The sequence below is a fragment of the Atractosteus spatula genome, chromosome 6 (genome assembly GCF_055471065.1).
Source record: "Atractosteus spatula isolate fAtrSpa1 chromosome 6, fAtrSpa1.hap1, whole genome shotgun sequence".
NCBI lineage: Eukaryota > Metazoa > Chordata > Actinopteri > Semionotiformes > Lepisosteidae > Atractosteus > Atractosteus spatula.
The window spans coordinates 20,724,238-20,972,961 of NC_142711.1; the positions used below are offsets into that span (position 1 = coordinate 20,724,238).

At 39.3% G+C, this 248,724-nt stretch overlaps 2 protein-coding genes across 3 annotated transcripts; both read right to left on the reverse strand.

Moving 5' to 3' along the window:
• Positions 1-5,877: 5,877 nt before the first annotated feature.
• odad2 (outer dynein arm docking complex subunit 2) lies at positions 5,878-69,984 on the reverse strand. Its single transcript, XM_088919044.1, has 20 exons — positions 69,963-69,984; positions 67,936-68,188; positions 66,806-66,963; positions 65,658-65,856; positions 65,334-65,440; positions 64,103-64,239; positions 61,548-61,664; positions 54,468-54,688; positions 53,587-53,727; positions 50,155-50,311; positions 36,881-37,027; positions 36,350-36,559; positions 35,088-35,324; positions 34,766-34,876; positions 33,938-34,092; positions 29,616-29,858; positions 25,916-26,030; positions 21,772-21,960; positions 20,480-20,701; positions 5,878-6,655 (listed from the first exon to the last, which is right to left on the reverse strand). The coding sequence occupies exons 1-20, from the start codon at positions 69,982-69,984 to the stop codon at positions 6,542-6,544; spliced, it is 3,255 nt and encodes a 1,084-aa protein (XP_088775170.1). The 3' UTR covers positions 5,878-6,541.
• A 21,424-nt stretch (positions 69,985-91,408) lies between these two features.
• On the reverse strand, positions 91,409-232,892 carry mpp7a (MAGUK p55 scaffold protein 7a). 2 transcript variants are annotated; one of them, XM_088918544.1, is made up of 18 exons: positions 232,664-232,892; positions 194,246-194,311; positions 183,325-183,494; positions 170,186-170,304; positions 158,363-158,440; positions 154,889-154,969; positions 146,148-146,279; positions 133,481-133,562; positions 132,811-132,896; positions 132,247-132,321; positions 130,847-131,043; positions 130,231-130,295; positions 109,054-109,224; positions 104,833-104,913; positions 102,335-102,428; positions 97,623-97,731; positions 96,407-96,550; positions 91,409-93,283 (listed from the first exon to the last, which is right to left on the reverse strand). In XM_088918544.1, the coding sequence occupies exons 3-18, from the start codon at positions 183,359-183,361 to the stop codon at positions 93,104-93,106; spliced, it is 1,731 nt and encodes a 576-aa protein (XP_088774670.1). In that variant the 5' UTR covers positions 183,362-183,494; positions 194,246-194,311; positions 232,664-232,892; the 3' UTR covers positions 91,409-93,103. The 2 variants fall into 2 exon arrangements, with proteins under 2 accessions (XP_088774670.1, XP_088774671.1); XM_088918545.1 differs by lacking the exon at positions 194,246-194,311 and having other exon boundaries at positions 232,664-232,855.
• Positions 232,893-248,724: the final 15,832 nt, after the last annotated feature.

Here is a 248,724-nt window from a genome sequence, read left to right on the forward strand (position 1 = left end):
CGTAAAAGCAAACCTCATCCAGACTTTCAGGCTCGGTGGTGGGAGTATCATGGTTTGAGGCTGCTTTGCTGCTTCAGAACCTGGATTCTTTACTATCGTGGACAGAGCCATGAGTCTGGTGTTGGTTCAACCATACCAACCATTCAACAGTGGAAGCTGAGCCTAAAGGGTGTCATGCAGCGAGGCAATGATCTTAAACACACAAGCAGATCTACAACAGAGTGTCTGAGGCAGAAGAAATTTGGTATTTTGGATTTGCCAAGTCAAAGTGGGAACCTATAACCCACTACAATATTAAGGCAGGATCTGAAGTTGTGTTCATTGAGGAAGAATGAAAGCTGATGCAAGAGGCTTAAGAACAGTCTAGCTGAAGTCGGTGCTGCTCAAGGAGGTGCCACTAGTTACTAACTTTAAGGGGCCACAGATAATCACAACAGAATATTTAATGTGTGATCAGTCTGTTAAACAATCCAAATGCTGTATGCCTATGTCTGAGTGTTTCATCTAATTTAATCAGGTTATCTTCATTTTGTATTAAGACTATCATGAAGATGTAATTGCATTTGTGGTTATTTAAACCTGTACATGTCTCGTGTTTTAGATGATTAATACTGTGATTTTGATTTTGACACAAAGTCATGCTCCTCCTGTCTGGATCATCCGTGACCACGCCTGACCATTAACGGAATTAGTGGCAGGTGTACACTGCTGTAAAGTGCTGTGTTTGAGTAATTCGAATGGCCATCCTGCTTATCTCTGTGTGTTGGTGCAGAAGAACGGCACCTCGTTTTTTTAACAGAAAAGGACAGAGAGATGCAAGAGAGTTGCCTCAGAGCTCATACAGTGCCTTGCGAAAGTATTCGGCCCCCTTGAACTTTTCAACCTTTTGCCACATTTCAGGCTTCAAACATAAAGATATAAATTTTTTATTTTATGTGAAGAATCACCAACAAGTGGGATACAATTGTGAAGTGGAACGAAATCTATTGGATTTTTGAAACTTTTTTAACTAATAAAAAAATGAAAAGTGGGGCGTGCAAAAGTATTCGGCCCCCTTGCATTAATACTTTGTAGAGCCACCTTTTGCTGCGATTACAGCTGCAAGTCGCTTGGGGTATGTCTCTATCAGTTTTGCACATCGAGAGACTGAAATTCTTGCCCATTCTTCCTTGCAAAACAGCTCGAGCTCAGTGAGGTTGGATGGAGAGCGTTTGTGAACAGCAGTTTTCAGCTCTTTCCACAGATTCTCGATTGGATTCAGGTCTGGACTTTGACTTGGCCATTCAAACACCTGGATACGTTTATTTGTGAACCATTCCTTTGTAGATTTTGCTGTATGTTTGGGATCATTGTCTTGTTGGAAGATAAATCTCCGTCCCAGTTTCAGGTCTTTTGCAGACTCCAACAGGTTTTCATCCAGAATGGTCCTGTATTTGGCTGCATCCATCTTCCCCTCAATTTTAACCATCTTCCCTGTCCCTGCTGAAGAAAAGCAGGCCCAAACCATGATGCTGCCACCACCATGTTTGACAGTGGGGATGGTGTGTTGAGGGTGATGAGCTGTGTTGCTTTTACGCCAAACATATCGTTTTGCATTGTGGCCAAAAAGTTCGATTTTGGTTTCATCTGACCAGAGCACCTTCTTCCACATGTTTGGGGTGTCTCCCAGGTGGCTTGTGGCAAACTTTAGACGAGACTTTTTATGGATATCTTTGAGAAATGGCTTTCTTCTTGCCACTCTTCCATAAAGGCCAGATTTGTGCAGTGTAAGACTGATTGTTGTCCTATGGACAGACTCTCCCACCTCAGCTGTAGTTCTCTGCAGTTCATCCAGAGTGATCATGGGCCTCTTGGCTGCATCTCTGATCAGTCTTCTCCTTGTCTGAGCTGAAAGTTTAGAGGGACGGCCAGGTCTTGGTAGATTTGCAGTGGTCTGATACTCCTTCCATTTCAAGATGATCGCTTGCACAGTGCTCCTTGGGATGTTTGAAGCTTGGGAAATCTTTTTGTATCCAAATCCGGCTTTAAACTTCTCCACAACAGTATTACGGACCTGCCTGGTGTGTTCCTTGGTCTTCATGATGCTCTCTGCACTTTCAACAGAACCTTGAGACTATCACAGAGCAGGTGCATTTATACAGAGACTTGATTACACACAGGTGGATTCTATTTATCACCATCAGTCATTTAGGACAACATTGGATCATTCAGAGATCCTCGCTGAACTTCAGGAGTGAGTTTGCTGCACTGAAAGTAAAGGGGCCGAATAATTTTGCACGCCCCACTTTTCATTTTTTTATTAGTTAAAAAAGTTTCAAAAATCCAATAGATTTTCGTTCCACTTCACAATTGTGTCCCACTTGTTGGTGATTCTTCACATAAAATAAAAAATTTATATCTTTATGTTTGAAGCCTGAAATGTGGCAAAAGGTTGAAAAGTTCAAGGGGGCCGAATACTTTCGCAAGGCACTGTAGGAGTGATGGACAGTAGTTCCTCTTCTGATTTGCTTGCTGCTTTTCTTTTCAGTCAGAGAGCCAAGGGCTTCCTTTCCTGGAATTATGTCGTTATGTCCAGCTTTAGAAACTGCATGACCATAGGCGCAGAAAAAAGGGTAGTTCGCATGAACCATTGCATCTCCCTCCCCCTGTACAGAATTCTTGTGTGTTTTATAAGTCTCTGCTTTGAAATGTATGCGGTCAATGTATATATTTATGCACTTTGAGGCTTGCTTTTAAGGTGGCAGTGATTGACTTACATAAATCACAAATACTGATGTTTGTGAGTTCCGTTCTATTGCTGCTGTGGAAAAATTGACGCGTTTATTCATTTTATTGTGTCACCCCACGGGCCACCAAATGTTGCTATTGTTTTTAAGGCATTTAAAAATAAACAGATGATTTGTGAATTATACTTGTTATGGTTGCTCTCATCCTGCGTCGAGACGTGCTGAGAAAAAGAAAAACCTGTCAAGCAGATATGTGCAAACTGTATCCAACACATAACAGCGTGTGACTGGTACAGTTAAGGATCTCAGCAGCTGCCTAATGAATTTGACTTTTGAACAGTAATACATTCAGGATGAAAGAATTGCAGAAGGAAAAATCAAACAAGAAATCAAAACAAACTATTAAGGTTTTTTTTTTCTTGGGTATTGTGTTACAAAACTGAAAGTTTTCATGTTTCAGTAACTCAGAGCTTCTGTGTTTTTCCACGACTGCTACTCTGCTTTGGTCAGGAGCGATATTAAAACACAACCTAGCTTTTCAGGAGAGAAAAACCACTTCTGTTATTTGGAAGGAAATTTTACAGTTCATTAGCTGCTTTATGAAAATTTTTAGGCACATTGCCTAGGGAGATGTGGGTTTTTCGGACTTCAAAGCCAAGTTTAATTTAAAAAAGAACAGATCTGACGTATTGTAATATTTCAGCACACAGTACCATGTTTGTTAAATAACACCTAAAAGAATGAATTTGGGTTATTAACCTATTAGGTATTAGTAACATTATATAATGAATAATATAATAATAATAATAATAAAAACTTTATTTTATATAGCGCCTTTAAAGGTGGCTTCTCAAAGCACTTTACAGAATGACAACAACAATAAATAAGAAGAATACACAGAGGAGACTGTGGATGGTGGTACTAAGTATGGTAGGAGCAGAGGGGTAAAGAATGGAACCAGTTAAGTTAACCTTGTTCTAAAGAAGAATGTTTTGAGTCTGGATTTGAAGGAGTTTAGAGAAGGTGACTCTCTGATATCCTTGGGGAGAGAGTTCCAGAGCTTGGGGACATCACAGGAGAAGGCCCTGTCACCCATACAATGTAGATGAGCTTGGGGGACAGTTAGGAGACCAGAATTAGAAGAGCGAAGGTTGCGAGGTGGGGAGTAGGGTGATAATAGTTCAGACAGGTACTGAGGTGCCAAGCCATACAGAGCCTTATAGGTGAGCATGAGGATTTTAAAGTCCACACAGAATTTTACAGGAAGCCAGTGCAAGGACTCCAGAATAGGAGTAATGTGAACACTTGCACTAGACCTGGTCAGGATTCTGGCTGCCGAATTTTGGACATACTATAGCTTGTTCAATGTAGATTTAGATACCCCAGAGAGTCAATTTGGGAAAACACAAATGTGTTGATCAGTTGATCAATGAACTAATTCTATATCCAAATGAATAGAATGGCAGTACCTTTACTAGCTAGTATAGATCTAAATATACAGTATACCTTCGGGCAGCTTTCTTCTTCCCAACAGTAAATTAATTTTAATAAATAACTCCTAACTAAGCATTGCTAATGTGATTAGAAAACATCTGTAAAGGTTTCACATACAATAAATATCCTTTTAAAAGGGAATATCTAGATGGGGTTGGTGCAGTGGTTATCATTGCTGCCTCTCAGTGTTGGGGCCCTGGAAGTATGTATGTATGGAGTCTGTATGTTCTTTCCAGGTTTACATGGGTTTCCTCACATGGGTGCACCAGGTTCCTTCCACAGTCCAAAAACATACTGGTAGGTATTTCTTCTAGGAAAACTGTCCCTGGAGTGAATGTGTGCATGTCTTTGTGTTTGCCCTGTGAACGACTGGCGTCCCTTCCAGAGTGTACCCTGAATTGTGCCTGTTTCTTGCCAGGATAGGGTCCGACTCCCCCACAACCCTGAACTGGAAGGAGTGGGTGGACGGATATCCAGGTAAGCCTTGGTTGTTAAGAAATACGTGAAATTATTTTCTGATGCAAAATATATGCGACTGGCTCCACCCATCATCTCCAGTAGGCCTTAGCGCCTACATTTTCAGGATTCACAGCGGTAGCACCCATGTGCTGAACCAATGAGCTTGCTTCTGTAAAGGAACTGCACCCATTTCCATTTGCCTTTTTGAATGACCCAATTTGATGCTATCACTTCTGTTGTATTACTGGACATATCAGAAATCTCTCTCTCGCTCCTGGAAATGAGTGACCTCTACATCCTTACTAAAAACACTGATCTGGAAAACAAGCCTTTTTAATTCACATGCTGGTTCAAATCAAACATCTCTCCCTCAGGTTCTGGAATAAGTGGCGGCTTGCTACAACACAGTGAACTACAAATCCCAATATACATAGTTTCTGATTTTTGTGTTTGTGTAGCATCTCAACGAAACTGACAGGTACTGTAATAGAATACACTGTTTTCATATAGAAGAATGATCAAATGTTCAATGACATGCTCAATGTATACATGAAATGCTAAGTATTTGCATTGTTAATGTCAAGCCTATAGAGTTTGGAACCTGGAGATTACGAGGGCAGTGCAAATGCAAATAACGCAATGAGACACATCTGTGACATGTTTATGTCTTAGACATAAGACCCTATTTGTCTTCATAGATTTTTCAAGTATTAACTTTTCAGAACACCTCACTTTAATGGATGTTTTTGTTTTCTAGTTTTAATTAACTCAAAACTATTAAACAGAGTGTGAGCAAAATAAAAAAATAAGCTAAATTTGCGCCAAATTATTTTGGAAATAAAATTACAATAACTTAAAAAGATGAATAAAAGCTAATGCAGTTCAGTCTTACTCAAGGGGTATGTTGCACTTTTGAGACTAGAAATGGCTGACTAATACACAAATTAAAATGTACTGTACAGTGTGACTATAGTTTAATGTTAACTTAAACCACTGCTGTTTTGGTTACGTATTGATGAAGTGCTCCCCTACCTCTGAGACCACATCTATTATTTTAATTTACATGGCAGCAGTAAAATTCGCAAGGAAATTATACAGTCATTTCCATGTATTTGCCATAAGTTCATTTTCCATTGTCTGGTGGCAGTTCCATGAATCTGAAGCATACTTCATTAAAAAGAATTATTGATGCAAGCTCATATTTCAATAATAGTTTATTTTTTCTGGTGTTAGAAATGCACAGTGACATTCATATTTATAATATTTTTTCTGGAAAATGTTCCTTTGCATCAACCTTAATTACATTATGTGTAATTATTAATAAAGTTGTTTTACTCTGTGTGCACGCAATAACAAACACATACTACAGATAAACTAACATTTGGTAGTAAACAGATAAACAGTGTTCTCATATTTCAAGATTTTTCAAGGTTGTAAAAATACATTCAGCGGCTGCTGTTGTGTGCTTTTCTAACAACCAAATGTGAAAATTGTTTTGATACTATTACTGCACGTAAATTACAGAGAAAATAAGTAGGTAGTACATGCCTAGGGCTATTAACAGAAATAAATGGGTATTACATTAAAATAAAACACCAGACTTATTACATCAGACTGTGAAAAAAATCGGACAGAAAACTCATTAGCACTCCAATATCGAAATAGCTTTATACTATATACTGTATATTTTCCTGTAATTGTATGCCATTAGAGAGAAGAAGACAGTTTACTTTATTTTTAATTTTGTACGTAAGGTCTTTTAATTTATGAAAATGTTCAAATGAATCACTCATCTATGGTTCCTAGGTATTGGAGGGAATATACTATTTTAGAAGATGTCAGAAAAGAGAATATGTTGGCTTTTAACCATATTTAGCCTTCTCATTAGCCAGAGCAAGTCTGCGAATGTTAGCCACACAGCCAGCTGCTGCTTCCTGAAGAACCTCATCAGTGGAGCCCACCATGTCCAGCAGAAGCTGTTGGAGAAACAGGAAGAAAGCAGAGGTTTTCATTTGAAAGGAAAGACATTTTCCTTTATAAAACTTTCTCTTTGGATAATTTGGTCCTGTAGTGTACTGTACATAGCATAAATCAAACATGAAAACAATAAATAGTGAATATTATATTACTCAATACATTTAGCAAAATGATGCTAAATATCCCATTGAAAACACACATACAAAAATTATAAATATAAAAAATAATAATTTTTAAGGATATCATTTAAGAGAATTTGATAATTATTGGTAGTGTTTTTTAAAACAAAACTGTGGATATCACAATACTTCTGTCCACATTATCACCATTTTTTCATAATTAGATTTTTTCCCCTGAAGAAGTTATATGAACATTTCAATTGAAAACCAAAAGTACTTTGAAATAAGAGTATTGTGGACAGTTAAATGGGACACAAAAAATTCTTAATCTTAATCTTAAATTAATCTTAGATGAAGAGTTCATCTAACAGCAAGCACAATATAAACGTTTTGTCATACAGGTGTTTTCTGTATTAACAAATTGAACACAACCCAATCTCTTAATTGTGTTCCATTACTCTTAGATGGGGGTATATCACAGGCTTGTATTAAATGAATTTAAAAATGTTACTTTTTTCTCCTTAAACAAAAAGTACATACTACACAAACTAAAATCATTCCTTGAAATTTCAATTCACTGTACTGTAGATGTGCATCAAAAAAGTGAAAGTTAAATCCTAGTTTTATGGATGGATTAAAAAAAAATAATCGATTAAATCTCCTCTTGTGATCTAGGATTTTGAATTAAATTTCTAAAGCTCTAAAGTTTGTTGTGAATATTTGTTAGAATTGAGATAAAGGAGGTACAAAACAAATATTGCTGATGTGGGATCAGCTCATTCTTGTACAAGGTTAACACTTGCCCTATGGCAATCAGTTTGACTGTTTTTGATGTTTAAATTCAATAATGGTCTCTGTTCATGTATCACATACAGAGTGATGTGTTCATGTGTATTAAGATTTTCTCACAAAGCACGAGCTGCAGGAGGGCAGAGGTAAAGGAGATATACTACATTATTCCTACAAGTCAGAGGAAAGGTCTGTCAGCCACACAGAAAACAACTGTGTTTATATTATACAGAATACGAAGGTACTCCTTGATTATGTTAAACTGTAATTATATTAGTCTACTCTCTGTGTCTGAGGGGTTTTTGTAATCAGTCAATTGGAGGAGCTTTCCACAATTATAGCTTCTCTATGTTCCAGGAGCATATGGTTCTAAATGCATGCCACTGTTTTTGTTTGCTTAATAGCTTTGAGTGTGGTGGTTAAAAAAGTTAACTTAAAAAAATAAGTCATAAAAATTGTTCAAATTTGCAGCATCTTGTTTACGTTCTCCACAAGAGAGGTTTCTCAGCTCTTCCACAAGGGACGGGCCTGGCCATCACTTTTCTCTGGCTCATTACGAAATGTTGCGCTTAGAATTTCTTTCCGTTATTTTCATTTTAATTTCATGCTATTGGTGGATGCTATTGTTTTTTTCAACTTAAAAAAAACAATTTTTTAAGTTGTTTTTTAAAAAAATAAAATAAAATTATAAAAAGTTAAAATAGTTTTGCTGTGAACTTATGTGTACAGTAGTAAACAGAATGTGGTATTCACTCTTCCTACCCCGCCTCGACAATACAATGTTTTTCTTTCTGACTAAGGTGCGTAATTACATGATGTTATGGCAGTATTTTTTCGTTATTTATTCGCTTCATGAATGTTATAAGCACATTGAAATACATTTATTCTAAATAAACTGATACAATTATTTAGATGTTTGTATAGGAAAAAGCCATGCATGATGGTATCTTTGTCCCATCTAGCCCACAACCTGTTAATTCCCTTTGACTCAATAGTTTTTAGAGCGCAGCGTTCCATAAGAATGTAATTACCTTATTAAAGCAGTACTGATTGTATTTACAGTTTTTAAAATATAGCAATAGACTGCTGTGGGGCTCCTTGATGAGAGTATACAGCAGCTCATGGTCTTCTAGTATCAACTTCTTTCTAAAGGAAATGCCATACAGAGGTAGGCTTATTTTAACCTTTTTGTCTTGAACAACGAAGATGATTTAAAATCCACAAAGGCTATTTGATCACCGTTACTGAAACAGGAACCCTAAGGCTGAAGTGGAAGCTAAGAAAGTATATACTGTACATTTATAACAGTTAATATTATTCATATGTACATTCATAATGCATATGTAAATATATTCTGACTCAGAAAATCATCTAACAATTGCATTGTAAAACAGCTAGGAGCGTTGTAATGCAGAAAGTGGTTTACCGTATTATAAAGTGTGAAATTTGAAATCCAGTTAAGGGGAAACTATAAACTTAAGAGTCAACGGATGAAAATTACATTTCCCATAGCACTTCAATTATGTACATAAGTCATTGCCAATAAATCGAAGCTTTTATGGTATGCTTCCATATTGCATATAATTAAAATAATGTATGAAGAGCTACAGACATAAGTTTATATTTGCCATAAAGAATATGCTGCCAACAACAATAATACACAGTAATTACAGGTTCACCTCAAGAAACTGGAAGACAAACTAACATTATTCATACAGCTGTATTTAGGGTAAAACGTTCACCGAGTCTTATTGAATTTCTTATCCTAAAGCACTATTTCCTTCATAAATGCAACTTCACTGAGAATTGTTCACGCTATTTCATGGCATTTTAGCCACTCTCCCTAAGGATTGCTTCATTATTTTGATTTCTTTGTTTTCTGTTCAGCAGTTCTTAAAATGAAAATGCTAATAGGCTCCCTGAATGTCTAATGAAACTGTAACCGGACTATTGCACATTCACCATCCATACAGCACATCGCCTTCATTCTGTTTGTCCGGTGAAAACGAGAACGATGTGCAATAACCATAGTTCTTTCTACTCCACAACACTTCATAAAGTGTTAGGAGTTATTGAAGGAGACGCAATGTTAGGAGTTATTTTAAGGCGACATTGATGTGTCTATAAAGTATTTAAATTTGAGCTTCAGGAAAAGGAAAAGTGCACAAGTAAACATGGATAAGTAAACACATAAGAACGGGTAACCAATGATTCTGAATTTGGAGAGGATGACATAAACATTTATTTAAATAGTTAACATCAAAAGGGTGCAACACAAAACTCAACTACTGTATAAACTATACCAAACTGCAGTTCAAAACATACAGTATTAGGTTTATTATTAACTTGTCTGGCTGACACTTTTATCCAAATCAACATTAATCGATTTTTACAGCTGGACATTTCAGTGGAGTAACCTGAATAAAGTACCTTTCCATACTTGAGGGAACAACAGCACAAACCAAGCCAGGACCTGTGCCCACAACCTTCCAGTTCCAAACGCCTAACCACTGCCCCACAGTGTTGCCATGTTTGATAGTTGTATGCTCCACAGTATCTCCCAATCTCACAAATCAGTTTTTTCAGTGTAGGCTCCTAAGCCACACATTTTCCAATAGTACAAGAAAGAAACTTGAACTGGCACATTGTGACCCATAATGGTCTTAGCATAATGGCTAACTTAGCTTCCGATAATTTATTAATTAATGTATCATTTATTTATTATAATACAGATTTCTACATACCCACTCCCCAGTTAAAGGTGGCTATATAGTATTTAACAAGGAGAAGCTGCTATTAAAATTGAAGAATGCATAATATTGCTGCCTATAGATTTCTGAGATATTTGTCATTTATAGCCCAAAAGTGGTGTTTTCACATAATGTATATGTTTTAATGTGTCCATGAACACTGCAATGGGTATGATACATCAAAATGTGACAGTGCATGTTTCTCTTAACTGGAGGAAGTCTAATTTGAGGACTGATTTTTGGGTTTGGCAGTGTGAAATTATGGAGGTGGTTTGAAGCACACTATTATACAACGACAAAATGCATTCTGAATTGCAGTTTCTTAGTTTATTTTGGATTTTTGTTTTGCAGCAGATTCCCCCCATTAATATGGCTGTGAAAAAGTTTTGACTTCCTAAAATGTCTGGTTTTACACTAAAGCACATGCTTACCATCTGCAAAAAGGTAAAGAAAGTGCAAAATAAATGATGATTTTTTGTGAAATGACAGAAGAAACCACTGTTTTAAAGATCATAAGCAGTTAATGTCACTCCTTATTTGTACTGCAGCTTTTTTTTTTTGTGATGCACAACCTTAAAAAGGCTGCTGTGCACATTTATGTAGTTATCCTGGTGCCAAGGCAGATGGAAAAGACATTCCCAGAATTTTCAACTGAAAGATAAATCCAGTAAAGAACAAAGATGAATGATGAAGCTTCTATCTATTGATACAGGCAGATTCCTGTTTGGCACCCCTCAACAATGACAAAATATTGACATTCTGTTTTGTTGTACATTACAAATGTATAATATACATTGCTACAAAATAATAATACAACAATTTAATATTTGCGTCAATAGTGAATAGAGCACATGCATATTATTATTTACCATTGAAAATATTTATTGATTGATTAGTATTTTTCCTTGGGGTAACAAATTATTTAACTCAAGTCATGTGATTTCCTAAAAACACCAGGTGCACTCATTTGGTATTTGAGTAATGCTATAAAAATTAAAATTAAATCAAAATTAAATTCTTAATAGTCTGTATAAATAGCTATTCCAAGGAACATGAGAAAATCGAAAGATACAATGCCCCATTTGAGTAACGAAGATCGCCTGGTAGCTATCAGCGTGACTGAATGCAGTTTGCCTGTGGGAGAGGTTGCTGGGAAAAGGAGATGTTCTGCTTGAACAATCAGTAGACTAGTCCAGAGAAACCAGCTATGAGAGGGACAGGCTATATCCTGGAAGGCAGAGGGTAACCACACCGGCCCAGGACCGTCACATCCATTTGATCCATCTGTGTAATTGTTTTCAGACTTTGTGGCTAGAGCATGAGAAATTCCAGGAAGCAATAACCCTGATGGAAGACCTGATGGAAGACTGTGCGTGTGGAGATGTTGTGGTGAGTGTTATGCTGACTGTTGCACTCTTCAAGCCAACCGATGGGGCAGTAGAATTAGTAAGATGTGTGGAGAAAACTCCTTAAACACAAAAATGCTTTTGTTGCAGGCATCCTTACTGCTTAGCAATATGTTAATAATATTAATCTTTTTTTATATTGAACCATTCATGACATTTCATGTCAAGATACTTAAATATTGACAAAGTCCTTGAGCCAATGGTTTTCCATTCCTGCATTTTCTAGCAGGACAGTGTAAAACAATACTGTGCTAGGATTACAATAGTGCTGCTTCAGGAAAACAAAGTCAAGGTCTTGACCAGCCATTTCTCCTGATCTGAATCCAAACTGAAGATCTGCGGGACCAACTATGACTGGTCAGTCCTCATCAGTTACAGCAGTGGCAGCTGTACAGGCAGAGTGGGGGACCAGCCAGAGCATGCTGTGCAGAGGATGATCAGGTCTGAGTCAACATTGTCAGGAATGTGTTAATGCCCAGGGAGATCATTCCCAGTACTAATTAAGTATTGTTTTCTTCTCAACTGCATCACGTACCATACAAAAATGTATTCTGATTCTTTGATCTGGATTTCTGTTGACATATTTTGTGCTTTTGTTTGATACATATAAAACAATCTGATTAAAGCCATTAGACCTGAGTATTGTGTTTCTTTTATGCAGATATTTGTTTTTTTAACACTGAGCTATCAAACATATTGTTATTACGTATTTTATATATAGTCTTTCAGGGGCAACTATTCTTTCGTGAATAAATATAAAAAATAATAATGAAAACTACTGCAAATAAAATAGCTACTGAAAATATGCAGCTTACTAGGACAAGTGCCTTTTGTAAGAATAACAGATGACTGAAAGGTGCCAAAATAGTATTTTGCCAGCCTCAGAGCCTGTTATTCAGGCTTGGCCAAATAAGGTCTCCTGAAGTGTACAGTTCAGGCAAAGATAAGTATTTCTCTTTCTTCTTTCAGCTCTGATCTGACATACTATAATGCAGCACTTGTTAAATGCTCTAAAGACTCAGTAACATGATAACCTTGCTCTGATTTGACAAATGTACTCAAGTCAGTGGTCTTACCCCCAAAGATTCCAAGGCTTCTTGACCTCAAGGAAAGAGCTCTAAAACATGTTCTGTGTTTTGGCAGTGATACAAATGGCAGACAGCTTATGCATGTAAGGACCCAGCTGATGCAGAGGTGTCGTGGTGTTAAGTGTGCAGGCAGCAGACTGCTGTTTCCTGCTAAACAGCACTAAATCCCTAGTAAAAAAAAAGCTGACAGCTCTTAAACAACTGCATGGAGCAACACTCGGTTTCCTCGTTCCATGTTCCTTTCAATATGTAAACAGCATAAACAAGCCGAACATTTGCTCAGCAAAGACCTGTGCCATGAGGAAGCTGCTGCAGTCAATGTAAACAAAATTCCCAAGACATCCAGCAGTCCAGGGAGTTTTGCCTTTTTTCTCCTATTTTAACAGGCACCGAGAAATTTCCCAAAAACTGAAGGAAAAATATTTTACATTTGCTTCAAATGTTAAATTTGGATCTCAAAATAGAAACGTATGTCTATTCAACAAACTAAGTTTGAATTAGAAAAAATATGATTTAAGACTCATTAGTTATTCAAAACATTACATTAAATTAGCGTTTCCTGTAAGCTGTAATGCAATACCCACATTTTTGGATTTCCTTTGGTAAACAGGGCTCGAAGTAAGAAGATGTTATGTGAAACCAACATAGTGCAGACTTCAAAAACACAGAAAACAATGCTCTGGGGTCTCATCTTTTCACCACACCTAGGATCAACCCTGCAGCCAACTCACAGATACATCAGTATATGGAAAAACAAAAAGAAAATAAAAAACAGCACAGCCATGAAACTGCTTCTGCATTCCACCAATGCAAAACATGATTATGCTTATAATGATTTTGATTTAATTTTTTATAAAAAGAATAAACAACTGTTTTTTGAAAACGCTTTGTATCTGTTCCAAGAATTCACAATGCATGCACACAAGTACATACATAGCAACAACAACAACAGCAACAAACATTTTTCTCATTTACGGTTTAAAGCCCAAAATACATACCAGGAGCTGGCAGCAGTCATTTTTTGGACTACCTTCAGTTGAAAATCACCAATAATTACCATCCGCATTTTGTAATTTACATCAATTTACTTCACAAAGCTTTTCTTATGAAAGAGGTTCTTTAATAAAAAAAGCTGGCTGAAGCTGTCTTCAACGATTTATGGTTTCAGCAAACAATCCCCAGCCCTTTGGATGTAACCGTATAAGCAAAGACAGAGAGTGTTGATTTTGTACAAGGGACAAAATAAAGCATATCCTTATAAAACTGTGAGATACCAAGTCTAGATGTCAAATCAAACTAGGAGACAATTAATCTTAGTGCCTTTAGTTTCACACTGTTATACAATTTGGCTTGAAATTTTAGATTTGGTGCCTTATTTCCTTCAAAGATTCGTTTTTTAAAATATTTCTGCATATATTTATTTTTCCTATATTTTAGCAAAAATAACAGTAAAGTCTATCAAGACTACAGAAATACATTTTGACATAGTCATTATGAATACAACTATATATAACTTTTTCTATATTTTCATTTCAGACAGATTATTTGACAATTGTAAAAAGTTATGATATGTTATGATACTGAGGAGGAAAGTTAGTTACACTATATCAAGAGAAGAGCAAGACCTAATGAAAGCATCAGACAGCAGTTGGGTGTATCAGTGTTTTTAAAGCTTTTCAATAACTTGAAATGCTAATATAACTACTAAGAATATGGCTATTTGGATGTTTTGCCTTAACTAGTGTTCCAGATGGGCAGATCGGGACTTCAAATCAACAAACTCAGCTCAGAGAAGAGTAAGAACCAATTGGTATGATGGTGTCTCTCTTACTGAAGATGGTGTAGGCTTGGATGTACCAGCGGGTCCCCTTGCTGTTGTGCTGCAAGCTGAGGAAACACTGACCAAGTGTGACCGGTAGCCTGGCAGAGCTTGAACTGTGTGACCTGTGTGCCTCTGTCTGGGACCTCCAGGATCAGTCATCTAATGATAAATGTCTGGGTTTGAACCAGTGAGCGTGGGACTATAGGCTTTAATCTGTGCTCAGACCTGGTGGCTTTACTAGTGTAACCACCCAGAAATAATTTTAAAAATTCCATACCGTACGCTCTGATGATGCATTGCTTGACAAAATGAAATTAGAATCTTTTATTTCTGTTGCTTAAAAAATTAGTCTACCAGGTACTGATCTCTCATGGCATGTTGGAGGAGAAAGTTCTCCTGTCTCTATCACTCCCATTTGACTGCAGGAGATGCTGTTAGAAAGTCAAGTCTTACAATAGCTGGTGATTCAAAACTAGGTGGGTATGTAATAAAAAATAATCAATATTTCAAAAAAACAAAACAAGACCTCTCATAGATGAAAAGGAGATACTTTAGTGAGCACGTAATAGCAAAGTGCTGCAAAATCATTGTCTGCCTTGTGAGCAACCAATAGGAGCATACAGTAGCACTTGTGTGTGGTAACACCATGGTCCAGGCAAAAGATGGTTGGCCTTGTGCAAATATGGCCAAAAACTGCTACTGTCACATGACGAATGTGTTTCAAGAGGCCGTGCATCTATGTTTACTTCATGAGGGAGTCATTTACAGTAAGTGCACAATACAACCAGATTCCAAACATCTAACAGCAACCAGAAGAGTTTCCAGCATTACTGCGGGAGGCGTTTTATAGCCCGAACCCAGTAATTGGCAATGTAAGTAACTCCTTGGTTCCTTAAAGCAGTGTCTCAACTGTGCAGGTTGAGTTTTATGATCTGGGTTCATGGGTTCAAGCCCGAGTCATGTCACTTGCCGACTGTGACTGGGAATCCCCAACTAGCAGCACCAAATAGTTGGCTAGGACTCTCTTGTCTCTTGACAAACAGTGACCACCTAGGCACTTGCAGGCATGTGGTGCTGGCAAAGAGGGACGAGCCTCACCTCCAGTTGGTGCTGAACCTCCCAAATGAGGCTGTATTGCATGTGAAATGTTAATAGGCAAGTGGCTTGGTGGGTGGTTCTGAGGAGTCTCTCCACAATTCCTCAGTCTCAGCAGTGTGGGGTTGGAGGGTTTGAGCACAGAACCGAAAATTACACAATTGACGACTCAGAAGAAAAATCATGTCGGTATAACGGAAAAATAATCGTAGCTTCTAAATGATTAAAACAAACAAATGGAGTGGTGCACAAACTGTGAGGTGCAGCGTTCCAGGCTTCGGGGGAATACATCTGCTTTTCAGTATTGAGCTCAGCCCAGATGTTACTGAGCACTGTTACAGCCAAGATGCATAGAAAACAAGCCGGACAGCCACTCACTCAGAACTCACATTTTCACCCCCTCCCTCCCTCCCTCCCTCCATTCACACTGTGCCCAGCCAGCCCTGCAAAGCTCCCTGCTGTGTGCAGCTTGAAGGATGAAGAAGAGAGTGTTGCTTCAACTGGCTGGCTATACACACTGTGAAAAACAAAGGAAAGAGAGAGCTGTAAGGCAGTGTGTGCCTGTTGTTGCCCATGCAAGTACTTGAAGTGTAGAGATTTAAAAGCATTGATAAGTCGTTAATATACTAGCAACAGAAAAGCTTAATTGAATGATGGTTCACAATTACAGAAGAATAATAAATTATTATATTTATATTGTACAAGTTTTAGGAATACAGCCAAAGCTGTGCCTTTTGCAAAAATGGTGCAGTGTTAAGATTAGTTTGTGTACAGAAAGTAAAATATTTCCATATCCCTGTGAATTCACCAAGAAACACAAGTTAAACTACAGGTTCATTCACGACATTACTTTTGTGTATCTCAAAAAGATTAAGTGTGAATTTTCAGTTACTTTTTAGGAACAGACAGTAGTAGTGGACAGATTCCATCTGATGCCAGCATATCAACTTCCCACCTTCCCACAAACTCATATCTCGAGAAAAGCTGATTGAACTATCCAGTGACAAAAGTCTTCATATAGAATTCAAATCAAAACTGCTTACTGACTTCCAGGGTCACTTTATAAAAAAAACCTGATCTGATTAAATAATGATGGATGTACATCTGCCTTTCAAATCAATGCACCTGTGAGACTCACTATTTTCCATTCTATCAAAGGTCAGGACCAAACAACACTCGTGTGTCCAACTGGATTTGGTGCCTCAATGATTCAGTTAATTAAGAACCTTAACTTATCCCAAATTCAAGTCCATCATTCAAATTAAACTGGTGAATAAACTAAAAATCATTTGTCATAACCCAAAGCATTTGTTAAATTACACTGCAGTCTTTTAATATGGGAGGGAGTAGGCATAAATAAATGCTATAAAAAAGGAATGCCAAGGAATATTTTGGAGACATAAATTAACCTAGACAGAAGCACAAAATCGACGTGGACAAAATCTTCACAGGAGGCTCCAGTTCTGAATCAAAAACAACACACAAGAGCTGTGAAGTGGCAGAACTAGCTGCCATTCTACCTCCCCACTCTGGTCTCAGCAGTAATTAGATATAAAAAAGAAACAGACATTAAAGAAACTGACCTAATTCACCTTTTTATAGAAATCTCAATTCTTGGCTCTAAAAGTAATATGAAGTTGGTCAACAATGAACCATTGTTGGCTCAACTGTAGATCACCAACCACAATCAATATCCAACTAAACCCACTGCTGCCACTGTTGGCCCAGTGCTTGCTGGTTGTCTAGGAGGAGCCTGACATGAAATTCTACTACATTGTTTCTGATGCATTGTGAAACAGTGGAATACAGGACTAAACAGGTTGTAAGACTACAGTATGTCGATTACTGAAGTGCATGTTTTTTTGTGGGAGCAGTATTTAATATAAGTCATATAAGAATTAAGGGCAGTTGTTTTCAGCATTCATCTGTCACCTTTGACTAAACCAGGTTTAATGGCATAGTAATGTAAAGTCAACCTTGTGTTGACTACAAAATGTTCCACGATTGCTTGTCACATTATTACTTGTCAATACTGAGGCTACATCAAATTTACATTTAAATGCTTGCTTGTTGTAAAAGGGCATGTTTTTAAGACGCTTCAAACTAATTGAAAAGTATGAATAGACAAATGGAATGAATGATTTAGGTGCTGTTTAAAGTAAACTCAGGAATCCAGAGTGTAATTGTTACAGTATTAAAAAACACATGGTAAGCAATCTTACATCACATTTTTCAAAGCATGGAAAGGCACAGAAAACATTTAGCAGGTAATTGGTTTCTTCTTCAACAGAAATAAATTGAATTAATTTTCAGCTGCCAGAGAAAATTCGCAGTCCAAATAATAGCAAGAAATAATGTAGCATTATATAACTAAGCCTTATTTTTTTATGCAGGTGTCTATGGATGAAAGTAATTGGTAAACATGTTCCTTCATCCGCTGTAGATAAGCGTATTCACAGCCTCAGCAATACACCAATGCACAGCAAAGATAATAGCTTGTATCCTTGATGTCCAGCAAAAGAAGGGCACACTATGATGGGCCACTTCACTGCCCAGGAAGAAACAATAAAGCACATTCTCCTGATGTGAACTAATACTGTCATTGAACACTTGCAATTTCTTTCTCTTTCCTTTTGGTGAAATTGTGTCTTTAGCTTTTTTGTGCATGGGGTTGTGCCAGCCTCTGAAACACATGCAAATTGCTTCTTCTTCTATGGAAGTAACTTTGGCTGGACAGGTGTAACCTGCCTCTCAGATAGCTATCCATAAGTACAACATACTGTAATGACTGAATATGGTGGACTAGTATTTATACTATCCTTTTCCTTTTAAAACCTTGAAATTAAAGGTTATATAAATGCGTTGTAGGCTATTTACACTATTACAAAGTCCTCAAACACACTTCAAAGTTGCCTTTTGTAACAGTTCAAAGTTGGTAAATGAATAAATGAAACCAGGACAGGGAGGATCTCTGTCTATGCTTCAGTACAGTAACACTGCAGGCAAAAGAAAAAACAGCTGTCCATTTTTATAGCCGAAACTGAAAACATTCTGCTAAACAACATTTGCAAATTGGACATTTGCTCTATTGGAACACAAAAATTTCACTTAAGCTATCAATTATGGGCAGTGCTGAACCACATACCATCCAGCAGCAGATCTTGCTGAAGCACACCATTAAATGAACTTGGGAAAAAATATTTCTGGCTGCAAGTGGAGAACCACTTCATAATTTACAACACAGCCCATTATTTATATTTGTACATTTTAACTCTATAACATCAAAAATGTTGTTTCATATGAAAAACACATTAAAAATGTAAATCAAGCCAAAATTACTGTAGCAGTCACAGCTGTTGTATTGTTCTCTTTATATAACATATTATGGGCTATTATAGTCAAAAACAATATGTTACATAGTGAATATGTAAAGACAAGGTCAGAGTAGCATGGGATTTCCATAAACTATTAGTAGTTTTACTGTTTTTTTGTCTTTAACTAATTTTTGTTTCCAGAATGTACAAACAGTTTTGCAATACAGAATATACTTTTACTGTCAGACATCCAGGGAAAAATGTTTAAAATAAAAGCCTCACATTTTTGAAGTTTTACAGTTACAGTGAGTAACTAATTGATATACTGAATAGGCAAGAATGAGTGAATGACTGAATCTTACCAGCCAGTAACAATTATACTTCTGTTTCAGAAACCCTTCCTGTACTATCTACAATGCTGCAATCTATAAAAAAGAACTTTTTAAATAGGATGTGTTTAATGTGAAAAAAAGCTTAAATTTTATTATCATTCTTAAGAGTGACCTTTAAAACAACACTGTCTATCCTGACAATTGAAAACATTTCCTTCCAGTCAGGTGTGAAGTTTTATTTTTTAAATTTTCCTCTTTTCTCCACTGCTATAAACAAGGTGGTTGTGCTTTATCGTTCATGTACAATGTAACTCATAGCAACCGTTACCCAGGACACAGTCTTTTGAATTGATTTCCAAAGGCATTTAAAATCCACAAGAGAAGCTGAGCCGAGCATACAGTAGAACATTTAATTTCCTGAATTCTCATTACTTTAGTCATGTATTGTATAAACCTAGGACAAAACAAACTTTGTATGTGGTGCATCAAGGCATTCTTAAAATATTTTTCTCATCATATTTAGAAATTATATTTTTATGTTTGACAGGAATAAATAGTTTTTCAAAGCCTTAAAGGTCAAACTGCTACGTTTGTTAAATGCTAATTTTCTGGATTATTATTGTGCCTGCATATAATATTCTTGCAGGCTGTCAGATTAACAAATACTTGTAGTTGAAAAATTAATTTAATATAAGTTTCAATGGACAAAACATGCAGGATTATAAATGTAATAAAATATTCGGGCAGTTTCTTCACAGTGAACGTTACAGATTAAGGAGAATTTTAACATTAAACAAAAAAGACTGTGTTGGAAAATATGTTTTCAGATGTTAAGAATTATGACAACATCCGTAATGTATTACAACTTTCTGCAATTTAACTCACGGGATCAATAAAGTATCTATCTATCTAAGTTTCAAGTTATCTTGAAGTTTATAACTAACCTAAACTTTACAACTTCTGAGTGATTGATAATAATGACTAACATTAATTAAGAAAATGAGGCTAATTTTACCTAAGTAGCAAAGTCTCACTATCACATGAAATCATTAGGTATGTTTAACATCCATAATACCATAATAAGGTACAGTAGCAGCTTCTGACTTACCTTTACTACTCCATTTTCGTGCATGGTAATGCAGTTGTTTGGTTCCTTTGAAAGCTGGAATAAAGCTTGTGCTGTTGCTTGGTGAACTGAAGTATCTTTTGATTTCAGGTAACGTACCAGAGGGGCAACAGCCCCCGCCTCCCCGAAGGAAACTCTGTTGCTTCCCCACATGCAACAACGAGCAATGGCTTCAGCCAAGTGACGCCGCAGTTTATCATTAGTCTGCGAAAGAACAGAGAGACAACAACAATTATGAACTCTTTCTAACTATATACAATCAGAAATGGCCAAACCCTTATAATCCCCTATGAATTACTTTGAGAGCACAAACAGCAATTTGAACAGGATGTATTATAGTGTACATTGCAAAAGATTCTATGTATTCCATATTCATTCTACGGGTAGAATTGCTTTCCATTGAGGTTGCGATGTTATTAAGATGTTAAGATGTACATTTTACTAGTTTTAACAGGATTGGGATCAGAGGATTGTTTCTGCCAGGTAAGGTGATGCAAGTCAATGTAATATTGCTCAAGGCAATTACACTTTTCCGAGTGTATTCATTTAAATTTTTGTCTGGTTTTCAAAATGATCATGCCTCATGGAAATGAAAAACCTGGGTGTTGCAGACCAGTCTTGGAAGGGAGTGTAATATCAGCCACTATACACTGTTAAAGTCTGTATTATTTGTAAATAGACACGCTGGGGGACAAGTGATTAACTACAGTAATTAGATTATTGGTGAAATACAGAATATACTGTACACTTTCTCTCATAGGGTTAATTAGAGGCATGTTCAGGTACATTAAAGGACTTTCATGGTGTTAGTGGCAGTTGGGAGTTAGGAGTCTTTCTACTTGAAAGACCTTCATGTTTTGCCCAGTGAAGCCTCATGAACTGTCCAGTATCACCACTGTGAGATTTTCATGTTTCCGGACCTCTGGAGCTACATTATCTTGTTAACATGTGGTGTTTGTCACACTGGAATTAAAATGTACTAGATATACTGTAGTTATTTACTTATATTTTCATTACGATCTTTTGTTCAACTAAAGCCACATACAAAACGTTTTTTCCCTGCTAAATCAGTTTCTAATTCAAATCAAGAAACAAAGAAACAGGCTACTTGTAGAATTAATTTGATTTACTTTATGTTGCACAGCTTAGAAATAATTTAAAATTTACTTTTTTCAAGATGATGTAAGATGTTTAGATAAGAAGTTAAACTGCAAATGAAAACAAATTTTCAAAGGACATATGTTTCATTTTAGTAGAACAATTAAATTGCTTACCGTATTGGTCAATTTTGCTAACATTGGAACTACCCCATGGTCCGTTATAACTGCCAGATTTTCTTCATCCTTGGCAATTTTGGCTATAGCAGCACATACACTTGCAAGCACTTCTTTATTTGTTGATTTTAGCAAATTTATGATGAGTTCCAAACCACCAACAAAGGAGCGAACCATTTCTCCTGCATCCTAAAATACAAGAGCACATTATTGTCTTACACCATTAGTCAATCTAACTCATGACAAACATAGAAACAACTAGAAACTTTTTCAATTTATTTAACCAATTACATTACTGAAAAAAATGTTCACATTTATTTTAAATCATATTATATAGCAGATTTAATTAATCAGAAAATGATTCTGTCTTGCAAAATATAAGGAAATATTAGAAAATACATATTTGTATATTCCTTATGTTTGTGAGATATACTGTTTATCAGCTGACCCTGCAGAACAGGCCCTGTTTTTATTCTAATGCATTCTAATGCATTCACAATTTGACTGAGTTAAATACAGAGTATAAAATGAGAATTTTTTTATATATGATTTGTCACATGAATAAAAAAAGAAGGATAATTGACCAGATATTGACATTTATATTATATATATATATTATATATAAATAATAGACACCGTGAATATTGATATCCAAAAAAACAAAAAACATGATCTCTCTATAGGTTTTTGTATCAGAATCTTCTGTATTACGGTTGGAAAGTAGTACAATGTCTACATGTCTATGTAAATATTGGGGAAGCAAGGTTTCCACATGAAGACAACATACTGTACATTGACATGAATAAACTGAATAACTTTGCCACCAGAGGGTGTATTTTTACTGTACGTGTTCAGTGCTTCCTTCCTCATTCCCATCTAAAGCATCTATCGAGGGGACAGCTGAATGCATGCCCTGTGGAATGTAAGCCATTTTATGACTAATCAGGACATTTAGCAAGGGCAGTGTGTAGCTTACCCATAGGCATGAGCCTTTATCATTCATTTACTGGTTTATGTCCAGGTACTGTAGCAAAGAAGGTTCAGTGGATTACCAGCCAAGACTACTTGTTTTCATGAGTGCCTAAAGCTGAGAATCTATCATTGATATTTTGTATTGTAATGAAGATAGGGTAGAAAATCAAGCTTACTTAGGACAAAATTAAGATATATGTGTAAGAAACAAGTATTGGTTGCAGGGGTGTAGATAACTATACATTAGTTGTGCATTTTGCATATACATTGAAGGAATCTTATATTCAAGCAAGGAGTGTAAACCTAAAATAATTAGATAAATTAGATAACCCATTTTGAATTAACTCTATATCATTAGAAATACTGTATTTTCAGAGACAAGAATTGTCTCTGTGCTTTTGTTAAGTGCAAGGCAGATAAAACTTTTTACTGTCAGTCTACTGCTCATTTTAAGCAGTAAAGCAATTATAACTCTCATTGTTATTATGTTCTGTTAAATAACATCAAATACAACAAAATTCCTTACGTAATTCTTGAAACAGGTTTTGCATCTGAAATAAACTACTGTATAATGCTGGCAATAACTCAAGTCTTAGTAGATTCATAAGACTCAGAACATTACTGAATTCCCCATGTATGTATAATAACTTAGATTGAATGAAAATTGTCTAAATGTAATACATGTTGCAAAAGAGGAGTAGTGATATAAGGCATCCAGCTGCACTTATAGCATGACTCTGCCATAAATCCTCTCTACAGCTGATAACCAAAACCAAATGTTTTGTCTGAATAACTACCACCCAACAAATATAAGATTCCTTCACTGTATAAGCAAAATGCACTATTTAGCTCTTGTCATTGTTTTGGCCCCAGAAATCACAGAAACTGAATATATTCTGGCTCTGTCAGACAGCGAGATGAACTTTGCAAACTTTTTGATAAAATCTTCTGTCCTCTTTTAACCCTGGTTTAATAAATCATTAGGTAAAAATAACATTTGATGATAATAACACATTAGAAGAATATAATTATTTATTATTAGGATACATTTTTTACAGTGGCTTAACTAGAAGAAAGTGAATGTCGTTGAGTGGCTCAGTCAAAATTCCAGCTTGGATCCAATAGAAAATCTGTGGCAAATCTTGAAAATTGCTGTCCTTTAAAAAATCCCCACCCAAATTGACTGATTGAGCACATTTGCAAAGAATAATGGGCAAAAGGTGCACCATCACAATTTTCAAGATTAGTAGGGGCTTATCCAAATCACAGCTGTCAGATTTTTCTACCATGTACTGATTTAGGAATTAGTAGTTCAGGTGGGTAGCTGCGTCAGCATGCGTAGGCTGCAAAGGAACAAGTAATAGGTGAATAACCTGAAGAAGGCTCCACGGCCGAAACGTTGTGTTCTCTTTCTTCTTTTTTTCAGCATGGAATAAACCTATTACTTGTTCCTGATTTAGGAATGTTAACACATTTTCATTTAGGATTTTCCTTTGCAGATCTTACTGACATTTAACTTCTTTGTTTACAAAAATGTTCAATGTGAGATAAGTTTTCATTATAAGTATTTACAAAATGTGTACAGAACATTTACCTGTATAATGCAACTAAATGAGATCATTGGAAGGGGGTGAATACTTTTTCAATGCATTAAGTCTTTTTCAAGACTTCGTTCTTGCTATGCACCCAGGCCAGTTTTGTGTAGGGACTGTCAAGTACTGTATGTGTTTCATGCATAGTTAAAGTATGAAGACTGACTGCCATCCCTGAAACAGTCGCACTCCGTAAACAGCTTTTGTACGTCTGCTCAGTTTAGTATCTGGGTGGCATTATGTACATTCCAGTTCTTAATGATGGGCTTCACTTTACTCAAAAGGGATATGTACAGTAATCATCTCCTGATCTTGGTCTTCACGGTCCATTTGTCCTAAGTTGTGGCTTTAAATTCAATATTTGAAAGTATTTAATGAGACAGATGCATATACTCTGAAGTCAAATTTAAACCACTTTGATTACGCACAGATCACTTGCATACTATTCTTCTGCACAGCACTTAGGCGTGCTGTAGCAAAGGGGTTGAATACTTATGCAATTTAAAGATATAATTTATTTAAACACATTTTATTTTTTTAGCTTCATCAGTTTGGAGAATATTGTGAGGATTCTAAATATAAAGTTTGAAAGCGTAATGATTCTCAGGCTTAACAAAATGTGGAAACATTGCAAGGTGGTGAACACTTTTGCGATGTACTCTAGTTTATATAATAAAATACTTAAGTGACATAAAAAGTAGGATAGAATATAAATTGTGCAAAGGTATCTTTGCAGTGCTGTGACATAATTAAACTCCTGTATGTTTAGATACAATAGAAAGAACAAGTCAGGAAATTCAAAGCTTTTGATTACAGCTACTGGAATGAGGCTGTGTTATGTGGTTCACAGATATAGCAAACACAAAGATTTTCTTTCAAGTATCACTATCAAGGCAATTGAACATTACCATCTGTCTTTCATTGTTTCCAAGTTTACCAACAGAGTATAGTAATAATATCTTAGCATTAAAATGTGTTTAATCTTAAAAGTCTCTTTTTGTGACACTGGTTTCAGCACCACCAGAAGATTATAAAAAAAAAGAGAATTTAATGGGATTAAAATGGATACAGGGTCATTTTTCATCTGGCTTGAACAAAATATAAAACTAAAAAACATCAACTTCAACATAGATAACACTGCAAGACCACAGGCGTCTGGTAAGCCAGAAGGGTTGCTGTTTTTTAGTTCTTTCTACTTTCAACTGTTTGTCCTAAGTTCTAGGTGCACTTTTACACCACTGCTAGGTGAATACTATTCCAGTCTGGCTGATGACATTATGCAAATAATAACCAGGGATGTCTGGACTCTAGATTGTAACCTGTTTTAAATGTGTGCCAGTCCAGGTTCTGTCAGGAACTGCTGCATATTGCACATATTGATTATACAATGCACATATTACATTTTTTTAAAAATTCAATATGTATGGTTTTACCCATACAAACATTGTGTGTTTTAACAGTTTGCCCACTATGAATTTGCAATACAAATGCATTTGTCTGATATTTCTAGCATGGTTCTTTTCTATCTTCCATTTGTCACTACAGAGAAAAACATTTACTAATCTCACATACAGTATTACCTTCGCATTTTCAATACAAGGACAAATTGCCCAGGCTGCACTTGCTTGAACATCAGGATTCGGATTCTTCAACAAGGACCATAATAAGCGCACACCATCTAAACGATCAATTATCCTGTAGGAAAGAAAGAAAATCTCTATCGTTACCATAATACATTTGGTTTAGCAAAGTTTTTCAAAAAATGAAAATGTGCTGCAAATAGTACATAGATAGAACACATGAAACACATAAAGTAAAACAATTTATTTTTATCATACATAAAGCATTTCCCTTTCTCTACTGAGAAAACAATATTGTAATTGTTATCTAGCATTTTGTGAATGGTCTAAAAGCAAAAAAGAAAACAGAAAAGTAGAAGTCATTTTGTAGGTTTTCAAGCAAATCTGAGCCTACTAAGTTTTACTGTGAATTGGTCAAACATTTTTTGCCTAGGACCAGTGCGCACTGGAGTTTTTACAAGCACATGATGACTCACTCCGTGAGACTCACTCAGAATCCTGTGAGGATGCAAGTCTTGGTGTAACCTGCCAATTGGTGCAGTGGTACCCAAGAATGCTGGTGAAGTTTGAATTTTGCACATAAAATACTTAAACTACTAATCAGTCGACTTGGTTTTAAATTGTTTGAAATTGATGAAGCAAAAAGTATGGGACGTGTAAAAGCAAGAAAATAATATGGTGGTCCGGTGATAACTCTCATTTATGAAAAAGGTTACCATTTCACCTTAAGGTAATTGCATTGGCAGGTAAAATGCTTTAGAGTTAATTGTTTACATTTTCTGGTGCAGAGCTGCTAGAGCTATGTGATGGTGCATTTGCTTTAAAGCAAATTTTCTTCTTTGGAGTAAATTGGCCAAACAATCTTGAACAGGAACACACTGAGGAACTGGTGTCATTTTCCAAGCAGGTGGTGATCACTTATCACTGCAGTATGTAAGGTGTAAATAAGAAGGTGCTTTGGTTGTTGATGAAAACTGACAGCTGACAGTCAGTGCAGAGGTTCATAACAAGATTATTTTGAAAGGGTTTTTGAATATGCAGGTCAAGCTACCATTTTGGATAATGAAAGACTCCACTTTTTTGTCACATGTAACTGTTTATACTATATCAGTACTGTATATGTGCATAGCATGACACAGCATATATATATATGAAAGCTGTCTAGCCTTCAAAAATCCTTGCCATCACATTAGGCTTCCACTTCTTTCTCTTTTCAACCTATATAAGTGCATTATAGACCACCACAAAATTATTTATTGCAGCAAATCTTCTTAGACCTGAAGTAAGTTATATTTTTGTATGCTTTTATATACTCTAACAAGTTAAGACAAGCAAATACTAGTGCCAGTCATCGAAGAGAAAAAGGAATTCATTTTTTTATCAAATACAGTTGACTCGCAAGTTACTCAATGTCAGCTCCGGAAAATTAAAAAAAAATAAATAAAAAGGCTTTATTCTCTGAAAAATTAGTCAAACACGCCTATGAGAGCTAGTCTGTGAGCCTATACGGTCATCTTATTTACTTTTATTTACTAATTTTATAATTAGATTTAATATCTCAGACATCTCAAGTCTCCCGGAAATCAGCATCTCCTCCCTGACTCCCACAGGTGATCCATAATCTCAAAATCCCTAACCCCCGCGTAAGATACAAGTCAAACGTACAGTGTTACATATATAGATTACTAATAATTTCATACAAGTTTACTTTACCTAAAGACATATTTTCATGTTACATTTTAGTCTAGCTCTGGGAACTAAGAGTTACACCCTTAGTCTTGTGTAAATATAACTTGTTTTCTCTGTTTGCAGCGTCAACAACACCAAGAGCACTGTCGAACACTGTCATGATTGCCCAAACACTCCCTAATCAATGCATCTTCATGCCTGATAATAAATGAATGACTATCAGAAATATCTCTGCACCATCTGTATTACAGTATGTTTCTATGTAATTCAGTCTAGGGGATCATAACTTCAGATTAAAGTCCCCTGAGTACTCTAAATTAAGAGCTGAAAGTAACGTCATCCACAGAAAGTGCATAATTCATAAGAACAGACGTAAACATCAGGCACACATACCTGACAGAACAACTTACTTAAATTGGAAACAACAGAATATTTCCAGTCATTAAATATTATATTTATTTCTGAAATACATCAGTTTAAAGGTAATAATACTTAGTGAAGAAAATTTATTTTAAAAGTTTTTTTTTTCAGAAAGAAAAGATAAGTAGACTTCAAGGGCAACCTAGTGACCTAACTTATTATTGACCTAACCTAACAATTATTATCCATGATTCATAATGTCAGGAATACACAATCATTTCCTCTATACATCATAAATGTATATATGCTACATAAACTGCTATATATGATATATACCTTAAGATGACCAAGGTAACATCAAAAGCTGGTAGACTGTTATACAGTATATTGGCAAATGTAAACTAAATTGTTTTTGGAAATTTGAAAATCAGATTTCATGTACAGTATAATTACAGAAAATACTTCAATTGTTCAATATTCTGAAATCAACACTACAGACTGAAAATAACAGTTAATGTTAAAATATCTGTGTAAATAAGTAATTTAAAGGTTTAAAAAGGTAGACAATGCAATTTTCAAGACACAAGCAATTATCAGATGTGTTTGCTACTCCAAACATTAATTTGTAGGCATTTCAACATCTCTGTAAAGGACTAAAATTTAGACAGTATTATGTGTTATTGTCACAAATTCATATTTAGTAATTTAAAGAAAAAAACATTAAATCAGAGCATACCAAAAATGATACAATACAGTATGTTAATAATAATAATACATTATTAACATTAGGTTAACAGCATCATTTAAACATTTACCATTTTTACTAATTCTATATTATCTCACTTTAATTATAAGATAAGATCACTTTATTGGTCAAATACAATTTCTTGTATGAGAAATGTTATCTTTTTGCATGCCCCAACTTGCTCTCCATGAGACATACAGATTGGGAGAGAGAAGCTTGGGGTCAGAGCGCAGGGTCAGCCATTTATACGGCGCCCCTGGAGCAGTTGGGGTTCAGAGCCTTGCTCAGGGGCCCAACGGAGTAGGATTCCTCTGCCGGCCATGGGATACAAACCGGCAACCTTCCAGCCACAGGCACAGATCCGTAGCCACACAAGAATTCACGCAAAGCTGTTTCTGTCCAACGCAGCATGTTTTTAAATTTGAATTTGTCATCTGTTAGCTTACAAATAATATTGAAGTACTGCTTACTTGAGACAAGTGTTAATTAAGAAATGGATTTACTGTATGTCTGTAATTACCTTGTAAAACTGATGAGAATCAGATGGCATTTGTCTAAATGGTAGCTTTGAAACCTCTGAGAACATTGGTGTTTTTATTTTAATTATTTTCCCAGTAAGAAGGATTCTAAACAGCTGAAAAATGCTACATAAACTGAATGTTCACTCCATTACTGTATGCCCTAATACAGAAATTAAAATTGAAGAACTTATACACACGCACTCAACTTTACATTTATTGTGTTCAAATCCGCCAGAGCCTAATTTATCCCTGCAGGATTGTTTTTTGCATGGCAAAAATCCATAGGCCTGATTTTTTTTAATGTTGTGAGCATAATTTATGAAACTTCAGAAGACTTCCCTCAAACATTACAAAAAGGTGAAGACTGTAAAAGGTAAAGACTTACGCCATATTTTCTGGTTCAGCAGCACAGGCACCAACAGCCTTAGTAACATTCACAAGAAGAGCCTGATTGGTTCCTGTAAGCAGGTTCACCAGTGGTTGAATGCCACCGCACTTTCTTATGACTGCTCGATTGGCAGGTTCTTGGGCACACTCCCCTAAAGCTCCCACTACATTGACAAGAACTTCTTCAGGTTGGCCAGTCAGCAGTCCAACCAGGATTTCAAGGGCTTTGTATTCCTGAAGTCTGAAGAAACAAAAGGGAGAGTTACAATTTTATGTTTATATTAGCAAAGTACATAATGTGGTTTTAGAAAGCCTTAACAAATCTCTGATGTATGGTTAAGTTATATAACTCTGTTTTTATATGCTGGTATGGTTTCTGGAACAAGAATTGTAGGCTATTACAGAAAGTGTCCAAGGTCATTTGGTTTTGCTCACAATATCCTAAAACTTTTCTTGAAAAAAATATGTAATGAATGGGGAGACTGCCAAAGTTAACTATAATAATTCAGTTTGCCGAGTTTAAGAAAAATTATGTTATTCATGTGCTGCTACTGAAGTGTTATCTACAATGCATAGGATTGTGCTGCAATTGCTCACATTACTTTTGATAGATAGCATATCGTTTTGTCTATTTTTGGCCAGCCATAATATGAAAGGTTAACTATTGTCTTCAGTCTTCACTTGATAGAGGTATTTAATAGCATGAAAAGTTCTGACAAAGCTGTTCTAAAGATAACCCTGTTTAAGGATCAACAGTGAAATTAAGTGATTGACAGACCCAAACAGAAATAAAAAGGTCGTGCATTTATGAGCAATCATAGATGCTTCATATTTACATTGCTTTGCAAGGCAATCAATGTATAACAATCATTACACAAGGAATGTGGTCGATGTCAGGAACATGTTGCCCACCCATGCTATTGAACTGGATTGTACTGGATCATCCAAGAAGTGGTTGGATGAGATTTTTGTCTCAATAAGTTACTGTATTTGCAACAAAGTGAACATGATGGACCTCCTCTTGTCTGTAATCTTTCTTATTCTAACAATATTTTAGTGCAGCTTTACAAGTTTTATGAAAACCTACATTTCTACATTTGAACAAATATACTTCAGTGTAGATTGTAATTATATTTATGCAATCAATCATTTTTCATTTTGATGCATCATTAATCAAGCAAATAGTTACCATATGCTCATTGTTTTTTAAATGTCTTCTTAAATTCCAGATTATATTATACTGTACATACACAGGGTGCATGCTACACATCAGTTATACAATAAACCACTGTCTGATGTATATAACATACAATAGTTAAAAAAACTCAATGTTTAAAACAGTTTTAAAAACACTTTGTTACTGTGAAAATATTGCGAAAAAACACTTTCTTCTCACTTATTACTTGCCCATCCTGCTTTAAAATGAATATTTGCCAATGTAGAGAAACGTTATATTTTAAGCCTTCTTTTATTATTAGCAATTTTATTTCAAAGTAATAGCTTGTCCTTTTCATTCCAATACTCAAGCTGCATTTGACATTTTTATATATTTTTTAAACTATCCTGGGAGAACTTTAAACCAGATCCATGCACAGTTTTAAGTGCATAGTAAAATATTGTTTGCATCATGCTGATTTCCTTTTGTAACAAAAGCCAATATACTTTATTTCACACCCAATCCACTGAAAGAGCCAACATTAAAAGCAGGAAGGTATTTCCATAAGCATAATAGAGAAAAATCTCAAAGAAGATATATTAGGTGCATATTGTGTGAATTTGTATTTTATATTACACACATTACAGTAAGAGCAGTAATTCTGAATTTTGAAGAATGATAAGAAAGTGTTTGCAATTATTATTTAATGTGAAATGCATATTGCCATTATTTTTTATTTTCTTCTGCAAGGTGACAGTGTTATGTATAATTACAAAGGAAGTCTGTAATTATATTTATATTTAGAGTGTGCAAAGGGCCACATTACTCCTAATCATTTTTGGGGTCTACTGTATAATCTGAAAACTCAGATATGACTAACAGGAACTGCGTTCATCATACTGTTATAAAACCGAAAACAGTATTTAGTGTTATGTTATGACTTATCGTGTCTTACCCTGAGTAGTTAACTGAAATCAACACATACACTAATACCTGCTTAATACACAGAATACACTCTCAAAGTACACTCTCAGTGCACACAACAAATAATCTTAAAGTGTCTACACCAATCAGAATCTAATCTAAAAGTGTCTACAGAAATAATGCACTGCATGTAATGCATATGGTGCTATAATTCCTAAAAAGACAAGTCACCTGCAAGAGCTATACAGTAGGTCTGCCTGAGGTCACCAGAAAATAATTTTGTCTTTTTCAAACTGTGGTGGTTAAAGACAGCACCGTTATGATTAAGACATTTTATTTAAGAAGATAAATGGGTCAGATAGGGGCCTCCTTCATGCCTAATTTCTGACAAAACACATATTGGAATTGTATACAGGAAATACTGTATTAGTGATCCACTTATGCATCTTCGTCATGCTGCTGTACCTAGACATGCTGTGTGTTCGTATGTCTGCTCTATTTTGTGCATGCTGCTGTGCTACATACAGACTGAATCTAATACTTATTTAAACTAGGTTGGAAAAATGAGGAACGTAAGCAAATAACCTTGAAGGTTAAAAATCTGGAAGAATTCAGTGAATGAGAAAAGCATATGAAGCAATGATAACAGAGTACAGATACCTATAAAAATGTAGGCATTTAGCTTTCCAAAGTGAAGTCAGTTACAACAGTGGTTCTCTCTGAAGGACCCATGTCTTCTGGTTTTTGTTCCAGCCAAGTTCATAGTTTCTATTTTAGGGGTGTTTTTAATTTGCGTTCTGCTCTTAAAAAGTTGAATGGGAATTTGGAATTGGTGTTTAAATTTCAAAGTTTCATTCAGAAGGTTCCTCATTCAGTTGTGTTAGCAAAATGTACTCTAACCAAGTAGACCTTTGTAGAAAGAATAAAAAAAACTCACTGAGAGAATATCTGACACAGTATACACCATTTGTACCTATGTTCATCAGAACCACCTGTTTAGAAATAAATAAGGCTGCAAATTCTTAATAAACATTTCAGGAAAATGGAACAATACCTCAAGCAAACTATTTTTTTAAACCAATGACTGAGAACAGAAGCAGGTAAACACAGGGGTCAGACAATCCCCTGTTCAGTAGAAAATGGCACCTTCTGTGGTTTACTGGGGCTTTCAGGGCTGTGTGGTATTGACGACCAGCTGACACTAAGCATTTTGCAGATTGAAGTGTGAAAACTGGAGGTCATCCGTTTTCTGAGACATGCTTGTTAAAGGTCACATCATAAAGTAGAAACTACCATACCCACGAAGGTTTTTCTATATTCCAGTAAGGTAGAGTTTCTCCTTTCTTCATGTCTAACCAAAAACTTTCCTACATGATACAAGTTAAGCACACTTTGTTTTGTCCTCTACTGAAGTGGGATAATCTGGCAAGGTTATGCTTAAAGCTTACAATGCACTAATAAGACCTCAAAATTAGAATATAATACCCTAAAGGGCACATAATAATAAATAATTTACATAGGACCTTTAAAATAGCATCTCAAAGCACTTCAAACAACAGTTCTATGGTTACTAAAAAGGATAGCACAATGTTTTGGCTGTGGAGCCTTCTTCAGATGTGTCACCTGAAATTTGCCACCCACCTGTGGAAGGCTCCACAGCCGAAATGCTGCTTCTTTTCTTTACCTTACAGCATGGAGTGAACTTGTTGCTTTGTAGCCTACGCATGCTGATGTAGCTGCTTACGCTAACTTATAGCACGAGTGTGTTCAAGAATGTTTCCTTTTTAGCTCAATCGGGAAGTTATGGTTTGAGCTAAAGCATTGTAAAAATAGAAAAAAATGGACAAATTAGAGGAGGTTAATTGGCCCACAGCCCCCTTGGTAGTTTACTGATCCCTCATTTATATGGTAACCAACTCAAAGACGAAAAATGCTATTCATTTGGGCTAACCTTCCATCGGACTCCAGAGGGGTGGTACTGAAACCAACAGTAAAAATAAAGTAATAAAATGATAATTTAATGACTGCCACTTAACTACTGTGTGGAGACACAGCTGTCATCATATGGATGGAGGTCTAAGTTACAAACAAACAGGTTTACATACAGTACTGTATACCATTGAACTAAACAAAGATGAAACTGAAAAAGGGATTATGTATGGCTTCACTGGATGTATTAATGCATACTTGGTAGTTTCACTGATAATTGTGCTAATGCTGTCTGATAATTGAATGCATACTTTGTGACATTCTCCACGCTTATGGAACATTTCCAGATGGCTCCAGTTGCAGCTGCTAAAAGTGGCTTGTTGTCAGACATCTTCAGCAGAGAGACGAGGGGCTGAAGTCCGTCATATTGTCTAACAAGATCACGTGTTTTCTTGTCTTCTGCACACTAAAAAATGATGTAGAAATAATACAATTTATTTTAATTAACATTAAAAAAACAGTTCCAATTTTAGATTTATTACTAATGTACTTTATAAATAAAACAGAAAAAATGGCTTTAGAATGCAGTCTGAAAGCTGCAATTTATTAATTTTTTATAGTGAGCTATATGGATATTTACTCAAAATCATTTTGTCAGACTTCCAGACATATGAAATAACATCCCATTTTTTTTTTCATTTTCATGTATTAGCAAAATCTTTAGTTATTTTTAAAGTAATCTAATATATTGATTAATCTAAAGGAAGTAATTTTTTTTTTTAATTTCAAACTATGAAGTTTTAGCAGCAACAGTAAGCCATGCATAATACCATAAACTGACTATAGATGGCACAGTAAACTGATAAACTTAGAGAATCTCACTTTTTTGAGTAAACAATTAAAGTCTTAGACTCATTACATATCAATTTTATTTTTAATAATAAGTAATAATAATATGATTTCTTGAGTCACACATTAAAATTACCACTTAAAAATTAGCTTCTGTGATATTTATAAATATGGGTAAACGTTTGCTCAATTTTCCAGTTATCATTAAGTAAACAATATTTAGAAGTCCTTAAAAATATGCTTGACATACTGTAAAATATAGCACATAATATAATCAAAGTAATGTCTACCTTAAAGATAGCACTAGCACAATGCATCTGAAGTTCCTGGTTTTCACTGTTAAGATTTTTTACGAGATCTTCAATCATTTTCTCAGCTTGAATTGCAGTCCTGTAACTTTGCTGTAATTAAAAGGAATAAACACACGTTTTATAAGGTAGTAATAAGAAAATTAGAGCAATGAGCTAGCCTGACACAAAGATAACAAGCATATTTGATTTTATGGCTTTCATAATGTTGTTTTACATAGCTTTTAAAGCCTATGATTTGATCTCTCACATTCTTACCCAACAAATATTTTCTAAAACAACTAAAATTACTGAATTATTTTACCTCAGAAGCACATTCCTGAAGTGTACCAACCACTGGGATCAACATGCTTTCATGAGGTGATTTCAAGAGCCGAGCTAGTAATGGAATGCCCCCTGCTCTCCGAATTGCTTCTTTATTTCTGGTGCTTTTACTGCAGCTCCACAATGCCAGAGCACCACAGCGTGCCACTTCAATATCTTTCTCCTGCTCAGGAGTCAGAACCGCGGCTTTCTCGGGAACACAGTCCAAGAGCCCCACCTGCAACACACGGGCGGGACACAGGATTGTTTCATTTCTATCAAGATATACTGTACAATAACTGTTGTATAAAGTACCACCAAAAATACAAATATTTTAAAAATGTTTTTTTAATTATTGTCTTGGTCATATGACCCTCAACGCTGTCCCAAAATATCATGAGCAACAAAAGATTATGTATTTTTGAAAATGCCAGGCAGGTTGTCTCAATGCATGAATATCGTAAGGAAAAATATTATGATTTCAAGATATATTCTGTTCTTTTAAACGGCTCAACATTTAATAAACCATGTTTTTGGACATTTAAAGTTATACACCTAATAATGTGAAACCAGAGAACATTAGAAAGTTTAGAAAAAAGAGGAAGCTGTCTAGCCCACCTTGCTTGTTTGATTGTAAACATAAAATAGGTTCAAGGATCACTTTCAGCCCTCTCAGGAAATGAGCTGTGATACTTAGGTAGGGTAATTTGTTCTCTGCATCCACTGTGTTCTTAAATGATTCGGCTCTTAATTCTTTCATGTACTGTATACTCAACAATGGGGTTGATTCTGACAATCATTTTCATGATTTGGAATAGGTATAGTTGGCTTATATAATTTTCCAAGACTGAAAAAGCTAATTATTAAATATGACAGTATATGGCATTACTTTTAGGCCAGCAATAATTATAATCACTTTTCTTTGAACATTTCAGGGCAGAACTTTATCGTTGCAGTATAAATAGTGACGTGACACAAGTTAATGTGTTTGTGCAATACCAAACATCTATTGTAGCAATGAATAAACTCTTATGGTATAGTCACAAACTCTAAACTGTAGCCAGCCTTGATCCATAAAAAAAACAATTATAAATTGATGGTGACATTCTATCTGCTCTTTCAGGTAAACATGAAGATATCTCATTTGAGATCTAAATTGAAATAGTCTACATACAGACCTACAGTACGGTTAATTACAGAACTTTGAAAATGGAAGGAGGATATTGAACAAGGAAATATCACAAAAATGGATCTTTTACTTACAAGCCTTTTTATTCCTCCATGCTGTCTCACTGTTCTTCTTGCCCTTCTAAACCTGGCCACGTTAGCAATTGTTTCTGCAGCAAGACATCTGAGATCCTTATCGGGGGAATCTAATATTTTCACCATGGTCTGTAACCCACCAAGGTTAGCGATGGCTCTCCGGATTTGAGAATTTCGGCTGATTTCCTTCAAGATTTTCAGGGAGCCAATCTAATTGCAAATAAGACATGCTCCTTTTAATGCAGAATGTTGTCTTAACACAGCCAGAGAGTCTTTATAAAACATCACAATTGTTAAGAAAGTTATTTTTATGAAGAAAAAACAAAAAGCAAAAACAAACTTAAGATGTATATTGTACACATATATTCAGACTGTAACTACGTCCTCTAAAAAAGTAATAATTGTGAGCTGTGTCTTTAAACATAAGCATTTGTTATGATGACTAAGATTGCTCTGGTCTAAACACATACTGGCATACAATATAACACAGTTTGCCTGTAGGCATCAAGGTTTTTTGGCAGGACTACTCACATTGCATCTAATTTCTTCTGTATCCAGCAAGTTAATGAGAACTTCAAGGCCACCTACATCCCTGATGGCCAATTGGCATGTCTCCTGTGTTAAATTAAAATCCCTCATTGAGCACAGAGCAATCACAGTGGCTGTCTGGTTGCCTCCCTGCAATAATAATTCAAAGCATGAATTAATTCAATCTTTGACATACAAAGAATTTCAAAATTTAAAAAATTAAGCAGTCTCGTGTCTGTTTGCAGGTATTAAAAGTACTTTCTGACATGATTCTGCTTACACTACAGATATTGATGTCCAGTTATGCAATAGTAAGGTTAGTTAAGTTCTAAACTTGAAAGTTATGCAAAGCCCTTCTTGACTGCATGTCCAGCTACTTGAGCTCTAGCCAGAAACAACAGCAATGACCTAAGATGGCAATTTAGAGAAACATAACCCTGAAGAATTCAAGATAATGATCATTTTATGTTTCAATAGTAATGTTTTGACAGTTGCTATATCGACATTATGAATAAAAAAATCAGTTTTCCCTTTCCCTCAAATTAACTACTAAGTAAGTAACTGGTTTATGTAAAGCAGTTCAAGAGATTTGTACAAACTCCTGCAATATATGAAACAGGATATTGAACAGATTTAGCTTTTTATTACTTTTAAATGTCATATGTATATGCATAGATTCAAAACAGGTGGTCTGAAAACAGTTTACTGTGTGGATTTCAAATAAACATTGAAATCAATCTCTTTTTGGTTGCTTAAAAACATTTATAGATTGTATATATGCTGAGGCCTGAAAGAAACAGATTAATGGATTTAATCAACATTACCAAACAAAACTACAGAAAATGTTATCAAAAATACAGATCAAAGTCTCATGCCATGTTTCCAATATGAAAAGTGACACAAATGAAAACTGAATGAAACATGACAACATTACAAAGTTGGTATTAGGTATGCCCTCCCTGAGCAATAATAAAGTACTGGCAGCATTGATATACAGTACAGTACAACGCTTGATCAGCTTCTGGACAGACTGGTGTGGGATATTTTACCACCTTCCCCAGCTGGCAAAGGTTTGCTGGTCACAGTTGTCTCGATGATGGCATCGACAAGTTAGTCCCAAAGATCATTTTCAGTCAGCTGCAGTCATTCTGCAGATGTGTGGGTTATTTCTTCCTGAATTTCTCATTCTGTAGCTACTGCAATCTGGCTATTAAGGATTAGATGGGTGTGACAATCCTAGATCAGTGTACTTTCCCAGAAGTGCCCAGCCCTTGCAGAGCCAACTTCCTGGTTTCTCTGGAAGACGTTATTGAAGCAGACCGCTATATTCTTCGGGTATGCACACATAATCAGACCACCTTCATATGGCATGCCAGGGCATGGCCTTATCTTTCTTTTTTCTTGCATTAATTAAAATATTTTTGAAAAGTTGTTTATACCAATGGGCATTTTAACTCAAATACCAAACCCTAAGCACCTTGTGTTTTTTTATTAAATCAATGTAGAGCTCAGTGGTTTGTTATCCCAAGGAACAAAACTACTTAAGCTCTAAAAATGTCTTCTCACTATGTAAAATGTATATATTATATATGTGCCCTATGGGCTGCTGATGTAAAACTTAAACTGCTACAGTATGTGTTTCATTGTGCATAACTATACATGATTTATCACAGCAAAACATTGCCATTGCAATCCTTCTGTGCCTTTATACAGCTTTCTTTTTATCAATGTCAAGCATGCTTTTCCTTCCTTATGAATAGTACCTCTTTCTCATGCTCGAATGTTCTGTTTTTTTATATTAGCATGATTGAATAGGTCAGACTCTGAAACATAGATCTTACAATCAGTATTGTTTTTATCACTTTCTTTAGACTTTCTTTAGTCAGAATTTAATTTATAACCAATGTAGGCAATACTGTTGATCTTGCAAATTAGCTAGAAATAACAGACAGGTCATCTTGATTTTTGACCCGATTAAGATTTATTGTATGGAAGGGTAATAAGGAAAATATGTAAAAATTATGTAATAATTATTTAATCATTATATTTCATTCCAAACATCATTTTATTTCAATCACATGCATTTTAGAAAACATGTTAAGAGACCTCAAAAGTTATACGCTGGGAATAAGGCATTTACTGCATGTAGTGTTTATTTTTATGGTTTATGTTTTCCAAATGCATAATGAATCTCTGCAATACAACTGCAGAAATCAAATACAAAAGAAACAAAAATTAAAATGTAGGGGCATACAAATTTCAAAGCTTAATACTAGCACTGTCACAGAAGTGTGAAATGTGACACCACATACAAAAGCAAAATATCCTGGCAAGTGATCAGTCACATTTTATGGCTTGAAATTAGCCACAGATTCACCAAGAAAATTCTGCAAAGTCAAGTCTGCTCCAGTTGCTACATTAATAAAATACTTTATTTTATTAATATCTTATATTTAGTTCCTTACTGTTTTATTTTGTACACATATTAGTATAAATTAATTATATATGAAATATTGTAAATATTTTTTATTCTGATTTTTTCCCATACTTTTAAATTATGTTCACTTGAGTAAGGGGAATATAATTTGAATTTTAAGAATTAATGTAACTACTTTTAAGATTTTTCCTCATTTATATATATATAAGAAACTTTATTGTAATAATAAAGTATCTTCCTGATTTTATTAGTATTATTATCACCAATGTGTAGCCCCCACCTGGATAATGCAACAGCAGACAAAATGTACCAGTGCACTCACCAAACATCAGCCATCAGTGGGGAGGAGAACAGAGTGATGAAGCCAGTTCAGAGATGGGGATTATTAGGAGGCTATGACTGGTGAAGGCCAATGGGAAATCTGCCCAGGACACCCGGGTTACACCCTTACACTTTTCGAGAAACACCCTGGGATTTTTAATGACCACACAGAGTCATACTTCGGTTTTACATCTCATCTAAAGGACGGCACATTTTTTTAGCATAGTGTCCCCGTCACTATACTGGGGCATTAGAACCCACACAGACTGCAGGGTGAGCGCCCCCTACTGGCCCCAGGAGTCTCTCTTCAAGGTACTGACCAGGCTCACACCTGCTGAGCTCCAGTGGTCTGCCAGCTGTGAGTTGCAGGGTGACATAGCTGCTGGTGAAATCAAAACATGAAATATTCTTAGCCACTTTTTCTAATATTCCTATGAAGTGGTAAAATGAAAACATATGCTACTCATGTTGTAATGTCAATGGGTACCATTTGCCTGTTAACAGTAGGTGATTTAATTTTCCATTTTGTCTTCATGTCATTCTTCAAATTATATCTTATTAAATTAAAACTTCCATTTAAAGTTTAAAGACAAGTCATGCGTTGTTTTTCTTGTTATCATCGGTCTTTAAGTAGCCTAGCCAGTCTTTAAAATTTAGATTAATTACTAACAATACTTATTGTACTGTACTTGCTCTAAATTTCTTCCAACTTGTAAGGTAGTTTTCACAAGAAAAGGGCACCAAATCAGAGACAATTTGGACTTTATGAAATAATAGTTAGGTGGTGATAAAGTACTTTAGATTGTGACATGGACATATCTAGAACAATACTGACAGTCATAAAAATGATAGAATAGGAGGGGAAAAGGGCACTGTTGTATGAGTAAAATACTAAAATATATGTAAAGTGTTTTCAATGCATACTGTGCATAATGCTTATTCTACAAATTTAATTTAATTGAGATTGCTCTATTGGCAATGTAAAGGTTTTTATTTTTTATTGAGTAGTGTAAATGTTAAAACACAGTAACTGACCAATGCCCTTTAAGTTTGTCATTAAAGTGGAAGGGCTCTAGGTAAGTAGGGAGGTTGCTCAATACTAGAATTTACGTTTTTTCTCTTCTCTCTGTTCTCCGTTTGCTTAGAGAGGGACGGTTTTCTGTGCACATGTTTTACTGTTTTGTGCTTTTGCTCCTGGAGTAGGCTGTATAAACTGTTGTATATACAGTATAGATTAATACCAAAAAGCAGTATTGGCATGTACTTAAGGAAATAAAAGGTTCTGGAGAACTTTCCTATATTGTTGAACTGCCCCCTTTGGAATATATGTTTACACTAACAAACATGTTACTTTAACACTAACAAACGTGTTACATTATTGACTGGTTCATGGCCTAGGTCTGATGGAATTAAAAAAATAATAAAAAAGGTTTTGACAGACATTGATTGAAAACAGGCTAGAATTAAGAATGTAAGAACTGAAAACAATCTAAATACTAGGAATAGTTTCAGAAAAATATTAACCAATGTACAATATTATTCTTTGTATTCTTATCAATGCTGTTTTTTGTACTTTTGATTTTGAAATCACAGGTCTGATTATTTTTTTTATTTTCCTTTATGGTAGCGCTGCAGTATGTTTTCAATTAAGGTTATTATGAACAAAATTAATCTTACATTTGTTTTGTCAAATCAGTAAAAAAGAAAGTTTTTCATTCAGTTTGTTTTCCCATGGTGAACAGAAGGACTCTGTTGTATGTTATTTTCTTCATGGTTCTAGTACATAAACTTAAAGACCCACTGTTCAAGACATTTGTTACCAGCAGGGTTTGGCAACAAAACAGCAGTGACTGAATGTCCTCATAAATTACATCCTGAGGAAAAATATCTTTAAATATCACACATTACAAACTAAGGAAAGTATGAAGGAGATTCATAAATCTTTTTGGGTGTTGAGAAATGCAGTCAATTACCAATGTATGAGAAGGCAAAAATTCTTAAACACATTCTTAAAGAGGAAATTTAATACTATGCATTATTTAGTATTCAATTTGATTACAATGAAACAAAACTCAAATTGATGCACATACAGTAGGTCTGAAAGAAAATATCAAAAACTGTATTTCATGTAATTAATTGGCATAGCACAAATGGTCTTCAATAGTTCAAAGACCTATTTTCAGGTATTTTCACGTAATGTAGATTCTATTGATTGTCATGTCCAAATAAATAATAAAAACAGCACACTGCATGTTTATGACCCCACTATTATCAGGATATCTCTATACCAACTGAATTCTCACCATTACAAACACTGCCTTTGAGCCACCATTAGGTTTCTGGTCTTGTAACTAGAAGAAAATACATTCAGTTTCCCAGGTGAGAAAATGCTGTTGTACCCTTGTGCCAGGTACTTCGGTTTGCATAAAAGAGTCGGCCAAATAAGCTGTTCAGTAAAATATAAATACATGGTTTTGTTGCAATGAACATTTGCTGAAAGATGTATAAGTATTTAATTGTTGTAGACAGATTAACAGAATTTATGATTAATGTATTCTCAGCAATCATTAGCCCTGCATGTTTCAGTACGTTTTGGTAACCTGGTACCGTAAATCCCACACTTTCCAGTTAACAGTGACAGTCCTACAGTATTTATAGTATACTATTTACACACAATCCACAATTAACATTTTAAATTATTATGCTGCACATTTTTGCACTTTTCCTTTGGCTTGACAACTAATCCATGGTTTTGTCATTTGCTTCTAGTATTGTGCTGAGAAAAAAACCTTAGTGCAATCAAAAAAAAGAAAATCACTTGTTAGAGAAATCTTAATGAGCATTGTCCCAAGTTAGTAGTGCTGAAATCCAGTGCAATGTATGGTTCCAATATTACAGAGCAACACACATGCAGTAATACTTTGGCCAAACTTTCAGCTAATCAAGCGCTAACACTAGCACTAGTGCTTTGCTCAGTCATTATTACTTGGACTTATGGTTTTCCTTGCGTGTACCCATAAGGAATGTGGAAAACAAATTTAGTAGAACACAGATTTATCATGATCTGAATCACAAAGCCCTTTATCAAAAGACAGATCCTCCTATGAAAAAGTAAATAAATAAACTGGAATATTTGTTATTGCTATGAAGGATTAAGAAGAAATTATTGGGAGTATCATACTCCCATTGACAGTATGGGATGAGATCTGTCACTGGCTTGGTGTAAGCAGGACCGTACAGTAATCAGTTCTGCTACAGTATGTCTTCTTACTGGAATTGAAAGCTCCAATGTTTATATTTCAGATTCCCAGTGCAAAAAGAAGTAACTGGCTTGGCAAAGTACATTTCAGAGGATGTATGTGGTTTTCAGTTTTCCCATTTAAGTATGGTGGTGCAGTGATGTGATCGTCTGAATAATAACAAGTGCCAAAATTGGATGTGAAAAGGGAAAAAATGATTCAAACAAAGAAAACTGACCACATTCTTTCAAAGTCCAGAAATGTAGATTTATTTCAGCATCAAAGGAGAAAAGCTTCTGTTAGTGAAACATTTTCATTTTTCAGAATTAAAATCTGAACATTTCTGGACTCAGTGTGAGGTTTGTGAGGTTTCTAAATTCAATTGTCTCTAATTGTTTGGAGAGAAACAATTAGCTTTAAACTTTAAACTTTAAAAAAATGTTCTGAGGCTTCACAGCCACTATGGAAAGACACCTTCAAGTAAAGAAAATGTGGGTGCTACAAAAGCTAAAACTCTTAATAAGTATATTAGGGATAGTAAGTACACAGTATGTAGTATAACATTATGTAGTCATCACCAACGAATGACTGTATAATCATCAATCTTTACTATGTATTTTGTACAAGGAACACTATAACAAGGAAACCAATATTCATAAGCTTGACAAGGTATTCATTGTACATTTTCAAGTTACAGAGCTAGTGACTAGAACTAGTCAAAGAACTCACCAATTTGTCATGCTAGAGCTAAATGTTTTGGGTGCATTATCCACTCTTTGACTTCCTCACATGATCGCAATCAAATCACATACACCCTTTGTTGATCTTCTGTTCCAATGAATGCCTTTTTTACTTACTGCACTGGATATACAGTTGCGAGAAAAAGTTTGTGAACCCTTCGGAATTACCTGGATTTCTGCATTAATTACTCATTAAAATGTGATCTGATCTTCAACTAAGTCACAATAATAGACAAACACAATCTGCTTAAACTACACACAAACAATTTTACTTCTTCTTGTCAGTACTGAACACATCGTTTAAACATTCACAATCTAGGTTGGAAAAAGGATCTGAACCCTTGTATTTAGTAACTGCTAGTCAACCTCCTTTAGCAGCAATAACCTGCACCAAACGTTTCCTGTAGCTGCTGATGAGATTTGCACAACGGTTAGGAGGAATTTTAATTATAAATCACCATGGATAAGGTTGACAATGAGATCATAAGACATTTAAATCATCATAATCAGAAAGCAAAAGGTTTTAAAATATATATTGCAGACTTTGTCAGTCCTCATACTTTAAATTTGAACTTGACCATTGGACAAACGTAACTCAAAAAGGAAAATTGCAACCAGTATAAACGTACTATTTTGATTGGATGAACAAAATCTCAACAGATAGCCAGACATCTGTGACAGAATGAAAAGAATATGTATCATTGTGATTACTTATAAAAAAAGAGATAATTGCATGCAAATAATGTATTACAACAAAAATACAAAGTGGGGGGAGAGTATTGCAACAAAAAATAACTGACGATTCATTTTTTAAAATATCTTCCTACATTCTCTTTTTAGAAATTTTGAAATATTTGTTTTATATGATTAAAGTAAATGAGTAAATTATCAGAGTTAGCTATGTCACACTGAAGAGCTCTAATAAAAGTGGAGAAGATGACACCACGTCTCAGATACCAACATTGATATTGAATTTCTGATGGAGAGCCAATGTTTTGGTAATCAAGTAACTTATAACACAATAGATACATACAGTTCATGCATCCTACATACCACATGCTCCTGCTCAAAATATACAGTGCAGCTCATAAGTATTTGGACAGTGACACAATTTTGTTGTTTTGGCTCTGTACTCCAGTGCATTGGATTTGAAATGCAACAATGACTATGACTATTAAAGTGCAGAATATCAGCTTCAATTTGAGGGTATTTACATCTATAAGATAAGATCACTTTATTAGCCCAATACAATTTCTTGCACTAGGAATGTGTCTTTTCACATACCCCAGCTTGCTCTCTATAAGACACACAGACACACAGATTGGGAGAGAGAAACCTGGGGTCAGAGCACAGGGTCAGCCATTGTACAGCGCCCCTGGAGCAGTTGGGGTTAAGGGCCTTGCTCAGGAGCCCAACAGAGTAGGATTCCTCTGCCAGCTGTGGGATTTGAACCAGTAACCCTCTAGCCACAGGCGCAGATCCTTAGCCACAGAGCCACCGCTCCGATGAACCATATAGGAATAACAGCCCTTTTAATACACAGTCCCCCCACTTTAGGGGACCAAAAGTAATTGGACACATTAACATAATCTTAAATAAAATTGTCATGTTTAGTACTTGGTTGCAAATCCATGTCTGGTGATGCTCTGCCAGGCCTGTTATGCAGCCTTGCCCAAGCCATGACACCACCTCCACCATGTTTCACTAATGAGGTGATATGCTTTGGATCATCAGCAGTTCCTTTTTTTCTCCATACGTTCCTCTTTTCATCACTCTGGTACAGGTTCATCTTCATCTCATCTGTCCAGAAGACTTTGTCCCAGAACTCTACAGGCTTTTTAATGTACTTTCTAGCAAACTGTAACTTGGCCTTTCTGTTCTTGAGGCTTACCAGTGGTTTCCATCTTGTGGTGAACCCTCTGAGATTATGCTTGTGTATTCCTCTCTTTATGGTAGTCTTTGGCACATCTATGCCTACATCCTGGAGAGTGTTCTTGATCTGTTCAACAGTCAAAAAGGGTTTTTTCTTCATGATAGAAAGCTTTCTTCGGTCATCCACTACTGTGGTCTTTCATGGTCTACCAGGTTGTTTGCTATTGCTAAGCTCACGAGTGCATTCTTGCTTCTTAACAATGTACCAAACAGTTGATTTTGACACACCTAATGTTTTGGCTTTGTCTCTTATTGATTTATTCTGATTTTTCAGCTTCATGGCGGCCCGGTTTACTGGTTTTGATACTTCTTTGGTCCTCATGTTGAGAGGCAACAGCAACAGACTCCAGTTGCAAATGCCACATCTAGAATCAACTCTAAACCTTTTGTTAGTCGTTAGTTCTTGTGCATGAACTACAATGCAATGACACACAGCGGTCCAAGAAACATCTGAGCAGCCAATTGTCCAATTACTTTTAGTCCCATAAAATTGGAGGGCTATGGACATTCTGCACTTCATTAACTTCATAGTCATTGTTTCATTTCAAATCCAATGTGCTGGAGTACATAACCAAAACAACAAAAATTGTGTCACTGTCCAAATACTGTACTTACAGACTGCACTTCATATGTCCTAATTGTTTTACACATTTCATTTACAGAGAACAAAAATAATGTTTTATTTACAACCAAGTCTACTGCATACTGTATATAGTGCACTGCGAAAGTATTCAGACACTTGCAGGTTGCTGCTTGACACTATGGAGCATAAATCAGTATTTGTTATACAATATACACAATTTAATGAACACATTCAAAGCAAAAATAAAAGAATAACCGGATAATTAATATGCAATAAAATATGAAAAGGTCATGACTGAACGACTATTCAAGCCCTTTCCTAAACCCAAAATTAATTTTGGTGCACAAAATTTCATTACCCAGTCATGCAATTGAGTGGTCTCTGTGAGCAATAATACTGGTTCATATGATTCATAAGATGTAGAAAAGCATAGATCAGGAGAAAAATGTAAAACTGAAGTTAATAATTACCCAGAGACTGCCTAGATCTGGCTGACTTTCCTCAGCTGAGCAAGGAGGAAACACGTTAGGGATGCAACTGTGTCCAACAGTGACTTTGAAAAATCTGCAAATTTAATGGCTAGAATGGGGTGTGATGTCCATGAGTCAACAATATCCCAGCCACTTTACAAAGCTGGCTTGTAGATTTGAGTGGAAAATAAGTCTCAAATTCTGCATGGAGTTTGCATTTAAGTAATACTGCAAACATGTGACAAAAGGCTTTGTGGTCACACAAAACAAAATTCTGTTCTAATTGCAAAGCCTTACATCTGAAGTAAACTTCAGAGGTAGAGTGTGTGACTCAGTCATACCATCCCTACTGTCAAGAATGGCAATGGCAGCATTATGTTAAAGTTCTGCTACTCATTAGCAGGGACTGGGAAGTTTGTTAAGACTGATGAAAACATAGAAGGAGCAAAGTACTGGCAAATCTTACAGGAAAACTTGCTTCAGACCTACAACTGGGACAAAAATACTCCTTTCAGCATTAATGTCCTTGAGTAGCTCAGTTAAAGTCCAGTCTTGAATCCTACTGAAAAACTGTGGAAAACCGCTGTTCATATGCAATTCCCAAGCAACTTGAAAAAGCCTGAGCAGATCTGTTAAGAGTTTACAAAAAAGATTTGCAGCTGTAATTGCTCTCAAAGATGCTTCAACCAAAGATTAAATGTATGTGTCTGAATACTTATGCAATCATTATATTTTCATTTTTTTAGTTTTTATCTTATGTTTAGAAGTCTTCAGTTTGAGCATTCAGGTTTTAAAAGAATATTTAATATTTTGAAATACTGTGTATAATTTTGTAATTTCACAAAATGGGACATTATTGAAAGGTTGTTCAGGTTAATTCCACTCTTTGTGAGCGTCTGTGTGATATTATGATATGGATGCAACATCATTTTATAAAGATAAACTGTGATTAAGATCATAGGCTCTCAACATAAGCTTCTCAAAGCTGGTGACTTCAGTGATGTTGTTGACAGTATTCAAATGGAACTCTTGATGCCAGTTAAAGACTGCAATGTTACGTTTGACCCCATGTTGTCCTTTGAAGCACATGTCTATTTTAAGGTTTTAAATCTTGAGTGTAATCCAGCTCTTAATCCGAGATCTGATGATTTTGGCCTCTCCCAAATACCAGACCCCCCCCACAATGGCTGAAAGAGCTTTGAGGGTAGCACAACATCTGTGAAGCGTATTGTCCCAGATTATTCGAGAGGCTGCAATTGTCAACATTTAAAAAACTTGCTTAAAGATCTATCTTCTTTCGCTGAACCTTATAATATGTAGTTTATTTTTACTCTTTGGTTTCACAATATCAATTTGCTGTTCATTTTCTTTTTTGATTCTTTGTGCATGACGTGCTACTTTACAGCACTTTGATTTTCTTGAAAACCACTTATAATACAAAATGATTTGTTATTATTATCATCAACTGTATATTGCATTTGACTGAATAACATATGTTAGAAATGGAAGATTTTATATTTTGTCACTTTTTAAGATAGGATTTCAAGAACATATTTTAATGAAAAATGTAAATGAAACAAAATATAGATTACTGTATGTTGTTTTATGAAAATCTACATTTTTCTGAAATACAAATGTGTGCCTATATACACACAAAATATATTCCTTCTCCTAAAATAAAACAGATATTTAACTTGGCTCAGGATACATTTTAGTTTCTGATGGTAATGATATAAAAAGACTACTGCACAAAACCCCCATAAATAACTTCACAGTGTGGTTTCCAGACAGACAGAATGCTGGTAAGTGCAGGTTATGAATGCATCCTGTTGAAGACCAATCATCTGAAATGCATTGCTAATGCTAAAGATGTTCTCAGAATTCCAAGTAACCTGCAATGAGAGAAGACATCTGATTCTAATAACCTAGAATGTTGAAAGCACTGGGCGCTGACAGCTTTTTTTAAACTTTTGTCTCCTCCAATTGTCCAAAAGGACTATTTTTTTGTTTTCCATTTTTCCCCAAATATAAAGCATTTCTGCTTACTTGAAAGAATTTTACTTGAAAACATTTATATTTATCATGTATGGAGTTTAATCCTAAAATATCCACAACTCGTCCTGATTTATATAATTGATCTGTCATGAACAGTGTACACGACACCAAAACAGGAGGATTAGCAAACGCTTTCTATTGAGTTACTGTCACTGGCAAGCTTCAATAGAAGTTACTGACTATCTCTTGCAGTCAAGGATGACTCTCTTCCTAACGAAGATGGATAATAAGACTAATTCTGGATATCTGTTCATGACATCTTTTATTGTGGAGAAACTATTGCACACCAGCTAACACATATATCCTGACAGTAAATAACCTTGATTGAACAGCATGGGAAGGAAGACAACAGGAAGTCTCATTCTTCCTCCTTTCCTGCTATTGAAGACTTAGTTGACAGAGTCCATTTACTGAGCACACAGGGTGAAGCAAGCCTAACAGGCCTTAAGGGTAGACAAAGCCCTTCTAGCAGGACTATTAGTAGGCCATGACCACATGACTCAACAATAACTCCTGCATGCATTGTCCCTTCATAAATATTCATAATAATACACTGACATGATGAAGCTGAATTTACATTTTCTTACAATCATCATAAATTCTGGTTTACATGTAGTATGTATTCTTACATACCTTAATATATGTCTAACACTTTCAAAAAAAAAACAAAGAAAAAGGCTAACTACTTCAGCAAATAAGTACCTCATATACAGTATGTCAATTCAATTTTTTGTGAAATGATCATGAACAGCTAAGGATACAGATATTACATTTGAAATGTTTATAGCTATTTTAGCACAGTTGAAATGTCAGGTTGTCAGATATTTATTTATTAGCTCAGTATCAAAACATTCTGATAAACTTAATTTTGTTATTGTTTTTGCAGAAAAGCTAAACTAGTCCAATCAAAATTCTGCAACTTAAATAAAACTGTTTTATCTTCAAATGATGAACTGTAAGCTGAAAGCAGAAATGTAATATTGAAGTGTACATCCAAGGATGCAGAGAAAATATTTTACTTATCAACCTCAGCAAGAAGAATCCATTAAAAATTATTAAGCCTGTGCACCCTTTGCAGGTGTGCAAACAGAGATGCAGAGACGCAGGTGCAACTCAACAAGAGCTGTTGGTCCTGTTGTCAGAAAGTGTCAACAACAGTATTATAAATACTGAGCAAATGCACACCACATGGCAGTGAATTTCGAACTAAGAAACATGAAGATGGAAAGAAACACAGGAAAACAGAATTAATTTGACAGAACCCAGAAGGAAGATTCAGATTTACTCTACACTCTAAAATAGGAAGACCCATGTACTGTTAATAATATGTATACAGTATATGTACTGTATATACTGTATACAGTAAAGTAGGTTAGATATAACACAGATGCTATTAATCTTAATCATTAATGGTTATAATTGCAAGCAGAACTCTTGTGACTGATCCTTAGAATTATGTAGTGGTGCAACTGATGGCACTGAGAAAGGGAAATCACTTACCTTTAAGTATTTTACCAGCTTCTGAATTTGCCAATACTCTGAGGGTAGGTCTGTGTTTGTCTCTTGTCTGCGGTCAGGCTGCTCCTCATCTTCTTCACTTTCTGTAGAGCTCTCACTGAACTCTTCAGTACCAGGTCTTCCTCCAGGGGTCTTACTTCTTTAAAGAAATAAAATACATTCAGTAAGTATTTTCAGAACTGAAATATTTAAAGCTAGTTGACAAAGTGGTTCTTAACAATCTCTTGGACTGGTGCTGGTCCACAACTCACAAGTTTGTGAAAGTTTGAAACCAAATAAACGTTCTTTGGTTCTGTTACAACACTCTGCACCTTAAGCATAATGTGTAGTGTTAGCCCTCCAATTTCCAGATGTTTCAATAATGTAGCTGGATGTAATGTAGGGGATGTAGTAATGATACAATGAACATACTAATTTGGTATCTAAAAATTGTCATACTGTAAATGCTGTACAAGGATCTAGAGAAATAAAGTGTGGAGAATTAAAGGTACAAATGCAAGCATTCAGCACAACTATAGGTTTACTACAGGATATATAATATAGAATAATGGGTATACTTCAATGTCAGATCAACCAATAAATTACATCATATTTTTAGAATCACAAAATATTTAAAAGCAATCAGACAGACATTCTAAATGCATTTCTAAAGAAAGTTTGACTGAAATTCCTGAAAAATTATGTGGTCATTTATTACAATACTGCGGTCTGTTATTGCAATTAAAATAGTTATAACTGTTTTATTTTAGAGATGATGATGCTAAATGTGTTATATGAATCATCTGATTGTCAATAAATATTAATTTACATTATAATTTGAGAAATAGGCCTCCACTGAGACCTGTTTGCATTTTCTGTAAAACAAACATGCATGCTTCTGATTTCAGTACTATATTTCTGTGCAGTACAAAAAGATGTTTTTAAGAATAAGAATTATAGACATATAAAATGTGTATTACTGCCCTGGGCAAAATAAAGCAAATAATAAAGTTTCTTTAAAATTAAAATTGTAAAGTGCACTTGGACTGGTCAGCTACACTTCGTCTGAAAATAGAGTTGTAACTGTATTTCATTACTCTAGTTTGCTGGTTGCTGTCATTGCACCCAAACATTTGTTTTCCATTACTTCCAAATCATGTCCCCAGAAATGTCTCCATCGTAAGAGGTATGTCCCTATCCCATGACGCACAAACTACTTTACACTGAAAAGCATACGTATTAAGACAATGAAAGGTAATTTGTCACTTCTGCATTGTTCTAAAAATTATATTTCAGATAAAAGATTAATGAGGCAAAAGAACAGAATTTCATCTTTTTTTCTGGTTATTATTTCACATACATGTTTAGCCATGTTAGAACGATGTCATGTGTTGTGTTCAATCACCCCCATTTCAAGTGAGCACAAGTACTGGGATAATTGGCTGACAGGTGTTTCTAATTGCTCGGTGTTCCATGTTGTGTTTATTCTAAAAATATAAAAGAGCTGTGAATGTACAGTCTTGGATCCAGCCACTGGGTTTTATATTTTACTGTAGGTCTGCCTCTTGACTTAGAAAGTATAAACCAAGATGGAAACTACAGAGTGTCTATAATAGAAAGCAAGCAATTATGAAAGAAAATTCCAATTAGAACCACTGCAAAGAGATTGTGCATCGCAAAATCAACAATAAAACCCCCTAAATAATAGCCAAGGATTGCAAACAATCACCAAAGTGCAGGGGTGAAAGCATTTCATTTCACTCTGGAACTAAACTACAAGATACAAACCCCTCGTCTGCACTAAAAACAAAAAAGGTCAGATTTAAATACAAATATGAGCCAGTTGAGAACAGTTTTGGAACAAAGTTTTGGAATGAGGTTTTATGGATTGATGAGACAAACATTTACCAATGTGACTGAAAGGCAAAAGTGTTGAGAAAGAGAGGAACTGCAAATGATCCTAAGTAACCTCCTAAACTGTGAAGCACGATGGAGGTAGAGTCATGCCTTGGGTATGCATGGCTTCCTCTGGAGCTGACTCACTGGTCTTTACTGATGATGTCAATGAATTCTGAAGCATACACAAACATCTTGTTTGCCCATGTCCAGAAAATGTCTTCAAATTCGTTGGTTGCCAACTCACCCTGCAGCAAGTCAATAACCCAAAACATACTGCAGGAGTTCATCAGGAAGAAGTGGAAACTTTTGAATTGGCTAAGTCAGTCTTCTTCTTTGAATCCTATTGAGCATGCATTTTATTTGTTGGAGAAGAAACTAGTCAGACAACTCCATAAATAAGCAACATCTGAAATTAGAGGCCGTTAAGGTTTGGAAAAACATCTCAAAGGAAAAGATCAAGACTCTGATGATGTAGATGGGTCACAGAAATGTAGGAATCATTGCATGTAATTACATTACACTAGCTTGACTTAGAGTTATTTTGTCCCAATACTTATGCTCATGTGAAATTTGGTGGGGACTGAATAAAAAATATTTTTTGTTCTAATATGGTTTAATATGCATGCACAATACTATCAAGAAATTAAAGCTGACATTCTGTACTTTTGCCTCATATTTATTTTTGCTCTGAAATATTTTTGTATATTTTGAAATACATTTGTCATTGTTTATGAGGATCTCAATAGGTGAGTGTGCAGAAAGAATAGTCCAATTTTCTGTTCCTTATGTTCATATGTTTACGTAGGAAACAATATACAGTAGCTTAAGAGCTCATAAACACATATTACAGAACAGAGGTGTATATAAAAAAGGATATGCACAGTAATTTAGATAGTTCTCTTTGGTGACATCTGCCAGATTGAATGTATCTAAATACTGAACATCCACAGGGGAAAGCACTGGAATGAATGCAAATAACCCTTTGTTCCTATTTAAGTTTGCTTTTCCACCAATCTTCATACTGTGATCAAACAAAAACTGATAGGATCAAATCATAATTTAAATTTAGAAAATACCACAGCAGAGCAGACATTGTAATTTATAAGGAAATTTTGTTCTGGCTACTGACACAAAACAGAAACCTTAAACTATACTAGCTTTAATAAGAATGACCAACCCTTCAAACGTTTTAAGTCTGGTAAAGATAATTTAATTATAATGATTCGTGTAATGTATGGAACGTGAGGCACAGCTGATTCCTCTATGAAATATATGTAGATATAGTATGCAAATATTTTTATATAATAAAACATAAGGTTTTTATTTTTAGAGGCAAAGATATTTCCTTGTTCAGTAAATACAGGACAGTGAACATGTTCAGCTGAAGAAGGATCTTTGTCTATATAAACATCCTGAAATATAAACATCCTGATTTTTATTCATTTATATATTGTCTATAACACAATCTTCTTTGAAACATAGATACTGATATATAAAGACAACAACATGGACATGTTTGACTCACAGATTACGTACGTTTTTGGAGATGAGTGTTGTCTGGAAGAGACTGACAAGGAAAGGTTTGCCCTTTTTTTTGTCTCTGGACTGATAGGTGAGGCTTCGGGCGATATATTTTTCTCATACGTTCCACTCTTTTTTCCATTGTCAATTCTATCCCTGAAATCAAATTCTTTAATTAATAGATATACATAGATTTACTCTTATATTAACATCCATTCATTACAATATATGATAAATTAATTTCTCAGCCATAAAGTAGCTTTTAATCTGTTTGTTAAAAACTCAGAGGAAATTTCTTGGCATGGGCATACAAACAAAAAGAGGTGACAATCCTTCTAATCAATTCTCTAGTAGTTCTTTTAAAGATCAATGGAGGTCATAATGACTTTACGAAATAGCACAATGCACATGTTCCAGTTCAATGTCTCTCTTTATATTCTATTGTGAATCTGTCTTAAGATGTTGTTGAGACCATTAATAGCAGTAGATTCCTCAGTAGCATCTGTCTGAGATATTTTCTCAAGTGGAGGCAGTTCTGTTATATATTTGTACTTACTGAAATACTGAAATAATTTTAAAATTAGACTGATTACTTGACTCATTTTCCTTTTCCAGAAAAGTGCAGTTATAGTTTTGAGTTAAGGAACTGTAATATTTCACAAGAATACCATTCTTTCAATGATCAACATTCACAGTAAACAAAATATACCTCCACAATTGTTACATAATAAAATGTGTCTTTATACAGTATGCCTAAAATAATACAACAACAGAAATCCTGTAACACTCTTTTAAGGCACCGGCATTGCTAATGATGTGCTACTGATCATAAAGTAACCAAACAAGGTTAAAAAACTAATATCTGAACAACAGTTACAACTGGAATTGTTACATACTCATGCAGAGATGTTAAACCAAGATTCTTCCATTTTAAAGATGGTTCTAATTTCTTTTTGCTGCTTGGCTTGTTCTGAGCAGGCTGTTGTCTCGTCTTCTCATGCACATTCTTTTCTTGATGCTCGTAAGACCTCTGGGTTTGGCCTTGTTCCTCAGCATCAACCGATTCCACATGTTGATTCTTTTTAGTTGATGAAGGTTCTTCATAAATTGCAAAATCCTGTTAAAAACAGGAAAAAGACATTTCTCTGTTTATACCAAAACACTAGCGCTGAAATTTATAATAAATTATGCTTATAAAATTATATAGGCTTGGGTTATAAAAAAACTATTTTCTCTTTGAATGAATGTTCTTTTTACAAATTATTACAAATCCTTTATGACTCTTTTAAGTTATATGACATACTTTCCACTCAACATCAAATAGGCTCTTTATTCTTTTTTTGAGAGATATGACACATACCTGTATATCTCTGAAAGGTTTTGCAGCTTTCTATCCCAAGAAGCATAACACAAAATTAACTATATATTTTTGGTCATGGCTGCTTTATTTAATTAGCAATGCCAATGAATCTAAATGCTGAATATAAGCTAAGGGCTCTAAAGAAGGTCAAGAGCATTATGGAGTGTTTGGCTCATCCCCTCCACTGTGAATCTGCACTACTCCAATCTGGGAGATGCTTTTGTGCCCCAAAGTGTTAGAGTAACAAGATCCAGAAAATATTTTATTCGTTTTGCAATTTCACTTTTGAATAATGTAAACTAATTATATCTTTTCCTTTCTTAGTTTTTGTGGGATATGTTGCTAAAATAGAATATTGTTTGTCCTGACCCCCTTGATGTGATGGTAGTTGTTATGTTGTACTGTCGTGTTGGTAAAACTAATTTCTCCCAGGGGATAATAATGATGTTTGAATTGAAATAAATGGTAAAAGTTCAAACACCAAAATAACACTGCAGTCACTATTGAGCCACCAATGGTTCACTAATACTGTAATATTCAACATTCGTGCAACAAAGCACAACACCTTCAAAATTATTTGATGAATAATATGAGTTTTTTTAAAAGAAATTTCATGTGCCAGAATTTGGAATTTCAAACCTAGAAGGTATTATTATTGTAACAAAGTTATTTGGTGATAATACTTAAAATTTATATCCCTCTGTTTTCAGATTTATGTACCCTGCCAATTGGATCCATGCATATGGTATGCAGTTAGGAAAGTTTTTAATCACAGACACCTGTTTAGTCATAAATATTTTACAATGTCTTCACAAAACTTCAAAGCTTCATCTTTACAAAGATTCATTTTGATTTGTGCATCTAACTTGTCGTTTTTAACTTTTTTGTTCAGATTCATTCATTTACTTTTTAGTGTTTGCAGCTTTGGCAGTAAAATGACCTGTTCCTAATGAAATATTGTAAGCAAATAGCCATAAATAAAGAATGACAAATTACTTTGTGTACCCTTTTTGAGCAAAATGTATTATAAGTAATACAACTTTGAAAGAAGGCTAATTAATCACTTAAATCAATTAATTAAACAATGGAACAAGATGCTCTTATATGGAGCATTATCTGGATATAATCTAAAAAAAGCTTTTTTTCACAAAATCACACCAATGATTTCTTTTAATTAAAAATGCAAAGCATATAATTAAGATTCTATTCAAGTATTATAAAGTGTAAAGGTGAGCACTGCATTTGCATAATAGAAAACATTTATTCCATACAGTATGGTGTATATGCAGTCTGAGTTTACATGTTCTGTATTTAATTATAAGAGTCCTGAGTAGGTCTGTAATGTAATTACAGCATTTATGCAATTATTAGTTCCATTTAATTGTCAAACAAAATGTTGTAGATGTGCAGTTCATTGCTAATAAGCTGCAGTTCATAATTTACTCAATATATCAAAAATATACATTATGAAATAAAGGCTCTATGTTTGTAACAAAACTATTCATTATTGGCTTTGATAAAAACAACTTGGGAAAACTGCAAAAAAAAGCTGGAGTACAGTAATTCATTAAAGAACCAAATAAGCAGTTTATGAGATAAAGTCAAGCCCCGTAAATTTAATTATCAGGGATGTTTAGAGTTTCTCTTTGGATTTAACCGCTTAGCTATAGGGTATCGTAAAAAAGCTATCACAGAGGATGGTAGCAATGGGGTTGGTGAAGGATTGTTTAGCAGAAAATGGCAGGAATCAAGCAACGGGCTGAATCAGGAGTTGTTCTCCTCTTAAGTGTTCATTGTAAACTCTACTTGTAAAATGTATAAACCAAATGTATAAATCCAAATATATAAACAGCTTACTTGTATAAAGTCTTGGGAAATATAGGTTATATCCTTAACTGGTTTACATTGTATTATGTAAATTTATAACAGCTGTTTATTGCTGTTCACTTCACATTGCTTGTTATAATGAAATATGAAAGCAGCTCAAGGATCTAGGAAATTACATGCTGTCATCTTATGTACACCAACTCCCTTTTATACACTCACAAACTGACCTATTTCCTTGTGACTTTAAGCTCGTACTAGAGGAAATCACACATCCTCAAAGAACATAACAAAAATAACTGGGTGTTGCCCTAAATAGAGGCCATGGCTTTCATGTTTTGCCCTGTCCATCTCTGGGGCTTCTCTGTTCATTCCGGCCACAGACAGCTTTAACACAAACTTTTTCCCAAATGCATACACACTTTATCACTTTGCCAAAACCACCACTTAGAAGCTGGCTTATTGTCAGCTATATGGTAATCCATACATTTATACAGATTAATGTTGTCAATGCACACTGCTCCTATTTTAAAACAGGATTATAAGAAGGGTTACAAAGGAGACACAACCAGTTGATCAGTCTTGCCATTTTGGTGGCTAAATGCTAGCCGGTTTCAACAACTTGGCTGCACAGCTTGTGCCAGGATCCCATAACTCTCAATCCTAAATGTATTTCCTTTTAATTACCAGTTGTCAGTCCTTTCATCTGTTAAATTTAAAGCAGTCTAATCGTTTCACTTTAACAAACAGCTTTGACAATATTGAAATCAGGATCAAACATTTACCTTTTCTCAAGAATAAAGAGATTCAGCACTTTTAACTTTACTTTTTCATTTCATTTTTGACCAGTCACATTTCTTTGAGCTCTTTTTAGGGAAACAGCATCCATTTTACGATGTGCTCCACTTCATTGTTTAAACAAAGACAAACCTCCAAATCTATTTCATGTGCTATTTCTCCAAGCTCAGCAAAATCCCTGTGACATCCCTTTGATATATAAATTCCTGTATCAGTATTTTCTCTGTTAAATATTGTTGTGCGCTGGAGTGTGGTATACTAGTTGTACCAATACAGATTACAACAGAGCCATTTAACGTTCTGTACCATTACCCAGTACAATCCAGTAATCAGGTTTAAACGATAAAGGCACACAGATGTCTTAAGCAGGCTACACAGCAAATGGCTCCACTATGTCTAGAGAACTATAAAGTTTGCAGAGCCCAAGGTCCATTTGGAGGTGTGTTTAGTGTATTCTCTGTGTATCCCACCACTCACAAGTCTGTTGAATCTTGGGATGGCTTTAGAGCTCAGTGGTAAAGAAATAAGAACAGGCAATTGATGCTGACAATCTCTAGCCACATACTGTACAGTATACTGGACATCTTCCCTTGGAAGGGGAAATACAATCAGTCAGAGACTTCCAGGAAAGACACCCAAACAAGGTAATGAAATACAGTAGCGAGCTAAAACTTGAGCAGCTGTTTCATGAAAACCAGCTTAGTATATAAGAAGTAAGCCTGGCCATCAGTATGTCTACCTTCCCCTTTAGAAGAAGAAGAAAGACAATGTCAATAAGATCCACCTCTATAAGAAACAAAGCAACAGCTCACTCTTTGAGGCCTGGAATATAAAACATATTTCGGAGGACTAAAGAGATCAAAGGTAAAATTAGGGGCAAATGGAGTAATGCTATTCCAACATTGAGTCAGGGAAGCCTTGGACTGTAGAAGCACTAGACGCAGGCTTTGTAAGTAATTTTTAAATTATACATTTTGTGTCCAAAAATGAATGTTAATTTGTCTTTAACATTCATGTCTCCTCATTGCACTGCCATGTCACAGTACTAGAGAAATAAATAATTAGGAGGGGTTTTATCAGGTATATTAAATTGGTATCAGGGTAATTTTTACTTATATACATTAGTACAATAACAAGTAACAGACTCCCTGTTTATTACAATATGATTACAATAAAAAAATGAAAAGATCTCGTCAAGTTCAGATTTCTTCATTAACATTTACTGTCGTTGTGTACTGTAGGTTTGCTTGGAACCACACCAGTTGTATTTTTTGTGGTGAATTAATAATAAGCTTTTTAATAGAGAACATATTTGACATGAAAGAATACATTTGGAGGCAATTACAAAGAGCTTAGTTGGTGCTAAATAGTGAAAATTAGTTTTTATGTCTCTGCCTAGTTCATGCTGCAATGAGACATATCAAAATGTCAGCAAGGTTAAATTTTTCAATTAATTCTCCAAGGGAAAGTAAACTGCTGCAAAATAAAACAATGTGTTTTGACAAGAACAGCTTTACAAAGGAAGCCATTACCTAGAGTGGCATTTCACAATGCAGTGTGAGAACAAATTTCAGCAATGTATGTTTAAGTTAAATTTAGGTAAACAGTATATTTTCATCCTACCATTTTATAGTGTATGAATCTGGGTAGCTATCAGAAGGGCAATTAAAAATATATATTTGTTTTTAGTTATTTTTGTGCTGCATTTTCTGCAAAATGCATTCTAAACTATACACTTCTAAACCAAAAAAACAATCTAACAAAATATGCAATAATAACAAATACTTTTGGTGGTGTTTCAGTACATTTCTAGCACTTTAGATTTGGCAAAAGAGACCCTTTTTAAAAACTGGGATCTTAAAACATATCACATAAAAGTAGAGCAAGTCCACTTTACACAGTGTCCCGGAATTGCTGTCTCAGATAATAATCACTGTTGTCTATTTTACTATTTAAAAGCACTCTTATTTTATCTATTCTTATTTACATTTTTCAATTATTAACACTACAGCTTTTTCTTATTTATAATCCAAATGGGAAATTATAACACATAGGCACATATAACACTGTACTTACAGGTACTAGGCAAAAAAAATGGAAATAGGTAAGTAAGGGACACCAAGTATACTGAAAGAAAGGATTATTTAACATCAATTAAATAAATAACATAACGTCATGCTTAGATGTCATATACTGTATTTAAATACTGCGCTAGCTTGGTTGTCTATAATACATGCATTAATTTGAAATGCAAGAGAGCAAGTATGAGCAGAAACAGTCTACACAGACCTCCACAGAGCAGGACACCATGATGAGAATGCATGTGTGTGAATCCAGTAGTATAAAGATCACTATACTCTCAACAATCTGATGTGTGCATGTGTGGCACCAATCTAAAGACCTTTACAGCCCAGAGTTCTTGGTTCCAAAAGTGAGGTGTTCTTGTGGTTCTGTAATGTTGTGGGACACATTTTCCTGGTGTGGTTTGGGTTCACTCATTCCCTTGGAAGGCAAGGTCAACCCTATTCTCTACTTGATGGTACTGAGTGATTCCTTCACCAAGTGTTGGAGTATCTCGTTCTCTGCAGTATCTCTCCATCACCCTGTATAAACTAATTGACTTTCTCCTGGGAGAGTCATGCACCCCTCCTGCAGAATTCCAGATTCTGGAAGAGTCTATGCCACAGGTGGCGAATACAGGTGGCCCAGTGCCTTCTTACATGACTTTACATTGGTGCTTCCATTTTTGTGGTCGGAACACTACTTAATATGGCACAATAAGATCAAAAATTGAAACTAACATTGCTCTACACATGGAAAAATCTGTAATGCACCAAAATCCTGACATAACGGGTCCATTTTCCCATTTTTTTATTTCCCTTTTTGAAAAGGCCCATTATGCCAGCTAAGATCTTCAAATAATAGACAGGCCTTCGAAACTCTAGGGACAACAGGACTGCGGTTTTTCTAACCACTTTCTGGCCCTCTATCTGGTACATTTTAAATCTAGCACAGTAAACTACATGGAAACAACTGCAGTATAGTAACAGTAAATTTAATTAGGAAACAAAGGTTACCAAGACCTTAAATTTTATTTTTCTATATGAGCTATATTATAAGGCCAAAACTGAACTGTTCACACAAAGCACTTTTGTTCTTAAACGCTTTGGTCCAGCATCTCTATAACTGTAAGCTAGAAGAAACCTAATTTGCTTCTAGCAAATATATTACTGGGTCACAAGCCACCAAACTATTAGCTGTTACAAAATAAATGTTTCTTTTAAACAGCTTGAAACGATTAAGTAGCGACTGGTTAATCTTTCACATCACTTCACTAGGAAAAAAACACTACTGTAAGCCTCAAATACTAATCACTCTCATCACAATGTGTAAATGATTATGTATGAAGCTACACAGCATATTTTATTCAGTTTATACATTTCTGTAACAAACTTACATTTGCTGTTAAAAAGAATGCAACAACATACTGTATATACCCCACATCATCCATATTTACGTTTAGGTTTGAGAAGTGTACAGGTAAGTACTATTTTCAACCAATAGTTTAGATACTCTTAAATTATAAGGGGCAATAATTGCTTTGATAATGTGTGGGGTACCTGATAGTAGTAGTTAAAGGTTCAAATCATTTAAAAGAATAAGTCAGAAACTTCCTGTGTATCTTTTCTTTTAGATCAATATGGAAGACAGCAACTTTAAGATGATAATGAAGCCAACCTTTCTAAGGCCTGAGAAAAGTTCAGACACAAAATGCTACTAAACTGGGATGATAAAAAGCCAGAAAATATCTCTCAAAATTATGCTTTATAATTACACTTTGAACATGTATGTGTGTGTGTAGTAAATAAATATTTCCCCTCAGAAGATATGTTCAGAAATTATAAAATAATGAATTATGGTTAAAAAAGTCTAGTTTTAACAGCTTCATTGTACCTTCCCAGTAATCAATTACAACAAAATGAGCATACACTACCTGCTTGTCTATATTTTCGGCAAAATGTGGAGATTTGTCCTTCAGGAGCATAACAAGATTTTTATACATATCACTTTTTCTTTCATAGTCAGTATCCTCTCCTTCCTTTTTAATGCCCTGTAATTCAGAGAACACAATATGCCCGGATACTTATTATGCAGAAATAACACAGAACCTCTATTAAAACACCAAAAAAACTAAATGTGTCAGGTGTGATTCACATTGTGTCGCAGCAAGCCATAATGAAATAGGCCAGATAATGATCACTCATGTTGATTTCAGATTCCAAAGGTGTAGTATTTCATTTTTAGTGTTTCAAATAGTTCCAGTGAAATGGCAATTTGACTATACAGCTAGAAGGGAGGGCACTAATTTCCCTACACTCTCCAGGGGTGTCTAAGGTCTAGACGAAACTGTTACAGTATAATAACATTGGGCACTTCAAATTAGAAGGAGACAATTACAGGAAAATGCAGAATAAGAAAGGATATTCAGGATGGAAAAGGTTTGCCATGTTTATCTAAAAGTTACAGTTTTGAAATGACTAAGACATTAAGGACAATTCTTAACTATCATTAATGGTTTTAACTGCATAGCAAATGCCGGGGGAATATCTTGAAAACACCTCCAAACTTGTTTAAACAGAGAAAACAATTTGGGTCTTCTCTGTGATGCTAAGAAAATAAATACTCATAAACTCATTTTTAGAAAGTTGTTTTATGTACAATAGTAATTGCCCTAAATTGTAACTGTACACGTAAAAGGTTTTTTTGTATTTGCTTTATAATATATCATTAAGCAGAAGCTAGATATGTATCCTTTACAAGTATTACTAAACTTTTCAGTTACACATACCTAATATTTTGGAAACATTGTGCATATCATTCATTAAAAGTAATTAAACGCCTGCTGTAAAACATCAGACGAGACATTTAGATTAATTTCCTTGAAAAGCTGCCATATTTCTGCGCAAGGTACACGTCAAACATTATCCCACAGGGCTTTACAATACGACATTAAACATGCTGCTTCTGATAAAATCCAATTTGCAGTGAAAAAATATAGCCCTCACATTATAACACATTGGGACTTTTGACTGTTAAAATAATAAGCAGCTTTCCAGGACACTAATGTTAATATAACTAATTTTTTAAAACTGTTTTTAACACAAATGCTTCAGCTTTGTTAACAAAGCAGAAAACCAGGCTAATGAAAAGTGTAATCATTAATAATAACAGTCTCAGAATCAAAATTAACATTTCAAAATGACCATTATATGGTACTTATACACAGAGAAGCTGAGTTCTGTAAACATTTAATGATGAGAATTCATCAGAATTTATTGTACTAACAGAAATTTGAAAGATTTTTACAGGATTTGGTCTTCTCATGAAAGTTTTGTAAAGATGTTAGTCCAACGGAGAGGAGTGGGAAAAAAAAATAATACCCTTTTCACAAATATAACTTTGTGATTTGTAAGGATCTCTATTTTGATAGAAACAAAGAGTGAAGTTTGCCCTGAAGCTTAGTGCTTTGAATGTGGCCTTTAAAGCGATTCTATCAGCACACAAACTCCAGTTTTCAAAGGTTTCAGCAAAATGGCTTCTACAAAGTGGCTTTGTAAATTACTACACATAATGTTATTTCCTGTATAAATAGTGTAGTATTTATTGTACTTTAAAAAAGTTTTCATTCTTGTTGTGAATTTATCTTGACATAAGAATTGGGACAAACCATCTTTATTCTGGTTTCTTTTTTCAATTAGATCTTTAGTTAAGTCTCCTGCCAGCTGTTTACTGAGACTGTGCCCTCTTCAATTTGCCCTCATAAGTCATGTGCTACAGCATTGAAATGAGTCTTTCTCTAAGGCTGCTGAATCATTTTCATTAAAAAGGAACCTGAATTGTATGCAGGGTTAGAATCAAAATAATACTGAATTGTTGGCTTGCTGTATCGTCAAAGTCCAACTTCATGACAGTCACAATTATAATTTAAAACACAACACAACACATTACATGCACTCACTATGCATGCCTGACAAGTAGGGTACCACCTCAACTGCAATACTGCATCTATTCCACACTCTTTGGCTATTAATTTCAGATGCTTTTGTAGCCTCAAAACTACGAAACCTCAATTGGAATTCAAATTGCAGAAGCTGATGTATACACACAGCAAAAACAGCTGGTGGTTATACACCAACTTTAATTGCGTAAGGTATATGCTCGGGATTTTTTTCCCTTGCATCTGTAGTTGTGTAAGCATATAACATCTCATAAACCAACTAGCCAGGTGAGATTGGACCACACCTACCATGCAGAGATGCAAGAAAAGAGAAAGTTTGCAAGACCCAAAATGCACATTGATTACAGTGCAACTTGGTGAAACTGTGAAATGTGTACATTATACATCAGTGGCTGTTAAAAGTCTTCAGCCCCCTTGGACTTTCACATTATATTGTGTTACAATTTGGAATTATAATGTATTCAACTGGGAAAAAAACTACAGGTCATTCTAAATTCATTATGAATATAAAACAGAAAATGTAAACTCACCCCATTAAGGAAAACTCCAGCTGTGCTACATGTGATGTACAATGCATCAGTATCACAGGGTTTAATTATGAGGTAGCATATTTCTCCATGCACTTGCCTCTTTGGTAGAGTACGGCAACCATTTGAAAATTCATAATCTACAGTAAAAGATTTTTTTAGGACGAAAGAAAGCACAGAAAAAAAATAACTTATACAAAGTACTGTATTGAAACATTTATACATTTTAACAAATAGACCTTGGATGTATACTACTCAAGGGCATAAATCTTACAATAATCACACGTAGAATTTTTATCTTTGCTTTAAAGACACTGAATAAAAAATAATTCAATAATGCAATAATATTAACCAAATATTGCTCTTTGATTCTTCACTGTGAAAACATCAAACATACTTCAAAAAAATGGAATTAGTTTGGTAAGTACAACTAAAATCAATTGTTACTATTTCTGATTGCCAAGACCTGCTTTACTCCCAAAAGCCTCCTGGAATGTAGATGACTGCACCTTTAAGTAATGTCTTTCAGCATTTCACAAATAACTAAAAGTGTGGACGTTTGTGTAAAAGTAGAATCAAAATAGGTAAAACACTATTAGACCACTGCAGCTAGCATTACAAAAAAGCTAATTCATATTTTAACATATTAGATATTGTATCTTGCATCTGTTTATGTTATACTATACTTTAAAGTGTTCACTCATGTTAGACAAAACTTGTCAACCCACATAAAGGAGTTGCATGACTCCAATATGTAGATTTGGCCAGAGGATCTATCAGTACAGTTGTACCTCAACTAACAAAAACCATTACCAATCACTGCACAAAATAACTGAGGTGAATTTTTTTATTTCAGTTATAAATCATCGTTTGAAAACATGCCCCAAATAACACAGCTATAAATTAACTAATTATGGTATATTATGGTAAAATGTTACTATTTTCATAAACGGTTTCAATCTTTCCTAGCAATGGGGACATATTTTTCAAAGGCATGCATTTATCACACAGTGTAGTACACATTTTTATGAACAGTTAATTGTTATAGTACTGTAAATCTGCCCCTTAAGGAGAATAAGAAATTAATTAATCTTTCAGTAAACTGAAATCTGACATACATAATGACTTGCACGTTTTTGAAAGTTGAATACAGGCATTTTGTATTTTAAAATATCCTGTATTAGCCCTATTAGCAATCACTATTTTAAACCAAAAATGTGAAAATAATTCAAACCTGATGTGTATTCAACAGACTTCAACAATCTTTTCTCCCCTTCACCACAGAAGCGTTTCAACAGTTCCACCTCATTCTTTACCGCGGCAGGAGTGAGTCGAACTTCTCTGTTAAAATTGGTTCAATCATTAATTTAAGCAATTTGCAATTCAGCAGCTAATAAATCCTTTAAAATATATATTCTCTCCAATACACTGATCATACAACATTTGAGATGTGTTTGTTATTAATCATGTTTAGTTCATTAATTTTATTAACGGTGGTAAAAGGCAAAAACAGACAACAAATCTTAGCTGATGATGGAACAGAAATTGGAACACGTACTGTGAAATTTGTTTCAGTGAGGTATTCAACAACTGCATGTCAAGCTGCTGGAGGAGGATGAGCATTTTCATTTTTACTTCAGACTCACTGTCCTTTTTGTCTTCTTTCACTTTTTCCAGAAGTCGCAACACTGAAGTATCTTCTCCTTCCACAGTCGCAAAGCTTGGTCCAAGAATGTTTGCAATGGGATCTCTGTTAACTGAAAAGATTAACAGATTAAAAGATCAACATTAAAATATTTAGATAGTTTCATCATTTTTTGCAATTTCAGAGTTTTTCAATATTTTAGACAATCATATTTGTTGGCTATTAATGGAACATTTGTGACTCTAACTAGATTTCATTACCTAGGCTACTGTATAGTTTAGGTATTTAATGAACGTACAGTATATATATATATTATATATATATGAAGATACTGTATAGTATATTTCAAGATACACTTAGACTGCAGGTGAAAGTCAATTTCCTTTTATAATCCATACAGAACAGATTACTCTGAAGCAGTACAAATTAAGTTTAATCTTTTTCATTATGTAAATTATGAATATTTTTCCTGCTGCCATTCAACACAGGAACCTTCCGAAATGACTGTCATTGCTCAATGAATACAAAATGGTAGAAAGTACTGTACAATACGCAGCTACTTGACTCCTGAGGGACTATACTCTGTCAGCTAAATCCATCATGTCCAGGTCATCCTGATGATGGTGAATGGGGGATTTATTTACGTTTTTAGACTGGTAAAATAGTTTTTGCATTCTGTTCGTTTTATATGCTTATTATCCTTTTATGCTGCTAAAACTGTTCTGTTATAATAAATTTAGATCAACTGGAATGAACACTGTAAATGACATACAGTATTTTAAGCTTACTTTATTTTACAGAATTATACAGGCATACGGAAGTAAGATTTAAACTTTCTGAGTGTTTTCAATATCAGAATGCTATATTAATGTTTAAGTTTTCTCATTCGCAGTAAGCCATTGCTTACTCATTATGAACTTTTACACACAGTCACTAAAATATGCGTCTTCTTTTTAAACAATAACGATGAATTAAAACACGACTGAACCTTCACAGTGCTGCACGATGTACTTCCACTCTGCTGCAGTGTTGTCCTGCTCCTCTCGCGGTTGCCCACTCACCTTCAAGGCACGCTCTCACTTCTTTCAGCTGCTTGTCTCGTGCAAACTGCACCACTTTCGAGAGCTGACCAAAGCTGCGCGCTCTGATGGATGATGCATGAAGGTGAAGCAGAGGATTCCCGTCTTGGTCGGTTTCTTGTGACTTCACTGTCGACCCACTAAAAACCAGATTTGAACAGACTCTGTTTTAAAACAACTAATAATAATAAAAAACATTCCAAAAGAAACATACCCCACAATTCCTGAAATAAAAATCACAGAGCATGGGCTCTCCAGGACAATACGGCATGTCAGTTTGTCAACGATGCTTCTGAAACGTCACAAGTTGAGTACAGTTTATCTTACATGTTTGGAAAGTGATTACATTTTCCTATTATCTAGAAATTGCCAGAGAAAATGGTTGTATCAGCATTTACTTTTTCCAACAGTATATTAAATTGTACTTATATGTGAGTGCTTTAATCCAGTTTATAATTTCACCCAAGAAAATAATATCAATCTATATAGCACTTGTGATTACGTTGTCCTTATCAATGAAAAACTAATACACTGCATTTTTGTGGTTTATTCAACATTTACTATTTGCAACCAAACACAAATGAGAAGTGTGTTCAGGAACTCAGATTGTTAAAGTACAATACTTTTGCATTCTTTCCATCCATACAGCTGTTTTAATGTTGTTTTAATAGTAAAAAACTTTAAGCTAACAGAATTTACAGTACTCATGTTGCAAATATTCTGAATTATTATAATACTGCATATAAAATAAAACACCAAATTAATAAGAAAAAGATGAAGAACAAAAAATGTTTTATAAGGGTTTCTTTTTACAAATGCACGCCATGTACATTAAGTCAGGAAATACTAAATTGGACGGTTTAATTGTTCCTTGAAAAACGTCTTACTTGAATTGTATACATTTCTATGAGATTCAAGACAGAGAATAAAAATTATACAGGAAGCCACAATGACATTTCAACAGCCACCTCCAAGAATAACAATAATCTCATCGTCTAATTGTATTTTCCGGAAACAACAATTACAATTAATAACAGTAAAGATTATTTCAGAAAATAGCTCTTGACAGCCCAGAAAAAAAAAGTTCTGTCTAAAACTAACATTGAAATTACCTGATGTCATAATCTGTTTTAAAATCTGAAGCCTGTAAAGTCGTCACCCATTCAAGAGGTTCCTTAAACACAAGGGCAGCCTCTTCTGGGTGTCTGGCTTGAAACGGCTCCACAAATCGAATGATTTCTTTCAGCAAGGACTCATTCAAAGGTGTGATTTCCAATTTGCCAGTCCCAGAACAAGCTGTTGTCCATTGTGCTGCTCTGGTCAGTGCAATCCCCATGGTATGACTACAGATCTGCTCTTCACCTAAAAAGTAATCACAATTATAAATGCCATGCATTCATGAACTTAGTGATTTTACTATATTAACTACACTATATTACTTATATTTACAAATAACAACAAACACTAACAGTGGAAGAACATCACTATGTGTGAGAAAACAATTTAACATTAAATAAATGCACAGATAATATAGCATGCGACAAAAACCTCACCATACAGTATCTGCATAGGTAGAAATGAGGTGTTTCTTCATTAATCTAATATTAAATAATCTAAAATAATATATCATGTTTCTGCGTGTAACTGAAACAGGCAGTTGATTGTGGATAGTCTCTTATGTGATAGTTTATAGTTCTACAAACTTAATTTACACTTTCTCTTCATTACAATGGGTTCTATATACAAAGAACATAAACTTAGTATCACTGAAATGTTTTCTAAAATGAATGCAATAAAAAGGAAAGTTCTGAAGCAACAGGTAATTGTTTATTTTATAAGTGCTACATATATTTCAGACATTCTTTCTGAATTTGACCACTTATTTGGTAAATGTAGCCTTCAGAAAAAAATAATGTAATATATGTAATAATGCCGAGGGAAACACTTTGAATACAGAGCTCAATATCTGTACTGTTTTGGTTCAACTGAGTGAATGCAGAACAGGTGTAGCACATTAAAGTCCTCTTTTCATATTTGTAATCGATAACTGATTTGTTTTACATACTGTACTGCTTTTCATTTTAAGAATCCAAAAGTAGTTCACATAAAGCTAATAAAAGAATATAAAACTAACTATTTGATTGCAATAAAGAAACACAACACCGTTTGGAGGAGATCATTTGGCATAAGATCTTTGTGATTTATGCTTAGGCTGCACATCACAAAAACAAACCCCCTGTCTCTGAAAGTGTTGGCAAACAGAGTTAGCAAAGTAATGCATCACAACACATCATCACAGATGACTGCCTTGATTTTCATGTCGTTCACACAGGAGGCCCTGTATTCATTCAGAACACATAGGCTAGGGAGCTCAAAACAACACAGGTACTTAATTTTCAAGCACCTAAGTGTTTTGCCTACAAGCTCCAGGCTGTGTACTGTATATGAACTGGACATACAGAGTTTGTCCAAACTATGCAAGAGAGGACCAAAAACACTCAAATCTACTGTGCCACACACATTTTTGTCAAAAATAAAGTATTAAGCAGGAAGACTAATTGTCCGAATCTCAAGGAGATATTAAATGGGTTCAGTTCCAGACCTGGGGAGCTGTGTGGAGTTTGCATGTTCTCCCTGGCTTTGTGGGTTTTTTTTCCGGGTGCTCCGGTTTCCTCCCACAGTCCAAAACCATATTGATAGTTTTTGGGGGATTCTAGGAAAATTGGCCATGCTGTGAGTGTGTGAGTGTCTGCCTGTGACAAGTGCCCTGTGATGGACTTGTGTCCCGGCCAGGGTGTACCATTCACTGCCAGGATAGGCTCCAGCTCCCCCACAGCCCTGTGCTGCAAGAAGCGGTTAGTACAGTAAATGGACGGACATAAAACAGCCTCCTATAACCTTGCATGAAGAGGACCAGGCTGACTGCGATTTAGAGTGTCCCTCATCGGAGCAGAGAAGGCTGAGTGGAGTGGCACACTGTACCGGAAAGCTACAGTTCTCTTTGTCTCTTTTCATATTCTTCCCTTTTGAGTGCTGTTGACGACCACTTTATTTCCAAAATTATCACCATCACATAGTATCGTATATACTTCTCTATGCTTAGATGATCCTTGACTTATTTCATATCCTACCTACAGTACAACTCTGAGTAGTTTCTGCATTAGACATCCGGATCATACCTGTAAACACTTCAGATCTGCAGAACTTACATAACTCGGGCAGATTTTATTTTCAGCATGTCAAAAAATAGTTAGTAAATATTTTAATTTTAGCATCAGAAATATTTAGTGCGCAACAGAGCTAATATGCCCCGTCTGTGTACTTTCTTCATGTATTAGGCACACGAAGAATCAGTATTACCACAATCTTCAGGTGAGCAGGTACTGTACCTGTATAGCAGGCATTACACAAAAATGTACTGAAGCTACTACATATTTTGAGAGCCTTTCTAACGTGTACTTCGCCATTCCTCCGGGATTTTGCTGGAACTATTTCATTTATAAAGCATAAATTGAGGTAGACTGAAAGAAATGGAACAGTTTTACTTTCTCCTTGCCAGCAAACATTTAGAAACGGCTGGTGGACAACACTCACTTCTCTACAACGTAATCTTCACTTTTGTTTCACAAAGCAGCGTAATATCCCCAGTACTTACATCGCGCTCAGAAATATCACCATGCCATTTTAGGTATCCAGATAAAACAGGATCACTTACATGAAGCACACTAAAGCCACGTCGGAACAAGAACATGTATACATCTCCCATCTGTATGTCTAATTACGTCATTACTTTAAGATAATTACTTTTTTCACTCTTACCTTAAGTAGCGAGCGACTTGTACCAATTTCCAACACGCCGCACACAGTAACTTACCTTACTAGTCAGTTACCGCGTTACCATGGAAACCCGCACGCGCAGTAAGGGTGAGCTCCTTGTTGCTAGGATACTACCAAACAACGAGTGCCCGGAGCGAACAAAATAAGGAAGAGGACCGGGCTGGACGTTCTATCACGTCACCTCGCGTTCAGAACTTTCCGTATTTTAAAATCCAAAAAGTCAAATGTATACAGTTTGTATACAACGACAAGAGGTGAAATGAGCAATTCTACTATTTCAATTAGATATACATTTCATTGACAGAGAGATATCAGAAGATTAAAAAATACAAATATGCACCAACGTGAGAAGGGAGTGAGTACAGGAGTTAAAACTAGAGTTGGGAGATCCTCTTACCAAAAAGGCAGATGTTAAAAATACATTGACAAGGACACATACAGTATATGACAGACAGTGGAGGACACCCATAACAAGGGCACTAAAGTAAACATCCAAACCACATTTACATGAACAATAATGACACAATAATGAGAGCGTATGAACCCTTAAAAGTGAGAGGAGGCCGTGTGGCATTTATTTTGTGGCATCCAGGGTGCAGAGAGATTTAACTGCAGGTTGCTTTGTATTTAGTTAAAAGTAAGCTCATCTCTTGTGTGGCCTCTGTAGGCATATTAAGAGTTTAGTCCTTAGTAGCAGTCTGGGGTTTTTCTGGGTGACCAGAATGTTAAGCCTCTGAAACGCCTTGTCCGTAAACATTGTATATAATGTAACTTTGTGTGTTGTATGTTTCGTGTCTTGTGTAGTTTATTGAAATAAATATTTGTTTTCACCACGTGTGCCTGGATTACTACTGGATTATCAACAAAGCTGTGCCAGAGAATAAAGAATTCACGTGCCTCTAGTTATACCAGCCGCTCGGGTATATGGTTAGAAATCACGTACAAGTTGGGGGTTATGAATAATTAATTCACTTATTGACTAAACCGCTCGGTCAGTTCCTGATTTTCACCAGTTTCGTAACCCCCCATTTGTAACAGTATAGTTCATGATGGCATTTGACATCTGTCTCATCCTTTGTCGAGGACTACGGAACTTTCAACCGAGAGATTTTCTGACAAAACTGGTTTGTGGACTTATTTCCCCTGTAGCAGAAGCTAAATTTCCTTCTTGTTCACCACACTGCCTTCCATCTTCTCTTTTCTACTCTGCTGCCTCTTCTTTCTCTGTCAGTTCTTGCTGTTGGTGCCAATACCATTCAGCTCCCGCACGATATATTAAGTACTTATGCTGATATATCTGCTTGAGGAACAGCTTGAGAAATCTGTCATCCAAGGTTTTTTCTTTGCAACATTAAAATTTGTTACACTTAATTTTACAGGAAAAAATGAGATTTAGTTCTGCTTGGACTTCTGGTGGAAGACCCTGTGAGCCTCTCAGTGGGGGAAGATTGAATGAACTCATACGAAACTACCAAAAAAAAGGTTTAAATTATAACTGACATTAAATTAAAATAAATATTAAAAAACTATGACCTGTCAACGAGAAAATATGCAGCGTTCTCTTCAATTCAAACACTGTGAGTGATTTTCTCTATATTGTCAAAAAAACACACAAGCTTTCCTAATTTAAACCATCTGCTGCCTGTGATGCTCAAAAAGTTTTTTTTTCTTTTTTGCCTTATCTTGGCCTTTACTGAAGCGTTTCTGTGGTACTATCTGAAAAAGAAATTAAGGAGCATTTAATTCAAAACTAGAGAAATCAAACAGAACTCAACACCTACCTCAGAAGAACAGCAGCGATTTACATCTACAGCACAACCACTTTTTTCATGTCCCCATCAGAGGTCAAATATTGTAATGGATGATATGTTTGTCAGGAAATATGAGTGCATTCCGTTGAACTACTCTATAAACGTTCGGGCTCCTGTATGTCCACTTTAGGGAAATATGGAGGTTTAACAAGGTTTTGCAGGGCTTGGTGTGGTAAACAGAGGCAGCACTACAGCAGAGTTAGCTAAAAAGCTAATGTACATCTGTGGTCCCTGGGCAGCACACAACCAACAAAATAGGAAGAGAAGAGGAGTTTATGAGACACTGGAGGTCTTTCTAGAACAAATGGGACCTGTACAAGCAGGATGGGCTGCATCTGAAGCGGAGCGGTACCGATGTACTGGGGAAGTGGTATGTGTAGAGTACTGGCAAGTATTTCAACTAGGGACCCCAGGGTCAGCGAGGTCAGGAAATCCCAGGGCAAGAATAAGAAAAACCTAAACCAAACAATTCCTTCATTCTTAACTGCTTATACTTCAATGTTAGAAGCACAAGCAACAAAATGCAAAAACCGAAGACGATTGACAGGGAACTATGACTTTTTAGGAGTAACTGCCACACAGCCAGGGAAGTAGGTTGGGGATGTACTGTATGAAATATAAAAAGATATGAACCAAAAGGTCCAAAAGAAGAACTGTGATACATCTAACATGATTGTCAGCGCATTAAACTGGGCGTCCTTACACTCTTTTTAAGCAATAATACATTAGGACAAAACGTTCTTCATAAAGAACCCCTTACTTAGGCCAAATGTAAGTTGCCTTTGCACTAATCTTTTAGGATTAATTACTTGTCAGCTCTCAAATACATCGTTCAAGAACTGTTCAACTATATTGCGCCGTTTGTAATGCTGAAACTGGTCGTGCCAGCTACAGTAGTTAGCATGTGACATGACCGAGCTCACATTCTCGAACCCACAGCACCCGAATCATAGAGTCAGCCTGCCCTCAGGTGAGCACTGCTACTGGGCCACAGATCACCACATGCTGTTTCAATTCTTTCACCTTTCTGTACCTTCATGGTAGGTCCTCAGGCTTAGACGTCAGGTATTTTTCTATTGTAAAGTTCCTTGCATGGGGGCGTTAGCTAAGCAAATAAATGATAAAAATCAGCAACGTCAGTGGAAGTCACAAAAACCTACGAGGTAAGGCGTTCTTCCATTTTTGTATTTTTGAAACAAAGTATTCTTTTGACTATTTGGACAATAGGAACATCTACCACATGGATGGTGTCCCTGTGGAAAAGCACCGAGTAGTGTGTGAAATCTTTGATATTTTTAGTTCATCTACAGTAAGCTGTCCGTTGGACATTCATGAAAAATATTGTTCAGTGGTAATACAAGCCAATATCCCTGGATAATGTACTACAAAGTAGTTCTTAAACAGAAAGCTATTTTTTCCTGTAACAAACGTTGTCTGTGCTCATTCAGCTGCTTTTTGAAAACTTTATCCACTCTTCCTTTACCATTGTTTCGTTCCAGAAGTCTTTATTAATCTGTATAATTAATCTTACCTGATATAAAAGACAGCACAAACTAGAGAATGTTCTTGCAGGTAAATTTGCTTTCAAGGTTTTTGGATGGAAGTTGGAAGCACATATTTCTGTCTGTTTCATTTCTGCAGATCGTTCTTTTGAAATTAGCCTCTATCGATTTTTTTTTTTTGGGGGGGGGGGGAGGGGGATTCCAGATGAGGTATAGAGAACACCAATATTTCTGAGAATAAATCATTCATCTTATAATTATAAACACATATGGATTTGCAACATCAGGGGCTGTAGTGCATTCCAAAGTTGTTCTTTGATCTGTAAATAAAAAGAATCTCAAAACAGAAAGAAACGAACCCGTGCCAATTGTACTATGAATTCAGAAGGAAGTAGTTGTGGCCTTGAAAGTGATTCCAGAGTCTTGTAAATTACATCTATAGCTTCAGCCTGTGGAATATTAATGTAGAAAGATACAGTATCTAATGTATCTAATATAGGGACCACAGCACCATTTAATTTAAGAATTAAATCTAGAGAATCCTGAGAACAGTATATGACTGAAGCTGACATATGGTTTTAAGAAAATAATTTACATATCAAGATAAAGGCTCACAAAGTGAACCATAACCAGATACAAAAAGAGAGCCAGAGGGAGTAACTAAACTTTATATATTTTATATATATATATTTAGTGAAGTGTGTGTAATAGAAATTGTGTAACACAATCACTTTTTAAAAATAGAATATGTATTTGTTTCTAAGATTTCCCCTTCAAACAAATTTAAACACTTTTTGGATCTCTTGTTGTGGAATTGGCCCATAAATGTGCATACTCATTTCTTCAAATTGTCTGATAATGTAATCCATATTCTGTCATTCTGAATACAGTGTAATAAGTGCATCGCCTTGGCTGTTGGTTTATATCTTATTGATCTATTTGATGATAAACCATTTGAAGTCCTTATCTCAGCCACAGAAGGATTGGGAGCTTTGTTTTTGAAGTTTTTTTGTCTCTTAATGCAACACATGCACATGTTTGGAAAGTAAAAATCATTCCCAAAGGAACAAAAGCAGAATAGGAGTACAAGGAAGAATAGGCTTGTTGGAATTGCATTTCACCCATGAAAAACAATGGAGGTTTGATTTTTCTTATAAATTTAAACAAATCACCTCTTGATTTGTAAATAATAATTGTATTTACTGGTGGGAACTAAAGACAAGGATGTCCATTCACCCAGTATACGTGAATCCCGGGAGGTGCGGGACACGTGACACTGACACCTCCCTGGAGGGTGCAGGACACGTGACACTGACACCTCCCGAGGGGTGCGGGACACGTGACACTGACACCTCCCGGGGGGTGCGGGACAAGTGACACTGACACCTCCCTGGGGGTTGTGGGACACGTGACACTGACACCTCCCTGGGGGTGCGGGACACGTGACACTGACACCTCCCAGGGCGTGCAGGACATGTGGGGGAGATCTGAGGCTCACAGCGCAGTAGAACTGCGGGTATGTTTCAGGAATGGTGACAACACCCAGACTATTTTATATGATCTTCGAGAGGGGGGCGCTGTGTCAGCGTGTGCGGGCTGCAAAAAGAACAAGTTAAAAAATTAATTCCAGACCGGAAAACGTAAAAGAGAAACACAACAATTTGGCTGTTTGGCCTTCATCAGGTGCGTCACGTTTTCTTGAGCCTCCTCCGCACACCTGACAAAAGGCTCAACAGAAACATTGCGTTCTGCCTTTTAACTTCACTTGTTCCTCTTTTATCAAGATAACCTCCTCAAGCGCTCTGAAGGATCACAGTGAACATCACAATGTACTCTATATAACCCACCTTGTTTTGCTGTGATAGGTAGTCACAGTAGAATTGACATTGTTGTTAAGTACAATTTTATATCAAACTTCAGAATTGTTTTTTTCCTCGTACAAAGTAAACACCAGAGTTCATATTCTCAAGTATTACTAACATCCACAAAATGGGACGTCTGAGAACCTCTTGATAAACTTCCTTCCTCGTGTGTATGGTTTGGCAGAGGGATGCAGATAAACATTGGGTTGACTGAAAGGAGTCTATTTGGAGTAGATCTTGCCCGCTCAGCCTCTTATAAAAAGTTCATTCAGTTCAAGTTACATCAGGCTGAATTACTGATAGTCTTCACTCTGAAGACCCCAGTCCGAGCCTCTTGCCGAACATTTTGCGTGCAGATGAATCAATGTCTCTTGTTTCCTTGGAGAAAAAAACATCAGTCTGAGTAACAAGGTGTTGGTAAAGTCCATAAATCCGGATCTGTTGAAATTTGCCGTCCTTATTTGAATGTTCAAGCTTCAAAGCACCAATAGGACAAGGCCCCTGATTCAATGCGAAAGAAACAAGAATCCGAGAACAAAGCATTAGTGTGTTTGTTTTTTTTCTGCAATGTCTCAGGCCTCCTCATGTGCTCCGCATTCTTCTGAGGTAATGAAGTGAGTAGCATAAAAATGGGGATGTTTTAAACCAAGTATATACATCCGTTTCCTGTCGAATAAAATATGTATGACCCTGCTTTTAAGTTTCTTGCAGATAAACAATAATCAGCTCAGTAGATTGAATTGCACATTTTCTCTTAGATAAATGGCAATAGAAAAGAAACTAATTGGCGTCTTCGGTGCTTTGATTTGCGAATTTGGAAATCGATCTACTTTGCTTTGAAAAGGTACACTGCGTGTGCGTGTGATGGTTTCCACTGAGGCATGCAGCAGGCTCAGCAGCTCACGCTGATGTTAAATGAAGCAAACCCAGATCCGAAGGTAACTTCATTTAGTAGCTTTAGTTTCAGCTCTAGCAAGCGTTCGACCAGACTGTGATTTATTGCCACACCACAGACGTGTTTTCATATGATTTCAATAGCCTCTTTTATCTTGGCTGAAAGAATTGTGCAGTGCACACAAATTAAAACTGTTTCTCATTGTTCGGCAGCTGCCCCTGGTATCTAATGACCAAATGAAATGACAACAGAAAGTATTCCATGGTCAATAAAACCTCTGATTTCCTTGGTCTCAATGCACAGCCCCCCACCTGGATGATGCGACGGCAGCCATAGTGCGCCAGAACACTCACCACACACCAGCTATCAGCTGGGAGGACAACAGAGTGATGAATCCAGTTCATAAATGGGGATTATTAGGAGGCCATGATTGGTAAAGGGTAAGGGGAAATTTGAGTCAGGACCTCGGTTTTACATCTCATCCGAAGGACGGCACCTTTTTTTACAGTATAGTGTCCCCGTCACAATAATGGGGCATTAGGACCAACATAGACTACAGGCCTGTGTAACAAGAGCGCCCCCTACTGGCCCCACTAACACCTCTTCCAGCAGGAGCCTTAGCTTTCCCAGGAGTCTCCCATCCAGGTCCTGACCAGGCAGAGCTTCAGTGGGCTGCCAGTTGTCAGTTGAGTTGCAGGGTGATATAACTGCTGGCACAGGCTACAGGTGATAGATATTGCTTTGCTTTAACAACATACTGCCATGTACATCAGGAGTTTTGAATTCCCACATGGAAAGCAATAGCTCATCTTTGGAACCAAATTCCTTTTAATGTATTTGGTTTGGAAGCAGGCGGTCTCTTAATTACAAACCACAGAGAATGTCATTTTCCACACAGTAGTTTGCAAGGGCATCGAGTACTTTGCGTGACATGCTGCTCACACTCCTTGTACAGTATTCTAACAAATGATGGCTGGTTCATTCTGGTCCATACTCTCATTTTGAAAGCACAAATGCAGTGTAACATTTTGTCAAGTAGAACAGGCTAAGTTGGTCCAGCCTGCACTGAGCTTTCTCAGAGCGTTAACAAATCTGATTTGCACCTGAGAAACCTGCTTACCATCCCGTTATATTTAGCTCTTTGCTCTCAAAAAGAAAAAAAAAACAAGAATAAGCATTTGCTTAATTTACTGATCTGTTGCTTGAATTAATTTTAGAATCTTATAGTGTATTCATCTTTAGTCTCCCAAGTGGATCATCAGAGGTCTGCAGCCTGAGACAGCTCTAGCACATATACAGCAAAATTTGTTACATCATGTAACTGGAAAATTACAGAATTACAGAACCTTTTAGGCCAGGAGTGGTCCCTGGGGTCTGAAATCTGACAGGTTTTCTGTGTCTCTTCAGGTTATAACCAGCCCTCCCCGAGAGAAGTGCGCAATTGATTCAGTTCAGATCTAGTTGGAGGGATGTACAGTGCACATTCTCCACAGTTTTAAGACGCTGACGAACAGGCGCAGAAACACTGCTGGATTGTGGAGGCCGAGGATTATGGTAGAGAACTCCTGGGTTAGGAATGTGGACTGCAATTTAAATTTGGTGTTTTTAGTCAATCAAATAGTTGTCATCCTTTATAGGCTTGTTTCAAAGAAAGATCTTTGGACAGGCAAAATGGGGTCCACTATTTTCCTGTAATAGTAACATAAAACTAAATGAAAAATAAATGCGTTGTCGCAAGGCATAGAATATGTTTCTAATCGGCTGGCTCTTTGTAATGGTGACAAGGGGAGATCAGCCCCTCTCCAGACCAGGTCTGAAGATGGGAATGAGGTGCAGTTGTCACCCAGATGACACCTGCTCCAGCCTGGAGGGAAGAAGGCAAGGCCCCAGTCTTGGCCCAGCGAGGACAATGTAAATGAACAGTTCTTTCCGGACCCTATGCAGACGACACAATCCGAAGAAGTGAGGAAACACTGGGGAAAAGTCATGCAGGAATATGGGGATGAAAACGGGGGGCGTGTCCTTCGTGCACTGGTGTTCGGAGGAGGTGTGGCCGAGGCAAACAATCCGGGAGAAAATCCAAGGGGGAATCAAAACGAAAGCAAAAGTCCAAAACTGGGCTGTCCACCCAAAACAGGAGATTAAAAACAGGAACTGGGTCGGAACCGGCAGGGGGAACAGGAACAGAAACTTAAAAACATGACGGAGCCAGACGCATCGGGACCCGGGCTTGCACGATACGGAAATCAGATGCAGAGCCCGGAACTGACTGAGTGTCTGGCTTTTAAGGAGGACGGGAAGGAGGCTGGAACAAGGAGCAGGTGCACAGAATTAGGTCCAAAGTGAAAAGAGCCGGAGCTCCATTAAGGAGGAGGGACTACAATCGTGACAGACAAGAGGTGAACCTCCAAATTCAAAGTACAAATTCTCACACCCGAATTATGATGTCCTACCTACCCTCTAGTTTGCTCCTTCAACACCTCCAGGCTCGATTTTAACAATGCCCGTGACATATACTGTAGTACCCACCACCCTGGGCAGGTCAGACTGCACTACAGCGTCTTCACTGGGTTTGGAGTGGAGTTAATACAGTCCCCCCCCCACCGCAGCACTGATGCCTCTTGTGTTCCAGTGTCGTGAAGGAGAGAAGGGTGGCATTTCACAGTAACAAGGTATTTCTGGAAATATTCCAAAAAAAAAGGTCACACTGACATTTAGCGAATGGGATACACGAAGGCTAGTCTTTTTTTAACACCTTGCTACGCAACTGCTGTCGGCGCCCATTTTTCGAGGCTTTATCAGGTTTTTGGCCGACGATGCACGACATTACAACCAGTGAAAAATGGTTACACTATTTATGAATTCGAAGTCTTTTATACCAAATGTTGTCAAATATTTTAACAGCTAATGTACCCTTACTGTTAACTCATGGAAAATCTGGCTTTCCACTTTGCTTAGCGAGGGTATGGGACGTGAAGAGATTGATGCCAAAAAAAAACACTTTCAAAACCCAGCAGACAAAAACAGGCTTTGGAGCATCTCCTGTTTTCTATAAAGTCCTTTTTTATGACATGATTCAGGGCAACTGCGTTTGTTAATTGTTTAAATTAGATATGGATTTTTTTTTTTACAGAAATGTTCTCAATGTCTGAAAATCTTGGACTCTGCTCCAAATGCCTAGAGTACACTAATTTACCTGCCATTAACAGACAATGGATCTTGGAGAGTAATAAACTGTGATTCTTGGAAGCCAGGCAGGGCAGAAAATACGAAAAAGCTCAAGAAAAATGTACAGATGGATTTCCTCTTTTGGGAACTGTGACATCTGAATGTCGCTTGAACTGATTCGAGGCACTCTTTTTAATTTTGTTTTTTGCAGCCCTGATTTATTTGGTGATGTATTTCATGACGTCAGTGCCAAAACCTGTATATGGACATTAGGATCTTTAATCTTCACTCCCCTTCGGCAGTCTAGAGCTCTGTCTTAACACTTTTTCCATTCTGGTAAAGGGATAGGACAGAAAACTAGTTTTTTTCCACAAATGCAGGAGAGGAAGGTGCTTTAAAAAAAACTTCAGGAGACAGCTGTAGAACACGAAGACATTTTCCATTTGACAAAAGCTCAACTCAAAGGCAAAGTCATATAAACACGGGGGCTTATTTCTAAACTAACCAACTGCTCATTCAAAACAATAGCAGTGGAGATGAAACTCTGATTCCTGTGACAGGTCTTTAGACATATAAGGTTACAGTGTTCCAATAATAAATCTGTGTAGGTTGTTCCACAGCCTTTGAAAAGACATGCTAGAGGTGGAGATAAATGAGCTTACAGCTGAAAAATAAGCATCAAAACTGGATGTGCTACATACAGTATGTATCGCTGTATGTACAGGTACGTATCACTGGCAAGACATATCCACAGCAGTTTTTTGACCAGTTAAAACAAAATAGTAAACATACAAAAAAAACAGTAAAAATACAGTAGCATCATATGGGTGTCTGATAAATCAGAGAGAAGCTGGACGTAGCTTGTGACCTCAATAATCCAACCAACACTGCAAACACTGCAGATTGGCCTGGCCTGTTTCTGTTTGACAGCAATTCAAACCCGGGAGCGAAGATTGTGTTTTCTGCCTTTGAGTACAGTAGCAATGGTTTCTTCACCAGGAGGGGGTGGTGAGGCAAGGGCCATAAATGAGCAAAGGATAAAATAAATGGTTTCTATACTTAACCTCTAAAAAAAAAGAAAACAAAATCAGATACTGTTGAAAATGTTTTCTCTGTAACAATGAATATCATTGCTGGTGCTTTACAGAGAGGCAAACCATCAATTATGGGCTTATGGTGCTGTGTGTATTTTCAAGTTGTTGGTGCCAATGCTTTCTTTGGAGCAGATTATTACTTGTCAAATATAGAAATAAAAAGAGAGATTTATGGATGTATGGATTTATGGAAAAACCAATGAAAGACCTTTATTACAGTATTCAAGAAAACAGACCAAGCTCTCTTGCATGGACATTTATTTTCCAATATATTTGAATGCATAATTATAGTATATCTATATTATTTTAACAAGATTAGATTAAAAGATACAGGTCAGCATGTCCAGATGTATGTTCTTTGAAAACTAGCCCTTTGAAAAGCACATGGTTATTATGAATACACCTAAAACATCTTAAGACTAACCTAAAAATTCAAAGAAATAAAAAAAATCTACTTTAAAACATGTCACTATGCTCTTTTATAAAATGCAATAATTGGTATAGAACACACACTCTTATGAATGTGTGTATGATTCAGCAGAAAACTATTTTGAATGGTCTTGTTCATTCTGAAACAGACAATCTAAGGCAGGGACAAATCTGGACAAGAAAAAAGACTTTTTCTGTAAGTATAAAATATTGAATATTGAGTAAATTCCTGCAGTATGAACATGCTAGAAAGCACTGATGTTGACTTCAGGTCTGCAATGTTTTTTATTTTTTTACTTAAAAAAAAATAGGTTACAAACATTGTTATTCAGTATTTTAATGTCTTCAAATATTCTAGAGTCCTCCTTTCTCCTGGTGGAAAAAAAGGATCTCTGACATTTTCTCCATATGGTTGTTGGAGAAGTGCTTTAGTAAGGAGACTCGTAGGTTAACCTTGTGATGCTTTCAAACTGATTACTTTTGAGTTCCTGGAAGTTTCTGCTGAAAGAGGTCTGGTTGTGTATCAGCACAGGTTCACATTAGGTAAACCTGACCTCCAGTTCCCAGATGACAGAAAGTCAGAGATGTCACCCTGCCAGTGGAACAGTTCAGGCAATGTTTGAAAAACCAGAGACCTTTTGGCACAAATTCTCCATCTTGCCTGGAGGTAGCAGCTGGTTCTACTATTCCAAGTCACTCAACATGTTTAAATAAAAATACACAAAGATATATTATAATTTTAAAACAATTCTCAGATGCAGTGTGTTCGCCTCTGTCAACACTCAGCCTCTGTAACACTCTTCATATTTGGACTTTCATTCACAGCCATTCCGAAAGAAATAACTGAGCTATTCATTCATCCACATTCTTCTCGGGAAGCGTGGAACAACGCGTGATGAATTCTGGGATAGTGGATATTCTTACGTTGACACATTCAACAGCCCTTGTGTGGGTGATAGCACGTTTTTCCACACAGTAGGCAGTTTCAAAAGCCTAGAAATAGCAGAAAGACGTCTATATAAATCAGCCAGACTCTCACTATTTCGAATGAGACGTCTTGAGAATGACAAATAAATGCAACGCTGTTTTTCAGAGCTGGGCTACCACAGACAGTTTAACAATTCAAAAGTCCAAAGAGAGACGATGTTATGTTGTCTTGTACTGTACACGTTTATGTGAGGCTGCTATGAAAAGCAACACACATTGCCCACATGGATGTCTGTCAATTCACGATGGCAAAAATAAGACATCATGACTAATGTCCCTTCTGGGCTTTGCTGCCAATGAGGTCTTTTTCACAGTATTTGCCAAAGAGTTGTGTCAGAGCCAGGCACAGTGCAAAGTAAAGCAGATGGACTAAGCACAGAAAACAATCAAATTACCAAAACCATGTGTGACAAATGTGTAAAAATGAGTGCTTGTGAATTTCCTGCTGGGGTGTTTGTTTGACAAAAGCCCACGGGTTCGCACCTTATAATCATGTACAAATGGACCCCAGCTCAGAGAGAGAGAAGACAAGAATGACACAACAGAGCACTCAGGACCTGTCCATCATCAGAAGAGCCAGGCAGAAATGTCACTTCACAGAAAGCGTGCATGTCAACATAGTGAAGGATCTCCAACAGGGCAAAAGGGTTACAACAACACCCAGGGCCAGCCTCCAATGCAACCTGCTTGCTTGCTTACTTACTACGTGATTGATAGTTTGTTACACCTGCCTCCCCCAGAGAGCGGGAGATGCATGTTTTGCTCCTTGTCATTGAAGGCAGAAATTACACAAGATGAAGGAAATGCCAGTCCAGCCCCCACCCTGGAATGAGAACAATAAACACAAAAGGGGGACCCCCTGTCCAACCAACAGAAAAGACAGGAGGAGACACACCGCAACCCATGCAGACCCATGACAGTGGCCCCGTGAACCAGTTACTTGCAGGTTGTGTATCAACGCAGCTGACCAGCTACATGAATTCTGGCCAAGGTTGGTGGTTTCTGATGACTCCCGTGTTTTTTGGCAAGTGTAGGCATGTGTATATTCCACAAAGAGTGAACCAAATGTCTATGAAATCAAACAATCATGTGGAATTCACCTTGAAATCTGGGATTGTTTCTGCAGCACCTCCAGTTTACAGATGGATACTGTTTATCTAGATTCACACACAGGGGCGCCGAGAGCCAGCACGATCCCCAGGGCAGACAACCTTTCCAGGCCCTCTGTGTTGTTTGAGAATTGGTTTCAAATGTACCGGCGTAATAAATGTCAAAACGAAGTAAATGACCGTGTTATTGCGAATACCATGACAGCACACAATTTAAACGTCACAGCAAACGCCATCAAACTAAACAAAAGAGGCCTACGACAGGAAGAAAGCCAGAATATTACGGTAAAAGCACAGCAATGCAGTACAGTACCATTCGTACAAATGACAACAGCGGGGCTTTGCGTGCTTGACGATTTGCGAAAAGTCCTATGACGCGGTCAAAATCTCATGTTCTGGCGAGGCGGGCCTCCACTGCAAGTGTTCCTAAACTGCTTAGTCGATCTGATCTTGACACGTCGTTGACCGCAGAACAGTCTTTTACTCTGGCCAGAGTGCTGAATGAACGTTGCGCTTGCGCGACAGTAACCGGAAGTGTGCGGGAGAGTCGCAGAACTAAGGTTATGTTTGGGGAACAATGTGGCGATTTTCGTGTGGTGAAGGCTGTTTGATAATTCTAATGGTGTCAGAGACGAGTGCCCAAGAGTGGCGACGTGAACGGTTCTCAGGTGTTCATGTTCGCGCACTTACTCTTTATTTGACCCGTGAGGCTGTGCAAACTGTGAAACGCTAAATCTGTACAGTGGCAGCCTTCACTTCACCTGCTCTCTAATGATACGTCACACAAATTACAATTCTAGCAACATGTAAATTGAAAGCAATTTCATTTATACTTTTATTTTTCTTAATAGTATTCACAAATGTCAGGAGACTTAGTTCTGAACAAATAGCATGTACAAATATGAAGCAAAACTGAAAAAACAAATGGTAATTGAAAGTAAGCAGTGTGAAGGTATTGTTAAAACCTGAAGTACTTAAGAAATATTCAGTTACCTATTTGCCTGTTTTCTTATAGATCACTTCCCTTTTCTAAACAGTGTTTTTAATGTATTATTTACTCTGAGAAACTCAGTAAGCAGTCCTTTTATTCTTTCATAACTATCACAGTAATTCAGCCTATAGAGTGGGATAGATACACTATAAATGTGTATGTGTAGATTCTCCCCAACCTACACTACTTGGTTTTGAATTGCAACAAGGTTATAAGAGAAATTACTTCTTTATTTAAGACGAGATAAGGGGTCATTAAATCCTTTGGTGAAAAAGTGATACCTATGTTGGTTATATGAGTGCAGTGTACTGAAACCAGTCATGTTTGTCTGGGTCAGATGTCTGTAAATTTGACAGGTTGATGCTAATATTCACTCTGGCCCAGAGAGCCAGAGCTGCTACCTCTAATAGAGAGCAGCCATAGCAGACCAGTGTACTGCGAAGTGAACTAAAACCATCTAGTCTGAGAGGCACTTAATGGTATAGTACTGCTAATAGTTCTTTATTGAGGATTACATCACACTGTAAAAGGACATGACCCATTACAAAATCATACCATTTCTTGTTATTTTTCTTCACTAAAACCAGACATGTCTCTTTTTGAAATGTCCATTGTTCATATTGGTTCGCATCATGTCTTGATAGACCTTGCAATCAGCTGGAAACAATAATGGATTGTGTATGGCCATTCCAGAGTCCTGCTGCCTCTCTGTTAGAGAGAAACGACAAAATGTCATAACAGTTTTGTGAATAGAAATGTGAAAGAAAATGTGTTTTTTTGGTTAATTTCAATGTTGCTGCTCAAAGTTGAATGGGACATCGTTTTCTTTCCATTCTGCCACAATCAGGCTAAAGTCTTGTTTCCATCTCCTGTTCAAATACCGCTAAAAATGTGTTGTGAAAGAGGTCCCATCTGTTTCCACAGGCAAAAGGCCAAGATAAAGCTGATATGAAGTGAGCCTCCTAGAAAAAAAGAATATGTTCATTGACATAGGCCAATGAATAGCCACATAGTGTCTTATTCACTGATCGTGATGCAGAAATGTGTTGCACAAGCTCAGAATGTACATTAAAATTAGATCAGAATAAATAAATTTGGTGAACATTGTTACCAAATCCATGGTTCTTCGCAACAGAACGTTAGTGTTCTGTGTACAAGCTGTGTGCAAGCTGACAAAGTCCTCAGGCTGATGGTGACCCATCAGAAATGTGCACGTTGACCTTGCTTATCTACAGTACCAACAACGACAGTCAGAACGAGAAAAATAGATGTTCTCAGTTGAAGGCATAAAAGAATGAAGGATACCTTTATTTTTGTACACACTGTGTTACTGCGCCTGTTCTGTAAACCACTATATCTTTTCTCAGATTCTTTACCACATACAGTGCAGGAGTTTAGAAGAACCTCTAGTGCAAATGCATCACTGATTTCTGCTGGATAAATGCAGAACCTCCTGCAGTGCTGTTTTTTTGTTCTCAACCAAAACACTCGTCTTACCTGGGCCAGTTTCCCAGTGACTTACTCACACCTGAGCACATGAACACGGTTGCTGCTTCTACAGAAGAACAGTGTATCCACATAGGAATGTGGAAATGTGTGACTGTGTTGGACCTGAGATCAGGATAGAGAGAGGAGGTTTTTATTACATTCCTGAGGCGTGTAACACAGTGCACACCTGCTCTAAGGTCGACGGATTCCTTGCTCAACTGAAAAATTCAGAGCAGAATGGATTCATTATCTTGCAGTTTTTCCAAAACCTGAACTAAATAAGATACCCTCACAGAAACTCTGATCTGATAGCTCTAGAGCTGCAAAGGCATACACAGAAGAGAGAGGCGCTCCACAAAACAACTGTGCTGTATCAGACAGTTGAAAAGATTATTTCCCTTAGACGAATCTGCATTTTAACAACTAAACTTTAAAGCTCCCGGCTGTAGAATTAGAAAAAGAACACAGAGCCTAACAACCCTCTGGGGAGTGCTGAATAAAGGTTAAAGAAAATCCAGGTGGACAGCTTTTCATTCTCATTACAAAGTCAGTGTATTCAGAACTCTAGCACTGGACACTGGTTTTACTCGAGTTGTCAAAATATTTCTCTTTACAGAGCACCTTTTACCTGAACTTCACACAACTCCGATACAGTATGTCTGTTATATCTGTTGTGTCTGCACATTTGAGTATAACACACATTTCTTACGCACTCTGCCACACACACATGCGAGCGTGCTTTGTCTTAATCTTGTGAAAAGTGAGAGGCATTATGACGACTCTTTAATCCTTCACATTCTTTTCAGTTTCTGAATGCTGTAATTGAATAATGCAGCTCAAGGTAAAAAGCCTTGAAGATTTCGCTCATATAGACATGAGGTAATGTGAAGTTAATTAGCTCGAGACGGGAAAAAGTCTTACCAATACATACATCATATACACATTCTTTGTGGTCAAGGATACCCACTCCAAAGAAAAACATAGCCAAGTTATTTTCTTAACATTCTGAGTGTGATATAAATCCCCTAAATATTTATGGGTTAAGAAATACTGCAGTTGCGGGATTTGATTAAAGAAGTTTTGTAAATTTGAAACGATCCCTAGGAAATCATATTTGAAATAAAATCGAATTGTTCCTTAAAGGCTGGAAAAAAATGTATTCGTGTATGGTTTGAGACCAATAAAAGGTTTGTTCAAAACTTTTTAAGCAATCAACTTTTTTGGTGGCAGATCATAATGGCAAGAGACTAACTCCTAACTAAGAAATCGACTGTTTGTTTTGTACCACATTTTGAGACGTTGGCTTTATCAGTCCTTCTAGCAACATCAACAAAAACTCATCAGTATAATGTTCATCCTTATTTCACAAGTTTGCCTCAAGATTATCTTTATCTGCCTGGGATCCACATCAGGCTTTCTTTCGGCCAGATCTGAACCCAGCTCTGCAGTGCTGGGTTGAGCTTGGTAGGTGACCATGTCAACACCAACAACTTCTAAATAACATGGTTAATTAGGCAGTAACAGCACAGACTGAATGAGCACCTATGTGGTCCCTGTGCAACTCTTTTCCATAATAATGCACACTTATGTTCCAGACTAATGGTAAACACAACAGGTGTTTATTCAGCCATACAGTATAGTATGCACTCACATCAATACACCCTATGATCCATACCACAAGCAAGTTTAGAAACTATTTTATCAGACAGTACATATTATATATACTGTACAATGTACACATGCAGTATATCACGCAAAAAAGAGGGAGCAGCTACTTTCATTCTCACTAACGGGCCTGAGGCTTCTTGTGTCCAAATCTGAACATGACCCTGGCAGATCAGTTCAGTGAAATTGTGTCCAGCAAAACAAACCCCTTCAACTGGCATAAAATGTTTTCCTTAGTGTATCCGGAACTACTGTATGCCACACAATACAATCTCCGAACGATGTCTGTATGACAGCCCTTCCACCCAGCATTGCCCAAGGAGCAACATCTGTTCTTTGCCTTTTACACGCATCACGATATGTCTTCCGGGTGTTACGTTATTAAGCGTGAAGTGATTTAATATGATAAATTAACAAACTCGAAAAAGGACAAAAACGCCGAGTGTGTAAACATCCATAAAAAAACAGCAGTCCTGTTGACGTGAGGAAAAAAAGTCCAAGAGGAACAATGCACATCTTAAACCAATACAAACACTTAAGAACATTGCTCAACTTAGTTATCCTTAACGGTCCACAAAGACGGTCCTTTGATTTCCCAATCTGGGGATCTTATTCAATTCATTACTGGGAAAACCACTGCACTGTGCAGCTCACCATAGTGTTGTTTCAAGGAACGGGCAAGGAAAGGATGATTTGCTTTTCTTAAATCAGTCGGGGAATTTAGGCACACCAGAGGTTTATTGACCTAGGTTTGGATTTATTTTAACAACCCTTTTCATCTTTCAAAAAGACCCATGCAAGCTGCAATGTGCACAGATTACCCAGGGTCTGGGGCTGACATGCAGGCTGCCGTACGCAACCTCCTTCAGAAAAATTGCCTGTAATGCCTTTGATTGAGCTCTGGCTCGTGAGGGAGAAAAAAAGTTTCCTCAACAAAGCCACTGGCGTTACTTTCCAGCAGCAAATGATTGTCTGTGGCATTCGAAAAGAAATTTAATCTGGGAACATATGTTTCTGTCTTCCTCGTTTTCTTGCGCATGAAACATTGAAGCAGGCTGATGCAACAGTGCTTTTTGAGTTTTTGAAGTGATATTAAAACTTTTGCGACCCGCACGTGGAGTAAGGGTTTGCTTTTTTTCTCCCCTTGACCGCCTTTTTTTCCCAATGACTGTTTTTGTCATTTACGATCAAGGACGGAGATAGTCGCGTTCCGCACCACATCAGTAAACTGGATGTTAACCGCCCCGAGGTGGACCGCTCGGAGAGAGGAGAGAGGCAGGCTTTTCCTGCTTTATAAGAAAGACTGGAAGTGCCCTGTGTTTGTGCGCCCAGCAGGCCTACAGTTCCCTTTTCTCTGGAGTTTCCTCACGGGGATGATACATTCAACCTGAAATCTCAAATTCTTCATCCACCTCACACTTGGTTCTAAAAACCCTCCCAGAAAAAAGAATCCCATAATGCAAGATAAATCAATATTGATGGAAATCATACAGGAAACAAACCTATTGTGACTTGAATTACAAGCAGCGGGGCCTTTCACGTCAGCGGTCTCTAAAAGGACATGGCTCATTATGCATCCATTCATCCTAGATGGAAAAGTGCCAATAAAAGGATTAACACCATCCCCCAGAGGAGTCAAAACACAGCTGAAATGATTTTGAGGAACATAAATATTCACATTAATTCCAAGTTTTGTATCTGACAACTACTGGAATTTCCCAAGGCTCAGGTTTCTCTCAGTTAAAGATACTGCAGAAGGATATCGTTCTGTGTTAAACACGATCACTGAGCTTGATAGCTTTTGGACGTTAATACTGAGAGCTAAATTGTTCTTCGCAAATTGATATTTAATGTGACAAACCAGCACCCATTGACCAAGGTGTCCTATGTTACTCCCTCATCACTCCTAATTCTAATTAAAGGTTGAGTGCTGGAAACATTAACTTGAAACCATCCCGTTGGCCTCTGCTAGTGCTCTTACCTTTTGCTGACCTTCAAGAGCCACATTTTCCTTATGCCTGTAAAGTCCAGCTCCCTGGAGATCAAAGTAAAGTTTGTGGAAAAAGGAAATCTGGAGGTTATGTGACCTGTTTCTCTCTGAATTTGTTTTGGAACACTATTAAGCAGCTTTCAGATCCCAGGAGTGCTCCACAGGGCTTCTCCAGATCCCTAATGCCATTGTTTCGAAGGTCCAGTGACATCTGAATTAGCCATCTGACTACTGCTCTGACAACAGTTTAATGAGGGCAAACTGAAAGTTCAGTGAGATTCAGTTTCTGACTCGTACACGCTTTCCAAAGTGTGCATGTGCGTATATGGTTTATATAAACTGTATGGGACAAACACCTCATGAATAATATTGGATAAGTTATAGAATTGTTAAACAAACATACAGAGGGTTTGTCATCTATCAGGTAAACCTTTCGGGTAACGCTGTTCATGGGAACAAAGTCAGGGTGAACGAATCCACAAAATGTCTGTTTTTCTGATGCAGGGGCTACAAAACATGCAAGATCAGTCCCCAGAAACTTACTTATACAATAAGGCATAAAATGCTGGGATACCTACCGTATATCAAATAGTGCATTTTTACTATATTTTTTAAGCACCTCAAAGAGTTAAAAGGTCCTTTTTTTTCTGTAGACAAGGTGGTGAGCTCACAATACTTAACTGAGGAAATTCTACAGTTGTGACTTTGGTCCCTTGAGTTCCAATTTCATTCTGTTTCCCCAGTGCAAAATAAATCTTTAAATAAACAGGTCACAGGGCCTAAGACGGTTGTGCTCATGTTTTTACTGGTCCTTTATAGCGAGCTTATAAGCCAACATCAAGAATACAGTAAGTACGCTCTGCTTACTTCTAATGAAGAAGCTGGTGATTCAATGTTATTGTTAATTTCTAATCAAGCAGTGGGTAACTTGGGTTCAACCTTGTGTTGCCACTACAAGCATAGGAATATACTGTATTATGTAAGACTCTCTCTGAGTTGGGTCAAATATGTTAATGCTCAATTTTACAGCCAGCAGCTATAGCACCCTGCAACTCACAACTCACTGGCAGCCCACCGAAGCTCAGCAGGAGTGAGACCCCCTGGGAAAGCTAAGGTTGCTGCTGGAAGAGGTGTTAGTGGGGCCAGTAGGGGGCACTCTCCTTGCGGTCTGCGTGGGTCCTCATGCTTAATGTTTGGGATACTATACTATAAAAAAAGGTGTCATCCTCCTGATGTGATGTTAAACTGAAGTACTGTCTCCGTGTGGTCATTAAAAATTCTCAAAATTTCTAAAAAAAAGTATGGGTGTCCTGGCCAAATTTCCCTCTGGCATTTACCAATCATGGCCTCCTAATAATCCCCATTTATGAACTGGCTTCATCACTCTGTTCTCCCCATTGTTAGCTGGTGTGTGGTGAGCGTACTGGTGCACTATGGCTGCCATTGCATCATCCAGGTGGGGCTGCACACTGGTGGTGATGGAGGGGAGTCCCCATTACCTGTAAAGCTCTTTGAGTATAGCAGGTGGCTATATATGTGAAAGGAATTATCATCATCATCATCATCATCTTCCCATGCTTTCTATTTAGAATAGCTCACATTTCAAGTGTTCACAACTTACATAATCTCATTTTTACACTGAAATGACCAGAGCTAATAGAATCATATTGACGTTTGTACTGTCTAATCAACATTTTATTACTAAGGTATCTCTCTAGGAATGCTTACATATATTAGGTAAGAATAGAATTAGTAGCTTTTTTGTGCAATTGAAATAGGTTTTAATAAACCAATGTGAAATACTAAATAAAGATAACCACACACATACAGGGAAATATTTACTCTACAGTATGAAAAGAGGTTCTGCATTTTCACAGACTGTAGAATTGTCTTCAATACAGAGGATGGACATTAAGAGAATAACATTTGTGTTATGCACACTTAAGAAAAAGCATATTAGTACAAAGGTTAAATTATTACAAGTGTTTTTTGAAAAAAAAAACATTTAAAAAGTAGACAGATGTTTCAATGGCTTAAACAGGAACCTTAAAAATATGGCGATACCAGACAATCCCTTTTAGTATTTAATTAAGACACAAAATAGATTTCTGTTTTGAATTTTGGTAAATTGGTGTTTCGAAATAAAATGCACTGAAAAAGTTCTAATGCTTGCGCTAAATATTTACCTAATATACAACACTAACTTAAAAACATTATATAACACGGACTATTAAAATACAGTTACAGTGCACTGCTGGTGACATTACCTGCACAACGCAAGATCAATATTTACATGGAATGTTAAGCATGATTGTACAAAGCCAAAGTTTAAATCTAGATAAACAGACACCCCTAAAAAACACACAGCTGAGAGTTTACACTTTCCCTGCCGTACCCTTTCATAAATACGTCTCACTAAAATTCTTCACATCTAGGTGCCACAGAAACATTAAGACACAAGCCCAAGTGCAAAGCAAATTCAAGAACAGCCCCTGTGTAATGAGCAACACGTACATTTTCTTTACACAAACCCTGTAAACTCAGAAGTAGCAATTTAACATTTGCTTCAGTAGTAAATCTGGAAATGTTTAGAACCTTCTGTTAAGTTCCTTGTTTTAGACCCTTTTTATGAGAATAAAAGCAAGTAAAACTCCACCCTAATTATACAAGATTGAGAACATTTCTTGCATTACGGAGCCAAAGTCTGGCAGCTTTTAGAGGCAAGCTGTTATATCGGGCACCTTCATATGAAGGGTGGAGGTTTTAACATAGCTTCTGAATGAACTACAACTTGGAAAGCATGAAACAAAATGGCGTTGTAAGAGAAGAGTATGGGGGTCATGTACTGTACTGGACTTGGTAACAAGAAAGTGATGGCCATGGTCAGCTGGAGTAAAAGATTTTCTCATTTCTAGACGTTATAGCTACAGATTTGCATTATTTAGAACATTGATGGGGTGAGATGCATATGAAAACCTGGTGAAAATTGCATATATTAATTTTTTGTCTTAAATAAACTTAAATTTCTGCTCTCTTGTACGCAGCTGTACAAACGCGCCAACATTCTGACATTACCAATTAAAATTTGAGAGAGGTAAACACATAATGTACTGTACACCGAACCGTCCATCCAAAAAAGAATCAAAAAATACCTTTGGTTACTAGAAACTAAGGTTACAAATATGCTAAGACAAGTCCAGAATGGCAGACTGCTGGCTGGCAGTCAAACTGGTGAGTAATGCTAAATCGACAATACATTGATACGTTACGTACGTCTCTAAAAAGAGTCATGAACTGAATCTGGGGTAAAGAGGCGGACATACCCTTCTTAGTAAAAAGGAAGCTTGAGAAGCGTTTACTTGGATGTTGGTGAGCGGTATAAAAATGTTACAGAAAGAGAAGTGCTGCCTGTCTTTACAGGACCTGCTTTTCAAAGTTCTGCCCCCTTGTTTTCAGGAGTGTGTCCAGCTCACAGGAACCCAATGAGTGTCCATCTCCAGCTTTTTCAGTGTGGTCTTCAATTCAGTGAAAGCGGTTGCGAGATTATCGTTCACAATAACCTTCTCAAAAAGATGGCTGTACTGGCTCTCCATTGCCTGGGCAGAGCCGACCATTTCCTGAAAGTCTTCCTCCTGCAAAATTCCACCAAAAAATAACAAAAAAGACAGGACAATTAAGCAAAATTAAACACCACTTGTAAGAAAAGCCCACATGAGTGCACACACCCACATATGGATCATTTCCAAAACCTTTTCCATGCACAAACCAAACCTCAAGGAATTTTCATGATTTCCTCTGAGATTCTGGAGCCTGTATGGGCTATTTTTCTTTTGAACATAAAAAGTTCCAATAAAAAGTAGCCTGTGTTCATATTACTATGGACGGGCTTTAAACAAAAGGACCTAAAATTAGTAAATTGAAATACAATGTCGAGCCTAAACTACAAAATTATACTCCATCGCTCTTCTGACACTAGAATATCTTCTACTGAAGATGCTTTTTTGCAGCACCTTTTCCATACTGCAAACAAGGGTATGGGTTAAACCGTTTCTCATGTTTTATATTTTTTCCACTTTGCACTTAAAAAAAAAATCATTTCAGTTTCTTATTCTTCCATTCTGAAAGTCAATCTATATGCTTTCTCCTAGCTCTTACAGCTACTGATTTTATTTTTATAAGATGTTTTGTTTAATGACCACTGTCTACACAGCACCAGAACATACCGATTTGCAAAAGAATCGAATAACTTTGGTTTCATTGCTTTCATCATAGAGAAGATCCCTGAATATATACAGTCATGCAGATAGCTCACATATTACACATACACGCGCCTAAATACGCACACACAGACTATGTTACAACTTAAATTTCCAGACTTTTTTTTAAAAAAAGCCCTAGCCAGAAAGTTACAGTTCTGTGGTTTCCATCCTACTCTTACTTATTCCTATAGCTAAAATTAAACTTTAACCAAGACAACAGGATGAGGTACAGATTTTTTTTAAATCAAAGCAATTACTGTACAAAAGGAAAATAGCCCATCCTGCTGAAATGTCAGTCACGCTTATTTTTGTAACGCAAACCTTTGAAAACATTTCTTGTTACTTCAACTTCATGAGTTGAAAACTTTTCATAACAGTTCTCTTGGCAACACTCTGCTAAGATATATATATTTCACAAATCATGGAAGTGTGGCTTGAGTGTTTCTATGGAGACCCATCAATTAATATAGGTTGAGCCAAGCTCAGTACAGTACAGATCTAAAGTGAATGGCTGAATAACTCATGAGCATCATCTGCATGTCTCTGTGTTACAAACATAATTAAAATAAACTTACAGTCATCTGGTTCCAAATAAGACTGGGTTGAATAAAAGTGTAAAGGCTGTTCTTCATAAATGCTATGACATTGACAAGCAGTATTAAAGTACAGATTTTACAGAGAAGGAAGAAAGCATTCCAGTCCTGACTGACATTATCTTGACAAAGATGGCTGTTAAAATAGTTGCATTTGGCCTAATAAATGTCTCGTCAACGTTTTTATATATCATTACCTCACTCTACACAGTAATACATACTTTGCCGCTCAGAACATTTACAGTTACTTTTATCTAACAGTAACTCAAAACATGATGAGTGAATTAAGAGACTGGTCTTTATTATGCCCCAGATTCTGCCAGTGGTTTTGAATTATTTTAAATATATGTAATACAACATTGTGTGAGAAACTGAAGACTGAAACAATTATTCAAATGTCTCTTTAGTCACATTTTTTCCAAAACAGTGATCTCAACATTGCACAGGACATTTAAAGGATATTCGGGGAGCACTGTATTGGTTGTTCACACATTCCAGGCTTTTGAGTGCAGTATGTAAGAAATCTAAATAAGCAGAAGATAACATATTGCTTTTGCAAATGAATGGGATGACTTCAAAAGTTGTCAAGGAACTAAGTGTTGTGCTAAGGGAACAATCAGTTTCTCATTTCGAAGAACATGAGAATTGACTTGTAAAAAAAAAAGTGTCTAGGGGGGAGACCTAATCTACCCAATCCGTTGTATTCAACATTAGTGTGCTTCAGTGTCTGTATACACAGGATCATTCTGCTCCTTTTGCCATGTCAAAACTGCTGCAGAATTTCTCCCTCAGAAATACAGGCTGACGGAGCCATCAGGTGAGATGCCGTGCACGCAGAGATGAGGAGAGCTGTTCAGAGTGCCGTAAGATCAAGTTGTACCTGATCTTGTATTTTATGGTCATGAGCATCAAAAAAATAAATTATGATGATACATAATACATACATAAATTATGGCCCGGCAGGGCCATGTAATCTCTGGTGATTTGTTCAGCACACTTGATTCAGTTAACATGCTTTAAAGCTATAACTGAAGTAACTAATGCGGCAACTTTATTGTTATTCTGTGAGTCTGTACATCGTATACTTCCATTAAACAGCTAAATGGGCAGCTGAGGTGTTCAAAGGCTACAGAGCAGATGGCGGGATTTAAGGTATAAATACAAGAGAGATCATAGCTCACAGAAGAGCTCTGCTGACCCCCGCATCAGCGTGCTCCTAGCATGAATTAATTTATAAGCACCATGTGCACCTGCAGATCACTTGTGGGTGTTTAACAGCAGGGCTTCAGATGTGAAGCTATGATGACTCTGAAGGCACCCAACACATAATTTAACAGAGAAGGGGCCTTTGAACACATGGCCAGTGAGGAGGCAGTCTCTCGAGGAGCGAATCTTCAGGCTAGCCTGCTCTGACCTGCCATTCCCCTCAATTAAACCCCACCGAGCTCGCTTCAGAGGAGTCGAGAGAGACACAGGAGCGATCCCACAGACGGCCTCGCTCCACTGCAAAAGCCATCAGCCCACTGCACAAGCCTGAAGCAAACGCTAAGTGGTTTCATGTGGCCGCGATCAGCCGCTGGACTGCAAGCTGTGCACGTGACTTCACCGTCGCGTGGTTGCAGGGTGCGACGGAACAGTGCTGGGGGTCGGCTTGGTCAGATTCAGATTGTGTTGAGCCGGCTTCATTGGCCAGAAAATGTTCACGTTTCTTCTACCGACAAACTCAAGTAAGAGTCGCATTTCCATTTCATTTGCCAGGACGTTGACGGCTAGACTTAGGAAGGTTAAAAAGAGGCACATAAAAAGAGCAACAAAACTGAAACGGGGCATGTCTGCCGCACTACTGGCTCAAACCACCCCCGCCTGCGCCCCCAGAGATGTATATGAAAAGTCTCGGGGTTACCGTGAACGATTTGGCTGAACCCTTGTCGTCTTTGCTGGAGATGACCTTTGCATTTTGTCGGGTCTCCCGTAAACGCTCGATGGGTGGAGGCTTGATGAAAATCACATAGGGTTTAAATTCCGACGTCCGTAGATGTTTGATTGTCTGCAACGTTCAAGACACAAAGTTACTTAGGAGGCAAGGGGGAATGAATTCTGTAGACCCCCCCCCAAAAATAAACAGAAAAATGAAACTGAACAGATATCTTGGCAAAAACACCAGGGGGTAACACACCTTAGCACTTCTGAATGCTGCTTTAAAGCATTCAAAATCTGTGCTGAAACCCTACCCTTTCTAAATGTGTGGCACTGATGCACACAGTGTTGTTTTTCTCACACACTGCACTGACACAGAACACACAGCATACAAGCCAGATGCTATCTGAAGAATACGAAGCACACAGATGATTTTTGCAACATAAAACCATTTTCAGAACGGACCACATCCGAACATGTTGTATAAACAGGGCCATTGAACCCAGTGCTCAAAAAAAATAATGCTACTCTTTTACAAGGCCTTGCTGAGCGTTAAAATGCACCAGATCATTCAGCTAATAAGCTTTTATGATATTCAAGTCACAATGTGTCTTTGTGATCATCACTTAAATTTCTATAGGGATTGTACTAACTGTAAAGGAGCAGACAGCATTTGGTTACAAATCTATAAATCTACAGCCTAGACACAACAAGCAGCGCTCTCTAGACATGCTTAAGAATCTGGTCTGAAAAGTGATGTAATTCTTGTTTTAGCTTCTGAGTCCAAAATCAGTACAAATGACATATGGGGCACTTTAAAGAAGGCGTTCAACTAACCACCCAGATGTAAAAATGCCAAAAAGGAAATTTTCTTAAAAAAGGAAAATTAGCAGTAATTGCTGCTAAAACTTTTTGCTCACAACTTAGTCATTAAGCAAATAGTTAAGGTTTCCAGGGAAACATTTTACAATAAACAGTGTGTATACCTTAGTTGTTCACATGCGGGAGAACAGGGGACAAAAAAAAAGGTTGTAACCAAAGCTTAAGATCCCACTTTGAGATGGGATAAATGGAGCTGCCAGATCAACACAGATTATAGCCTTCCCAGCAGTCAATTAAATTAATCCTTCCTTCAAAATGATTTAATGGCTTATATGATCTTGCCAGCCACATTACAAGAAATAAAAGAACCTGCCACTCACGTGAGGCTGGACATCCAACAGGCAGACCTTGTTTTTCGACAAGACTGATCGAATAGCATCCAGACTTGTCCCGTAATAATTCCCCTTATACTCTCCGTGTTCAATAAACCTGCAAAGGAGAAAGTCAAGATGACAAAGCTATGCGGCACTTGTCTCAGAAAAGATACAGTACATATCTTGTACACTTCAGAGTAATCTTAAATCGTCTGCATCCACACAAGGTACATTCTAGAAAATATTATTGCGGGCTCATAAAACAGAATCGACAGTTATTCAAAACCTAAGAGTACAAGGAAGAAAGTAATAAGAAATAAGAAAGCATTCCCTTAATAAGCCAAAAAAACACTCAATCATTTAAATGTCTTTGCGAGGCTACGGAGCACAGTGGTGTGAGGTCAGGGCTGGTGTCTTGCATGTTAATCACAATAATAATAAATAATAATTGCCCTTTTTATAGTACTTTTATGGGCGGGGAAACTTCTACTGTTTTCGAGAAACTCTGGGATTTCTAATTACTACAGAGAGTCAGGACCTTGGTTTTATGTCTCATCCGAAGGACGGCACCTTTTTACAGTACAGTGTCCCCGTCACTATACTGGGGCATTAGGACCCACATGGACTGCAGGGTGAGCGCCCCCTGCTGGCCCCACTAACACCTCTTCCAGCAGCAGCCTTAGTTTTTCCCAGGAAGTCTCCATCCACGTACTGGCCAGGCTCACACCTGCTGAGCTCCAGTGGGCTGCCAGCTGGGAGCTGCAGGGTGACATGTCTGTTGTTCTTCCCTTGCTTATGTGGGCATTTTCTGGGTGCATCAGTTTCTTCCAACAGTCCAAAGACATGCTGCCCAGGTGAACTGTTGTGAGTTAACCAATGTCCCAGAGTGTGTCCAGTACAGTATGTGTGTAAGTGAATGTGTGTGCACCCTGCCATCTGTCTGCCAGTGCTCCTCTATAGAGGAGACAATTACTGGAAAGGGATGAATGGAGGCAGATTTAATATTTAAGTTAAATTACAAGAAAAACAAAAAAGCTTGGGGAATGAAAACAACCCCTTTTACCCTTCTGACTCTGTATTTGCTGTTAACGGCAAGTTAACTCGTTGATCTAGACCGATTTGCTCACGCTGTAATGCAGTGTTGAAGGAGAAAGAACCAGACGCAGACCACCGTGGAAAATACCACATCCCATTTCTTTAATTGGATATCTACTGATTTACCATTAAAAAAATGAACTAAAACCATTTACTCCTGCCACAAGGAACGTCGAGATTACCCTCGCAACCACTGAATAAGTTGTAGCCTTTTTCAGCAGAAGACAATTCCAGACTTTCTGGCACAGTCAAATTTTATATAATCTTCTATGTTACACTTTAAATCAGTAACACCTGTTTATTTTAAAGGTAAAAAATGCAAATGCCAAGACTAGTCTAATCCAGATTTCCGGACCTAGCTAAAGCAAACAAATATTTTTCCATCACATAATCTTGCTCATTCACATTGATGAGAGCAATAAAATATTTAAATCCTCTTTTAGGAAAAAATCAGAAAACCCATGGAAAGAATGCCTAATTTAAAATCCTTGTACAGAATCGGTTATCAGTGAATCCACATATAAAATGAAATATACTGGAACTGTTAAAAAAAAAGGGGGCCTCAGTCTCCAGGTAATTAAAAAAACAGCAAAAAAATGCCGCGCTTAAGAGTGCAAGACACAAGAAAAGTTCTTACGAGTTTACGGATCACGTGAAATGTACCACCTCACCAAATTCTTATTCTTGACTTCACTTTGTTTCAGCAAGCGAAAAGAAAAAAAAACTGAGTTTTAAGGCAGCTAAACAAAGGGGAACAATTCATATTTTAACAATTTAATTTCAACGAAAGACCCATTCATTTAAACTATTTCAAGTAAAAAATAATTTCCTCGTGTCAACTGCATACGTCTACAGCCCCACACAAAGTAACATTCACAATCAAGGCATTGCTATCCAACACCTGGAACAGTATTGGCGAACACTGCATCAGAAGGCCAGGTAATGGAACTGCTCTTTCCCTGTGCCGTGTGTGTGTTGATCACAGTGCTCTCTGGGGCCACCCGACAGGCTCTGAAGCAGTGTCTTCGTGGCCAGGCCACCAGTGCCACAAGTAGCTGTCGGTTTTGAGAATGGTGAGGATTGGATATCATGGAAAGACTCTCTGATGAACAGCAGCGTAACAGGCAGGGTCTTAGGGTACAGGAGATTGGAGTCTGTGCAGGCTCATAGTCCAGACGGTGACGCAAGATTATGGGCTTCTGTCTGTGGAAACCATACCAATTGACGTTCCTTACTCTGGGGCCTCCAGGGCCACAACCCAGAGGGCTTCCCCGGCCTCTTACTGTACATCCGTCAAAAGTGCACGATCTGTTAGAAATGGTTCCACCAGCTTCATGAATATTTAAGAGTTTACTAATTTAACCTTGTTTCAGGTGTTTAGTTCAACACATTTCAAGATTCAGCACACACCTAAAAGAAACTATTTGATCGGAGCTCCTTATTTAATTGAGTTGGGGGAGCTCAGTGGGTGGCAGACCTCATGAAATTGTCACAAAGAGATACACAACAAAATACTGAAAAAAACAGACTTTTATGATCTACTGTACTTGAACATGAATGTGCTACAATATATACACATTCACTTGAAATCACTGGGCTGAACATAAAGAATGTTCTTGTTCTAGTATAATTAACTGTATGCACGTACTGTAATGACCCTAAAATAAAATGTACATGCTTTGTAATTATCATATATTAAGAACATGATGACAAATACAGTTTGCTGTATTGTCTTTAATGCTGTTGTCCCAATACTGTTTGATTGCTTACTATCATTGCTATGGGTATTTAAGATTAGGAAATAGTGGTATAAAGTAGGAGGCGGCACAGTGCTGCAGTGTTTAGCATTGCTACCTCACAGCTCTGGGGCCCTGGGTTCAATTCTGGACCTGGGGTGCTGTCTGTGAGGAGTTTGTACTGTATGTTCTCCCCGTGTTTGTGTGGGTCTCCTCCCGCAGTCCAAAGACATACTGGTAGGTTAATTGGCTTCTGGTAAAACTGACCCTGGTGTGTGTGTGTGTGTGTGTGTGTGTGTGTGTGTGTGTGTCAGCTCGCCCTGCAATGAACTACATCCAGGCTGTACCCCCACCCCGTTGTGCCCGTTGCTTGCTGGGATAGGCTCTGGCTCCCCTGCAGCCCTCAACTGGATACAAACATTGTTCAAAAGAGCCACTGCAGCCACTGCTAAGAGTGCTTTGACGTGATTTGTAAAGTTCATTATAACCACAAATCTAAAGCCATCTAGTGTAAAGCAATCACCATTTAGCCTCAAGCCAATTCATTTCACTTTTAAAGAAAGCATCACCCTGGAGACATGTTTAAAATTTGGGATATTAAAAAAAAATTCCAAAAAGATCTCTTTCTTGAAAAATGAGTACAGTAATTTCAAGGCACTTTGTTTTCCAATTAAAAAACACCCAGGCATGACCATTATAATTTTTGTGTTTCAATGTAATGAATGTGCTTTTTGGTCTCATTCACTGTAGCTCTGTACATTAATCTATCATCACAGCACAACACCACACTAGCTCAGCACATCAGTCAAATTACAAAAACACTCGAAACACTAGAAACGCGCCGAAAGGTGCACAATGCTGGGAGTACATTTGGCGTGTGAAAAAACTCTTGTGGAAAGCACTTAAGAAATTCCTGTAATATCTCCTTGCAAAGTTGATTCTTGCAAAAATACATGATAATTGATAATTCAATCAGTTGAAAAATGTCTTTGTGTCTTTTACAGTATAGTGGTGGGAAATGTCAAATTAAAAACCTCAGCTAGTGCAAGGTTTTCATCACTCATCATCTGTTCTGCTGCTTTACCCAGCTGTATTGAGACGGGTCGCTTAGCAGTCAACACTGCACGCTTTCACCTGACAGAAAGCAGCCAGCTTGACGAGACTGTGCTCTACAAGGCATGTCTGCATAATAAAGCCTGCACCTGTTGAAAGTATTTGATTTGCAAAACTGCAAAAGGACATTCTGCAGTTAAAAAAATGGTATGATAATAATCCTCACACGTATATATAGAGCTTTTTCTGGACCCTCCAAAGTTGAAAGCCCTTTACAGGTCAGAGGAACGCCCCTCCAACACCACCAGTGTGCAGCCCCACCTGGATGATGTAACAGCAGCCATAGTGCACCAGTACTCTCACCACACAACAGCTCTCAGTGTGGAGGAAAACAGAGTGATGAAGCCAGTTCAAAGATGTGGATTATTAGGTCATGATTGATAAAGGCCAGGGGGAAATTTGTCCAGGACGCCGGGGTAACACCCCTACTCTTTTCGAGAAACACTCTGGGATTTTTAATGACTACGGAGAGTCAGGACCTCAGTTTTACATCTCATCTGAAGGAAGGCACCTTTTTACAGTACAGTGTCCCCATCACTATACTGGGGTATGAGGACCCACACAGACTGCAGGGTGAGCGCCCCCTGCTGGCCCCACTAACACCTCTTCCAGCAGCAACCTTTTTCCTCAGGAGGCCTCCCATCCAGGTCCTGACCAGGCTCACACCAGCTGAGCTTCAGTGGGCTGCTAGTTGTGAATTGCGGGGTGACATGGCTGCTGGCTGGTAATGGCGTTTATCTCTGACATTTTTCTGCTGTGCTGTACGAGACCTACCTGTTGTTTTGTATGTCGGTCTCAAACAGGTGCTTCGAGATGAAGTGGTACTCCACTCCGTCACTCTCCTGGCTCCTCTTGGCCCTGGTGGTGTCTGTGGGATTGCAGAGATCAGAGACAGGAGCCTCACTCACACTGTACAACAAGGCAGGACTTCCCACAGATTGTCACAGAACAGCGCTTCACCCCTTTGAATGAAGCAGGCAAAGTAACAAGTTTGACTGAAAGTGCAAAGCCCTTTTTGCCATTTTTATTTATTTTAAGCGATCCTCGCGGCTTTGAGGCTGGTTATCAAATTCACCAGCACTTGCTAAATTATAAATGGGCAACACATCGGCCCACAAGCAAACACTTTCAAGCCTCTGAGAAAACGTCATTTAATTTTAGCTTCTTGTCTTTAATTTAATCCCTCAACTTCAGAATTGCCATCAAGCCCCCCTAATTCACATGGGACATTTAATTTATTTGGACTCTGGAGTTTTTCAGGTTCTTACGATATATGCAATATTTATAACAAAGATGGTCAGCTGGTTCTGAAATTTAACTAAATGTGCTGACTGAATGCAAATCACACCTGACTTTTCCCATCTTTGCATACATCAAGAATGAACTATATCCACTATATATTAACATCTTGACACTCGAAAGTATTTGCTTGCATGCAATCAAAATAAATGTCATAATTAAAACCGTCTAAATGCTGAAAGTTAAGACAAAAATCTAAAGTTGGAATCTTCATTTATTTCTTTTGAAGCGAGTGTGTAGTATTAAGTATTAAATGTGTACATAAGGAAGCAGTGATGGAATTCTTTAATAGGACAAAATATAACCACATTTTTTTCCTACAAGAGTAATATGCAATTGCTCTTATAAGTAAGAAAATGGTCACATTTGTAAATGATTAGCGAGAATAAAAACCTGCAATGAGATTTTAATATGAGTGACATTCCAAGAGTCAGACTCAGAGTTTAACATCCATTGTCCACTTGCATGTAACAAACACTTATTTAAGCTATTTACACAGTTCTGTACACTTTTTCATTAATATACAATTGCTTTGTGACTCTGCTTCAAAACATAAATCACTTTTAATTTGCCTTAACATGTCAAGTCTCGAGCAGGCCAAGCTAACCCTCCCTCAACCACTTCTCCTTTAGCAACGAAATGGCCACAGCCATGGGCTCATTTAAGTACAGTACCACTGCTGGAGCCCATTCAGAAACATAGCAAGCTGTCATTTGGTGCTTCCAGAAAAAAAGGCCAGGTTTAGTGCCAAGATATGAGGCAGTGGAATGGCATTTACTCAGGAGGTAAAAAAAAACATTTCCTCCATCACTCAAGACTGTCAAACTGGCCGTGAAAAGCTGACAATTATACAAGAAAAGAAATAATATTGTGCTTGTGAAGGAAACCCTCCTATGCTGCTAGCAGGCTGTCCTAAATGCAAAAGGCTCTCCATCCTCCTTTCTTATTCATGCACAAAACAGATATAAAAGGGTCTACTTCCACATATTTACTTGGATGCATGATGTTGATGTGACCTTACTGGTATACTGTAAGTCAGAAAATCCTTTAGACAAACCCTAAGCCTGCACTGAACATCTTTTGGAACAGCTTTAGTGTGAACGCAGAAGTCTGATTCTAACTTGCTGCTGTGTGAAGCAGTTCTTTAATAGAACCAATGCTGAAGCCTTTCTGCAAACATAAGGAGAGCCTGAACAGTGAAACTGCGGCCTATGTTCCACTTAAACTGTACAGGCTAGATATTGAGGAAAAACAGTATTACACAGGACCAAAGCGATCGTTTGGTCACTCGATAATTTAATAAACTAAGAAAGAAAAACTTAACACCTTTTTCTCAGGAAACATGTTTGATAAGAATACTTGATAACACTTTATGTTAGGGGGTCAGATCACACTTTTTATATTATTCAATATTTACAAAAATATGAACACTGAAGCAGTCACCACTAGAGTAATTAAAAATGGCAAATATATGCCTTTGATTAATAATGATACAATTAATTATTGGAAAGGCTTCCTACCAGGTAGTTAACACTGTATTAAAGACTTCTCCATGTGCTATATAACTTGTTATAAGGGGTTTATAGTTTGGATTTGCAGTCCCTACACTAAAATGCGACGAAATATTTATATTTTTGCATCATAGGCAAAGATACAAAATTAGACTCAGGAAACTATTCTTTAAACATCTGACCCCAAAACATCAGAGCACAGTGTTTCCTTTCACAGCAAAACTAGCTTAAACAAGACAAATATGCATTATTTATTTATTATAAAAATTGCTGAAGAAATAACCTGCTTAAGTAAGCCATGACTGAAAAATGATCATGTGAAACAATCGTTTCACATGAAAAACAAATGCACTAACTCAACACAGAAGGGAAAAGGCTCAGGGTTGCAGACTCAGTGCAGTAATGTGTCCGAAGAGATGAGAAAAACCATCCGTGTCGCAGTTCGAAGCTGACTGCACTTACGTGGCACTGTCACACCAAAATGCTGGGGGTCAGAAATGAGCAGCTTCCTCTTCAGTTCATTCAAGCCAACTCCGGTGGGACCTACATATTAAAAGAAAAATCACCATGACCAATTAATTAACAATTAACAACATTACTGCACAAGACCACTGGGATTAAAGGACCTATGTTTACAGGGCAGAACCTCTAACAGTGTCACATGTAGCTCTACTCTGGAAATGACACTTAACAGAAGTTTAGAAACAGTTCTTTTGTTACATTTTAGCATCTGTACCCTCATACAATATTAGATGATTTACACAGGAGTGTCAGCTTAGACTGTCAGTATAGAAAGCACACTGAATACGAAATGTCTAATCGCAAGATTCCTAGAATTGCCTAAATATGGTACAAATACCACTGAAAAAACATGCACTGTGCTTTCTTGATTCCATCTGAACATATTGAAAACTCTGCATGCCTTTTATTCCATTAGGCAGCTGCATTTTCCATCACTGCTACTAGAAGCTGGGTAATATAATATTGATTTCTGTCTGTGGCAGCAAGACCACATTTGTTTCCAAAACACAAACTTTGGAACACAACTGCTTGCTTTAGTCCTGAACCTTTCCACTCCTGAAAACTATCCTCCTTTGTCAAGAATAAGATTTCATCTGATATTACTTTGAAAAGATCCAGCACTTGGTTTTTAAACAGTGTAGACAAGAGCAAATTACGGTACACTCCACACCCTAGCTCAGCATACCATAACTACAGCATCAACAGAATGCTGCTACTAATCAGGATTCCTAAAATAGTTTCCTTTAAAATCAGCTGTTAAAAACCCTCACTTTTTCAGAATGACACTTTCCAATGAAATGTCTCTAGCGGGAATAAAATGAAAATATAAATTTAGATTTGTTGCCAGCGTAGGTAATGACTGAAAGTACAAGGGAAAAATCTGAGAATAAATGATCGGGAAAATAATAAACTAATCAATTGAAGACCAAAACAAACTGTGAACACCAAAAATGTTTCAGTGTTTTTATCTTGAAAGGTGTGCATTTCTTTCTACTCATCATTTCCTGCACATTCTAGGTGATCTAAATGATGTCGATCCCCAGATGCCACGCACAGTAATTAGTCAGCTGTAACCTTAAGAATGTTTTAAAAAAGGAATCAACAACGTTAGCTCATCTTGCAAATCACTGCTCACGTTTGTCCAAACAGCTCCACACCGTTCAAATACAGCAATCAGTCTTCTGGAATTTTCTTAAGAAAAGGTTCAACTGAGTCTACATGTGATTTATCGAGACAAGGAAATGGAGTTAATTTGAAATTAGTTTCGAAAAACCACAAGGAATTTGGGGCTTGTGTTCGAAACTGCAATGTATCACTGTACAGAACTGCTCTTAATGTTGTTCTAGGTGTTAAAGTCACTGAAGCATGTTAATACAAGCTTTTTATGACCCATATCTCAGCAGTGAGACACTGCTAGGTGGCAGAGTTCCAGTTGTGCTGAAGTGACAAATTTGTTTGTTTGAAATGAAGCTCAGCAGTTTTTGTGGATATTGGCTCTCAGAGTAACCAACTTCAAGACTGACTAAAACCGCTTTACTGTAGAATGAAAAATTGTCCACACTATTTACACTTCTGTAATTTTATTAAATCATTTAAAAATTAAAACAATTTTCTTGGTGGTTAACTTTCACTAAATTAAATGTGGGGCTACTTACACCAAAACTATGTACAGTACTTTGAATTCTACACTTGGCCAATACAGTAAGATGATAGTTTCTTCAAGGAATTCAGTACAAAACTGTTGAATTATTATCCTGAAAAAGCTATTTTTTATCCACAATGCGCTTAACCAATGCGACACGACGGCAAGCCTTTAAAATTATACGCACCAATAAAATTCGATTTTTACAATTGTTTCTTTGCGTTATTTAAAACGCTCTGTTCTACTTTTCTACCAATCAGGAATTTAAGACTGTGCCTACGAGTTACTGTGTTAAACAACTGTCAATAAAAGTGTCAAACTTCATTACTGTGCTCATTAGAAGAACGTGGTTTAATATTTGGACTTAATAACTTCCAGGCTAAATGCTGAAGGGCTAAGATGCACTTTCCTTCGAGAGACTGAGAGGCATTTCTTCTCTTAAGTTACTCTTTCAGTAAAAGTCTAATAAAACAGGTCTGCTCCACCAAATATTAATGGTGGAACTAGTCAAAGTTAAACTGAAACTAATCACGGTTTAAGGTCTGAAGGCCAGAGCATTAAGATAATCCCAGATTAACAGAGAAAACATTGTTATTATACTGTATATATTATACAAAATTGTGAAAAAATTCCTGTGTGATTCTTGCTGTGTGGCGTTGAGCATTAGTTCTGACCCACTAAAAGAAATCGGTGTGGTTTTAACAGCGAGAGGAGCAGAGGTTGCAAAATGTGGCTGTGCTGCAAGGGTTCCATCAACAACCAAGCGATCCTCAAGCTCGTAAGCGCGGTCCCCCACAACACCACTCAAGCACCGTCCCCCCCTTTACGCAGGCAGGCTGCTCGCAACCTTTTGTGGTTTCTCCTGAAAGAAAAGTGTGTTACCACGACTAAAAAATGACACACAACCGGAATGGGTGAGCATACACCTTTGTTTCCAGGTATCAGACGACTGCAATCAGATTTAGAAGTGTGTGTGTGTGTTAGCAGCAGGCAATCTCTCGCCCAGTTTCAAGAGCCTGACAATCCTGTGGCTGGATCACACCAAGCTTGTCAGATCTGGATTGACTAGTTGGTTCTCTTCAGCTGACAGCCCTCTTGCCATTTAGTGTTGGTATATGGCCAAACCCTGAATACCCAAGCGACTTTGTTCCAAGATCCCTCCAGAAACATCCCCATCCTCTGTATTTCATTAAGTCAAGACATTGTTGCCGTTTCAATACAACATGAGCAACTCCATCCAGTGGTTCTCCCCTAACAGTTATGGCTATGCTTTTGGTCATGTTGAAGGGGAGATGCGAGTTGTCTTACACTGTATATTCATTTTAACTGGTTAAGACTGAGTAATTAATAAAAAGGAGTACGATGTATTTAAAATGTGCTTGTTTTACTTACCAGAACCCATCTCATTTAGAGCATCAGCAACAATATTTCCAATCAATTATCAAGTAATAAGAAGCATCAGGAAAATGATACTCAAATACTTTTAATGCTGCCACTTAATTTCTAAGACTAGTCATTACTTTCAGCAACTAGGAGTATAAAACGGTCTACAGTGTTCATCATTAGTTTTCAAAGTACTAAAATAAATACGAACATCGCCATCAAACCGCTTGATTTTATTTGAAAATTATGGAAAGTAAAGAGTTTGTTTAGTTTGAACAGAATAATGACAGGCCTCTCCCCCATCATTCAGACATGCACTCTCAGTTTCCTGGCTCAAACCGAGTCTGAAATCTAAAACAGGGCTATAAGAAATTACCCAACTAAGTCAGGACTCCAGGGACGAAAAATACCAGAAAAACATAAAGCAGATATTTTCTTTCTTTCACATTGCTGGGTGTGAAATTATCCATAGATGTTCTCCAAATTCTGTAACTTAATTAGAAATATTTAGATTATTTTGACAAAAAAAAAAATCTCACTGGGAGGTGCATCGTTTTTATTAAGGCTGACTTGCTGGCAACAAAGTTAGGAAATTACAATCTCCAGACTAAGCCATCCATATGACAAACTCCATGCACTACAGCATGCTCAGAACAGAGGGGGCTACTCAAGCTCAAGAGCAATAATAAAAAATACAGAGGGTTTTGTTCAAACATTGCGTCACTGGCCAAAAACACAAAGCAGAAAGAAGGTGTGCCAATGTCATCTTCAATTCAAGTGAGCTGATTTGGGGTTAACGTATGTTTCAATAGTCACGATGCACACAAACATGACAGAACGCTGATTAACCTAAATCTGACTGCATTACTTGAAATGTTATGGTACATATTGTCCTGGTTATATTTATGGGTATTCCTTCAATTTGTGGGAAATACTTTTGAGTTATGCCACCCTTTAGAGCGGGTTTACTGGAGCGTAATTTATTATTTCAGCAGTTACCCTGGCCTGCTGCTATACCACTCGTTGGCTGCAGAGGCTCAACAGGAGCCTAAGGCTCCGCAGGAGATCTGTAGCGGCTGCTGGAGCACCAGGGCCACACAGGCCGACCGCGGCGACCCCGCGCGGCTCATACTTACCCACCAGAACCACCAGCCTGTACTTTTCTCCCGCCTGCCTGCGGTAGGTGGTCACCTCTTCGTACGTGGGGACGTCGGCCGTGTCGTAGAGCTCGCTCTTCTTGCACTCGTACATGGACTTGTTCGTCTTCCGGTCCCTTCTGCTGAGACGGAAGCTTCTCCGCAAGCCAGCTACAAACACACACGCCCGCTTTTGTTACTGGCTGAGAATAGGAGCGTAAGAGAGGTTACAATAGACAGGAGGCCAACTGGCCCCTCTCACCCATTTGCTAGCTAGAGCCATTAAGCGATACAAAGGCCTCCTCCAGCTGGGTCTGGAAAGAAGCCAGGGAATCGGCTTTAACAACATGGCTGGGCTGCTTGTTCCACACTCCCACCACCCTTTGGGTAAAGAAGCATCTCCAGCCCTGACTGGAGGATGTTATCCAGCTGTATCCAGTAAGAAGCCAGGGAATCGGCTTTAACAACATGGCTGGGCTGCTTGTTCCACACTCCCACCAACCTTTGGATAGAGATGTGGTTCCTGCTGTCGGTTTTAAAGGCACTCTCCTAGTTTCAATGAGAAATAAAAGTCCTAGACGTCCAACACAAATATATTGAACAACAGAGAAAACACTTACTGTATGTCTATATGTGTCTCTCAAGATTTCTTCTCTGTAATAATAAGTGTCCTCCAATAAAAGGAGGACACATCACTCCATCCAGAACATGAAGTTGAACCAGGGGTAAACTCTTTAGCACCTAGGCTGGCAGATATACACATTTATTGTACACTTCAGGATCACTTTCCAACACTGGCCAATATCTTGAAATGTAAATGCCTGTGCACACATAACATGCCAGTGCATTCATAACAGTGTTTGTTACTACACCGATAGTTCACTTGTGATTTTTAAAAATCCCATTTTTCTACTGATCAATTTCCCAAGGCTAGGGAGATATTCAACCCTTAAAGTGAACATAAATAGCTTTGTACCAACTCAATTCATAAACCGCTGCACTGAATGATGTGTATGACATGTGTCCATAAAAGAGCAGTAGTATCTTCCTGACTGGGAGTAACTGTCAAGGCTAAGTCATTTGTGGAGAGCAAAAGTCTAGTCTTAATGATGTAAGTCAGCAACACAAAGAATATGATGTTTAATTTGAGAAACAAATACCCAGCTTTTATGACAGATGCCTTGGAGGTTAAGGTACAGTATAAGTCCAAATCCCAGACAAGTGACAACTAATACCCTATTTCAGCACAGAGCAGTATGACTTATTAGAAAGGTTAACTTCAGCATATGATTGATGCTGGAGGATTAAGGAACCAGGGTTTTTATGACCTAGTCTAACTGCCACCACTCAACAAATGTGTAGGGAAGAAAACTTCCAATGTAGCAATTTCCCTTTTCTGAGAGTCAATTAGCTAGAGATAAACTAGATTCATGCCACGCTATTACTGAATCTATCCAATATCCAAGCAAGAACGTATTACTAAAAACGACATACTCTACGTGCACAAGTTTAAGTGTGAATTTAAAAGACATTCAAATAAATCTTCTGCGGTATAACAGCAAGGAAAGAATATCAACACTGCCCACATTGTTGCAAAGAAGACACTGCTAGTTTACAGTACTGTGGGACTCTGTTCTGTTAACACATTGTATGAATTAAATTATGTATGGACGAAATTATCATTTTAATTGAATGCTTACTTTTTAAGTGAGAACAGACTGGTAGGGGAAGTAAGCAGTAGGTCCTGCAGACGTCCTGCACAGAAGATTTGCAGTGCGGCCATTTGATTAACATGGGGCTCCAATCACGGTTGTAACGGATTTGGCATTGCAAAAAGCCGCCTTATTGTGAGCATAAAAATGCTGGGGTTTCATTGAGCCTGTCGGGCCAAATCTCTTTTCTTGTGACGCAGGCAGGTGCAGAGGATATCATTACTTCGCTCAGCTGTGGGAGTCAATACAAATTGCTGTTCCTGAGCTGAAGCGGTTCTGTAATCTCCTCCCATCAAAATAATTTAAACCCTTCCAGACAGCTCAATCCCAATAATAAAATAACCGCTTCATACACCAGTACTCTTTTAGAGTAAATAAATCAATACTTTCCCCCAAGAAAAAAATCATTTTGATTCTTGACCTGAGCTAGAATTACAGTGAATACGGCAAAATAATTCAAAACAGCATACAGTAAAAGGATCTTGGATTCTGAATTTGCCTATTTTAACATTTGTTTCTGGGCTTGCAATGCTGCTTTTTTCAAGCGAAAGGGGGGGGAATTCCTATGAATACTGTGTTAAGCAGAAGTCCCATTAGTCAGAGAAAAAACCTTTAAACACACTGCTCTGGTCCAAATGGATGAAAGTCATACTAGGTCACAAAGACAGACAACCGTTTCTTACTTCTAGGTGAAATTCACTTTCTACAAAAACTGTTTCTGATCGATTTCAGCGTCCTCTCAGAAGGAGGCTAGCTCTCAAAATTATATTTTTTTTCCTGAAGAGAGAGCCATTAAATCTGTACATCAAACACGCACCAATGCAAATATCCTATAATACAGCAGACTACGTCTCAGTACTTCACCTCTATGTCTTTAGTGTCGACGTGAAGTATTGATGTGTAGTCTGTTGTGTCGCATAATCCTAGAAAACGCCCCTTGTTTCTGCGGATCCACACAACACAAACACACATTTCCACCGACAAACAGAACATAAACCGCGTGTGTCCTGTTCAGGTCTGTGTTCAGCTGGAAATGTGTTAACATGTCAGTTTCCCACTTACAGTAGATAATATCTTACAGCAGTGTAGGAAATATAACCCGTGTGCAATGTAAGTAATCCTGAGGCACTTACCAACATCACATTCGTACTGCCTACTTTCCTGTTTGTTAAGGCCTGTGAAACACTGACAGAGCATGTGCGAAACAAGCAGTCTAAAAAAGGTTACATAAGAGACACATTTTACACCACAAAGTTAGGTTTCTACAGCTAGTATAATCTACACAGGATACACGCAAGGAAATATTTCCGACTTTACAGACGACTGAACACCATTTGAAATGCAAACTTGGTTGTAGGTGGTGCAAACTGCATAATCGCTAAACCAGGCTCTACTGCCTCTGTAACAGGATAATGCATTTAAGGGAAAAATGAGAGCTATTCGAGACTCTGCGCTTTCTAAGTTGCGATAGCCATTGAAATTCTGGGATATTTAGAACACCCTAAAGAAAAATGGATATGACGAGTAAAGTCAAAATTCTTTCACACTATTAGAAAACCAAAATTAAGTAAATATTGGATTTCATAACACTAACTTCAATATTTTGGATTCCATCGTAATGGTGACCAAACATGTGCTGCACTAAGCTTAGTTTAACAAGTACTCTATATATTTTATAAGGATATTAAAGACATTATACACAATACTTCAACATGGAATCAGGGGGCTGAGTTTTCAATGTCCAAACAGCAAATAAGATGGACAAAAACGGAAAAAAAATATTTCAAACTTAATAATGTAATACGTAAACATCAAAAACTAAAAGAAGGCAGACAATTTTTAAACATCAGCATAAAAACGGTCTCCGTTTGTTAGCACTAACATGACAAAACAATACTCTTAATTTTACTTTATTCTTCTTTGGCAAAAACATTTTGTTAATCTACAGCCTTTTCTGGCAAAGGCTGAGAGAGACATTTTATCCAAGTGTTCGTCCTAACTTCTCAGACGGAGAACTAAGTGATGGCAAGAACGTCAGGAACTGTAACTGTAAACTGTAACAATGTCCTTTTCTGGATTACACCCAGTATGGCACTGCATTCAGACCAGCTAATGCTAATCTGCTGCTGAAATCTAGATTCAAGACTCACATGGGGTTTATAACTTCTGAAAACCCCATCCCACGCCATCCACCTACGGGGATTATTACAAAATTAGACTTTTGTTGTCATGCTGCTTTGTGTACAGAATTCAGATATTCAGATGGCCCAGCGCACTGCTTTTGTTTGCTCCTCGCTGGTCCAGAGAGAGCTCGAGCAAAAGGATTTCTAGGTGGCACAAATGCTCCTCCAAGACTTACATACTGTACAGTTGCAAGAATGACAAGAAGAAGTACATTTGGTTGTGTGTTATTAGTTTAAGCAGATCGTGTTTGTCTATTACTGTAACTTTGTTGAAGATCAGACCACATTTTTACGAGTAATTAATGCAAAAATCCAGGTTATTCCAAAGGGTTCACAAACCTTTTCTTGCAACTGTATCACGTACAACATTACACAGTGTCTCCTTTCCCTCAGACACCTGAACGTCTTTCTGTAAAGAGTATTGACCTGAAATCCCCAAGGTAATACCAGGGCTTACTGAATTGAAAACATTCTTAATCCTGTGGGACACGTCTAATGTCCTGTGGTCCTATTCCCTCCTCATGACAGTTCTTTGACAATGGACTTTACAAACCCCACTGTCCTGAGATACCTTTTATTTTCTACAAAATGTTAGATCCTTTATTACAATCCTTTATAGGAGCATTTTAATATATTGAGTTTGTTTCTTTTTACAAAGCAAATAAACAGGAGAGCAATTTAGACAATATTCATCTGGCTAAATTATACAATGAAAAACTGGTATGATAAAATGTTACAGGCTTCTACTGAATACTTCTCAGTCTTCTGGTGGAAGCTACACATTTTCTATTTAATTTATTTGATTTTTCTAATGCCTGAGATTAGGAATGTCTAGTCTGAATGCTGCTTAATTCCAAAGAAGAATTCACTAACTGCAGTTTCTTTCACATAACAAAAGCAAATTCTCAAAGAACTGACCCCAGGGAAAAATAATTTTGGATTATCTGGCTTCCTAGACAGCTCCTCAATCAGACCAGCACTGTCAGGTTTCTCTCAGCATCGCCACTAAACAGACATATTTCCATACTTCTTATACATTTATTTAAAATGTAGGCCCCCAAAGAAAATTAGGACCATAATTATATGATTGACCGTTCGCTTCATGGGCCAAAACTACTCCTAAACTAGACAAAAGGTAATAGGAAGTGCTTTTAGCGTAGGCAGATAATATACTCAGGTTTCAGCAGCTAAACTATCCCAAATAAGTCCATGATTTGATACTTTATATGTAATATGTAATTCAACTCAATTACACAAAAGGCCTTAAAAGATGTCCCAAAATCAACAGGCTCGTCCGCCCATCACCAGCAAATCACTTATCCTGGTGGGGATTGGTACAATTGGCCACAGTTGATCCAGGAAACAGAAGGTGAGACTGAGAGTACAGTATTGTTCTCTCCACAGATGCGACACCAGTCCATTGTAAGGCAACAGATAAAGCAGACAATTCTCCACAGTCAATCAGGCCCAGTTAATCAAACCCAGGACCCTGGAGAAATGAGACAGTAGTTCTAACTGCTGCAAATCCATGCTGCCCAAAAGTCAACTGATATTCTAGTGACATGCAATTCAACCACGTAGCTTGCAAACAAACCCAAAGTAAAACTAATTATTCAATTTCTGCTGACGAATGACCAGACTGAGCTACAGAGCTTCCTGATCTCTCTTGACAAAGGATTAATACAGTATAGAAGACAAGCATAGAAACCACACTGGACTACTGACATAAGAAATACTGAACCATAAAAAAGGTTATGAATGAAAGGCAGCCATTCAGCCCATCTAGCTAATGGGTTTCTAGTAGATTGTTGATCCAAGGACAATCTACTGATTTTTCAATGGACATTGGGATGTTAATTTGACAACATGGCTGAAACTATAAAAGTTGTTTGAAAAGAATGAATTGTTCTCATGGCCGATGACACTACCCATTTACTGGAGTAACTGTAGTAAAGTGACTCTGAAGGGTACAACAGAAGCGTCCCACACAAGGTCTTAATTCACATCCCCCTAGTCTGGAGATCACTAAACCACTGTTCTGAGGCCAGAACACGAATAGCATAAACGCCGTACCAGCTTGAAACATTTTTGATGGCATCCGTTTGTGCAAGTAGAACACCAAGATGTGTGGGACATCCATCAATACAGGAGCGTGTCTCTGGGCATACGTGCAGGTACACCACAGACTACGTGGCTCAATTCTAGTGTTCTGTGTTCTATCCCTTTTCACATCCTGCCCAGTCAGCCTTTTGGAATTTCCTTCCGTAGGACTGCTGATGCACACGTATGCTACACTAGTAAACACAAGAGTGCCTGCTCAAGTGAACTCGCCAAGTCCATCCTGAAAAGAACCCATTTTTGGTCGGGTACCTTTAGGTTTTCCTAGCCTCGTCTCCAACAGCCATCTCGCAAACTGATTCCCAGAAGAGTGAGCTTTAGAGCGGTATCATTCCATAGTCCCGTTATAAATAAGGGCCAATCACGCTTCTACTCACAGAGCGGCTTTAACCAGCTTTTAAGTGCCAAATCTTTGCATCGCATTTCTGCTGAACACAGCTCAGCCTCACAGAGACATCTATAGATCGAGCCTTGGAAAAGACTGACTCCCTTTGGGTACCATCGGCTTTTAAAGGATCTTCACAAATCAACACCAGCTGTGCAATCTCCCCTTTGCTTCCAAGAACCAATCAAAACCCCAGTGGGACTGCACTCTTTCAGTAACCCTTAATGTAATGATTAGTAGTTTCTTGAGAACTCGGCTACTGCGTAACAGTCTCATGTTGACCCCTGATGGACTTTCACAGTAACTCTACCTCAGGCTTAGGCTTATGTGCCCCAGATGGCATCAAAAACAAAAACGTTTAAAGCACAAACCTTCAGTAAATCTTAATGGCTTAAAGGTTTGCCTAAAGTCAAATAGTCTCACAGTATTTCCCCCCCCCACTGGCGAGATCTCAGGCCATACTCTAGTTAGGCAACGTACCCAGGAGGATGCATCAGCGCTACCATGCCAAAATCCGCCATGTGCTCCACTGTGAAAAGACGGCAGACTGAGGAATCACCGCAGTGCTTGTGTGTTCTGCTCCCAATTTGTTCTCATCCAGGTGGAGGGTCTGTGGTCTGTCCTCAGCTTGAACTCCCAGTCCAACAGGTAATACCGTCTGGTTTCCAGAGGCCATTTCAAACCCCCCTCCACAGTATAGCTACAGTGTGCTCCCTAGGAAAGCGACCTGAGGCAAGTTCATGGTTTGGTGTGGCCTTCCTTTACCTTTTCTGGGGACATCATCGCCACTGAGTCTCAGAAGCATATGGATGAGGCCAAAACTATCCAGCGAAATTAGAAACCAATCAGCACCGTTTCTAGCAAAAGGCCTGTTTGAGTCCTTCTGCAGTCTACAGACTCTGGTGGTGCTATGCTATATGAACATTCTTCAGAGGTATGTCCCCACTTGCCAGTGGTTTTCATTTTCTTCACCATGTCCTCTCACAAATCACACAGGGAAGAGTATTTTATAGACTTAATTTCTTCCTCCACTTGGATTCCCTTTCCCTTCTTTAGCTTTGGGCAAGGTAAAACAGACTACCTCTTAAACTTTTCTGCCAGGAACCATTCTACAAGGGACATGAAGTTATCAGCTGCTGGATGGCCACCCTGCGTGACATGATGTTTCAGCTCAGAAGGAAGACTTCGTATATTTCAACCACTTTTGCTGCTGAACTGAACTGAAGTGCATCTTTCACCACACTTTTGAGGGACGGGTTTTTCATCCTTATTTTTGGTGTAAGGAGCTAAGCCTAACCTAGGTGCCTGCACAAGGATCGAGTCTTGGAAATGATCGACTCCCTCCAGATACAATCTGCTTTTGAACGACCTAGACTAATTCATCCCAGTTTACATGTGCAGTCTTCCCATTTTCTCTAGGAATCCACTACACTTGCCAGGGCAATACATGCCATCAATTACCCTGAATAAAATGATTAGCAACATCTTAAGAGTTCGGCTACCACCAGATAGGTCTTATGCTGACCCCTGACGGACTTTTATGGTAACTTCCTACTAGCTTTCAGCTAATCTGCCCCAGATGGTATCAAAAACAAAATGTTTAAACATGAACTTGCCTTATTTCTCTTTAATGACAGTGTAAATATTTGAATTGAGGACAGCATTTGGCTTATTCGGAATAACCTGTTTTCATATTCCTTTTCTGTGTCCCGTCTGAAAACTGTTTACAGCATATGTTTTTAAAGAACGCACATATGTACTTCATTTGTTGTTGTTTTTTTGGTTAGAAAGTGAATTACCGGTAAAAAAATACATTTCTCCTTGGTTAAGGCACAAAGACATGTTCTGAAAGACTAAACAAACAAAGGAATAAACTGAAAAACACTCTGAAGTGAACTGGAACTATGTCAGTAACGTAGACTTCATTGCACCAGATAAATGTAATCAAGTCAGGATTAAACACAGAAGAAAACTACACAGAATTTCATTGGGACCTTGAATCCCTAAACCCTGCACATTGAAAATGTACCTGTTGCACAGAGCTATGTACTGATGCTTCAACCATTATAAATATCTCAGCAACTATAAAAAGAGCTCTTCTTTTGGTTCATTCATATATCCAAGCTACTAGTGACAGGGGGACAGCTTCAGCGTTCTACTAACAGCATTATTCCTGAAAAACAAATACAAAATGTTTTCCATAACCTCATTTCCATGGCTAACTTGTACTCTTCTAATGGAACATATTTTGTATGGTCTATAAACTGCTAAACAATCTGAGGGTTTACTTTGAAATAGCAAGCATCTGCACTTGGGGCCTAAGCTTCCTTATTGTCTTGCTCATTTTGTTGTCTGGGCTCTGGCCCCAAGCCAGGATGAAAATGAAGAAATAAAGTCTCTCCGACTGGCTTCCATAATGGCAATGTGCTCAGAGAGCTGCCAAAAGAACACTTGAGGACATTGTCCTCGGTGTACAAGGGAGTAGAAAGAAGACCAGGCAGCCCAGAGCTATCATGGGTGTCAGGGAGGGGAATGAGCTAGGAAAAAGGATGTTCATATTTAAACATGAGAAAATAGGAGACAATAAGGCACAATAACACATGTGAGAATAAGACATGCGTATTGATCAGGGTAACAGACATTGAAAGAACAGAAAACTGGTTTTCAAAAGTCAGAGACAGGGAAACCAGAAGACTGCAGGTAAAATGGTTCGTGAGTGTCCTACAAAAACAGAGCTTTGCAAAATTCAGTTTTAGTTTCAGAGGTTTTACGGGATAGCTCATAAAATAATTTAGGACACATGAAAAAAATTAAATGTTCTGGGAACAAGTCTGCAGTCTTGGTTGTGTCTTTACAGCAGTATGAAGCTCTGAAGCTGGACGCAGCATGTCAAGTGCGAGGCAGAGCCCTGACAATCTGGAGACAAAGAACATTTTGGAGGTTATTCCTCTTGAATTACACCTTTCAGAATTAATGGAAATGTGCATCTCCTTAAAAACACACTTCAGAGCTTGGGAACCTATATTCAAAACACTCAAGTGCTTGAATTTCCTTTGCATCCTAAAAGGGAAATGGAGCACCTAAGTATTTTTTTTCCACGTAGGACCCTTAGTTTTTAACAGAAACTGAAAGGCTTCATGATTTCATAATCGTTTTGACCTTATGTCACAAGTCAAGCTGATGATGTGCCTGCACGTGTGACAAAAAGGGCTGCCATTATACAGAGCACGTTGTGTAAACCAGTCCTAACTTACAGTTTGTTGAAAATATGACACTGGTGACGACAACATGACGGGTGACACTTAACTCAAGTGGGCAGAATTGAAAACAGAATGGTGAAATGCTCAAGAACAGGCTGTAACCACCTCAACAACAATATTCATTTAGGCTACACAGAAAAGGGGAAGAGAAACCACTGATTTAAGGATTTCAGCATGTGACTTGCTCTTCCAAAACCAGACCCTTTGATGTTCATCCTCACTACAATGTAACTGATTTTGCGAACTGTTACTGCATAATGCTGCAGTTGTGTAGAAGAGTGGTTAGGGGTCAGGACTCATAAGGCTCATAACTAGAAGGTTATGGGTTCAAACCCTTTATGGGGCAATAGTGTTGTAACCTTCAGCCAGGTACGTCATTTAGAGTGCACCTTTAAAACCCCCTGCTGTACAGATGTAAATCCTTAAAATAAAAGCATTACCCAAACCTCACTATCATAATTAGCTTTCATTTACTTTAACTACTGTTTAATTGATGATGACCACAAAAGGCGCTATATGATAACATTTCTAAACTAATAGCAACAATTTACATTTTCCATTTCAGCAAAGGGATAAACAAGTTGATCAACAAAGATAAACAAGTTTCATATGAAAGCTGTCAAAAACCTTATTTAGTTTGTGTGGAGACAGCTTTAAAGAGCACAGTTTTGGCCAAGCAAGTCACAGCAGCTGTCGCAAGAAAATCTAAAAAATATATTTTCCCAAATGGAGTTGGAAGTTAAAAACATTTGTCTACACCAATACACACACATATATATGTATCTGGATAATTCATGATATAATCTCAATAATCTCAAGTATAATTGCCATAATATCTTCACAGGGAGTATGAATGCAATGAATTTGATGTACATTGTGAGGGGGATAATACATTTTAAACAAATGAAGAAAGTAGGAAGTATTTGAAAGCTCATGTTGTACATAAGCACCTGCTACAGGTCTCTCCAGTTACCTTTTCTTATTTAAAAAAATTCATCTCCAAAATTTATGATTGCCTCTAGACTAACTTAAGACCCCTGAAAAAGTAACAGGAGCAGGAAAGTAAAACGAACAGAGTAGGACCCTGCAAATATGTTAGTGCATTTGCTTCAGGGAAATATTACATTCTAATCTATTTACCCCAATTATTTAAATATACTAATCTACAATGCAGTCAAAAATAGAACTAGTATGAAATAAACAAAATGTATGAAAAAAACAAAATGCACTAAAATGCACATATAGATGTAGTTACAGTATATGTTAGAAAACAAGACAAACTATCATGCACACAAAAGTATTTGATCACTTGTTAAAATATGAAGGCTTTTACAGCAATAAAGTAGTACAACACTTGTGGGTCTTGGATTAGAAACAACATTTCCATCTGGGAGGCAGATGGACTGACAACCCTGACTTCATTAAGGAGCTCGTAAGAAAATGTAGCAAGGGAGCCTCAATTATTACCACTTCTCTCTCCATCTGACAACACGAGACACACACTGTTAACCCCCAGCCTGCTATCCCGTTCAACTCAATACTCTGCCCTGACATGACAACACTGGGAATTCCCAGCCCAAGCCCAAACATTATCCGTGATTCCCTGCTTGACCCGGCCCGAGACCACCGAGCAGGACACAGGCTGATCTCCCACACTGTGCTTGCATGCTGCTATTCAGGTATCTCCCTGGTGTGACAGAACTGCTAACGCAATTGTCGTCTTCTTTCGACTTTCCCCAAACGCTGGTCTTATGATGCAATTCAGCAGTTTCTTCTTCTTGTTTTTAGGTTTAGGTTAAATTTGTATCCTAAATTTGTATTTCGAAGATGTGTGGCTCTCACATTCAGCCTGGATATTCTTCAGAGCTCTGCTGCTGTGGCACATCTGTTCCTCCTTCATCAGGCGAACAACTTTTTTGGTGTGGCCTGTTGTTTTTTTTTTTTACTAACAAGCCTTCCAGGTGGAAATGCTTTTGTTTTATTCTCAGCTCTGACAGCCCTATTGTCGGAGCTGCGTATCTATATGTTCGTCCAAACAAGCACTGAAATCTCCAAATTCCAGACACAAACTCCCACAAAAGATTGTCTGAGTTCAGCAAACAGTTTTTTTTTACCAAAATAAACAGGAAAGGTTTTTTTCTGTCACCCTCTCAATCTCTCAAACTGCCAAATGGTATCTCGGGTCACTGTGACTTTTACACGAATACAGAGGGAATAAGGGCAGAGTCCTAACTGTCACTACTCAATGTCAGAGTCGCTTGCCATTTTACAAATTCAATTCAAAAAGCTTTATTGGCATGACCAATGAATTACAGTGTTGCCAAAGCATATGCAATTAACAAGATATTTACACGAACATCCAGCCTCCTAGTGCGTTATAGGAGGTTTGAAAGGAATAGGATAATAATAGGAGTGACACGGCCCTAAATGTCAATGCTGCCGTCTCCCAGGCACCACGGACACCCCTGTGGGAGACACAATTCTGGACTCGGACCCTGGCAGCCCCAGAGGAGCTTGCTCACTTGGGCACTGACACTTGGGGAACCCCAGTGTCATACAGCTGACTGATGACACAGCCCCAGGTGGGATATTTAACAGCTGATCCAATACTTTTGTGCAACTGAAAAACAAAAACCAGAAAGACCAAAAGCAGGAATCTAAAGACGAGTCTGCTTCGGTCAAAAAAAAACAAAAACAACAACTTTGCACAAATACAATAACTTCTGTTCATAAAACACACACACACACAAAAAAACTATTACATTATTGCTGTTACAAAGACCTTACACAAAATACTGTTAGGGATGGAAAGGGAAAAAAGAACACAGATAATGTAAAGGATTTCTCACCTATGTAGAATCCACTTATATAGGCACCATATTCAGCATCCTCTGGATACAGTGTAAAAGCACATACAGAAGAACAGATGCCAAGAAAAGAAGCAAAGAAGTTAGAAAACCAGGACACAAACCGAGAGAAAGTGAGCAACCCCCTTTAGCCCACGACAAAGTCCTTAGAGATAGTATACAGTGCACTTTATTGCAAAGAAAAACACAAACTAGCCAGTCAGGAACTGAGTGATAATCCAAGACTGAAAACACAAAGGCTGTAAGGACTCCAGGTGAGGCGACAGCGTATTCAGCTGGTGTTCACCTCTCAAACGTTTCTCGCCTGATGAGTGGGGCAATTACATGTTAACCACAACACATTTTGCAGGGTGACTACCATTTATGCTTTTGGGCCACATTAAGGGCTTTCATTATAAATTACAACGTCAAGACAAATTTAAATAAATAAAGTTAACAAAATGCCTAATTAAAACAAAGTAAATTATGGCTCCGAACACTAATGCCTTGATTTCAATAAACAGACATTTATTAACATTTCAGGTGGGGAGCTGCATCAGCATGCATAGGCTGCAAAGGAACAAGTAATAGGTTTATTCCATGCTGAAAAGAGAAGAGAGAAAACACAACGTTTCGGCCGTGGCGCCTTCTTCAGGTGTGAACTTGTTTGTCTTTGCTCACACCCGAAGAAGGCTCCACGGCCGAAACGTCGCGTTTTCTTTCTTCTCTTTTCAGCATGGAATCAACCTATTACTTGTAAATGTATTAACATTTTATGTATTCATTTAATTACGTCAACAGACACCTTGACAAACATTAAAAAGGAGCAGCAGAGAGCAAGGAAGTCTATTCTTCCTTTTCTGACAGACACGCTATACTAAGACAACAAAAGGGAAATGGCTTCTAATCAGCACCTCTCCATTGTTGGGTCACTTTTATAACCCAATCAATGAGATGGACATCGCACATCTATGACAGAAGGGCAAGGCTAGACAAACAAGCAGTACCTTCGATTTCTTCTGAGAAGCGTACGGAAAACAAAGATGGAAATTGTCACGTTAGGTGAAGAATGAGAAGAAGGATATGTAATGTGTAATATATGCGCAGGTTACACAAAAGTAGAAAAGACACCTACCCCTTTCAACAGTCCCCTCATCTTAGAAAAGCACAAAAACAAACAAAAAAAATTAAAATGTGAACAGAACCAGAACAAAAAAAATCTACACAAACCAGATTAGTAATGGCTAACAAATCAGTGTTTCTTCTTCTTGGTGCATAAGGAGAACATATATTTTTCAAGTTTTAAGTCAGAAAATAACCCACGCCCTGAGGCCTTCTTGTAAAGGGCATAAATTAGTGATTCATAGAAAATGAAGCATGGATGAGGCTTACCGCAAACAGAAGGAAGAAATATTCCTACTATCTATTAAAGCTCAGCTTTTTAGCCCTATAACTGATACCATAGACAATGCATTCCTTTACATAGTTTATGTTGATTACAGGCGAGCGTGGCATGCCAACTGCAAGACGCTACTCAGTGGATAAAGTGAGCTACATCTTGTTTAAATGGTAACATTTGGATATAGTTAAATACTTCCTTTTAATTCATATGGCCTCAAAGCCAAAAAAACGGGGTTAAATCAAAGCATTCAAACGGTATCTATGGGGTCTCCAGCTTTCTCTGCGGTTTGTTCTTTTACAGTTATGTGCCAGGCCAAAGTGAAAGCGGTGCCAGGCCATCATTAATTATACTGTTATGGATTTTTTTAATGTACAATGAAACGGCGGACCTGTTCAAATGAATAGTGAAGGAAGGGATTATGTTGCATGTTTTACATCCTATTAAAACATATTTAATAAAGGGTATTAGAAGACATCATTTCACCACTGCAAAAATTTTGTTGCAACAGTGACCAGATAGGACAAACCTACCTGAGCTAGGGCTGCTATTGTCATTATATTTCTAATTGCATTCAGACAAATAACAAATTGCATTGCGCCACTGCTGACTTGTTTGTGAGCTATGCTTGCCCATATGCTAGAAAGTGAGTGCATAAGCAGGACCAATCTCAACATTCATAGGAGTCTGCCGGCACATCTGCCACTAACCTTTCCTGTCAAAAAAAGATTTCTGAAAGCTGAAATTGCGGAAGAGTCGATGGGAAATACATGAATACAGCAGGGTCTAAATGTCTGCAAACTTAACATTTGTGAATTTGCTGATTCGTGGTTAGTCTGGCCGACAGGGTCTTAGATAGAAGAAGAGCAATTTGGGAAGAAGCCAAGCCCAGGGTTGTGAAGCGCAACTTTCAACTTAGTCCCTGTCCCCCTGCTCAATTACCCATCTCAAAGTGGTTTTGTTTTTATATAGTAATGAACCCTCATGGTTCTGTGTTGGCAGTGTGGGGGATGTCAGACCAGAGATGACTTTACAGACTCATCGACAGTCTTATTGTCCTTTCCATTATGGAGGCAGAGAGAGAAAGCACAGGCATCCACTGGACACGGAGGAGGGATTCATGTTGTTTTAGATGAGTATGATAAATTTGTGACTACTGCTGTATGTTTTAGTTGATCAATATTATTTAACTAACTTAAAGCAATGCATTAATAAATACGGGAAGATTACTTACGTCTTTTAAGCATGCATTCCATGTACTGTAGTGCATGATGCAACACTGTAGGGGTGGACTTGCTTGTATGCAAAACTGGTTAATTGCAAGTTATCTGCATCAAACATTTATACGTTGAGACCGTGTTGTACTTTACTTTTACACAGACCGTTAATCTCCCACACTGATTCACCATTTCCAATTAAAACCTTTTCTAAAGTCTTTTTAGAACCTGATGCTGCTTTAATCATTACAATCATTACAATGATTCTGAAGATCCTTTGACAGAAACAATGTTGTATTTTGCACTTACTAAAGTGTTGTAGTAGTTGACATCATGTGTTTTTAACAGGCGGAGTTGAATTCATTTAAAGGGATTTCCACCTAAATAACTTCAAAATGTATAACTTTGAATCATTAAAACTGAAACATTAAAACTGAAAATATAAAGAATTCGTTCAAAAATATTTGTACATCTATATAGCTTATATTACTATATATTTTTCCTATTGTCAAGCTCCTAAACAAACAATGCTTTCATATAACAAGACCTCTATCATTTCAAAAATAGTACCACACACATCAGTGGTGGTAAGATTTCAGCGTGCAACTTTTATTCTCAAACTAAACTTTTATTCAATGAAAATTTTAGAAACATGGCAAGAGTTTGATTTCGGTAAACGATCACACAATCAAGCCTGCAGAAGCATTTGAATCACAAACAACAAGCAAACGCAAATCTGTGAAGCAGATCCAGGTTTTTTTTTTCTGATGGTATTTCTTGGGTTCGTAAAGGCCAAACAGTGTTTTTTCCATATTTGAATGTGACTCGTCCTGAGTGAAACACCCTCACTGAACTCTTGACAGGAATTCTGTGGCACAATCTAAACCACAGCTGAACTGCACAGGGTTAAGAACAGGCTCCTACAAAAGCTTTTTGCATGAGAAGAAGCCTCAGTCGGAAAAGCAGCTTCCAATGGCAGATTAATGACATACAGAGTAAATAACAACAATGACATCTTTTGCATTCCCTGTATCAGGGAGATACACAGACTTCCTCCACCCTCAAAACATCTTAATGTGACTCTTTTAAAGACTTTGAGACTTGAATTCTAGCCCGAATGTCTAATTCCAGTGGACTTACAGATAAAATTTTAAATTTTCTTGTGGTGTGGGTGAAAGGGTGGTGATAACTTCCAAACTGTATTTAAAAAGGCACAAAATCTTCTCCACAGAACCACAGAATGTGTCTCTTGCGCGGTAAAAAACATAAATCTAGAACTGAGATTAGGGGAGTTAACACTGGCAAAAAGGCAAGAAATGCTCTATAACAGGAATGTGGGAAGCTTTGGCACCAAAATCAAACTGCTTTTGCAACGGTAAAGTATAACTGCTGTTGAGTGATGGGCAAATATCAGTATCCTATTAGCCAAAATGCAGAGAAGGAATTTATTGAAATGAAGAAACTCACATATTATTGACTTGTTTCCAGGAAAAGACATACTGTGTTTGCCAGGAGAGATGCATCTAAATTTGAAATATTTAATATACAGTACTGTAGGCTCTTCTTTACAGTCTGGACTGACCTGTATGGGCAGTGATGAATTAATTTCCATTGATATGTCCCATATCTGAATATAAATGACTTATATGACCCCACCCCCAACTCCTCATATCGTATAAATAATCCCTTTATTTCATCTTTCATTTTTTAAGGGTCTTACACTATTCTTTGATAGAGATAATATTGGTTATTTTAAATCCATTTCATGCAGCTACCTTCAGAAGGAAGGTGGTTACATATCTAAAGATACAGATACTGTTTTAATACATCATCTACTAAGTTCTAAAGTATTATGTGAATATATATGTATATACACAATACAAGTTTATGAGAACTATTACTAAAACAGAAATGAAAGAAATAGTCATGTATTTTTGTTAAGTTATTTTAAATGATATATTCATTGTTAAAATGGTCAGAGAAGTTAACCATTATCTCTCTGATACATAATGATCCACTATGAAAACACAATTCTAAAAAGTCATTTACAAGAACAGCTCATTGGGCACATACATGTGTAATATTACTAACATTTTAAATAGTGACCATACCATTTTGTAAATTTAATAGAATTGTTAATTGGAGTATCAAAATATTCAGTGCAATTTATTTAAAAAGGCCACATTCTTAAAGTTTGGTATCTCATTTGAACTAAAGCTGTTAAGAAGAGTTATAAAAAATAAAAACATGGTCAATTGATATAATACCAGTGAAACACAGGACCACGTCCCACATGACTAATGACGATTGTCTGGTACGTTATCCAAGAGGAGTCACTATGGGAAGGAGATGTTCTGCTTCTACATTCGTCAGACTAGTCCAGAGGAACCAGGAAGCCAAATTTGGGAAGGCGGAGGGTCACAAACCTGCCCCAGGGCCATAACCATCTGTCTGATCCATCTGCAGCATGGGCTGTAGACTGCAGCAGTAACAGCACAAGACCGTACCTGTATGACTATACAGGCAGCTTACACTTGGCAAGAAAACGATCTGCATTATCAGAGGCCAACACAGAGATGGCAAAGAGATGAAACTAAGAGATGGGTGGCGTTTTATCCACTGATGAATCCCGTCAGACAAACCTGACTGCAGGCATTCCCATATCGGGACTGTGTGTGATGCCGACTGTTCGGTTGTTTGAGCCAATTAGTAGGGTGGTGAAAGTGTTATGAAGTCAGGAGGAATCTCCTTAAACAAGAGAAAGACTTCTTTTTTATCAGCACTTTTGTTTACATTCCAGTCATTTGTCTGATATCTACTGTAGGTTTGGAGTTAATACAGTATTTTATTTGACCCTGTTGTTGGTTTTCGTCTGTGAATCTGCATTTATTGACATGGGTTTATATGTTCATACACAGTGGATTTCAGGTTAATTCATACCCTGATGAAAGATGAAATATATTTCAATGAACAGATCAGTTAATACTGTATATGCTTTCACATATTTAGTAAAAGATGGAAACACTATCAATCACTTCAAGATGAGTACTGGACAAGACAGACAGCTAGCACTGAAAAGGAGGTATTTCTACAAGATGTTCTCTGACTGTTTCAAGGCATTTGGCAACAAGTGTCTGCCACAACAAAACAAAACAGAAAACGGTACAAAAGCACCCCTCACTAGCAATGGTAAAACTGTTGTATAAAGTCTAATAAATAGCAAGATATGCAAAGAAAAGGGAAAATTACATAGAGAATAACTGAATCCAAAAAGAAAATAACCATGAAACTGCTGTGGACCTGTTTACTTTAGGAGGATTTCCTAAACGTGACATCACTGATTCTTATTATCCCATAGAAAGGGTGAAAGCTTTTTAAAGCATGACCTGACAGAAAAAGGAGCCAGCAAACCAATACACCTAAATACTTAATGCTTGAGGTGATAATTATAGTAAGGAAACCGTTAATAAATTTATCCAGTTTTGCATTTCTGGAAAAAAAAAACATGACATAAACAACGGCCTGCTATAAAATTAATCTCAAAAAGATTTCCTGAGCTACTTTAGACATAAAAAGAAATGAACATCTGTTCTAACCCAACACAGACCATGGTGTGAACATGTACGTATTAACTGAACAACTGTTTACATGTGAACTGGCCTGTAGAGGATGGAACAGAATTGGGGTGTACCAGAATGTTTTCGGTGAATACAGTACATTACACCCCAACAGATTCACCTGGGTAAGCTTCCATAGAGTCAACATAAGCTGTACCGTGAAGCTGCTACAAGTACTGCACACATTTTACATCCCGAAGACACAACACTGTCTCCATCATCGGCTAAAAACAGTTTCAGATTTTTTTTTCACAAAATCTCCAGTACCTACTCTGTATAATCAATTGGCATACTGTACTTTAACAAAAACTAGAGCACATTTATTATGGGCCTTTGGAAACGTTTTAGCTTGCTTTGATAAATATATACTCATCTCTTTTCTCATGGCTAAAGTAGACTTTGTGCTTTTTCATCTTTCTACTCTCCCCATGGAATCAACTACTCCTTGTTACTTTGTAACCCATCCCTTGTTTTCCTAGATGTATCAAAGGATGGCGAATAGCAGCAGCCTATGCTATAAGTGAGGACACTGAAATATTTGGACATCCCCTGCCAAATGTAACATAAGAATATAAGAAAGGTTACGAAGAGGGCAGACCATCTGGCCCATTGTAGCTCATTGATCCAAGGCTCTCATCCAGCTGTTTCTGGAAAGAAGCCAGAGTAACAGCTTCAACAACATGCTTGGGCAGCTTGTTGCACACTCCCAACAACCCTGTAAGAATCGAAAGTGCCGTCTGTTCTCAGCGGGTGAGAAATGCACTTCCACATAGTTACCAGTTGTGTCCTCTGTTTATTCTGAAATGGACCAACAGCTTACAGGTACACTGAAGACGAACTGCAGCTCTGAGGCTGGTCCAGGCTAGGAAAACATCTTGGTAAACCCAACGTTTTCTGCTAAGGTGTTTGCTATAGGTTTGCCTTTGTACAAAAATTAAAAACAGAAAGGAGGGGAATTTGTATTTGTATCACATCTCCTCTTTTTTGGATCTATCAAGCACATCCAGCTGTATCCATCACATGAAACTGTCAGTGTGAAATGTCGACATGAGCTTAGACGACAGTGCTGACGTGCTCCTGACACTCCAGAGCCACATTGACTGTGCTGTAAGGTGTGCTGGTGAGCTTTCCACTGTGGCCTGCTCAGTATGATCCAACAGCAAGCAATGGTACTAAGGGTTTCTTCAAGAATTCCAATCCTGTCATTATAAACAAGACTCTTTGGGGGTACACTAAAATGTCTATCACTGGGTATATTAACCTTCATTAATAAATATGAGATGGCGTTACGTACACTGACACCCGTCCTAAGTGGGTGAAAAAATAACACGGCTACCACTGTATCTCATTTTTCATCTTCGCAATATTTCAATTATTGTCTAATTCAATATTGGTATTCAACAACAGCTGAATAAGAAATCACAATAACAATCGGATGGGTGCTTGGTGATTTTGAGGGTGCTAATTTCTGATGAAAAATGAACCAAGCAGCATGTGTGGTTGCTGAAAATGAGAGTAGGTACTGTATATGTCATTTCTGCTCATTAAAAAACAACATATCAGAAAGCCCCTAGCTGAGAAAAGCATTTTACATACTTCTCACTTCACATTACTATTATTACAACCTCTCACTTATTTCCCAGTGCTGAATGTTAGGAATACTACACACTAATTGGACATCCAAGCATCCATGGCCTACCCTATCCACACCTCCTAGGATTAATTCTTGTTTTCAACATGCCTTGCAGTAAACTCCGTAAAGTATCCCAAAGAGGACTGGACCCATGGGAAGTATACTCTACTGTCTCAAACAGGCTGGATGAAACATTACCTCCGAGGTGCCCCAGTGTAGTGGCTTACATGCAGTTTAGTCCATGTCTAACACCATTTGGGGTTTTCCTATGGCAATGCGATACTTTGGTTTATAGCTCAACATCAAACAGTATTGCGGCACTGAAGGCAAACATTTGGAAAGCTTGCTCTCGTATCAGGTTTCCATGTTAGGAAACATGCATTCAATAATTAATACGCGCATGGATGCTGATGGTAAGCGGATTGAAAAATAAAGTGCATACAGTATTGTTTAACTGTCCCTATGGGTCCAGACTTCTGAAAACACCCTGTATTTGTAAGTGTATTTGCACACTGTACTCTGTTTCCTCAGAAAAGCTTAAAAGAAAGGGCTACAGTACTTCAGCCCCACAGCACATTTCCCTGAACAGCAGGTGGGTTTACATTGTTTCTGTTTGAAAGTGGATGATCTGGAGAAAGAGCCCAATTAATCACCGGCTTTCAAAAGCATTCAACACCTCCATAACTATCTTGACTCTCAAAGACACATCCAGAATTGTTAATGATATCCCACTAAACAGACACCTGTTCCACACCGAAAGACTAACAGATTCATTTGCGCTCTCTGTCACATGATTTACGAGCTTACATGATCTTCTGTTTGAATTTCTCTGTGGCTGAACAGGGACAGCAGGCCTTCTGAGTGCGAATCTCCTGCAGGAAAAAGAAGAGAACACAATAAAACCATCAGTTTTCACTACTGGCCTGGGATTAATAAACACTTTCTGCTGTGATACTGAGAATGTTCTAAAATATCCTTTTAAAAAGGGGCAGAAAACAATGCATTCTATTCAAACACGGTTGAAATAAATCTGAAGGCTTTGAATTTTCAGTCCCCCAGCCATGCCAAGAAACTGTTACAGCCCCGAGCTCTGCATTGCACATCAATGTAGTTTCAAGCGCCACTGATGTGCTATTTTCCATATGTTCCTCTTCCAAAGTGGATCAGTACCAGTGCTATCATTTTCTGTCATTACTCATTTCAAGCCAGACACGCACGGAAATCCAAAGTATTTTGGCAGAGCGGTGCAGAGCTCATTCTTCTTTCTGTCAGAAGTCAAACATTCAAATTTGGTTGAAGTTGTAATGGGGTGGCGGATGAGCTCTGTCTGCGCAGGGCTGAGGATTTCAGTCCACGCTGCGCAGTGCGTGACGGTGTGGTTTTAGCCCCGGCAGAGTAAAAACATGGCATTGCCGTAGCTCACCTCTCCTGGAACTGTTTCGACGGGATCAAGCCTGCTCGGGGATTGGCATTGCCTTCATGTTTGGCTTGCCACCAAGTTGCATCATCTTGGCTCATGATCTGAAGGATATCTCCCCTCTTGAAAGCCAGCCCAGCTTCTTTACATGGGATCGCTTTGTCCTCATTAGGATCATAGTCAAAAAGGGATTTGACAAACATCTGGAAGGAAAAAGCGTTTACTTTAAAATTACCCACTACATCTTCCAAAGCACTGCTTCTCGGCAACGGTGACATTAAGGTGAAGTTCAGCGTTTTCTGTGAACGCCCCGCAGTGCACCCGATAAACTTTCTGAGCTGCAAGCTTCTAAACCGAGGGCATACACAAAAGACCGCAATAAATACCACTGTTGTGTTCATGTTGTTACAGAAAAATGGAATCGACATGCTCTCCTTAAAAAAAACATCTTGTCAAGACATTTTCAGCCTTGAGCTAGCTCAAATTTTCTAACTCGCACTAAGTAGAACCGTTTTCTTTAACGAGTTCCTTTCTTCTTTTTATGGAACAATGTCTAAATTATACACTCAAAGGATTCCAAGGCACTCATATTACATTAATAACCCATTTTTAAAATAGCTGCAGTCATTTAAGAGGGGCTAGTTTCCCTTGGCTATGATAGTCAACTACTGCAACACAGGAGAACAATAAATAGTAATAACAGAAGTAAGAGGACCCCTCACACAGATTCAACAAAAGGCTACAAACAGTCTGCTCTTCTGGTAGCTCGTGTGTGTCACAATAAATTATGCACAAAGTGCTGCCAACATGCATACTGAGAAAGAGTTTCTGAAGTATCGAGATCATTTATTCTACTGATTTATTGAAAGCTCCTTGCCAGGCAGTGAAACTGTTTCAGTAAAGGACTTTTGTTCGCTTCTTAACACATCTTTACGGAAAGCACACTTGAGGGATGTGCACCCTATTAGCAGAATTTAAAGGTATAACAATGGAAATGCAAACTAAGGTATTAGTATTATTACTATCACTATTAAGGGCACACTAAGGGTAAAAACAAAGTCTGTTTCAACAAAGGTTATTTCAGACAGGCTGTACTGAAAAATGTCTAGCTGAACTCAACTCATAGGAAGTATCCAGGCAAAAATGACAGATGTTTCCCCAAATCATTGTTATATAGAACGAAAGTACTCGGGGCAAAAGATGCAAAGATATTCAGAGAGACACTTTTGCTTCCCCACCTCTAGCTACAGCCCTGACATCAGAACAGACTCATTTCCCCTGGAAATAAGGCAGACCATTCAGTCCCCGTGACTGGAGGCAGTGAGCAGGAGAATACGTTTAATTTCACTGTTTAAAACGCCACATGTGTGTAATACAATCAATATAATCTCTCTGGCAGGACATACCTTAGGCTCCTTGCTTGGCGTTTCCTCTTTGATGCCTGGTATTATTTTAAAAGTTATTGCCCCTTGGGACTGGGCCTGAAATGGGTAGAGAGAAGGAAGATTTATTTTCCTGAATTCAAATTAAACATCACAGCAATCGAAGAAACCTGATTTTATGACAACGGACTGGAGTTATGGTAAGAAGGCAGCTGGAAAGAGGCTCATTTATCCACAATACTTTTGTTTTTCGGTGTTTTCAAGAGCATGTTTGTGTTTTTGCTCTACAGGTTGTCCTAGCTGCCTCGGACATCAAAAGGCCAGACTTGAAAAGCGGTAGGAACTTGGCGACTCCAGTATATCTGAAGGAGGTAAACGGCCCAGCAGTGCATCGTCTTAGAAAGACATTTCATGGAATGACCTTGTAAAATAATGTGCCCATGTTAACCGTCAGCAACACATAGCATAGCTGCTCCAGACTACTGCATTAAAAGCAAAGTCCCTGCCACTAAAAACATACCAATAAATCTTGTGCTAAATAATAAAAACAGATCTATAAACAGCAGGTGAATAATAACTTGCGCATACCAAAATGTGAATGATTTCCTCAGGCTTTTTGTCGTCCACAGGAATTCCATTCACTTCCCTTAGCTCATCCCCCACATGGATCAGACCTGCAAAACAAAACCGAACGCCGCAGAAAACATGGCTGCCTTTAAGCCTTTTTCAAAAACCGCACAGGATCCGATTTTAATGGAATTGCATGTTCTGTCAGACAACCTTCAACGGATTAAATGTATGATCGTTTACGGCCTCATACTTCGAAATTAAGTATTTTGTTTCGCAACAAAATGCAAAGGGAGATCTATGACTATGATCTCTACGAATATAACTGATAGAAAGTAGGCCTGAGTACTGAAGCTACGAAAGACATCAGCTCTTACTTTAGAGCTTCACAAACTCCGTTGTCATAACCACGTTTAAGGGAGAAAGTACTACACTAATTTCAGGTGTTGAAATATGTTCTTTAAATGAGTTGTTTCAGAAACTTTTATTATTTACAAGAAGCTACGTAAGACTTTGGATGTGTGAGTGTCTCCTTTTGAACTGCAAATATGGAATAGGAAGAGTCCAGTTGTGAAGTGTTTTTAAATTTTCCACTGTACTCCCGTTTCCCGATGTTAAACACTCTGAAAGAAATCATTGATGCATACGAAGATGCTTCTGAGCCCTTGAGCTCGAGTAATTCAAAACTTACCACTTCTGTCCGCGGCACCTCCTCTCATTATCCTAGCAACAACAATGGCTCCGGTGTGCTCATCCCTTTTGATCGTTGCCCCCTAAGAGACAGACAAGGCAGGTACCGTGAACACAGAATTACTTACAGTAGATGTGAGAAACTGTAAATGCCTACCACCTACAAAAACTAAGGCAGTGGAGAAGCATCAAGATGCATCTGGTCATCCCACACTTGTTAAGCTTGGCAAAGAAGACAAAGCTGCCTTATCAAATATCTACACTCAGCTAGGGCTTGTGTGGGGGAGGCACGGAGGCGTAGTGGTGAGCACCGCTGCCTCACAAAGCTGGGGCCCCGGGTTCAATTTCTGGGGTGTTGTCTGTGTGGAGTTTGCATGTTCTCCTTGGGTTTGTGTGGGTTTCCTCCAGGTGCTCAGGTTACCTCCCATTGTTCAAAGACATACCGGTAGGTTAACTAGCTTCTGGGAAAACTGGCCCTGGTGTGATTGTGTGTGCTGGTGTGTGTGCCCGGGTGAGGATAGGCTCCAGTGCCCTCCCCCAGCAGCCCTATACTAGATGGAGAGGTGTTTCGGGTGGTTACTATTTAACAAACCAGTTTGAGCTTTTGCTAAATGACTGGAAAAAAAATAGAAATTGGTTTTAGAGGTGAGGTGGGACAGGGTTATTTAAAATGTAACGCACACTACAAAAAAAACAACAACAAAACGACAAGAAAGCAAACAACAACAAAAATAAACATCTGACTGAGGAGTAGTATGCTGACCAAAGGGATGTAATCTTTTGTCAGCCGTGGAGAAGAATCTGTCAAGTGTTTTAAAGTGGTTGCTGTTACTTGAACTTGAACTTAAAATGACGGACAGGGTCGTAAAAGATGAGGAAGATGGTCACCGCAGGGAGCATGTCAATGAAAAATGGTTTGCTTTTCTATTCTCATAATGTTTCGATAGGGACTAAATCATTTTAATTTTTTTTTGAGAGAACCTTTTTCATATATTACAAAAATGTGTTTCAAACAACTCTTGTCAAACAAATCTATGAAATAAACGAAGCATTGCTTGTTAACATAAATTTGTTTTAAGAATAATTTTGGAAGGACTGTAATATAAACCAGACCAAAGTCATTTCTTACATTGTATTTCATGTTCATGTTTAAAGCCAGTGTTGTAAAAACAAAATAATGGCACAAAACCTACACAAAAGTTGCCTTCTTAGACTCAATAAAAAACACCTTTCAGACAGCAATGCAAACGCATAAATGTCCTATTTTTCCACTGTGGGCAGACTTCCCACAATAGAGAAAATTAATTTCATGGACAATTTTTCTAAAGGGGAAAAACAGGCACTTTAATGTTTTTAAAGGGCAGGCTTAAAATAGTAATGAAATAATACAGAATTGCTTAAATTCATATTGTTAATGAGCATTTTCATAGACTCAGCTGGGAAATATTACAACCTGACAGCCCAGTATTCAATACCATCTAGTACAGTATCCCACTACTTAATTTCTCCATACACAATGCTGCTTTAACACCCTGTTCACCCCGTTTTAAATCGTCATCATCATCATCAACCTAGTTCAGAGCAGCTTTCATTGTTAAAGTACAAAGAAAATAAAACGAACAATAACACTAAAATGAACATCATAACGAAATTACAACAAAGCAGACACATGATTGTTGGGAGTGCTGCAAGGGCCGTGCAAAAAAACAAAAGAAAAACTGAAATGCAAATGAAAAGAGAAAAAAAATGAACTAAAATAAAACTGAGATTTAAACAAGTTGCTGGCACATTTACTGAACCCCTTTGTGATGAACAGTAAGATGGAGGAACTACAAACTCTTCTTCACTGTGAACTGCTCCTGACTCCCTTGTCCCTGCTCCCCAGTCCTGTCCCACGTGACTTTGTACTGTCTATTATCTGGCACTTTCAAGTCGGACGTGTCAGACTCCAGCCCTCAGGCCCTATGGGGCTTTCTGCTTGTTGTTCTCCCTCATGCTTTTAACAGCTCCAACGATCTTATTATTTGCTCACCAGGTCGCATTTAATCATTTTCAAGGTCCTTCACAGACGACGATTATATAACAGCCGACAACAGTTTTAGGATGCACTTCATTCAACGCCTAGGACCTACAGCACATTTAGATCTCTGGAAGGAAGACTGAAACATGTCCCGTTAACCATACAATTAGGCCCATTAAAGTAATCATGAGGCCCCTTAGATCAACAGTCAGAAGCTTCTTCTGCAGAGACTCACTCCAGGCATTAGGCAAGCAGCTCCAGTCAAGGGACTCCAGTCCTGCCTGTACAAACCGCTCTCCTTAATTTAACCAGCAGCCTGCACGGAACAGACACACAGCACAGTAAACAAGTGCAATGGGGATTTTAAATAGTTAGAGCCTTTGAACACTGGTATTTGCACTTTCTGTACAAAGCTGATGTGACACCTCTCTACAGGAGATTAAAAAGTGGATCAGGGCTTGGGATCTCAGTCCTGATGAGCGTCCAAACACGGGGACTGAAGGGCCACTTCAGCAAAGGAGATCATGGCGATATGCAACACCCCAACAACCAGGGTAACATTTAGCCCCTAGAGGGCAGCGGGGGGTAGTGGCGGTACTTTGGTGGAAAGGTTCGGGTATAAAGGAATATATGATACTTAAAACCTTACTTGTTGCATACTTGGATATGCAAGTCTGTGTATTTCTTAGACATTTATTTTATTTATATGGTTCTTTTAAATACTATGTTACAGGTGGAAAAACTCTCTTCCCACCGACGTATAAGTAAAACCTAAGGAAATTAATCAGTACTGCACCACTATCAATACAGAGCGAGAGATGCTCATTTGCTTCCAATATGCTTCCTGTCAATACACACACAGTTGGCATTTCTACACTTGTGAGGACCTACAGTAGCTTCGACACCCATTCCATTTTTGTACAAACCTCCATTTATCCAAAATTAAACGTCACAAAATCTTTAACTTGTCAGAAAGGTCATTACTGGTAATCACAAATACAGTACATGTTTTACTAGGAATATGGGTTATCGCATGTTGGCAGAGCAAGCAATCATTCTGAATTATGGGGATGAATATTAATTGGCTGACACCGTATTACATTGCTGAAAAGCAGAAACATCTGAATAGACTTATAATTCTACGTTGCTCTGTACTCTTGCAGGTTTGTAACATAACAAGTAATTAAGATCATGAAACATATAATTAAATGTTTGTGTTTTCATGATAATGAAAGCAATAAAAAAAACAGACTGAAGGCTTAATAAAAAATTAAAATAATCTGATTAAACGCAATACATATTTGGGATATTTAACAAAAACCTCCAACTGTAAATGTCCTTTTATAGGAAACCTTAGACTCAGAAAGGGGTGGCACTTCTTCAGCACAAATGACTTCAACTAGACATTTCTGTCTAACTGCTGATCAGTCTCTTTGACTTTTAGGATTTTTTCTTTACACAACTGCTTCGTTGGCGATACTTGAGAGTTTCCTAGCACGAACAGCTCATTTCAGGTCCTACCATAACATTTCCTCCAGAATATGACTTGGTCAATGCAAAATACCACATTTCTTCTCCAGTCATTCTGTTGTAGATTTGCATGTAAGCTCAGGATCATTGTCTCGTTGCAAAACCCACTTTTTTGGCTCATCTTCAGCTGACGAATGGACAACCCGACATTCTGCTCCAGAATTTGTTGATTCTGTCTACGATGACAAGCCTTCTGGGTTCTGAAGCAGCAAAGAAGCCCAAAACCATGATACTCCCACTACCAGACTTCATGGTCAGGATGAGGTTGTTCTGTTCAAAGTATTTGGTTTTCGCCACACAAAAACAAAATTCTAATTGCTGCCAAGAAGTTCAACTTTTGACTCGTCTATACAGAGAACATTCTTCCAGTCCTGTGGATTGTTGGTGAGATGGGCGGCAAGGACCTTTCATAGACCAATGGTTTATTTCTGGCTCTCTACCAAAGAAAACTATTCCCATGGAGTCTTTTCCTGATGGCTGACACATGAACACTGACATTATCCTCAGTGACAGAGGCCCACAGTTCCTTAGATGTTACCAGGCTGCTCTTGGGCAGATCCTGGCACTATAGCTAAGTCTGATGTGTGAAATGGGTATAAAAGTGTCTAGCATTGAACATATTTCAGGATTTGTCATTTGTACCCCAGTCAATTCTGGATTTCCCTCTTAATTATTGCTATCGAACCCTTAAAATAATCGTTTATTTTATGAAATAGTTACAGCTCTTAAATAGTAACAGAAATTAGCATTAACCCCAAGACAGGTCCTAGGTTTCACTGTCCCTCTTAATTAGGATTAATGATTTAAACGAACAGGGGGGTTTAATTCATGAGCCTTTATGAGTTTAAACAAATCGCTATGTATGATAATTATGGGAGAATCCGACAGTGGAAATCTCACCTGTTTCTGTACATCGGTAACTTATCAACATTCAAAAGCTGCGCAGGACACTATTTTAAATTCAATTTGAAACGACACAAATAAAAGATCTCCGATACTAAGTGCAAATAACGGTTAAAACCAAGAAATCTGTCTTAATCCTTCTACATAAGAGCTCGGCTGTAACAAAATAAAACAGCAGTACAGTGGTACTCCTGGATGCCATCTCAAAAGATGCGGTCCATTATGTACAGTCATGCTTGAAAGTTTATCAAGGTGGTCATTATTTTAGATATTACAGACATATATGAACCTGAACTCTTAATGAATATATAGAATGAACATCCTAAATAAAGACTTCCCACACATAAAAATGGGATTTGAATGCGTAGATTATTAGACTGTGATATTTTACAAATCACCAGATATTCTTGTGTGCAAAAGTAATTGAACCCTTTTCAGTCAATAACTTGTGGCACCTCCATTAGCAGCAATAACTTCACACAGTCGCCTCCTATAACCAATTATCAGTCTCTGACATCTTGCTGGAGGGAGTTTTCCCCCACTCGTCTTTACAAAACTGTGCCAGCTCTGTGAGGCTTGAAGCATGTCTTGCATGAACAGCCCTCTTCAGGTCCTGCCACAGCATTTCAACAGGATTCAATGTCAGGGCTTTGGCTTGGCCATTCCAGGACTCTGAACCTCTTCTTCCTAAGCCATTCTTCAGTGGACGTACTTGAAAGTTTAGGATCGTTGTCTTGTTGAAACACCCACTTTGTGCCCAGCTTAAATTTTCGACCTGATGGCCTGACATTCTTCTCAAGAACTCCTTGATTGTTCTCAGAATTCATGATTCCCTCAATGATGTCAAGTTGCTCAGGGCCAGAGTAAGAAAAACAGCCCCCATCAAGGACACTTCCACCACCATGCTCGACAGCAGGCATAAGGTTTTGTTGGTGGTAGGCTGTGTTGGCTCTTCACCAAACATGGGCCCTCTTGTTGTGCCTGAAAAGTTCAATTGTGGACGCATCTGTCCAGAGAACAGACTTCCAGAACTCTCCAGGTTTGTCCAGGTGGTCTCTGGCAAACTTCAGACGGGCAGCTTTGTTCTTTTTTGACAGAAAAGGCTTCTTCCTGGTGACCTTTCCATAGATGGCATTTCTGTTCAAGGTTCTTCTTATTGTTGATCTGTGCACCACTACTCCAGAGGCAGCTAGTAGACCTCTGGATGTTATTTTAGGATAACCTTTTAACTCTTTTATTCTTCTCCTTGTGGCCCTGGGTGAAATATTAGGAAGACGTTCACTTCTTGGCAGGGTTGCCATTGTTTTAAATGCCCTCCACTTGTATACTATTTGCTTCACAGTGGATTTATGGAGTCCAAATCTTTTTGAAATGGCTTTATAACCTTGTCCAGATTGATGAGCATCCACTACTTTTTCCTCAGTTCTGCTGATATTTCCTTAGTCCCAGGCATGATGCTAGACTCGTAGGAGGAGTAACTGACCTGCTTTATTTGCAAGTATTTATGTTTGCTCCTCCCTAACACATCATTTCATATCTTTAACTTCATTCGTTATCTCGGTTCATTGGTTAACACTCGTATCATTGACCCACCTGCTCCTGCTTTACCTTGATGTAAGTCATAGAACTAAGGGTTCACTTATTTGTGCACCATTATGTATACTGTGTATATTATTTTGCTGCATGGACATTTTCTTTCAAAACACTCAAATTGGTGAATAATTATACTTTATTTCAATTAGGATGTGACAAATTCTAATTAAATATGAATTTTGTGGTTAAAAAAACATAAAATCTCAAATCATGAAAAGGGTTCACAAACGTGTTTCAGACGTGAAGGAAGTAAGGAAACAGTAAGACAGAAGTAAAGGAGATTGTTGTTTTATATAGCAGTTGCTTTTTTAGCCAGAAAAATAGATGTATTACTTGAAAGAGTAGACTTCATAAAATTATATGTTACATTGCAAACCGTATCATACTTCTGCATAGAACCAGGAGTGCTTTCAACTGAGAAGGTCAATTACTCATCAGTAATGTGATATCGTGCTGCTACTCTTTGACATGATCAGATCCATATGTGCTTGCTGCTCTGAGGACTATTACTATGTTTTTAACACTTAAATGCTCCTGATTGTTATTGTAGATGGTGCCAAAACCCAATAACCTAATCCTTACAGTGAGATGAGAACTGGAACAATTTAAATACATATCCGATCAGTCCACTGAAAAACATGTTTATGAAGAACGGGAGTCCATAATTAAGTATGCGATGAAAAATCTCTCACACTTCACACATTCTCTCACCAGAAGGAATAACAAAGCTGGTCAACATCTTATAGAAAGTGCTCATCTTAAAACCTAAAACATCCAGCTACATCTTCCAGGTCTTTTCAGTAAAACCAAATGTGTAAGTGAACTAGATATGTACAATTCCAAAGGAAGAAGACAAAATTTCAAAACACATACAAGATCCAAAAATACTGACTATACTAAGCTTGCGGTTGAAACTAAGAAGTCTTTGGACACATTATTAGAAGAGTGTTATTCCCAAGAGAGTTGCCAGAAAAAACAATTCAGATATATCTATTTCACATAGCTTACCCGTAATTTGTAAGAACCACTCAAATCCTAGTACAAAATAAAAAGTACAAGAAATACAATTTAACAAGTATTATTTTACACACTACATAATGAAAGACAAGCAAAAAATTCAAGTAGAAAAACCCTTGTTTTGACATGATGTCACTTAATAATGATGAAGACCATTCTATTTAAAATATAAATTCTGTAGAAAATGTTTTCCAAGGTTCTTGAAGCCAGATGTTATCAAAAAACCCTACTGTTACAATATAATTGAATATAAAACCATGTCCAATATCTAAGTGCTACTTCGTGTTACATCATGGTTGAACGGTCTCACTTTCTTTGCTAAAAAACAAACCATTTCTAAATTTACCTTTCTATGTTATTTTTTTTCAAAAAGACAAGGGAGTTCTCTTCCTCTTGCACAGAAATGGAAAGTCATCAGGGAAGAAAAACTCATTTCTGTTGGGTGATTTTTCTATTTCATTCCAGTGTGATGCTGTTATCCCCTCTGAGTGACCTCGAGCATGACTTTCCACCTGTTTCATGAAATAGCTTGTGATTACTACTAATAAAATCTTACCCAGAAAGCGTTCTAAAATTTCCTTTTTATTTCCTTAACCCTTGTCCTAACCTCAACCATAATTAACAAGTATTATGAGAAAAAAGAAAATTGCAGGTCATTATCACGATAATTACAAGGAAATTCCTGCAATAACTGCCAAAAACTGGTAATAGAAAGCAGGGTCAAACAAACTGCATCTTTATTTTTCTAAAGTCAAAAATGTTTGTTAGAAGTTCAGTTATGAAATATTTAATTAAAAAACAGAACCAAAAGCATGCCACACTGAGAGCCCAGACCCTTGTGACAACACACCACCAACAAACCACAGTGAGCTTCACCAGGTCTCTTCTGTCCTCTGCACCATTTTGAATGAATACAATAATACAGTCACATCTTGGTGTTTGAATATTGACTGTTTTCATTAAAATTATCCCACCAAGAAAATACCACTTTCAGATGTCACATCTCATTTCCAAAAGTGTTCTGGGAAACAGGCAGCCCAGAGCAATTAAGATTTCAACACAAAGCAACAAAGTATACATTCATACTTGGCACAAAGGAAGTAAGGCAGAAAATCGCTAAAGGAGGAAGAAAAAAAAGGTAGAAAAACAAGGTGCTGGTTTTAGTTGGAAAAACCTTTGTACATTTTAGAAGCATTTTAACATGGCTGTCTTGAGCTTAAAGCTCTTTGGACTCTGTATGTTATGTAAATTTCATATGTTACATATTACATTTAAGGCATTGGCTTTTTATCAACAAAGAGCTTAAATTTCAATCAAAAACTGGCTATACAATTCGTCGAAATCAAAGCCACTTAACATGACATAAATTGAAGAAGCTGATATATTTGTACAGATGGTAATCTACAGTTAAGGCATATAATTAATATTTTTTTAAAAGGGAAACACAAATGATTTCATTAGGAATTGCTCACAACTTTTACAGCCGAAAAGCACTTTCACGGTCCTTGAAACTCAAATGTAAGTCAAAATTACATTTCAAATTGCTAATTCTACAATTGGTTTTACAGATGAGGATTAGGATCATTTTAGTTGTCCCCAGACAATTCTCTGTGGAGTTCTTCCCAGAATGCACGACTACAACCTAGATAGGATGGCAGTTCATCACAGGACATGCACACTGGGAAAAGTTTGACAGAGGAAATTCACTCCACCAGTATGTCTTAGGAGTGTGTTAGGAAATCAGAGCACCAAGATTAAAGACATGAACAAAGGAAGAAATATAAACTCCACACTGAACCCAAGAACACCGAACTGAACACAATGCCTCCCCTATGCTCCTCAACAAGTTATGTTCATGTACTTGTTCTTTAGCCGTAAAAATTTGCATCAGTGAGAATCGACACAGCTCAAAAAAGTTCGACAGGTGGCACTTGTATTGCCTTAGATGTTACTGAAATAGTGGTTTTATTCAATGTGTTTTTTTTCTTGTTCCAATATTAGTTATATTTCTTGAGAACAGAACAAAAAATACGTAGCCAGCCATCATTTTAAAATGTTACGTGTCTATACAGTACTTTTTTCTGAAAAGGAGACTACTCTAGATGTCATAAATGAAGCCAGTTTTTTAATGTCCCTGGTGTCGTAGAAATTCTCATTTCATAAAGAGACCACAAACTAATCAAAACAACTGAAACAGTTAATATTCCAATTTGCCACAAAGTGAAGCCTTAAAGTACTGTAGTTGCATGGGATTGTCAGACAATTGGTTACAGTACTGAACACCACAGACATCTGCGGTACTTTGAGGATTCACTACGCCACCTGGCAAGTTGTACAGAATAGTGCTGTCCCGTACCAGATTATCAAAAAGAAACCTCAGAAAGCCATGACGAGCTGCTGTCCATGAAACTGTGGTGCCTACAGTGATATAGCGACTGACATCTCGCATCTTGTATCTGTTGTTTGGGCTGCTTTGCAAGTGATGTTTATTTTATATCACGGGTGGTCGTGGCCTAAATTGATCTTTTTTCACTTCTGTTCCAAAATGTCGGCTGAAGATATTGTCAGAACTCCCTGTTCTACTTTACTGGATTTTGGCATTTTAATTTTTTTCTTCTCCTATAACTCTTCTATTAGTCACTGCGTATTCAAGCTATTCATCATGTGAAGTTATTTCAGCATATTGCTTTGGACAGAAGCTGGTCTGTGTGCAACCTTATGTTCTAGTTTAATTTAGGTTTTTGTAATTTTATCCACAATAACACATTCTTTCAATAAACTATGCCATTGCAATCTCCTTCTCTTTTCAAAACCCTTGTGTTTGTGTTTTTTAGAAGCCTAATTATGTCATGGTCTCAACATTTGAGCTAATACATTCGGTAGATCTGGTTTCAAGACGAGACCGGGAGTTTGGGAAAAGATCACGAAGATTAACTTCTGCCTTTGACTAAAATACAGCATGAAGTCACAGTCTGAAAAATGATTGCGATTAATCATGGCTACTGAATACAATCCATTCAACTAATCACGATTAAGTTAATGGATGAGTCACTGTCAAATGGGGAATACTAACTATGGTCCTTAAGGATACAGCCAAAACATCCAAGCCTACATGCTTCTGGAAGAAAACGATCACACTGTTACTGCATCACAGTCTCAGAAGAATGACAAGTTTTACATTTCAGATTGATTAAACATAATTGGTACTTAAAGTGCAAATCAAAAACAGTTTTGTTTAAAAAATAACATCCTTCACAAATTTGCTTTATAGAACAGAAGGGATATTCCAGTATTATAATTCATGTATCATACCTTGAAAATTACTTCAATGTGATCATTACTACTGCCTTGGCAATGATGCATCTCCATTTTATGAACCCCAACAGTACTCTTTTTGATTTTAAAATCTTTATCCGGGTAATCATTCTGAAATCTGGAATTTCAAATGTTATTAATAGTAAGGTAAGACCTAATTGTGGACAAGAAAATTAACCATATCTGGCCATAACCCAGATGCCACCATAAAAAAACTGTTAAAAAAACAAAAACTGCTCATTACAGCACAGTTTAATTGAAAATTGAAGGTTGCGATCAAGTAATTGAGGGTAGCAAGTCCATGGAAGATTAATGGATTCATCTAAATGCTTTCAGATGGTGTTCACCATAAATCATCATCATATGAAAATTGCCTGATAGACAACAAAGATCTAAATTTCAGCAGCTGATAGTTTTTCCTGCATTAGAAAAAAAAATTGCAACTGAACATTAACTTAGGAAAGAAAACCTGTTAAGAGGTTTCAAACTATTTTCCATTTTTATTTTCAAAACCCACAACATATAACTCAATTACGTTCAAGAATACACTACCACGCTAGTAAGAAATATGGCACTGCATCCTAAGCTTCACAGCTTGAAACACTGCAATTCGCTTCTGCCCTTAAGTTGGTGCAACAGCACAGCAAACACTCAGCTAACAGTGGTGCGTAGAACCCAGTAGTCACATTGCCTTTTGAAAAACTGTCTGACCAGCTGGAAATAAACTTTATAATCTAAAAACGAAGAACGGACACTCACCACGAAACGAACCACAGAGGTTTATTGTCATTCTATTTTTATGCTGCAATGTAGATGCCAGTTTTCGGATTCTGAATTGTTAAAAAGCATTTCTCCATTAATACGTAACCTTCCTCTGAGATTCACCAGCAGTCACATATTTTTAGAAAGATTGAGACGGACCACCTAGGTGCTGCAGTCCACATATTCTGAAATCTGATTAGATGCAGATGAGCATCTCCCAGAAAGGACATTGTTGTACTATTAGATTCATCTGTGAAAGCAGTAAAGCACTTGTCCTGGGCTGCCCAGTCCTGGCCCTGGCAGGGCAGTGTGCATGCTGTACACTTTGGGCTTTAAACAGCCTGATTCAATTCATTATTGGCTTACGTGGACCATTTCAATGTGTGCTGGTGCAATACAATAAATATGCAGACACAGTGTCCTTCCACAACCAGGACCCCTGAGGAACTCCCTGAAGAATAAACCACCTTGGAGACCTTCACGATCACAGAAGAGCCCACCTTGCATTCTGCTGGCAACAACAGCACAGAACTCGTATCTTAAGTCCTGGGAAAAAACGGGCGAGAATCTGGTCCAACTGGTCAGGGAATCAGCTCAGACCGCTCACGAAGAACTTAAAAAGAAAACCATAAGACCCTGAGGCCCTCCGGGTCCAGATTGTGTCTCACGGTCTCGTGAGAGAACACGCTGGCTTGTTCTTCGAACGAGAACAGTTTTAGTTGGAAACGCAGAAACGGGCTTGGATGGCTGTAAGTGCCCGACGGGGCTATTCGCAGGGCCAGAAAACGGGGGAGGCGGGGCCCGGTCTGTCTGACGGCGACAAAGACTGCCAGACTGCAAAGGTTCAGCCAGGATCTCAGAGAGGCCGTGGTCAAGCGAAGGGAAAGGGGTAAGTGCTTCTGTTCGCCAGCACCTCTGGAAGAATGTGTGGTATGTCAGTGGTGAACAATTGTGGTGGGGCAGGGGAAAAAAAAAGGCCGAAATGTAGTTATCTTGGCAAGGTCAGCAAGAACGTGAGTGAGGAGCACGATTAGGAACACAGTCCATTCTCATTGGGATTGCCAGATGTAAGTTTTGAAATGAATGAAACAATTCAGCACTAAAGCACACAGTTCCTCGGGTTGTACAACCCCTTTGGGTCCACTACTCTACTACTAGAGACGAGGACAGGCAATGGGTCTTTCACCAAGGACATCAGGAGACAACTGCACAAAAGGGCTGGGATAAAAAATTACTTTGTTGCCAACACAGAAAGCTCAATCACAACAGAGAAGGATTGTTTTGTTTGGTTTATGTAAAGATTCACATTTAAAAATGTTCAAGACTAAAATGTTTAAAAAGAGAACTGTTAGTGTGTCACAATGGTTGCTATATTGCTACTACAACCAATGCATCAGATCTAGCTTCTTGACATCATCAATACATTAAAAAAATGTTTCTGGCAGCAATAAGCTACATTATTGGATCACAAAAACATAACCTTTGCCTCTAATTTAACACTGTGGGTGATGGAATGATATATGATTACCAGAGGCTCTTTGTTCTTGACCAGTCGGATAATCTTCACTGAATCTTCATCATCATCAATATCGTCTGGCAAAGGCGGCAGCTCGGGGTCGTAACTTTTCTGGGCCACTGTGTCGTGAACGGAGAGCAAACTCTGAAGGGAGAAAAAGGCTGCAGTTAATACTATTGGCCTGATTCACAGGCTCTGAAGACACAGCAATTAAGTTGGAGAGAGAATAAACCAAAGTGAATCCTGCATAATCGTACAAATGTGTTTATGTTTTTTAAAAAAAGGACGAAGTTTCATCGTATGAGGCTCAAAAACGAAACGTTTAAAGTTGATAAACCTTTTACAAAGGCTTTGCTCTATCGTAGCACCTAAGCATTTTTAAATTAAACTACCGATATCAATGATCTCTACAACCACTGACAACCAATTTCACAGAGAAACACTGAAATGGAAAGCTGGAGTGTTACAGGGGCACGGCGTGTAGCTGAAAGAGGAGAAAGCAAGGAGTGGATCACTCATGAATAAAGTTGTCTGACAGAAATTTATTTATACTGGCTCACAATGACCTTTGACGAATTTGGCTGGGACTCTAGTTCTCTAGCTGGTTCTAGAAAGGACCTTCACTGAATTTGATGTCCCAAACAATGGAGACTCAATATTCTCACAAAAATACAGACATCGCCCACACACAAAAAAAAAAAATCTCTTGGTATAACAATCAGCTCAGGTCAGCATTCTCAAATGATTTACAGGGTAGAAATTTTTAGCCATATCCCATAAGGTTACATATATTTACGCAGATTTAGCCCTGAATAGCAATCTCAACTATTGTGGAACATTTTAAAAAATCAGCAAAATTAACAATTTGCATTGTCCCACAGCACTTTGCAGCACAAAAACCTAAAAAGAAACAACAGATTTATTATGTGAGGGGTGCACTATATCATTCAAGATGTTTCTAAAAGGGAACAGATGATGGGCTGAAAAATGACTGGCACGCGATTCCAAACACCCAGTAGGGATCCAGAGTGCGAAAATTCAACCATTATAAAAGTTAGTCCCATCAATCGGATTTCTAAGCCAATCTTTCTGAGCATCTGCAAATAACACTGAGGCAGTATTAGCTTTGTGAGATTTATTTTCTTCTTAGAACAGATTAATTTCAAAGGCTGAATTTAAGAGAAACCTCCGTCGGAGCGTGATTCTTTCTGGACGGAGAAAGTCTGACTATAAATATTTTCAGAAGTGCAGCTCAAAGACTTTTTTTAAGGAAATGGTTAAATGTGGAGATGTATTAAAAAGCTCAAGTTTCTAAAAACAGTGCATATGAAAGTAATCCTCTATCGGGGCTTTTTTTTTCTCCCCTACCAGAGAAGTCTGTACTGCTGCTGAACAAACAAAATTCTTCTAAATGGACCCCTGGTGATGCTCCAGTGTTATTCAACACGCTTGGTTCAATATTTAACTGCAATTAGCCTTCCGAGAAACGCCAATCACGCATTTTGCCTTTCAACAGCTCAGTCCCAGGGCTCAGGCAGAACAGTGGCGAACACACAATACAACCTCCACTGCAACAGCAAGACCTCACATCCACATGGCGCTGCTCAAGGGCCTTTCCGATTAACCTTCTGCGAGTTCTTTTCCTGAAGTCTGGAAGAATCACGTCTCATATCCTGAAGGAAATGTCCATTTCTTATCGTTTGTCTTTTTTTTTCTAACCCCTTCCTCATCCCCACGTCCCCCGATGACAGATTACAGCACGTGCATTAATAGCTCCTAAAAGCCGAAAACCAGCCTCCCACCCCCAAAAAACTCGCTGAACCATTTAATAGACTGCACATGGAGCACACTTGCCCAATGGCTGGAGCCTAGTTACGTCCTACCAACATGGAGAGAGACAAGCGTGTCAGAATACTTGTGAGCCGTTGACGGCTGTTTTTTGTGTGCATTTCCTATGCAAAACGATGCATTCAGAAAAGAAAAAACAAATTAAGACGCCAGCCAGGGATATTGTTTTCTCTATTTGCAGAATTTGCGGATTTAAAAAAAAAACATTCTTATAGTTTGAATCGTTGATTTAGAGTGCGGTTTTTAAATGCTTGGTAGCTTCACAAAACTAAACTAAGTTACTCACGAGAAAGGGAAAGTGTGATTAGTGCACTGAAACAAACAACAGTTGGGAAAGCAGACAACAACAGTCTCGGTCTCAGAAACGTTGAGGTCAATTTATACAAATGTTTTACCAACTGAGTTTTTGCATCAGATAATGATCATCTGGCCGTATCTTGACACTGATGACACAATGCAAAACAGATGGCCTGCATTTTACCACTAGGAACCTAAGTTTACTCCCTAGACTCCAAATTTAGTGACTGAAATTTGTAAAAGTAATTCAGACATTCAGAATAAAGAATGTTGGAGACTGATGTTGAATTTACCTACAAAATGTGCAACATACCTTTCAGTACACATGGGTGGAATCATTGCTAATCATGTGACAATTACTTGAAAAAAATGTATTTCAGTAGGAATAAATCTCTTAGTAACAGACTGTCTCAAAATGGACACTTTCATCATTATCAATATTATTATTATTATAGTAAATAGGTGACTAAAGCTGAAATCTGTTTTTTCATGTGAGTTATAAAAAAAATCTTTAAACACTGACTTATTTCCAGTCCCGTAAATGGCTCATTTGAACTATAATGAGCGATTCTATTACAATCACACAGAGCAACCATTCAAGAACACCCATCTGCTTGCATTTTGTGTGATAGCAATGTAGAAGGCTCCTGTATCAAGAGCCTGTCCAGAGAGATATTAAGCTGTTTGAGGGTATTTTCATACATATCACAGAACCCCAACATCCCCACATACACCCCTGTTTTTCAGGATTCATTTTCCAAATTTTCATATTAGGAGACCATTTTATTACACCACAGATGTAACTCGGTTGTGACCTTTTTTCTAAATAAACTTTTCTCCTCCAACGAAATGGTTTTGGTTCCTGACGATATTAAACTTACAGAGAGCTGTTTCAGAGTTGCAAAGGTTTGCCTTCCAGCCTGGGCAGGAAGTCATCTAGCAGCTGCTAACTGTACAAACTGTCAGCACCATCATCCGTGTAGAAAAAGGAGAAGCTACAAACCAGGTGAAGACCTTTATTTTATTTGGATAAGAAATTTGTCAAATAGCAGTTATTGCAGTCAATAATTTACTGCTTTTACCCCCCAAAGAGCACAAAATTGAATTTGTATGTTAGTAATGTCATGTGTTGGCTCTTTGTGTGCAAGCAAGAAAGTTTGAGGGCTGTTAGAGACTACTGTAGAACCAAAATTTGATCATGATAAAAGTGTCATTTGCAGGCAGGGCTTGGACAATCGCATTTGGGTACCGTGACCAACGGAAAAAGTTCTGCATTCCCACAAACTTCAGCAGGCATAACAACCTGCCACTCACAACTGGCAGCCCACTGAAGCTAAGCAGGTGTGAGCCTGGTCAGTACCTGGATGTAAGACCCCCTGGAAAAGCTAAGGTTGCTGCTGCAAGAGGTGTTAGTGGGGCCAGCAGGGGGCGCTCACCCTGCAGTCTGTGTGGGTCCTAATACCCCAGTATAGAAACAGGGACACTATACTGTAAAAAGGCGCCATCCTTGGGATGAGACGTAAAACCAAGGTCCTGACTCTCTGTGGTCATTAAAAATCCCAGGGTGTTACCCTGGCATCCTGGCCAAATTTCCCATTGGCCCTTACCAATCATGGCCTCCTAATAATCCCATCTATAAATTGGCTTCATCACTCTGTTCTCCTCCCCACTAATAGCTGGTGTGTGGTGAGCATTCTGGTGCACTATGGCTGCCGTCGCATCATCCAGGTGGGGCTCCACACGTGTTGGAGGGGAGTCCCCATTACCTGTAAAGTGCTTTTAGTTGATGGTCCAGAAAAGTACTATATAAGTGTAAGCAATTATTATTATAAAATGTAGGAACCAATAAACATTTGATACCTAAACAAAAATAAATTCACACAATTTTAAAAGCGGTCTTTCAGCAGAAGGCCTGCAGGTCATTTCTGACATAATACACGGACAGCCAGACTCCATCTTTACTAACCGCCACCAAACCCAGCTCCTGAGTTAATAATTGAAAAGGAGCTAAAGGAACTTATAAAACTTCAAGAGACTGAAGAATTGGCAAATCTAGCATTAAGCAAGATATGACAGGCTTTAGCAAAGGAAGGTGATAACCCATTTGTCTTTGTCCATGTTGAGACTGATGGCTCTGGTCGGCGGGGGCACACAGCGCCATCCGGACCAGGCAGGGCAGCAGCAGCCTCAGCACTGGCCTAAATCAGACACGCTCCATGTGCAACAACCGCCTTGGAAACCAACTGAAGAACAAGACTACCGGTTTGGTCCTTTCAGGAATCCTACCCGCAGCAGGAAAGTTAAACTGCAAATGATAATCAACATAAGCGATCAAGGCTTAGTGCTGTCCCAGAGAAGGCTTTTCACGGCAAGGACAATCTAGACAGGCAAAATTAAGTCGTTTTGGCAAAAGGATCCACAGAAATTCAAAATCAATTCAACTAGAAAGGAGGGGGAGAAACCAGAAAAAAAAATACAAGAAAAATACTTGCTTTGAAGTTAAGTCAACACATAAATAAAAAGGAAAAACAAAACATAGAAGGACCAGGTAATTAAGTCCTTAAAATCAAAATGCTAAGGATTTTAAAAACTGCATTAGATGCAAGTTACCACATTACCAAGCGATCATGACGTAACTGGAATCAGAGAAACATGGCTAATGGAGAGAACTAGTGACAAAAACCACCACACATGGATGCATGGAGTTTGGGAGAGACGGGAAAGATGGAAAAGTGGAGGGTAGGCCTGTACAGCAAAAAGTGTATTTGACACAGAAACTGAACCTCGCAGAATAAGGAGTCTCAGAATCTCTGGATCAGAGTTATGAAAAAATATTCAATGGCATAGTGTAAGATGTATGCTGCAGATTCAATTATTAACTGTAATTAAAATTGATAAGATTAAAAAAAATTGTAAAGACGTAGTTTTGTGGGGTACTTCAACTTTCCTCACATAGACTGTAAAGAAGAAATGTAGAACTGTATAGTAGAAACCAAAACAGTTGGCATAAGTCTATTTTTTGTCAGAGGTTATGAAAAGGGGAACTATTGCATTGATATATTATAAAGATACAGTGAGGCAAAAAAAATGAGAGAAACATTAAGGGATGAATCAAAATCAGAGTTTTAGATGAACAGAACAGATTCACCTCCAGATTAAGTAATTAAAAGACTTGAATGTTTATAGTCACCTAAAAGATTTAACAAATCAATTAGGAAAAATATAAGGAGAAAGAATGCACTCCACAAGATGATTAAAAACAGATTTTTTTATATTCCTTTTCTGGATCCTAAGCACAAGGTATCAAATCATAAACCGGGCTTTTAATTTATAAACTTTCAAAGATATGACAAAATGTTTGAGGGGACATCATTCCAGGTGGAAACTGCCTCTGCAGTTCTTTGGTACAAAAAGGTTAAAAAGAATGTTTGCAAAGCCAAGACAGAGAGGAAAAAAATGGAGAATAATATAGATAGTGAAAGTATTTATCATTATTACACAGCAAAAGAACAGTGAAAGATGAAGAAAAATGAAATGGATAATGATGGGAAACATTTACATGATGAAGGAAAATGGCTGATGTACGAAATGAATAGTTTACCCAGGTGTTCAACAACGAAGAAATCAATATGCCTTAAGCTGTGGAAGGGCCTGATGGGATTCTACCAATTGTACTTCAGGAAACAAGAGATTTGATTCACAGACAGTTAGCAAAACTCTTCCAACAGTCACTCATGACAGGGTAGTACCAATCCAATGGAAAGTATCTAATGCAGAGCTCATCCATGAAAAGCATGACAAAACTGAACCAAGTAATAAGACCAATAAATCTTTATGCTATTCTGTGTAAGCTATGGAACTGATAATTTGAACTAAACTAGAGGACCATCTATATGGAAAAAGGATCCTAGGAGACAGTCCAGATGGTTTTAGAAAAGTTAAGACTTCCTTATTTTTAAAATCTTTTGTAACAAACAGTCAACAGTAATGGGCAGAATGAACATAGAATAGGGTTATTTAGATTTTAAAAAGGCTTTTGGTAGAGATCCATGTAAAAGCAAGTCTCAAATTAGAGTCAGTCAGCATTCAAGGTACAGTAATGAGTGTGCATGGACTGTGAACCTGTTTAATGGATAGGAAACAAACAGTATGAATAAGGGACAAATAATTCAATTAAATCAAATTATTGATATAATAAATCTAGTACCACGTGGATCTGTATTATAATGATTGCATTTCCTTATTTATATAATCAACATACCAAACTACGTAATTGCAGATGACCCCAAAATCTGGAACTGCAAATAGTTAAGAATATAAATTCAAAAACACTTAAGCCAAATTTAGAATTTGACAAATAACTATTATGTGCTATTGAATGCAGGTTTGCAAAGCTTTACATGTAAGGAGCAAAAACAAAGAACTACTGAGGAGGGTGACACAGTGGAACAGTGGTCAGCATTGCTGCCTCACAACACTGGGGCCCTGAACTAAGCTCTAGGCCTGGGGTGCTGAGTCTGCTCTCCCCGTGTTCAAGTAGGTTTGCTATGGGTGCTCTGGTTTCCTCCCACAGTCCAAAGACCATACTGGGAGGTTAAATGGCTTCTGAGAAAACTGGCCCTGGTGTGTGTGTGTGCTTGTATCCGTCTGCACCGTGATGGACTGGCGTCCTTTCCAGGGTGTATCCCACCCTGATGTTTGCCAGGATAGGCCCCGACTCCCCCAACACTCTGAATTGGATGAAGCGGTTAGAAAATGGGTGGATGAATTAATAAATATCAATTGCTGCTTCAAAGAGTCATGATTGCAAGCTTTAAAGTGTGAAAAGTTCCGAGTACTTTCACAAGCCACTGTAGTTTAAAGAAAATCCCTGTATTAGTTGTAACATGTATACTGTGCTATATCGAAAGGACACCTCCAATAACAAAGCCCTTAGTACTACTAGTTTGGAGGAAGTGTGTGGACAGGTCCTGTGTGTTTCGTTCAAAGACAAGCCCCTATAGATCTGTGATACCATCAAAAAACAGCACTGTGACTGGACAGAGGCAGAGAACCACAAGGAGCATGTGTTTATAAGACCAGTAATGTCACTATAGATGTGGCTTTTTCTCTTGGCTATTCCGGCTCCGAAAAGACATGAACTGAACCCCAACTGATATCTCTGACCACACTGCCACTTGGGTCGCACACACATGGGTCTGACGGGCCAGATGAGGCCTCAAGGGCCCTAAGTCGTACACCCCTGTGCTAGAGCTGGGCATCACTGCAGTACAAGGGAGGTGCTCATCTTTGCAGATCTACACTGCACAAAACCGAGCTTCACTGGACTTGGTATGAACCTTAAACTAATATCATTGCTTTAGCATTTTACTGTTAGTACTCCATTACACAATGACAATGCAATGTCTGCGAAGCAACAAAAATACAGTCTAGTTGGTTTCTGGCACATCAAGGTGTGACAATGCACCACTGACTGTGGGGGGTCCCTGAAATGGACCTGTGACTCAGAAGTATCTTTTAGGATCAAGAAAAAACAGTCTGTGCAAAACTGAAGAACAAAACTGACTGAACTTTGAAGCTACCATCCCAGGGGATTCTTTTTTATTTATTTATTTTATTATTATTATTTTTTTTAATTTTCACTTTGCCCTCAAATTTCATATCATCTAAGGCTCTTTCAACACAAACTAAATGTTAGCGCCGCTGATCAAGACAATTCTAAATTCTGAATTCTAAGCAAACGCTTCCAAACAGATTGCCAAAGGCTTAGCAATGAAGTAAACATTATTTTTGTGCAAGCATATTCTGATGAGCAATAGTGGACAGACATTGTTAACAGCAGAAATCTATATTTATTATTTTTGGGGAGCGTGTCCCTACTTGATCAGCTGCACAGAGTTGTGTCATGATGTCTTTGCGGGTAACAAAAGAAATCCCCATTAAAATAAATGCTATTCTTTGACTTACTGATGCAAATATATATGGTAAGCAGCAGTCTAACAGGATTAATCAGAGACGATTAATCAGGAGATTAGAAGAGAAATTGGGCCAGCAACAACAATAATCCAAACAAGACAGTTCTAAATTGCTTTAAAAAAAAAAGAGCGAAGAGCTTTTTGGCCAACTAAGCTTTATCAAAAAGAAAGTTCCGTCACCAAATTAGGAAAGTGCAGTATCTGGTTTCTTACACTAACTTTCTTCCCTGACATACTATTCATCTTGTGAGCGCAGAATTTTTACACCACTTTTGATGAGGCATGAAAGATATTTTTGAATAAAATTTGCAAAGCAATGATTATTCAGAACCTTTCAACTTCATACACCGTCTGCAAGAATATTCCCGTTAAGAAGCAGATAAGTCATAAGAAGAGAGGCCCGCAAGAAAATCATCATTCAACTCACTACAACAGCATAGGAATGGAAACACTTTTATAGTTCAAAAAGTAGTTAAATACAAATCTAATTGCTTTGTCCCCATGTGATCCTGATTTTAGTTACTCAGTGTCCCATTACAGTAAAAAGTAGGTATCGTGTGACATCGTCTTACTGTATATCGTATTTCTAACTTCTTCCAACTGCATGGCGAGTGTGGATAAAGAACTCCTCACCTTGACATGAGGTTTAGACAGCAGCTTCAGCAGCTCTCGGATCTCGCTGTTCATGGACTTGTTCTGCAGCTCCTCAGCCAGCTGTAAGGGAGATTGAATTGACACAAAGACCATTAGCCGGAGCATTGTTTTACCCACTGCGTCAGTGACAACCAAGAATCTATCTTGTTCAAGGTTATTACTTTCCAGTGTGTTCAAACAGAAGCCAGCATGAAGAAAAACAGAGCATCAATCACTGGTCTTCCCTGCTAGCCAGTGACAGACCCGATTTAAGCCAGGCCGTTGGGCTCAGTCTAACCCGTGGAACTGTTCCTCAGCATCCGGTTCACATTCTGATTTATTGCGAGCAGGCAGGCAGAGCTGCGGCGCTTCGGTTACATAAACCACTGCCGGCGTGCAGACAAAGGGCTGTTTGTACGAAAACAGGATCCGAACTTCTGACACCGTCTCCGTAGAATGCTTTTTCAGCAAGAGGTGGTGAAAACTCACATCATCGTTTCTGAAACGTCCCACATTCACAGGAGCCGACAGGGGGAAGGGATGGAGGCTGACAGATGCCGGCCTTGGTCAACGGCTACAGAGCCTGGGGCCTGAGGAGCCACTGTCGTGTAATACGTTCGGAAAACACTGAATAAGTATGGATCTTCAGACCGCACAGTGATCAGACAAACCACCGCATGAGCAGTCTGTATCTAAATATGAATTAAAAATTAAGTCCCTCAGTATACGATGGCCCGGGAGTTTATAATTACGAGCACCCAGTTTGCAGGCTACATTTAGGGATGACTAATTACTCTTCAGGTGATGTAAGAGGTCCTGCGTTTAATGAAAGGTACAGCTGTGGCTCAGTGCCTTTAAACCCCCTTTCCTCCCCCTGTCGCCGAGCTCTGTGGACTTTTCCACTGCCAGCATTCCTGAAGCTGACAGCGCCCTGATTGATGACTGCGGCAGCACAGCTGATTCCCCTGTCCTCTCTAGGAAACCCGCTCTCCAGTTCACCAAGCGGCGCCCACTTGCAGCGGGGAGGCCATCGCAGCTGGCTGGCAGCTCGAGCAGAGACATGAACACAGGCAAAGAGCTGAAAACTTAACAGGGGGGAAAAAATACTTTGTACTGTTTGTGACCTGCACTGGGTATTAGCATCTGATAAGAGATAAGAATTTATTCCACTTGGTTTTATTTCAGAGGCTTATACGATTCTTTAGAAGCAAATGTATAGAACATGCTGGTCAAGAAAAGATAAAGCACATTTTTACAGCAGACGGGGCACACAATTAGCAGATACAGGATCCCGTACTACTAGGGCTAAGATTAGACTTTTGTGCTGGGATGCCCAGAGACAAGCTGGAAAAGCTCAAGGTGAAATTTCATCGTTTGCATTTGGATGTACAGCAGTGCTAACATTTAGAACATGTTCCACACTGTACACTGTGCCAGGTCTCACCCGGCAGCCCTAATGTAATGAAGAAAGTCGCAGGGAGAAGTGACCCTCATTTTTGTCTTTCTGTTCTTAGAAAATGGACATCTTCAGCGTGCACTGCCTCTGCCCAGTTCACAGAACGAAGTCAGACTCCACACGTTTTCATATAGTCCTATGTCCTATACCTATATAATCCTACCTCAGAAAAAGAACTTTCCCATCTTATTTGTCCTTCCTTGAATCTCTATAGGAATTCAAGATTCCGCTCTGAAAGAAACTGATGTGAACTTGCACCAGATGACGCACAATCAGAAGCTCGGGCAGGAGTCTTGGTATCCCATCTCACAACACAACAGCGCCATTAGCTCAAGTGGTGTCACTCGTCCAACTTGTCCAGCTCACAGTGTTAGGAAAGCAGCAGACGTCTCTGACGGCTCACACATCAGAGCAACGTGCATGTTGCCTATCCTTGCGCTGCCGGCTGGAGAGATGCAGAAGCCGAGTCAAGCCAATTAACAATTGGCAATTACAACTTTGGTACAGGGAGGGTATTAAAACATTTCTGGCAAATCCAAAATCCTAAAAAGAACCTACAATTCTAATATTTTAAAGTGCAGATGGGAACGAGAAGAAATGGTATAAAGCAACATTTATTTGGTGGGTTAATGTACTTGATTCCTTCCTTAGCCTAGTTCTAATTCTTTACATTCTGTAAATCATTTCCTGAGACCAGCAAATGTGTATAAGGGCTTCTGAAATATAATGTGAAATAATGAAAAATGGGGAACCCGAAAAGGTCTGTAAGAAATATCAAATGTAATCTTTTCTACTGGCCATTAATGGAATAAAAATCACAGCAGATCCTCTTTCCTCTTTCTTTCTGCGACTGTTATAGACTCTGTGGAATTTACTTTGCTACGCCTGAGCAGGGGATTCGACAGCGGAAGGTTTGTTTTTCATAACTTGTCTCTCTTCTCCCGCAGCGTTGCGGTGTGTCTCTGGAGTTGAGTTCGGCGCACCTAATGACCTCACCGCGAAGGCCTGCTTCATAAAGAAGCTTTCTTTCTGGACCTTGAACTCCGGGCTTTGCCCTCGTCTTCTTATTCTGGTTGACACGAACATCGGGGGGGGTTCCTAAAGAAACACTGCTCTTAAGAGCCCCTCCGTACAACACGCAGGGCTTGGGTGAATATCACTTTTTTCTTGTTCCTGACTCAGGACTAATTACAATGATGTATAGCTGCACTTTCTTAAAAAGAAGAGAAATCCTTTTTAAGCACTTTTAATTACAATGAACAGACCCTGGGATGCTGACAAACCACAGATCATTAAGCCGTTGACTTTCTCCTTTCCTATCCAGACTGCCCTTCGGTTTACACAGGTGTGTATGTAATATAACTGAATGTTACATTTAACGATCAGCAAGAGAGGCAGAGGCAGCAGGTCATTTAAAAAGCACAAATTTATGACAAAGAGGGTTAAAATTATGACTTCAGGAAATTAACCATTCCATCAGAGGTAACGATTTTGATAGTATATTCCAGAGGGTACGGGGGCTACTCGGAAAGTGGTTGTATCAATAAATCACTCGTCAAGAATACAGGTGAATGGTGACAGGTCCTTCCAAATTTATTTATTTCATATGCCTCATTTCTTTTGTTGTACCTGTCGTTTTTCTTTGCCTGTCAGGTGCCTCACGCTCCCATCCATCATTATTTTTCTTGCACATTCCTCCACTCCTTCCGTTCCCCAAAATACCATTTGCTTGACAATTCCCTCCCTCCCCTGAGGGGGGGGAGGGGTGGGGGCGGGGGGGAGAGGGCCGAGACCTGGAGTTTCTATCACATGGCAGCTAAAACTGAAACAAGGGCGCTCCCTAGATGCCCCGTGTGTGTGAAGCAGAGAGGTCAGCACAGCCAGCTCGTGCGAAAAGGGCGAGATTTTGAAGTGCGAAAAATCAACAATCCAGCCAAAAAACCTATGGGAGGTTGGAGGTTTTTTTGGGTTTTTTTTAAGGGAGAAAACAACTGGTCTCGGAGGCGGGGGACACTCACGGTATCCGCCAGGGCTCCTGCGCTGTGCAGCACTGGCGGCGGGCACTGTTTCTCATAGCGCTGCAGCTTCTCGTGAATCTGCAAGGGAAGAGGAGAGCGATCAGGACTGACTAGGTCGAAAGCTGGGTGGGCTAAGGGCAGTGAGGTGGGGGGGGGGGGGGGGGGGAATCTAGCGGGTTCAACATCACCAGGGAGCATGGAAGCATAAGGAGGCTAAGAAAGGCAGTGCAAACAGAACGTCTCGGCTCCCAGAGTATCTGCTAACAAGAGAAACATCCGAGTGGAAAGGTGTCAAGGACCGTCTGACACATTAAAGTAATTTATCATTAAACATCACGCAACCCCCCCCAAAAATAGTGGTGTTTGAAAAACACGGATTGAGACAGAGGAATTGAGTAGCGGGTAAAGAGGCAGCCTTGCTCCGCAGGGAATTCACTCCGCAAGTATCCTCTTTCTTCACTTCTGCCTTGCATCATTTTTTCCTTCATACCAAAAAAAGAATCACACTACATACTGTCATGCTACAGCACAGCCTAACAAATGGATATTAAGATATTACACAACAGTTATCGCTTTCTCTTTCAGAATGTATTTCTTTGGGGGTTCCATTTTTGCTTTTTTAGTTTAAATTTTAGTTTATATCTGTATTCCGTGAGTGAGATGTCACTCCGTGAACCAGAAACTTTTACAGCACTTGCGACCTACAGGTAACTGCTATAACAAAGGAGACATCAACACAGAGTGTCTTAATAGGGCACTGGGCCACCATGAGCTGCATGACCAGCTTCAGTGCCTTGGCATAGATTCTACAAGTGTCTGGAACAGAGATGCGACACCATTCTTCCACAAGAAATCCTACCATTTGGTTGTCTTGTTGATGGTGGTGGAAAACGCTGTCTCAGTCAGCACTTCGGAATCTCCCATAAGGGTTCAAGTGGGTGGAGATCTGGTAACTGGGGGGGCCAAGGCAGGTGGTTTACATCATCTTCGTGCTCATCAAAGCATTCAGTGCCCCCTATTGGCCTTTGGATGGGGGCATTGTCTTCCTGGAAAACTCCACTCCCGCCAGAATAGAAATGCCTCACCAGAGCATGAACGTGATCACTCAGAACAGTTCTGTATTTACTGGCATTTCCCTTAACGTCTAGGGGGTTCAGTGGACCTAAACCGTTCCAGGAAAATGCACACCACACCATAACAGAGCTGCTAGAACCCTTGACCGTGGGAAACAAGCGCTTGGGCCAGTAGGCCTCTTTTGGCCAGAGATGTACATGTCCACTTGTTGAGAACAGGGTGAAGAACGACTCTTCTGATCAATGACTTTTTTCCCCACTGCTTAGTAGACCGCTACCTGTGTTCTTTGCACCACTGTACTCACAGAAGTGCATTTTTGTGTAATAAGATGTAATGGGGGCTCTTTGCAGCCTAAACTCAGTATCTTTCTCGTGAAGCTCTCTGAGGACTGTTCTTGATGAAACTGCCTGCTCATGCCTTAGATTGCCCATTTGCAGTTGGCTGATTCAGAGTTACTCATCTGTTTTGCCTTGCATCTCGAAACATGGACATCACGGTCAAGGAGTATGTGCTTCCGCCCTCAGTTGTGTATTTCCCCCAGACTTTCATGCCAACATCACCTCCGTCACTGTTCCTCATGAAACATCAGCAAGTCGAGCAGTCTTCATTAGTGAAGCTCCTGCCAAAAGTGCCCCAACAATCACCCTCTCTCAAAGTCACCGAGATCTCCTCTTCCAGCCATGGTAGACAAAAAAATGGGCAACTGGGCCTGCTCAACATTTTTTATACATGACCATGAGGCATGCTGGGATGTTAATTGTTCAATTAACTCAAGAACCTTATCTGTGTGGAAACACCCGCTTTCAACATAATTTGCATCACTCATGTACTGTGTTTCCTTTATTTCCTTAATTACCTGAACTTCTAAACATATAGGCAGTAGAGTCAGTGGAGTGTAATGCTTTAACTCTTAAATAAAACAAACTCATTTGGTCATTGTCAATCAATGTTGAAAACAAAGGCAGGAATGAAAAATGATAGTCAAAGAAAGTTAACAGACATTAGGCTTTCTGAGTGGCTCAACTGATAAAGGATTTCCGCACCCAAGCATCTAATTTGGCCATCTCTTGAAAGAAGCCAGGTTTTTAAGGTTAAGCCTAAATACCTGGGCAGCTTGTTCCATGCACACACAACACTGTGAGCATTTTGAGTATATGCATTAAATCCCCTTGTAATCGTCTCTGTTCTAGACTATAAGGATTCTGCACTTTTAGCATGTCGGTGTAGGACATTTCTTTGGGCCAAGGAACCTATATAGTTGCACTTCTCTGGACTGACTCCAGGGTGAAATATATTTTCTGTATTAGGGAAACCAAAACAGTACACAATATTGTAAAATGAGGTCTTACTAGCGCGCTGAACAACTTTAACGTAACATCCCTTGAGCCTTGAGGAAGTGCTGAAAGGCAGTCAGAGATGTGGTAGCTCTGGCTTCTGAGAGTAGATCTTTGCAGAGGAGTGGATGTGGAGGAGAGGGGGAGACAGGGGACTGGGGAGAGGCAGGAGCAGAGAGGAGCAGTTGAGATTGAGCTTGTGGAGACGAGATGTGTGTGACAGTAAGGAGCCCTTCGAGGGAGAGGAATTACAGTGTTAATAACAGGACAACGGTGTGAAAAATGTGAGCAGCAGAATTCTGAATGAATGAAAAACCTTTAAGGGATGTTTGAGAACCAATTCCCAAAAACTCACAGATCAATCACATCATTACCTTTAGGCTCAAAAAGAGACTGAATTCATCTGGACATTCAGAAGTGGATTTGAACGACGGAATTGAATATTCATTTAGCTCAAGTAGCAAATATACCGGAGATATCAAAATGACCAGAATACCACACCTAATAATTCCCTGATATCAAATGCATACTAACGGCAGTAAGAAATAATTAATTATTAATTTAAACATACGTAGCACTGCTGTTTTCTGTCTCAAGGAATTAAGATGTACATTTGTGCAAGAATTCACACCATCCATCTCTGTGACACGTAGTATTATTCATATACCCTATATAATTAACTTCATACTTAGCCTAGAAATCTTTAATGATGTTTTATGTTTAGTATGTCATGTCTGCCAAGAACAACCCTTTTAGGTAATTCACATTCTGGCTTTGAAAGAGCACAACCACTGGGTTCAATTCCCCATGCAAAGTCGACATTATTCTACACATAAAATACTCTGCATTACATCTGTCATTCAATTACACCCAGAGGTGCTCCGCCAGTTCAGGCAGCTCGTATACAATGCATGCACTGATAGCAGTAAAAAGAGCAGACGTCCATGAGAAATGGAGAAGAAGAAACTTATGATAAACCCTTCCTTGTGGCAAAGGGTGCCTGCTGAGAGGAGTTCTTGCAATAAGGTTGTTATAAAGTCAGGGAAAATGACTTTTCAGTCATTTTCCCTCCCCTCAGTCCCAAAGTCCTCTGAAGGACATAGAGAAAAATACTGCTTTCATCTCCACTGAAATTTAAAAGCTGAATCTGTGTCCCTTTCGATGTGCTCCAATCCAGAAAATGACATCTGCTTTGAACGTTACAAAGTGTCTGGTTAGTTGCTGTGGAATCTTCTTGGTGAAGGCAAGATGAAATGCTTTATTTACAGCTCAGGCCGGGATCCAATAGACTGTCCATCTACAGAAAAATGTGCCTCTCTGACGATGTCTCGCATTTAAAAGCTATTACTGCACTTTACATATCATAGCACAAATTCTTCAGGCCTCGAGTGATACAGCCTTTGGCAGGGACACCGCTTTAGTGGAAAAACTACTCGTCACTGGAATAAAGGCACTGCGTTTGTAACCGTGGAGGCATAAAAAGTTGAGGATCAAGAATGCACATGAAGTTAAAGGAGGATTATCCATCCATTTTATAACCACAACCCAGTACAGGGTCACGGGGGTTGTTCGAGGTTGCACCCTGGACGGGACGCCAGTATATTGCAGGGCAAAGAAACAAACACACTCGCACACACTCACACCAGGGCCAATTTTCCCAGAAACCAAATAACCTACCAGTATGTCTTTGGATTGTGGAAGGAAACCAGAGCACCCAGAGGAAACCCAGGTGAACATACAAACTCCACACAGATAGCACCTCAGGTCTGGAATTGAACCCATGGCCCTGGTGCCGGGAGGCCTTAATGCTAACCGCTATGCCACCCCAAAAGGAGGATTATTAAGAAACAAAATACTTATTGCTGGTTACTTAAAAAAAACTCTACATAAAACGGAGCTTGAAATATTTGAAGGACAGATGTTGTCTTTTACCTGTCTCTAGAACTTACGTAATGCTGGTCAAGATATCTCTCCTTTCTAGAAAGGATCATATCCACAAACTCCGTTTCATCTATTTAAAGTTGTAGACAACTTACACTGGAGCCAAACTGCCACTATATCAGGCATTCAGTCACCACGTCGGAAGAAAAATTAAAGCAGCTACAGTACTTCATAAAAAACTCCATATTCAGTGCTTGGACAAATTAGACATTTGAAATCTTCCCTGCCTAACAAACTACTACTTAAAGGGAAAAAAAGAGTGAGACCCTTATTACTCATGAACAGGATCGCTGCAGCCTAAGTCATGGTTCACAAGGAAGGAGGTAATGGTGAATGGCAGACACCTGCCCCTGCAACTCTATTACAAAGCCTTGTGATCTTACTTCCCTTTGACTTTAAATTATGTATTTGATCTGTGTGTCTGCTATCTAAATGTTACAGGACAGAAGTGCCCTGAGACATGTTGGGGAAAAAAACACCAAAACCTATTGATACATCCTATAACAAGAAAAAAACATTTCTACAGTGATCATCTTTTATTTTTGGGAGGATTACAAAAAAACGGTAATGTCCATGAGGGAGATTTTCAGACGAAGGGGAACCGATACAACAGGTTCCAATGCAGAGACTTATACTGCAAGGTATTAAATTATGTTGAAGATTTTATGGCAAACTGTTTACTTAGGCTACAAACTACCATGACCCGAAAATTCCTGAGCGACTGAGTCTTAGTCAGATGATGCAAGATTTTTATACCCGTTTCCCTTTTGCACAACCTACAGGTTCTGCAAACTTAGAGCTGGAAGCCCCAGCGGCCTGTGGGAATGGGAGAAGCAGACAAACTAAATAATTATACCTTTCAACGCTGGAGCGTACCTATCCTTCAAACTGAAGAAAATGGACCTTATGATTTTCAGGAGTCCAGGTATTAGTTCTGATCGAGTCGGCCCCCACAAAATGCAGCCATACTTTTAAATCAGATACCGTTGAAAATTAAGAGATTAACCTTCACTTCCCAGCGGTCATTGTAATGTGGTAGGATATAAGAGTTTGCAAAAAGGTTGCGTCAGAAATCCCCTCATTTTTGCAATGAATACATCTTGTCAGCTTTTCTATCTAGCATTTTCTATCCCAGCTGGTGCCCGATGAGCAGATCAAACGTTGTGCCTAGTGCCCAGGAGTGTATTTTTATAAAATAGGGGTTTGCCCATGAGCAGGATCTGTGGAGAGCACGGAAACGGGCAGAAATTGTCCTTCGAGCTCTCTAAATAAATGAACACGCATCTGGTAAAGTGTCTAGAAATGAGTACATGGCAATATTGTATTACTGTGCTGAGAGCCTGTTTGGAAGCAAAGAGGTCCTGTTTAACGTCCTAGAAGATGGATTATTTTGACCTTTAGGAATTGTTTCCATCTGGATCTGTTAAACTATATCCTATATCCACTGCCTGGATTACAATTGCTAATCCAAAACACCTCATTACCTCATTACAAAACAGACAGCACCTAGCTGTCACAAAAGGCACAGGCAGTCAGATGTAGGAGCTCTACAGTAAAATTCATGTCATTTAAAAATATTTATTCAAGCCCTCCCGATATATCAAGGGAGCCTGCTGTTCTTCCTTCAAAGCGATGGAGAAATGTGTTTTTACGAGTGCCATAAAACATCCACAGAGCACAAGTAACCGAACTGCATATTGCAGGAGCAACAAGTGCCTCAAAATGACAAGCACGTCCTCTCTCACTCCTGCAAAGCAAGGAACGGAGCATAATATTACCACCAAAAAAAAAATGACAAACGTTATCGGAAAGCTTTTTTAGTAACATAAGCATGAATGACTGCATTTGTGGGCTTACTGACTGCCAAGCTAGCCGTCTGCAGAATGCTGTATAGCACTACTGCCAACGTGGAGTGGCAGACAGTTCATCAATGCCACCAAGGCAAGGGCAATGCCAAATGAAAGTTTTGGTTGCACTTGCCGATTTCCTGCATCGTTAATATCCCCCCCCCCCACCACCACTACGAACACACATCCACCCTTTCCAAGCTTAATGAAGAATAACTCTTCATTCCTTCAAAGCTTACCAATACTCAGAAAATGCACCTTTTCAAGAACCTGCTGAGGGAGGTCTAGCATCTCTGTCGGATTATATATTCTCCAGACATTTGTTTAAATATGGCTGGAAAGCATTACAGTTTATTCCCCAAACAGGGCAAAGAAACATTAGGGGTAATACAACTCCAATCTCTTGGGACAGGCATATCATTAAGCTGGAGTATAAATTTACTGATGGAGCAATATCAAAGAAACGGCAATTTTCTCCAAGTTGAGCTCACACTGTACTTGATGTATAAGTTATCTCACTGCTTTTTCTTCGATGCACAGAAGTAAATAAGCACCAGAATACCACGTGAAATACAGACTTATCCCTTCTGCAGGGTGTTAAACCAATACTGTGTGAGAACACCTTCAGTATCATTTTCACTTGACTATTTAAATAGTTAACATCCCATTTCCTTACCATGCAAGCAATTCAAAGCAGCACATACAGAATCGATATATGTATTTAAATGATTTATACTGTAGAAGCTACTGGATGTTTTCATATTTGTGGGGAAAAAATATCTATAAAAACTCTTCAAGATGTTGCCCATTATTATAAAATGAGACTGTATTACATTTTTGGATTACTTGTTTCTCTGTAGGATTATTTTGCTGTCCTGTTATAGGTTTATTAAACAAACATTTCTAAGATGCCGATACCCCTGCTTAAAAAAAAGACCTTTAGGCAATTTTCAGTTATCATTACTTTAGAACAAATAAGATTTACTACTGGTGATTCTTACATGCCTTTTTAAAGTGATAAAATATATCATAATTTTATAATAAAAACACTTCTAAAAAGCAAATTCACAAAGTTTCTGAAGGAAATTAGCATTCTGAAACTCAGAGATAAAGAACTACGCCCATAACACAAAGCACAAGGAGAACTTCTCCTCAGCTTCTATTTCCTTAGCAGTAAGACTCAGGGCAGGCTGCTACACTAGGAATTCCTGTAAGAGATTTTCTTACATTCAACTATTGTCAGGCCCGTCTACTACAACTGCAACTGTGTCATGTGTTAATACAGTTAAATTCTACTTGGAACTGTAATTGAACTTGGCACACCCACACGACTGTATTTCTAATTATGCCGTGTAATTCATTAATTACAGTTCAATTATAACACTTTTTTTTCCACAAAAGGCAAAGAATTAACTGGATTACTGGTTATCTACTATTTACAAGTACGCTGTTAGGTCGGTATGTGCGCAGATAGGATGTACTGTACGTGTAAGCAACAAAAAGAGGCAACCACACCTTGATCCAAATTATTCCTCAATCGAAGCACATGGTACAATTGGAATTATGAACTCCACAAAAGAACACCTTTCCATAGCAGGCACAAACATTTTTTTCTCTACCCCCAAAATATTAATCCCCCCACAAAATTTTGTTTTAGTGGGGTGCCGCAGGGATCTTTATGAGGACCACTACTCTTATTAAGTTCTGTCTTAGTTTGTAAACTTTTCATATCATCTGAGAACATCACGACAGGATAAGCAAACATTATGGAAACTCCAAATTAAATTCACAGAGATTTAGACAAACATCAAGACTGAGCCAATGCCCAGCAGATGATGTTTAATGTAGACGGATATTGGTGCTGTGAAATCAGTACAGAAGACAGAACCAGATACATCCCAGGACTTAAGTAAAAGTCCAACACAACAAGACTGAAGGAACCAAACCTTCTTAGTCTTGAACAGCGAAAATAACTTTCTTTGATTACCAGCGTAATAAAAAAAAGTTACCAGCATGATACTTTTGTGTCATACAAACTAACTGATTTTACTAAGACATCTGTCTGAAACAAGACAGCGAAGATGTCATCATGAGTTATGTACTCCTTTCACTAAAAAATTAAAACTTTATTTAAAGAAAAGTCAATCCAAAACTTAGCATTAAACACTATTTTAGGGCAAATTAAATAATTATTTTACAGTACACACTTTAAAGAAAAAGTTGAATTACTGTATACATTGATCATGAATTATAAACCAAATTTCCCAGATTACATAAAGCAAACAGGATTTGCAGTTTAAAATCGTTTGCTTACATTTTTCTATTTAAAGACACCATACTTTTACACATTATCCAAACTTCAGTCTGTGCTATGATCTATTGGTAAATGTATAAAGCCAGGTTAAAAGCATAACATGGCTGAAGTTGAGCTTAATAATGGAAACTGCTATAATCCATTGGAGGAAAATTAAACTGTAAATTTAGAGGGGAAAAAAAGCAGAGCCACGAAAAACAGATTATCGGCTCCAAGGACATCAAAACCAAAATGAATTTCTACGCTGATAGAAAAATGAGTGTTGACAGAATCGTGGTCTTAGTCTTACTACCTGTAGCAGGTAGAAATTAAACGTAGTATCATATTTCCTGTGGCTTTTCTTTTCCAACTATGGGGAGCCAAAAGTTAGCCAGCCTCATTCAAAGTGAGGATTTTTAAAAGGGCATACCAGAAAATGTTCCATTCTAACTGGAAACAAGAAATATCAACCCACTGCTCTTTTTTCTGCTAAAAGTGACTGAAAGACTCGAATTTTCAGAGTCAATAAGTAGTTGTTCATCAACAGTCAACAGGGGTCATGTTGTTTTCTTTGTGCATTTGAAGAGAAGAGATTAAGATGAACACTAGGTGAAGCGATGAAAAAGTCTGCTCAACTGCACAGCTCTGACGGTTTCTTACACCAGCAGCCAAAAGGACTGACATCTGATTCTCAACAATTAGGAAGGTGAAAGTAGATGCCTTCCATATGACCAGCTTCAGTGTTTAACTTGTCAGATTACTATAATATTTTCTTTATTAGCATAAAATACCTCTTTCGCAGCCCTGTAAAAGCTTCTGGAAATTGAGGTCAGGTTTATTATTGATAGCGTGATGCTGACAGTAACCACATCCACCTGCACGCGTCACACTTGCCAAAGGTGAACAAATTCCAAAACTCATAGGATGTTGGACCGTACAATGGATCTCATGGACCTGTACTTTAGAAAATTAAAGAAATGTGCTTAACAAGTCTAAAAATGGATTCCACTTATGTAGAACTTAAAGAAACACCCACTCATCTGCATCATACCAATACAGACAGATTAGTCTACACATGCAGATGCCAATTTTATTGGTGAATACAGTTCAGGGCACTAATTCAGAGGTGTGCTGTGGAGATACCTACAGACTGGGGGATAGAATCTTGTTGTATAAACGAGTGACCACCATTGTTTCCTGTAGGACACATGAAGAATGAAACTCAGAGTCAAAGTGTTTGTGTTATTTCTCCTCTTCAGAAAGAAATGAGCCACCAACAGACCCACTGAAATAGAAAACTGTTCATGGCAGCCTATAAGATGTGACATTTTTAAAGGTCTACCTGGATGATCCACATGCCAAACCTTTCTTTGCTATTCAGGGTTATTTTTCTAGAACCGTCTAGACTGTTCCTTCAGTCCTTTTGCTGCTGGTCAACCAGGGTTTCCGACAATGACACTACACTCCTCTTATTTCCCCCCCCCCCAGCCTACCAACATGTGCTAGATTGTGCTGCTGCTATAGCTTTCCATTGTCTGGCTCAGCCTATTGTGGTTGTCCAACAGGTCATATAACACGCCAACACGGCCTCTGGCACAGCAAACAAAACACAAGCTGGTCTATTGTAACCGTTTTTATTAGATTTTGTCTCAAGAAATAATGAATACCACGTCATGTGCTCTCCTAATTGAAAACAGAAAAACAAGGAACAGTGCATGTGTGCACGCATGTGTTGTTGCACCGAAAAGATTTTACCCCAATTACCACACAATTCAGTTTTCTTGTTTTTTCAAAAATAGCTAGAGGTAAACACTAGCACCAATTAGTCTGCTACACAACGTCCTTCATACAACTTTAACATTGAATCTAATGTATGTTTCTCTCACCTATGTTGTAGAAACTTCCATTTTGAGAGGCAATCTCCTTATTATAACCACACATCACATCAGGCGATCAAGAAACAACTGTGAATTGCTTGATAAAACCACAATGCTGTTTCACACAGTTGGCTTCGCTGGTTAACCACAACTATTAACACACGAACGCAGGGAGGGGAAAAGTACACTACATGGAAGATTTGGAGAGTAACATAAGATTTAGATTCTCCACCAACTAAAGCATACTTCTGAAGACATCACTGTTGAATTTACAGAAAATAATGCAAAGCTTTTTTTGGAGGTAAGTTGAGCGTTTTGACAGGTATAGTCAAAAAGCACACTAGTAACGTGCATTAATCAAAGCACTATTTTTTGCACCTAAGCACCTTCACATGAATCAGTTAAAAATCTCTAAAGGAAAAAAACCCTCAGTGAATGTTACCTCGGATGAAAAGCCTGTGGAATCTGGCCCATCAAAGTCATCTCAGTAGCCAGTTCTTGTGTTTACACTGTATCCCTCATCCTAACAACGCCTACAATTACATGAACAGCCCGAGGACAGCATGGCACGAGGACGGAGAGGCTAGGGGAACAAGAAAAAAAAAGAAATGTGATGCTCTTATGGAATTTGTTTACTTTTTCAGAGGGATAACTCTGGAATACGTCTTGGTGGAATCTCAAGTTAATTTGCTTCGTTCTAAAAAAAATTGAATTTGACTGCTGACTAACACTCTCAAAAAGCGTTACATAAGGGGGGGGCTTATCTAGCAAAACTCCATTTCGACAAATAAAGCAAAAAAGAATTACTCGGTTTTCACTTGTCCCTAACCTCAACCCCTCGTTCAGGCATCTGAAGTATTCCAGGATTCAGAAGTCGTTACACGCTCTCGCTGGCACGTTAGGAACTGGAGCCCGTCCAAGCCAGTTAATGGAGAAAAAGGTTTTCTTTTGCTAAGGCGGGAGGGGTTATTGCAGTATTAAATGCTCAGGTTTACCCTCCTTCAGGTACAGCTTATGATAACAAGCTTTCAGCTACGAGCAGCAATGTCAGCAGTAAGAGCTATGACCAACGCACTGCCTTTCGCGCTGGCATGTGGGCCGGAGAAGGGCTCCAAACGTCCCTCCCCAACCCTGTTTCTGGCTACTCCACCAGACAAGTGCAGACAGCATGTGTTTACCTCATTAGTACAGGCTGCCAGACTATAAGGCTATCAAGTCTGCTCATCTTCGGGTTTCTGTGACTACCTGCTTTAACAGCTTCGGCTGGAGGAATGGGATCAATAGTGCTGTTGAAGGAAGTGCTGTTGGGTGATCGAGTCTGAGGGCAAAAAAAAAAGTGTGTGTAACAGAAGTTGGGCAGAGCAGGCCTGCGATCTGGCGCTCCAGTAACATTTTCCAGGTTTAGTTGTTTTTTTCCCCCCTCTGCTCTCTCAAAGGGCAACAAAAGTGAAGTTTACCTTCACTAGTGAATGCAGGCTTTTTTCACCAAACATATCCCGGAGAAAAGTCCGGTCTTCCTGGCTGTCCACATGAGGCTGAAGCTGAGACGGTAAGGCAGCCAGCAGCTCGTACAGACCTGCGAATGAAAAGGGAACAGTCAGGCAGAGCACCGAGTTCATGAGGGTTTGCTCGTAAGCCAGCCGCCAGTCATTTTTAAAAAAAATGGACCGTGGAGATCTGGGGACGTCCCAGTGCACCCACATCCCCGCCCACTCCTGGTTCCGTCTCCTCTGAGCTCTTCTACAAGTGCGGATTAAATAACAGACAGCGCTGAAAGAGCCTCATTAAGTTCTGATCTTCCTCAGAGAACTGAGAGACCAGGCTCCTAAGTTCCTCTTCATTAATCCTCTCGAGCCGCGGCTCCAGGGAACATCCTATCAAAAAACCTCACGTCCTGCAATTGTTCCAGGTCTTCCCGTCTTTTCATTCTTCCTGGGTTTTCATTGTTAAACAAAAGATTTCTGCTCGTGATTTTAATGTTCAGACGTCAAACTTATGATTTTAATGCAACAAGTAAAGGTTTATTCCATGCTGAAAAGGGTGGCCCCGAAACGCTGTATTTCCTTTCTTCTCTTTTCAGCCTGGAATAAACCTTTACTTGTTCCTTTGCAGCCTACGGATGCTGACGCAGCTCCCTACTTGAACTACTTATGATTTTAATGTTCATAAATGTACAAACCTCCTCTCATCCATTGTTTGCAGCCTTTAACTGACAACCTCAAGCCAGAGATCCTGGATTCAATGCCTTCATCTAACACACTCCTTCATGCAGTCTTTGCTGTGTTGCTTGAAACTATTTTGTATATTCATTCATCAAAACACTATTGTTAAACCATTCATGCTAATTAAGCTAACAGTTATATCATCTCCTTTTCCACAAGCACAATCACTATCGAACTATGCACCGTATTTATACAAATATTTCTTGACAGTTTTTCCTTCAATTATAATGTGCAAAACCAGTGGGTATATATTTGCAGGAGGCTACAGGAACTTCTACAGGTCATTATCCTATTTTAAAGAGCTTTTTTAACAGAAGAAATAATGAACTCGCGTCTTCATGGGTTTGCTGCAAGTAAAAAAAAATTAAAACAAAATGACAAAAACATTTTCATTACAAAAAACAAAAAAGTTCGTTTTAGTGTAATAAGCTTGAACAGGAAGCATGTAATGTTCGCAAATTGTGTTTTAAAAATGAATTTCTGTTATTTCAAATGTTTTTTTTTCTTTTGGAAAATCTGGTTTACTAGCATACAACAGAATATAATATTCCTCTCATCTGTAAGCAGTTTTTTGTAATTTCTAAGGAAAACAGAACATTTCAATGGTTGGCATTATTCCTAATGTGATATGAGGATGAATACTGTTGTAGTACACAATAGAATTATATTCCTGGACCAAACCTCCAACCACCATAACAAAAGCACTGCTCAGAACATAATAATAAGCAGCCTAACATGATCTCAAAATGTCTAGATTCGTAGAACTTTTATCAATTGCTTCATCTAGTTTTATCTTAATTTTTCATTGGTGCAGTTTTAAACAGTATAGCTTGGTGGTGCTACAAAGTCTCCGATTTATGTTTTCATGCCTGTGTTTCTCCATTTGAAAAGCCAAAACAATCATTTCGAAAGCAAATCTGAAACCAATCAATGTTTGTGTCATTTTCTGGAAAATATGTATTTTTTTATGTTTCTTCTAGACCACTTTTATGTGATCTCAAGCAATTTCCAAAATGAAACATATTCTAACGTCTGATAATACCATTTTCGTAATTGCAGAATGAACAAAGCACTTTTCTGTTGTTACATTAGTATGAATGATGAATCTTTTAAACAGCTTCTATAAGGAGTCTGCTTTTCAAATTTGAGCTTTAAAGGAGAAAGAGAAGTTGATGGGTTCCAAACATCCCAGTATAAATTGTCTCTCAGAATAGGTACAAAATAAGCAGAGCTGCCCTAAGTGTAACTATTAGTTACCAGAGTGATTAGTAAACCACTCACAGGTAAGCCAGGATCAGCTGATTCTGGTTATATATGGAAAAACTAAATCAGATAAATGTGTAGGCCTAGTTAAAGCTTTAAAATATATCTCTGGACCTTAAAGAGTGTCCTTTGTAAGTGGACTTGATTGAGTGTAATGTGTTCAGCATGCTTCATTTTAGTCCAGCTTCCTGCTGCTGTATTGTAACTCTAATTGTTAATTGTACCATCTATGAGCAAAACAGAAGTTACCGCCTAAAATAAAAGGCAGTACTGGTCCAAGATTAATTTTCTCTCTGCACAGACCAGACCGTCGCACCAAAAAATAAAATCGGAACAGCAAAATGTTTTGTCACAGGACAATAAAGTCCCACTACACGCCAGGTTCTGAAGGGTCCTGATGTTTTAGACGCAGAGGATTCTGCAACAGACCTAAAAACTTTCGTCAATGACTGCCTTAGAGGTTATCAGCCAGAGTTAAAAAATAAAGTGGCCAAGACCTCTCTGCCCACTGCCAGCACAGGGTAGGTAGAACCCAATTCGACTCAAGCATTCTCATTCGGAAAGGAAGCTGACTGTTGGATCCTCTCAGTCCACGTTTGCTCAGCCCCAGTAAACTCTGCGCTGCTCATCAAACTCCTAACCAATCCAAGGCAGAATGTAGCTGTGGGGGCATCTGCTCCTCTCATTAATTCACAGCTTTAAAGCTGAATAACATGTCATATTATAAATGATTTAAAGGACACAGGATGATGGGGAGTGGGGGTATATGGAAAAGCCATCACGACTGACCCTCATAACACATTATGGCTGGGCTGGGCTGCTCAATCTCATATGTGATGCATTTTCTCTACACTGCACCCGTTGAGTCCTCCAATTTGATCATTCCAAGCACAAGGAAAAATGAATGTGCTTTTATGGGTATGGCAAACATATCAATATCTAGTTTATGCTTAAAACATCTAAAGGCATTGTGACCTTGCTGGTTAGACTGCAAAGCTGCTTTTGTTTGTTTTTTTTAATGTTGGCGGAGCTCACTTTATTGCCGACCGGAAGTTCTGGTCAGTGTTCGTCAGCTTGTACCTAAGAAGTCATACTTCTGCTCCCGTGATGTATGGGAGGCTGAAGCTGGGCTGTGTCTTGTAAATGAAGTTACAGTTTTAGGCAAGCATGCAGGAACATGGGGTAGAAGACACAAGGCGTTATTCCCACACCTTTAAACCATCGTGACTGGTGGCGAGCGGACTGAAGCACTTTGGCTGCCGTCGCATCATCCAGGTGGGGCTGCACGCTGGTGGAGGTGGAGGGGAGCCCCCACTATCTGTACCTTGAGTGTAGTGTCCAGAAAAGCGCTACATAAAAGTCTAAGGATTTTTTTTTTTATTAGTCCAATAACCAAGATATAGACAAAGGAAAACTTTACATGATGTGCATGTGATGGTGACTCGAAGAAAAACCGCATGTGAAACCAGAAATTGAAGTAAATCAATGTGAAGGGACTATACTTATGGTAAAACATGAGTGTGTAAAAACAGGAAGCACTAGACTCAAAGGCATCTTGGTAATGTGCTGAAAGAAAAAGAAAATAGACACCACGTTTCAGCTATGGAGCCTTCTTCGGGTGTCAAGAGACTTTTTTCTTTTCCTTTCAGCATGGAATAAACCTTTAGCCTGTCCTTTGCAGCCTACCCATGCTGGCCCAGCTACCTACTCAAACATCTTTCGAATGTGTCAAGTCCGTGTTTTGAAAAACTCCCAGAAGTCCGTTTCTTTAGCCACCCTTTATCATATTCGTTTCTTTCATCTTCCTTTCCCACCCCTTGGCCTCGGACTGTGGCTCCCTCCTCGATTTTCCCACGTGCATTGTGTTTTGTCTTTTGTGTATCCCCTGTTCGGAGAGAATGATCCTCTGCCTGTTCCTGCACCTGTGCTTCTGTGAGACACATGAACGGAGAAAGACCACACCTTCTCGATCTTGCAGGGTTACAATGCTACTGCAAAACAAGGGTTTCCATCGGATAACCGGCAACTCTTAGCTGACAAAGGGAACAACTGTGGTCTCTCTAAGTGGAACAAATAAAATAAAATGAAGACCACTGCCTCCTATTCAAAAACAAAAATATTTTTCATCCCTTCTCTCAGGAGAACTTTACTTTCCATCAGTGTGCTCCGGTCTACAGTGATTTCTCCAGCTCACAAGAGGAAGACCAAGTTTGTCTTATTCTACATTAGATGTGGTGACAGTAAAAGCACAGGAAAGCAGTTCTTCATAAACTACTAGAGCTGATGGATAAAAATTGAAAATATCCTTAGAACCGTAACACCCATAAACACACAATGACAGGGAAAAAGGTAAGCCTGCACCCTTCAAATCTTGAATTTTTAGAGTGTACTATAATAGAAAATGTTTCTTCAAAAAAGTTTTCAACAACAACTAAATTGAAAGCAAGATTTGAATAATTTCTGCCGAAGTTTTATGATGAATATTTATTGGAAAACATCTAAAAAATATGGTGGTAAGACTGCAGAATTGATTCATTGTTACTTATTTTTTATCGTTTCTGAGAAACAGGGGCTCAAGTTCCAAAACGTGATTTCATTTGAAACGTTGCGGAGAGGAAAATTTTCCTAGTTGTAAACTCTGAAATCCCCAATTTAATTGCATAATTTGGACTTTAAATTAGCTTGTTTCTGCAGAATGACAAAAGGAAATAAACATCTGACCTAATTCAACTATGCATCTGCAGGTGCTGAACAAGTGATTAAACTGAACCATATATCTGTCAAGGGTTTATTAAAGAAAAATGCATTCCTGCCACCATTTCCAAAAAACACTTGGACGTCTTCAAAGTCAATATTTCAGCAGAGAGCTATGGCATGTAAATGTTTCAGGCAGCCTGACTTGTAAAGAAAATTAAGGAAAAAAATGTAACTGCTGTTGGGAGGCGTTCCATGTAAGACAATACATTTTTACCTCAAATTTACAATTTGGGATCCATTAGTGGATAAAAACGACTTACCAATTTGAATTGGAAGAATAAAGGAGGCAATAAAAACATGTAGGTGTTTAACTAGCTCCAGCAGACCTCTACCATCTGCAACACTAGAACGTCCGAGAGATTTTAACTTATTAAAACGTATTCAATTCTTGAACAGCATATCTCCGCCAAAGAACGGATGGTTATCTTCAGGCCCTCAATAATCCAAAGCCATTTGCTCAAGTCCCTTTTTAAAATGGATCATGGGCTCATGCAAGCGCAGTTGTCAAATCAAATTCAAACCCTTTATTGATGTTATACAAGACAACCGTACATACTTTTTCAATTAAGAAACTCGTCATTTTCCTGAATAGCTTTACTAACAAATTGCCTGAGGCTGCATGGTGATGGATTTTATTTTCACAGCAGGCATACTAAATTATGAAGACACAACACATCCATATCTGTGTTAAAAATAACAGTAACGTATATCTTGAACAAGGCTAAAAAACAGTCATAACTCCTTCAGAAACACGACATGATACAACAACATCCTTTTACAACCACTGTGCAGATGGCATTAGAGAGAGTTATTTGTAACATACTTCACTAGGTTTGAATGACACTATTTGATTTATCAAGACAGTAATGCAATCAGGCCCTCAACTCTTCACTTACTGTTTTACATTAAAGAATGAACTCATACTAATTACAATCATTTCATTAAAACTACAAAGTTAACACCTTGAAATCAAATATTACCTACTGAAACCAAATATTAACCAATGTATCAAGCAATGCTACACTTAAGTACCCTGTCAAATTTACTCCACAACATTGCCTTTTTACTTTTCTTTATACATGTCCAACACTTTAAAATTATTGCAAAAAAAAGCCCCAACAATTTAGTTCCATTACAGATTTTTTTTAAATATTAAATTCATGCATACTATGCAATTAAGCACTTCCTAAAATTCTCATTTTAGTTAAGTGATGCATTTCCTATAGAACCTTGAAACTTCAGTTTAAGTCCGCTAGTCTATAAAACTGCAGGTTTTAAATACTCTATAATCTGAGCCCGTCCCCCTTGGAATTTGTCAAAAAAATGCAAGAAAGTAGCATTAAAAGTGGAGACTCATAAATCCAATTGCCAAATTCTGTTCACCAGCACGTCCATTTGCTCACTTTCAGCAACACATGCGAACACATAAATTATCTTAAACAGGACCCACACTAACAAGACAGAATCGGTACTTAAAATGCCTCTTTTTAAGAACAGTTTTCACAAACAGACTTCAGGCTGCCCTAGTGTGCAGAATATAGCTACACATATTTCCTCTGTAGCAATGTAGTACCGTTGAGGGAATTTACTATAAGATAAAGTATGAGTACACAAAACTTTTACAAGCTGCCTACCTAAAACTATCCACTCAAAGCAAAACAAAAGCATACTTTTAGGTTTACATAATTAGCCAGTATTTCTTCAGAAGAATTTTGAAGGGAAAAAAAATGAGGAAACTGTCTTAGTCAAAACCTTTTTTTTTAAATCTAAAATAATGGCCCCTATGCTTCAGTCATTTCAGAACGTATTTCAGATTGAACAGTATGCAATAATTACCTATTCAGTTCTCTGTGTACTTTGGATCGGGACAGGATAAGATATCATTATCCCTTTAAAAAATGAATTTAAATTCCTTTTTTCTTTTTTTCTCAAACGAAGTGGAAATTTTCATTCTGATGTAATTGGAAACAGGGACCTTTTCCAGTTGCAACAAATTCTTGTATTACAGTACTGTATTCCTATGGCAAAATGCTAGTTCCTGGGAGGAGAATAAATGGCTCGAAATCGATAAAGTGCTCCCGTAGCGAGGGCTACACACACTGCAGATTCCAGATGCTCAACATTCTTGACATCAGTATGGAAAAATTTACTGTTAGTCTAGAGAAATTTAATATCACCATTCTTGTCATATCCCTCATAGCTACATTATTAGGACAGGTCTGTGGAAGCAATAAGCCCGAGTTAAATGATAAAAAAACATGGGGTCTGCGTTTCGTTATTCCTGCTGATTACAAAACAATTACCTTGTTTGAAACGAGTGGCAAAGGATGTGAGGGATCAGAAAATTTATACACTTTCACTCGTTAGGGTATCTGGTAAAGACTTTTTCTTCTGTACTTCTCCTGCTTGCGATTCAGGTTGCAGATCCGTGCCTTCTCATTTTAATATTTCAATGGGGCCGTAAACACAAAAGGAACTTGCACGTAAGACCCAGAACAACACTGTGAACTTTTACAGCCTCAATGAAAGCAGGGGGCAGCACCAAGCCCTTGAGGGCTATCGAAGGCCTCGGTTCGATTTGGGTTTTGGATGCTGCTGTCAACTTTACAAAGATGTAGCCGCTAAGTCGTGTCTGGTCTGCCTGACGGAGGCTGGGGTGGATGGTAAATCCACCTGCTTTCCAACATATGGGGAATTAATACTCCTTACAAACATGACCATGGGAAACAGGGGGAGCTACAGTACCTGCATGAGGGTGGCTAAAAGGAAACGCAGTAACAGTTAAACAAAAAATACAGCTAAGACAGCCGGAAGGAAGCCCGTGTCTGAGAAAAATGTTAAGGAAGAGTGAAAGTTGGTGAATGTAGGTCAGTAACAGAACTCGAAACTGGCCTCCACAGTGAAAGCAAAAGCTCATCGCGGAGGCCATTCGAAAATTACCATCTATTATTTTGGCTTCTAGTCCAATTAAAGCTCTGGTGCAGGGAAAATGAATCCCCAGATTTCTAAACAGAATGTACGGTGAACTTGTGTTTCTAAATAAAGCCTTTTCTCAGTGCAGCTCAAATAAACAATATAAACTTCAACGATTAGGATATCCTTTGATATAAAAACTGAGATATCATATTTTATCACACTACAATAAATTCTGGAAAAGGGGTGGCAAGGATTTACATTTAACAGTTACATTTAAGGCCAGGAATGTCATAATGAAACAGTACTTACGGCACAAATGCACAGGTTACTGGTGTCTGTGATCAAGACAGACCACAGCAGCAGCTGTTGAAACAGATCCAGTACATTACATGGCCCAATACCAAGCAGAAAAAAAGGCATCAATATGCAATGTGGCTTTGTGCTTCATGCAACAATTGATAAGGATTATCACAAGGCTGACGTTTTATCAGCCCACTAGGACACAGGTGCTCTTGTGATACTTAAGTTCTACAAGACCAACTTACAACACCAAGAAAAGGTTTGTGAAACCTAAAGATAAATATGGAAATTTCATTGACTTATCATGATGCACTTTTTAAATCAAACCAGTCTAAATGTAAATTTCCAAAAGGGTTTATAGTAAGCAATCCCATGCCTCATGAAATAAAATGATGAATGAATTAAACAAGCAATGAGTAAATAAAGCACAGGTGAAAAAGTAAGCTAACCTCTAGTTTCATTAGCTCACTTGAGGGAGTTTAAATAATTAGGTGGGGGGAGAGTTTAGAAGCCCTCCCCCATATAAAGATCAGAAAGATTGTGAGTTTAGTCTTCATCAAACAGGTGTGCGGAAAGATGTCACACCATGTAAAGAAATCAAGATCTAAAGAGATCTCTGAGGCCCTCAGAAAATGTGTTATTAATGCTCATCAGTCTGGAAAGATCTGATGGATCTGGGGCCCCACCAATCACCTGTCAAGTTCAAACCCACAATTACTCTTCCCAGGAGTGGTCGTCCTACCAAAATCTCTCCATGAACAAACCAGAAGTTTATCAAGGAAGTTCTCAAAATAACATCTAAGGAACGGCAGGTCACTCTCACCTTGGCTGATGTGATAATCCATGACTGAACTATTAGAAAAGGACAGGACAAGAATGGTTTTCATGGAAGAAAAGCAAAGAGAAAACCACTGTGCTCCAAAAAGAACACTGCTGGTTATCTGAAAGTCAGCAAGGAGCACTTACATGATCCACAGGGCTTCTGCAACAATAGTCTCTGGACAGAGGAGTCAAAGGTAGAACTCTCCAGCCTCAATGAGAAAGGTTATGTGTGGCGAAAACCAGGCACTGCTTTCGAATGAAGAACTTCATCCCAATGATCAAGCATGGTGGTGGCAGTGTGATAGTTAAGGGCTGCCTTGTTGCTTCAAGACCTGGACAGCTTGCCATCATTGACTCAACCATCAACTCTGCAATGTATCAGAAGATTCTAGAGGAGAACTCAGGCCATCCGTCTGCGACCTGAAGTTGAACCGAAAGTGAGCCTTTCAGCAAGACAATGATCCTAAACATGCAGGCAGATCTACAAAAGAACAGCTGCAGAAGAAGAAATTCCACGTTTTATAACAGCCTAGTCAAAGTCTGGATCTAAATCCCAATGAAATGTTATGGCAGGACCTGCAGTGAGCTGTCCACACAAGACAGCTGTCAAATGTCACAGAGCTGAAGGAGATCTGTAAGGAGGAAAGGGCCACAGTTCCTCAACACTGGTGTGAGAAACTAAACATTTCCTGTAACCGTTGATCAGTTACAGTCCTTACTGCTCAGGAGGGTGCCACCAGTTACTGATTCTAAAGGTTCCTATGCTTTGTCACACATGGATATTGAATCCTCCATCACCTGATGGATAAATAAATGTTGAAAGAATATCAATGTTTTGTGTCATTTGTTTCATCAGGATAACTTTATCATTAGGACAATCTGGGTTTCAAATATGTGAAATCTGTGATAAAATACATTTGCAAACAGTTTCAACACTGTAAACACAAAAATGGGAATATATGTGTAATGTATTAATACTCCCATATGTAGAAAATTCTGAACACATGCAGGAAACTTTGAACAAAAACAAAAATTTTGCAACTTGGTCTAACAATATGATCCCACCATGATCTATAGCAAACTGGTGTCAAACAGAGAATGCAGTTTTGTGCGACATCATCTGAGAAGAAAAACACACTGATCAGTCAAGAAGGTCAACAAGGCACTGTGCAGTTCGTGTCTGTTCCTACATCTGGCCCAGATTACACCAAAGTGGGAGAGCTTGATAAATTGGGAGGTGACACATATTCCAAGGAATATGCGTTAAAGAAAAGGTGGAAAAGGATTAATAAACAAGCATTTCCCTGATGAGAAAAGTAATTACAGTGTACAACAATGTTTGCTCAAATAAAATCTGTCTGCAACATAGCTGATAGTACAATATGCACCTTATTTTTGACACTTCTCTTTTTACTAGTCCCACTATTACATTTAAACAATTTATCCATGTAGTTCTTGTGGGTAGCTGCGTCAGCATGCACCGGCTGCAAAGGAACAAGTAATAGGTTAATGCCATGCTGAAAATGAAGAAAGGAAACACAACGTTTCGGCTGTGAAGCCTTCTTCGGGTGCAAGAAAGACAGGGGAGTCAGCCCTTTCTTACACACGCAGAAGGCTCCACAGCGGAAACGTTGTGTTTTCTTTCTTCTAATTCTAATATCTAATCAACTATATACGGTTCACATTATTTAAAATAAACCTTTTAATTGCACTGTGTTGTAAGGTTGGTAAAACTACAAACTGACTTTCTGCAGGTCCCCACTGCCTCACTGTGGTCATATGAGCTAGCAGACGTAGGAACAACACTGGATTCTCACCGAAACAAATGCTTACTGTATTCTGTAAGAGGACAGCTTCTCTGATCTCTCTCTTCTCAATTCAAAAGGGTTTAAACACATGCTGTGGATTAGGTCCAGTAACTTAATGACTTCTTAATCTAGTTCCAAAATATTTATTAATAAAACTAAAAAGAAGAAAAACTCAACCTAACCACTAAGACAGGGTTTCCACAGTCACAATACTTATAGTTTTGAAGCCAGTGTTCAAACTTGTATTTTATTTTTTATTTTTTTACAGTTTTTTTGGGGGGGGGTTTCTTTTATTAGATTTGAACTTGGAAAAAAAATAAAACCGTTTATGCGAGAGCAGAGCACCAGCACAATAATGTTCCTCCTGCTGACAGGAAATTTACTGTGTACCAGTAAAGCATAAACTGTACAGTATTTGCAAGCATAAGCACGGGATATTTAGAAAGAAAATATGCTCAAAATGAGCATTTGAATGATACTATATACTGTATAAATGTATATTGCTGCTTTTAAAGTTTTACAGGAATAAAGGAACATTTATGAATCATTTAGGATTGAGTAATAAGAAGAAACACAGGCAGCCTGCACTGTGGCAAAACACCACTCTTATTTCCAGCTGAGTGTTGCACTGCAGATTTTCACAAATTATCACTGTTTACATTTCCATCATATTTACAGAAACTACAACAGTGTCCCATCCAGCGATTATTTAATAACAAGTTGGATGGTGCGACTGGCCTTGGATAGCATTAAACCTTGATTCCACCAGCAGGCAGAATTTAAAAAAAAAGATGCATCCTGTAGAATAAGCCTGCTAAAAAAAAAGTGTCACTAGAGGAAAAAAAATGGCTTTAAATACCATTACATTTGATTCATCACCTTGCATTTCTCATTGACACAAATCAGCCCTGTGTTTGATACATGAGCATTATGTTCTACAGTTTGTTTCTTCCTACCAGTCACTACACAAGCTCAATATAATCCAGGTCAAAATTCCTGTTTTAAATACTTTTTTGTACTAGTCCAAAGCACAGAAAAAAAAATGTCTCTGTATTGGTTAACCCTCCATAATTTCAGCTACATTTCAATGGTGCAAATTACTCAATTGAATATGCCCAGCTGCCGGATACCCTTCTAGTTTTTAAAGCAGCTTTTATTTGATAATCAAAAACAAGAGAGATCTGCGACTGCTCACATGTTTTATTTGGAATACTCTCCATGCCAGTAATTGCCTCAAATGAGTGTAATAGTAATTGATGGTCTGGGTTAATACTTTGACTGCATGAATTTCCACAGCAGTTACGTAATCGCTGCCAAAAACCAGATCCAAGAGCTAATACATTTCTTTCAATCCAGCAGTTTTTCTTTTTTTTTAAAAAAATAAAATAATTGAAGACTGGGAATGACTGATGTGCCCACTGCATGTATGAGAGGAAAAAACAACAAAATAATTTAAGTCTGCGATGTCTTCAACCGGCTATCTCTGAAGACACAGGTCATGTTCGGTTTTTCACAGCACGCTCAGCCAGAGACGGAATTGGAAGAAAGAGCAGATGGAGGAGGTGGTAACAGGATTTGACGAGCAGTCACCAGACCGCAGTGTGCTAGCACAAACACCTTCGCTGAACATATCCTTAAGCTCGGCCATTCTGTTCCTTTCTCTGCAGCTGTTTTCATTCTCGAACTTGTGTCTCTGGAAAAGTTTGTTTTAATTCCCCCCTCACATTCTTAACCATCTCTTTACAGAAATGGAAATATTTGAAAAGAAAAAAAAAATAAGCGAAACACTTCAGCAGATCAAAATGCAAAACGATTCCAAGAGAATTTAGCTTCAGCTCTCTGGACAATGTGTGTACTGTTCAGTAGCTTCACCATTCTTCAGAGCCGCAAATTCAATTTGCTGTTCTTTGACTGCTGGTCTAAGAACTTGTGAAATTGTGAAATAGCAATAAGACGATAATCAAGTGTCAAAAAGGTGCTAGAGACCTTTTGTGCATGATTAACTAAGGTATCAAACACATACAAATTATTTCAAAGACTAATTATCATTAATCTGGAACTACATAATAGAAAAAAAACTTGAAAAATGTCCTTTTCTACTTGGGAACAAAAACAAATTCAGAGAGAAAATAAAGCGATTGAGCTAGAGTACTTGCTGATTCTGCTGCACCCTTTGCTGTCATTGTGCTGCTGTACGCAAGACATCTTCCCTTTAACAGAGAGCTGCCCAGTGTGAGTAGAAGAGTAGAACACCGAATCATTTGTCAACGATCCCTCCACTTCATTGACAGCTTGTGCAAATCAAACCGGTTTGCCGCACCTCGGGGGATCACCTCTGCACCAAGCAGTGCAAAGACTTTTCCCGGCAGTTTTGCGAAACCTGAGCCCTCACCCAGGTTTCCTTCCGAAAAGGACCGCGAAGCCTGGATGGGGTCTCGGATTCGGGATGAAAGCACCAATGTTCCCGGACACCTGCGTGGAGACATGAGGCTACAGAGTTCACTGTACCTGTGTCATTTCCAGGTCCCGTCGATAGCGCTGGCATGGCTCCTGCCTGTGGAATATCACACAGGAATGTCAGAGTAACACTGTATAGCCAGAACGCAGCAATCAATTTCAGTTCAAGCACACTCGGCCAAGCTGTCTTCGGAAAGATTTATGCCATTGGTGAAAGCTCCCTAGAAAGAACAAAAACATATTTTAACAATATGAGACAACAGAGCTCCTACTGTAGACAGCGAGCAACAGTAGCTCTGCTGTTATGAAGTCCTCAGCCGTTGCAGATGGACGCTGCCTGGCCTGGGCACGGCTTTTCCTATGTCCAGCAAACAACAGCCGACAAAATAAAGACGGTTTCAAATCTGTCAAAAACGAAAACAAGCAGGAATAGGAAGAAACATGACATGACAAATAAGGCAGCATTTACTGCACTGGCAAAAGATTGGCTGCTGTATCATCTTTATTCTCCACTGCTCTTACTTCAAAAGACAGTAATAATGTTGATCACATAAAACCTTTAAGCAAATATTTCACAGCACCATACACCTATAAAAAATGATGCACACAAAACATCCAATACAGAAAAGCACATACTAAACTACACACGGTATCCAAAATCGGATAAAATTACGTCTCATCATTACTAGGTTTTAGAATATGTCTGAACAGAGCAATGGCTGAAGGAAGGTTGCACAGCAGTCCTGGAGTGACGCCACAGAACACTCTGTGCCCCATCAAACAGATCCCAGATTACAGAACCCACAAGAGTCCACAGCTCGTAAATCCCAATTTGTATGCCTGTCAAAAACAACAGAGCAAGTTTTCAAACAGTATAGGTAGCCAAATCTTTTAGGCAAAAGAATTTGAAAATCAGTCCTCAAATTAACTGGTAACAGGAGAGTGGTGCCAGGGCAGGTATTATGTGTACATGCCGTATGATTTAAGTTAAAACCCAAGCAGCCAAGTTCTGTATATGCTGCAGCCTGTTAAGTACATTTACAAGCATACTGGCAACTATAGCTTGAAATAATCTATTCTTGATGACAGAAGAGCATGAACTAAATTCCCAGTGTCTGTCTCAGAGAAAGAGGAACTAAGTCGGATATATAGTGTAAATGGGCAAAATACACCCCAGTGAGATAGCAAATACGGGACTCAAAGAAATCTTAAGTTAAAAATAACACTGTGATTTCTAATACCCCCCACTTGCTACATTTGAACAGCCGACATAAAAAAACAACCATACATCCTCCACCTTGTGAGAGCAAAAAAACTGGCATCCATACTCTGATTTCTGTTTCAGTTCAATGGGACAAAAAACCTCAAAGGTTTTAGTATTCATTCATACACAATATGAGCATCACCTTAAAACAGAGACTCTTTAACTGCATATGGGGGGAAAAAAATGAGAGAGGCCCCAAAACAGAATCCTGAGGGACACCAGAAAACTGGTAAGAAGGTAACTGAACACTAATTGGATGTGTAGTAGACTATTATATCAAGATATCCATGATAAAACTAGTCAAGCAGAGAACAATGCAAGAAATAGCTACATATTTCTCCAGGGAACTTAAAAGGATGTTATGCTTTATCTTGTTCTAGCTCTGAGGGCTAACAGCAAGGGCTGTTTCTGCATTGTGCAAGGGTCTAAAGCCTGATTCAAAAGATTCAACAAGCTCATTAGACAGTAAAAAAAAACAGACAACTGAAGGGCCTCAACAATTATAAAAGAATTTCAATTTTTCTAACGAAACAGAAAGGACACTGGTGTATTATTCATTTCTGACATCTGTTCAAAAGGATTCATTTTGTCTCTTAAATAAAAGGAATGACCATGGACTCCGGCTTTCATTATTGTTAATGATAGTAGACACAGGGAGACAGAAAGAGCAGAAGAAAGCAAAAGAGAAGGAATAGGATCAACTGAATGCATGTTTTTATCAGCTCCTATGGTGAATGGAGTGTGTGGAGTTATAAATTATTGAATATAATTAAATATTTTTAAACAAAAAAAGTTATAAATGAATCACCATAAAGCTAATAATAAAAATACCTTGTTGAATGAGAAATTAGTGTCTAAACATTCCTGCATCACAGCCTGCATGAAACAGGGATCCCATATTATCTTCTAAATCCTCATGCAAGTCTCCACGGAGCTCAGTGTTCACAAAGTTACACGAGATGCGTCCCCATATGGCAAATAGATGTGTTCAACGCTATAAATCTACATGTAGAAAGAATGGGCTTGGGGGTATTTTCTAATAATACTCTTGTGTTCAAATCTCCTATTCAGCTCATGATTTAGCTCAATCTCAAAACTCCAGAGCCTGGATAAATAAGGGTGTTATATGGCCCAGTGTCCTGGCCCATATTTCCCCCTGGCCTCCTAATAATCCCCATCTCTGAACTGGCTTCATCACTCTGTTCTCCTCCCCACTGAGAGCTGGTGTGTGGGGTGGTGGTGGGGATCCGCTGTATCTGTAAAGCGCTGAGTGGAGTGTCCAGAAAAGTGCTATATAAGTGTAAGATTTTTTTTTATCAGGCCCACTCTGCACAACTAAATGACCCCTTTTTTTCCCCCCACAATGAGCCACTCAGGAGCCCCAGAGCAGTTTGCGGTTTAAAGAGGCACGGAAAACCGGCAGACTTGCAGACCTCCAGCAGACCTGGAGATGAGAACCCCTGGCCTGCTGCATTTGGATACAAATAATTTTCCAGCAATTCCACAAATTTCACAAGAAGAGAAAGCAAAAAAAAAAACTGAAAAGATTTAGTTATTTGGATGATGTCTTCATCCAAGCAGCGTTAAATAAGAAGCATCTATCCCTTGAAAAGCAATTATGCTGGGTGCTGGAAAAGACTGGGAATGCATGGGCTTTTCACTGACTTTTCACCTCTGTATTTCAGCCAAACCCTGCAGGTGGTGCTACTGTATTGTGTGGCTGGATGATGACTGCAGTCCTACTACAGTCCAGAGAGGCCCGGCGCCGCCTCTGTGTCACAGTGAGGCCTTTGTCCACACAGGAGAATGCAACGTTAAACAACTTAACACAGTATTTCAAAACGAATAAGCTAAATTCAAATAATATTTTTGGATATCATCCTTCTCCTCTAATGCCTGTGTTCACAGACAGCACCACTTCACCACTCATTTTCTGATCCGTTTTTAGCCAGGCCTTTATGAAGCGTCCAAACAGCTGAACTCCCAAACAACAACTGGGAACTGACCGTTCACAGCCAGTTTCGTTACTGGGGGAACAGAAAAAAAAAGCAAGCTCCTCATTTCTTCAAATATCCCCACATTTCACTGACTAGCTTTAAACCACTTGACAACACTAGCAGACATTTCAGTTTTGCGTGGAAAGGGGAACATGCGTAACGCGGGAAAGCCAGAACAACGTCAAAAGGACGACAAAAGCAGCGAAATTCGTCAAGAGTGGAGACCTCTGAAAAGCGCATTTCACATTCCGAGTTCTCCACTAGGCGAGCCCGTTTCACTTCCGGATAGCGTGTGATGGACAGGGAATCAAGATAAGAAACAGGTAACGGTTTATTCCATGCTGAAAGGAAAAGAAAAGAAACGCAATGTTTCGGCTGCGAGACCTTTTTCAGATGTCGAAACATTGCGTCTCTTTTCTTTTCCTTTCAGCATGAAATAAACTGTTACCTGTTCCTTCGCGGCCTACAGTATGTATGCCGAATGCAGCTCCCTACTGGGACTCAAGAAGCCTCGTTCGAGCTTGCCCAGCCCCCTTCTGCGACGGCCCCCAGGTGCTCGGTGCCAATCTCCCCTTCCTCACCGCCGTTACCCCCTGGTTCTTCTGCCCCCGCTACCCAGACGTTGTCCGTGCCCCCCTTCCCTCTCCGCTACCCCTTCCATCACCCCAGCACATCCCCGTCAGGGTGCATGGGGCCATGGGGCCCCCGCCAAGACACTCCCGTCCGTCAGCCGCGACGCCGCTTCCAAGAAGGCTTCTCCGCTGTAACGTCCAGCGCGCGGCCCGCCAGGAGGGCCTGTCGGAGCGCAGCCCGGCTCCCGGACCCAAGAACAGCCATCAGGCGAAAGAGCTCCCGCCCGGCAGAGGCATCTCCCAGGAGCCAGGGCAGCAAGGGGAGGAAAAGGCCTACATGCACCAACCAGGCCGTAGTCCAGAGGTTTATTTTTAACAGCGTAACTCATTGAAAATCAGCCAAGGGCTGGGTATGGTATGGGTATGTTCCTCCACCCCCCACCTTTTTAATGAACTGCCTTTGAATTCGACGCCAATGAAGAGTGATGAGCCGCAGAGGGTAGTCGTGCCTAGCAGTAACCACTCGTGTGAAACCTCACTTTCGGGGCTGTACAGGCATTCAAACACATTTTCTTGTTCACTTAAAGTACACAAAGGCACTTTAACAGGTGCCCCATTTAAAGACAGCCTTACCAAATTTCTCAGTTGTATAATCCTGGTAGGATTTGAAAAACACTTTATGTAACACTGTCATTTTGGATAAATGTATTTTCTTACCGTTAAGTAAGAAAAAAAAGAAAACCGTCTGTTCTGAAGAATGCTACTCCTTTGACAATAGACGAAGAGCACCTTAGAGGTAGCAGCGATACCACGACTTGTCTTGTCATGGAATAATTCCCACTCTGTGTACAAAGATGCGGAGCCCACAGCATACCAGATACGTCACGACTTATTAAATACGGCAAGGTGTAAGACTAACTGACAAGACGCACCATGTAAATTATTTCAAGGGCTATGACACTAGGTGTGTAACTAATGGTTCCATCTGTTCATAGGTCACTATAAATTAGCCTACAGGAAACCGAGATCTTATTAGGGATTAGCTTCCTACAGTATTTATTGTGAAAGGCAGACTAAGAATAGGAGCTCACTAACCTATTTTAAGACAGGAATGGCTAACTGTGGTTCTTGAAATCCACTTCTTGTTTCCATTTCAAATTACCTCTACCCTATTTAATGATGACGAATACAGTAATAATACAAAAACCTATTTGCATTTACACAGCACATTTAATCCCAAACTGCTTTACAAATAAGGGGTCCACTTTGTCCACCACTGAAGTGCAGCACCCATCTGAGTGACACACAGCAGGCACGATACACCAGCAGCCCCACTGCACAGCAGAACAGGCCAAGTCATGCGAAACTGCTTCAATTGCCATAATCAAAGGAAAATTTAGGTCGGAGAGATTGTAGTAGAGAGTGGAATTCTGCTTACGGTGTAATGATGTCTTTAACAAGCTCATTAAAGAGGGCAGCACTGACAGCATCAGGTGAGCTCTCGTCTCAAGACAGCAGCCTCCAAAAGCACACAGTTCCCCGTCGCCCTACAGGCAATGGTTTAGAAAATCGGGTTAATAAGGATGAGCGCCCCCTACTGGTCCACTAACACCACTTACAGCAGGCAAACAGATTTTCCTCGGCCATCTCCCATTCAAGTAAGTGACCAGGCCCAACCCTTAATCTAAGAACTGACTAAAAGGATAATCAAACAACCCTATCCTGTTTTAATGGTCAAAAGATAAATTGATGACTTAAGAATAAACTATACAACCTGTTGGACTCTGGCTCCTGAAGACCAGCCAGCTATTAAATTTCAACTATAAGCTAAGAAGGGGACAAATGAATGACAGGTATGAAATAATGCAGCATGGGATTAATTTGTTTTAAATTCAAAAATACCAGCTGCTACATCACATCTTGAAAGGAATTACAAAATATTCCAAAGCTGAACTGCAATCCAAAAAAATCTTTCCATAAAAATCCAATCTAAAGCCAGGAACTTAACTGTCAGTATCAAGTGCACCTCAGATGTTTACAGTACCCGAAAGGCTTGAAACAACTGGTCTTAAAAATGTTTAAAAGGGGGGAAACCTTTGGAAGTAGTATTATTCCGTTTTGTGCCTTGCTTCTGTATATCACACAGTATCATATTTTAGAGGAATTTGCCATGTGGAAAACTCAACAGAAATGAAAGGTATGTTAGAATTTCCACCAGGCCCTTAGTCACCTATCAGCCTCCCAGGGTACTTTCGCCATCTACTGTTGTCAAGAGCAACTGCAATGAGGTTTTCTTCCACCCGTCTGTGCTCAACCCATAACGATCCATTTAACCTGTGTGTTATGCAACACCATCTGTGGGACGTTGTGTAAGGAAAAACATTAGTTGGAATGAAAACGTCCCAGCCGAAATCCCGGCTAGTGGAGTAGCTGCGGAAAATAAGGTCCGTTTTCTGACCACAAAATAAACATACTGCTGTCCAGTCTAAGAAACAAGACACGCGAGTCTAACAAATTATTTTATAACATTTACCGCCGAGACAGATTGTCTCTAACCGGTACCCGGTGACCTATATAAGACAGACTACGTACGGGGGGGAAAAAAAAGTTTAAACTAGATTTTTTTTTAAAAAACATAGTAGACTCTGATAAAGTTTGCTGCCAGAATTATCACTACCACAAACACATCAACTCTGCATAATGTTACTATTTCCCTTTGACTTCCAAAACTATCTGATAGCACTTTGGTGTCCCAGAGACTGATGAATTCTCAAAATTAACGCTTTGCCAAGGGTGCAGAGCAGTGCCAATCCCTGCAACCGCCTATGCTGGCTTCCCGCTGCGCAACATGGCGGCAGGAACTAGAGGGAGGAAATGCGACACACCCTCACACTTTTTTACGTATCATAACAACAGACAGGGCCTTTGAAAGCGAAAAATAATCTGAGATACTACGACTCCAGTTGATGTCTATCATATTCTTCGAGCTTGTCCGCACATCGGAGTATCCTCGAGTTAAACACAAAAGACTCCCAAGAGCCACGAAACGCTTTTCAATACACACGATCTGGTAAAAAAAAGTGCAACATTGTAAGAGAACTGTCCTGTTTTTATACGCGGTCCAGTACAGTGCTCCGAGTATGTACGAATCCTGTCCAGATACGTAGGATTTGAGGTTGCTGGACCCGAGTAAGAAAGAAATGATGCAACACCGCTAAAATCTTTAAAGACGCTCGGGCCATGAAGATTTGAAAAAACAGAACATACATTGCGAACAAATAATTTTAAAAGGTGGGACTTAAGTATAACAAATGTGATAAAAACACTTTTAATAAAAACTGATGTGTTTTGGCGAAGGAATAGACGGATGGCAATCTTTTAAAACAAACTTTTCTTAAAACACAATACTGTACTACAACGTGTCTCCACATTCCTGCATTAAATTAGACACACTTTCACCGTTCACCCACAAGGTGGCACTACTACAACACTTTTACGGCGGCAATGACAGCTAAAATTGCTGAAGGCACTACATTGTAGCGCCATCATTTAAAAAAAACTTTTTAAAATGGACTGAATGGCAAACTACTTTTTTCATTTGAACTACAGTTCAAGTCACTTTTTGAAGTATTTTTAACTTTAAAGATAACGCTAACGAAAGACTTTTTTGAGGTTTCATAGATACGTGCATAGATGCTTCAAACACTAGTGAACAATATCAAGGAATGGGAACTGCTGTAATTCTACCCCTTCATTATTCTACATGAAGGACATGAAAATTGTTTTTTTAAAAACTGAAATTTTCGAAATCAGTGGTATAAAAACGTGGATACATTCAACTTCAAAATAAGACATTTGACCTCGAGAGGACAAAACTGGTTTTCAGAACAATCAGTATTTTAGATCATATAGCTTTTAAAATTACTTCATTTCAAAAGCTTGCACCACAAAACAAATAGTATTTGACATCTTCTGTGAATGGGCTTCTACAAACAGCAGAGGTCTGACTTTCTCTGGTAGATCTTCTTTCTTTCTGCTGGTATTCCTCATTTAGTACCTCCATTAACCCAAGAGCATTATCAAGGCCTGCATTGTATTGTGATTCTGTGACTGACCATACGGTTTCTGATTTCCAGATATGGCTAATTCAGATGCATAATAAAACGGAAAAAAAAGAGAACAAGTGTAAATGACACACTTATAACCAATCATGTAAACTCTCAAAAGCAAGGTCATTTCACAAGAGACCAATACTGATTTTCAGGTACTCAGCTTTCACAAACACACCTTGTAGCAGACCTCCTCTGCAGAGGGAATAGTGATGATGTCACTGTACACACACATCTTGAAACACTAGAAGATACCTTGCCAATTGCCTTTTCAATAAAACCTCAGGGACTATACTCATAATGCCAGCCATAACTTACACTGTTTTGAGAATCTGGACAACGCTATCCAGCCACTCTGAAGCAGATGACTTAGCTTTGTTCAAGCAACAGCTGATCAGTAATAACATGATGATCTCAGGGTCAGTTATTCAAGGTAAGCTCTGATTAGTTATTAAGAAATGACTGATCAGTTACACGTGATAGCCTTAGGTCAGTTATTAAGCAAGAGTTGATCAGTTATTAGCCAGCAGCCATATCACTCTGCAACTCACAACTGGCAACCCACTGAAGCTAAGCAGGTGTGAGCCTGGTCAGTACCTGAATGGGAGACCTCCTGGAAAAAACGAAGGTTGGTGCTGGAAGAGGTGTTAGTGGGGCCAGCAGGAGGCGCTCACCCTGCGGTCCATGTGGGTCCTAATGACGGGGACACTATACTGTAAACAGGCGCCATCCTTCAGATGGGACGTAAAACTGAGGTCCTGACTCTCTGTGGTCATTAAAAATCCCCGGGCGTTTCTTGAAAAGAGTAGGGGTGTAACCCCTGCGTTCTGGCCAAATTTCCCATTGGCCCTTACTAATCATGGCCTCCTAATAATCCCCATCTATGAATTGGCTTCATAACTCTGCTCTCCTCCCCACTGATAGCTGGTGTGTGGTGAGCGTTCTGGTGCACTATGGCTGCCATCGCATCATCCAGGTGGATGCTGCACACTGGTGGTGGTGGAGGGGAGTCCCCATTACCTGTAAAGCGCTTTGAGTGGAGTGTCCAGAAAAGCGCTATATAAGTGTAAGCAATTATTATTATTATTATTAAAAAATGGTTGATCAGCTATACGAGATAGCCTCAGATCAGTTAAGAAACAGCTGTTCATTTGTAAAAGATGGGCTCAGACCAGTTATCTATTAACTACCAAACGGGCTAGACAAACCAGATGGAATCCTCGTGTTCGTAAACTCTTCCTGGCTTTTAGCCACCTACATTTTAATCTGGGTGCATATTTCCTTATCCACCTTAAAGCTCTACAGTAATGTGCTTTTTGCTCAGTGTCCCTTCTGTTTGCTTTCATAGGCAGCTTCTCTGTATCTTACACAAAGAGACATGCCATTGAGCACACGTGCAGAATAAGGAGAGGAAAAACAACAAGATGCGTCTAAATCTCACGAGAAAACCTGCAGGATGATTATTGCTGGAACATAAAATCTTAATATTAAATTGAGAGGCAAAAAAATGTGAGGGGAACCTGACATAGCAGCCAAAGCATATTTCAGAAGCTTCTGGAAATGCAGAAAATTTGGGAGCAAGGCTTTCACACCATAGTGTTTCTAGAAATGAAACCAAAGGTCATGGCCTCTTGTACTCACAAGTGGTCTTGAAATATCAATTATTATTATTAAATAAGACACAACAATAATACTAAAAAGGAGAACCCAATTTATATTAATCTGCTCTACTAAGACCAAAGCATGAGAGAATGTCTAAAACACAGAAATCTGCTTTACAAACTAAACTCATTTTAGTGAGGGGAATCCACCCGCTTTCAAAATAAATGCGTTATTGGAAAATTGTGAACCTGAAAAAATATCTTACTGTGTGATGGCAGCGCTGCAGCGGAGAGGAGGAAAAGGGGTTTCGTTGATTTTGGAAAATTAAAACTAAGATAGAGCTGTTTACAAAAGTATCTTCCAATCACGATCATTTCTGCCTTGAGTGCACATTTTTGAAGTTGTTAAATAAGTAATGGCGAACGACATGGAAAAAAAACTATATTAGAGTTTTAGTAGCCTAAAACAAAAACACGGCTGGGATAAAATGTTTTACACATCCACCTCTCCAGATTATATTAAGCATTGTTAGACTACAATAAAAGAGAAAAACGGCTGATAATAAATACTGTCGTAAATTATTCAAATATTTGTTTTCAAAGTGTGGAATTATTCCTTCATAATTATTTTTAACCACTTCTTTTGCATTTGCCAATCATTTTGAACCAACTAACAACTCCTGTGACCACTAGACACGAGATAACTTGCTCTTCTGACGAACATTTGCCCTGCCTGAAGTCCCACAGTCAGCCCTGACTGCAGGAGCGCTGTATCTCACTTTGACATCACAGCTCTTACCACTGTGACAAGACGGCCCTTGTTAACGAATCCTAACTCTGCCCGAGCTCAGGATGACCAGTTCCGTGCTTGTATGTAACGGACCGGGACATGAAAACACGTGGCCACAAAGTCAAAATTTGAAATATTTTTTTTTCTGCACGGTGGTACAGTGGTTAGCATTGCTGCCTCGCACCCGCAGGGCTCTGGGTTCAATTCCGGACCTGGGGTGGTATCTGCAGGAGGCTCGTATGTTTCCCCACATTCGCGTGGATTTCCTCCAGGTGCTCTGGTTTCCTCCCACAGTCCAAAGGGATACTGGCATGTGAATTGGATTCTGGGAAAATTGCCCCTGGCGTGAGTGTGTGCGTGTCCTGCGATAGACTGGTGTCCTGTCCAGGCTGTACCCCGCCTTGTGGCCATTGCTTGTCAGAACAGGTTCTGCACCTCCGCAACCCTGAAGTGGATGAATCGGTAAGAAAACAGATAGATGAATTTTTCTCCGCTGTCTCCTATAAGAGAGAACAATGAAGTGACATGACCCAGGCTTGAACTTGTGACACCGGGGCCATACACCTCAATCTGCACAAGGCGTCCTGACTGTCCCTGAATGAAGAGCGAGTCCATCGACTGTAGATGGGGTTAACTCACCATTTCAAAGCTATAATTCTCTCAACAAGTCTTCCAGACATCATGCTCAGCATCCAGCAGAGCCTCCTAAGGAAGACAAGAAGAGGGAAAATGGCTTTCAGGTCAGCTTCAGGATCTGCAGTTAGGACCGATTACAATCCTTCCACCCCTAACAAACTCCTGGGCTTGAGTAACGTCCCCATAAAGCACAACACCATGAGGGAATTTACGTACAGTATGTACAGTATAAATAACCCTCTGAAGAGAAACAATACAGAATAATTATGCTCAAATTCCAAATGACTACAAAGTTCTGCCTGGGATTGATCTTCTCTTTTAGAAAATGTATTAGACTATTTGTACTAATAGTACAAATAGTCTAATACATTAATATACTGGAAACACTAAATTAATTTGAAGTTCTTTGACCTTTTATTTTTTTTAATATTGCACAATGGGACGGTGCAGTGGCTCTGTGGCTAAGGATCTGCGCCTGTGGCTGGAAGGTTGCCAGTTCGTATCCCGTGGCCGGCAGAGGAATCCTACTCCTTTGGGCCCCTGAGCAAGGCCCTTAACCCCTACTGCTCCAGGGGTGCCCTACAAATGGCCGACCCTGTGCTCTGACCCCAAGCTTCTCTCCCTGTCTGTCTCTCTCATGGGGAGCAAGTTGGAGTGTGCGAAAAGACAAAATCCTAATACAAGAAATTTTATATGACCAATAAAGTGATCTTATCTTAAAGTGATCTTATATGCACACTGACACATGAGAACAAAATAAGATTTACTTATTCATTAAAACTAAAAACATAAATGACAACTTTCTGCATGAAACAAATCATCCAGTCATGTATAAATTAACAATGAAAGTGAGGGGGATATGTTTAAAAACCGGATTGAAAGCTCCCCAGAAAAATCAAAACTCTGCAATAGAACTCACTAACAAAGAAGGCAAATGCCAACAGAACTACTTGACAAAGTCCAGTCCATTAGCAAAATGGAATTTTTTTAAGACTTACAATTTGTTGCTGGAATCACCCGTCTTCAGTAAGAGTCAGAATAAACATGCTTTAATCTTTTAATGTGTCTAAAAACAAAACCACGGGGGGCTTAAAGGAAAACAAATCCCAAGATGTGTTGAAATAAATCCCAAAAAAGAAATAAGGTGTTTAGATAGCACACACAACAACATATGGTCTGCAACTTTGTGAATATACAGTATAGATAACCCTAGATGCAGCAGACTTCAGTAGACAAACACAATATAAACAAACACAGATGCAAAATACAGGAGACAGATACAAATGAACAACTCACATGTGCTGAATAAATAAAATATCACATTTTTCACCTTTTTAATTCCACAGAGCTGGGCAAGCAGAGGGGTGTGAACACACCTACAGGACCTCTCTGGTGGTTTTGCCTGTTGACACTATGACTTCATCTGAACAGACGTCCAGCCCCCTGAAGACGCCAACCCCTTGCTTCAGCTCCTTGCCAAGTACTTTGTTATTCAAAGCAACGAGTACAAGGGAATAAAACAGCCTGAACTACATGCTGCAGGTCCAGAAAACCATCCATTTCCCAAGCGAAGAAACACTGCAGAGCTTTGTACAAAGGGAAAATTTTCACTGCTTGAAAACGAGCCTTTATTGGGCTTCGAAACGTTACGACACCAATGCGTCATCTTTGTCTACTGAGGCGGGTTTTTCCCCCAATTCAATTTCTACGCTGGATTGGACAGTATGAAAAAGCATCCCTTATTGTTATTACAAAGCCTCATTAAATAGAAAGCATTAAACAAAAGTCTTTAGTGCAACACATTTAATGGAATATAAAAATTAATCTTTTATATATTGTATTACATGTGAAGAGATTACTTTTAGCCCAGCTACTCGGCTCGCATCAAATGATAACTGAAAGGTTTAACAGACCTCTATCTGTCTGAGGGTCTGTCTAGTGTTACAGTATACCCTTCTTGTGGAGAAGCAAGTACTGACAGTAATGCTCGTCCTTGGCCTACTATCATTCGAAATACCATGTTGCTGGGTAACCATTTTGTTAAGAGTTTCCCTTAATCAGTGCTTGAATGTAGTCTGATTTTAACAAAGAAGTTAAATTCATTGCTCGCTGAAGGTAAAAAGCACTGCCTATACAAACAAAAGTCAAGTGCCGGAACTGCATAATTCCACAACAGAAGCAACACACAGCGCAGTGCAAGTTGTGTCAGGTGGCTGCTCACACAAGTGGCACATTTGCAGAGTGTGCTCGCGAATCAAGCACTTTTCAGAATGACATGCTCTCTTAGTACTGTGTGTAACTGCCTCCGTTTCAAGCACAACAGGGTTTCTTTAAGGGATCAAAATGCCAAGGTTAACGGGTCCCACTCTCCTTCCAGGAAAACTGCAGTGATGTAAGAAAAAAAAATCTAACAGGACACAGCAACAGTGCCACATCAGATCCATGAAGGAACAGTTAACAGTTTATTCCATGCTGAAAGGAAAACAGACAATGACGGTTGTGGAGTCTTCTTCGTGTTTTGCTTGGTTCATTATCACTGTCATTCACACCTGAAGAAGGCTCTACAGCTGAAACATTGTGTTTCTTTTCTTTACCTTCCAGCAGGTAATATACCTTTACCTGTTCCTTTGCAGCCTACGCATGCTGGCCCAGCTACCTTCTAAATGCAGATCAGATACATGCCTGGGTGACGTCTTCTGGTGCAGTGCTTTGTGAACAGGCTGGGCATTTATGGAACCAACCATGACTTGGACAGCAAAGAAGAACTTTCTATTTGTTATGTCTGGATAAGGAATCACCCACCTGCTTAAATCATAAGAAAGAACTCACAAATGAGAATGATGAAGCAAAACCGACAAAGAAGTCTTACAATAACAGCTGAAAGGAGACAGCCAGGCTAAACTGCGCTGCCCAGTACATTTTCTCAAGATGCGAGTGCTATCAGTATACACTGGACACACAATCGCTGCAAAACCATCAGAAAAAAAGACCCTCTTTCTGGGCCTACATTGTTCTCAGGAACAAATGATAGAGCAGATACTTCATTTGGTCTGATCTGAGTGTAGATAAAGTGAAGTCTGTAAAATAAGGAATAGAAGTATGCACAGTGTCCAAAAATACTTATAAAGCGCTGCAATGTAATGAACACCACTGTTTTAACATCCAGACGAGAGAAAAAGTGCATCGTTTCACCAAGTACTATGCACTACAGAAGTGAATTTATGGGCCTGAATTGCCGAGGCCGCCGTGACTGACGGGCCGGGAAAGGGATACAGCAAGAGGAGGGACGGCTGCTTCTTAAGAGCGAGGAGGTGACAGCGGTTGACCTCGTTTAGTAAGAGCACAGAGTGACCCCAGCCGAGTAAGCAGGGCTTCTGGAGCGCAAGGTGGCCGATATGATGCAGTTTTCGGGATCAGGTTACGAAGAAGCGCACAGGAGCGGCGGCTCTGTTTAGCCCGTCTCCAGCGCGGCGGCAGGAATTCGTTCAGAATTTGGGATTGTTCTGGGAAGAGGATTAGGTATGCATGGAGTGATTTGCTTTTAAAGTCGAGCTAATCAGGGAAAAAAAAAGGTTTGGTCTTAATCCCGTTAAGAATCTCTCCTCATTAATAATTCAGTTAAAACGGACATAAAACCTAAATTCTCGGCCCAGACTCCTGTCCCTTTAATCATTACCATTTCAATTGTTCAGGGAGGTTATATGAATAGACCCTCTTCTTCGTCACGACTGGCTCAGGAACAGCACGGCATGTAAGAACAGGGGCTCAGCGCAAGTCTGCCGCTAAGCTCAACAAACCACGCCTCTGGGCTGTTTTGTCTGTAGTGTTGGTTTACTTCACAGCGGGAGACTGAGCTAGACCGCAACAGGACGGCTTTATTCATCCGACGCTGCAGGGTCTGAAGCATTACCCCCAGGATTTGTGTTCTCATTGCAATTACGACTAGGGTGGCATATGGACAACATTTAAATGAGCTACAGCGCTTTTCAGATCATTCTAATCTGTGGCGCACATCCACGCTGTCGGCTGGACAGCAGACACGAGCAAAGTCGAGACAGTCCATTCAGGACCGCTACGTCTTGCCCCCTTTCATTTTGCCGAGCCCAGGACTTTTGTTTTTCCGCTTCGCTGCAGGGCGTCTTCGGCGGCACAGCCGGCTCTCCACCTGCCGCAGTCTCCACCTAACGAGTCCCCCCCTGTGCGCGGTGCTTCAGGCCGGCCCAGGTGGAGAGGCGGGCGGGCGGTCCTGCGCCCAACACCCGGCCCCACCGCGGCGCTTCGGCGAGCCGTTTCACTCCCCACATGCCGCTGAAAAGCGAGAGGCACTCCGAGCACGCAAGGGGCTGGCAAAATGGTTTTAAAAAAAACCGAGTTTATGCGCCAAGAACAACAGTGTCCGCAGTTAGAAAAACAAGCGCCCGCTGTAGGTACAGGGCATTCAAGCACTCTGAAATTCTGCGTTTTCAAGGTTTGTTTTCATAGGTCGATCAAAGGAGAAAATTCCAAAACACTGCAGACAGGGAAAACAGTGCTGGCAGATTGATTTTCTGGAATATTCAACCTTGGGGTGTCAAATGTCAAAACACAAACTTAGTAGTTTCTAAAAACTAAATGAAATGTAATTCATTAGCACAGTGTGGGTTTTTTTCTCAGTTCATATTACTATTACATAAGGATACAACTTGTAAAAATAAATTCAGCGGGTGATCAAGTAACATGTCTGTAAAGCTGCAATACCAAAAGCTTCAAGCTGAAAGGTGTCCCTCTGAAAAGATCGTTGCAGTTACAACAGGACTAAAAGTCAGGTTTTAGTGCTCATAATGATCCGATGAAAGTAAATACATTTTCGAAAAATGGCCTCTTAGAATATCCATAGTACATCCTTTCCTCTTAAAGGTTCATAAACTATGTAATGCATCCGCCTCTCCAAAGATGGTTTGGACACAGATTGTACAATACTGTAGATGCTGTATATCCCCAAAACGACATTGGAGAAGAGAAGGAGGAAGAAATCAAGAGGGATCGACTGGGACAGCTAGGAACCTCTCTGATATTTGGCTTTATTGCGCTGGTCTGTGCTATTTTAAACTGCGCGGCAGCTGCAGGTCTTAAGTCTTAAGCTCTCAGCAGTCTCCTCAGCCCTGATAGATCACCGTTATAAAAATAAGCACCTTTTAATACAGCGGCGGTGCGGCTTCCCGTGTAAGACTTAGACCTGCTGTAAAGAACTTAAATTATCAAAGCCCAGTGTAGCAAAACCAGACAGTATAGTGGCTCCTAGCTGTGGGATGAAACAAGCAAGGATGAACACAGAGTATTTAACACTACGGCTATAAAAATAAAAGACCTCTTGTCGATAGCGCGTATTCGTAATGTAAGCGTGCAGGATTGCTTTGGCCATGATTCAAACCCAAGGTCTGTTTATGCCAAGGAAGTGTCTTAGTCCCTACACCAATCAGCAAGAATGTCGTACGTTAGCGCATAGCATCGCCGACAGGGTGTTTTCCAGGTGCACAAGATAAATAAAACGAACAACCCTTTGCCATTGTGTTATTTTATTGTACTATAATCATTGGTTCCCCTCACTTCACGACGTGTTAGTGCACAGGCCAGGAACAGCGATGAGTTCGGGAGATGTAGTATTGGCAACAATATCCACAACTTGGCTTCTACCTACTCTTTATCATCTTACAATATTAAAAATATCATGAAAGACATCGGTTTGTGCAGTGCAGGCTACGGATCCAAAGGTAAAATTGTTTGATGAGTTTTTATGCAAATAAAGATTGTGCAAGCTCTAAAGGCATTTTCTGAAACACTTAAACACGTAATGTGATCTTAATATCATTCAAGCATCTGCGGACAATACTACATTGAGCATATTGTAATAATCACATCGCCCATCAGTTACCACTACATTTTTCAATAATTTAAAACGCATCAGACACAAAACTCCTCGTGACTGAAATGGCATCCCCCTGACACAGGTTTCATATTCCAGGGTGACAGCAATACTATGCTTTGTATGAGCCCCAGCTCCATTGTCTGTAGAAGATTGTCATGAATATCTAATGACAACAGATGACCAGAAGAAAATATATACTTTCATCCAACAGCATTACTGAGATATGAATCGATTCAAAGAGATTTATTAAAAAAGCAACGCAGTGAAGTGGAAATGTGCACAGTACATACAGTAGCTGTCTGACTGCGCTTTTGTTCATGAAACTACACTGTTCCAGCAACCTCCAAGGTTAAAAGTTGGCCAAATTAAACAAATCGGACTTAAAGAATGCTACCCACTCTGCCCAAAACACCTTTAAAATATATTTACATTAATCAAATAATGTTCTTTATTTACCGACACCCTTAACCTGCACAGTAAAACGTAAACCAATATCTTAAGTACCAGCACAACCTGCTGAGGTTGAAGTATTGATTTTTAAGCACGGTATGCAGAGCTGGCTAGTATTAGAAATGGTTTTATACAGCTGCTTTAATGAAGCAAGGCACTTCGATTTCCACCAAGACCAAGTATCATCTACACAGAACCTACATACATCTACAAAGGAGAGGGGGTGCGATTAAAAGTCAGTCTAATTAACTTGTAACAAAAGAGCCACTGGCCCGATTCCAAGTGAAAGACTGTTCTACAGCATGGTCCATTTGTGGCTGGTTGACTTTGAGGCTTGGAGAGTCACATGAGACGTTTTACAGAATTCTGTCTAAGCTGGGGAGAAAAGAAGTTATACAAGGACAGAGAAACATCCTCCCCCCCCCCACCACAAGAGCCCCATTCACATTTGGTGTCACTGTTATTCAGCAAAACAAAGAGACAAACCACAAAAAAATAAAAACCGCTAGACTCAGATCAGAAAGACATATGGCATCGGTTTCTTTTGATGGGCATCTATGAGCTTTCATCAGCTAACTGCCTACTCTGGAAAGAAAACATCAATCAAGAAAACCCATGGGGGAGCTCCGCGAGCTTAATTCTGCCCGAGTGTCCTCCCCTGGCTACTGCCGGTGTCCTTTTCAGCTGCTCTGCTGCGGTGCGCGCGGTGGTCAGAGTGCGCTGGTCACACAAGCAGTGGAATACCAATGAGAAACACCCCCTTCCTGCCCCCGTCAGAGAAAACCGGGAGGCCACTGAGCTCCACATCCCTGTCATCGATCGCCATGCTGTCTGCGTGCCGAGCCGAGTAAGAGAAGGACATTCGTGTCCGGCGTATAATTCTTATCCGACTGTTCGGATCCAAGGACAGGTGGCTAATCCCTTCAAAACCGCATCGTTACTACAACAAATGTGACCCGAGCTTCAATGTTATCAAACTGAAGTTCAGTTCCATTTATTTGCTCAACATAAAACGGAGGAAGAGGTCGAGGTGGATTCCACGCCGAAAGGCAGAAAGGGGGCAACGTTGCTTCGGTTGTTGAGATTTCTAAACATAACATCACTTTATTAGCCCTATATAATTTCTTGCATTAGGAATTTGTCTTTTCGCACACCCCAGCTTGCTCTCCATGAGACACACAGACAGGGAGAGAGAAGCTTGGGGTCAGAGCGCAGGGTCAGCCATTGTACAGCGCCCCTGGAGCAGTTGGGGTTAAGGGCCTTGCTCAGGGGCCCAACAGAGTAGGATTCCTCTGCCGGCTGCGGGATTTGAACCGGCAACCTTCCAGCCACAGGCGCAGATCCTTAGCCACAGAGCCACCACTCCCATTTCTTCAGGACACTGCAGCCAGTGCCTGCTGCAGCAGCTCCCCACCCCCAAACAAAAATGACAACTTTTAAATGCAAACTCCGGGCGGCCCAGTGGCGCTGTGGTTAGCATTGCTGCCTCACACCACTTTCAATTTCCTGGCCGGGGGTGCTGCCTGTGTGGAGTTCATATGTTTCTCCATGTTTGTGTGGGTTTTCTCCCACAGTCCAAAGACGTACTGGTTTTCTTTTCTATCAAAATAAACTTTAGTCCACAATAGGCATCTTACAATGAGTACACACTCTGACAAACCATAAAACTACTTAAAAAAACACACATTCTCAATCAGGTGATTGTCCATTTTCTATTGAAGCAAGTGGATTCTGAGGCTGGATTTGCCGAGAGTCGGCAGAACAGAGCAGAGCTCGGAGTGCAAATCCATTTGTGCAACCACTTGCTGCTGTTAATGTCTTTCTCCCGTCCCGGCTCTCAAACCGTGGTCATCCAGTCCTCCACAGGAGCTCAAGGGAACGGGGTTTTCCTCCTTAGTCCCTGTACAGGGCCCACAGTCACCTCCAGCCCTAGGTTAACGGACTTCAGTCCGAGTCATTATTTGTGTTGCAAGAAGAGTACAACAGCTAACAGCTTTGAGCTGTTCAAGGCCGGCTGTAGACTAATCCGGCCATGCTGTCAGAACTAGTCCTGTGCCTGCAGTGGTGCTAGGCCATGCCCAAGGTACCACGAAGAACCCGTTTTCATAAAGAGCAGACAAAGCAGACACAGCAAAATCCCACTGTGACAGAACGCCAAGAATTCCTACTCTTGTTGATAACATTTCCTGGGCTTCTATTGCACACATTCTGCACATCTTTGAAAGAAATATTCCTGATATTTTTTTATAATATTTCCAATATTAGAAAGTAATGCAATCTTTAACATCCTGAATATAATATTTACATAGAACATCCATTCTAGTTCCGGATACACATACAGTACAGGCACTGTTAGTTACAGGCTCCCAGCAATGCAGCAGCTTGTTTGACCTTTTTACTTGCGATTAATGCCAACTTGGAAAGGAAAGTGACTACGCTCTCCTGAATGTCTTTTGCCAGACACGTGATGACTGCTATGTGGTCTTCTGTGTTATGCTGCAATATGAAAAATGTTGCAACATTTCTGGCATTCTCCTGCTGCCTTTCACGTGCAAATGAAGGCCAGTCTTCCCCCTGCCTGGCCTTGATAGGCTCAAAAGAACATGACATCATGACATCAGGTTAGTAGGAAAGCCACTGCAGACAAAGGGCCATTAAGAAAACTAAAAACATTAATGCTTTGTGTGGGCTACCTTACTGCATTCCTCTCTGTTTTCACTGCAACACAGTACCAGAGGAGACTGAAAATTCAGACCAATGTTTCACGGCTTCCCAGAGAACACAGGAATTGGGCTGCCACAGACAAGCAAACAGAAGAAGTCCCTGCAGACGCTGATGATAACATCTCTCAGACATATCAGGCTAAATTCAAGGCAATAAACGCAGCACCATTCCAGAGAAGAAGAAATAAAAATCAATCATCATGAAGTCACTTACCTTTTTAAAGCAACCTTGTAAAAACAGCAGCCCTTAGTTTCTCTTTTTCCCAATTCAATTGAAACTGGGCCCCTCCCTCTCAATAGACTCAAACAGTCGCTCCCTGTAACTCATCTGATACCCATCAATCACAAACAACTCTGCCTGGAGAGGCAGAGAATCTTCCTCTTCGCTCCCGTCTAGCTCTACCAATACCAAACTACCTCAATAAACCTGACTGTTTAAAAAGCGAGGGTAAGACCAAAGACCGTGGGGGGAAAAAAAAGTGTGCTTTTTGATAAATGAAGTGCAACAGCACAACAATCCAAAACATTACTGTAAAGAAAAATATTTGAGGTGGGAGATGACTACCCACTTGAATAATAAGCTTTATTTAAAAAATGGGCACTTTAATCAGAAGACTTTTAGCAGGTAAATGAAGACTACAGTGCGATTTTCTGGTATTACTGCAATGCTTTTTTATTTGGCTCCTTGGCAGCGCCGCACAAAAGCCCGATTTCGGCACGCTTGAGGAAATGCAGTCAGAACACAGGCAGGCGTGTTTAATTCTGCCTCTCCCAGCTCAGCCAGCTCGGCTTCAAGCACTTGAAACGGTGGAAGTGCTGGGCAGCATTGGCTGCATCTGTGCATTTCAAAGCAGGAAATTGACGGCCCTGCTACCAGGGTTGCCCAGCAGACTGGCATGACCCTGTCCAAGCACTCTTTCAGCTTTCACTTTTATCAGCAGTGGATGCGATCCAAACTGGAAGGGGGTGGGGAGAATAAAAAAAAATTAAAAGAAAAGACGTTGGAGTCAGAAATAAAGGGCCAGAGTAGCTCTTTCACTCAGCTCAAACCTAAGCCAGTGCCTGCCTGTGATCCAACATGAGCACTGTAACCTGAGAGCACCCCCCAAAAATACACATTTACATACATTTCCAAGGATCATTCATCCGTCTATTTATTTAGGGATAATCTCTTGCAAAATTGAAAGCAGTACAGGACACTTACTGGCATCGTCTCTGCTCTTACGCCGAGGACCAGCAAATATAGCAGCGCACACCTGGCTTACAAGCTCAAAGGAAGTGGTCAGTTCCGAAGAAAGCTCACTCAGCCAGGCTCAGAGGGGAAGACGTCTAATAAATTCATAATTCCTCATTTTTAAAAACTTTGGAATCATTACTGCTCAACCAAGTTTGGTTGAGCAGTAAAGGACGAGGACTGATCATGCTTGCTCCTCAAACTCAGACCTGTGGGCCAGACCCCATGCGTTGTCCCGCAGTGCCTACAGCTCTATGTGCAGGAGCTGGAGAGCTGGAGGAATGTGCAGGAATGCCTGAAGTCCTCACTGGCGATGCTCGAGCTCAGAAGAGTCCAGCAAGACGCAAGAGATATCGATGATGTGTCACAAACTTCAGATCGCTGTGTACCACAGCTTGGGGGATCCTTGTCATGCCCACCTCATGATCAACCCAAGAGCTGAGGGAGAGATATTTAGATGACAGGTACTTGTTAGTAGTGTAGATTACACCTTCACTGGTGAAGAAACGTTGATAATAAATTCCCTCCATTTAATTTAAACAAATCCACCTCACTCTACAAAACATGGATTTCCCAAATAAGCTTTGACATTTACTGCGTCACAGGAAAGCTTTCAGACTTAAAACTGTGCTGTATATTATTGTACAACATCCTGGAAAAACAGTGTCCACATTCGCTGGTTGTACAGCTTCTACTAAAAGTAGTTGTGGTTTTACAGTAAAGCTACGCAGACTCGTTTTCAAACATTTTGCAGCTTGGGAAAGACTCAGTGGTTGTGAAGACCGAAATATGATTTTCGTAATAAGCTATTTCCTTTCAGTGCAGTCAGGAATTGCTTGAACTCTATTCCAGTTGCCCCAGATGTACAATGTAAGAACAGGAAGACTAAATTAGCTTGTTAGAGCAAGTACTGGATTATTAAAAGTGGTATGGCAGCTTTCTCTTGTTACCATTCCAACTTTAAAAAAAAACTTTTGACTGCTAAATACCAACTATTTTGCAAGACTGGACAGGAAAATTGGCTTTATATAAAGTCCCCAAGTGTCACAGACACAATACTACCCATTTTATAGTCTTCCAACACTTAATCCAAACAAGCAGTTTTGTCTGACCATTTCAATTTATAAAGCATTTATGTAATTTGTGGGAGAGCCACGAGAAGCATTTGTTTTAGTTATTTATCTGTTGTTTATATATTACATTATTGCATTCTTCATTAATGTTGAGCTTATAATCTGCCGTTGGACAAAAGAGGTTTGTTCCTCTTAAGTGAAAAGAATGAAAAGACTGAAAAAACAGCCAAGACACAAATATGCATGTCTGGTGGGGAGGAAGTGGAGATTTTTTTATTTAGGGATGCATGTTTCAGAGGTGGAAAGCCTGAAACCTTGAAAACTATGACTCAGAGAGTAAAATATTTAATAGATAAGGACAAAAAAAAAAATCAATGCATAGAAAAAAATTAAAAAGCCGCAGGGGCTTCCGAGTGGCTTTGCCAGTGGGGGCACTGGTGTGGCACCAAGAGGAAGCGGAACTCTGTAAGTACAGGCAAGTTAAATCCTGGGTCATGCGACGGGTCTCCAAAAGACAGCATCGAACTGGCTGGACGCTGACAGGTTATGTTTTGGGATTTGACTAGTCAGCCGGGACTCCCTGGGCACAACAGCGACCCCTGCTGTCATCGCCGAGAGACGTGCTTCTAAATTCAGTCGGCGAGAGCTTTCCTGTCGGGCTCTGTGGAGCTGGCAGAAGATTCAATAACGAATCCAAACAACACACCCCAGATGGCAACCCCTCCCTGGGGAATAAACAGGAGTTGTTGCCTAAGAGCCGAGCCTCAAAATTTTAGATAAAACGATCAGAGTAGGGTAACGTTCCGTTTGAAAGTAATCCATTACAGTTACAGATTACTTCTTTATATACGTTGGAGGTACAGCTTTTAAGAAGCGATACTTTTAATGGTAACTTCACAGAGTAACTACAGTTAGACTACAAAGATTCATAAAACAAATGACATTTTAAAATGACCCCCCCCCCTTTTAATTTTAAAAGGTTATCCCTTTCACGTATAATTTGTAACTGGAATGGATTATGTTGAAATGACTTTCTCCAGCATGTATTATGATCGCTCTTGCCCAACCCGATCAGTAAGAGCTGGAAGATAATTAAGACAGCGGCCCTGCCAACTACAAAGAAGCAAGACCGGTACCCACAGTCGAGAGGCTCTAGAGTGCACACAGACCATGAACCGACAGCTTGACACAATGCTGATATGCGCTTCCTCTCTTCAGCTATCTGCACCTGTACCACACAGTCTTGGGCATCTCCATCGCTTATATGTGTTAAAGTACACATTTACTGAGGCCTGGCAGCGTGCAATCCTTAGGGTTGACCGCATTCTTCTGCGAAACATTTTGCTCTTCACAAAATCAGAACAGCTTACAAAACCGCCAGTAAATGTGTTATCATGGGCGTTTTAAACACATGAAACATTTTGAAGGTTCTGTACCAAGATGGCATCTGCTCAAATTATGTTCAGTGTTCTAATGAGTAAGGCTTAATGGGGAAGTTTTCCACATGTGCCTTTCCAGAATAACTTAAAAAAATATATAAATATTCAACATTGTGTTGTTTATTCCCACAAGGAATATAAAACAATTACTGCCTTTAATGTAACATCCAATTGTAGCATTTTTTGCAACACTGACACTACAAGTATTGGGAGCCCTGGTTAAGTGAACTTAAAAGGAAATTCAACTCAAAGCATAGTTTGCTTCAGAAGCATCCAGGTCCCAATTTCTAAACCTCCATTGCTATGGTTTTGTCCTCGCTTTGCTCCTTTCCACGCAATTTATCCTTACCAACCTTGACCTGTCGATGAAATTTACCACCACTTTCTCAGCTTCTAAGTGTAAGCAGATTAGATAATTAAGTCAATGTGGTCCTGGTGTCCACCTCCCTTCTGCAGTAGAGAGAACCAGACTCCCACACAATGTGCAATGTGCTTATAGCTTCTATTTCCACTGTTTATGAGCCTGGAGAAACAGGAAAGCACAGCCTAGTGAAATTGACTTAGTTACTTATTTGCATAGCTGTGGAAGGCACGTTTAGATTTCTGTTCCGATGAGAGCTCTAATCAGCTAAAACCCATAAAGAACTTGAGGCAGCAAAAAAATAATTTAAAAATGAGAGTGACTGTTGTTTGCTAGGCTTCTGTGTTGGATTAATGTTTGGAATCAAACAGAACAGCCCTAATTAGCAATAAAATATATATATATAAAATGGGGGTCACATAACTGGTATATACTGTAGAAGCACATTGGAAAAAGCTTATGAGACATCAAGGTGTACATTCTAGTAGTCCGCCTCACCAGTAACAAGTTTCCTCCCTTGATAGGGCTGATTTATTAGAAACATACCCATCTTTATTGCGCTTTCAGAAACCCCTGACCAGGAATTGAGATTCCAAAGTCAGGTGAGAAACCACAAGTCGTGAAAAATATGCCATTCGTTTTTCTGGAACAAGGGGAATCAGGAGTGCGGGAGAAGACGTTGTGGGGGCAGGACTACAGGGCAGAGAGCTGGAGAAGGAGAATGCGATAAAGGGTGATGGGAGGTGAAAAGAAGGTTGAAGAGATGGGAATCTGGGAGGAAATGTGGAGACTGGAGAGATTTTAGAATGGAATAAGTCCATTACTGAAAGCAAGGGGAAGGTGTGAATCTAGTTTAAGGATAATTTTAGCCTCTAACAGCTTTTTCGAGTAGGAGTCTTTGAATTCAATTCATTTCTCTGCTCTCTTTTCTATTTTGTGTATGGAAATACAAAACATATCTGAGGAGTATGTAAAATACTTGAAAACAAAACGTTCTCTAAAACTCAGTCTGATTTCTTTGCTTTTTCCCCTGAGAGTAATTCTCAAGTGTGCTTTTGCTGTACCCCACTGGAACATGACATCCTTTGGAAAATGGTCCACAATTGTCCAACTTCCTTTATAACTCCCCGTCCCCCTATAACTCCGATAACTAGGAGTAAAAGATTTTAATGTTTTGAATAAACAAGGGAGGGAGTTTAATGTACTTCCCTCACCAAACAACACACCAGGACCGGAGCAGCAGCTGCTTCGGTTCAGCAGACACCACACCCCTCTGCAGTGTCACTGTGGGAGTAATATTTCATGGCTATAACACTGCTGCCTTTTCCTGTCCGTGTCAAAACGGAGAGATGCCTCGGTGGCTCAATAAAGAGTTACTGCATGTCACTTCCTGTGAACTCTGGAGGCACAGCACCAGAGCCAGCTAGGCTTGCTGATCAGAGGCAACACCTCTTTCCCTCTACTACTGCTTATGCATCCGAGGAGAGACCTTACTGCAAATGTGTGGTTCGGCAGGCAGCCGCGGAAGACTGTTCACAGCCTCTTGCCCATGTGCTTGACTTGTTTGAGGGAAATCAAATACAGAATGAACTCAAGAATTAAAACTTACTGATCTCTGGGGTTTTTTTTTTAATAAACAATATCAAGATGGCTTTGTGCCGTGTCGAAACCCGGTGGGAGACGGCGTCCTGGAGGAACGTCGTTTCCATTTGAGGGGGAACTTTTTGTTTACCCAAGACTTCCCACAACACTTGAGGTTGAAAAGAAGGCACTTATAACATAACATCACTTTATTAGCCCTATACAATTTCTTGCATTAGGAATTCGTCTTTTCGCATACCTCAGCTTGCTCTCCATGAGACACAAAGACAGGGAGAGAAGCTTGGGGTCAGAGCGCAGGGTCAGCTATTGTACAGCACCCCTGGAGCAGCTGGGGTTAAGGGCCTTGCTCAGGGGCCCAACGGCGTAGGCCTCTGCCGGCTGCGGGATTTGAACCGGCAACCTTCCGGTCACAGGCGCAGATCCTTAGCCACAGAGCCACCGCTCCACCCCTGGGGCGATGACTCCTTAATGCCACAGAACTCTTTTCCTGAACAAAACCAAAATGATTTGTTTTCCCCCTGTGATACAGATACTTTTGTTTATGAAGGCAGTTGGTCTCTTCAGACAGTAGTGAGAAAGCTGTGCATTGTGGGGCAGGGACTTGTGGTGCAGTACAGTCACAATGGGGCGGTGGGAAATATATGTTGCTCTGCACGACAGCACAGAGCAGAAGACGCTAACATCACTCCTGCCCTTCAGACACACACTTCTTAGCCTCTGGGAACATGTTCCCCACAGCCCGTTTTGTATGTGTGGCACACACACGCATTGACCCAGCCTTCTGGTCTGGATGCCATCACCACCTCTTTCTTAGAGTTTTTCCAACAGCTCCTAGCATGTTGCCTTGGTGCCAAATAATTCCAGATAAGTGTACAGTGAAAGCTAAGAAAAAAGAAAATGTAGTTTTCCAAGAGACAGCAAACAAAACCTTCCTTTCAAATGACGAAACACTAAAATGGATGAGAGAGATGCTGGCAAGCATTCGGAAATCGGATGGAGCATAAATTCAAAGTTAACAAAAGGATGAATCCTGACATTTTTTTCTTCAGCTACAGAATGTTGGCAAACGTATTCAGAAATGCAATATCTCCCATTTTGGGGAATCTGAGAAGGTGAAAGGTCTTTTATGCAGGTGCAGCTGTACAAACTCTGCATTTCTAAAGTGCTTTTTATCCCCAAAGACCGTCAGAGAAAGGAGATGATCTGATTGAATACATCTACCAGTGAAGTGTGGTACCGTTTCCACTACACAGCAGACAGGACAGATAAAGGGTAAACTTCAACTAATGTCACATCATCCAGGTGGAGCTACACTTTGGTGGTTGACGAGGGGAGTCCCCATTGCCTGTAAAGCGCTTTGAGTGGAGTGTCCAGAAAAGCACAATATAAGTGGAAGGATTATTATTATTACCAGCAATACCATGTTTTTAATTTTCAAACAGAGTCTTCACTTGCCTCAAATAGCCAAGCTCTCAGCATGCGTCTTCGAAAAGACAGCTCTTCCAGCAAGGTGTCTTCGCACATGACCAGGACATTAGACTGGAATTTCTGGTCCAGGCAAATGCCACTCACAGTATCTATAATAATGACATTTACAGTGTTTTCCCATCTTCAAGGATCCCAAAGCACTTTACATAGAGGATGAAATCCACTTTATCCATCACTGAAGAGGAGCTCCACTTCAGTGATGTGTGCCAGCCATTATGCACCAGAAGCCCCACTATAGAGCAGAACAGGTACAGAGACTGCTTCACCGACTGAATGAAGAGGGAACTCCAGGTCAGACTAAGCAAGCTCAGAGTGGAAACTGGCCAGAAAACCAAGCACCTCTTTAAGCATGGGGTATACTGAAGGGCTGGGGGAGCAAATTCCTCCACAGACAGAACTGTGCCACCTACTGCCCCACCGGAATCACTTACAGCTGCAATCTTTCCAAGATTTTCCAAGGACCTTTCACAACCTAGTACTGGCCAGGCCCAGACTTGCTCGGCGTCTGCAATTTGACCAGAGCAGGCTACAAACCGGCCACACGACTGTCTTCCTGCAGTACAGTATAGTACAAGTACAGTATCAAAAAGACTCAGCACAGTTCATCTTGAGGGATCTCATGGAAACTGGCTTCAAAATGATTGAGAGGCGAGTTTTCCAACATGTGAATATAGCTATAGTGTGGTAAAAGAGCATGACACTGATGGATAATGTCATCTCAGACTCAGGCTAATGACCTGATCCAGACTTTTGACTTACACCTTCCTTCGGAAGGAGTGACTTAACTGGTTGAACCACAAACTTCCATACAAGGAACTTTTCTTAATTGCTTGCAGGCGCCAACAGGAGTAGCGCTAGCATGCAAATTCCATAGGTTAACTGATACAGGACACCTGAGCTGTACTGCAAGTAGGTTTTGGAAAAATTCACCAATATTTACATGAGGATCATGGAAGTATGAAACATATGTTTTTATTCTCCATGTTCCTCACTTAGAAAACTGGAGATCTTTTTATACATGTTTGTGTGTCGTCGTTTTTTTCCAATTCTACTCCTATGGAAAAAGATCCACACTCAGTGCAGATCATTAAATCCATTTTTCCCCCCAATTTGTTCACTAGCTAGGGGAAGTTGAAAGTGCAAATAAGCACTTCACTCCGATTTCAGTCAACAGTGCATCCAAATCCAGCCCTCCCAAGTATAAGGTTCTGAACGCACAAGGTAATAATCCAAGCACAACCCCTCCGAGTACTGTACAAGCACTCTCACAGACTGCATCTGTTTCTTTTCACTCACCAGTGCTGCTCTTCCTTATGAACTCATCGATTAGAACCATCATCGATTACCATCCATTTCAATGACTGCCTGAGGCCTGGTGCTTGATGGAGAAGGGTCTGTGGCTTCTAAGTCAAAGCCAAAGAAATGTTACAGTGAAGGCACTGACCGTACTCTCCAGATGTCAACAAATCTAAATTTAGAAAGCTAACAACCATTCAAATGTCCACCCAAATGCATCACGTCTAAAACAAATTAAAAGATTGGCTCGCAGCTCAGGCGTTCAGAGGAAAGCTGGTGTTTCTGCAGCTACACATGCTGCTGACCACTACTCACTTTGAAGGAATTCGCAGGGAATTACACAGTACAGATGTCTGAACATTCAGTCCTTTCCCACCCCACTGCATTCAGTTAGAACAGGATCTGGAAACACTCTGGAAGTTTAGTTTTCCTGTTGATTTTCTCAATTCAGCCACTGAATCATCGACAGGTACACAAAAGGGCATAGCAGCAGCAACAGACTTACGCAAATTAAATGGGTCTGTACTAGACTGCGAGTAGATTTTGTCCACTGATCCAATACATGCACATTCGCTCTTCAAAGAGAAAAATGTTTAGTTCAAGATCTCAAAAAGGATACAAAATATTAGATTATTCCTAACTAGAAATGACCCTCACTTCATCCTGTGTTTTGTCAGCTAATAAGGGAGGTCTGATGGGAAAGTACCCTCCAGACCTGAAGGCCTGTAACCGTTTTCCATAGGGTTCCCTGAAGGACAAGATGTCCAGGAATAACCCATATACTCCTGGTCAGCTGAAAAGGAAATTATCCAAAGTCACATTATAGAAAGCAATATAGAACTTTAAAACAGGATTAGTGCATGTTCTTGAGATACAGCAGATGGTACATGTATTATATACAAATAAACAAGCCTAAACAAACTCACAACCTTACCCATTTTAAAAGCTGAAGAAAGGTTTTTGCGATTAAATTTATATTTAGTTTGCCTTTCTTTAGGATCCTAAAGACCAGGAGTATTCAACATAGGCACCTGCATTTTCATACCATCTTGAGACTTTAATCATTAGTTAGCAGTGACCTACACCATACACATATTGCTGTAGATCACCTTTTAACATCCATTTGGTCATTAAAGAATATCTTACAACAATGGGTTCATTATGTAATTAACATCAATATGGTTCTTAGCTGGCTGAAAGGTACAAAGTTTTGCATTGGCATGGAATCTAGGCACCAAGATTGTCTACCCCTCCTGTAGACCAAAACAACTTGCTGATATCCTACCGCTTTCCACTCAATTAGAAAGTCAAATCTAAGAGCAGAGAGATTCATTTGCCCCTGTAAGCGTGGAAAGTTTTTGAGATCCAAAACGTCAAGATATCGCATTGCCATGGCTCAGCAGATATGAGCCTGGTCAGTACCTGGAGGGGAGACTCCTGGGAAAAGCTAAGGTTACTGCTGGAAGAGGTGTTAGTGAGGCAAGTAGGGGGCGCTCACCGTGCAGTCTGTGTGGGTCCATCATGCCCCAGTATAGTGACAGGGACACTATACTGTAAAATAGGCACCGTCTTTCAGTTGAGACGTAAAACTGAGGTCCTGACCGTCTGTGGTCATTAAAAATCCCAGGGTGTTTCTCGAAAAGAGTAGGGGTGTAACCCCGGTGTCCTGGCCAAATTTCCCATTGGCCCTTACCAATCATGGCCTCCTAATAATCCCCATTATGAACTGGCTTCATCACTCTGCTCTTTGAGTGGAGTGTCCAGAAAAGCGCTATAGGAGGATAAGGAATTATTATTACTGAAGTGTAAAGTAGAAATATAATGTTTAAGATTAAGGAAGCAGAAAAATCATGCAAAGTAAACTGCACTGCCGCTTGGTAATAGCTTTAGGAAGTGCATACATTTACTATCACTCAGTGTGCAGCATAATTTTCTTTCCTCACAAGCATAACTGAAAAAGCGCACTGCTATTAGTAATATTTACCTCTTTGCAATCCAATTATCTTCTAGACTGGACAGAGTCCAGGTGTCCTCTCATTCCTGCACTCAAATATTATTTTCTGACCCTCCACCAGAGAGCACATCTGTGTGCGTGTAGGCGGACAATGTGGATTATGCCGTATCTGGGCATTATTCCTTACAGAACAGTGCGAGAGAAACACGTTTGGCCATATTGACACAGCTCTTGAAAGAAGACTCGTTAATTCAATATTCAAGTTTGAAAACATACCTAATGAAGCGTGACAAACTGTGGTATCTTTGATGCTAATGATGCTTCACTGAAAACTCCCAGTGAATAAACAATGAAAACAAGCATTCACATGTATTTTCCCCCTAAAAACCAATCTGAACATAAGAAAACATTAACACATTTTTAGGCAGCTTCCTGCAGAAACATACAGGCATTGCTGTACGTGTGAGGACTTCTTAATAGCTCTCATTCTATTTTTATCTGCTATTCCAAGCTCCTCTCAAATCACAACAGACAAAAAACAAACAGTCTGGGGCACTCTTACATTTAAGAGATGCCATCTTGTTTAAAAAAAAAGTAATTTCCAGTTTGGAAACTTGGAGTGACTCCCCACACTATCTCCCTATCATGTTTCTGGGAATAATTCCCTAGTAAGACATGCCCAGCCCCATGCCACACACCACAATCAAACATGTCACTTAAAGGGCTATACAATTACAACATCTAAAAACACATCTCGCCTGTGCCCATTCACACACGAGATGGGGCAGCATGTTGCTGGGGTGCCCTGTGTAAATACACCACACATGCTGGCAGTACACTGGCCGCTGATCCCCCACTGACCAAGAGCTGCCAGTCTAAAAGATCTTACTGGGTTTAGTGTGGTGCCAGTTCAGCCAAAGCTTTTAGATTGCTGGAAGCATTTCTCAATCCAGAATGGATTAGGAATAATTTGATTGCTTTTTTTTTTTACTATTTTTTGGCTTACAACACAGGATTACTCCCTCATCAGAGACTGTCCTCTATTCAGTCTTTGATGACAGTGAAATATCAGCCAGGTGCTGGCTTGTGTGCCTCTCGCTGTACGGTAGATGAGTGAGTGAGGAGGTTTATTATAGAAGCCCTCTATAATGAAACATTGATGATTCTGCCACAACGGCTGGAATCAGCCTGAGTTACTGAAGCAGTAAGGGCTTTGAAACGGGGTCTGGCTGCTTGGAAGCACAGCTGTTAACGAGTCCGAAGAGAGCTGGCATAAGCAGAGGGTGGCATGGACAACATGTGAACAGCAGGCCACACACACACACACACCAGACACAGAGGAAGCAGAATAAGGACAGTGCTACTACGTGCTTTTCATCCATCACAGAAGGCACAAGTCCAACATAATGACAATCCTAAACAACCAGAAAAACACTGGCTCCTATGCAGCAAAGCCCTACATATTCTATATCTCTTAACGCAATGTTATCACAGAAATAGACTTCACCGCACGATGTGTCCTGTTACAAATGCCTAGAAAGGGCAGTGAGCCTAAGATCACAGTCCACAAGCTGAAAACTGATGCTCACCTAAAAAAGCAAGCCCTTTGTTTAAAAAAAGAATCTGGCAGCAGGCTCCCATGAAACACTTTCAGAATGTTTGTGACAATACCTATGACCCGTCAAGTGCTAAAAAATAAATCGGATTAAAATACATAGCACAACCAAAAGTACTACATAACAGCACGGACCTCTAAATGATGTTCTTGCAACAATCAAATCGAAATTCAGCTTTTCTCCGGTCTTCAAACTCACCTTTACAGCAGAGGCAAGTTAGAATTCGCAAGTCTCCAAAGCTACCACTGTGGTTTAACAAGCCTGGATTTCAGCTGCTCCGTGTGGAACTGCCCGCGTGAGACTTTTCCCCACTCTGGATCCGTCTGATTTTCTCCCCTTGTCAACGGGGACAAAGTGCCTGGAGGGTCTCGACACACTGTCACCCAGCTCTTGTGCTATCAGCCCTCTGGACTGCAGGCTGCTGTGGAAAAGCACATCTTGATCTGAAACCGGGCAGATGGGACTGCTCCGCTAATTACCATGACAACAGCCTCATTAAGGACGGGGGAAGAAAAAAAAAAAGTACAACGGGCACTTCACACAAGTGAAAAATGAAGAGTACTCATGTCCCTTCTTGAACGGCAAAAGACCACTTTAATCGTCATCGCCTCTAATGCGGGCATAAGAAATGAGTCAGCAAAGCCTTAAGGCAAAAACATTTACTCGAAAGCAAAGGCTGAAAAAAAGTAGAGATGAGGCCATAAGAATGCAGAAGACTTTCCTCCGTGACATACAGCAATACCCCTCCCCACCACTGCCAGACCTGTTAAAAGTGTGGATCTCTTTTACAAACAGCAAGGTCTGGGCCCTCACTTCCCTTATAGCACTTTGAGTTCAGCCCTGCAGACAAACGGTAAGAAGCTCGGCAGACAGCCGAGACCAAAAACCTCCCTCTGGAAAAATGAAAAACTAGGTGTGGTGGACAGCGAGAGGAAGGGTGAAAACTCAAGAGGAATAATCATAACAATATAACCAGTGTGCAGCCCCACCTGGATGATGTGACGGCAGCCAAAGTGTGCCAGTCTGCTCCACACACCAGCTCTCAGTGGGGAGGAGAGCAGAGTGATGAAGCCAGTTCAGAGATGGGGATTATTACGAGGCCATGATTGGTAAAGGCCAGGGGGAAATCTGGCCAGGACGCTGGGGTAACACCCCTACTCTTTTCAAGAAACACCCTGGGATTTTTAATGACCACAGAGATTCAGGGCCTTGGTTAAATGGTTTGCTTTTAACTGTGGATTCTAACATTTTGCTCGTCTTTGTAATTGCTTTCCTATATTGTCTGGTGGATGTGAATGACTGCATAAATACCTCGGTTTCAGAAGTAGCCTCTTCTGTCTCAGTGTTTCCTCATTTTATCCCCAGGAGGTCTCCCATCCAGGTACTGACCAGGATCAGTCCTGCTGAGCTTCAGTTGTGGGTTGCCAGTTGTGAGTTGCAGAGTGATATGGTTGCTGGTTAAAATCTAACAAATAATGAGGTCTCCCACATAAGGACCCTGTAACATGTATAACCGTACTGTAACATAGGTGATGGGGTAGAAAGGCCAAGGAGGTTTGCCTTTACCTGGGACACCTCTGACTAATGCCACATCAACAGCAATGGCTTCAACCTACAAACTGTCAGGTCCCTTATGACAAGATGTAGAGGTCTGTTCTAGCTAGCTTGGACTGGAGACATGGAAGGAAAATCAGGTGCTGCAGGTGTTATGCTAGTGAGGAATTACCTGGATTTCTTTCCTTCTTGTGGGGGGACAGGGCACAGACAAAGCCTTTCAGCCACAGACAGAGACGGCCATTCAGCAAACATGAATCACCCCCCCCCACAACCTGTAGCAGGAAGCCATCCTCTCTTTGTCGGAGTAAGAATATTCATATTGTTGTTATTGGGGGAAAAAATGTCACTTAGAAGAAAAACATGGAATGAGACATCAAAAAAAAAAGAACTGGCACAGTAGCTATATTTTTCTTTCCATTCTGTGGCTGCTAATGGCAAATTTGCCTTGTTTCGGGAAAGTCAGAGGGTGCGCAGGTCACTTCACTTGTTTGAAAAACAGTGAGGTCTCTGTTGATAACACACAAGGCCTGCTAAGCTGTACTGCCTCGTGAGAAAGATCTGATTTAAAAAGCTTGCAGGCAGCGCGCTTTCAACAGTTTTAATTACAGACACACAAAGAGCTTATTTGAAATGGTGAACCCCAAATCTCTGCTGTGGTAAAAAAAAAAAAGTGGGCGAGCCGTTTTCGGTTTTGCAGAACCCTCTTCAAAGACCTCGAGTTATGACTACTTGCATTATATCAATACCGTATCTAAACACGGAAAACAACAAACTGGAATTTTACCTTGATGTGCATCTCTGTTTTCCTTCGCTGTTTTTCAATTTTTTAATGCAAAAACAATAACAAAAACTTGTTCCATATTAGCTCACTCATTAAAAATAAACCATTTGAAGGACAGCTCTTGATAAAGATAAGGATTTATTTTAAATTCACAGTAATATTGATGTTCACAGTACACATTTAAACTACCATACTCAAAAAGAGATCTGTGGAGAGAAGTTGACAAAAGAAATGTTTTAAAGCTACGGAACATCAGAAATAAGCACAAGATAAGAAAAGATTACAGGAAAGAGCCTTTAGATCCCTCAGGCTTCTCTTGCTGTTCTGATCTTACTGGTCCAATGACAATGGGCTGGTCGCGGTGACATTGGAAGTACAGCCTGTCTTGATCTGTTCCATACACCTGCCACTCCAAGTGCAGAGAATCTCCTTGCAGGTCATTTCTAAGCATGTCTATTTTGAAGTCTTAAAAGAATTAGTATATTAAAAGACCTCTGAAAACACTGAAACCCTGTCTTGTTTTAGCCTAAAAAGCACTCCAACTTATTTATTCACAACACATGACATAAAACCCAGCTTGAATCGGTGACTGCATTTTTCTACACTCCTTCTTGGGCCACCGTGTTCTTCAGACTTACATGTTGTGACACTGCAAGGAACCCTGGTTTCTTCGATTTGTTGGTTTAATAAGCTGTTGACTGCGTAAAGTTCTCCAAGAATAGACTTCAGACTGGTTATCTTTTTTCTTTACTTCAGCTCGGTTTCAGTTAATTATTTCTTTAGCTTTTTTCCTGTGGGAATAGGCTGTTAATGTCAATCTTTTTTGTTCTTGTTAGCCAGCTTTGTGCGTAGTCATGACAAAAAATACCTCCTTCATTAGGTCTTAGTTTGAGTTTCTCATGCTCATAAACAATTTGAATCTCTTCAGTTCTGAATGAATTTTGAGCTTCAAGGCTCTGAAGGTTTCAGCCTCGTAAGAGTGTGTGTAGAGGCTCCGTGTTATTTTAGAGCGAATTAACAACAATAGATGTTTTAAAAAATTGAATTGCTCACTGAATTGAGCAACTATCCAAAGCTTCATAAGAGATCAGATTTTTGGAATCATTTGGCAAATGAACTATTGTACACCTTAGAAAAACCTCCGCTCTCCCTAAATACTGAATATAGCATTTTTAGCTCTTACATAGGCCTCTTTTTATGAGAGCTGTACCACCTAAGTGCGGTATCCAAACTATTCATTTTCTGATAGAAAACAGTCTTTTAATTAGGAGGTTGAGCAACAGTCTTACTCTTCCTAATTAAGGCGAATAAAACAGGCTTACCAATTGTTCTCAAAGAGGTCTCCGTCATCTCATATCCTCTTAAACAATGCAGGAAGCGAACCAAAACTCAGGGAGTACAAAGGACTACACCTCTATAAAAACCTAAACCTATCAGTTAGGCACCAGTCCAGAATGCTTTTACTATCTGAAAGTCAGTATTTTGCCAGCAGCAGCCTCTGCCATGGACTGATGTGGCAAATGACCTCCCGGTCTGAACTGGGGCTCTTAACTACAAAAGAATGATTCATAATTCAGTCTACAAACTGGACACGTCCGCTATAGCTACATTCCTTGATTTAGGACGGATTTGTATTCCAGGAAAAGACAGATGAAAGGGTCTTGATCTCTCTCTCTTTCTTTTTCCCACAACCCCAGTATGTTAGAATGAAAGTACTGTATGGTGCTGAATTTGACATCAGCTTCAGAGCTGGCAGATTTCCAACGAGAACGATGGCCTAGGCTGGACGTGGTCCTACAGAAAGGCCAGTGTTGCCCTGGCAATGCCTGACAATAACGCACTGTGTAGTAGCCCATGTTCAATTACAGGCTTAACTACTGTTGCTTAATAGCAAGACAGCCAGCTCCTGATGGTTAATCACACTCCGAGCGGATAAATTGAGTGAAATCCATTTCTCCACACCAAAAAAACTCTTCCAGACCCTTGACCTTACAGAAAACTATGAATGTGTCCTTCAGTAAAAGCACAAAGAGACTTCAGGAAAAAAAAGACTTCAATAGAAGGAAATGCAACATTCATTCTGTTACAAAGAACAGACATTATATTTGATTGTCTGCTTGGACGTCTCCCTCCCTATATGACCTCACTGGCATTGTTCAAAGAGGGAACATCGTGTCTGTTTTGCATCTTCTGTGCTGAGCAAAAGAATTTGCCCCCTTCCAATGACATGTCATTTTGTTCACGTATAGAAGATGTAAACATGGTTAAAAATATTTAAAAAACAAAACTTGAATGATCATTCTGCACCCTTTCAGTCGAAAGAAGTTAAATGTCATTCAAAACTTCAAAAACAAACTTCCTGAAAAAGCATTGTAGATACAAAACAAAGAATTGGAAGACTACACTTAACAACGCTTGTGCCTTGCGCAGACTTGGGTCTAGAAAAGAAGCAGCACAAACCCAACGCAAAAAAATGCATTTTAAATGATACAGAGTTTTCAAACTGTGGGATGTCTTGTGAGAGGAGGGCAGAGGAGCTGCCAGAAACCCTGCTCCTTCAGGAGAGTGGAACAGCAACCCTCTCAGACAACCAAATACCCCCCCACCATGATTTTCCAATCAAATTCACTTCAATACATTAAGATACCAAAACGGGACACATGCTCAATGACAGGAGATGGAAGATGGAGAGATGACAGCCTACACAACACAACAAGCCTCACCTGCCCAGAGCACAGACCACTGCAACTCCTAGAAACACATTTCCTGCTCTCTCTCGCTACATTCTGGCCAACTGCATTTTGCAAGTAACAAACTGAGTTACAGCATGCAGTAGTTAGTGGTGAGTAAACTACTCATTTTCCAAAACAACTGCATGTATGTTCTTACACGGAATAATGACATGTTTGCAAGGAAGACACCATGCACCAAAAACTATGTCTGAATCTCTGTTTTTCCATTATGCAACATGACTCTTGAAACAACTCTGTGGTACAGGATTTGTCTTCATATTAGGCTGTAATGTAACACTGTTGTGAAACTACTGCATCCTTTTTTTTAAACAATTACTTCATCGGAACCAGGAACTGTACATCACCACACACCTATCATAGAGCAATCTTGTGAATATAGACAAAGAAGGACAGATCGGAGTAGCCAACAGACCTTGCTCATTGATTATAAACAACATTTTAAAACTACTGTATGTACGACTTTGAACAGGAAAAACAGAATAAGTGTACACTTAAGTGTAGCAAGAAATAAGCAAAGACTGTGTTCTTGGTTGTGTTTCACAGTAATTAACAAGCTGGAAATACTAAGAGTTTTTCATGTTTTAACGTTATTAACGTAAAAAGTTATACTCGACAACAAACTAACATTAGAAAGAAAAAAACGTCTTATTTCAATATCTGTATTGTGTATCTTCAAAAGGAACTGTGCGGCGTTTTGTACCACTTGGAAAATTACACAATGAATGAAGTCAAGTATGGCGAGTGAGATGTATTAAGTCACCACTGGAGCGTACATTGCCCTAATTGTTCTCTTTGAGGGGGGGGGAACACATTAAAAGCATTGTGTACAGCTCCGCACTTTACTGCACACAATCTCCGGCAAACACTATTGAGCAGGGATATCGCCAGGAGAGGAAAAGGGACTTGATGTTAAGCCATGTTAAAACGCAGGGACCTGGCGACGAAGTGAAGCGGACGCAGCGCAACAGGCGGCGAGCGCAGCTGAAAGCGCTTCACGACGCGCGGTCCGGTCAGAAAAGGCGGAGCGAGTATCGTGAGAGCCCGCTGGCGAAAACAGCCTTGAAGACGCCCGGCAGGGAGGGAAGAGAAGAAAACCCAGAATCAGCACAAATAAGAAGTGATAGTAGGTTATTGGAGCTGAAAAGAGACAACACCCTTTCTGCAGCAGCATGTTTGGGGTTTTTTTTTGCCTTGTTTTCACGGTTTTCTATTCATCTGAACCTCCAGGTGATCCGGTGATCTCACTTCTACGAATATATTCAGATTTTACACAATTACCAGCCAATTTAAGTACTGGTACCTTCAACCTAAGTGCCTTATATTCAAAGCAATCAGATGAAATATAAAAAAGTGTATTGCTTTCTTAGTGTAGCACATCATCGGTTATGGTAACAGCCTTATTTCACTTTTTTTTGGTGCGAATGTTACACAAGGAGATATATACAAGGAGATAAATGTAGTGCTTTAAAAGTCAAAGCTTCCGTTGTAAAACAATATCTTAAAGAGTATATATGTCTGCCATTAAACTCTTATACACCTTTGCTGTCGGTATCCCAAAATATCTCAGATGCGTTCCGTGTTCCTGTATGTGAACTGCCAGCTCTCCAATTTCCTCCCGCAGCAGTTCCTGCTGAGCCTCTCCCGTCCGGCTCTTGCTCGTCAACTCAACAGAAAGGGCTATCCTCCCCGTTACTGCTGCTGTTCACTCAGCTGGTGCTGCCTCATCTCTGGGTACCCTCTCTTCTGCCTCTGACACTAGGCCACTCTGTTCCCCTGTAACACACTCCCTCCTGGTCGCCCTACTGCCTTGCGGGTCACGCATACCAGGCCTGCTGGTGAAGCTTGCTCTCCCATTCTCATTCTCGTTCCACTGGTGTTCCCCAGGGTTCTGTCCCGGGACCCCAGTGACCTCTATCCCCCCCCCCCCCCAAGCCTTTTTACCTCATTTTTAGACAGATTGTAAAATCTGAGGAGGCACAGTGGCACAGTATTTAGCATTGCTGCCCTACAGCGTGGGGACCTGGGGTTCTATCGGTGTGGAAGTTAGCTTTTTGTCTCCATATTTGCTTCACTTTCCTCCGGGTGCTCCAGTATAATAACAAAATACTGTCTATCCACTTAAAAAAAATAAATTTGCAACCTAATTTGGATCATAAAACTGCATTAACAGGATTTCTACAATATTACCTCCAGTTATTATTAACATCACCAATAGCTCCCTGTGTAAAAGTCTAATAAACCAAGAAGTAAATAAGAAACTATAAAAACTACGCTTGACTGTTCTGTAATGCTCTACAACATCCTATTCGATAAGAGCTCTTTGGCACAGAAAAAAAACAATTCACTCGGTTTATTTACCGCATTATTTTTAGTGGGACCAGCCTACTACTGTCCCTATTGACAAGAAAGCTTGCGATCCTAATATTTTTTCACACTTAAGTCAAAGATTTTGGAGAAAATGACAGTTGCTAGGTTAGATGCAATGTTGTTGCAAGATGTTTGCTCATTTCAGCCCTGCTGCAGGGACTGTCTGTGCTCTATGTTATGAGAACGTTTTGTCGCACAACTAGCATCCAACGGCTTTTTCAGACAAACACTTCAAGTAGAGTCAGACAATTCTGAGCATCAAACAGGCCACAGAAAGGTACAGAAACCAAAAGCAGCGTCTTTACTAACTTCTGTGTAACTAAACACATTAACCCACAAATTAATTTTAGATACCACATTACATTTTTATTACTCAAAATAGAAACGGGGCTATTACAGACGTTAAAAATGTATCAATGGCACTCAAATCCATAAAAACATGTGCATGAGGCAACTCTTGGCATGCCTCTTCTGAAAGTTTGCTGACCCCTTGCCTTCACAAAAGACAATACATAATAATAATATAGTGCAATATATTCAATAACCCTTCTGGGGCTGGGACTTCATCTCTGGATGAAGATTTAGGGATTCTTAATCTAAAAAAAGAGAAATTAAGGTATTTGTCAAGTAACCTTGTAAATAGTTAAACGAGATGACTATCATTGGGCTAAGGTCATCTAACAAAAAAACAGCAGCAGTAATATGTTTACTGATAACATCACTATTTTTTTTACTTGATTGTGCATAACTCCCAGAATGCTCATAGGAACATGATTTCTCATGCAAAATCAAAAACAAATTATGTACAAAGGAGGGCAAAGTAGCTTTACTTGGGTATTATCCTCTGCTAAATTTAGAATGAATTTATCTCCCATTTAAAATATCCAGAAATGAAAATGTGTCCAACTATTTCTGCTCAATCTTAGAATTTTAATTTTTATTCTAACTAATGGAATAAAGTTGTGTGGTTTTTCTACTCAGCAGAATCCTCACAGTACAATAACCCAAACTCTAGGTCAGAATATAGCATTACAGTATTTACACTATGTATAAAGCATTCTGAACAGACAAGCCTGTCAGCTGTATTATTCATAACAGGGAAGATGAGTACCACAGCTTAATTTGACTCTTGACTTCAAGATCGGCAGAAGAATGTAGATTGAGGACTGAAAGGAAAGAATGCAGTATGGTCTAAGGTTCATCACCAGGGCATTTGATCAGATAAATGCAAACATGAACTGCCACTCTCATCAGTAAACAAGGGCTCTTGGGTGTTACGAATCTTTAAGGGGATGCTATTTCAGAACTGCCTGCACTCCTATGAATCAAGGCAGAGATAAACAGTGGATAAAAAAATCCCCTCACACTTTTGAACAATTGTGCCATCTTGAACCTGCCTGACCCATTTTTACCCTGTTGTTTCAGAGAGCATGCGGCAGGGATACTATTCAAAAACATCAACAATAAATATTTGTAAATGTTACCCAACCGCACCAGTGTGAAACCTGCATGTTTAACTTGTGATTGCATATCGACTTTATTATTGACAGGTTTTGCGAAATATTCTTGTTAAACATTTTTGTGTTTTATGAAATTCCTGGCCTCATTTTCTTGCTCCAATACCTGCAGATTTGTAGTTCTAGTAATTCTAAAAAAATCATGCAATAAAATTAATGATGAATAATGTGTTCATCATTTAAAAAGTTTAAAAAGAGCAGATCTCCTATTGTTCATTAACAAAGGCATTCACTTGTTCTTACTTGCTTGAAGTGGGGCTTAAAATAAACCAGACATTATGTCAACGTGAAGTCTTTTTAAAATGTATTATTTATAACTTATGATGAGTTGATCTCTGACAAATACATGATCTTACAGCTCAATAATTAATTTTAAGCCCTGACAGTCATTTTTGTACTATTTATCTATGTGTAATAGGTCATGCCTTTTTTTGTACTGGGTTATGCAGATGCAATAGATGTGATGTGTAATGTATTCAGATGTACAGAGGCAATATATGTCCATAAAAAATTCTTTAATACTACAGAACTGTTTACAGAAAACATTTTTGATGCTGAGGAACTTGGAGGCGTAATCTGTACTAGATATTTTCCTCATAGCCAGGTTATCAGAGGAAATGAGAATTTGTTCCCAAAGGATTATTTTTGAAGGATGAATGAGGCAGCTGTAAAGAGGGTCGTCCGTCTTGACTCTCACACCACTTACTTAGAAGATTCCCGTCAACTCTCCCCTCGTTGATTCTCCTTTGATTAAAAAAACCTTAAAAGATGCGTGCACTGTGTGCAACACAATCTGCGTCTTCTGTATCTCAGACCTGACACCAGTAAAGCCTACATGGGTTCCTCTTCTTTCCAGAGTGACAACACACTTAAACCACAAACTTCACCACACCGCTGTCACCCGACACTCACTGCATCCACACGTGTGTGTCAATGTGTTTGTGAGGGTATTAAAATAAAAATAATAATAATTGTTTACACTTACATAGCACTTTTCTGGACACTCCACTCAAAGCGCTTTACTCCCCTCCACCACCACCAATGTACAGCCCCCACCTGGATGATGCGACGGCAGCCATAGTGTGCCAGAACGCTCACCACACATCAGCTATCAGGGGGGAGGAGAACAGAGTGATAAAGCCAATTCATAGAGGGGGATTATTAGGAGGCCATGATTGGTAAGGGCCAGGACATCGGGGTTACACCCCTATCCTTTCCGAGAAATGCCATGGGATTTTTTTTTAACGACCACAGAGAGTCAGGACCTCAGTTTTACTCAGTCTCATCCGAAGGACAGCACCTGTTTACAGTGTAGTGTCCTCGTCACTATATTGGGACATTAGGACCCACATGAACCGCAGGGTGCCCCCTGCTGGCCCCACTAACACCTCTTCCAGCAGCAGCCTTAGTTTTTCCCAGGAGGTCTCCCATCCAGATACTGACCAGGCTCACACCTGCTTAGCTTCAGTGGGCTGCCAGTTCTAAGTTGCAGAGTGATATGGCTGCTGGCTAAATGACATTATTTACAGAACTGAAAGATGCATAAATTAAAAAATATAGTTCCGCAGCTATTAACACCTAACACATCATCCAACCTCGAAAGGTCAAGAATATACTGAGCATCAAAAGAACTGATCAGTATTACAATCCGATGAATCACATGGAAGGGAGACATTTCTCACATCATTATTTTAAATCAAACCCGTAAAGATCAAACTGAAGCTGTAATGGTGTAATGATGCCCATTACGTGAAGCAGCTTGCAATGTCCTCAGAACCTCCCAGTAAGATGCACTATCAGTAATGTTCCCTCTGTTTAAGTTTTTGGCACAAGCACCTTTGGAAGCACTTCCAGTTTGAGATTCTTGGGCGTCACAAGCAGGGTTTCCTCTAGGATTCTCCTCATCCCAATACGTCACCCCCCTCCTGCCAAGCTTTCCAGTTCCTTCTGTTCTCAACTTCTCCATGGCAGCCTGGTGTGGTAACCAGAATACACTCAATAAAAACTGAGCAGGATAGTGAAGGGAGCCATTCACAAGTGCGACATGTAACCATTGCACATATCCAGCACTGCAATGTTACGGCCCAACCACATTGTGGAAGGTATTGCTGGCATCTGCTCATTTAGCCTACAACAAATGTTATGCTAAGATGCAACTCCAGCAACTTACACTACATAAAAGACAGGACCATAAATGGGATAAAGCAGATCAATGTGTGCTGCATATCAAAGGACAGGACTTGGAGCGGGACAAAGCTGTTCAACTTATGCCACATATCAAAGGATGGGACAAATAGCCGTAACAAACCATAAAACTGTGAAGCCAAACCCCTTCCTGACCCGCACTGTCCATAAAGGTTGGAAACCCAGCGTTCATTGCTGTTCTCATCCAGCTCAATAAAACTGAAGCTGCACAAGACTGTGTCCTGTGCCTCTGAGGACGAATTCCCCACAACAGCTACAGCTGGCAGACATCTATACCAAACAAGTATTGCAGAAAGCTTATAATGTTTATCACTCACTGTCATGACCTCCCTGTCTGGAGACCGACAGCGAATCTGATTTGCTTACATCAGGGCATATATTTAGACTACCTACAGCAGATTGAAGTGCATTAAAACCAAGTTATCCTTCCCCCCCCACAGCCATTAACCTGAATAATCTGGACAACTGATTGGTATGTTTTACTTTATTTTTTCACCATGCATGTTTCTGTCCCATACACGGATGATCCAATTTCTTTGTCTTTCTAACCTGTGAAGATTTAGACCTGACAACTTGTTTTTGCTCATCTTATGTTAACGTGCTCATTGTTAAATGCATTGTGTTATGTCTTGCACCTGCCTGCAAAGCAAATTTCCTATCTGGAACAATAAAGAAGCAAGCAGCAGGATGCTGCCAGCATCACGCTTCACAGCAAGATGTTGCGGGCGGAGTCATGTCTTGTGCTGGGCTTGCACCACACACACTACACTTTGGGTTTAGACCAAAAATGTTTTTGCTTTTTTTTCTCGTGACCAAAACACTTACGCACACGTCTACAGTACAGCTCGGATACAACTGAAAAGGAGTCATTTGCAGCAAAGATTATAAAAACTTTAAAAGACACTGTTGTCTTCACAGTGGCATTCCTGCGTGGCCGTTTATCTGTCTACCAGTTTATTCACCCATCTGCTTCAAAAGATCATTGATCTTCGTGTTTAATCCGTCATATCACCATGTGAGATGCGACTTGAAATTCAATATGTGAAGGAACTCCCAGATACAAATGCATTTATTCAGACGTCACGAGGCCTACTGTGAAAGTAAAAATATAAAATCAGTAGCTTTTGTGACCACCATTGCAAGCAATACAAGGTGCACATTTGCATGACTTTGGGCTTTGCGAGACTCCGAGTCTGCCCGGGCAAATTGCTTGTTCACTGGCATCTGAGCTAGTTGCTACAGGTCATCCCAGGTCCCCAGTTGATCAATGGGGCTTTAGCCAGACTGAAGTCATGGAAGCTGGCTATCGCATTCTCATCTTCTCATTAGGTAATGCGTTGTCCTGCTGGAATGTGGTCACGTCCAAAAGACAACAAGCGAGGTCTAAGGAATTGATTAATGCTGTGCCATACAGACAGATGCTATCAATCACTGCAAGTGCAGTCTTGTAGCAACAAGCTACTCCTGTTCCCAAGGCGTCGCAACCGGAGCTCCTCATTGGTTTTGACAAGGGTTCTCCCAGATGGTGACAGACCGATCTTGGCTGGAACATCTTACCAGGTAAGAAAATGCAGGCTGCACATCCCAAATGGAGACCGACAGTCCAGTACCAGTTGCACAAAGGTGTTTTTCTCCTGATGAGCAGGACATCCTGGTTCCTTTCTGTGGTTTTCATTCTTAATTTACATCAGATTTGACATGCAACATCTTAAAATCAACTGTGCCCTGATGTGATGAGTTCCTGTTAATGTAACACCTCAAGTCACTCATGTGCATTGTGATTAGTTGTGAATAATAAATTGATCAAAATGATCGTGGCGCCATTATTTAGTTACTATTCCAAAACTGTATATTTAATAAAAACATGCCTGAGTGGCACAGTGGTCAGCATTGCTGCCTTGCAGTACTGGGGCCCTGGGCTCAATTCTAGACCTGGGGTGCTGTCTGTATGGAGTTTGCATGTTCTCCCTGTGTTCACATGGGTTTTCTCCTACAGTCCAAAGACATCCTGCTAGCTTAACTGGATTCTGGGACATCTGACTCTGGTGTTAGCATGTGCGTGTCTGAGTTTTTGTCTGTGTGTGATGAAGGCTGGATCCTGCCTCATGCCCATCGCTTGCTGGGATAGGCTCCGGCTCCCTCACAACCCTGGACTAGATAAAGTTGACAAACCGCACGAACGTTTCTGCCGTTGCTCAGTAAACATCATTCAAGAAGCTCAGCGTGTTTGTCGTTCATCCGCTGGGACTTTTCACCACTTAAACAGGTTACACTTTACTGAAAAGGAATAGGCTTGGACTGAAAAAACAGGCAGCTCACAGTTCTCCACACATAATGTCATCATGTCTGCTGAACTTGGTAATCATTTAATACTGACATCGAGAAGCATTTTCCTTGTTTTGTTTTTTCTGCTTTCCTCATAACCGATTTACCAGGGAAAAGTCAATTTGACAGATTATGACCAGCAATCCAATGTGATCCATGGAGTCTAATAGTCAACAACTGCTTCATTAATTCATTCCAAAACTTCACCAAGGGGTCATGCTGTAATTCCATACTGATGGAGACACAAGAGCTCTCAGAGTCAGTTTCATGACCATGAAAGAGGATAAGCAGTTTAGTTTATCCTGCTTAAATACACTGAACAAGAAAATAGCAGGCCTGGCAGCCAGCAATTGCCCTCAAAGAAGCGCCATAGTGATAAAACGGATATTTATACCGTTTTTTAACAAAACGTGACAGATCAGAGCATAGCAATAAACTATCCCCAAATGATGTTTTGATATCAAATGCTTGCAACATCATGAAATATATACCCATGCCGCGCCGACAGGGAGAACCGTTTTATTTTTTAGTTTTCCTGTTCATGCCTTATAATAAAGGCTATTTTTTTCTAGATCTACAGAACAATTTGTTAACCTGAATATGTCAACAAGTACTATGCCATTTCCCTGGGCTGTGCAAAAGGCCCTAGATCTAGAGAGGCAGGATTCATTAAAATGTTCTCTTTTGTCGTGCATGTAATAAAAAATGATGAATGGATAATGTAACTGGGTCAGAATGCTGTTGCTCATGTTAAATTTTCAGTGAACGATTTCTCCATTTTAAATCCCGTTTCCTGGGGGCTATCTGATATAAAAACACCAAAGTGCACCATTTGTTTTCTTTGAGCATAAGAGTGCACAAGTCAGTGATCTTAGTTTTGTACATCTCCTGAGCTGTGTTAAAGACAATCTTTGACTACACACCTCAAACTTGTCAGCCTCAAGGACCAATAACCATTCAGAGCTTATAAAAAGACGAATGAGGTGCTATTTAGAATATCAAATCCCCATCTTGGAAAGGTCTGAAGGTTATGCTGTGCTTAGAACGTACAATTGTAATAGAACCTCTTAGTAAATAGGCTTACCCAACTCTAAAAAGATCTATAAAACGTGGATTACTATAAGCACACAATTTAACTAGATTTCAGTTGGTTGGAATTGAGCAGTAGTATCAACCTTATAGATCGTTGCAAGCAATCGGGAGAAAAGAAGGCATCATCACATTTTTAAAACAATTAAATAGAAACATAATAATCTCACTCCACTCAGACATGGAAATCTGCTTGTTACAAGTCTCTCTTGGTTTAGATAATGTTCTACCAGCAAATGAGATACAAAACAGCTGTGGGCTACACAACTTGTGCTGCGCCAGCAAAGAAAATTATGGAGTCTTATTCATTAATTAACATTTTCAGTCACACACATGTGGAATGTTTCACTAAATCCAACAGACCTGATGTCACCTTTCTTTTGTGCAGCTACAGATTCTTCCCTACACAAACTAAAACTGAGCAAGGCTGAATATTTCTTGGGGGGTAGACAGCATGTATTTCAAGTATTTTCAGGTTAGTTTGAGATTGTTGGCTGGCAAAGAATAAGAGCTTTATAAAGTTAACTAGTTTCCTTCTCCGTTAAGTGTCGAATGCATTTTCCGAAACCCTTCATAAACTGAACTGCAAAGGCTAAAAAATCGTACTTCAGTGGTAAACTAAACTGAAACCCCAGGAGAGCATGCACTCTCTGGTGAAAATCGTTCTCTGTTGTTTAATCACCATTCAAGAAGCCCGAAAGCAAATCATCAGTTACTAACTGGTGTTGTATGCAACACTTTAACAAGCATTACTAAGCCAAAAGTACTTTGTGGATTTGTGTCGGAGCCTGCTAGTAAGATAGGAGCTGTATAATAAATGTACTGTTCTGAAGTCCGCACAAGGGGTCTGATACCTTCACAATGCAAGACATAGCCAGCGAGCTGCACATGAAGCAATGAGCGCAGAGGGCACATGGTAGGGTGCTACGGGAAGGATATAGAAAAGAGGATAATGACACAGCACAGCAGCGGTCTTCCTGAAACAGCTACTGCAGAAGAGCGGATAGAAAACCATCTGCACCAACTGGGAAGGGTGAGCCAAAGCCTACTGCCTCTAATCCGGGCTGACCACATGGTGCGCGCTAAATGATCCGTGTACGACTCGTGTAAAACGAGTTTCATCCGCACCCTGCGGCCATTAACAGTGCGCTACACGCTTCACTTAAGGGGTGCTGCCGGCTCGTCACCCTCTTTCTCCTCGTCTGGCGAGTCACAGAAGACACCAAGCAGGGCCGTCGCACAGTCCCCCGTGTGCTCGGCTCTCACACGACGGCACCAACAGCGCGGACAAAGCAATTTGTCTCACCACGCAGCGCGCCCACACACTGGGCTGGGACAGACAAGCGAGCCGCTCCTGACGGCGCACAGAAGCACTTTCTGTCTGGCAGCCGCTGAGCGCTGCAGAAAACAAACTTACAAAACTGGCGAGTGAAAAGAGTCATGTCTACTTTCTTTACACGTTTAACTCAGTGCCATGTTTGAAACGAAACCAGTTTGTGTAAACTGCATCCCATTCAAGACCAATTATCAGTTTTGTCAGTCTTGAAAACCAGTTTATCAAGACGCTGTAAAACGCGTAGTACGAGCAGGCAAGTTGCATGGATGGGAATATAATACTATCATTATATAATTCTTAGGTTACTGCTTTTACAAAAGCATCTCCTCTGCTGTACAATAATTGACACGTCATACAATACCTTCAAGGGACACCCGTTTAATTGAAAAACGTATAATATCCCGAAATCATGTGATGGCTGACTCGACAAAACGGAATAAAAAAACAACAATTAAGTTCAGCTAAGTTATAAACGTGCACCCCTACTTTAAATTGAATGCATCTTATTTGTTAAGTCTTCAGAGCTGAAGTAAATTGAAGTAACTTTATAGCTGGCCCGTGTGCTCAGGGTGCCTCTTCTGATTTTGTAATCGCATCAATTTCAGAATAAAATTATCCTGAATGTTAAAACGCCGCGCAATAATTGAAGGCGTTTTGCCATTACGTGCAAGTTTGATATATCGTTATTTTTCAGGGCGACAGGGCCCAAATAGCACCTCTTTAAAGTCACCTGGTGTAGATGCTTGGCACCTGTCAACGCCAAAATAAGCACTACAGTAACTCGCCCACGCTGAGACACAAGGTGACCCGGATCCCTGACAGGAGCTGTGCCTCTCCGATATCTCTAAAAATACTACTGACAGAATATTGTAACAATATCCGTCGTCAGCTAATCTCTAAAAACCCCACCAGGAACCTCGCCACATTATTTCTTACCACCTTCTGTCTTGCATGGAATTTAGGTTGGTTAATAAACTAGCCATTTGTACGTTATACAAAGCACGCTGCTAAACAGGTTAAAGCAAAGGGCTTCCAAATAGCAGAATGAAACATGAGGTAGGAAAGTTTTGCATATGTGGATTGCTGGGCGTTAAACTCCATGTCAGCGTCCTTTGATGATGCACAGCGATAAATGACCCGCGATACTACGAAGGGATTAAGGAGACCTATTGTACAACAACGGCCATGCACTGACAAAATTTACTACAGCAAACCTGTGCAATGTTAAAACTTTGTCTCAGACACCACACCACAGAGCCTGCTCTTTTTCTCTACTGTACACGGGAGAAAAGACGATCTCGACCAGCTAACTTCACTGCTAACATTTATTCTTGCGCCGCAGAAAAGTACCTGAGTCCGGTCTTTAAGTCACTCCCTTTCCCTTCTTTTCTTCTAGCGCCTGGTGACTCGTAAGTCCAAAATCCAATGTTCTTTGGCTGGCTTCCGAGACTTCCGTTTAAAAAACAAAATCAGATCGTCCTCTTCCCGAATTCACTTTCCAAACTCAACCGCATCCTTTTTTCCCCCGATGTGATCCTTTCCAGCTAGAACGCCCATCCGTCCCTCAATCAATGGAACAGCCTGGCGGAAGTTAATGCCTAAGTCCGCTACGTGATTGGCTAACATTCAGAATAAGGGGCGGTACGAGACTGGAATCTCTCTTTACCATTGGTTTCAGTATTTGTCAATCATTACATCCCCTCCCTCAAAAAAGTTCCTGAAAAGGTGAATTGTGTTGCCAGGTGTTTTTTCTGTTGCTCCTTGGGTAAATAAGACAAAGTGTTCAGCAGACGAAGTACGTATTCGCCTTAAATACACATGAAAAGTACGTACAAGCATACTTAAGCAGTTCTATTTTTGTATAATAATGATTAATGGACTTCTAGCTTGTACATCCTGTGATTGTTTTAGAATAAGATTGCCTCATTCTGGAATCCTTGCACTGGCTTACTACCGGGTTTTGTGTCGACTTCAAAATCCTCCTGCTCATCCTCAAGGCTCTGCATAGCTTGGCACTTCAGTACCTGTCTGGGTTATTGTCCTACTCCCCACCTTGCAGCCTTCGCTCATCTAATTCTGCTCTCTTGTCTGCCTCCCAAGCCCGTCTACATGCTATGGGTGACAGCGCCTTCTCCTACTTTGCCCCAAAGGTCTGGAATTCTCTCCCTCTACTTCAGAGAGTCAGAGAGTCACCTTCCCCGAGCTCTTTCAAATCAAGAATTAAAACTTTCTTTTTTTCGAAGGGCTTTTATTTAACTTGACCTTTGTCTGCCCCTTCACTTTCTTACTGTATTCCAAACCCCCCATCTACTATTTCCGAAGAAACAGGTAAAGGTTTATACCATGTTGAAAAGAAAAGAGAAGAGACACAACTGTTCGGCTGTGGAGCCTTCCTCAGGTTAGGGGAGCAGGGGAGAAGGAGCATCGACACTCAGGGAGAACTGGAGGAGAGGTGTGAAGTCAAAACCTGCAAATGAATAGAGAGATGAATCTATTAATCTATAATGCTAAATTAATCTACTATTTCTTTTCACGGTGTATTTCTTGTGTTTTGTAAATCGCTTTGAGAAGCCACTTTTGAGGGTGTTATATAAAATAAAGTTTAATATTATTATTCTTAAGGGAGAATCATTTACACTATTCACAGCAATTCAGCTTTTAATCAAGGTGTAATTTAAATCGCTTCTAATCCAGCGAGGTCAGCATATACCTCATAAGAATGCTGGTGCGTTCCTCCACACATTGCAGTGATCATTAATCCCCGTGTCACTTTTTCCATTTGGAGTTTGAAAAGAAAACAAACCTGGAGGAGAGTTAACGAGTTCAAATGAAGCTCCCATCCTCTGAGACTGCAACATGTTGAAAACAAATAAAGCCGTATTGCATAGTTTGAGGGGATTTTGGTTTGGTACACTGGAAGATATAGATGAATACATGACTATCCTTGTTAGGAATATATTTAATTGTTTTAAATTAGGAATGGGTTAGTTTTCTTCTTCTAGGGCTGTGAGAGAGAGCTATGGAGCATGGGTAAATATATTTCCAATTCCAACATTAACATTTTTCAAGATCATCAGATTATATAACTGGTACTGGGAAGAGAATGACTAATTTTGCATTAATTAAGATATACTTTTTCCATCCATTTTCTAACTACTTTATCCTGTTCAGGGTCACAGGAGAACTGAAGCTTATTCCCGGAAAGCTAGAGGCACAAGGCAGGATAGACCCTGAATAGGATGCCAGTCCAACACAAGTCCAGAGACACAACCATGCATACACTCACAGCAGGGCCGTCGGTCCTAAATGAGTTTCTCAGCTGTGGCAAGGGCATTGCAGAGCCCGCGAAAGACATCCCAGCCCCTGGCCGATTGAGAACAACCCACCTACCAGTTGTTGTTTGGTTTCTTTTGTTGCACACAGAGCCACTAGGATCATCTTCTCCATGAGGACAGTGGGAGCTGGCAGTGGGATGGCCCGTGTGCCCCTGTACATTAGCACATAAGAGCATTACAAAAAGAATGACGAATGAAAGGAGGCCATCTGGCTCTTTTGGTAGCTGGGAGCCAATAGATCCCATGATCTCATCCAGCTGTTTCCTGAAGGAAGCCAAAAATCAGCTTCAACCACATGGCTGGGGAGCTTGTTCCAGACTCACACAGTCCTTTAGGTGTAAAGGTGCCTCCTGTTCTCTCAGCTTTATAATTGTGCACTGATTTTGTCAGCGCCGTTGAGGAGGTGGCCGCCCTCTCTTTTGGAATTTCTCTTCTGCTGCCCACACCTCTCCGCAGGGACAGATGTGAAGGTGGACGGAGCCTGTGTCAGTGTGCACCAAGATTATCGTTGTGTTCTCTTCTTCAAGAGTGGAGAAAAACATCTCCATGATCTATGCCTCTAAGTGCCCCTGTTGTTCATTCGCCAGCCTGCTTTGGAGACCTTGCATATGTTGTAAATACTGTATAAGGGGTATATTGTGAGGCCAGGTTATGGAAACGTCCCTACTCCTTATAGCCTTATAACTAAAATATCTGTAGTCCCCTGATAAAACCTGCAAGTCGGAACTACAATTACCAGGAAGCCGTGAGCAATTCAGGCCATTACTTACTGTTTCTCCTCTGGGCTTATCCTGATGGGACAGCCTTCCAGCATGACATCACTTGTCCCTGCGCTGCTCATTTGCCAAGACGAGGGTGTCAGAATGTCAATGCCCTACCCTCCCGACCTGAGCCCCGCTGATCATCAAACATCTCTGGACTGAGCTCGGACTGTGATAGGCTTCAGAGGCCCACGAACGGACACATGCTTGTCCAGGCACTACGAGAGGAATGGGACAGAATCCTTCAATGGTTTGCACCAGTTTGCAGATAGACATTTAAATGAGGGGGAAAAAAACATTTTTGGTATTTATGCTTCTTAAGATATTAGTTGTGCTGCATCTGAAAGAAGAATCTTCGTATAAACCATAAATATGCTGTGACTGTGAAAATAAGCTGTTTCCAAGCCTTCGGCTAATGTTCTACATAACTTCTAGACCAGTAAAAATCATAAATTGTTTTACTTTTTTTCTGTGTGATATTAAAAAAATAAAAACAAAATCATGACCATATGTATTGATTGTCAAAAAAAGGCTTAATTCACCATTCGATTTTTTTAAAAGGATTTCTATTTTGTAGCGTCATATTACTTGAAATTATGTTCTTTGACACGAGTCCTTCCTGCAAATCCAGTGCATCTAGTTTTTACAATTCATATAATGTTCATGTGAGTTTGAAACTTAAACAAAAATAGACGAGTGCTGGGAAAAAGTTTTGCGAACCCCCTTCAAGTCTTTGCCAAGTGTGTAGTAGATATTACGCTGTGGGAAAAAAAAACTCACGTTTGCCAAAGAGCACCTAGACAATCCACAGTACTAGTACTTTCCATACTACTGGAAAAATAGGCTCAGGACAGATGAGTCAAAGTTGAATTTTTTGGCAGCAATTTGAAAGGTTTTTTCTTTTTTGTGGCAAAAACCAAACACTGCCTTCAAATGTCAGGCATGGTGGTGGTGTCACGATCGCAATCCCTACTTTTAAGGGCGCTCCGGCTCTTTCACATTTGAGTTGATCATGTGCACCTACCTCCAATCCTGCCCCTCCTTATTTAAGCCAGGTGCTCTCGCTATTCCCGGCTCTGCATTGGAAGACAGACGCCCGGAGGCCCGCCTACCACCAAGTCGCCCTACATCTGCGGCTTGAGGGCATAGGCCTCCTATCGGCATCCTGACCCTGCTGAGCCCGGGGCTCAGGGCGCCTGACCTCGTCATCCTGTTTTTATTCCCCGTCCCTGTACCGGATCCCGTTCCGGTTTTTATCCTTGTCAAGTTTGTTTCGAAAGGATCTCCCGGCTATGGACTTTTAGACTGCTTCCTGGTTTCCCCTTCTGGATAGTTTTGAACTCGTTCACTTGTGCCACGCCCCCCCGAGCACCAGAACACTGCCGTCACGCCCCCCTGTCAGTCATCCCATCCTGATCCTGTTGTGTTTTCCTGTTACCCTTCTCCAGTCTCTTCCAGATTTTACTGTCTGCACAGGGTCCTGACCTACGCATCGTAACAGGTGGGAGTAGCAGTATCTAGGGCTGCTTTGCTGCCTCAGGACCCAGACAGTTCCCATCGCTGAATTCACTGATCCATAAACCCAGCATCATGCCAGCACCTTCTGTTATGTGAGGCCATCCCTTTGTCAGCTGAACTGGAGCTGAATGAGAGTCCTGCAGCAGGTAATGACCCCTAAATTACAAGTAGATCTACAACAGAATGGCTGATGAAGAAGTGTTGCAAGTTGTGGACTGGCCATGTCAAAGTCTGGTCTTCAACCAGATTGCAGTTTAATGGCAGGGCCTGAAGTGAGCAGTTCTGAAAGGAAGAATAGGCCACAATTAATAAAAGCCGATGTGATAGACTGATATAGACACTTTTAGTGGAAGTCATGGCTGCTGAAGACGGTGCCACCAGTTACTGAATCTAAGGGGTCACGTGCTGACTCATAACATGATATTAACAGTAGGATCATTTTGTTAATTAATTCATCCAACTATGTCTTATGTTACTTATGTCTTTGTGTTCTAAGCTTAATCGGGTTATCTTCATCTTTTATTAAGACTTTCGTTGAGATCTGAAACCATGTTATGCCTAAAGCATTCAAGAATACAGACCAACCTAGGAGGTTTCACAGACGACACTGTAGGGCAACATCTGTTGAGAATTGACAAACTCGGGCGCTGTTGTTGGTTTTCAATAAAAACCCCACTATGTTCCCACTGCAACTTGGCCCTGAAGTATTTGGAAGCACATTCTCTCATGAACTTGGGGACAGATCCAATTACCAGCCTGTGAAGTGGAGCTTGAACTGTAATAAATTTACACCAGATCACAAAGGCTGCTATTTTTGTAGTTACAAATGGCCTGCACTATATTTAACCTAATTTTATTGCGAGTATTTGGATTACTAAGTGGAAAAATGATAACAGATGTGCAGTATGGATATGATTGAATGGACTTTCATAGAAATAGAGGCAGACATTTACAAAAAATTCTGAAAAGGACCTCTGGATACTACAATAGGTAAAAAATGAACTCATACATTCTGCACTGAGTTTGCAAGAAGCAAAGTGTGAACAACCAAAAAACTCTTTTTGTTTGAATCAGAAATCAGTAATTTGATGCTGTTTACAGACTCACAATAAGTTTAATTAACTCCATACAAACACACAAAATAAATGTAATTAAATTAATTTGTACTTGCAGAAGGCTGCAAACTAATCTTGGATGTGCATTATGATATATAGATAAATCAGGCATAGAGATGCAAATAAAGGCAATTTATTATTTTTGTTGTTTCAGTGGTACTGTATATGTGTGTCTAAAATGCACATCTGTCCACTGTGATTAATCTGAGGGAGAAATCCTAAAATAATTAGAATCTTTCACCCAAGAAGGCACTTGGGAAAATAACAAGTATTCACCAAATGTTGACACATTTGGAAAAGGGGACATTAAACACATTTAAGAGAAAAACAAACAGTGCAAAATATTTAGTTAACATGGTTAACATCAACAGAAAGTGATTAAGTGATTACTTCAAAAATATTGAAACATTCAAATGTTATCACAAACCCTTTACAGTGTGTTGAAAGCTAAAGATTGTTTACATTCCTATTTAATACTTAAGGGGGTTAAATGAAGTACTTTTTTTTATATACCATTAGACATTTTATACCATTTAAATTTTATACCATTAGACATGCAAGCTCAGATAATAACCCTGCTCTGGCTTTCTTTCAAGTGTTGGCTGATTGTAAAAGAAAATAATACATACTGTATCAGCAAGATGCATATCCTAAAGTAACCATAACAAACTACAATTCTTCTGATGGATGATTTGACATTAGATTCTGACGGGGTATCTGGATCTCACAATTAAGAGTGCAGTGCAAGTTCTCTCGCTGCCAGTTTATCACAGTCTTACCTTGCCTTTATCCACTGTCCTCGAAGAAGCTTTTCAGACTTCATACCAGCCAGTGGTTAAAGCTCTTATCTCCAGATCTGTATGTTTGTTCAAAAGTGCCTAATTTATTTTGGACTTATTTGTATTGTGAATAATTGGAGGGTTGTAATGACAGAGTGAAAAAACACCTATGCACTATTTTAATGAAAGGTTTGTCAAACCTATCCTTCTTGATTCACTTTGGTAATCAAATCCTTTATATCAACACGTGCATAAAAATACACATGTTGAGAGTAATTTCCCTGGATGAAACTGTAAAAGCAGGTTTCTATTTAGTATTCCGCTCTTTGAGGTCCTTGATAATTTACAAAATATTTTTTAAAACTAGCATCTATATCACCCTGCAGCTCACAGCTGGCTGCCAACTGAAGCTCAGCAGACATGAGCCTGGTCAGTACCTGGAGGGGAGACCTCCTTGGAAACAGAGGAAAAACTAAGGCTGCTGCTGGAAGAGGTGTTAGTGGGGCCAGCAGGGGGCGCTCACCCTGCGGGCTGTGTGGGTCCTAATGCCACAGTATAGTGACGGGGACACTATACTGTAAAAAGGTGGTCTCCTTCAGATGAGACGTAAAACCGAGGTCCTGACTCTCTGTGGTCATTAAAAATCCCAGGGCGTTTCTCGAAAAGAGTAGGAGTGTTACCCTGGCATCCTGGCCAAATTTCCCATTGGCCCTTCCCACTCATGGCCTCCTAATAATCACCATCTGTGAACTGGCTTCATCGCTTTGTTCTCCCCAATGATAGCTGATGTGTGGTGAGAGTACTGGAACACCATGGCTGCCATCGCATCATCCAGGTGGGGCTGCACACTAGTGGCGGTGGAGGGGAGTCCCCATTACTTGTAAAGCGCTTTGAGTGGAGTGTCCAAAAAAGCACTATATAAATATAAGTAATTATTATGATTGAAATACAGAAAATTAATCAATTACCTCTTGTATTTTTAATCACATACCTATATAACATACCTAATGTAACATGTATAGCAATTGAAAATTCATCAGGTTTCAACTCGAAAAACATTTCCAAACATGACTAATACAGAAAAAAAGGAAAAGAAAAATACATGTTTATAAAATATGCTGTTACTGTTGTAACAACCGTCGCAATGTTATGTCACTATGTTATGTAAATATACTGCTCTTGATTTTCTTATTGTAATAATGGACCTTTTTGGTGGAACACTAATAATACACATTTAATCAAGATCAACACAGAGGAATAACCAAATAGAAGCTCATTTCTAATTCTTAAACTGACCAATGAAAATCAGTTCAGTTTTCAAGGTTTAAATAAAGTTTAAAAAAATGTTTGAACTGTATCAGTCTCAGATCAGTGCCAGCTGCTTATGGAAGGCTATCTGCCCAACAACAACCTGCAAACAAAAATCAACAAAAATGTTCAGTTTGCGGTTTAGTTGAAGTTTTGGTTTCATTTAGGCCAAAATACGTCAGCATTGTACGGATTTTATGATTGCGTTTTATGTTACTGGAAAAATAGTTTAACTGAAAGGATAAAAATGGAATGACTAATATTTAAATACAAAATAAATCTTTGAATTTCTCTGATCATAAGATTTTTTTTAAATTCTAATAAAACTGGACACATTTCTGAATGCATAAATGATATTTTGATCCATGCTCTTTCTCTTCAAAATCAACCGTAAGGCTTTATACAAGTGTATTTCGTCAGATTTTAAAAAGCGCAGATGTTCCCTACGGAGTCCAGACTCTGATTTTAACCGTGACTGTATGGCGCCCCCCTGTGTCTGTTCATCGGAGAAACCCTTCAATAAACAAAGACACGAGATCTCGTCATTTTTCTCATAAAGAAATCCCAAATATTCACTTGTGCCTCAGGGCAGGAATGTTAGGGTCTACCTTGGGCACTGCTATGTTTCTTCAGCTGACGGGCAGAGTCGGCTGCGGCTCAGCCAGGTGTGCAGCGCCACAAGGACAATTTCTCATCAGAGGTGACGACAGCCCAGGGATTGCAGAGAAGATAGCGTGATTCCGGCGTGTCTCAGGCCGTGCTGTGAATGCTTTCTATCGGGGGTTTTGAAACAGTATACCAATACAAAGCATTCCAGCTTCTTTCAGATTCCCTTACAGAGCATCCTTTCTTGTGAAAAGCCGTAATGGAGACGTGACTGTCGTATTTTTCTCTCCTCCGTGAGGCGGCCACACTGCTGTAGGGCTCTGGGTTTGGGATGCAGAGTCCGGCCCCGCTCTTTGTGGAATTGGCATGTTTTCTTCACGTTGGCATGAGTTTTATTGGGATGCTCTGGGCTCCTCCCTTCCTCCCCGGGTACTGTGTAGACTCTCACCCAGGCGCCGCCTCTGCATTGTCCTCCCTGAAGTCTCATCTCTGGTCCCGTTGCAGCGCACTAACATGGCTTTTCAATACCGTATTGTAATCACACACTGTACAGGTGATCCGTCGGATGGATCGATCTCTTTCCTTCGAGCCACGGTCTCTTGCGTCTGTTCTGTTACTGCATGTTGCACTCACTCGTGTCTGGAAGATTTGGGGATTAAGCTCCGGCTGCAGACACCGCTGCTGTATCGTGTGCTGATGTTATTCCAGTCCACCCAGATGTGGAAGTGTGGATCAGCATTGCTGGTGGGATAAAACCCTATGATGGACCTGTATCCCACCAGGGGGAGGAATCAAGAGGTTTCTAGCCCGCTATACTCTACAAAGACTGATAAGAGTTCTGGCCTGATGAGTCGCTATGGTACGGACATTATCTAATTTCCTATGTTTTAATTTGATTAAATCATCCCAACAGTGGAAGGTAGTGGCAGATGGGTATTTAGAAGTAAGAAATAACTAACTACTGAAGGCAGCAGCAAGTGAGTACTGACTTCACCCCAAGTGCCTTTGTATGAGGTGCAATCTGCAACTGGAATGTCTGTCAAGACGTTGTACACAGTTTACCTCCATGTCTCAAATGGATTTACAACTGGAGAAGAAGACAAATCACTGTCCCAGACTGCAATGCAGATAGGACTGGCATCGTGTCGAGTTCCCTCTCCCATATAAAGGTAACTGAATTAAGACTAAGATTAAGAATTTAGATGAGAGACGAAAGTCCCTCACAGAAGTGACCAGATTGTTGTGACTGTTGCATGTCTTAAATCAGCCACTGCATGAGAGGGCCATGACAGAGCACCGGCTGGGAGAGCGGAGAGGAGTCCGGGATGAGTGCGATGGGATGTCCAGGGAGCCATTTCATCTCCTGCAGAAGCTGGAACAGACTGTGACCATGTACAGCACATCTATGAGGATGATAGCTTCTTGTAGAAAGAGTGTAGCAGTAACATCACCCTCACACCCAAAGAAGGCTCCAAATCCGAAACGTTGTGTTTCTTTTCTTCTCTTTTCAGCAGGGAATAAACCTTTACTTGTTCCGTGGCAGTAACGTGATCATGACGTTGATAACTACTCACATTTAGTTCAAGTAGGTAGCTGCGTCAGCATGCGTAGGCTGCAAAGTCTTGTATCTCCAATAACCTTATTTACTGTATCTCTGGCAGTAAATGCCCAGCCATCTACTGTACATTGGGGAAACAGGAAGGAGACTGGGAGACCGCTTCAGAGAACATGTCAGGGCTGTGAAGATGAAAGATTTCTCCAAGCCCATAGTTTCTCATTTCACCTCAGACAGCCATGATCACGCTGATCTCTCCATCTGCCTTCTCACAGAGGGGTTTCTCAACTCCTATTGCAGAAAGACATCCCAAACCAAAATGATCCTGAAACTAGGATCACACCTTCCCCCTTCTCTCAGCGACAGACTCGTTTCCTTCTAATCCTCTCTGTTCATCTGCAGGTTTCGACCTCACGCCTCTCTCCACCTCTCTCAACTTCACTCCCCCTGACTGACCCCTCTGTGTCTCTCCTGCTCCCACCTCCTCTCCACTCCCGGCTTGTCTTCTCCCTGCTTTATCAGCTGCCATCTTTCCTCTCTCTCTCTCACACCTGAAGAAGGCTCCACAGCTGAAACACTATGTTTCTTTCCTTCTCTTTTCAGCAGGGAATAAACCTTTACTTTGTTCATTCGGATCTTTTCAACCTTAAGGATCCCAAAGCACTTTATACCTCGAAAGGGACCCAGTTCATTGAAGTGTGGCACCCACCTTTACGTGTCAGCACCCCCACTATACAAAAGATCACGTAGGGAAGAGACAGAGAGTACAAAGAGCCCCATAACAGGACCTCCCTGCTCTTCTGAAGTGTGCCACGGGATCTTTCATGACCCTGGAGCCAGGACCTCAATTTAATGTCTCATACAAAGGATTTACTGGCCATTTAAGGGCTGATGCCCTGAAGCAAGGTAAAGTTATTTCAAAGAGGTGGAAGCTAATGCTGTCTCAGGAGGCAGCCAGGTGACTGTGTGCAGTGAGTTTGCTAGGGTTAAGCCCAATCTCAAGGAGGGCACATGGGAGAAAAAGAAAACAAAAGATTCTGGAATCCAGTTGGATCAGTTAAAGCTTCCTCAATAAGGCACCGTGGAAGATCGTTGCCTGGTAACAGATTGGCTCATAGATTATGGCTTTATAGGTTACATTTGGTTCCATGGTTTTATTTAGAATTGAATATTAAAGTAAAAAGCCAGGCTTTTCCAAAAGATACCCAGGACAAATACTTTTCATTCGAACCTGCTGTGCTCCCAAACTGACTCTGTTTCATATCCTCACCACAGGAATCTTCCCTACATTCAAAGTGATTTAATATTCACCATTGACCACAGGTGAAATCTTTACAAACCAGAAAAAGCTGGAGGCGGATTTGGCGCCCTCTGGTGGAGGCACCATTGTTACTGCAGTCCTCTCTTCAAGCAACCCGCCACAGGTACCATGAAGCTGATAACCACAAAGGGAACACCCACGCATTAAAAAAAAATGCTTATAAACGCTTATAAATGTGACCAAATAAAATCAAATGCACAGAAATATTGTATGAGGAATTCCACTACCCCTCCATTCAAGAATTCATCTTTATTAAGTAACCTTTTCATGTTTCAGAAAGCTTTTGATCAAATATATCATATCACATTCTTTGTTAATAGTCATTACTGCTTTTACGTGTTCAAAAAACTCTGAGAGAGTTAAGAAATACTTATCTTTTTTTAAGAAGGGAATTAGAATCAGGTGTTGCTAAACAAGGGCACATGATTAGTTGATCATCAGGAAGTCCTTCCACCTGTATAGAAAATCAGAAACAGTCAGTCTGGTCTAGAGCATGCAGGTTTGTGGCGACACATCATGCCCTCATCAAAGGATGGTGTCAGAGAAAGAATCATTGCTGCTCATCAGTCTGGGAAGGGTTATAAAGCCATTTCCAAACAATATGAAGTCTATCATTCCACGGTGAGAAAGATCATTTACAAATGGAGAAAGTTCAAGAGTGTTGCCAATCTACACAGGAGTGGGTGTTCCAGCAAATTCGCCCCAAGATCAGGTCACATGACACTCCTAGAGATTGCACAGAACACCACAGCTACAACCAGGGATCTAAAGGCCTCTGTCAATACTGTACTTCCAGGTTCAGAGACAATTTTTTTCCCACAAGCTGTCAGATTACCGAACTTTACACCTTCCACTGGCTCAGACTGATGTTTTTTTTTAAGTGTATGGTATTTACTTGTAATTGTTGCTGCTGCTGTTCTGTGTTTATGTTTTTGGTGATTTTTTTAATGTCTTTGTATTGGCGCATACATGCAAACAAGCCTTGGCCTCCAGCTTGTCCTCATGCATGATTGGGTTGCACTTGCCCTGCGAAGGACTGGCGCCCTGTCCAGGGTGTACCCTGCCTTGCGCTCGTTGCTTGTCAGGTAGGCTCCGGCTTCCCGCGACACCATATGGTATAAAGCGGTTTGGCAAATGATATGACATGACAATTCACTGCACTTGTGCATATGACAAGAAACTGAACTGAACTGAAATGTCAGAGTTCATGATTCTACCATTAGGAAAAGACTGAACAAGAATGGCTTTCATGGAAAGCGTCACGCCCTCTGCAGCCAGAGGGCGCTCCTACTCTGTCCTGTCCCTAGTTTCCTGCGCTTTGCTGTCCTTCCATTGTGTCTCTCTCTCTGGGGCTATATATTTCCGGGTCACTGATTCACCTACGCTCAGCATTGACGTTCGGATGTCCTGAGACCCGCCTAGCATCCAGGTCGCCCCATGTCCACTGCCTGAGGGCTTTGGTTTCTATACGGCACTCCTGAACTGCTGAGCCCGGGCTAACCCCCCGTTCCGCCGCTACGCATGTGGGTCTTTTTCCGCTCTCCTGCCTCTCCACGGTTCGTCCCTTCCGACATCCGTGACAGAAGGGTAGCCAGGAGAAAGCCCCTTCTCTCCCAAAAGAACATTGCTGCAAGCTTTAGGTCTCTAAAACAGCACCTGAATGAACCACAAGACATCTGGAACAATGTCCTCTGAACAGCTGACTCCGAAGTGGAGTTGTGTGGCTGTAATGCAAAATGACATGTTTGGTGAAAACCAAGCACTGAGTATCACCACAAGGACCTCATACCTACTGTCAAGCATGGTGGTGGAAGGCTGTTGATTTGGGCCTGCTTTGTAGCCCTAGGAACTGGACGCCTCACAATCATTGAGTCCACTATGAATTCCTCTCTATCCCAGCGCATTCTAGGGGAAAATGTGAGACCATCTCTCCAACAGCTAAAGCATAACCAGAAGTGGATCATGCAACAGGGCAATGAACTAAAATACACCAGTAAATCTATGACTGAATAGGATTTTGGAATGGCCAAGTATAAGACCAGACCACAGCCCCATTAAGGGACCTGAAAAGAGCTGTGCATAAATGAATGCCCTCAAACATCAGCAAGCTGAAGCAGTTGTGTATGAAGGAGTGGGCCACAGGTTTTTCCCCAGACAAAGTGAAAGACTGATAAACTTTTACAGGAAAAATTTACTTCAAGTTACCGCTGTTAAAGGTGGTTCCACATGTTACTGAATCACAGGTGCACTTACTGTTTCACACAAGGCTACTGAATGTTGCCTGTTTTTTTGTTAATAAATAACAACAAAGTAACATTTGTGTGTGTTATCTGTCACGTGAGGATCGATTTCTCTACTGGTAGGACTTGGTGAGGACTACATGAAGGTCAAAAATGTCTTATTACGTAAAACCATTGAATTGTAAGAAGGTGCAATTTCTGTTTCACATCACTATCTATATGATGCTTTAGTTTGTTTCTTAGTTTATTGTTGACATAATCTTGCATGTAACAGAAGTAAGACCTATTAGTCTTATATTATATTGACTGTTTTTCAGGATGAGTGTAACATTAGCAATTGTCCACTCAGTATCAAGGTATCAAGAGACAGCTGCTGATAACCTTGTGTGAGACATATTTGGGTTAACATGTTCAGTGTTTTGTGTGTGGTAATTTGTTTGGTGCGAGTGAAGTTTTATTTAACCTCTGACGCAGGGAAAAGTGTGGTGTGGACGGTTGAGGAGAGAATGCAGGCTCGCGCTGTGTCCGTTATTCTTTTTCTTCTTCTTGCTTGGTCGGCTAGTTTGTTTTTGTTTTTATCGATAAAGTTTGATAATCGGCCAGTGAAAGCTCTGTTTTCCTTCACATGAATGCCCGAAACCCTATACCGAACCCAGGATTTTACACTAGGAATAACACCTCTCATTTCCATGGGAGACTTGTAGTCTTTCAGATCACAGCCCATCACTGACAGACCATATTCCTTGGTTAGAAGCTGCTTTCTGTGAGCTCTGCAGAGAGCAAGTAACCATGTGCTCTCTACTCCAGCCTCCTACATACTGATGGCTCTAAGTCACTGCTCCCTTTCTTGTGCAGATCTTGATTTGTTCGGCAAATCAAAGCAAAACATACCCCATCACCTGTGTCCAGTCAACATCGAGGTGACAATTCGAGTGTGTCACAGTCAGTCATGAACGATCAGTTCATCACAACTGTGCCAAAAACTGTTCAGCAATATCCAATATCTGTAGAAATTGTTTTTCAGAACCATGCATGCACAAAGTGATAATATTGTTTCAATTCTCAGTATATTAGCAAGCAGGCACAGTCAGGCCACCAAAAGACTGGAACACTAAAGCTGTCAGCTGGAGCCTTAAAGACTAACGCCTCTAAATAACTCTAATAATGGAATTGATTCAATAATGACATTAAATTAAGGAATTGATGTGAGGGGATGCAATCATTTTTACAGATCAAATTTGAGCATGTTTTGCAGTCTATGCAGATGACCATCTAGTGATATGTGATTTGTTTTCAGGTCTCGAGCATATTCTCTTTTTACAGCTGCTGAAAATTGTGGGAGATCTTAATATGCAAAGAAGGAAAACCCGAAAACTGTGACTAAACAGGGGAACCTGCGTGAACAATAAGATGTCCCTGCAGAGGGACTGGAAGACGCACACATTGATTTCCTTCAATTGATTTCTTACTCAGAGCTTCTACCAAAGTTACAGTGCCTTACAAAAGAAATCAGTCCCTGCCTATGGTGTCCCATTTTGTTAATAACAAACAGTATTGTCAAGTAAATACGGGTTAATTGAGGACATACAGCTGACCTCCTATTCTGAAAAGCTCTTAGACAGCTGAAATGATCTTTTTACGATAAATAATTCTGAAGGGCATTTGCTCCTGAAAACACTATGTCGTGTCACAGAATGTGACCATGACGTGAAAGTTAGTTCAGCGGTCAAGCGGACATCGGAGAATGAAACCCACAAGACTCTATGACAGAACACCTAATGGTTTGAACAGATCTGGCTTTGCTCGTTGTCTTTATTGGGAGCGCATATGTTTTCACGCCTCTCGTGTCTGCGCTAGAGGTCACCACGTCACGCTCTGTGACACGGTTCGGTCATTTCAGGAGGAGTCAAGAGTACAGATCTGCGGAAAGGAGAAGCAGGTGTTCGCATTCCTAAATCATGTCAAACTGCCCTCTAGAATACAAAGTTTTGGGAGATGATGTATATGATTTAGATAGCCAGACAAATGGGAAATGTAAGATTATTTTTATGGATTTACTTTCCAAATTTGGAAACTCCCGGTGAGATGAGAAATCCTCCAACAGGCTGCCACCTTTGCACAGTCGTGCAACAAACTGACACGCTTTGAGCTCAGTCTTGACCTGTATTGCCTGTATGGAACATCCCACTCCTGACTTAGAAGGATAACCTCGATTTACTCAGCAAACAGCAAAAGCAAGTGGGACAAGAATACACTGGGTAAGACCGTCATTTTGAAAATTGAGTACAGCTTTAGCCTCCAATTTTGGAAGCAGCCTGAGGATAGGCGAGAGGAATGTCTTGCATTGACAGGTTAAAGAAACTGAATTCTTTTAGTCTTGAGCAAAGGATGCTGCAGGGAGACGCGACTCGAGTATTCAAAAGTCTCAAAGGCACTGGGATGAGGATAAAGGGCTAGGATTTCTTAAGGATCCAGAAAGAAACGCCCCAGAGGGGAAGTTCTTTGACAACCGGGAGAAGAACAAACTTCTCTACTCCAAAGGCCACGCGAGTCCCCGGCTCGGGTTTGAAGCTGATAGCGTGGTTTCCATCAGGAAGTGGCGAGATGGAATTCTTGGGAAAATAACCCACCAGCGTTGAAATGACCTGGATAGGCTGACTGGCCTCCTCTTGTTGGAGGAGTTTCAAGATTGTTGTGGCAGATTCTACTCAGACCCATTTAAGCATGTGGCGGCACTTAGCATCTCCCAGCAGCTGAGACCTTTAATTGAGCTTGTGATGAGTCAAGATATGCATGTTCTCAAATACATTTTTCTCATGATAATATAACACCATTTGCCCATTAGCTTTGTTGTGAGAAGGGCCCCGAAGCCA

Coding starts and splice junctions, on each gene's coding strand:
- odad2 (XM_088919044.1), bottom strand. CDS start 69,984: ATGCAGAAACTACTCAGAGTTG. Junction 66,964..67,935: donor AAAACAGATTATGACATCAG/GTAATTTCAATG, acceptor TCTGGTTTTTAG/TGGGTCGACAGTGAAGTCAC. Junction 61,665..64,102: donor CTGGAGTTTTCCTTAATGGG/GTGAGTTTACAT, acceptor TCTGAATTACAG/GGCATTAAAAAGGAAGGAGA.
- mpp7a (XM_088918544.1), bottom strand. CDS start 183,361: ATGCCAGCGCTATCGACGGGACCTGGAAATGACACAG. Junction 154,970..158,362: donor CAGGAGCCCTGGCGGATACC/GTGAGTGTCCCC, acceptor TCTCCCTTACAG/CTGGCTGAGGAGCTGCAGAA. Junction 104,914..109,053: donor CAGGCTGGTGGTTCTGGTGG/GTAAGTATGAGC, acceptor TTTAATATGTAG/GTCCCACCGGAGTTGGCTTG.